The sequence below is a fragment of the Dasypus novemcinctus genome, chromosome 7 (genome assembly GCF_030445035.2).
Source record: "Dasypus novemcinctus isolate mDasNov1 chromosome 7, mDasNov1.1.hap2, whole genome shotgun sequence".
In the NCBI taxonomy this organism is placed as follows: domain Eukaryota; kingdom Metazoa; phylum Chordata; class Mammalia; order Cingulata; family Dasypodidae; genus Dasypus; species Dasypus novemcinctus.
In genome coordinates this window covers 31,268,567-31,556,924 of record NC_080679.1, presented here as the reverse complement: position 1 = coordinate 31,556,924, position 288,358 = coordinate 31,268,567, and the positions used below count along the sequence as shown (strand labels likewise).

The following is a 288,358-nucleotide window of genomic DNA, read 5'->3' as shown; positions in this document are numbered from 1 at the left end:
CATGCTGCTGCACAGCAGAAAGAATGCAGAGAATAAGCCTAACAGAAAACACGTACTAACTACACAGGCCAGAATTACAGTCAGTCTCTGGGACTTTCCACACATGCAGGCATCTAGTATTTTCAGCTGATGTTGGTAAGAACTCAAGCCCTTCGCACAGAGCAATTGAGAAAAACTCCACATTTCAAAAAAGTATACTTGGGGGAGTGGGTGCTGCTCAGTGGTTGAGCACCTGCTTCCCATGTACCAGATCCCCAGATCAATCCCCAGTACCACCTAAAAAGAAAAAAGTATACTTGGGGTATAATCAACTTCCTATGTATAATGTATAATCACCTTCCTATGGTTTTCACTAAAGCCCCTGACACAAGATGCCGGCTCCCAGCACAACCAGGATGGGACACAGAGAAAAGGGTTCCCAGAATCTTGAAGAAAAAGAATCTAGGCCAAACTAAGGCAGAGATTATGTTGTTGGTGTCATATCTTACGCTATTACCTTTTGGTTTGCTGTAGAGTAAGACGTATATAGTTCTCTGTTCTGCATTATACATATAAATTTCATATATGAGTGTGTGTGTATATATATATATGAAGATATATATCCCTGTGTTATATTTATGAATCTGCTAAGTCATTATATTTATAGATACTTAAAGTAGTGGTGTGCCGGAGCCGACTATGCACATTTCTTCCCAGCCTTGCCATTAGGGATTTCTGAATGGTAGCATGATATCAGCTTTGGTGGGGGTACTTTCTAACACCATGGAAATCACTACAAATCAGGATGTGTCTTCTCCTGCAAAACCATTTGTTAAAAATTTACTAGCATATCATGGTGTCCAGGCCCAAATGGACAAAAATATCAGATGTCACCCCTTCCTTAATGAAACTAATTTCTGACTATGCTACACACTTTTCACACACATAAGCACAATTTATATACTTATAGCTAAATCTCCCTTTCATATATATTTATCCAAAACTACTTTAGATTTGTTTTCAAAGCTTATGACGAAGAAACATTAGTATTAAAATTTGTTGGTGCTATCGCCTAGGTTATTTTATCCAAATGTGGTGTTAAAAACGAATGCTGATTGCCCAGAAAGGTAATACAAAATTTGTTCTGTGTTTAGGTAAGATGGGGGAAAAAAAATGTACCCTGCACCTGGTCAGAAAGTACTACTTAGCATTTGAGAATAATTGTGAACTGGCACAAAGGCCTTCTCAAGTTGATGGTTTACTCTGGGGTTTGTTTTCTGAAACTGCCTCGAGCACCAAATCCAAAAAAAAAACAGGTGTGTGTTCATTTCCTATGGGAATCTGTCATCCCTTTGGTTTCCCTCTCCTGTAAGAAATAGAAAATTCAAATTTCTCCTTCAGGTCGTGCTTCAGCACGCCAACGGCAGGCGCCGCACACCTGCTCCACCTTCTCGGCACGTCACTCAGCGTGGGGGCTGGGGGAAGGCATTGAGAGGGCAGCTGAGGATGTTCATTAGCCCCGGAAGGCCTGGGCATGGCCTCAGCTGGTTTAGATGTCCGAAGGCATAAAGGTACAAAATTTGGAAAGGTCAGAACTGCAGGGCAAACTAGCTCTATTACTCCTTTACCAGGAACAAGGACAGAAAACCGTGTTGGCTTTCAGCACAGTTTGTTGACTACTAAAGGCACGTGCCATTACTCCAGCCTTGCTCTGATTTATTTGTAGCACCTGTGGAGAAAAACCAAGGACTAGAAAGAAATTGCTTTGAAAACTTCTTTTGCCCGAAGAGTTGCAGTATTTTCTTAACGTTCTGGTCTATACTTGCTCTCAAAATGAATCTGTGGAGTTGCACAGGACAGTTTCTTACTTGAATTTACTTTAACAGCTCTGACCTGGCTGGAGTGTGTCTACTCCAAGTAAATATTTTATTCTTAATCAAAATTTAAAGAATAAGTGTCCTATTTAGAATAAGTATGATACCGATCGATACCGTGATAGGCTTAATAATAGCCCCCCAAAGATAGCCAAATCCTAATCCCCAGAACCTCTGAATATGTTACCTAATTTAGTGTATTCTTATCCTAGGGCAGCTAGGAAACAGACTTGGTGTTTTAAAACAACAGGCATTTGTTTTCTCACAGTTTTGGAGGCTAGAGGTCTGAAATCCAGGTACCACAAGGCCACGTGCCCTCTGCAGGCTCTAGGGCAGAAGCCTTCCTTGCCTCCTGCTGCTTCCTAACAGTCCCCGGTGTTCATGGCTTGCAATGGCAGCACTTTAATCTTTGCCTCTGTCCTCATGTGGCCTTCTTCCCTGGGTCTGTGTTCTCTTCTCATAAGGACAGCAGTCATTGGATTTAAGGTCCATCTGACATCCAGTATGATTTCATCTCAAGTTCTCATTTTCAAAGAAGGTCACATTCATGTATCAGGGGTTAGGACTTAAAAACGTTGGAAGGGAGAGGCGTGATTCAACTTAGTATGCATGGGAAAAAGGATCTCAGATGTGACTAAATTAAAGCTCTTGAGATGAGGAGATCATCCTGCATTTTTCTGGTACATTTATAATGACAAGGGTCCTGCTTAAAGGGAGTCAGTTGGGTTAGGGTGAGAGAAGCAGAGGAAGATTTGAAGATACTACGCTGCTGGTTGATGATGGAGAAAGTGGCCTCTAGCCAAGGATTGGCCTCTTAGAAAACGGAAAAGGCAAGGAAATGGATTCTCACCTAGAGCCCCCAGAAGGAATGGAGCCCTGCTGGTACCTTGATTTTAGCACAATGACAGCCATTTCGGACTTCTGGCTTTCAGAACTGTAAGAGCAAATTTGTGTTGTTTTAAGTCACTAAGTTTCTGTTAATTTGTGACAGCAGCAATTGGAAAATAATATATTTACAAAGCAAAATGTAAAAGCCTATTCAAATTTTCTGCGAAAAAAAATTGTATTATATCTGAAATCTACAAAATCAGATACCATATAGATTATATTTCACCCCACACTGTTACTTGTCACAATTACATGCAAACAACTATCCATGATTTTAAACCCAAGGTACTTGTGTCTCAGTAACACTGGTTTTATTGTAATGCTAAAGGATAAATTTTAGTTTTAATGAAATATGCAATACCATTAGTAGATTTATGTAAAACATTAACATGGTTCAGCACTGCTGAAGCAGATAGGTTGTCAGTAAATTAGGATAACTTGACTTTTCAGTGAGTAAAATTCTACCTTCTGTGGAAATGGAGTTTGTGCGTACATGCCATTAACTGGAAGTATGGCAGAAAAGAATAGAACTCATGTTAAAAAATGCTATCTAAAAGTTCACAGGGAATGCTAAGTTTGATTCTCCCCAGTTCTCTCTCTGTCTCTCTCTGTCTGTCTGTCTGTCTCTCTCTCTCTCTCTCACACACACACACACACACACGGCAAGGGCATGTGATGGGTGAGGTGCCGAGATGCACAGGGACAGAGAGGGATAACCCAGCAGTCACCGAATCTCTGTGCTGAAGGAGGCTGAGGAGATACCAGTAAGGCAGTTATTGAAGAGAAATAGTTAAATGAGGCACGGTCCTACAAATGAGCCATAAACTCAAAGACTGCAGGTTTCAGTCAACTTTTTTTTTTGACATAAGAAACCATAAGATACACACAAAAAAGTATGTTCTTTTTTATTTAAATTTTTTATTTTTAATGCTGGTTGTTATTTATTAATGGAAGATTCTGGGTAGACTATGCTAAGGGTAAGGGTGGGGGTAGGACATCACGTTGTAAACGAGTTTGCCTCTTTGCGTTCTGAATCTCAGCTACAGAGACTGAAAGTTATTCTTTGGGCGTTCTCCTTATTCATTTCTCTCTCTCTTTCTGTCACCGTCCCTTTTCCTGGTGCCTCAGCAGGTGCACTCATTCACTTCCTAATGAATATTTATCCGCCTCTGCTCCCGGCGTCCGGCCTCCCTTACCTTTCCGCAGGTAAGATCCTCCCTGCGCCCCACCCCCGGGAGCCCTCCTGGCTGCCCCAGTCATTCACCGGGCGCTGGCGGGCGGCCGGAGGGGGAGGCTCTGGCAGCCGAGGGTGGGAGGGTGGCTCCGCTTGGTGCGGGGCTAGGGCGCGGGGCTCCCACCCCGCACAGCCAAGGACCGCGCTGGCCTGGGCGGCGGGGCCGCGTGTGGGGACTACCCCGGCACCTGTTGAGAATCCATTTGGGGTCGGCCTCCTCCAGAGGAGCTCTGGGCGGGCGTCAAAAAGTAAGTTCTAAGAGGAGGAGGTCTGGTGTGGAAAAATCCTGACCTACCTGAAACAAAGCTTGTTGTTTTCGTATGGGACCTGTAGCTTCCAGTTTGACTGTGGAAGGACTGGCCAATGGTGGCAACCCATTTTGGTTAAGAGCATTCTGATGCTCATTTGCTGAACTTAGCAAAAGTAAGGTAACAGCATTTTAGGTATTAGATTTCCATTTTTGAAGTCTACCACCTTGATGAGATTTTGGGAAACTACTCAGATGTGGGAGCAGGGCAGCAGAAATCCTGACCCCTTGGTTTCTCTTTATTTAGCAAATGGAAGGTTACATCAGGAGCTCTGGATGTGTCAGGGTTGTGCAATGAGCCAAGTGTACTAGCAGATAGGTCCTGAGTCCATATCCACCTGACGTGGAATTGGTGAGACCGGTAGTGAAGCAAGAGTTGCTGTCAGTTTTCCAATGAATATCCAAAGCTAGCAAAGCCTGTCCAGGAGAATAAGGCTAGGGCGTCCTGATTCCCTTGTTTGGAGGGGCTGCATTGTCTCTGTTTCCACACAGTTGCTCCCAATATACTATTATTATCATTGATAACCAGGGTTCTCCCTCTCCTACATCATGTCTACCTAGCTGGCCATGCTTTTAAAAAAAAGTATATGGGAGGAAATGCATCACGATCATCTTCTCTTTTTCCTTCCCCATCCACATTATTAAAGCAGCTCAACTTAGATTCCAAAGCAGTAGTTTGTAAACTGTATTGTTTCACAGACCCTACAAACCGCTTTAAAAAAACAAATAAAAAAGATGGCTCTCTACTCCCTACCCAAATAGGAGAAAGTATGTATGCACATACTTGCACACCAAATGTAACATATATTTGCAGGGGTTTGTGGACCCCCTGAAGTCCATTTATCAAAGCCATATTAAACAGCTCTTTCCTTAAAGGGCGGTTTCACCTTGTCTTGGGGTTGCCAAGAGCTTTAAAGAGAAAGGAAAGAACGGGCATATGATGCATGCGTCTTTTTTTTTAGCTTGGATCTCTCTATGCACTGTTGGAGAGTTGAAAAGCAAATAAACGTCAACAGTTCTGAATCCCAACATTGTTTAATGACAACCTTCCCATATTTGCCAACTCGCTGCTTAACAACAATTCTGTTGACACTCTGTAAAAAGCTTTCCAGGTCCTCCCAGGTAAATAATCCACTCCTACGGATCACCTGGCTGCCCAACTGAACTCTTTGATTCACACAGAATTCATGCAGATGAATCATTCTTTTTGCCAAATGTAACTTGACATATTATAGATTTTACTTCTTCATGCGCTCTTTTCATATACTAATCTCAGCAAAGACAATTAAAAGAGGGCATCAGTTTTAAGTGAAAGTCTATGACTAAAATGAAATAAAACCTTAAAGTTTCCATATTTGTGAAAACAGTAAATGCCTAACTTTTTTGAACCATTCAAGTTTATATTTCTCTACTATGTTCACATGAATTTTTGGATAGGTAAAAAGATGCTTTTCATCTTTTTCTCAAGTTTAATTTCTTTCTCAAGTTTAATCTCACCAAACCATGTGAAATTCAGCAATGTGTTACTGGGAACAAGGAGATAAAGTTATATTGATTATTTGATTTAAAAAGTGTAATAAAATAATTGAAAGAAGAAAAAGTGGCTGAGTCAAATGAAGCAGAACTTTTGATGAAGAAAAAGACATTTGTGGAGTGGAAGCTAGATAAACAGCATTGTACTGTTTGTTGCTGGCTTGGCTGTAAAGGTAATTTAATAGCACTCAGTGCAGTCTGGCAAGAAGTTGGCAGGAGCAGAGAACTAACGATGGAAGCAGGGGGTGGGGAATGGAATTTGTTGAATTGGCTAATTAGGCCCTTCCCTAACAGCCAAGAAGGAAATGGATTACTTGTGGCTGTGACTAAGATACCTATGGCCAACAAGACAAGATGCCTGCATAGAACTCCGCCAAGAAGATAAGAATAGTTGCAGATCTCAGGGTGGTTTTATTCAAGTTTTGAAACAGTGTAAGAATATCTGAAAAAAACCCTGTGACAGTTTTAACTTTGAATGGCAAATGAAGATAATAGAAAAGATTTCCTACAAGTTGGAAGTTGTTAAATTGCTAGAACAAACCTTAAATGCTGAAATTCAGACTGGAGGTAGGCAGAGTGGCTAGAACGGGGTCCTTATAAAAGAGGATGCTAAGTTGGTATTATAAAATGAAATTTTAGGGTATTGAGGCATATAATTTAATACCCAGCCTTTCACATGTAAGGAAGCTCAGGTTCACAGAGCTTCTATGACTTGCCTAAGATTTTATAGCTAGTTGCAAAGCTAATAGACTTCAAAGTCCTTGAGGACTTGTTTAAGGGACCTTGGAAATGCAGAAATGGATACCAGAGGTACTGCAATGGAAGTTGCAATCAGTTTGGTGGCCAAATGGATACGGTGTTTTAATCAAAGGCTAAAAACAAAGAATTGTAGCTTAACGATAATTAAAGAAATTACAAATTAGTGAAAAAAGCACCAAATTATAACTACTTATTAATAAAATCTAGAACTAATTTTAGTGACTTTTCATGGTTCCTTATAGTTTTCTCTTGGGTTAGGATCTATATATATTTTTTTAAAGTACATCTAATCACTCTTTCTGTAAACTCCAATACTGAAAACCCAAACATTAGTTATAGTGAGGGGAGTTTTACTAACACAAATTTCAAGAAAATGACATACTCTATAATTTTCCTCCTATTTAAATAGAAAGTCTCTCTTATTTAAATAGAAAGCTCCCAGAAATGTTATCCAACAATTTGTCCATATCTTGAATGATTTAATATTAAGATTCCTAATTAACTCTTGTCAAAAATTAGAGAACAACATGCACAACTGAGCAGAGTCAGAGAGACAGATAAAGCAGATACAACCCCCAGATATTGGTTCCTTTGAGGGCTAAAGAGACCCATGGGAGTTATGGTCATGGCCGATGGGGTTAACTACCAGGGCAGATGGCCCCTCTTTGGAAATGGTGTTTATGTGTGATGAATCTGGACTCAAATGGGATCTCCCTTCATAAGACTTTCATGCTAATGTGCTGGAGGTGCAGTTAATGTTGGGGTTTAAGATATATTTAGGGGATTTGAATCTCTGGACTGACAATGTGATAGCCAGGTACTGAGCCTCAACAGACTCCAGCACCTACAATCTGATCTATTGGACTTACCACACTCAGCTAAGATGGAGTTGAAGAAGGACAACCACCATACCATGGAGCCTAGAGTGATTACAACTGAAAATGGGAGGATTGCATCCAGCATCCATGTGGAATCTGAGCCTCCTCTTGACATAGAGGTGCAATGGACACAACCAATCCAATGTCCACATAGAAGAGGTGGCATTGGATTGGGAAAAGTGGACATGGTGGACGATGGGTATGGGGAAAGGCAGGAAGAGATGAGAGGTGGAGGCGTCTTTGGGACATGGAGCTGCCCTGGATGGTGCTTCAGAGGTAATCACCGGACATTGTAAATCCTCAGAGGGCCCACTGGATGGAATGGAGGAGAGTATGGGCCATGATGTGAACCATTGTCTATGAGGTGCAGAGGTGCCCAAAGATGTACTTACCAAATCCAATGGATGTGTCATGATGATGGGAACGAGTGTTGCTGGGGTGGGGGGAGAGGTAAGGTGGGGGGGGGTGGGGTTGAATGGGACCTCACATATATATTTTTAATGTAATATTATTACAAAGTCAATAAAAAAAAAAAAGAACCATAAAAAAAAATAAATAAAGCACAGTAATTAAGAAGGTTCAGTACGAATTGCCCATAATATCAGCAAAGCTATTCATTAACTAGAGAAGGTGCTATTGGTTAATAAACTGAACTTACAGAGAAATTTGCCAGGAATAAGCCAAAATTCTACATAATTCTCCTCAAGATGAGGGAGAATTGACTTTATTTTTCAAGTACAGTATCTCTAGATATTACTCATAATTGGACATGTATTAAATATTCTTGGAAATGAGTTGATATTTGTCAAGTAATTGCAACCATTAAATAAATGCTCAATTTCTGGGGAAGTTAAAAAAAAAAATTAGAGAACAAACTTTAAATGAGGCGGGGTTATTAGATTCTAATATCCACACGTGAATTTTATCACAAAGATGATGAAGATCAAAAACCTGCAGTAAAAGAAAGGACACCTGGCTTTATTGTTATCATTATTATTTTGTAAACTCTAAGAATCTTTTCCGGATCTTTTTAATATTATACTACACAAAAGTAGAGAAAAGACTTTAAGGAAGTTTTCTGCTATTTATTAAGGAAGTTTATCTTTTGGATTTTGTCTTTTTATTTTTATTATCAGGAAAAAAATGGACATTTTGGGGTATTTAAAATGTCTCTTTTCCACATATTTTTTAATGCATCATAAATCTTTATCCCAAATGTCTTTTTTTCATGAAATTTGTAATGGTCAAGTCCCTTGACTATATTATTAATTTTGTTTTTCCATAGGCATGGTTACAGAAAGAGTGATTAAGAAGTACTTTTTAAAAATATGGATCCTAACACAAGATAAAGCTAAACAGAATAATGAAAACTTAGTAAAAATAGTTCTAAATCATGCTAATACCTAACTATGATTTGGTACTTTTTCCACCGATTTGTAACATTTTCAACTTTTGTTAAAGGAAAGTTCTAAAATATTTTGAACTCCTCTGAAAAGGAATACGATAAATATTCAATGTTTAACTCATATAATTTCTATTGCTGATAATTGATTTAAAGATTAAATCTTACTAAACACTTTATCAAACACTAACTTCATAAGAGATGGAATGTACAGCAATATCAATGGACTTTTCTTTACCCAAATCTCTAAAGTACAATAGTGTATTTCAGAGGAAAGTACAGCATACTGCATCACTTACATAGGAATATTTTGAATAGAGCATTCTGTAAAGTTTGAAATGTAAAGCAGAGGGGAAGATGAAAGAGTTTTGTGGCGTTAAGGATGATGACAGGCACTATTTAAGGACTAGGCCTTGTTTCCTAGGCATGAAAAGGCAACAGCAAGGACCAAGCAAGTGCTGACTTTATTCTGCCAGGATTTAGAAATAACCTGATGAAGTTCCCAGCAGAGTGACTCTGCATATCACTCCTATCTCCAAGAAACTACCATGGCAAAGATTCTCAGTAATGTTTCCAGCTGAATTATCAGAAAGTAGGCGTTCATCAAAGCACTAGAGAACTTCCATATTACTCATGGTATTTAGACAATTCTAATCCCAAACAAAGCAGAGAAGCTGGGAAAGGATAAGAGTTCATCTTCAGTTTCTGGCACTTGGCACTTAATTGAACCAACCTACAAATGCTATCAACTTTTCTTATTTCTCTTTTTATTTCTTTATAAATTTTATATTAATATGCATTAATCATTTCATCATAAATTTAGTCTTTTTAAAATAAAATAACAAAAATTTTTAGGATTTTTTGTTAATTTGGTTAGTGAAATGATCAATCTTCCAGTCAAAGAATGGGTTTTTTTTTGTATATAGTATAGTGTTTTTCTCTTAAGGGCTTCTTTGAACCTTCCTTTTCATGTGCCCATGCTAGCTGTACCTTCTACACTCCCCAGCTCTTCTGTATCTGTCTGACTTGATGGCAAATGGTCTAATTGCCTGTATTTCCATTGTACCAGTGGAATTAAAGGAAGAGGCAAAGGGACTCAGAGCTGAAAAATATAAACCTTAAGAGAAATCTCATTAATTTCTAGCTATTAATAAACTTTAATTCCTGTAATGCAATAAATATTACCCATTTTAATCCCACTAGTGCTATGTATAGTATCTTTTTTACAAAATCATGCATAACATACAGGTTCCCCATATACCACCTCACCACCAATACCTTGCACTGTTGTAGAACATTTATTACACTTGATAAAAGAACATCCAGATATTACTACTAAATATAGTCTATAGCTTACATTAAACATATTCCCCCCATAAACCACAACTGGTTTGGAGGAATTGAGAGAACCATTTGCTTAGAAACAAGGGGCATGTTTGCTGGCAGATGTGTGCATGTGTCTATCTGTAAGAGAATACTTTTGCTGCCATGACTTTAAAAAAAAGCACTTAAGCAAGAATGGGCAAATATACCATTGTAACTGCCCTACTGCTTTCACACCCTACTCCTGTTTGTCACCACTAGATAAAGACAGCAACTTCTCTAGGGTGGAATGCTCAATTTGGTCAACTCCCAGAGGTATGAGAGATGGAGAAATTTGATTTATGTACAGATTAGCCAAGCAAGAAAAATGTTTCGATTTTCTTAAGTATTTGTATTTGAGCAGATCAACAAAATTCAAAGTGACAAAAGGAGAGTTTTATGGATGTATTCTGCATATGTACAAAGCAATTTCTGACACTAGGAATGATTATTTAAATTTCTATTTAATAATTTAGCAGAGATTTCTTGAACCCCTATTTTATTAGAGTTACCCAAAAGAATGAGATAAAGATCCTGCCCTCAATTAAAAAATAAGTGAAAATGATAACTCTGGTTTCTCATGGCCACCATCATTATGAACATCACTTTGAAGTATTATGTATGATAAGACAACAGAAGGGTTAAAATAAAAAGTTTTATTGGTGCTCATAACTTTTCCTAGAGATGAAAATCATTTATATTAAAGAGAGGCATTGCAGTCAATATAAAGGGAAGTGTGTTAAGAACAATGCTTTCCTGGCAAAATGATACTTAGAGCCTAGTCAACAAAATAAGCCAGCTTGCTGAAAATTAAAATACTGTATTTTATCGATTCTAAGCCATATTTTTTCTTCTTTTTAGATCTCTGAAACTGAAAGCCATCTCACAATTTATAGATGAAATCAGGTAAACAGAATAAAGGAAAACATGCGTTGTTTCATTCCTGGGTTTCTTGCTTTTCTTTAAAAGGAAGATTTGTTTGATTTTGTGTTTTATTTTTAACAACTTGTCTATGAATTTTCCATTTTCTAGTATTAATGATTGTATGAGTCTAGAATTTAAATGGTGCAAAACTTTATTTTTATTCTTTTTCCCAGCCATCACTGGAGAGTACATGGCACTGAAACAGAAACAGGGTCTGAAAGTGGTGACGCATAACCTGAACCTTTGCTGTGAAAGGCTTTGGAACCAGTCTGCCAGTGTTTGAATCTTGCCTCTTCCATGATTCTAGCTGTGTGATCTGGGGCAAACTACTTAAACTCTTCTGTGCCTTAGTTACCTCCTGAGTAAAGTGGTGAATGATAGTATCTACCGCATAGGGTTGCTATGAGGATCGAGAGAGTTTAAGTTAGAATAGCACCTGGCACATAGGCATATATTGAATACTCTCAAATGTTAGCTATTATTATCATGCCTCCCTTCCTTGGTAATCTTTCTAGGCTCATGAGTTTAGACATGTCTCCTCTTTGGGGACAATCACCAATATTCTATCTTCATCCTGGATCTATCCACTAACTCCAGATGTCTATATCCAACTATTGGCTCTACCTGGGTATTTAAAGTCATTTTGAAATTAACAAGGCTATGAAAGAATTCTTGATTTTTTTTACATTCAACAATTTGTTTCTTCTCCAGTTCTCCTGACCACCATCAATGGCCATGAATCACCCTTAAACTACCCTCTTGTTCCATCACACCCCATTTCCAAACCATCAGCAAAGCCTGTCAGCTCTACCTTCAAAATATCCAGGTCTGACCCTTTCTCATGACCCTCACTGAATCTACCCTGATTCAAACCATCACCTCTTTGCTGGACAATTGGAGTACCCTCCAACTGATTTCTCTGCTTCTCCCCTTGCCTCCTGTATCCTATTATCTAGAGTGGTCCCTTTAAATTGTGAATTACTAGCGTGTCAGTCCTTTGCTTAGGACTCTCCAATCATTTTCCACCTTGCTCAGAATTAAAGCCTAAGTCCTGGCATAACCTACCGGATGGTAAGTGGCCTGGCCCCACACTACCCCTTGCTTCTCCTAGTCCCCCTTTCACTCTGCTCAAAGCCACTTTGGTTTCTTTGCTCTTCTTCAAATGGCTCATGAACTATCCTACTTCAAGGCCTTTAGTCTTACTAGTCACTCTTTCTACAAATCTCAGGATGTCTCACCCCTTTATTTCCTTCAGTTCTCTTCTCAAAAAGGCTTTCCTTCCTTCCTTGACTTCCATATTGAAGTAGCATCTTTTTTCCTCCTCACAGAACATTGCATCTTATTTTGCTTTATTGTCTTCCTAGTACTTATCACCACCTGATACATTATCTATTTATTTATCTTTTTCCTTGGGATCAGGGATTTTTTTATTAAGGCTGCATCCCTATGTCCTAGAACAGTATCTGGCACATAATAGGTATTCAGGCAGTATACTGAATTATTTTATTCATGTACTCATAAATACATGAATAAAATAACTGTTAGGTGTCATTTCCTAAGGATGGCTTTGTTGGAATCCTCACTTATTGCCTGGATTTTTCATTGCAAATGGATTTGCATTTATTTTATGGGTACAGGCAAGTTTTTAAGATTTGGTGTAAGAAGGGCTTTATTTATTTATTTTTAGTCAGCAGAATGCATTTTTTTTTCTTTGCTATCATATTTTCTCCTGAGATTTGGATACTATTTCTCTTACTCACTTCTTCAGAGCCAATCAATGTCACCCTTTTGTCTGCCAAAGTGGTTGCTGAGCGATGAGGCATTTCATACCTCTGGGAGCTTGAAGTACCGCCTGCACAGCATGTACAGTTGCTGCTGGCTATGAACGAAAATCTGGGATTGATTAAGCCAGAATCTGCTACGAGGGAGCACAGGCAAGGAGCATGCAGACTCTGGTCAGCTCAGATGGCCTTTCAAGTCTTCCCTTCAATACCGTGCTGATTTTAGGGCTCATAAAAGCAAAACACCCGAGAGAGTTTGCTACAGCCTAATAGACTATAAAGAATCCCACAGAGCTTCAACCACACACTGCAGAGATAGATCTAGGTCTCTCCAGTGATGGAGCCCATCAGATACTTTTATAACTTAATTTATAATAAAAATATTATTTGAACCAAGAGGAAACATCCCTAGTGGGTTTTACTGTTAAAGCTGGAGCAGTAAAGTAGTCAGTTTTTACTCATTAAAGTGACTTTCCTTTGCATGCTCTAGAACTAATATAAAGATTGCCTAGTAATGGTTAAGAGCTTTGAAGTCAGAGTGATCTGGGTTCAAATGTTGGCTGACATAATTATCACTGAGTGAGTTTAGTCAAGTTACTGAACATTTCTAAACCTCAGTGTTTTAAATCTATAAAATGGACAGTAGATTACCTCACTAAATTCCTACTGCTAAAATGCTAAACAAATCACCAAGCACAGAGCAAATGCCTAGTCAATGTTAGCTGCCATTCTTATCTTTTAAAATAACTTTCCTTTATGTAATCCCCACTTATAATAAAAAATGGCATAATTTTATTCCTTATTTTCTGATTTATTATGTATTTTACAAACATAAAAGGGAATTCTGTATTACATTGTGAAAATTCCATTCGCTTTCATATTTATACATAAATGTTGTAACTTATTTTTAAATGATCTAATAAAAAGCAGAAAGTGAGCATATGACAAACACACATTCTATATACTCAGTTCCAGTCATAAAGTAGATGTCTAAGGAATGGTAACTTTCTCTCACCCGTATATCTACATAACCTAAATGTTCTATAGCAGTCTATGACAAAGAGGTTAGCATTTTAATGACTTTGATATTAAAATAGCTTTTAACTTTTTTTTTTAAGGAGGTATCAGGGATTGAACCCAGGACCTCATACATGGGAAGCAGGCGCTCAACCACTGAGCTACATCTGCTTCTCAAGGAGAGTTGGTTTTTTCATTTGTTGTTTTTAGGAGTACTGAGAATCAAACCTGGACCTTGTACATGGAAAGTAGGCACTCAACCACTTGAGCTACAACCGCTCCCCACATTCTTAATATTATCATTTTGTTGATCTGGCTTCTATAATTTCTAGTGTGAGTAATAAAAGCTGTGACTAAAATGACTAAAATGTGCACTGTCTGCCAAGAGTCAGTCATTTATTTAGTAATTTAGCCAATATTTATTAAGTGCCTCTTGTATGTCAGGTACCGCTGGTGGTGGTGGGGATAAAGAGGTGAATAAGTCAGATAAGTCCTTTCCCTCAAGGAGATTAAATTCTAGTGTGGAATGACAAATAATAAACAAGCAAACAAATACATAACCCAATTTCAGATTCTCATGTGTGCTAGAAAAAGGTCATTATAATGAAGACTAGTAAACAGGAGTAGGGTATATTCCTTTAGATCAGGGGTTCTTAACAAGGGGTCTGTGAACTTGAATTGAAATTCAGAGAAACATTATTCTTGTGGGGACATGTTGGTGATATATTTATTAAATAATAGGCAGTACAGTGTGGACTTAGTAAGGGGTCTGTGGTTTTCACCTGACTGGCAAAGGAGTCCATGGAACAAAAATGATTAAGAATCCCTGCTTTCAGATCACTGGTCAGGAGAAACTTCTCAGAGGTGGTGCAATCTGAGCTGAAATCTAAAATTTGAATTGACATAGCAAGCCAGGAAGAGAGCCAGGGAAGAGCAATGCATTTAGAGGAAACAGCAAACACAAGGCTGCTGAGGAGGATGAGAGGTTAGCATGCTCAAAAACAGTGAGTAGACCATAGAGCTGGGAGCATAATCAATGAAACAAGTCTGGAAGGAGATGGAAAAAGAAGTAAGCAGGGACAAGGTATTATAATGCCATGTCATCCAAAGGAGAGTTTTTAGATTTTATTCTAAATTCAATCAGAAGCCAAAGAAGTCTTTTAAGGGGATGTGTGACATAATTTTACTACATATTAAATAATAAATTCAGCAATTATGCATTTAATCAACTAGAAGTTACCAAAAGTGAGTACTAGGATGCCAGAATGGTGGCTTTTTCAGTAATCCAGGCTAGAGATGGTGGTGGCTTATACCAAAGTGGTAGTAGTAGAGATGAAGATAGATTAAATATGAGGGAGGAGACAAAGTGAGAAATCAAAGACTCTTAGATTTTCAGCTTGAGCACATGAGAAAACATGGAGTAGGGCTGAGGAAGAAGCTTAGTATAGATTTTGGCATGACAGTATCATCATAGAGTTGGAAATGTCAAATGTGATGTTGGATTTGGGTCAAGGTGAAAGAGATACATTTAGGCGCTATGGGTATCTAGGTTAAAATTAATTAGTTAATTGGGATAGGAGAAAGTATAGCTAGAGAAATGGGCCCCTGATCAAGCCCTGGAGTGTTTCAACATTTAGAAGTCTCATTTATAAGGAACTAGTAGCAAATTCTTAGATGGTAGGGAGAAAGCCAAAAGAATGTGGCACTCAATCATGATGATGATCATAGCTGGCCATTACTGTGCCAGATACTATTATAATTGCCTTAAACTCATTTAAACCTCACAAATTCAAGAGGTAGTTACCATTATTACCCCTATTTTATAGGCGAAGAAACTGAAGCACAGAATGATTAAGCAATTTGCCCAAGTTCACATACTAGTAGTTGCAGAGCTAGAACTCAAATCAAAGCCATCTGATTCCAGAGGCCATGTCTTAACTAGGACCTGCCTGATATTTCCTCTCTGTTGTGTGAGTGGAAAATATTTTAAGAAAAGGGAGTAAAAAATTATGTCAAATGTCACTAGGAGATCTCAGTAAGATGACAATCTTGTCATCTTTGTATTGGATTTATAACATGGTGGTTAGTAGCTGGGGATTTGACAATAGCTTTCTCAGTGGAGCACTGGCAATAGAAGACAGATAGATGGGGGATAACAAGTGAACAGGAAGTAGGAAATGGAAATGACAAGTTCAGATAGATGTTGTGAGAAGTGTTACTGTAAAGCAGAATAATGAAATGGGGTTCTATCTAGAGAGGGATTTGGAATTTGAGAGAGGTGTGCTGGTTAGGTTTGCTGGAAAGCAGAGCCCAAGATGGAGCTAGAAGTATGAAAGATTTTTTGGGGGTAATGCCTGTGAAAGATAATGGTGTCAGAGAAAACCTTTAGATTATGCCATGGGACTGACACCTGTGAAAGGAGAGCAGGGAAGGAAGGAGGATTGGATAGAAAAAGCATCTGACTGCCATGCAGCTCTGAGAAAGTCTCAGCAGCTCACTAGAGGAACTCTGTCACTAAGACTGCTCACTAGGCAGTAATGGCCAGGAATTAGGACACTTGCTATGCTGTCATTGGCTGGGAGCTATCTGGGAAAGCCTGGCCTTGATTTAAATGCTGTGGTGATACCAAAGTTGCTACAGCTACCTGTACTCCTTGCTGCTGATCAGCAAGTTCTTTCCGAAAGGGAGACCTGAGTGGCACATCTCCATGGCTATCACAGGAGGGTTATATGTTTTTAAATATGAGGGCTCTATAATATGTTTGTATACTATGGACTCAAAGTATAGCAGAGATCCCATGATTATTTAAAATGACAAAAGTTAGCATGGGACTTAAACTTTATCTCATTAATGCTCCTAACCCCAACACTTGTGGCAAAAATAATCTTTTCCCTGTATTCATTTAAATGGCATCAACAGGCAAGCGGATGTGGCTCAAGTGGCTTCTGCCTACCTTGTGGGGGACCCAGGTTTGATCCCTGGGGCCTCTTGGTGAAAGGAAGACGAGAAAGCGTGCCCGCACAGCAAGCCAGTGCCCATGTGGTTAGCCAGTGCCCTTGCAAGTAAGTCATGCAGCAAGATGATGACTCATCAAAAGAGAGACAAGGGGAGAGTCAAGGTGAAGCACAGCAGAAACCAGGAACTGAGGTGGCGCAATTGACAGGGAACCTCTCTCCACATTAGGGGTCTCTAGGATCGAATCCCAGTGAATCCTACAGAAGAGAAAAATGAGAAGAGAAGACAACACAGACAGCAAAAACAGCAGGGCAGAAGGAGGGGAAGAGGGGGAATAAATAAATAAGTAAATCTTTAAAAAAAATAAAGTAAATGGCACCAACAAAAATATTCTGCCCCCCCTTGCAACTTGCTTGCTATCTGCTCTCTGTGTCCATTCACTGTGAATTCTTCTGTGTGTCTGTATTTTTATTTTTATTTATCCCCCCCTTTCCTTTGCAGCTTGCTTGTTGTCTGCTCTCTGTGTCCATTCATTGCACATTCTTCTGTGTTGTTTGTTTGTTTTTAACTTGTCTCCCTTTTTTTGTTGTGGTTGCATCACCTTGCTGAGTTGGCTCTCCGGGGTGCTTGCGGGCTGGGTGGCACTCCGCAGCGCGTGTGGACAAGCCTGCCTTCACAAAGAGGCCCCGGGATGCAAACCCAGGGCCTCCCATATGGTAGACGGGAGCCCAACTGATTGAGCCACAGGTACTTCCCAACAAAAGTATTTTTAAGAATTCAAAAATCATTATCCCAGGAGATATCTCATGAATATAAAATCTGGATGCTCTAGCTTGATCAAAGTAAAGATTCTAAATTAGGATTCCTCAGTTTTGACCCACAGAATTCAAATGGCCAAACACAGGCTATGAAAAGCAAACTTCTGAAATAGAACATGGCCATACTCTTAATTCTATTACATCTCAAAAGTATGGCCAGATCACATTATCAAATACTGGCCTGAAATGCTCCTTTGTGGGTATTTAATTTTATCTAAAGAACTTGAAACACTTGGTAAATAGGCTAATGTCATTAACCTGCCTTTTCATACTCTGTATCCCTGAAATGATACAAATGAAAAAATGATACAAAAGATACAAATGAAAAGGTTGAAAGATAAGACACCAGGCAAATTGTGGAAGGAGAACACAGAGCTAAATGATTATTTTTTTAAAATCTAGAAGCCCTTTTTGGAACTGAAATGGCAATAAAGCAATCAACAAGCATGAGTCAAATAGTTTTGAGAAACTACCTGTGAAACACCAGCAGGCTAGTTGCTTGCTTAACGGGATTCAAGGTCAATTGTATAGGTCACATAAAAGTTAGGAATTACTATTTTGTTTCACTGGGCTCAGAGACTCTAAAAAAATGCCTTAGGTTGACTGATGTTACTACACATTTTGAGTCAATACAGTGCTTATGTACAACACTTTAGTATATTCTTCATCAGAATAATTCCTGAGAATTGCTTGGGGATTCTTTGTGAAAATTACTCTAGTAATCTGAGGCAGCATTAAGGCAATAATATAGCAGGCATACAAAAATATTCACAGCAGCTCTCTGTTCCCTGGGAATTCAGACATGTAATCCCATATGGTTAATAGTACTTGTTATGTATGGTAGAAAATGATTCCAAAACAATAGAAGCCACTGAGGAGTTGGAAATGAAGGGAACCTGACTTTTCTGATAAAAATAAAGCTGCTAGTAATTTTGGCCAGTGGTTGCCAATACTGTGTCCTCTTAGAATCAATGTAGATGCTAATTTTTCTCGAGAGCATGGCTTTGAAGAATTTAGCTTTGCTCAACTACTTGTTTCCTAACAACACAATAATGATCTCAGTGCACACAAATTACTTCTTACCGCTTTTCTCTGTGGTGCTACAGATAGTTCATCTACAAAATATTGTTTGTGCAAGATTTATTAAGGGTGGTTTTTTGATGGGTGAAGAGCAAAGATTAAAAACTCCTGCATGTCATGGTTGCAGGCACAACATTGCTGCCTCCTTGACCCTTAAAGGAAAACAACATTCAACACACCCGGAAGAGCAATATGCTCCTCTTTCTATCTTGTCTCTAAGAAAAAATTCCTACCAGGAAACACAGAGGACTAGGCATTTAGTCAAGTTAAGCAATGCCATGGGTGCTTCATTTTCACAAGGACCCAAGAAATGTGATAAAAATAAGTCTTATAATGAGAAATAATAACTCTCCAGAGAAAAATGTCTATTTTATGCACTCAGGCAATGGGATTAAGCTAATGCCACAAGCTCTTTTTGTGTGTGTGAAAGGTAAATTTCTCCTGGCTGAAGAGAACAGCAATAATTATTCAAAATTCCTGAAGTAGGCCAACCATTTGTCCAGAGGGCAAAGAAATCCTGCTAGACTGGCTTCCACTCGAAACCAGTGTCAAGTTCCTGACCTTATAAACTCCCCAGAACAATATTAGGTGGAAATGGAAGGACTGTTCTCGTCAACTTCTTTTCTATTTAAAAACAAAACAAAACAAAAGAACAGACAATGTGGTTATATTTTATTGGCATCCAGAGATTATCTCTGAGACACAATTGCTAAATTTGCTAATTGACTTCCATCCTTTATAAATTGATAATATTTTTCTTTGTTTCCCTTTCCTAAAAAGATAGTATTCATTTTCTCTAGATGGAGCTGCTAATTTGCAAGCATTAAGGAAAGACTTCTTTTTTGGTAGAAGAGCCACTTATTATTGTACATGGCCCTCCGATAGTTGACTTTTATAAAGACACTATTCTTGACATCTAGTACAGTTTACACATAGATTGTGTCAACTGAAAGATTCAAGATCAAAGATAAAAATACATTTAGCAAACAAGAAAACAGCCCAAATGAAACAGGAGTCAAGATTTCGGAAGTGAAAATTCAACTTAAGTGTTTGTAGTAACTTATTGCCCTTTACCTCTAAGTAAGTGTTTTCTAGGTGGGACTGGAGATGATTGATCCCAGAATTGGAGACAAGTGAGGAAGGAAACTCAACTACCGAAAGCAGTGAATCTTAAAATATGGGATGGCATAAATCTCTTTGAAAAGATGGGAAGGCAAACACTAGAAAGAAAAGAAACAAAACAAAACAAAACTGTTCATATGCACACAACAAAATTTGTACAGAATTTCAGGAATTTCAGAAATCTCTGGACATTCATCAATGGATCCCTAGCCCAAGGTTGATGAATATCAAGTAAAGAAGTCCTGTGTATAAAAGGAGTAGAGGTTTTTTTAGGTCTTATCTACCAAGTTTTGGAAGTCTTTGGATACCCACCCTCCCTCAGCCTACAGCTGAAGTTCTTTTAGGTCCTCCCAGTCAGCTCCATTGCTCTGAGCTCTGCCTTTACCAAAAAATGCACTTGGGTCAGCAGTAGCTCTTCATAAGTACAGGTTACATGAAGCAAATGCTCTGCCTTGTCTTCCTCTCAAGGCTGAGTTCTTAAAACTTCAACCACAGACAATGCATTACAAAACTCACTTGGAGAGCTCAGGAGTTCACTTTTGAGAAGATACACTTGATTTCAAAACTGGCTCTAGCTGGGTGGTTTTGCAGTTGCCTGTATGAAATTATCTGTCAACTTCAGCTTTGCTGTTAGGGAAAACATAACCACATTCTGAAACCTTCGTAATAAGCAACTTGGATAATATTCCTGCTCCCAAATTCAAAGATTAAAAGTACCTGGAGAAAGAACTAACCTCTCTCTTCTTGAGACATCCCCTCCAGGGCAGGCGGGAGGTATAAGCAGGGAGAGAAAGCTTATCATTTTTCTATCCATAGTATCCTGAGTTTAGCTGTCAATTCAGCAGCTTTCACAAGAACTAAACCTACTTTAAAAAAAAAAAAAGTCAAGCTTGAAAGTGTTGTACCATTAGCTATTCTGATTCTAGTCCATGCCAGGAAGCAAAGGTTCTTATTATATCATGTTCTATTTTTGATCTAATCCGTATCAACAGCCTCAAGTCACAGCATGGTAATGCCGGGGAAATTCTTTGATGATAATTGGAAACTGCACTGCCTTTCCCCTTAAGTTATACAATCTGACTGTCACTGGGAGTGTCATTTAGGGTAGAAAGATCCAGGGATAAGAAAAGTGGGCATCTTGAAGTCTAAGTGGAGGGTGTGGTAGCAAGTCAGAGCCTCTTGTGCAAGTTCTCCCATTGGTTAGGCTGGAATACAGAAGGAAGAGGATGTATGCCCAACCCTGATATTTTAGAGCTTCAAGATATTTCAGAGCTCTGGATACCATCTTTCAAATTCCAGGACAGCAATACCTTTACATTTTCTTTGCAGACAACATGATAGGCGAAGAAAGGTCAAACTATTCATCAGTTACTGAAAAAAAGTTAAAAATAACACCAAGCATTAAAAACCTGGTACCTTCTTGTCAGAATAAAGATTGTAACAAGAACAGGAAATGGCACAGCACAAATCCGTTTTCATGATAATGATCTCATGAATGTAAAGAGCATAGGAAATGGAACAAATGTAACCCATTCCATTACCACCTTCAAACGGTAACCTCCTTGTCCTAGTCACATGGCCTACTTATGGTCCTGATTAAAGCACAAAGGAAATCATAAGGCAGGCTCTGACACTGCAGGAGCGAAACAGTCCCTTTTATGTGTGTGCATGTCTTTCCTCCTTTGGACTCTCTTGCACTAGAGAACGACTTATAGCTGATTCCCTAACTTTGGCTTGAATAAATCAGGTCAGACATGGGAGGAAGAAAGTTGAAAACTACAGACTCATCTGGAAAAAAGCATTCTCTTCCTGGTCCTTTATCAGGATGAGGAAACCCTGACCTTCCACTAAATAGAAAAAGTAAACAAAGGAGATAACCCGATGCTTTTCTTCTCTCCAGCTTATTGAGGCAAATGGAGCCTTTGTCTCCTAGTGTGTCTACACTCTCCCCTATCTAAAGAGGTTGCAACTTGATTAGGGCTAATCCAAGAGCAAAAAGGAAGGTTTTAGAAACACAAGGAAGCCAGAAATGGGTGAAGTCAATCATGCTAGGTCATGGTTGGTGCTACCATACTGCATTCCTCTTTGACCTGGGAATATTTTCCAGGATGATCTGATATTCTTAGAAAACTCTTTATGTAATACTATGTGAAATTTATAATAAATCATCAGATATGAGGGGGAGAATTGATCCATAGCTGAATTTGCCAAATAAATACTAGGGAAGACAAAAGCCAGATTGCCTGGACCACTATGCCCATATCCTGCCTCAACCAAATGTCACTCACACTCTCCCTGGCTGGCTAATAACTCCTTACATGGCATACAAGTAGCAGCACTATACATTTTCTTCTAGTAGGGATTTATCCAGGCAAGCAAGCCTGAATACACTTCAGGCATCCTGGATGTCTGTCCCATCCAGATAATATCCCAAATGCTAAATGACCCTGGTTAGTTCATGAAGAATGTAATATTGTTCCTTGCCCTAGTTATAAGTCTCTTGGTAAGTGAAGCCAGGAGATTCCCAGGTGAGTTCACACCTTAAGATTGCAATTGGTGGACTTCTTATCAGATGCCATACAAAATGTTTTCTGTGGGGAGCATCAGTTTCCCAATTATTCTATCTTGATTCCTAAGACAGATTTCATTGGAATTATCTTTTTAAAGAAAGGAAGACCTACATTTGAATGGTCTAAAATTAAAGCAGGTTTTAAGAACTGAAAAATAATAATTTGGGGATGAACCAAATGAAAAAAATAATATGTTGGAAAACTGGCTAAATCAGTTCTAATCGCTAATGACGTCCCAGAAGGTTTTAACTGATTGTGGTGAATCAAAACAATGGGTCTGTTTTACTTATTTAAAATCATTCTATAAAACCCTTTTAAAAACTAGAATCTAGATCAGGTTATTAAACAGATCTACATCCTCCAATCTTTTACTATTTTTATCCTTGTCTTTTTCATTTCCAAATGACCAGCTTATATGTATACTCATCTTTGCTGCACATCATTTCTTTTCATTTTTTTACTTTTCTAGAAGAGATATTGTGGTAGATCAGAAGGAGAGCTAAGCTGAGATCACTGGTTGTGGAGGTAGCTCTCACTAGTTGTGTGGGCTGGGAGTAATACTTTGGCATTTCTGGCCTCCATTTCCTCACTGGTAAAATTGAAGAGGTTGGTATACTTGGTATAGTAGGTCCCTTCCAGTTCTAAGATCTAAGACACATTGGGTTTCTATGAAATCTAAATGCATAATGTAGATGTCACCCATTTTTGTTGTTGTTGATGTTGTTATACTGTCAATTTTTGATGAACATATACTCAATGTCTTTTTTTGAGACATTGCTTCTTTCCATGAATATTAAAACTCTATGTCTTATACTACTTACTTATAGTTCTTTCCAGGTGAATGGTACTTTTTCTTCTTCAGTATTTGCTTAGTGTCTGCTTTTAAGGAATCGAGTCACCAGAACAGGAAAGGAAATTATGGAATAAGTTACCTGGAAAGATTTTAAAGGAACAAATGGATCTATGGTAAAAACAAGGAGGAGGAATGGTATTTCACTTAGGAAACTGTCTGCAAAATATCCAAAGTAAGGGAATTACATTTTTAAGAATGGCAATTGCCTGAATGAGGGAATCAGAAGAATTTGGACACATGAAGTTTTGAACTATATCTGGTGAAAAGGAGACTTTGGACTTCTGCTAAGTCATTGGAGACTAGTTTTCTTTAAACCATTCCCTAGGCATATAACTGGAAACAGAATATTACACCTAATTCTCCAACTGAGAAGCATGAAGCACAACTAACTTTCCTACTTTATATTAAGTCATCTTTATACAGTACTGAAATAGCCTTAAGTAGAGCTACTCAACTGACATGATTGCCACTGTCCTTGGAGATCTCCTGTGTACTGTCTTGGTAACCCAAGTCTGTTTCAAAGGTTTTCACATTATGGTATTGGAGATAAGAAATGTCTTAGGCTAACACAGACAATAGATACTGACCACAGTAAGATGCCATTTCCTACCCCAGAAGTGGTATCAACTGAAAAGGGAACTCTTTGTTTTGATGTTATCCAGGGACTTCATGATATTTTAAATTACTCCATTTCAGCATCCTATTTCCAAATTCTTCAGTCTTCTTGGTTGAATATTTGAACACTTGAAGTCTCCTTACTTGAAGTTCTTGCCCCCAAGAAAAGTTCAATGAATAGAGAGTCAAATACTCATCTTCTGGTGTGCAAAGGATGGAGAAACTGTCTCTTATACAAAGAGAAACTGGTAATAATGATGTCATCCCTTTTAGTAAGCTTGTGACTAGCATGCCTCTCCACGAATTAAGTGATATCTTCTAATAAGACTTCAGGACTTGTGATTTTATCCCAAGTTGGGTTATGGTGCCAAGATGCCTTTGGCTAACCTAATAAACTGATAAAGGAGCAGGTGTGACTTTGTTAGCAAAGATTAGAAAGACCACAGAAAAAGTAAATTGAACAGTACAAGATTTTACATCACCACCTGGTACAAAAATTACAACTGAAAGCATAAAAAAGGGCATATAAAAACTGAGTTTTTCCATAGATTGTATTTTCACTGCCCTTCTTGCCAATGTAAAGCATCATATTCCTACACATCTGGTCATACTTACCAATCCTTTATAAAGACAGAATTAATGTGAGTTATGGTGGTGATCAGAGAGCAGTAGGGGAAGATTTTAGGAAGTTAATGCTTGCCATCTCAACTGTGAATCTATGCACTTGGATTCATTATGATCAGCATATGATTCATGTATGAATCATGTAAACTATGTTTAAGTATACACTGTTCATATCCATGTATTTGAGCTGTGAGAGGAGAGAATCATAAGATATGTGCTATAAGGCAGACTCTATACTTGAGAAATCCAGTGAAACAAAGGCCAAATTAAATACATGTGATCATGTTCACAAACTTGTGTACAACACACCTCTAAAATCATTTTAGGTAAGGAAAAGGGTACATTATTCAAGTTGGAACTAGTGTGCAATATCTGATTATTGCGTAAGGGCACCATTGCCGTTACTAAACCAGAAGGGGTGGATTTTGAGCTAAGTGTTGAAGGAAGTTTAGAAATGACTGTAGGTGGGAGTGAAGTTTAAAGGCTTATAGCCAAGTCATGGAGAAGCAAGTAGGAGAAGCATAGAGAAATAGGGCAATAGCTAGGTAGAACAATGGGAATCTTGATAGATGGCCTCAAAACCCATATGGGAGTTGCTGAAGGCAGGGAGAGGGAAAAAGAGGTGTTATATTGGGGCATTTTCAGGACTTGGAGTTGTCCTCAATGATATTGCAGGGACAGAAGCAGGACATTATATATCCTGCCATAACGCACTGAATGGACTGGGAGAGAGTATAAACTACAACATAAGCTATAATCCATGCTGTGCAGCAATGCTCCAAAATGTATTCATCAAATGCAATGAATGTACCACACTAATGGAAGAAGTTGTCGATGTGGGAGGAGTGTGGGGAGTGGGGTATATGGGAACCTCTTATATTTTTTAATGTAACATTTTGTGTGATCCATGCTATCTTTAAATATATATATATAAGAATTTAAAATTTTAAAAATAAAAAAACCACAAAAAAAACAAAACCAAAAACCCATTTTAGGCACTTAAGGAATTTTCAAAACAGAATACCATGAACTCAGAATTAGAAACAAGTTAATAGCACTTAGATAAACATATCTGTAAAGAAGAAAGTCATGTCTATCCTCAACAATGGAATGTGACCTTATTTGGAAATATGAATGGTGATACAAGAAAAGTAGATAAGACTAAAGGTAGTCAGAATCCAGATTTGGAATGCCACTAAAACAAAATGGAAGATCAAAATATAGTACATGAAGTAAATTCTGGCATTATTAGGGGATGGGATGTGCTGGGGCCAGACTATGCATACTGGGAACAGGAAATATTGCTGCTAGGGAAGTCAAAGTCTGGCTCTGTCTACAGGTGTTCTTTCCTTCTTTCTCCTCCTTTCTCCTGCACTATTGTAAATTTATTTTCTTATGATTTTAAATAAGCAAAATAACACACAATGTTAACTTATATGGTTTATGATGCCATTTTTTTCTGATTCAAAAAGAAATTCAATTTCTTATAGTGCTTTAAGATATTATTACAAATAATAATTCTGACAGGGATGAGTAGGTAGAGTATAGAGGAAAGAGATTTAACAATTACTGGGCATTTTATGTTGGGTACAATGCTAGGGGCTTTATATATGTTATTTTATATATTTAATAATTATTCTCTATTTTTATAGATGTTCCAGTTAATCTCTTTCTGTTTTAAATAACAGACTTTACTGTATATTATATACAATATTATTCATTAGCTTAATGTTTTAAGAAAGGAATGTTGTAGGTCAAATACCAGTGTGGAATGGTAACCACATGGGCATGGAAGTTGTACTGGGTTGAATAGTGCCCTCCCCAAATTTATGTCTATTCTGAACCACAGAATGAGACCTTATTTGGAAACAGGGTTTTTGAGAATATAATTAGTTAAGTCATACTGGATTCGAATGAGCTTTAAATCCAATGAAGGTCATGTGAAGCCAAGAGATATGTACAGAGGAGAACGCCAAAGCAAAGACAGAGTCAAAGATTGGAATGATGTGTCTACAAGTCAAGGAATCCCAAAGGTTACTGGCAATCACCAGAAGCCAGGGGAATGGCATGGAATATACTATACCTTTGAGCCTCTGGAAGGAACTAACTCAGCCAACATTTTAATTTTGTATTTCTAGCCTCCAGAACTGTGAAAGAATACATTTCTGTTGTTTTAAGCCACCAAGTTTGTGGTAATTTGTTACAGCAACCTTACAAAACTAATGTAGGGGTGGTAAAGAATTTAGATTTTTTTTTAAAGGAGATACTGGGGAGTGAAACCTGGACCTCATACATGGGAAGCAGGCATTCAAACCACTGAGCTACACCTGCTCCCCCAAATTTAGATTTTTTTCTGTTGATAAATGTAACTAAGATATCTAGGTAGATTTCTAGATGGAGATTTTATAACAAAAACAAACAAAACAAAAACAAAAAAAAAGCCAGCAAAGGAAGAGCTTCATACTGTTAGGACTGGAAAGTTCCTTAGAGATGTATGGTTAGATTTCAGGAAATATACTAGGATAGAAAAGCTAATATTTCAAATCATTTGCTGCAGTTTTGAGGCATTAATGGAATGACTTTACTCCTGTTTCCATTGGGGTAATGACAAAATTTTGTCGAAGATTAGGAATCTTGAGCAATGTTGGCATAGATGCAAGATAATCTTAGGCAAGTTTCATGTTTCTGTACATGAACACTAAAGCTAGGAATAACCTTTATCTAATCAGATATCCTGATTGGAACATTCACTAGTTATAAGGGGATTTTATTTTGAGTCCACAAATACTTGAGTACTTATGGTGAGTGGGTATGCAAATTCACACAAAAAAACATTGAGTTGAAAACCCTAAAAATACATTTTTTTAAAGATGCTTCAGATTAAATTTGAAAGTGGTTATTTCAGAGGAGAAATGCCAATGTATTAATTACTCTGTGTTTTCTAGCCCTTTCGTGGGGTCTCTCTAATATAGTACATAGTATTACATGGATTAGTTTAAAACAGTAACTCCAAGTCAGGATAAGTGAATGTTTGCTTCTTTCAAATAGAACAGCAGTAATCAAGTACTGTCAGGTATTGCAGCTGCAAAAAATACTGAATATCTCAATTCTTGTCCAATAGTATTCTTTATTCTGTCTTAAGTAACAGGAAAAACTGTATTAGAATTTTTAAAATTGTTAAACACAATTTAAAAAATCTCACCCACTCTAGGTATATGATATTCTGGCATAGCTTTACTATTTGTAGAGCAGGTTTTAATATATTACCCACTTTATATTACAGAATAAATAGTATGGTAACATATGTGTAAGCTGGAAATTCCCCCAAGGGAAGGTTGCAGAGGGATAGGTGTTTACCAAAGTAGTCTACATTGTGTATTAGAATCAATGGAACTAAAATATGAGGAAACTTTGTAGTCATTTCCCCTAATGTCAAATAATATATTGTTTTGGGAGTATCAAGGCATATTTATAATAATCAATATAATTCAGTCAAAAACAAAATCCTAGACTCAGGATACTTTAAAACTACAAATGGCATTCCAAACTGGAGTAACTAAGTAGAAAACTTCTGAAAGTTCTGATCAAATATTATTAATGCTTAGTAGTTGGATGAAAAGTCCTATAAGTTTTCCTTTACTGAAATGCATCCCATTATTTTTTCAATGATATTCCTCTGGTGACCTCACATTTTAAATATATAATATGTGAGCAAATAATTCATGACTTGGAAATGTAAAGAAGCAGAAGTTCACAAATTACGGAGAGAATACAATATAATTTGGCATTTAGACGAATGTTTTCCCTAAGCGTACTTTCAAGTCAACTTTCTTGCTTTATGTTAGCAACATTCCTATGATATGGGTAACTCTGGCCTTTAGAATTATTCATATTTTACTGTAGGAAATGAACTTGCTACCTACTCAAGGAAAGCAGATATGGAATTTGGGTTTAGGCCACCTATCTATCACCTTGACGTTCTTTCCAAGAAAACTTGCCATCTTTCAAAAGAAGAATCAGAATGGATATCAGCAGAAAGTTTAGGAGGTTTGGCAGATAAAGATGATATAACAGATCACTGATAATTTGATAATCCTTTAAATGGTTAAGGTATTATAATCCTTGGAGTTGGTTTGGTCAGCATCAGCAACCTAAACTGCTTTTTCATGCTTTGGAGGAATAACATTTTCTCTTACTGGATTTTTAGTATATATTACTTATTTTTAAATGTATTCTTTACCATGGATCTCAAAGAGAAGCTTAAAAATACATAAATTGCAATGAGTCATAGCACAAAGTCCTCCTGACTCTAACCTTATCCTTTCCCCTCAAATCACAAGGTTTATCACTTTCAACGTGGATGTCCGTGACATTGGACAAATGAAATTACTATGTTTCTAATATCCCATATGTCCTTCTTAGAAATGTTATTCTGTATGTGACATGACTTTTATGTGGCCATTTTGAATTAATTTTTACCATCCTTTCTTAAAAAGTGATGGTCTTTATACCAGTTAAGAAAGATACAAGATAAAATAAAAGTGCTTTCCTAGGAATCTTTGCTGAAGGACATTTTAGTTATTTCACTAAATGAAAATAAATTATCCTCAAATTTTAAAAAGTTTAAATTTTCAAATATTGATGAGGCAATGGTGTGCCTTATCAATTTTTAAGAGAAGTGTAGTATTTTTGATACAGGTATATAAACTCCTCTAGTGAGAGTTACACTAAAATTTCCATTGGCAACACTTGTTATTCTGTTTCCAAAATGTGAGTTAAAAAATATAACTTTCTTCACTGGTTATTGACTTACTAAGTTTCTACCAAATTTTAAAGTAACCCAGGCAAGTTAAAACTAAGCTTGAATTATAGTTCAAAATCTCCTTTCAAAATTGCCTCGCATAGCAAGACTTTAAGTACTTTAAGGCACAGGGGTAAGGATATCTTATATTTGTCACCCCTCTCCAACATTATCTATTACAATAATGTACAAACCATAGTTGCTGTACAAATGTCTGATTGTTTTTAAAATGCTTGTATAATATACCTCTTTCTTTCCTTCTTAATTTCATGATTTTGTTTTTGCCAAAGCACACTGAGGAGAAGTTATCTCAATGTTTTTTAATTTAGACATTTAATAATTAAGTGTTGAGTTTAATCGGGAAGGAGGGTGCTAGAACTGGCCCATAGGAACAAGTGATTAATTCTAAAATAATGAAAGGGTGCAGCAGTAGCAGTAACAGTCAGTTTTAGGCTTGCAAGGAAATGATGAGTGGGGAATTTGTGACACCTGATGTAAGATCAGTGCTCCTGGAAGGTGATATAATAGCTTTAAGCTGGAAAAAAAAAAATAAGTACAGGAGAAATCAAGGCTGACAGAGTGAAACTGCATAGAAAGACAATGACAATGGCAAGCAACTAATGGAGCTAATGAGGCAGAACGTGATGGTACTAAAGATCTCATATCTTCTGAAACAACTGTTAATTTAGCTGACTAAGTTGCTTACCTTTTCTAGGGAATCTCTTAAGGAGACACTAGTGGTCACATTATATATATATATATATTTCTTTTTATTTATTTACTTTTCTTTTTTTCCCCCATTATATTATACTTTAAGTCATTTCTTAGAAAATGATACTTAATATTAAAAGGATACACTCAAAATAGAAGTATTAATAAATGTTTAAAATACATCTTTTAACTTATTTAATATTTGATGATCTTCTAATCCCAAAACAAATATCAAAGATGTTTCTCTGAATGAAAAATATGAAAGAGAAATTAAAGGTGCACCATTAATTTTTTTAAATTAAAATATGTTCTTTGTTAACACAAGCTTAATATTTGTGATCTTATAATACTGCACGTGTATTGTATTTTCTTTATGTTAAATTTTCCCTGCACTCCTATTTTGGTTGTACAGAGACTTATCAATAGCTCCCTTCATATTTTTCTGCCTTAAAAATATCAGGGATGGGTTTAGCAGTGGCTAGAAGGGGACATTAATGAAAGGGCTTCAAAAGACTTGTGGACCAAACCAAACAAACCCCTTAAAGTTGCGGTACATTTGTTGTTTCCAAGGTAGCAGTCAATACCTTTCTCTGAAATCTGATTTAACTTGGGTTGATCATAGCTCTGGTGAGCTAAAGGGTCTCAAACAATATGAGATATCTTTTCTTGACTAAGCTGATAATTTGTCCTACTTAAGCAAGTAAAGCTAATTTCCTTGCAAAGCACTGTGCTCATTAGCTCATAATTAGAGTACTAAATCTGGAATCACCAAACAGATCAGTGAAAACATCATAGTGTTATAAATGTGAGAGTGAGGTTATCCTATCCTGGAGCAACCAGAAGAGAGTTTGCAGAAATTTATTCAAATTCTGAATGTGATTTTCCATGTGGTTATCATAAACTTAACCAACTAAAAAGAGGAGGAAACAAAAGCTGGGGGGCAAAAAGGCAATTTGCTCACAAGTCCACGTGAAAACCAAAACTTTTAAAAGCATCTATTAATGTGAAGAATACTTATAATTCTAAAATAAATTGTTTGTGCGTTATTTTTAAGTGGATCTTTAATGCAAATTTTCATACACAAATGTTACACAGGTAAGCACTAGTGAAAGCGCTGCTGCAGGAGGCTGGTGGCCTAGAGATATTGAGCAATTAGTCAGAATTCATACAGTGAGTCAAAATATCATATCAAGAAAGTCCAGAAGAAGACATTGCAAAGCACACAACTCCTACTTCACTCTTAGTACAGAATTCTAGACTCGAGAAAATTACAAGTTCATAAGAAACCAAACAATTCTGGTTTCTTTTTCTTTCAACAAAAAAATCTTAATTCTTTGTAGTTTACTTACATCACTTAAAATGCACCTCTCATTTTGCTTACAAATTGTTTGCAACAGTTTGCAAATTGTTTATAAATATGCCTCCTCCTCCTCCTCCCTCAAAATTCATATTAACTGATACCAGTCTAAATCATGCCTGTGCACGCTATACATTTTGTCTGTTTATTTCTGAGCTCCAACTAGCTTGTTCATTATTTTTAACATCACTCAAGATTTGGAAAAAGTTGATTTATGTCAGTATGATACCATGTAGTTTGACTAAAACTAACTTCAGGATTAGCGTAGACATGTCCTTTACCTAAGGAGAACCTGGAATTGCTCTTTGACTCCGTATGTTTGCCCTAAATACATACGACACTTAAGTTAACAGTACTGAATCTCTTTGTGGCTTACATTGTTACTGACAATGTGTTTCTTCCTGCTCAAAAAGTGATATATTGAGACTCCAAATCTTTCCCATTTTGCAGAGGAGACAGGACATACTCTGCAGTGGTCTATTTATTGCAATCAAATTGTCACCACTGAGGAGAAAACTCCTTTAATTCTTCATTTGGATCCCTTTTCTAAGATGAAGACTTTAGCAAAGACAAAAATGTGAGAAATTTAAAGGTGTAATTGACCATAGAAATCACTCCACTACCTCATTTTATGGGTAAGAGAAAAAGAGGACTCCAAGAGAAGTTAAATGACGTGCTTAAGATCACAAAACTGGTATGAGACAAAGCCTACAGTCTAGAGGTATTTTCTGTTAATGTGCCATCTTTAAGTCTTCATGCTGCTGGGCCAGTAAGAAACTGGAGAAAAGATATACAGCTGCATCGTCTAAAACCAACATAAAACAAGTCCCTTTTCAATAAAGAAAAGACAACAACAAAAAAGGCAAATCAAGTAAATATGACATCTATCAACCTATATTTTTATCCTTAGAAGGTACATTTCTTGAGTAAAGACCAGAGTGGAATCTTAGTGCATGCTAATAGGTGAACAGGAAGATACTCATATATACAGTTAGCTAAAACACCAAATGTGCATGGTGGTTTTAAATGCATTTTACTTTATAGTTAACTCTTTAAAGTTCTTTGGTAGACAGGCTGCAATTCAAAATAGTTACCACAATAAATGAAGTCATGGGAATTAATGCAATCCAGTGAATATTAGTTAATGAATTGTGTTCGAACTTGCCTTTCTCCCCTAGCTGTTACCTTTAAAAAATCAGTTTAAATACTACATCTTTTGCTCCCTTCCACTTTCTTTAACTTATCGGTGACATACAGAAATGCTATACTATCCATTTCCTATATGGAGCATTTAGCATTACTTTACATTTTACCAGTAAGTTCATACTTTGCTTCTTGATCTTTCGGCTGTCATGAAATCCAATCAAATGTAATAAATAAGTTCATTCATTGCCTAGGAATCTCCCAGACAAGCTCTCTCTATTTAATTTAACAAACATCAGTTTTTCAAACTAGCAGAAGTATCCTGCCTTTTTTTTTTAAAGTAGCTGAAAGTGACATTTCATCTGGCAAACCCATAGGCACCATTAGTGGTAAAACAGCTTAAGTCTAGATTTATATTTAACGAAAATCGAGTGGATGACAAAAATGAAATGGTTTCCAGACTTATATAATGTAAGAAAGAGGAACTACCTTTAAATGCCTTTAAAAATGGAGGCTAAACCATACATATAAGAAAAAACAGAAGTATAATGGTGATAGAAATGGCTTAGAATTTTTAGGGGTTACTAGGGGAAATAAAGGGAAACAGGAAGAAAAAAACACAAAGGGCAAATATAGAAAATATCAAGATATTCTGATGCTTCCAACTTGAGGATTTCATCAACATTCCATTGTACTACATTTCAGGAAAAATAATCCTACCCCTTAGGCCATCCTTTCACATCCCGGTAGCACTTCCATAAACTCCCAGGCCCCCACTCCAACCACACTCCTCTCTCACCCTTATGTATTGTGAGTATTGCTGCTTGGACAAAATGAGGAACTGAGTCCTAAAAATAGACCCCCTCCCATTCCCAAATACAAAATTTCAAGTTTTCTTTCCTATGATTTATTGTATATAATGAAAGGGAAAAGACATTGAGTTTTTATTCTAAAATCAGATGTTTCATATTTATTGTGGGAAATGTGGACAATGAAGTGAAGAATAACCTTTAGGTTTCCTATGGATTCAATTAATGGTTCTTTTGGTTGCTTCCTCATTGTTATTTTATAATAGAAAATACTAATGTACAAAATCTATTTAGTTTAATAAGGAAAAATAATTAAGAACATAAAAATGTATCTTTAGACTCCCAATTTAGTTCTGTGTTCTTTTCCCCTTTAGGGCTCTAACTAGAAAATTCTCTGCCCCCTGCACTCTCATTTTACCCTCTTCTATGAGTGTCCAATCAGTGTGCTACTTTTTTTCAGAGGGATTTGCATGTAAATCCTTGCACCCAATTCTGGAACATAAATTTTTGTCTCTAACATTTCTGTTATGACACTATGTTTACTTTTGAGACAGGTTCTTAAAGAATCTCCTTCATTAAGTTTAAGATGGAGGAAGTAGCAGTGATTTTCCTCTGCATGGAAGAGTGCTAGAGGCTGCCCCAGTGGCAACTAACGATCACCTATTTCTAGGAAGAACAGATTATAATGGACCTTGGAGCTTGTCTGACCTCTACTAGTCATGAGCCTGAGACAGGGAGCTCACCAAGTCTGCTTCTACACTTGGCCTCTTCTCTCCCTGCCGGGTCTCAATTCCTTTAGGCACAGAGGCAGCTAGGGAAGATCTGGAATAGGCATGTGTCCTACAAAGCTAGTGATCCATAAGCTACTGCAAAGGAGAAAAAATTTCTTTCATTTAAATCAATTCAAGAAAAATAAAATTGTTCATAGATGACTTTTTAAAAAATTCAACATGAGAATAGCTTCATTTGGTCTTTTGGGGAGTAGGTATGTTCTTTCAAACTAGATTATGTATTTCGTATTGAGGAAAAAATTGAAAGTGCTTCTTAGTTGCTAGCATGTTAACAAAATTTGTAATAATATAGGGTGATTTTCTAATTGCATCCTGAAATTAGGCCCTCTATCCCATGGAATAGTTGGGAAAAATGCAAATCTGAGATGGGTTGCTCATCATTGACCTTAAATCTTATTCTCTTTAAGTAATTTAAAACACAGAACAATTGCTGTAAGTTTCTATTACAGCATTCCTTTGACAGTGAGGATGCAGAGCTTCAAACTTGAGCCATATACAAAGAATAGGAGTTGAGGATGCGAACCCATCACTTAACGTTTAAAATGAGGGCAAATGTCAAGGTGCGTACATTCAGTAATGAAGAGTATACCATCATAAAATCAGGGGATGTTAGCAGTGGATGGAGACCTTAGTGATTATTTAATTCAACCCCCCAGATTTTACAGACAAGAGATTTCTATCAGTTACATAACTTCTCAAGGCATTTAGTGGCAAAGGCTTGGGAATCTGACTACTGGCTTAGGTTTAATACTGACCCCAGTACTTACCAGCTCAGCTGTGAGGCATTAACTATGCTACTTTAGATCTCTGTGCCACAGTTTTCTCATCTACAAAACTGAATGATAATAGCTACTTCATAAGCTTGTTGTAAGGAAAAAAAGAACCCCCCCACACATATAAGCCACTCAGTTCAGTATGTGGCAACAATATCACTCAATAAATGATTAACTTCTTTTCACAACTCTCCCTCCACTCGAGGCATTATAATTTTTCTCAAGATTTTATAGTATTTTAAAGAATATACAGACATCTTCCCTTTATACAACATTCCTGGGACAGATAGCAATCCTATAAATTTTAGAAGGAAAATGTAAAAAATATATTAGGTTTTAGTTCAACTGAAATTTAAGTGGGCAGGCTTGAAAATATTTAGCGACTCAACATGTTGGACAAGCATTTCAGGTCTAACTGAGTCTTGAGGAATGGAAATAAAGGAAGTGGAATATCCACCCCCTTTCAGAGATAACACCATCCCACCCTCCTCATAACTCTGACAGCTCTGTATATTGAAGGGAAGAGGTGGGGGCATAAAAGGTAAGGATTAAAAAGAAGACTTTCTTGCAGCCCTCTCTTCTTACACCATCTCTTACCATGAATACCTTCTCTTCTCTTTTTGGCCCTCTGCCTATCCATCGAGGCCAAGCTCCTCACGACAATTTCCCAAGGTACACAGCCCACAGCAACCTGCTGGTCCCATAAATTTCTGGCACCTGTTGTCTTTACCATTTATTTGGATATTAATTCCAAGCCACTCTCTGCTAATTCCTTGCTGCTTTAATGTTTTGTTTTCACATTTCCTGCATGTATATTTTGTTTCACACTAGATTATAAATAATTTGAAGTTCCTAGAAGGTATCTTTAAAAAAAAATTGTCCAAAGAAAGGAAAGAAAATGATAATACAGGTAAAGAAAGTAATAACTGTAACTCAGAAGAATTTGCCAGAACAACTCAAATTCCAGCTTTGCTCCACACGCCCCATCCAACAATTAAGCAGGGTTGAAAAGACCAAAAGCAAAGCCATAATAAAGCTCAGTAAATATTTAGCTTGTCTTAGACTATTGCAATAGATTCCTATCTTATTGCTTTGCCTCCAGTCTCTCCGGTCCAATCTGTTCTCCACATACGTGCTCATATAAGCCTTACATATGTTAGGCGCTCAATAATCAGTTATTTAACTGAATTTATTAAGCATGTATTTTGTATAAGGAAAATAGTTACCTAAGTGATTCAAGTAATTGTATCAATGTTATGCCCTGAGTGAAAAGGTGCAGCTCTGGAAATTTAGAGTGAAACTCAAATATAGACAACAAGGTTTTGGTACAATATATGTAAGTTGTTCCTAAATTCATAATAGATGACTGCAAACTGGAGCATGTGCTTTGTTCATTGCTCTATCAGCAATCATGGAAAAATAAAAATTCTATTATTTTCGGTACAATATAAAATTGGATCATTAATTGTATTCCTGGAATAATGCTGACGTTAAAAACTATCAGAAATATTATACAATGCACAGATTAATTCATTCATTCAAACAGCAAGCAGATATTCAGTGCCTACTGAATCCCACACATCAATGCTGATAAAATACAATGCAAGTAAAAAAGAAATACTGGGATGTTACGATAACCTTGCTTTTTTGTTAACCATGACAAAACAAATGCTTGTGGGTAAAATCATACCTTTTGAATCAGTCAGAGTTCTAGCAGGAAACAGTGGCTCATTCAAATTAGGAAATATGGGAAGAATTGAATGGTCCCTTTAAGAGGTGGGTAGAAGGAAACCACAGGGCTAGTGCAGAGACTAGAGTAAGAGTAGAACTCTGTGTCAACCCGTAAGTCTGAAGAAACAATGGGCAAGGGGTGGTTTTGGAACCTGCAGACAGAAAGAGTGCTGTGAGGAGGCCTCCTGACAGAAGCTGAAACATTTGGAAACCCAGATGCAAAGAGGCTGGACAATGCATACACCACCCCTCTCCTCACTTGCCCCTTTGCCTGTCTGGAAGTGAGAGAGGAGGAGATCACTGATGGAGTCCATGCTTCAACTCAGAGCAGAGCAAAGAGTGCAGCAGGATCCAGAAGGGCAAACAGAAATTGTTCAGCCCTTCTTAAAAACTTTATCATAAACATCTTTGCAGTCCACACAAACCTTGGTTAAACAGTACAGACCTATAATGGTTGATTTAGAGTGCATTATGAAAACAGCACAATAATATTCTATTGAAATTCCTAAGACAAGTTGTCAGAGAAGTTGTAAACACTGATGCGGTATATAGATCACGGGAAATTAACAGAGCACGAAGATGATAACTTGATTCAAACTTGGTTTGGCTGTCTAAAACTGCTACTATTTTCAGCTATATACATTAATTGCTTAATATTTATGCCTAATTATCATGTAGCACAATAATATGTATCATTAAACATGCGTCTTTACAATACAGGCTTTGCAATGTTAACTTGATATTAAAACGCAGTTCAAGTTTAGACAGTTTTGTAGGTTTAACTCACGTAGCATGCTATTGCCCTTTTACTACAAAGAAAAATTTGCTTCAATCATATTCTGACCAATCAAATGTTCTCCAGAGACCCAAGAAATGAAAAATAAAAATTGTGGTACTTCAGAGGTAATATATGACTTGATTTAATGGTGCTTAGAGACAAACCAAATGACTGGTTATGGGTTCTCAACCAAGTTCAGCCACGGTATAAAGCAGGGAGAAGTTTGTGCCAGAGCTTTTATAGCTCTTAGGTCACAGGACTCAGTATGTAGTGCCACCGGGAGGATCTGCTGGGTGAGGGGCGTGCTATCTTTAGCAAATGTATCCTGATCACTAAGACTACATTCCATTTTTGCATTTCAACTATTTCTTGATTATAGCACAAAATTGGAGACAAGGTGACCTACCCTTAAATCACCAATGATTAAGGGTATCATGATGTGCTCACACTACATATTTGAATTTCCAGTAATGATTCAAAGATCTTATTCCTGAGTTTATGCACCATTCTGAGAATTTATCATACAATTTTTCTTTTGCCTTGCTAAATGGAGAAAAGGTATAGCCCACGAATTGTAGATCCTTTTAAAGCACCAAGCAGAGAATGCCTAAAGTATACTATCCATTGTTCTGAAAAGGCTCACTTTAATTCTATCAAAAAGCCATAATTCAGCAGTGGGCCTAATACTATAATTAAAGCAGGTTCAAGATACTATGTGGTATGCATTTAAAGGATTAATTTACTTTAAAGAGATATTTCCTTTGATCCCAAAAAATAGTTGAGTTACTGTGTCTCACTTCTAAATAAGAATCTATATCAGAAATTTTAAAACATGAGCATATGCTGGAACATCATGGCACTACTTTGTACAGGTCTTACAAAATATCCAGCACTTCAGGGATTCCATTCCTCCTTGAGGATTCATCTACTAGGACATCCTACCCCTCTCAGTTATGGTCTCCTTATTACAGGCCTTCACTGGTTGTAAGAGGGGACAATAGCTGTAATGTATATATGTACCAGAGAGAAAGAAACATGCTGACTCAGAGATGGGCCAAGTGTTTGTATTTTCACTTCATCCTTGCATGCTGATGTGTTTGTCTGACCTTTAGTCAGTTTGCCACTGTTGTACAGAAAGGGCTGCTACATTAATTGCTTAAATGTCAACAGACATTAATACAACATTCATGGTAAACAAATTATGGAATTAAGCATCTTGTGGGTATTTTTATGGGTTAAGAACATCTACTATATAATATTGGTATAATAATGGTGTAATAATCATAGTTACTCTATTATTTTCCATTATGTATTTAAATCCATGAGGTTATTTAATTCTTTGAGCAATCATGTGAGGTAGACAGTATACCCACTATATAGACAAGGCAATGAGATTAATGGAAACTGAGTAATTCACCCATGATCACAAAGCATATACAGGAGGAGAAGCCAGAATTTAAGACGAAATTTGTCTGATTCTAAAGCTCATATCCTCTCCATTTTTCTTTAAGTGTTAGCAATCCCTTTTGATATTCCAGTTATGCTGTTGTTTTTTCATGGAGATTTACCTCATTGCCTTGCACACATAAACTCACAGTTTATTCCTGACTCTTCTCTTGGCTTCTTTCCCTTCTGAAACACTGACTCACAGTAATCTCCCTAAAGAAGTAGGACACTGAGATTAACAAAGCAGAAGTACTATTATGTCTTGGGGTTTATTATAGGCTGTGGCCAATAGATTATAGCAGAGCAAAGTTACATTTTCAGGGTGAGAGGTGAAGATTAATATAGTATGTCTCCTTTTGTCAGAAAATAAGAAATTATAAAATATCAGAATGTTCAGTTGCCTAGGTTTTCCAAGAAATTTGTTGGAAAAAAAAGAATTACTGTTTTGTTTTATAATCTCAGAATTTAAAATAATTCACTTAGGGGCCCTGTAACCCACCATTTTGGGAGGACTGTCAGGAGTTAACAGTTACTGACTTCCCCTCTCCAAGGCTCACTCTGGCACCTGTGCCTTAGATCCCATCACTTCCAAATTCCTCAAGAATCTTGTTCCCACATGCTTTGCCTTCATCTCTGGAATCTTTCAGTTTTTTCTTCATTCCTTTTTAATATTTTCTGCCTTCAAACTTCACCAAAAACTTTTGTTCACTTCGCTGTCCCCTCTAGCTACTGACTTCGTTCTCTCATTTTCGCTGCCGAGTTTTTTAAACAAGTGGTCTGAACTTGCCGTCATCTTTTGTTTCACACAGCTTCCTTTCAGCCTCTGACAAACTGGCTTCCACTGCATGACCCTTTCACACTGCCCCATGGCTTTCTCTTTGCCAAATACATTGGACTTCTTTTCGTTCTTATTCTTAATACTTTTGTGTCCTGTTATTTTAACTGCTCACTCCTCCTTGAAACATTGGCTTCAGTCTTGATTCCCTTTTGTCTTTTCTTACAACCTACAGTAGCTTCTCTTTCTTTTATTTTCCTTTTCTATTTTTATTTATTTTCAGGGTTTCTATTCAGGGGTTAATTTTATGAAGTTATTAATCTTTTTCAACAGCATTATTGAGGTATAATTGATGTACAATATACCAAAGATATTCAAAGTGTATTTGACGTTTTGATATATTTTTGTACCCATGAACCATCACTGCAATTAGGATAGTGAACATATACATCACCCCCAAAAGTTTCCTCATGACCCTTTGGAATCCCCCTTCCTCATCACTCTTCATCCCTAGGCAACCACTAATCTGCTTTCTGTCACTATGGATTAATTTTTACTTTCTAGAATTTTACATAAATGAAATGGTACAGTACAGGCTCTTTTATGGTCTGGCCTTGTCGTGATTTTGAGATTCACTATGTTATGTAAATCATTCCTTTTTATTGTTGATTGTAATTCATTGTATGAATATACAAGTTGTCTATTCATTCAATTGACATTTAAATTATTTCCGGTTTTTTTGTTATTACAAATAAAGCTTCTATGAACATTTGTGTACAAGTTTTCCTGTGAACATAGGCTTTCATTCCTCTTGGGTAAGTACCGAGGCGTGGAATTCATGGATCATATGGTGAGTGCGTGTTTACCTTTTCAAAAACTGGCAAATTTTTTTCTGAAGTGGTATACATTTTACATTCCCACAAGCAATGTATGGGAGTCCCAGTTCCTCCAAATTCTCATTAACACTCGATATGCTCAGTCTTTTAATTTTAGCCATTCCAATAAAGAGGTAGCAATGTAGCAATATCTGTTTGGTTTTAATTCGCATCTCTCTAGCGACTAATGATGTTTTCGTGTGCTTATCTTACTTGCCATGTGTGTACCTTCTTTAGTGAAATGTCTTTTCAAATCTTTTGCCAGTTTTTTGTTTCTTTGTTTTGTTTTGTTTTTTAAATTGATTTGTCTTTTTATTTATTTATTTTAAAGATTTATTTATTTATTTAATTCCCCCCCTCCCCTGGTTGTCTGTTCTCTGCGTCTATTTGCTGCGTCTTGTTTCTTTGTCCACTTCTGTTGTCGTCAGCAGCACGGGAAGTGTGGGCGGCGCCATTCCTGGGCAGGCTGCACTTTCTTTTCACGCTGGGCGGCTCTCCTCATGGGTGCACTCCTTGCGCGTGGGGCTCCCCTATGTGGGGGACACCCCTGTGTGGCAGGGCACTCCTTGCGCGCATCAGCACTGCACATGGGCCAGCTCCACACGGGGCAAGGAGGCCCGGGGTTTGAACCGCGGGCCTCCCATGTGGTAGACGGACGCCCTAACCACTGGGCCAAGTCCGTTTCCCTGATTTGTCTTTTTATACTGAACTTTGAGAGTATTTACTCTGGACAGACGTCCTTTATCAGATTTAAGATTTTCCAATATTTTTCTCCCAGTCTGTAACTTTATATTTACTTTCAAAAAGTAGTTTTTAGTTTCGTTGAAATACAAATTACCAATTTTTTTCTTTGATGAATCATGCTTTTGGTGCCATATGTAGGGAATCGCTGCCTAAACCAAGGTCACAAAATTTTCTCTGTTGTTACATTTAAGCAATTTCAGTTTTAGATTTTGCATTTAGGTCAACGGTTCATTTTTAGTTAAATTTTTAATATGGTGTGACATATGAATCACAGTTCATTTTCTGGCATATGTTGAAAAGACTATCTTTTTTCTTCATTGAATTGCCCATGCAACTTTGTAAAAAAAAAATCAGTTGCTGATTTTATAAATATATGGCTTTCTTCTATTTTGTTTCATTGATTGTCTTTCATTACACCAATACCATATTGTCTTGATTACTGTAGCTTTATACTAAGTTTTAAAGTCAGGTAGTGTTAATCCTCCAACTTTGTTCTTCTCTTTCCTTTTTAAACCCACAACTAGTAACTATTCTTGTAAATACATTTCTCTCCAAACATGACTAGCCTTAGTGAACTATGAAGAGTTTCTTGCCATTTCCATAAACACTTTTATGCTAAAATGCTCTAAAAATGCAGAACCACTAATCCCAGCTTCTCCCTTAAGTTTCAAGCCTGTAACTCCGGTAATACATATTCAGCTGTACTTGGAAATCTCATTTTTCAAGTTCTGAATTTTTCTGAACTTCTCTTCTGATATTTCCCATCAGCTTTCCCTCCCAACTTCATTATGCCAGCCCCACTTGCCATTCTTCTCTCTGTCGCCCACACTTGAAACATCTTTGATCTAGCTCTGTCCTTCTTCCCCTTATCTAACAGATTATGGTACCCTAACCACTTTTTTTCATTCAAAATGTCTTTCACTTACATTTTTTCTTCTCCATTCTCACTGTTATTAGTTCAGATTCTCATTTCTCATGCCTGAATGGCCTCAAAGTCCACCTGACCATCCCATTTCCAGCCTCTACCTGCCTGAAGCCATTTTCTCAGATTTATCTTCCTAGAGTAAATTTATGCTCAAGTCATGCCCCTGCCCAGAAGTTTTCTTTTCTAGTTTTGCTTTTCCCTTCCTCCCTTCTTGTAAATTGCTCCAGTCTAGCTGGTTTTCACTCTCATTTATGCATGAAACTGTCTAGGTTAGAAAAAGTATTCTCTAAGTAGAAGGGGATTTTAAGTAACATTTATTTAAAGATTTTCTTTAAAAAAATTTTCATTTCTTTCAAATACAGAGACTCAAATATCTAGACAGGCTGTAAAAATGCATGCATTATCATACAATTTTATTACCAATCCTATCACTCCACTTAAATTGTACTTTCAAAGTTGTCAGTGGGCTGAAAAACTCATATTATTTGAAACTGAATATTTTTTTTTCTTTATTAGAGAAATTGTAGGTTTACAGAACAATCATGAATAAAATACAGGATTCCTGATATACTACCCCACAACCAACAGCTTGTATTGGTGTGAAATATCTGTTAAAACTGATGATGGCACATTTTTATAATTGTATTATTAGTTAAAGTCCATGGCTTAATTTGGGGTTGACTGTGCAGTGTAGTTCCATGGAGTTTTATTTTTAAATTATATTCTATTACCTTACATACAATCTAACATTTCCGTTTTTAATCACAAACTGAATTCTTTTATTTAAACTTGTTCTTTTTCCTATGACACTCTTACTTTAGGTTAAAAGCAAAACACACACAAACAAGGTCTCATAAAAATCAATGTTCTCATGTTTCTAAGACAAGAAATAGACCAGTTGGACTAGCATTCTATAGTAAAGAGGACAAATTCCCATGACAGTACGCAACTAAAGAGGAATTTTCAGAAGTGAAAAGTTACGAAAGAATCCCCTTCTTCAGTTAAAAGCAACAATTGGTTTTAAGTCCAAACTGGGTAAATGCCCAATCACCCTTTAGAGTTCCTACTCCTCACCCAAGAGTCACAGGAAAGTAACACATATTGCAATTAAATAACCTATAAGGCGGTTGACTTGGCCCAGTGGTTAGGGCGTCCGTCTACCACATGGGAGGTCCGCGGTTCAAACCCCGGGCCTCCTTGACTTGTGTGGAGCTGGCCCATGTGCAGTGCTGATGCGCGCAAGGAGTGCCCTGCCACGCAGGGGTGTCCCCGCGTAGGGGAGCCTAACGCGCAAGGAGTTTACCCCATAAGGAGAGCCACCCAGCACGAAAGAAAGTGCAACCTGCCCAGGAATGGCACCGCACACATGGAGAGCTGACACAACAAGATGATACAACGAAAAGAAACACAGATTTCTGTGCGACTGACAACAACAGAAGCGGACAAAGAAGACGCAGCAAAGACTCAGAGAGCAGACAACGGGGCGTGGGGGGAAGGGGAGAGGAATAAATAAATCTTTAAAATAAATAAAAAACCTATAAGTGTTTATTTGCTTAAGATATTTTGTGGAAGATTTAAGAAATAAACCATCATCTTTTCTAATAAATATGAATCTCCTTTAAGGAAAGCAATATATGAATATTAATTATTTTGGGAATAAAATAAACTTTAGACTCTTGTTTATGGAAACAGGGGGACATGAACTAGGACATGTGCCTTCTCCCGGTTTTCTGGAATGTGGCATACCGAACATGCAATCACAACTATTTTGAGAATGCCATACTTAGGGGAAAATATCATCATTTTTCTGGCATAAAATTATTAATTCTTTAAAGGCAGATATTTGCCTTTTTTTTTTTTTTGCCCTTAGCACCTAAGGAAATATATTATATATAGTAAGCAGAAAGTACAAATGTATCAAATTTAATCTAATGATACTATTTGCCCAATATTGATAATATTGACAGAGTTAACTGATTTTACAAGGTCGATTAGATTCCTAACTTTCAGGAAGAATATGAAAACTGAAAAAAAGCAGTATAATTCCAGGATTTAATCATTCTTAAACTAAGAAAACAAAATGGAAGTTGTGAATCAGAGCAGGGCACCTATGAGATAATTTTTTATGCATAATATATACATTTATAAACGTTAAAAGGTAAAAATTAAGAAACAAAAACAGCACCTTGTATTAGTAAAATGATTTTCTTCCAAGGAGCTCAAGTTCTTTGGAAAGCCTCCCATATTTTCAAGGACATGCAAGATCAGGTACATGAGTCTGTGTAGAGTAAAGGTGTCATAAGCCAGAACATGATGTTGTTTACAACACTGGTGCCCTGTGCAATCTCACACAGTTCAATTTAACCATAGTCTCAAACTAGAGAATTGAGTTTCCTAGGATTCTCGTGAAGAGGAAGAGACTAGCTTATTTTTAATTTTCCCACTTAATGTATAAGGAAAGAGGGTCTAAAAGGGTAGCACCAGTTAACACAAAAATGCAACAAGCTGGCCAAGACCTAGTAGTTACATTGCCTCACTGCTCTTACATTAACTTTCACCTGCTCAGGAAAAAGCAGGAAGGAGTATATTGCTTTGTTTGGATGAAAACCCAAGAATTCAAGTGAGCCAAACCAAACAGCTTAGTTGAGAAGATGATTCAGCTTATTAGAACCTGGGCAAGCAAATGAGGAAAAAAAGGAGGGGAGGAAAAAAGATCTACTATTCCTCAGAAATCCCGTCCTCCCTCCCAACAAAACAAAACCAACAGGACAATTTCACTTTTTAAGAAAAGATATATGTGGTAATGTACAGTAAGAAGAGTCAAAACTGGAAGAGAGATTTAGAAATCAATCAGATTACATGTAGGGCATACAAAGTGATTTCTGATCATTTTAGAAAGAGATTCTGACCATGAAGAGGTTTGAACAGACCTTTAAAGGAATAGAGAGGGATGGAGAGTGAATTTCTCCATTTAAGCATGTTTTCACCCCAGTCCTCACTGCTCATCTGAAAACAAGAAGTAGAGCAGGTCAGGAAAGGGGTTATGGTTAACACTGCAAGATGAAAGATAAGCAGTCAGGCAGTTAGAAGCCAAAGCATTTTATCTAAAAGAGCAGGTCTGGCCTTGTTTCCCTCTTGATAAGAATTAGACTGGAGAGCTTGTTTGTCTATAGACTAGGATGGGGTGGAGGGGTAGGGGAGCTAAAGAAAGGGAACAGGGAAGTCAGGGGCTTAGTTATGGAGTGTGGCAAACCACTAATGTAGAGATAAGTCCCCTTTTGTGTTCTATCATCTACCTGAACTTTGAAATTGCTAGTCTTCTCTGTTCAGATAACATGGCTATGTTAATTTCAAATATGGAGACTAAATTTCTAGAAAGTTTAGATCACCTGAACAGGCTACTAATTCCAAACTAAAATTTTAACACAATGGCTAACTGGTTGTGCCATTGACCCAGGACTTGAAAGAAATGACATCTGAATTTACTCTCCTTTTTAAATAGCATGTTTCTATTTATTCTGAAGCATGATATATTCTAAGTTTTTTTTTTTAAGTTCTTATTTCACATCATCTTTCTTTTATAGAATACAATTGCTTTATAAGAGCTTCCATATTCGTATTGCCCAGATTTGATGATGTAACTGATTCAGAAGTGTATTTTTTTTATAATTATTAAAATTGGCAAAGTTTTAAGGTCACCCAGTTTTGTTCTGATAAGAGCCATTGTTGAAAAATTAGCAGGTTTTCCTGGGATTTTATTTGCTTTTACTTTTAGAATTTCAGACTATAATAGAATCAAGAAATCAGAAATTCAAAATGAAACAAGTCTTCTATTTTTTAAAAAATAGGCCTTTAAAATTATTTTGGTAATTGAAATTATTTTAATTGTGTTGTATTTATGCTGCTCATTCCATTAATTGTTCATGTAGAGATTACTGAATACATAAGATGATTAGCATAGGAGGAAACATTATGGGATGGATATTACCCATAACCCTGTTTGGGCTTATAATTTATATTACAGATTTTATGGATTCTGTAGCTAAACCTGAGCATTTTTAACCCACATGGTTAGATATTACAACAAGTTGGCATAAATATCAGGTGGAAAGAGATCATCTTAAAACATTCTTACTTATGTTGGTTAATTCAGAGATTAACCGACAGGCTGAGTCTTATCTGTGGTCCTAGTTCAGTCCCTATAGGTGATTAACTCTAGACACTATCCTGACTACTAGGTGCCATGTTCTCTTCCTAGCCGCACTCCCAGTTTTGTTTTTTCTTCTCTTACCTTTTACCCTTGGCTATGCAGTAGGGTTGTGTTGGGGCTGGAAGTCTACAAGGCCTGAAGAAATTCCAATAACAACCACCACCACCATCCTCATGTATTAGCAGACTCTTAGTGGAGGACTCTGAAAAGCATTTTCCATATGCTGCTTCTCCACAGGATATATTAATGCGCTCTAGCTACTAAGCTCTCTATTCACCTTCCTTTCACAGAGAAATTTTGCCAAAGAATAATTATTACTTGTTATGCTACTTCTTGACCTCCGGGATGTACTTTAAATTTTTCCTTCTAATAAAAATAATGTATTTATTACAGATGATTTAGAAATGAGGAAAATCAAAAAGTAAAAAATTGTTAAGCACATCCAGTATATGCATACATGTTGCTTATTCACAAATAGAATCATTTTATTCATATAACTTTTTTATAATTAATAATAATGCATGAATATATTTACATTTTATTAAATAGTCAACTACACAATTTTTTCATGGTTGCATGGTATCACAAGACATGTTCTTTTAATCAATCCTGCCCTTGAGTATTTTGGTAATTTTTATCTGTATTTATTCAATGAACCTTAAATAGTTCTTACTACATGCTAGGCATTGCTCCAAACACCTTACAGTATTAATATTTACTCATGTAATTCTTTTAAAACCCAATTAGGCTATAACAACCTTAATAATAATAATAATAGTAATCCTTTTACAGATTTTACAGATAAAGAAACTGAGGCACAGAGAAGTAAAGTAACTTGCCCAAGGTCACAGAGCTAATAAGTAGAGGAATAGGGATTCCAACCCGCAGTGTCTGGCTCCTGTTAAGTGTTCTTAACTACTGTGCTATGCTTGCCAGCATAAACAATGCTCCAGTGAATATTTCCTTAGAAACTTATGGTTTCCTTAGAAAAACCCTTAGAATGAAAATGCTCCCCTTTGAAATTTATTGATAATTGCCCTTCCAAAACATTGTATTACTTTTATTTCTTACAAACTATATCTGAGGGTCCACTCCCAGACCTTTGACAATACTGAGTGTTATAATTAAAAAGGAAATATCATGCTGTTTTACCTTGTATTTTTCATTCACTGTTCCCTTAATCTAACGGACTCTTTCATCTTCATTTTATTTGAACACTCCATAGCATTTAATAACACTTCATCTCTCCCTTCTTATGCATCTCTCTCCTGCTTTGGTGTGGTATTACCCTCGCTTGCTACTTGCCTCTAAATTGTATTAACATTCCTTCTCTGTTTCCTACACTGCTACGTCTCTCTGACCTCCTTTATCATTTGGGTTTCTTAGCTCTTTCCTTCATTCTCTACTTCTGTTGCAGTCTCCCTGAGAAATCCCATTCATTCCTGTGACTTTAACAACAATTTGCTAATTATGTCTCAACAAAACGCTAATGCCTCACAAAGTCTTATCTTCCTCACAGATACCTCTACCAAGTTCAAGACTTATGCATGTGACTGCCTATTAGACATCTTCACCAGAGATATTATCAAGGCTTTTAAAACAGAATTGTTTGATATACAACTCACCATTTTTCCTCCAAACCTGCTCTTCCACTTGTATTTGCCACGTGAATTTGGTATTATCATCATACAATCAAACACCTAACAGAGCCTTCCAGATTTGGGATACAGTACAGGGTAATGATTAATAGCACCAATTTTAAATCAGACAAATCTGGGTTCGAAACTCAGCTATGTGATTTAAACTCTGGATGACCTTGGGACAGTTGCTTAAACTTGCTAAACCCCAGTTTTATTATCTGTAAATATTGGGACAAAAATCCCTACTTTGCAACACAGTTGAGAAGATGAACTGGGTTGTTATTTTTGTTCTAAGAGGAAAACATGATATATTAAAAATATTCAGTAAAAAGTATTGCTATTTTGGGGATATCTCCACTCTCATCCCCAGTTTCTAAATCCCATCTGATTCTGTAACTTCTCTCCAACAATCCTTTCTTTCTTTACCATCCCCTCTAATTTTTAGGCATTAATCAGGCCTCTTTGTCAGTGATTACAATCTTCTCTAATGCAATGGTTCCATACCTTCTATCCTGGTTTCAATATGCATGAGAGATGATGGTCCTATGTGCCACAGGTATACTTGAGGTTAAGTACAATACCAGAAGTCGAAGCTGTAACTCCTCCCCCTTTTACTCAGCCCACTAGAAACTACAGGAAGAGAAGTTAAAATGGCATTATTAAAGAGGTTAACTTGAATCTGCACTAGGTTAATTGTTAACTTGTGTAAATTTGGGTACTAGATTTTTTAGTAGCAAACTACTTGCAGCACACGTGTGTGGCACCACAGCAGTCAAGAAGTTTTTGTTAACTAGCTTCCTTCACCAATTCTCTCATTCCATACCATTCCCACCCTTTATGTAATCGTCAAACTGAGCTACTTTCTATTATACAGATTTTACTATGTGCCCTGTGTTTCTTATGGGACAAAATTAAACCTCCTTTAGTTTGACACACAAAGCCTTCCTGGCCTGGTCCTTTTCAGCTTCTTCAGGGTGTTCTCTTTCCAGTCTCCACCTTGCACATGACTGTCCAAAAACAGCAAACTGAGGACATTTTTCATCTCCCTTTTGTCACCTCTCACTCATTGTTCAACTCACTGTTGTCTACCTTAGGCTCCAAAAATTCCCTGAATGAGCCCTGAATCCTGGTCATCTATGACCTACATTGTTAAGTCCCCTGGGCATTTCCCTCTCAATAGCAATGATACTTTGTACATTCTCATTTCTCTTAATTCTTTCGCTACTCCATTATTAGCCACAATTTGTGCTTTTTTTTTTTTTTCCTACTCATACCTTAAAAAATTCTGCCCTTGGAGCTCTTTCTTTTTCTTTTCTTTTTTTATTTATTTCTCTCCCCTTCCCCCAGTTGTCTGCTCTCTGTGTCCATTTGCTGTGTGTTCTTCTGTGCCCACTTGTATTCTTGTCAGCAGAGTCTCTTTTGTTGCGTCATGTTGCTGCATCAGCTCTCCGTATGTGCAGGGCCATTCCTGGGCAGGCTGTGCTTTTTTCACGCTGGGTGGCTCTCCTTATGGGGCGCACTCCTTGTGCGTGGGGCTCCCTTATGTGGGGGACACCCCTGCGTGGCATGGCACTCCTTGCATGCCTCAGCAGTGCATGTGGGCCAGCTTACCACATGGGTCAGGAGGCCCTGGGTTTGAACCTTGGACCTCCCATGTGGTAGGTGGACGCCCTATCCATTGGGCCAAATCCGCTTTCTCGGGGCTCTTTCTTAAGCAGTTTTCTTCTCTACTCTTTCTTTTTTCCTGTTCAATTAACGCTCTTTGAGAGAGCATCTCTACTCTTCATGGTTTCAATTACCATCTATATGCAGGTCCCAAGCATTCCTCTATTTTTATTCTTACTTATTCCTTAAACCCTATATATCCAACTCCTCATAGGACTTCCCCAATTGATGCCCTTGTGACGTAAGGATAATGTGTTTAGAACTGAATTTATCTCCTCCCTATCCCCAGCCAACATCTTTTTCATTACAGCTACACATTTTTATAAATGGCACCACCCATCCAATTTCTCAAGTCAGAAATTTAGATGATATATTTGACCTTTCCCACTTTTTTTGACCCATATATTCGACTGCCATATCATGTTGATTATACCTCACAATATCTACAAATCCATAATCCCTTTCCAGTTCCATTGCTATAACATTAATGCAGGCCACCATCATCTCTTACCTAGGTTAATTTGTCTCCCTGTCCCTAATTTTGCTGCTCACCAATCTCTCCTCCTCCATACTCAGCTAGAGTAAAGCATGATCTGGCCCAACCTACTAGCCCAAATATTTGCTATGTGTTGCCTTATGCTATATGGCCTGCCACATTGAACTTTTTCAGTTTCCCTTGTTTCTCTTTGTTTTGACTTCCTTGAGTGCTCTCCTCTCTTTTTGTCTTCCTGGGGTACTTTCCTTTTCCAATGCCCCTTCCTTTGTCTGGCTAACTTCTACTTTATAATTCTTATTCACTAGAATTGTCTTTCTGCTACAGATTATTAGGGTCCCATTATCTTCCATGTCATAATATACAACATATTTCTTTACGAGAGCCCTTTTATCCCAGCTGATTGCAAATTGTAGTCAGTTAATAATTAAAGTAGATTAAAGTAGGGCAACTGTGGTGATTTGAAATTGTATGTACCCCAGAAAAGCATGTTTTTAAAGTTAATCCTGATTTCCTGGGCTACGATGGGGTTTCTGGACTATGCACCAGGGACGGGAATTTTCGTATCCTTTCCTCTCTTTAATCCCACTGTAATCAATAAAGGCTAGTTTATGCAGGTAAAAATAAATACATAAAATAAATTTTTAAAAATTAAGTTAATCCATTCCTGTGGGTGTAGACCTATTGTAAATAGGATCTTTTGATGAGGCTACTTCAGTTAAGGCATACCCACCTCATTTAAGATAGGTCTTTATCCTTTTACTGGAATCTTTTATAAGAAAATGAAATTCAGACAAAGAGAGAGAAAGCCAGGGAAGTAAGAAGCTGAAAGCAAGGAAACCTGGAAGAGAAGGGAAAGATCAGCAGAGCCATCATGTATCTTGCCATGTGGCAGGGGACCCAAGATTGCTGGCAGCCAGTCTTTGGGAAGAAAGCATTGCTTCGATAATGCCTTGATTTGGACATTTTTCTCAGCCTCAGAACTGTGAGCTGATCAATTACCACTGTTAAAAGCCAACCCATTTTATGGTATCTGCTTTGAGGAAACTAAAACCATAAAATGATGTCTATATAACTTTTACATTCATTTTAAACAAAGGCATCTTAAATGCATAAACCTTCATCAAATTTTTGATGTATGGCTATGAACTTTAATACGGGTATGGCTCCATGTCACCTTCTGTCACCTTTCCTGACCATAGTGCACCATCTGTAATTTCGAGTTTCACTTTCTTTAAAGTAGAATAATTTAAAATGGAGTGAAAATTTAAAAACATTTGCAAATGAATCTCAGTAGAGAATTTTCTGGATTTAGTCTTTTCCAACTGTATATCCTATACTTAATTTGATAAAAGCATTTTTAGTCAATGCACTCTATTGAGTCTTTCCAAACTATTCAACTTAATTTTTGAAGAAACAATTCTCACTTTGCACTCTATTTTAATGAATTATGTAGGCAATGCTTAATTATATTACATGGTTACCATAATAAGTCAATTGACATAAATAGTTTGTGAATAAACAACTAATTTTTGGCAAGCATGCAACTCAACCAAAGAGAGAAGTGTATACGCTTATTGGAGCATAGTCTACTGGCTGTGAGTTTTCACTGAGCCCTGAATATTAGTCAATTTCTTTTCCAAAGAAAATGGATAGTTTTGGTTGATTTGACAAATTGTTTAAGTGGTGGTCTGTTAAGATTGCTTGGGTTCATAGAATTGTATCTCTAACACATTGACTATAGACACTATGAAGACAGGCCAAATAAGCATCTCTTAGAAAGGGACTACATTTATTTTATTTTATTTATTTTATTTTATTCTGTGCCATCATATGCTAGCACAACATTGTGAATGTAATTAACAGCACTGAAATATATATCTGAATATGATTAAAAGGGGAAATGTTAGATTATATATATGGTAACAGAAAAAAATTTTTTTTTTTTAATCCAAAGAATTACACTATACAAACAGTGAACTCTAAGTTAAACCATGGACTATTGTTAATAGTAAAATTATAAAAATGTGCCTTCAACAGTTGTAACAAATATTGCACACCAATGCAAGTTGTTACTAATAGGGTGGAATATGGAAATCCTGTAATTAATGATTGTTCTGTAAATCCATAAACTCTCTATTAAAGAAAAAAGATTTGCTGAAGAAATGAATGAATGAATACATTAACAAATATCTCAAATACCTCCCCATCATATTCTTTATCCTTTCTCCACTATAGCTCAAGTGTCACCTGTTTAATGTAGCTTTCCTGAATGATCTTTGTATCCCCTAGAATAGAATTAATAACGCCCCTTTTTCTGCCTCCACAGTGGCTCTGCACTAACTCCCAATATACCATTTTATAATACTTTTAGTAATATTTGATGTTGTTTCTATTTCCCTTTAATCTATTTACAAATCTCTTGTAGGCAGAGATTGTTTTTTACTTTTTCTCTTTTATTTAAACATATTAAATGACGTATACTATTTGTCCAACAAAAATTCATTAACAAGTGAGTGGAATAATTAGAACAGATCTACAGGAAAGGTAGTCTTGTCCCTACCTTAGATGAGGAAACTGAGGCTTAGAAAGATTAATAAACTTAAGCAATATTACACAGCAAATAAATCTTGGGTCTTGTTAGTCTGTGGACTTTACTCATGCTTGCTTTCAATTCTATTATGTCTCTTTCAATCACTTAGTAAGGTATAACCTCTTCCAGGAATGGAAATAAAGTACTACCTGGCTCTAATCAATTATTTTTACTTGCCAGCTATTTGTGAATAGTAATATTCTCTTTGCTTGATTTCTTAATAGACTGAAAGTGAACAGCAGACAGAAAATGTAGGGGAATAATGCTTAGGGAAAAGGCCACAACCCTGAGAGATAAGGAAGACTGATGCAGACTGAACTAGAGATATGTGGAGGTTGAGGTGGGAAAAATTTGTAAAGTAAAGCAGATCTAAAGATGTAGATTTATCCTATGGAATTACTTAATCAGGGAATGAGAGCATCTGTCTAAATTATCTGTATCATTATTCCCCTCTATGGAGGATACTGTATTCCCTATACATGACTTGGGAAGGCTTCCTGGAGTATACTGAGTCCAAGTGGTATCTTCAATGGTGGGGAAAATATAGCTCAGCGTTTGGAACAGAAGACTTAATTTCTAGGCTGGAGGGCCAGTGAGATTGAAGGAACTGAAACAAAGAAAAAATAGGTAAATCTAGATGATGAAGGACGGAGGGAAGAAAGAGTCATTTTAATGGAATAGTAAGTAATGGAGAATTTCTGAAAGCATCAAAAGCAGAAAGACAAAATATAGTTGATAATTTTTCTGGACCTCCAAATCCATACCACTGATCCTTGCCTTCATCTTTATTTTGTCCAAATCAGACTTGCCTAACATTCATCTTATTTCTTCAGGCATATCATGTGCCAAATTTCTTGGCTCTCAAGTCAATAACTTTACATTTTAGAAAATTCATACCTAAAATAAATTTTCCAATTTTCTAATCCTCTTCTGCCACTGATTTTCTTTCTGGATACCTAATAATGAAGAGATTCAACAATATTTTGTGCTTTACCACAAATTAATTTTCTTCCATATCATCTCATTAAAACAGATCCAGGTTATACTGTCATCCTTCCTACCTCTCTACCCATTATTTGTCTCATTTGGCAAACCCATAAGGCTCTGTAGTCACTTTTTTCAGGATCACCTCTACCATCATCTCTTTTATTTTTCTTATATTTTTACCACTCTCTTTTTATTCTGTAGGAGAGATGATCCAGTAGTCTCTTGCTTCTCTGTTAAGCCACTTCAATCACTTTACCACATAATTTACTTTTACCTACAACCAATTTGACTATCTTCACTGACAAAAAAAAACTATAACAACCAAAGTAAGTTAAAAACACAAAATAATTATACATCTCATTTCAATATTATCTTTATGTTTGAATTCCTGGTCCATCACTTATTAACTCCATAGCTTTAGGCAAGCCATGAAATCTTTTTGAGTCTTTTATCACTCCATCTGAAAAATAGGGTTGATAATGGCATCCTTGTCATAGGATTGTAATGAGAGTGAAACAAGAAAAACATGTATCTCACTTACCGCCATGACTGCAACATAATAAAGACTTAATAAAAAAGGTATCTGTGGCTATTATTTTAACACAAGGGTATTTATGTAACTGAGTTTGATTACTAGGGTAGAACACAGATCTGTTTTTGAGCCCTTGAAATGTGGCTAGTTCAAACTGAGATATAAATGTAAAACACACACTGATTTCAAAGTCCTAATATGAAAAAGAATAATGTCTCATTAATAATTTTTATATACTTATCTGTTGAAATGATAATATTTTATATATATTGTCAGTGATCTATATTACTAAAAAGTAATTTCACCTGCTTTTAATTTTGAATGTGGATACTGGAGAAACTTAAATTTATAAATTGTAGCTTGTATTTGTGGCACACATTATGTTTTTATTGCACAATACTTCTATAGATAACGACAATCACAAACTCCTGAGAGGGCTTAGTTTTGACATAGTAGTCCTGTTATAAATTTTCTTTTAGGTGCGATGTTTGTAACCATGACATTTTATTAATTTTTATAATATGCAGAGATTTAAAGTATTTTGAAATCTTTTATGATTGGAAGACCCTCTCTCTTAAGACTGTAATTATTTAAAGGATCTACAATTATACTATAATTTGATACTGAAAGGTTCTTTTTATATTATATTTTCAAAATGTCCTCCTTATGTATCCTGTGAAAATAATAATAAAGATTAACTTGGGTATCATATATTTATGACATAAATTAATTTTTATAAGTGTTGGTAACTGAAGACCTATATGGTTATAACTGGGAAAACTTAGTTAATTTTTCTATAAGACATGCAGGTTACCAGATAATCAGTAATAGATTGTGCTTTGAAAGTGGTCCCAGAGAAGCCTATGTAAGAGATTGAAAGCTCTGTAAGGTTGCAGGGCTGTTCTAAAACTGTACATCCTGCCTCTCAGTATGACCTTGAGCACTGTCTGACTATGATGAAACCCCAGTCATGCAATCAACTAGTTGGGAAGAAAAAGACTTGTATTAATAAATACAACAAAAGCCTCATGGGGGCCTCAGTTTCCATCTCTAAATTGAGGATATAATCTTCAATAAAATCGCCCTCAAAGGAAGATAATAATACAGAGCACATTCAAATGAGTTAGTGCAAACATATGCCTCCTTTTCTACATTTATAAATGCCAGGTTTACAAAGTGAATAATTAAAAATGAGTCTGTCTTATAATTCACAAACAGATATAAACTACTCACACGCTCATGACGGAAGAGACACATATCACTTGACTCCCCCTAAATTCCCCACCCAAGTTGAGTATATGGAGACTATGGACCAAGCAGTGTGCTTTATTTTTGGTGGTTTGGACCCTCTGGTTCTGCTGTTCTTTACTTTTTTAAAGACATATACATATTCAGAGGAACTAAAAATTGAGATTCATTTCCATTAAAATTCTTCTATAACATGATTTCAACCAACTTTTTAGTCATCTTTCTGAAAACTTCCCCCCAATTTTCAAAATTCTCTTGGATACCACCTTTTCCATGAGGTTATTCCTGTCCCTACAAGCTTCTCCCACTCTGAGCACCCAGGAAATTGTATATCTGTTTTGACCCTTAGCAACTGCTTTTCTTATTTTTATTTATTTATTTATTTATTTATTTATTTATTTATTTATTCTTTTTGGATAATGGATATTTTTTCCCTCTTTTTTTTTAAAAAAACGTTACATTAAAAAAATAGAAGCGGTCCCCATATGCCCCCATCCACCTCACCCCACTTCTCCCACATCAACAACCTCTTTCATCATCATGGCACATTCATCGCATTTGGTGAATACATTTTGGAGCACTGCTGCACCATATGGATAATGGTTTACACTGTAGTTTACACTCTCCTCCAGTCCACCCAGTGGGCCATGTCCAGCATATGACCCTGTAGTACCACCCAGGACAACTCCAAGTCCTGAAAATACCCCCACATCATATCTCTTCTTCCCTCTCCCTACCCTGAGCAGCTACTGTGGCCACTTTCTACACATCAGTGCTACAATTTCTTCTATTACTAATCACAATAGTTCCATATACATGTCGTATTCCTTCTACTGAATTATGAGTTCCTTGATAGAATTCTTATTATTCGTTAAACTCATGAGTTTGATTTTAATCTTTTCTCTCCAACTATAACACTCCCTAAATGATCTCATCAACTCTATGGCTTCAATTGCCACACACACACACACATATACATATATATCAAGCCCAGATCTTTCTGCTGATATTAACCCGATATATTCAATTTCCTATTAGACTTCTTCACTTGGATGTCACACTGCTAGTTCACATTTAACATAGTCAACATATTTGTCATAGTCTTTCCTCCCACCCCCGCCCCCAATTTGTTTCTCTCCATGTTTTTTTTTAATATCAGTAACTGGCACCACCATGCACTCAGTTTTCCAAGTCAGATACTTGGATATCATCTTTAAATAACTCTCTCCCTCACTACCTACAATCACTAATCTAGCACATTCTACCACTCCTATAGTACAAGCCAGTATTCTTTTTTCCATGATTTACTGTAGCAGCTTCTACTTCCATTCTCGTATCACATTAATCTAATCGAACATTGATGCCCATGAAATTTTGCAAATCCAGTCATACACCCCCCCCCCAAAAAAAAACCTTTATTGGTCCTTGTCTCCGTTCGTATATATCTTCAAATTCCTTGATTTAGGAAAGCAAATCCCTAATATCTAACTCAACTTGCTTTCCAGCCTCATCTCTTGTTATATATTTGTTCTTATTCTGCAATTCCTTGAACATAACCATTCCTTTATATTCTCTTTCTGTTTCTGTTGTTGTCTCTCCCTGACTTCACTCCTTCCCCCTTCTTCCTCTCTCTTTCATTCAGGACTTTGGAGATATGCTTGTTTTGCCTAGAATATATTTCCTATCTCTCTCTCTTATCTCCCCCTCTTCACCAAATTTATTTCCATTTATTCTTTAGGACTCAGCTTAACATCACTTCCACCAGGACACATTTCCTCACTCCAAAGCTAAATTAGGTTCCCCTTCCATTTGTTTCTATAGCATTTTACTTTTATCTTTATAGTAATATCTACCATGTTTTCTTATAAATGCTCATTTATGTATTTGCTTACTTATAAGATTACAATTTCCTTGAGTATCAGGACCTAATTATTCAATATTATGACTTAAGACCCTAGTCTGGCACATTGAGAGTGAGCACTGAATAAATGAATGAATTCCCTCTAGTTCTTAGCATGCAGTAAGCACTCTAACCCCTTAAACTTTAGATGAGTTTATAGTGAATACTTAAGAACCAACCAAGAAGAAAGGGAGGGTTAGTATAAAAAGGAGAGAGACAGAGTTTATAATCACCTCCACACTTTCCAAGTGGATTCAGATTTAATGTAGAACTAAATCATTTCCACATTCTATCCTCTTAAAGCAAATTTTTCCAAGGACACATAGTGACCTTGTCATGAATCTCTGAATAAATAATGTTCACTGGGCTAGAATTCTAGAATGAAAATATGAGTATGATGTTCCCTACTTATTTTTTGTTCCTCTAGTACCTTTTAAATTATTATTATTAATATTTTTAGGAGGTACGGGGTATTGAACCCAGTACCTTGTATGTGCTAAGCAGGTGTTCATCACTGAGCTACATCTGCTCCCCCCTCTACTACATTTTACCAAGTAACTTTTTCATGTTTTTTTGGGGGGGGGGAATCCTATGTCATCAAAGGATAACAATTTATTTCCCTCACTTTGACAGAATCAGATTTAAATTTAGGTTTAAAAATGTGTATATTCTTCCATAACTATACCTTCCAAAGACTACATGTTTAATATTGCACAATAAAATGATCAAGGATTTTTTCTCACATTCAGAACAACATACAGGCTTACTTACTTATAATTAAATATAAAAAGGCCTTGCTATGTCATGAATTAGATGTTACTACATATAAATCAGGCCTGCTTTATCACAGTGATAAATGGGGCAGGATAAGTCATTCACTCTTATTGTCATTCAAATGGCCAATGATATAGCTGTACTTGTTTCTCCAAATTAGCTTTATTATAGAATTCTGCCATAATAGTCTAGACAAATGGAATGAATAAAGATCTCATAAACCAGAACAAATTTAGAAGAATGAAACAGGGATTGGATCAATTCTCTCAGATTATTGCATCTGCAATTTACGTGGTGTGGAAATAGTGAAAATAGTTCTTATTCTTACTTAAAAATAAGGAAATTAGAAAAAGGTGTTGCTTCTGAGAAATACAAGGGTTATTTATAACTAAGCCTAGAGAATTAAAGAACAAAGAGCAGATAACTAGAAACCAGAGAGTCTACATATTTAAAATGTAGCCATAAGTGTATAAATTATACTAGCTGTACCCTATCCTGTGCTTGTGTAGTGCAACAGGTGATAATTGCTGTCCAATATCAGGCTGATAGATTGATATTACAGATCTGTAATGCTTGGATGTGCTGAGTTACCATGGAATACTAGCGTCACTCAAAGCTACTTATAGAACTCAATGTGAGGACTACTAAATGAGTTGGGTTATATGCATATTGGAAATGTGGCTGACAAGGCCTATTGATATTAATATGAGAAAGGGGAACATATACTCTTTATTATCTTGGCAGTTTTTTTGGGGGGGGCAGTTCATTGCTTTTTTTATGAATTGAGCTGATGGTGCCATGTTTTCTTTGAGTCAGATATGTAGTATAACATAGACAACCCCAAGAATACAAAGTGACCTAAAATACTTAGGATAAATTACTCATTTTTTAAAAATGAGACCAATTAATTAAGATAATCTACTTTGGAAAGTATGTTAGTGAATTTTATATAGCCCCAAAGTTGCTACATCATATAAAACTCCTTAGTGTTATGTGTCTGTGGATTAGATACTATGAACCATATTCTGAAAAGAGCTCAGAATGTGTTAGAACAATGAGGAATTTTAATAAGACTGCAAGATATCATATTGAATATGGTGGTTGGTCTTTCAAGATAGTAATAATTAAAAAGCCAAAAATACATTTTTATAATTAAATCAGAGAACATTTTTTTTGGCATGCTATAATTTAAATCAAGAAGATCAGTGTGTCACTTTAGAGTTTAAATTAAAAGCAAAAACAAAAAAAAAAACTTTAAGGGATATCATAACTGAGCTCACATTTATTTCAAAAGAATTAGGCAGTGGCCCACTTAATATCTCAAAGATGCAAGAAAGCTACTTGAGTTCTTATTGGTGCTTTATTCATGCCCACAGAAGGGTTTTCTCATGCTCATTAGATGATAAAGTGATCACTTTCTCAGGTATACTCAGACTTGTCAAAACCTTAAAGATGAAAGCAGAAGACTTGGGATTGTACTTGTAGCTTGGAAAACGGTGTAACCAAACTACCATTTGGTAGGATGACTAAAAAGTAATTTGGCTAAGAGTTTGGGAAAACATGAGTCATTTGCTATCCCAGTTTTCTACCCTTGAGTCCTGTCAAATATACATGTAATATATGTAATATAGTAATATATATGCATGTCACAATCTGATGAAAAACAACAACAAAATAGTGAAGAGATATGGGGTGGGGTGGCGAGACAAAGAGTAGACTGTTTGAAGGCCAAAAAACTCAAGTTACTACTTACATGGTAGAAGTAAGACAAGGAGAACATGATGGGAGGTATAATAACAGCAACCATCCCTGAAGACTGGGGAACATGTCAGGTCAAAGCCAATAAATTCCAAATGGTAGTACCAGTCTCATCCCTAAGGGTAGACAATATGAGATTGGATTTTATGGTAAATATATCACTCATGTAACAATGGGTAATGTTGGAGCTGGGGGTGAATCTTGAAAATACTCTTTGCTACAGAATTAACAGTAAAGAGATAAGCTAGCAGATAGGCTTTAGCACCTGAGAAGTATAAGCACAAGGTCCAGGCTGCTCATTGAATTTGGAGGCTGTAATGAAATGACTACCATTTCACTGAAAACACTTGGGTATCATGGTCAGAGGTTCCAGAACTGATAACTTCTTATTATTCATGATGTCAGATCAAGTTTTTAAAAATTGGAATGAAAAAAAAAAAAACCAAACAAACTACAAATACTGGAAATTATATTCAGAAATGAAAGAAGGAAATAAAATGAATATGGAGATATGGATAGGGTGACACAAAGAATTCCATCAACTGTAGAGGAAATTTAGTAAAACAAACAAGAAACATACTTATTTAAAGTAAACATAAAAGGAGTCTTTGGAAGAATAAATTAGGATAATTTAGCCATTTAAAAAATTTCTGCAGCAAAATTTTCACTCCAGATTTTCTCCCTGTTACTTAATACTGTATTTCTTAGTATTAAGAACACTATAGGAAGCAGACTTGGCCCAATGGATAGGGCACCCGCCTACCACATGGGAGGTCTGAGGTTCAAACCCCAGGCATCCTTGACCCATGTGGAGCTGGCCCATGCGCAGCGCTGATGCACACAAGGGGTGTCCTGGGCAAGGGGTGTCCCCTGTGCAAGGGGTATCCCTGAAGCTGGGAAGCCCCATGTGCAAGGAGTGTGCCCTGTAAGGAGAGCCGCCCAGTGTGAAAGAAAGTGCAGCCTGCCCAAGAATGGCGCCACACACATGGTGAGCTGACACAACAAGATGATGCAACAAAAAGAAACATAGACTCCCAGTGCTGCTGATAAGGATAGAAGTGGTCACAGAAGAACACACAGTGAAAGGACACAGAGAGCAGACAACTGGAGGAGGGAGAGGGAGAGAGAAAAAAAAAAATCTTAAAAAAAAAAATCAAACAAACACTATGCCAGGAGTGGATGTAGCTCAAGCAGTTGAGCTCCTGTCTCTCACTTGAGATGTCCTGGGTTTGGTTCCTGGTGCCTCCTGAAAAAAACAAAAACAAAACAACAAGCAAAACAAACAATAAAACCAACTTAGGGAAGCTGATGTGGCTCAGTGATTGAGTTCTGGCTTCCTACATGTGAGGTCCAAGGTTCAATTCCCCTGTATCTCAAAAATAAAAACAAAAACACACAAAAAACAAAAACAAACCACTGTACCAACCAGTTAATTTGGGATCATTCTGCTTAAAAATTAGAGAAAGCAAAACATTACTTATAACTTGTGTGCAGGACAAATTATTTTTTATCTACTGCTTTGTATTAATATTGCCTTTTTACCTTTATTTGTAGACTTTGTCAATCAAATGCTACTCAAACTGTTTTCCAAAAGAAAACAATGGAATAAGTTTGCCAGCAATAGACTTTTTAGATTTTTCACTGATTTGAAGTGTTTCTGAAGAAAGTCACATAAAACAATCTGAACCTGTTTCTTATGAAGTAAAATGAAGATATACCCAATGCTTTCCATGAGAATTTTGAGAGAATTAGATAGTCAGGAACAATTGTGCTAATTATAAAGTACTTTTTAATAAAAGGGTATACACGGTTAAATCTCATATATTTTCAGGTTGCATTAAATCACGCATGTAGATAAGAGTTTGTATTTTTACAGAGTTGGAACAGGGTCAAGGAGAATAGATAGCAAATGATAAAGCAGATAATGCAGAGAGGGAAAAGAGTAAAAAGGCTGTGGAGAAACAAAGATGAGAAGGGAGGAAAGAGAGAAGCTGGAAAGAAATGTGGATGAATTATGTGAGAAAAAGAAAATAGGAAGGGAAAAGAGAAAGGAAAGAAGGCCATCCCCTTTCTGGGCTCAAATATTTGACTTCCAGGGAATGCATCTATTTTTGCTAATATGATAGCCAAATACCCTAGGTTATCCCATCCCCTCCTATGGCTGGGAAATGTTATGCTAGAAACATTAGTTGGAGACTTCTATAATTTTCAAAAGCTTTTTGGCCAGAAATTTTTAAGTTCTAACGTTCACCAAACCAGAGCCAATACTTGGGCCCACATAGATAAAATTTGTACTCTGCTTCCATTCCTTCTTAAATTCTCCTACTTCCTTACCCAGGGATTTGGCTTAGCACTTCTGGTGGATACAGCTGATTCTGACCCCAACTTTCCTCTCTTAAGGGAAAAAGAGCACTGACTGACTCCTCCCTTCTTAGGGCTAAGGCCCAATGGATCCCAACCCAAACATCCTTACCTTATTTCTTTCTTACCTTTGGTTCTTCCTGGAGCATTTAAAAATCTTGTTTCTTCACAGATGTTTCAATTGGTCTGATGGTCAGGTTTGCAGAGCTCTTCCAAGGGTTTCTAGAACAAACAACTCAATACCAATTTGGGCAGTATTTGTTTTTACTGTTTTGAACTGAGAGGAAGCTGATCTGATCATGACACATCCCAGGACTATCAAGTGGCAGAAAGGAGAAGGGAAAGCTGACATATTTACTTTTCTCAGGCTGAGCATATCTTATTTTCCAGGATCTCCCCATCCCCATCTTTGCTTTGTCATATTGGATTAAAGATATCAAATCTGTAGGGATATTAACAAAACATGGAGTTTTGTTGGAGTTTAATGTTTACTTCTAGGACCCCTTAATAGCAAGCAGAGTTGCTAAAATTCTAATTGAACTTCACACCCCAAGGTCAGTTATTTGCTTTAAGTATCTTGACAATCTTACAATCATACTAAGATTTCAATTATTTATTTCTCTGGCCCTACTGCAATGGAAAAATCAAGAGGATATGGCATATTTTTAAAATATTTTCTCATTTGGTTCTTCCCACAAACCAGGAGAATTTGATACATATTTCTTGCTGATTTTGAAGGAATCCTTCATAAGCCTTAATACTAGGGAGTAAGGTGGTATGTTCGGCCTTTTTTTTTTTTTTAACTTTTTGCCTCTTTATTCATCCCATTTGCACTTTTCCCCTAGGTTAGGTTAGGGTTCTGAATTAAGAGATGGTTAAGGAAGTTCACTTAAACTGTAGTATTTTTCATTCTGTGTGACATTTGGAAGCAGTGTTATTGAGGAATGTGATAAACATCCATGAATTTCTATAAATACTTACTCATGAAGAAAACTCTTAATCACTATCTCAAATATGACTGTGGACTCCAAATTGGCATTGGGGATAAGTAACCATATATGTACTCTTAGATTTCTGGTTATAAATATGTTTGTAACAGGACAAACTTGTTCTGGCAGAAGAGATATCACATTTATAAAATCAGGTGTGAGAAGTTTGTGACTCACATAGTGATAGCACAACATGCAGAACAGCCGGTCAGCTTTTTGCCAACATGATTACGCAATCTCTACGACTTTTTACTTATTTAATCTGGTTTCTCATATGGTTATTGAGGATTATTGGACCACTTGTGTAATTCATTGTGTACTTTTGAGTGAGTCGCAACTTCCTTCTCTTAGGCCTCACTTTCTTTTTCTAAAACAAGGGATAGGCTCTGAACTACACAGCTCTTAGATTTTCTTTTAGGGTTAAATTGGATATATATAACATATACATATGAAAACCGTTTGAAGAGCAAAGAGATGTTATCCCATCTTTAACAAATTATGCGATACTTTGTTCTCTGATCAGGCTGGTTATATATATTAATGATGGAGATTGATGAATGATGGAGATGGAGACTTCTGTTCCCACATGAATTCAAATTTCTATGTCAGGAAATGATACATAAACAATGGCAATGTCAACTTAAATAAGCCTGATACTATTCAACCATTTAGTCTTTGGTATTTGGAAGATGTGTTTGTGTGTAGAATTCTCACCAGAAAGTTTTTATAGCAAACTTTTTATGTCAGAAGTTTATTTTTATTGGTAAAATATTAAATAATATACAGAATTAAAAACTGCACTTACACTTCTGAGAAGAAATAAATCTTGGACAAATTATATGCTTGTTCCTGAGATTCCCTAAAATTATTCCAGTAGCTGTGCACTCAGACAGTACAAACCTTTATAATATAATCCTTTTCACAAAGTATTAAAAAGTTTCTGCAGCCTCTTTATTTGTACACACATACTGACACACACTCACACATGCATATACAACACTCATACACATATACACATAACCCACATACATGCACACAACATGTGTGTGCATTAAAAACAGGAAAATACAAGTCCCATATTTTAGTCTGCAGTGATAAAACTGTTTAGCAGAGGTCTCCAAATTGGTATATAGCAGGGTGACTTGTCACACAGCTGTAAAGACCCTTTTAGTATTTCTGTAGTAAACCTCATTTTTTGAGGTATGGTATTTGAGCCTTTAAAAAACTACATTACACTGAGCAAACCTGACATACAAGGTTTGGAATTTTAATTTTACACATATATTTTTATATATATATATATATATATATTTTTTTTTAAACAAGAGTTTTATTTCCCCAAATTATTAGTTGGAAAAAAATGAGGTTTACTGGTTTGACCTATTGTTATTATTATTATTTGCTTCTAAAACTCAAAATATCCTAAAAACTGTCAAGCAATTAGTCTTTAAAATAGTCTAATTACCTTTGGTATTGTTAAAGGAAAAAAAAAAAAATCTAAAATGGCCAAGACGCATAGCTACTGTACAAATACAGTAACTGCTTTTAAAAGAAATGCCAAAGAAATGTTATCTTTTAACAAAACATGTATTTACATTACAGCAGTTTTACTACAGGGACACAGGTATAAAAAAAGAAAACCAGCACAATTACATATAAATAAGTATGATACGAAAAATAGTTCTTACTTAAATTTGTATGAAAACCGGACTAGCTCCAAATATTTTTAAAAATTTTCTCTGATATGTGATATGTGTTTAAAGTTGCGCTAAGTGCTTTGCTTTGATTTTAAAGTTCATTTCCAAAAGGAGAGAAATGAAATAAAATAAAGTTTTTAATTTAGAGCATTGGGCAAGGGATAAAGGAGAGAATTCAGTTGCAAAATTTCAAGTTTAGGACACATTTCTCAGGAAAAGGATTACTAATTTAAATGGAAAATTTAGCTTAAATAAAGACACCAAAAGATTAGATCTGTGGTTTCTATACTCTCTAATCTTTTGATTGTGGAGTGTTTTTCTCTCTGCTTGTTGTATACTTTAAGATGCCATGATTCTTAAGGGTTTCTTTTTGCCATTAACTAAGGAAAGAATAGGTTACAAAGAAAGAAAAAATCACCATAGTTTTTAAGACTTCAAGGGAAGTATTGCACTTGTACAGAAAGAAAATAAAAAAAATATTTTTAAACTAAATAGCAGAAGTAGTCATTATGGATTTGCAAATAACACATGGTCTAAAAGGTCCAATCATCAAGAACACATATAGGATTTGGAAAGCCCCCTCCAAACCTGGAATATAAGTAGAGCAATGTTAAAGCACTTTTCTCCTAATTGAGAAAAAGTTAAGACTTTCTGCTTACATTTTAAACATCTTTCTGAATACTTGCAAAAATCATCTCATTTTCATGATATATATTTTAGAAGGAAAACCAAAGCAAAACAGCAAAATTCAACAAATGGAAGGAAAATATGTTATATTATGATTACATAAACTTTGGGGTCATCTTTTAGGTATTCAATTTTTTGAGAAGCAAAGTAACACAAAGGTTATATACCTTACTACTTTTTATCCAATTATTTTTCTTTTTTCAATAGAAGACTACCCTTGCATATAAAAATATGTCCATGTACCATACAGCTAACAAAACACAAATAAAAAATTAAGACTTAAGAGACTTATAAGTTGGAAGTAAGAGTTGACCTAATCTTCAAACTAGTAGAGGGGGAAAAGAGAGGCAGAAATATCTAGAAACAGTGATGAATGACAGGGAGATGGACAGAGAGGAGGAACAGAAATGGGGGAAGAAATATGGTGAAGGGAAAGTGATTTACTTTCAGAATCTGAGAGTGCTTGACAGTCAAATCTTTTTATCACAGTTTCAGAATTTGAACTACAAAGAAAAATAAAGCAACAATCAAAAACAAAACCCAGAGTCCTTCCCTTGTTTAAATGTATTCATTAAAAAAAAATTCCATTTCCAGTCAATTAAATTAAGTCAAATCTTGTCTTGATAAGTGCATAGTAGGGGATTCAGTGACCTCTACCTGTTTAAGAAGCTTTTCTTACTGTGTGTCACTTGAGGTAATTTGAAGGGCCCGATTCACTGCAAACTATTTTGTACCTATATGAAGGTATATGCTATACTTTATGTTGCTTATCAGAGGGCCTCAAAATTGTATATTTTATTCACAATAAAAATGACATCTTAGAAAACTAGTCATTCATGTACCTCTCTCCATATGGAATAAAAGTTAATTCACAAATTTATACAGAAAATATACAAATGTATTGTTATGGGGGGGAAACCCGATAAACAGAATTATGAACTTATTTTCAAGAGTGCGTGTGAGAAATATCCACAAACTTACAGTACCTCAAGATAGAACTAAAAAGCTAGAAAGTTACATAAAAACTGTATGGAAATTCCAAAATTTTAGGTTTCTGCAATAAATGTAAAAATATTCAAGGTGTCATTATTTGGCCTAGCAATACACTATGATAAAAGGAAACTAGCATATCACAGCTTCTTGGTCATATGATATTTGCTTTGTATAACCAGCAGCTCATTTTTTTTTTTTTAAAAAGCTGTCATATCCTAACACATCCATCGCAAGTAATACACAATTATGGTATGAAACCATTTGAAATTATGCTTTGGAGAATAGCAATGCGATATGACTGTTAAGTTTTGTTTTGTTCAAGGAGATTTAATCACCTGCTTTTAAAAAAATCATTCCATAAAACATTAGCAGGTTAGAAGATAGAAATTCTAAGACTAGAACAACACTAGTCTGTGGATGAAATTGCAAAACAATACTGTAATTTATTGACCTAAAAATTTCCACTAGCAAATTCTTGTATGATATAGAACTTATTCTTCCTTAAAAACAAAACAAAACAAAAACACATACCATAATGCAATTCATAGCTAAAATTTCACTCTGCCTCAAATTTTCACCACATAAGCTTCTAATGGTACTCAGAAATACTATCAGATAAACTAAAAAGTTATTAAAATCTGGTTTTAATTTTCTTTTTACTTTAAACAGCTGAGCTGGAAGTCTCTGTTTTGGAAATTCTTCTAAGAGTTTTGCCCTAAGAACAAAAAGATGAATTAAATAGTACTCAGTTTTAAATGATTTTTAAAGTATATAATAATAGTGTTGTATGGCTAAAATAGCTAACCAACACTCTCTCAATGCATTTCAAAAAGGCACCAATATAAAGAAATTTTAGAAATATTTAATACATTAAATTCAGGATCTTAGGAGCCCAGTTACTGTATATTTTAATTATTTTGCAGAAACTGGAGGATTAAAAACATTTTAAAAGATAATTTTCATATATATAAACTCAATTTCACCCCCCCCCCCCTTTTTCTTTTCTGATTTAGGGAATTTTCTGTTTTAGAATAATCTTCATACATAGTATTTGCTAAATTAATATACAAAATATAACTAAAGATGACCACAAATAGAGCATCCCTTTTTGCAATATGAACAACTTAAAGCTTAAAAATAATTATAGCCAGTACCTCTTAAGTGCTGTCCTGAAACTAAGGGCATGTAGGTTTTTGTTTTGTAATTTTGTAACCTTTTCTGTTCTTTTTCTGCCCTAAGGGATCATTATGGAGATAGAATGAAACAAGACTTGGAAAAGAAGTAAAATATAATTTCCATTTAAATCCCTTTTTGGATGTAAAATTTGTTAAACATTTATAAAATATCACAAACACACCATGGTTCTGTGGGATGTGCAAATGAGAGACAAAAACTATAAATAAAAAAATGCTATCAAGTTCACTTTATATTCTTGTCTTTCTCTATTTGCCAAGTAAATGCTGAGAAATTTTTCCTGTCTCTTATTATTTGTCTTGTTTTGTTCTGAAAGTAGATACAGAACATCTTAGGTTTAGGTTTAATAGTTGCTACCAGTCCTAAGGACATATTAATAACTTCTTTAGCATTTCTTAATACACTCTGGTAAAGTAAAACCACTAAATTACTCAGGTATTCACTATAATTTTAATTCTCTATATGCTCTTGCACATATCTGATCACTCTAATTGCTTCTCTTAGTTTTCTTTAAAAGAATGTGTATATATGTGTGTGTACACACAGACATATGACACACACTGTGACACATGCATGCAATTGCTTGTATGTGTGTAGAAGAAATACTCCCTACTTTGTAGCCAAGTCTAAATACTAGTCTCTCAAGCACCCATTTCATCCCTCCAGAAAATTCTTAATGGAATGCTTCTTTTTAGCAACCTGAAATCTCTTTCAATCTGCCTACTGGAGACTTTTACTGTTTTAAAATGCCCCATCAGAATGGCTTTTTAAAAGTGATTCATCACTTCTAGAGAAATGAAGATAAAATTCTGGGCAAAATTAGGTCAAAGAAATGAGATGCATTTTTGAAATTTGCCAAACGGAGAAAATAGAGGATAACCCATTTTCATGCTGCTTAAATACTTTCTGTAATGTAAAATCTCACCCATATAAACTGGGTTTACAACTGTTATGTAAAAGTTGATTTATTTGGTGTCCAACTCTCATATCTATTTTTAGGTATTACCACCATGACTATTTCCTTTTGTGAAGAAAAGGCATGCAGATATAGCCACCCAGAGTTTCTCAGAAAGCACTATATCCACAAGAATTCTAACCTACAAATCTGAATTCACATTGTCCTCATTTGTCCTTACCACATCCTGAGCCATCTCCACCTTTTTCTGTTCTTTGTAACCTGAAGTTAAGAAAATACAAGTATATACCTATAGTAAATATGCTTCACAAACATTAGCCCTCTTAAACAAAATAGATTTCTCCCCAAAAAGATGAAATCAGAAAAGGAGAGCATATTAGTATTGTTTTCATGGGGGTACTACACAAATTTTTTAGGTGCACCCAAATTCAGTTTCATCCCAGGGTGGGTAGGGATACAACTGTTCATACACTGAAAAAAAATGTAAGGAGGGAGAGTTTAAATTGATGATGCCAGCAGAAATTCACACACAGCCAAAAGTTATAAGCATATTGACTGTAATCTGAATGTTTCCTTAAATTCCAGTAAAATACAAAGTCATTTGACCTTAAAATTATTTACCTTTTCCAACAGGAAAAAAAAAATTCTAATATTATTTTGTAGTGGTGATGGTGGGTAGGGGTGAGGGATTCTCAAAGACATACTTTACCTATGAATAAATTATTTGTTCACAATGTGCCAAAGCATGCAGGAAAAAAAACAATTAACAGTTGACATTCTGTTTAATACCTTTCATATTACTGTTTTGGTGCAGTCTCTTAGATTTAAAGGAATCGTTTGGCCATCTATCCAAAAATATTTATGACAGGGACTAGTAAAAGAGCTGAGCTGTAATCACTTTTGCCTAGTTTCTGCAATATTAGTGCTTAGAAGTTGCTTAAATAAGCAGAAAGCAAACTAGAAAATGAATTAAGAGCAGTGTTAGGGCTAGATTTGCTTATCTGTCCACAGTTCTCTAGTTTTGATAATTCTCAGTTGGTACTGTATTAAGAAACCTAGTTTCAGCATCCTATTTAATAATCTTTTAGAGCAGTTATCAGTTACTGCTTAACAGAATTTCAGTATCAGATAATCCAGTCAGAGACAGGCCTGTTCACACTAAACATTGAGTTTTGCCCTCCAAATGACTTCAATCAGTATCACTCAGTTCCTCCCCTCAAATGCTGTTGGAGTATAAAGAAAAACAGAGTATCCACATAAATGAAATTAAAATCTGCACATGAAATATGGCAACATAGATTATGTATGGATTACAAGGCGGGTAATTCTGTACTAAGGGATTGATAGCACTTCTGAGAAGGATTTATATACAGGTGAATGTGTTTGAACTAGAGAAATGTACAGGACACAGACACTTTTGCTTGGAGGTTCAGTCACATTTTAGACTCCAACAATGGTAAAAGTAAACTTTGTTTTGTTGTTTTATGTTTTCCTTTTTTTAAATTTGTACTCCAATGCACAGTTTACAAAGAAGTTCCATTTTCCTTGCAGCAAGAGTGGTATTATCATTGAAGAAATATTAGAATAAATAGCCCTAGTTCAATAACCTTACAGGGTTCAAGTTAGCACATTCAGGTCAAATGAGCAATTGCTCTGAGGAGATTTTGATAGAAACAGCCTCTAGCAAGATTTTTAAGACTTTCTACTCAAAGAGTAGAAGATGAATGGACTATGGACAGAACACTGGGTAGTCACAGCTTGAAAGAAACAGTGAAAAGAGAAATACCAGAAAAGGGATTACTAAGTGTTTCCCACCCCCTACTGTTAGCCTAATTATATTTTTCTACTGACTGGTTAACACTGATTAACTGCTGATAAGGTGACAATCATAAGCATACTTTTAGAAACAAATGTGTATACTATATGCTGCCATCACATTACAGCTTTTTTAAAAAAAATAAAACTTCCCAAACAAATATATGAAAAGTAGAAGTCTTTCCTGAAAACTACTGACCATGTTTCTTAGCCACTCTTAGACCATATGTTATTCTGAAAAGTAGATAAAAATACTATTCATTAAAGGTGTTAAAAGTAAGGCTGCCAGGGTGTCTATAAAATGCCAGTCATCAAAACTATGGAAAAACAGTTCTTTTTAAGTTTAGAAAAATAAGATCACAGGACCTCAGATGTATTGTAGGTGGCCCTTAACTACCTGCAGTTTAAAAGTTTTGCTTTAAGGTGTATAACATATTGTATTATAAATTCCATAGGGGAAGTAAACATAGAACCCACAACAACAACTCATCCTAGGAGTTATCACTGAAAATAAGTGTGGTTGATTTATGTTCCATGAGCTCTAGAGAACAAACAAATAAAAAACGGTTTACATTTTGAAACAAATTCTTCTTTGAAAAGTAAAATTAACTGTATCATTTAAAAATGCATAAGTCCTACCCAGAAAACCCTAAACTTTCCTGTCTTTGATCATCATCCTGAATATCAGTGGCAAATTAGAATCTCTTCAGTGAATCTATATGAATCAAGTGATTTTTCAAAGCATGATATGCCTTATATCTATGCATGGCAGCAATGAACTGCTCTTAAATTTCCACAAAATAAACAGCCAAGTTATCAAGAAACAATATCCCTTGTCCCTTCTCTCTTCTGTTTCTTCCTTATTGTAATTAGGCAGAGCAAATGACACTGTGTCCACAAAATAAGAATTTTTGACAATAATAATATTAAAAAAAATAAAAGGTATGTCAACATCTGAGGGAAGATGGGATTGTAAGTGCAGTATTTCTTCATGTGCAGTTCCTTACTTCATAAGGGTCCCCTTTGGAATGAAAAGGCCTAGTGGAATGTGTGCTCCCCTCGAACAATGTGTGATGAAAACTCATAACGGTCCTGGCTTCTATAGCCACAGATGTTGCATTCCAGTGGGTCCCGGTAGCCATGGCAACCCATGTGAATGGTGTACATGACATGGTCTAGGAAAAGGACTCGGCAGTGCTCACACTTGAAGGCCCTAATCTGTTCTCCTTCTCCATTGAAGACCTTGTAGATGTCCTTCAGAGAGCCCTTAGGAGCCTTGGTGGTATCCAAAGCTTTGAGATCCTCCTTCATGTAAGCTGGGCTTTGTTTCCTCTTGGGATTTAAGGCAGGATTTCCTTGGTAGGACTGGCGGTCATCATGGCTGCTTTCTGAGTCAGTAGAATCCAAGCAGCTATTGCTGGGAGAAGCCTCTCTTTCCTGGGGTCGACTCTTTGGTCTGATGAGAGAGATAGGGCCATCCATGTTGTTTTCATGACTATCAGAGGTTTCCCTGCTAATGGGCCTTTCTATCCTATTTGGATGATAGACCTGAGAATAAGCTGAGCTTATAACTGGGGCCACCTCAGCGATTGTGCTTGGTGGGTGCTGCATCAGAGGGTGGAGGGCCTCAGCTCCAAGGTAGGTGATTGCATTGTTGATGGCTTGGTCCATCATATGAGACTGCATCAGCTCAGCCTCCTTCTCATATGTTAAGTTCATATCAAAATGAATATCTGGGTAGCTGAATCGCATGAGCTTTTCCCCTGAAAGGGAGAGGTGAGAAAAAAAGAAAAGAAAAAGGAATACAACAAAATTAATGACTGGATTAAAATATTAGAAGGTGCAAATTAATGGCCTCCATTTTCCATAATATGGGATCAAGTATTGGGGCACTTTAATTCTGCTGAAAAATACAAATACCCATAATATGCAAAGAAGATTAGTGACAAAAATTTCACAAGACATTTGTACTTTTCCTAATGCCATCGTGAGACTGTATCTAGCCTCAAAGGTATGGTTTGAATGGGTTATCATCTTCTTTCTATTTTCAATTAAAATTCCTACTTGTCTAGGACTCAGGGACTATAGATAAAAGAGAAGAACTGCCAGGGAAAAATAAGTCATGGACTGCACTTGTTTTTGCATATTTTAAAAATCAGTGACCAAACTATAAAGAGCATAAAAGTGTGAGTGATTTGGTTATACTATCCATCACCTCGCTGTTTTAGGGTTTAATTTGGTTGATTCAGCTATTATATAAGAAAAAAAAAATTATAGTCAATATATGTCATTCTGGAAAATTTAGAAAGTGTCATTATTAAGATATATTAAAAAATTTTATCACTTGGAAATTGAATGACATTTAGGGCTATTAAAATGAAATTAGGAATTATTTCTAAAAGTGCTTGCTTGTCATCCCTTTCTTATTTAGCCACATGTGTAATGGTGCTTGTATGTGCATCCATTTTAGCTGGCCATTTTTTTCCTTGATTGAAGGGTATTTGTAGTGCCCCCTTAATATTTACCTGAAATTTAATCTTACCTGAAATTTAATCTTAATATTTACCTGAAATTTAATCTTACTTCTAGGCCCTGGGGATGCTCAGCAAGCAGGATCCATCCCAAGAACATGAGCAGAGCCCCTTACCCCTGGGACACTGGGATGCCAAGCAATTTTCTTTCAGTCATATAGTGGTTTGACATTTATGAATTCCAAAAAGAAATACAGATCATGTTGTAAACTGGTCTGTTCCTCTGGGCATAGTAACCCTTTGATTGTATTAGATTCAGCTGAGATGTCTGATTAAATTATGTTAAGATTAGGGCTTTGATTCAACCATATCATTAGAGTGCAAATCAGCGTTGAGTGCCCATCCCCTTGGTGGGCTGATAAAAAAGACTCTCACATGGAAGTAGACCTACAGAGAAGATACACAGAGGATCCTGCAGCCCCAGGAAGAGAGATGAGCCTGATAGTCTATGCTGACCTTGTGAAGAAAACTGAGCAACTAAGCCCGCAAAGAAACGAGCTCTAGGGAGAGAGATGAGCCCTATGCCAGCCTACAGCTTAGGTTGGAAGAAACTGGGACCAAGAAGCTTTAAGAGGAAGGAGGAAGGCTGAACCCTTGCAGACTTCGCCTGCCATCTTGTGTCGACATGTGGCAACAGACTTTGGGTGAGAAAGTACCTCTTATAGTACCTTGAGATGGACTCTTCAGGGCCTGATAGCTGTAAGCTTCTACCCCAAATAAATACCCTTTATAAAGGCTAAGAGTTCTGGTATTTTACACCAGCACCTGTTTTGGCTGACTAATGCAGTAGGTAAGAATGAAATCTGGGTTTCTGGACTTGGAAACTAAATGGATAGCAATAAGAAAGAAAGGATGGTGAAAACAATTTGGGGAAGACTGAGTAATAATCATATCCTATAAGTACTTAGACACAGCCTCAAACTCAGGAGAGAAATCTGGGCACAATACATAAATATGAGAGCCATCAGTTGATGAAAAGTAACTTCTGAGGCCATGGAATATATGAAATCACTGAGACATAGAAAGAAGTGTGAAGAAAAGAAAGTAAAAAATTGAACCTGACAGAAAACCTATAAAACATGGCAAGAGGCCTATGTTTAGAGAGCACTGGACCTTGCTTCCCATGGAATGAGGAGTCTGTGGGGCCAATGACTGTGCTGGTGTGGAGCTCACATCGCAGACCACACACTGGATACCCAGAATTCTAGAATTTCTTGCCCAAATGACTCTGAGCCTACTTCCAGAGCTTGTACAGACCTCTTTATAGGACCCATCCTCCCGAGTAGCAACTGTGCTGCTGGTCTGTGCATGCCTTTATTCGAGGAGTGGCCAAGGCACAGCTGTCGATGTGTTGTGTAGGGGTACAGTGTGAAAAGAACTTGGATGTGCAAGCTGTGGTGTCTACACATGTGTACATGAAGTTTGCATATCTGTTAGAGGAAGTCCATAAAGAAAACTGAGATGGAAGAGGTAGAGAAACTACAGGAAATGCAAGAGATCAATGTCATAGAAACCAAGGAATGAGAATGTTTCAAAAGGAAAGGACTCCTTGATAGTGGCAAATGATGACTTTATAAGATACAGCCTACAAAATGTCCACAGGATTTGGCAATGTGGAAGCCAGCAGTGACCTCAATGAGAATAATTTCAGGGGAGCATGGGAAATAAGTAGAAAGAAAGAAATTGTGGAAAGCAAGCACAGAGAAGTCTTTCAACAACTCAGTCTTTGAAAAGAAGGATAAAGTAGGTGGTAGCTAGAAGGAGACTTGGGCTTAAGGGAGGAATTTTTTTTAATGATGAGAGTTCATCACATTAAATATTGATAGAAAATGCCAATAGAGGGGAGAGGATGGAAGAATAAGTGAGAAAGAGAAAAATAATAATAGATATCTGAAGGTCAAAAGAGGATAAATCTAGAGCACAAGAAGAGGAATTAACCTTAATCAGAATGATACTTTTTTCAATGAAACAAAGAGAAAAGAGAATTTATGCAAGTGCACGTAATCCTATAGATTGGTGATAGTACATGAAATCATTTTCAACTGGTCTTTATTTCTATGAATCTAGATGGCATATCATTATGGAACTAGAGACCATGTTTGCAGACAGAACAGAAAGTTTGAAATGGCCACAGAGGAGAGAAGAATGTGCTGCTATATTGCATGGATGGGCCAATCGATATTTGAAACCATTTATTCACTTATTTATAGTGTGCTATCATTTGGTAAGGCTGTGGGATTTTCTCCAAAAGTACTCAGCAGCTAAGATGCAGATATAGATAAGATGTTCAGTGTAATTCATTAGAGAATGGGGTTTCTCCAAGAGAAAGTGAGAGAAGACAACAAGGCAAGAGAGTTGAGCATATTGGCAAGTGAGTGGTAAAAGTGATGAACCATAGAATCTAAGTTGGATAGGGAAAAAAGGAGAAGATAAATAAAAAATTATAGAACGTTCAGAGATCAGTGGCCTGGAGAAATTGATGAGGAAAAGAACAGTATTTAACTGAGGGATGTGATAAAAAAGAAATTTATGATAAGTGTGGAATGATGAAATTTTTTATTTCAAAAGCCATCACAGAAGGAGTTCCTGTAGCTCTTATTTGTTATACATTATTCTTAGGGCAGATTCCAAATAAAGGAAAAATATTCTCAAGTTCTTATGAAACTCTCATGTCATTATTTTCAAATCATATGGTAATTTTTAACAATCTGTCACTCTTTTCTAAGGCATGTAATCAAATCAAACTGAAATTGCCATCTCTATGTCAGAGGAAACATGACAAAAATGCTACAAAGAGCAACTATATAAATTTAGAAGACAGAAAGAACAATGGTAATAAAGTATTTTCCAAATACTCTATTGTCTAGTTGAGATAGGCATTTAATGGATATCAATTAAATTAATCAGTTTTAAAAATAAATAAACTGGCTTTTTAAAATGAGTTACCTGTAAAAGAAAGGAAGGAAGAAAAATTACTGGGGTCCAAGGCAGGCCTTTGATTACAATCTCAGTGGTCTTACAAACTGACCTAACCTAACATAAATCAGACCCTTAGAGTCACCCTTTCAATGATCTGTGTCAGTAAATACCTCTAGCTAGCCTTAAAATGATATTTTGGTGATTTGTTAGTTCTTTACTCTTAGATTGAAGGGAAAACGTCTCTAGGTGTTAATTGGGCTGAGAGAATTTTATTAGCCTTTTCTTTCTGAAATAACCAAAGAAAAGATTTTCTCCCAGTCACTACCCAATGATAGCAGATGTGTTGCAATATTCGTTTGAATATTTTTATTTCTTCTTAATTTTATACTATATACAGTCTAGTCTAAAAGAACAGATATTCACATACTTAATGAACAATAATTCTTTATCTTGTCTCTGTGAATTCATATATTCTTTTAAAAATTAGATGGTTTTTGGAACCTCCAAGATACTTCATGACTTACAGCATGGACTCAGAGTGATTCCAAGTCTGATTTAATCAAAGGATAGCTATGTTTCTTTATTTAAGGGCTTGGAAATGAAAAAGGGAGGTCTAAATATATAATTTTTAATATTTTCAGTTCAAAATCATAGGCTGGATAAAAACAAAGTAGAACCAATAGAACCAAATATAAAACATCTTGAATAGGGATTATTGTATTATATTCCTAATGCAGAGTACTGAAAAAAAAGGATTATTTTTACTCTAGATCAAATACCAAAAACATTAAGATCATGTAAAGACAACAGTTACAAATCTGATGCTAATGCAATGTAAAAACAGATTGAAAAACTTGCCAAGAGGTTATAACATTTCCTTAAGTATTCTTATTTTTTATAAACTAACATTTTATTTTTACATGCTATTTCATTTACTTATCAGCTCATTTTGAGCAGCAACTTACTATTTTCAGTCTTTACTTTAATTCTCTTTCTTATGCCCATGTTCCCATACCCCTAAGTGTATGCATGTGTTTAAAAGTGGCGCGCATGGAATGGAAAAGTATAATGGAGAGGGAGATGGGTACCTATCTAATCAACTGAAATATACCCTACATTTTTCTAACGCATGGGAACATGCCTTTGCTCATTAAAATCACCTTTTAAAGAAATAAAAGCATTTATAATGCTTACCCACAAACTTTTGTGGAGTGGAGCTTTTACGTTTTCCCATATTCCCTGTGAGCTTCTCTATGACAGCAGGTCTCTCAAAAGGCACCAGAGAAATATTGTTGTCCATAATAGGCTCTTGTTCCTTACAATCTTCCATAGGAGGTACTATATAAAACCATACAAAAAATGCAATCTGATAATTTCTTCCACAATTTGAAAGACACAAAGCTGAATTTGTCATCTCATTATGTTTTATACAAATGCAAGTTAGTATTCTTGAATAAAAGCAGGTAGAAATAATAACCTCTAGTGTGAAAGAATATTCCTTAATTTTATTCATACAAACACACATACACACACATAAAGGATTTGTTTTTATCCAAGTTTCTTTCAGATCAATGACACAAATTGTTGCTTTTATTGGCTGCACACATTTTCATCTAGTTTCTCATCTTATTCCCCCTGAAAGTGTTTTTAACATTGATTAGAATCAATACTACTTTAAGACTGCACTATTCTCAAGGCTTTTGGAACTTATTCTTAAAAAACAATTTAAGTAAGTCATCTTGTTTTGTTGGAAAGCTTAAACAGACACATAGAATAACAGTACAATATTTAATCAGATTTTTCACCCAGATATTTTCCTGCAGCAGATTTTCTATTTGATGATCTGAGTGAGCCGTTAGCCCAATTGCTACTACTAACTGCTACCTGCACAAAGCAGGCTTCGTGAAGGGGATCCAATTCTGAGAATGTCTATGCACAGTAAACTGTGGCAGCTTTATGATTGTAATTTATTTTAAAAAGAGCTCTTTAGCAGGGTAAAATAATCCATTTCCAAATTGGCACATTGACTCACTAAACTCCTGCTCTTATTCTTTGACATAAACTCTACAGTGTTGTTCCCTTTTCATCCCATTTGTCTTAAGTTGCTATGGGCTAATATATTAGCCCAGAGATATTAACCTTCATAGCATTGAAAAAGAACTTAGAAAAAGTTGTTTTTGAATGGAAATACTGTCAAAGGATGCTTAACAAAGGAGAGAGTGACATCTGAGACAGATAAGAGCAAATCAGTTGATTAAAATGAGAGTCACAGGAAAGACCATAATATAATTACTTCTTGATTATGTTTGCTTTCTTCAACTGTACCTGTGGCAGTACTGTTTAGAAACCTAAGGGTTTCATATCTTAAAATGACTTACACTGCTCCTTTTATTTGTACAGGATAGCCCCACTGTGTAAAGCAAATGGATTTTCAATTATAAGGGGATCCTAAAAGTAAATATTTAACATTGGTTGATACTAAAATAAAGTGAGAAAGCAAGAGACCAAAGTTAAGAAAATCCAGGGCACAACTCAAGTGATCTCTTTACTAACCAATATAGGTTGCTGATTTTGAAGAAATGAAAAGTGGCATTGGAAAAATTTTTCTTAATTTGGACATGGACTCTGATGGATAGGATGAAAAATTTTACTGTTATTTTACATTTTATAAGAGTTCCTCTGGCTATGAGTGATACAGGATCTGCAATTACTGAATGTTAATTTGGAAATAAATATTGTAAGATGAGATTCAAAAACAAGGAAACACTTAGGTCATTTTGTACATTGATATAATTAATGGTTTTATTAAGTGGCAAAAGTAAGTCCTGAGACATTACATAAGACATTATACTTCTCTTTTAGCAACAGTTAAAATAAGAAAATATATAATTAAAAATAGAGTACAGTTAAATTATATATATTAAAATAAAAGCAAAGAAAGGATGACCAGAGATTTCAGATAAGGAGGCTAGGAGGATGGAATAGTGATGGTGTGATGGTGGGGAACCATGTGATTAGATAGAGATTGTTGTCAAAATCTTTTGTTTGGGCGGTAGATTCATAGACATGTACTACATTATTAAAAACAATTATATCATTCAATAAAAAGCAGTCCATTATGGGCCAAAGATGAAAATATGACATGCACCAAGTATCCAAAATGAAAGAAGGAAAGAAAAAAAGTTTCTTGGTGTAAATTTTGCTAAAAACCAGAAAAACTGGCTACTAGGGTTTGCCCCCAAATTGAATATACTAATTAGTTTTGAAATGAGTAATGTAACACTTGGCAGTTTTGCTCTAAGTCTCACCCTCAATTTTCATATTTGCACACATTTAACACTCAAAGTGAAACCTGGGTGTGGGAACTGCCCCATACCACATCCACTCACTTTAGATTTGGCCCAAGTTCAATGAAGCTCATATGAACTAAAAACATTGACTTCTGCAGAGCTTTGGTTTAACTTGTACTAACAGTACATTAGACATAAAAAATTGATCCTGTTTCTACCACATTAGCAATCACCATTATCATCATCATCATTTGACATTGACATTTACTATGTGCTATACATACAATATGCTTAAATACTATTTAAGACTTTGTGATTAATAATTTATTTAATCCATTCAACAGGAACTATCATCAACTCCATTTTACAAATGAGGAAACCAAGATTCAAACACTTTAGTGATTTCCTCAGGATTTCCACCCAGTTAGAGGTCAGGCTATAGAGACTGGGCTTTAAACCACTATGCTATACTGTTCTTTGTATAGATGTAATTCGAGAATTGACTTTTTATGAACTAGCTTACATCTTTGTAAAGTTTACCATTGAGGAAAGACCTGATACATAGTCTCAAGTACATAACGACTCAGAATTTTTGCTTTCATGTATCTGGGCACAACCCATCAAAAATACTTCTGGGTAGATATTGCTTGAAATAAAAACAAGTTCTCTAGTTAACTCAATAATGCATTAATCACACAGTGAGGCATTTCTCTAGGCTAAAAATATAGCAGTATGCATCTTCACTTGTTTGTGCAAACTTTATAAACAAATATCTTCTCTGACCTTATTTTTAAAGTTATAACACGTATACGAATATATTAACTTTAATTATATCATTACCTCTTCACTTTTATAAACCATGTAAACAGTACCGCAAGAGTGTTCCAAAGAAAGCTATTTTGCCCCATCAATCTATGCAAAATACAAATTCTAAGAAGAAACAGTTTGACAACTTAGATTGGGTCACACATCTAACCCCTGGCCAGGAGAGGGCAGGGTATTTGGACTGACAGTTCCATTATGACTGCATACAATGGAGAAAGACAATTTCTAAAGGAAAATGGAAGTCTCATTACCAAGAGAAGGGAAAAAGGATATCAGGCAGGCAAAAACAATGGATGTTTTATATATTGTCATAAATGTTCTCCATGTTGCTAAATCTAAAGAAATCTTTTCAGTTAGCTTCGCTATTTTCTTGATAGCTTTTGACAGCGTTGATACTTGCTTTTGTTCTGTGAAATAGTTTCTATTTTCCCACACTGCCCTTACTTATCTTCATGGCTCTTTTCTAGCCATCTAGATGTCTCACTCTGTACTCACCCATATAACCCTATTAAAGAGTATTATTCCAGGCTACTACCTATACAATGAAGGCCCCCATATCTATTTTCTACCTAGACTTCTCTCAAGACCTCAAGATCTACATACTCAACTTCCTCCAAGACAGTTACACTTGGCTATATCACAGGGAGAATGAAACATAATGTACTCAAAAGCTAAACTATTTTCTCCCCAAACTTTCTCCTGTTTCCTAATTCCCATCACAGTGAATGGCACTACTATCTACCCAGTCACTTAAATTAGATACCTGCGGCAAATCTTATATTTGTTCTTTTACTCAGTCTCCTGGCCCCCCTCTTCCTTACCACTTCTCCCTACATAGTCACATAAAGTTACCAAGGGTTTTTAATATTCTGTACCTGCAGTTACTCTCAATTTCACAAATCATATGCATATTCCAGCTTATTAGGCCCACCTCAATTGTAACAATCCTTCCTCCCCTTAGTACTGCAGATAAAGCAGCTGCAGCAGCAGTGGACCCCAATGCAGCCTGGGCTGCCTACTACTGCACAACTCCCAGCAGCCCTTAGGCACCCTGCCGGGCCCTGCGCCCAACCACAGCTCCACCTGCTCAGGGCAAGCTCCTTCAGCCCCCACCTACCGGACAGTCGGACTATACCAAGGCCTGGGGAGATTATTACAAAAAGATTGTTGAGTGTGGTATGGTACAGGGGGAGGGGGCATTGAGCCCTATCAGAAGGGGGTGGGGCTGAACATTTCTACCAATACATGGTAAATGCAAACATGTTTTTCTTGATAAAGTGAAAAAATTATTTGCTTGGCACAACAGGCCCTTCATACTCTGTTCATGGACCATTTCTCTAACCTTATCACCTTCCAATTTCTCATACCCTCACAAACTGGGCTCTACCTACATAAAGTTTGTGGTCCTCAACCCACCATGCTCTTTTACATTTCTAATTTTTCACATGTACTGTTCTCTCTGTGTGAAGCAACCTTCTCCACTTAGTTATTCTTTCCCTGGAAATTCCTCTTGGACATCCAGTCTGATTCAGGAGTCTTCCGCCTATGTTCTTATAATTCTTAACAAATGGTCTCTAATTGTTGATTTCCTCTTCTTTTCTTCCAATAGTTGGTGTAATCTTAGGACAGGAACTGCATTTTATTTAACTTTGGGTCTAGTACCCTTTATCATTTTGTTTACTAGTACCATTTTGTTTACTGAATTATTTAATACTGGAAATGATATCACCCTATGGAAATAAGTAAAAGAAGCTAAAGAGGAAGTTGCAGGTTCCCAAATATGCCTTCATACTTAGGATAAAGGACTTCTCTTTCAAAAAATAATCCCAAGCATAAGCCTAAGAAGATATATTCTTGCTTTAAAGTTGACTACCTTTCTGGTTTATGCTTTCATTTTATCTTTGGGCAAGGAGGAAACAGGTAATTATGTATTTTGATCTTTAAAGCTTTTTCTTCAAGCTGAACAAACTTGAAATATCAGCACAGTGATAACTTTCAAATAATATAAATAATCTGCTATATAACCCAATTCATTATTATTTTATTTCTAAAATTATGAGTCATGAAATTCCTGCTCTTCCCTCAAAACACACATTGACATTATCTAAGAACTTTTTACTCTACCTCCTAAATATCACTTCAGTGTTTAATTCTGTTCTATTGTTCTGCAACTCTTTTTTCATCTTTTCTTAGAATTCTTATTTCCAGTCTTTCCTCATACCCCACCTCCTGCCCCAAGAAGGCATCTATCCTATATTCAACATTGGTGGCAGTTTTCTTTAGAAGACATAAATTTACTTGCCCCCATGGCTTTTTGTTAGTTACACTAAGAAATTTAAATACTGGATTGACATAAATTTTACATCACAACCTACTACTACAGTCTTATTTCCTACTACTCCCTTAACTCTAACTATGCTTAAAGTCCAGGAACCTGTGAAAGCTCTTTTATACCTCTAAGCCTTTGCCTATGACAACCTCTCTCCTGAAAGGCACATTTCTCTGTATCCTCTTCCCATCTATGTGATCTTTACTCATCCTTAATGCTCATTTCAAACACTACTCATACTTTATGGTCATTCAAAAGTTAGAAGTTTTACTTGATTTCTCCAGACAGGGGTAGTCACTTCTACATCTGTGCTCCTGGAGAACTGTATACTAGAATTTATTAGAGCATTTGCTTAAGTTTACCTATTTTTAAAACATAAGTATATGTTTCCTAACATTATAATTTATCTTTATATCCCCTGAACATACCATAGAACTTGGCACATATGAAACTCTTAATAAATGTTCCTTGAATGAAGTGAAAGAATGACTCTCTTACTATGGACATTTCCTCACTAGAAGAGTCACCAGGAAGAAGAACATGTTTTGGGAAAGATAGCCTAACTATGCTAGGTGTGAAAATATATATAGTAACTAGGCTCAAGAAGCTAATGGCAATCACAGTGATGGTAACCCTCAAACCTACTGCTCAAATAAAATAATTAGACAAGATGTAGCAGGATAGAAAAAGAGGAAAGGAAGGGAAAAGCTGAATTTCATTGTGACTGTTTAGAAGACACATGCTGAGCTATGTATTATGAAGGTTAATGATGAACCTCAGTAGCATTTAACCAAAACATTTCTTTCTATAGCAGTTGTCAATTCCTACTTCATAGAGTCAATTCCCATTAAGCATACTAACAAATGAAAAAAGTGATTAAGGATAATCTCAAAATGTTATTATGACACACCTAGAAAATATACAGTGAAATGGCATTAATATAAATTTATGTGGTTAAAACTGTATCCAATATTTAAGAACTAATTTTGATATCAAAATTATCAAAACCTTCCTTCAACCTCACTCCTCCTTGATTTTGTCCTCTGCTCTATCCAGTGCCCCAGTCTCTTTTCACACTTTCCCCCACTCTATTCCAGCATCAGGGCCACCTGTAAAGGGCCTATGCTTTGTCAAGGGCTAAGGAATCAGGGAAATGGGATTCATTTTGAGGTCCCAATGGTTTAGAAGATTTGTTACCCCTCCAACCCTCCAAATACAGAACTGTTTTAATTTTTCATCAGCATTTCTTTAACTGATTAATCTGCCATCAGAAAATTAAATGTTGATTATAATTATTTATATATACCTTACCTCCCCTATAAACAATATAGGTTCTTTTAGGAGGGACTATTTCTTATGCATGCATGTATGCACCACAGAGTTCCATAAATAACAGTGAATGCAAAATGAATTAATCAATAAATTCGCACACACATAATCCAATCAAATGCCAGAACTGCAATGGTAGAACAGTACATGGAAAAACTAACAGCATTGCCGTAAGCTATCTTTGGGAAGGTCTGGCATGCCCCAAAACCTCCATTAGCTCCCTGCCTCAAGCCACCTCTAAAATTAATAATTTAAACAAAAACAGTGTGTTTTGTAGGCAGAAGAAACCTCACCATAGTTTCATTAGATTTTCTACAGAAACACAGAAAGGTTGGACTGATTTTTGACAAAAATATTTAGTTTTAAAGTATTATTTCATCAATTTTATGTTTAGTGAATTTCTAATTCTCCCATGTTAAAAGAATTTTTAAAGGTGTCTTCTGTAAACTTTTGAAAATCTTCACTGAAGATGTCTAGCATTTCAAAGGTATCTAAGTATAAGAGAAATAAAGGAAGCCAAATAATTTGCAGGACCAGAATTTCTCTAATGCCTAAGTTAATTCTGATAAGTAACATAACTTTACAGTTTTAACCTCTATGCTCTAACCCTCATAAGCCCAGGCAATGGATGCTTTCAATAAGTAATTTACTAAGTCTTGAAACACAGACAGGTTTTCAAAAATGTTATCTAATAAGGATAACAATACAAAAATAAACGGACTCAATTATGGTAAATGGAATTCAATTTGTTTCCTTAGATTATATAAACTATCATCAATATAACGGAAAGCTTCAATTATTCAGGATAGTGGTCAATTAAAAAAAAATCCAGTTTAACAACAAATAATCTCCAGATGCCCAATAAACAGTTCTACAGTATGTACAATACAAAAAAAAAACCATGAAAAAAAATCCTTGAACTTTAAGTAACTAAATGAATCTGTATACTTTAAAAGTGCCCACCGTGATCCCCAAACACACCATTTAATATCAGTCAAACCTTTACTGTCCTGAATGAAAAAATATTGCAAAGTACCAATAGGTTAAGATTTTTGCATGTATTTGTATGAATAATATCAATCAGTATAAAAATATAATTAGTAGGACAACAAGACACTCTCCAAATCTAAAGAACTGAAATGCATTATTTTAAGGCTGATTTACTAACATCAGTTTTTCTGGAATAGAGATTATCAGTCAATAAACCTTAGTGGCTACCTTCCTGCCTGTCACTGTGTATTGTAAAGATTAAGATACTATGCTTGGGTTTTGATTTTTGTGGAGGGAGATAGTATTGATACTTAATTTTGGTTAAATTGTTTCCACACATGTAGAAAGCAATATATGTAATTTCACAGATAAATTACAAAACAGATTGGAGAAATTTTAACTTGTATCTCCAAGCACTTACCTAAGTGCTTGGTGCAAAGACGCAAAAGTATGCAAATAACCAATTCATTCTTTCTCGAAACCTTTAGATTTACATGCAACCGTCTCTAACAGTTGGTGTAGCCAAACATAATTATAAAAGCCTACTACTTACTAACACTGTGATGATACCGAAAAGAAGAAAATAAATAGTACCACCTTCCTTTGGTATATTAAAGGTCAACTGCCATTACTTATGTTAATTTCAAACACATGTTATCAGAAATAATTTGAGAGTATTATAAAAACAACATAGCTTGTTTGCAAAGTATCCTAAAATTCAACTCATTTCAAGTCCAGAAGATAATCCCATAGAAAGTTAATGTTATCTAAAACTGTTTTAAATAGAATATGATTTTATCTTCAGGGAATCATTATCCATTAAAAAAAAAATAGTATACGGTGAATGAAAATTGCGAATGCCATTTCTACCCACCGTGGTGACTCATGACCTGCCCAGCAGCCTCCATGCTGACATTCTGGAGATAGTTGTGGCAGCGTTCCTTGTGCTCCTCCAGTGAACTGCGCTGCTTGTAGCTTCGTCCACAGTAGTTGCACTTGTGAGGTTTACCTACTGTGAAGAGAAGTCAGGGTTAGTGTGCTGTCAGTCTCAGCCTAAGCAAAATTAACAGCTTATTTTCAGAGTCTGGAGGAAGCATTCCTATGCTTTTCAGACTTAATCTCTTCCTTCTCCAAACCTCAATTTAGGTAAGAAAAGAATAAATTTCTACCAAATCTAAAATACAGCCAGAAGACAGGCAGAGCATACCTCTGTCAATAGAGAAAATACTGAATGAAATTCATGCTCTGACTATATCCCAAACTATGAGGGACTGATGATTGATCTTCAAATTATATGACTTCTAACACATTTACTTTATCTCACAGCTTTGACTCATTGAAGAGACAAATCAGGAGTGTCCTAGATACATAATAAGAATGCTTTTTTTTTTTTTTTGATAAGGGCAGGGAATTTTACTGAAGAAAACTAAAATGTACCAACTCAAAATGTCATTGTTTAATATAAAGAAATCATCCATGGGTACCAAGAAATTTAAAAAGCATTCAACTGATGAGACAAAGTACAGAAAAAGTAAAGTGTTTCTCTTTTCTTTCCATCTTGGTAATAACACACATGCAAAAGTTTTGAGGAAACTCTAAAGTAGATTCTCCCTCATCAGCACTGCTCTTCTAATACCAAGAATTAACCTACTAGGTGTTTTGACTCAGGATTTTTAACACTAACTACAGAAGCCTTAAATATTTAGTTTTACAATAATGGTGATATTTTCCGACATATCTCGTATTCAGAAAATGAATTATTCTCTAATAGCCTGGAAGCCAATATCTCAGTATCCCTGGTAAATACTATTATGCCCATACATACCCTTAAAAATTTTGATTTAAAAGAAAAAAAGTCACCTGTATGGAAAGAGGCATTAATTTAAAGTATGACTATTATAGGGATATCACAGAGTGCTTTGATTTTAGGTTTTGAATGGGTATAGAACAACATAAAACACAAGGTGGTCTGTGCTAAAGCTCTCAGTAGTAAAGCAAGATGAGAATCAGGCCAATGTTTCTTATTGGGCTCCCAAAGGAATCATTTAGTTTTGCTCAGAGAACAGACAACTCTTTCTTCTGGCATCCCTAGTGTTAGAGATAGCATCCCTCACTCTAGTCACCTTACAAACCCGTGCTATGACACTGCTTACAAGAGGAACAGAAACACCGTAACAGGGCAAGGTATTCATGGCTAACTAAAAGTTTCACTTCACTAATCAAACAATTTTTTTTAGATTGTATTTGGGTTTTACATAAACTAAAATCAATTAATTAATTTGGAAATTTAATTAATAAATTTAATTAATAAATTTAATTAAGATAATTTGGAAAATATCTTAAAAAACAAAAGCTCTTTAGGGCATGATTACTCATTTACGAAAATACTAGGCAAAATTATTTCTCTGGTTTTCAGAACAAAGAAATGCTGGGAAGTAGTTACTTCTGGGAAGTAGCTGTGTATATTGTGTATATTGTATAGAGTTTAAATCACTATGTGAGAGCATAGAAAAGTATAAGAAAATATTGTCAGCCAAAAACATTTAGTAGAAATAATTGCAATCCAAGATATGTATTACAATAAACCCTTGTTATTAGGCTATTGTCACTACTGAATTTTGGGTTGATTGTGCTGTTTCTATAGGAAACAGTGATGAATTTTCACTGAACAATTCAATTAACTAATTAATATGTATTATAGTTACTAGCCCATTGTAAAATTGACACAGTCACCTTCCGTCTTCCCCTGGATTAGTTTTTGCACTGTGATCTATACCTTTGTTTTACTGTGAACATATCCTCCTATACTTCCTTCTACTTGTTTCTATAAGCAATCTTTATATCTTCTCAGTTTAACTGAAACATGGTTTCCTTAGAACCCCGATAGCTCACAATCCTCTATAAACTCCCAACTCATCTGATAAAAAGAAAAAGACAGTATATATTTTTTCTGCTTTCAACTCAGTATTTTACAGCCCTCATTTTGATGTCTATTCTATATGTTTTATGTCAGCTCCTCCCATTTTGTCATTTATTTTGAAATATCAGTCATTCTTCTTCATCCCATACTTTTTGGTGAGTTCAATAGGGATTTCAATAATTGTTCTAAAAGTATAACCTCAAAGCTTCCAAATTTTCATCTCCATAATCCACATATTTAGTAACACGTTGGATTTTGACAGCTCTTATAACTTCTTTCTCTAAGAAATTTTCTCTAGGAATGCCCTACCTTATCCTTCTACCTTTCTTATTTGCTCAATACATATTTATAAAAGCCTACTATGTGCTAACACTGTGCTGAGACAGGAATGTAAAGTGGAAAACAAATTCTCATGGCTCCTGTACTCATGCAATTGACAATTTGGTGAGGAAGATAGACATTTAACTAATATACAAGCAATACGTTACAAATTGTGTTAAGTTCTACAAAGCAAAATAATGGTATGCTAATATAACATGGAGGCCATAATTTAGTTTGCCAAAGTTAAACTGGAAGGTTTGTCTGAGGTAGGAACATTTAGGCTGATAACTAAAAAAGAAATAGAAGTTAGCCAGAAAAGGGGGGGAGGGGAGGCGGGGGAGAGAGAGAGAGAGAGAGAATGTGTGTGTGTTATTTAAGGACTCCTAGGAACTACCGCCATCTCTTTTTATTTGCTCTCACATAGATTAGCTCCTTGAAAGTATGCCTTACTACTCTTTCAGATATTATTTTCAAAGATCACCAACAATGTCTGCCAATCGTAATGGTTCTGCTATACCCACAAGAATGCTTCCTACCAAATCTTTTGTATTATTTCTTAAAAATCAAGTTCATAAAAATATTATCTATATTTACTGCCTATACATGATGAATTGATCATATTTTATATATACATTATATATATATATATATAATTTAGGAGCGAATATACAAAACATATTCATAGAAAAGGACCTAAGTTTATTTTGCTACTTTTATTTTCATAGTCATCATTATTTTCATTATTATTGTACAATCTCACCATCTGATATACCCTTTACTATAAAATTATTGAAACTTTTTTTGTGTGCAAATTATTTATACTCTCAGAATCACTAAATCAAGTGGACTTTTCTCAATTCTATTTCTTCCTAATTTCTTGGTCACTACAAAATCTTCTGTTTTTTTTAATCTCCTCTTTTAGCTTCTAGGTTGCCAGATTCTGTTTCCAACCTTCACTGATTTCTCAACCTCTTCCTACTTGTAAACATATGCATTCCACCAGATTCTCTTACAACACTATTCCCCCTCATTTTTCTCTATTTTAAGATCTCATGTCTATGAAACATCCACATAATGCCACAATCCTGTGCTTGTAAGGTCCTACTCATCATTTTAACCTTTTAAAAATGATCATGGTAAAGCCTTTCCACATAGGGGAGACAAAGAGGATAGGGATGCAACCTCCTCCTTTGGGCTCTGATGGCATGGCATTCTGTTCATTCCCTGTTGATATATTACTTATGATAATTCCAATGAAATTACTTGAAATTTATTTCCCAACTCCAGACAAAGCTGCACAGGCCAAAGATCATGTTTTACTCACTTTTAAACTAATAATGCTTTTGGTAGATAGGAGACAATACTTATTTGCTGAATGAATGAATGGACTTCAACCCATACTTCTGAGTGCCCACTGAGTACTGCCTTCCTGCTTTAAATCTTTTGTTTTATCCCTACCCTCTACTTTGCCTTGAATCTCTAAATCAGAACCTTTCCAATTCAATTTCTCCAAGGAATATGTGTTTTATTCCTGTAAGGTGGGGAAGGACTCGTTGGTTGCCCATAAAGGGTGGGAGAGTGGCTCTGTACGTCTTTTTTTTTTTTTTTAAGATTTATTTCTCTCCCCACCTTCCCCCTCCTCGTTATCTGCTCTCTTGTAGCCATTCACTGTGTGTTCTTCTGTGTCCACTCGCATTCTCAGCAGAACCAGGAATCTGTGTCTCTTTTCTGTTGCATCATCTTGCTGCGCCAGCTCTCTTGTGTGTGCAGTGCCACTCCTGGGTGTGCGGGCTAGTGATTTTTTGCATGGGGCGGCTTCCTTGCGGGGCGCACTCCTTGCACGTGGGGCTCCCCTACACAGGTAACACCCCTGCATGGCATAGCACTCCTTGGGCGCAGCAGAACTGCATGTGGGCCAGCTCACCACATGGGCTAGGAGGCCCTGGGTTCGAACCCTGGATCTCCTATACGGTAGGCGGATGCTCTATAAGTTGAGCCACGTCTGCTTCCCTGTATGTCTATTTTGCATAGTTTTTTTTTTTTTTTTAACCAATTCCTTTATTTAGTTCAGAATTTCAACCTTGCCTTCAATAGTCCTGTTTACTCCCAAGTCCAGAGACTTTTCAGGATTCTGTGGTAGAAATTAGCTTGCCACTCGTCCTTTATTCTCTTCTTTGGTTTCAAAAATCTCCAGATTCTTCTGTTTTATTGAGTCTATTACCACATTATCTGCTTTCCATTTTACTCTTGGATGCTAGTCTTTTCTATTCTCTTTGATCTTACAGGTTTACACTTGTGTAGACACAGGGGCATGTAGAGAAAAAGAAAGCCTAGCTACCAGAAAAAAAAAAAAAAAAAGAAAGAAATTAAGTATTTTTAAGCCAATGGATGGAATTTGTAGAAATGTAAAATTACTCATCCCTTTTCTATTCTATTATTTATTTATTTAATTGGTTATGGTAATACAAAATTCCCTACCTATAGTTACCAAATATATTTTAGCATAACTTTTTGAAATGTTTCTAAAAATGTTGACTGCAAACTACCCACATTAGAATTCCCTGGAGCATTTGTTAAAATGCAGTTTCCCAGGAACCATGCTGTACCTATAATTTCTGGAAGTGGTACCCTGAAGTCTTTACATTTAGTAACTTCTCAGGGGACTTGGCTCTACAGAAAATCATAAATTACTATGATCTCTAAGTCTAGAATCAAGTTAAAATTTCTTTTTAAGATGAATATTTGTCACCTAACACTACTATAATGATCTTAGTTTTAATAGCAAAGAAGTTTAACTTTTGGGATTAAAATCTGAAAAGTACTATTGGGAATAATTCAAAAAAGTAATATTTATTTTGGTATGCAAGTTTATTATTGTAATGATGATTATTTATTTTGAGGAGCAATCCAATTTCTATTAAACCTTGTATCAATTCTACTTCAAACTGACCTGTGTATCTAAATTCTGAAATTCAAGTCAAAAAAGTTACATTGACCAATTTCTCTTAGATTGCAAGTTGTTTGCTGCTGGTTTTTTTTTTTTTTTTTTTTTTTTGAGAGAGAGCTATCTTGTTATTTCATATTAGAAATAACAGCCTGGGAACTAATCATCTCCACTAGTAAAAGATAAACGTTTTGCCAGGGTGTTCACTGTGGGAGTTTGACTCTGTTTCCCACTTCCTACACCATGTTAAATGCCAATTGGATATGTTGTCAGAAGACAGCTAAATCCATTGATTCATCTTTTTTCACCATATCTGAGAACTTGGAAAAATGACAGAGAAAGGTTGGAAAGGGAAAACATTTGCTTTAGAGTTGTCACTTTCCTGACTCATTAAGATTCAAATACGGCTCAATCAATGTTTTACACTGGCACTTCCAACCAACCATCTTCCTTATAAATATTCTCTGTCCCTGAATGCTTTAAAGTTATAATACATGTAGATTTTTATTTTTCATAAAGCTTTAATTGGAAAATAAAATAGTTTTACTCAAACAGCGTTACTGAGATAAAATTTCCAGAAAATGAAATTCATCCATTTTAAGTGTACAATTTTAAAAGTTTGAAAGTGTATACAGTTGTATAACTATCGCCACAATTAAGAGAAAGAACATTTCTATCACTCCAAAAAGTTTCTTTAGGACCCTTTTCAGTCAGTTCCCTTCCTCTACACCTGTCCATCTCAACCACTGATCTGCTTTCTATCACTACAGTTTTGGCTTTTTTAGAACTTCATATAAATTGAATTATACAGTATATAGTCTTCTGTATATGGCTTCTTTCATGCAGTGTCATTTTGAATATCTTGTTGCATGTATTGGTAGTTTGTGTGGACATATGTTTTCATTTTTCTTGGATAAATACCTAGAAATACAGTTTTACTTCTTTTCCACACTGTACATCTTTCATTTCTTTCTTTTGCTTTATTCCATTGCTGAAACCCTCTAGCACCATGCTGAATAGAAGTGTTAAGAGCAGACATGCTTGCCTTGTTCCTGATCTTAAGGGGAAACTTTCATTCTTTTCCATTAATACATTATCTGAAGGTTTTTCATAGATGGCCTTTATCATGGTAAATAAATTCCTTTCTATTCTAGGTCATTGAGAATTTTTATTATGACTGAATGCTGAATTTTGTTCAAAATTTTTTTCATCTACAGAGATGATGACGAGTTTTACTTTTTCAGTTTGTAATATTGAGAATTACATTGATTACTTTTTCAGTTGTTAAACTTTGCATTGCTAGGATGAACCCCACTTGGTCATGATATATTATCTTTTCTATGTATGTCTGGATTCAATTAACTAAAATTTTGTTAAGAATTATTGTATCTATGTTCATGAGGGATATTGCTACAGTTCCTTTTTTTTTTTGGGTAGTTATCTTTAGTTTTGCTATCACGGTAATGCTGGACACATAGAATTCATATGAAAGTATTCTTCCCCCTCTAATCTCTGGAAGAATTTGTATTATTTCTTCCTTAAATGTCTGACAGAGTTCACCAGTGAAGCTGTCTTGAGTTTTCTATGCGGGAAGATTTTAACTACAACTTACATTCCTGGAATAAATAGAGGGTTCTTCTGAGTATTTTTTTCTTGGTGAGTTTTGATAATTTCTATTTTTCACGGAATTTGTCCATGTCATCTAAGTTGTTGAATTTACTCTTCATCATATTGCTGTACTATGATTTCAATGACTATATCTACATGATTTTTAGTGATTGTCCATTTTCATTCATGGTATTGGTACAATGTATGTTCTTTTTATATTGATCAGTCTGGCTAGAGGTTTATCTGTTTCATTGATATTTTCACAGAATTAGCTTTTTTTTTTCCTTAAAGATTTATTTATTTAATCCCCCCCCTCCCCTTCCCCGGTTGTCTGTTCTCTGTGTCTATTTGCTGCGTCTTGTTTCTTTGTCCGCTTCTGTTGTCAGGGGCACGGGAAGTGTGGGCGGCGCCATTCCTGGGCAGGCTGCACTTTCTTTCACACTGGGCGGCTCTCCTTACGGGGTGCACTCCTTGCGCGCGAGGCTCCCCTACGCGGGGGACACCCCTGCATGGGGCGGCACTCCTTGCGCGCATCAGCACTGCGCATGGGCCAGCTCCACACGGGGCAAGGAGGCCCGGGGTTGAACCACGGACCTCCCATGTGGTAGACGGACGCCCTAACCACTGGGCCAAGTCTGTTTCCCCAGAATTAGCTTTTGATTTCATTCATTATTCTCTATTATTTTCTGTTGTCTCTTTCATTGGGCTCTAATTTTTGTTATTATTTTCTTCCTTTTGCCTGTGTCAGATTTAATTTGCCCTACTTTTCTAATTTCTTAAAAAAGAAGCTTAAATCATTAGTTTGAGATGTTTTTTTCTTAACTAATATAAGCATTTAATGCTACAAAATTTCCTCTAGGCACCCATTCTATTCTCATCATGTTCAAGTTTTCCTCTATATTCTATAACATATGAAGCATATCTTCATTCTCTATGAATTCCATCATTTAATCACTTCTGGATATGTTTCTATTGATTGATTTTTCTCCTGATTATGGGTAATACTTTATTTCTTCTTTGCATAACTGTTATTTTTTTAAATGGGTTGCTGAATATTATGAATTTTGCATTAGTGCATTCTAGGTTTTGCTGTTTTTCTTAAACTATGGTAGACATTGTTCTGGTATGCAGTTATATCACTTAAGATCAGTCTGATCCTTTTGAAGTTTGTTTTATCTGTTGTCATGGGAGGCCCAGAGTATGCTTTCTTCTAGGGCTAATTTAGGCAATATCCTTCTTGGAGTTTACTAAATGCCCAAAACACTACAAGATCTTTCTACGTTGGCTGGTAAAAACGAACTATTCTCAGCCCTGTTTGAGCTCCAGGAGCTTGGTCCACTGCTTTCTGGTGTTTTCTTTCCTGGCTTAAGGTGGTTTTATCTCAAATATAAGTAGAAAAATATTAGGAGTTTAGTAAATGCCCTGAACACTACAAGGTCTTTCTACTTTGGCTGGTAAATATGAATTATTCTCAGCCCAATTTTAGCTCCAGGAGTTGTTTGGTCCTCTGCTTTCTGCTGTTTTCTTTCCTGGTTTAAGGTAGTTTCCTCTCAAATATAAGCAGATAAGTATTTAGACAAAGAGTAAAGGGGACCCTCTGTAAATCTCCAGAGCTTTTCTATGTATCTCCCATCGCTCTGAAACTCTGTCCTGCAAATCTAACCACTTTGTTCTTTCTGGACTGTGAGCTCTAACTCCTTAATTCAGCAAGATTGCCCAGCTCTGTTTGGGCTTGCTGTCCCTGAGGTATGTCCTGGAAATTGACTCCAGGAAATAAACTGGGTCAATCATAGGACTTGGCACTTTTGTTTTCCTTGTCTCAGGGATGATAATCCTGTGCTGTCTAAATCATTTAATATATTTTGTCTGGTCTTCTCATTGTTTAAAGCAGGAGAGTAAATCTCGTCCCTGATACTTCATCATGGTTGGAAGCAAAAGTTCACATATATCTTTTAAAGAATTTGAATTAATATTAACTTCATACGTTTTATTAACAACACAATTCAAGTAATAGAAACAAAGTTCCTTATAAATATGATTCTTAGAAGATGAGCTAAAATATGAAGGATTCTGAGACACAGAGGATAGCAGGGTAAGAATAACCAACTATTTAAAATTTAACATAGAGTCATTTCTTTGACATGTTGTCCTTTACAAAGATCCTTCACTAACAAGAAAGAAAAAATTATGGCTATAATCTATCAAAGATGAAGATATACATTACTGACCTGAGAAAGAATTACAAATTGAAGATCCAGGAAAGAAAAGTTGACAGTCCTGCCAACTGATCCATTAGAAAAAATCTTGTTGGCATTTCCTGGTATTTTTCTTATCTATATTTAAGAATTAGAAATAAACACCCATATATGTGTACCCAAAAGGAAGAACAAATAGAAGAGCTATAAAGAATTTTGAAATTGGAAAGATTACCATAATGCAGAGGGCGTTATGAAGGTATATAGCACAACCAAGTCTTGGTCACTTATATTTTCTTGAAATATGTCACTTCAAGAGTTTTCCTAATGAAACCTATAAAACAAATTACAATAGCACTAATACATAGGGCAAATGTATTATCCTTTATATAGATGCGTGTATGCTTACACATACAGAAACATACAATGACACACATATCTATATAGAGAAAATATATTTCCCATTTGTCATAACATATATAAAATCAGCAATAGAATATTATGCTTATACCATATAATTTTCCTCTCATAAAATCAAATGAACCTACTTTTACTATAAATATTTATAGGGCAAAAAATGGAGTCTGATATCTGATTTTACTGGCAATTGCTTATACAATTTTAAATTAATCTGAAGATAAGCACTGACATACAGTGCAATGGACACATTTTTTTCAATTAGTGTCCATAAAGTATACTTTGTCTGAATTAGCGGTTTTTTATTGTATGAATTCAGAATGAACTATTTTAAGCTTCTCAATCCTTATTGCTATACTGATGCCTCCCCAAAAAAATATTTTTGCTAATTTATAATCTTACAGGTAGTGCATGAGAGAGCTATCTCACCATATTCTCATCAACAATGTGTAGTCTCATTAAAATAAAATTTTATGCTAATGTGATAGGCCTGTGGTCCTCAAACTGCACCTAGAAACACTAGGGCAATGAAACAAACTCTGAGGGACACCAGAGGGTATTTAAAAGTTTTGAGTGAAACAATGATATTTGACTCTTATCAGAAAACCATGCAAAGTACTTGCTCACAGTTTCAAAATTAGATCATACCACATTGCTTTCAATGACATAACTTTGTGAAGCTGGGTTATAGCAGTTGCTGTGTGATACAGAGTGAGTACTTGTGAAAATTAATATCGAGCAGTAAATGAAAGTTGTGGTATTTAATCTGATTCCAACATTTGAATGTTGTGCAGTGCCCAACAAGTGTAGAATCCCATTAATAAATAATTGTGGCTATTTAAGAATGAAATAAAACCATTATTGTCCTTTCAATTTGTGAGTAACTTTTTAAATATCTACTAAATCATTAAGACAGAAACACTTATTAAGTTGGTTGGGCCCAACTATTTAATAAACAAAACCATTAGATATTTGCTTTTGGACAAAAGGCACTATGAAAAATTACTGGGACACCAAGAGTACTGTGGAACAAACTTCAGAGTTAGGCAATATAATATAATTTGTACTTATTTTAAATTTGCATTAGTGAAACATCACTAAACAACAACAACAAAAATTAGTCATTTGAATGCCATCCTTTAAAATTATTTTATTCAATACCTTTGCCTATTTATCAATTATGATCTTATTGCTGCTTTCTCAGTTTCTATAATCTCTGCATATATTAATGCTAATAATCCTTTGTCTTACTCATTTCATGTACATATTAAATTTATTATGCTTTCTTGATGATGTTTGGAGACTTAAAATATTCAAATGGTCAAAAGTATTGATGTTGTTTCCCTTTGTGATTTATTTTACTGTTCTAATTTCAAAAATTCTGCCTGATAAGGATATTTTTGAGAAATAGTCACACCTATTTTCTTCAAAATCTTTATGGAGAGATTCTTAAAAACTCTAGAATTTTTCTGATAAAATATTTAAGTGAGAAGAGAACATTTTAGAAAAGAAACAGATCCCTACCTGCAAAGTGAGCTATTTTTCAAAGAATCTCTATTATACTCAGTTCAGTATCATTAGGTGTCTATCAAAATTCTTATGGCAAAATAACTTTTATCTCACTAAACAGAGTTTACCAACAGCAGTGGGGGTGAGGCTGAGGACAAATATTAAGTGTTCTAATAATTTTGCAAAACAGTATACTTAAGGTGGATTTCTTAGAGATTCACAATGTACATTAGCATATCAAAGGTTCTTTTTGGTCTTTAGAGTAATAAATTAAACAAGCAAACCTGTTTAACCAAAGGTTTTCCCATATTCAATATAGAACTAATTTTTCATGTTAATAAATATTAATTTCCCAAGTAATTATTTTTTCTGTGAACACATTGCACTATTAAAAAAATAGGCCCATACAGCCAGCATTAGGGCACTGTCTTGTTCTTTTATAGGATTTGCCATGTGTTGAGCAAGGACATAAAATGCCCTTAACATTCATTTAACAAACATTTATTGAACACCTGCATTATTCTAATTACTAGGTTCTAGGTGCTATGGATGTAGCAGTGAATAAGACAGCCATTACACTTGCATTCAGAGAGCTTACATTACTTAAACATTAAATCATTTCCATGTGTTTTATGACATAAAAACATGAATTTTTAAGTTAAAAAAATTTTATAAATAGGATAGACCTTTAAATAAAAAAAAAATCAAAGGCATTTGAAAACAAAATAATATACTTTCTATTTCAGTTCACTGTGAAAAAATAGGCACAATTTAAGAAAGAAAAGTTTCACACAAGATTATTTTCATGAGAGGAAACTGTTAGCATCTACTTTTCTATCCCATGTATAAGTAACAGGTTTTTGCCAGATTTCTTGACCTGAAAATGTGAAATAAGGAAGCCAAAATAAAAATGGAATTAAACAAAATACATATTTTATAAGATTTTGATAGCATAATAGTTAAGCTTTCCAAGTCCTTTATCACATAAAATTCCATAATTAGTAGCTATTTTTACATTTGCTTATAAAATAACTTCTTCTACAATGCCTAAATTCCACAGAATTTTCTCAATTGTGTTAAACAGATAAACATGACAATCATTTTTTCATACCACAGTGATTTACTAATTGCTACAATGTAATAGGTATAACCATAATAAACATAATTTTCATAACCTTTCGAACTCACTAGGGATGCCTACTTCTCTCATGACAAATGTAATATTAATTATTTAACTGACTGATTGATAGATAAGTATAAAAAAAGGAGCTGTAGAAGTTAAAAAGATGTAAAAAGTTATAAAGGAACAAAGACCTGGTACAGTAGAAATCTAAGAAGACACAAGACAAAAATATATTTGATACTTTTTCAATATTACCAATGAGCAAAACATTCATCATAGGGAGTAAATAGTAAATAGAAAACAAGAAATAAATTTTAGGCATATAGGATAAATAAATGAAAAATCCATGCCTAAAAAAAACTTTCCCCTTTTGATAGGATTTCTATTCCTTTCTTAAAATATTTTTCTTCATCTAGCTTTCCCAAATGTATAATAACCCAGGCTACAGGTAGGCAAGACATTTGTATAGCCAAGGTGGTCAAAAAATGGACCAGATAACTTGCTCTAATATATGGAGTATTCACATAGAGTAAAGAATATACTCCACATGGATAAGATTTTTCTTCTTAACTGCTCTGTCTCAAATGTCTAGAAAAATGCCTGACACATAGATACTCAAGAAATATTTGCTGAATGAATAAAGGTCATTCATTATGAGCTTTCTCAGATTTCTTTGGACATAGTACTAAGATTTACAACTGAGAGAGGCCATCACTCATGTCTGCTATGTCTATTGTCCAGGAATGAGCAAAAAGAGCAATCTTGAGCTACATCTAATTTTGTAAGAAAAAATACCTAAATGTATATTTGTTTCTGTGATTCATAAACTTAAAAAATAAAGAATAGGTCAGTTTTTTTCCTTTCCTTTGCTGTGCATTTCAGAAGAAACACATTGAACCTCAAGGCCTCTCCATTTGATTATTCAATAAATAGTGTTTGATTATCTATTATGTTCCAGAAACTGTTCCAGGAGCAGCTGGGGACATGTTAATAAATGAGATAGAGAAGGCCTTACATTTGAGATAACCACAGATTCTGATTCAAGCTTTACAAAACATTAAGGTAAAGACAGCAATATATAGAGTAACCAAGAGGACGTTTTAACTAGGGTGCTTGTAGATGGCTAAGTCTAAGGAGATGGCATTTAATATAATATCTGAAAAAAAATGAGGCAGCTATGTCAAGAATTGGGGAAAAGTCTTACCAGAGCAAAAGCCCAGGGGGTAGGAAAGGTCAAAGGAACCTAAGGGTAGCAAAGAAGACAGAGAATGAGGGGTAGAGTGGTGTAAGATAAGCAGGAGAGGTGGGGAAGAAATAATCATGAAGTACTTACATAGGCCATGGTAAGTACTTGATTTTATTATGAGTAATGTAAAATCATTAAATTTTAGGCAGCGAGTGATATAATTTAAATTGGGTTTCTTTTGTTGTTCTTTGTTTTTAAAATAACACTGACTATAACATGGAAAATGGACTGGAAAGCAAGAGGTTAGGGATTGAGAGCATGGGCTTTGGAGCCAAGCAGACCTAAGCTTATACCCCAGCTTTTCCTCAGTATATTAGAAGTTATATAAAAAGTGCATATATGGATAAAATGGTAAGATTTTACTATATCTGGAGATAATTTTTAAAAAGTACTATCAAAAAACAATTTATAGTATTAGCATTCTGGGACACCATTTTTTTTTTAATAGAGCAGGGTACAATTCTGTAATTTTATTATGCCAAGCACCTTTCTGTGTGTATAGTTAATCCAAAATATACAAAATAGGAAAAAAATATAAAGCTTAAAGCTTTACCTAAAGGTTATGAAAAACTACATATTCTCAAGTCAGATGGATTGGGTTCAAAACCTAGGTTTACTCTATGCTGGGGTATGGGATGTTAGATAACATCAATTTCTGTAAACTTGACTTTCCTTATCTGTAAAACAAGGTCCTTTAAAATAGTGCTTGGCACAAAATAAGATCCCATTATATATTAGCCATTATTTTAATTTTTAAGATGAAATGATACTTATCTACTAGGACACATAACTGCACTGGTCTCCATTAATCTTAAAAAACTTTCTGGTTAATGTAAGACTTTTCACCTAAAACATCTATTATTTTATTCATTCAATATAGTAGTAAGGGAAAGAGATGCAAAATAGAATATATGAGATGTTGAATTTAATATCTTTCACTCATCTCTATTAGCTTATTATCACTATATTTCTATACAACTTAAAAGAATACCATCCTTTTAGATGACTTACGATACTTTAAATAAAAATTTAATTACATTCTAAATATATTTGACATGGGAAAGGTAGGGCGAAGAGATTCCAGCAGTAAACTGATCTAATATCTGTTCTTTCTTCAAAGTGAAAAGAGCTACATCAAGTAACTTCGAGGTACAGAAGAAAGGCTTCTCTTTAATAACTCCTTTTAGAAGTAAGTATCTAAAGTTTAAAGAAGTATGACTATTGCTATTTATAAAAGATGAGATTGTATATGCTATTAGATTTTAAACAATCTTTTATAAGGAGCATACAATAAGATAGAGTAACTATATAATGAGTATTTGCCTGAAAAAAAAGTAGTTTCTACTGGGTAGAAATCTGGTCTCACTGAAAGTGGTTTTTCCCTGCTAGTCAAATTTCGGTGGGCAGGACCTTAAATGTGTGTTTAGGAGTCAGAGGTGAAGATACTAATCCCATCCCTCACTTCAGCGTTTATTGCAAAGAATACAGACGCACCAAGGGCATCAGTATCAGGACTTGATGGGTGAAATCAGCACAGCACAGTTATGCAAAGCATGTGTGCAACTGATACTGCTTGTGAAATTATCAGTGTAATCCACCTCTATCAACCACCCCAGGAAGGAAAGAAGGGGTTGAGGGTGGGGAAAGTTCTCACTTGAGAGATCACACAGAAGTGGGCCAAGTGACAGGACTACAATCAGTTGAAAACAGTTCCTTCTTACGGGAAGCCCCCAGGACAAATTATACTACACTTAATGCACCATTACTATTATGAATGAGCTGCACCAGATTCAACTCCTGAACCAGTATATTTTAATCCAATGGTCTATCATTATATTGGTCCATGGATTAGTATTTTTTTAATTATAAAATTAAAAATTAATTTTAAAAGATTTTTTAATTGATCTTTTTGGCAAATCAGGTAGAAGAGTCGTGGTGATCTGGTTTTAACCTACTGTTATTATGAAAATACTTGATTATAAAAATCATTTGGCCAATTTTCAACTTTTCTTGCTCTTTATGCATTTCACAAAATAATTGGTATTGATATTATCTGAAGGACTACAACCTGCAGCAATCCTATGTTGTATACATTTTTGTATGCTATAGAAAAGAAGGAACTTATTCATGTATTTTTTTATCACTACATACAAAAAAGTGAAAAAAATTGAAGTAAATGATTGAATAATTCAGGAAACAAGGTTAAGAGATGGACAAAGAAGGCAGATAAGAAGGCAAAGCAAGTGAGAGGAAAGGAAGATTGAAAAAAATGATGGCTATTGGGTGTATTGGGAAAGAAAATGATTACAAATGCTACATGCACTAAGAGCACATTTTAATTTATGGAATTTATGATTGGCTAGCAATTCAAAGTAAAGGGGATCTTTACATGACTGTGGTAATTAATTCCTTAGTAACAGAAATAGCAATATGTTTGAGGGTATATTACTCTTATGATAGTCTGTTTCATGTGAGAAAATTTAAAAGTAGGGTATTTGAAATTAAATTATTAATTTCAAAGAGGATCCAAACCAGATATTACTTTTGAACTTTATTTTCAAGAACTATGAAGATGAGGAGAAAGTTATCTCTTCTTACCTATTTTTCTGAGGACATGTAGCTTAAACCTTAAGAATGCCTGTTGGTTGGTTTAACATTCTACTCTAGGTGAATGTCCAAATATATTCACAAGTAGGATGGGTCATAAAATTTTATTTTACACGTATTTTCTCATAATGAATAAAGGTATAATTGAAAAAAAAAAAACAAACAAAAAATGGCAGGGGGAAAAAAAACACCAGAAAACTTTAAAATGAATTATCAGCAGAATACTAATTAACTGTTATACTAGAAACAACATGCAAAACAAAACAAAACAACAACAACAACAAACTATTTTGGGAACTAATGGGAACATTCAAAATTTCTGAGTTCTTCCTGTGTATAAAATATAGTCTTTGGAATTATAAGGATATGAAAAGTACATACATATATATAACATAAAACTGCAAGGAGGAGGAAGGTTGTTTTTGTTTGTGGTGGTGTTGTAACAGATGGACATTTATATAGTACATCTGGTTTAGTTTCTTTTTATAGGACAAAACAGCTTTAATCTGACAATTAGAGATAAAGAACAAACTTCTTAAACTGAAAACTGTCAAACACTGAGTAGGTTACAAATCAATGTTATAAAAATCAGTATTCTTATGGTGTTTGAAAATAAATTAGATACATGTTCAGTATAATGTAGACTTATTGACCCTAAGTCAAAAGAAGAATTTCATGGCATTGGAAGATTCCACAAATTTCTATTATACCAGCATTATGTGATACAGATGTATCATATAAACTCATTTTACAAAGTACTTATTTTTAATTGATGAATACAAAGAATATCATATATTAAATACTGGTCTAATTGAAAACTAAGGCTCTACTTAGAATTTTATAGCATGTTTTATTAAAAAATATAGTAATTTCTGTTTTCTTAAAATGGTGAACAAAAAATCAGAAACAATTCTTAAACTGAACTGCTTTCTCAAGGATATTTTATTATAGTATATCTTTGAAAAATAATTTACTGTTAAAAGTAACATGCATCTTAAAAATATGCAACAGGTAAGGAATATTTAAGTTTTTTTAGAATGCAAAAGACAATGAATAAACTTCCTTGGGGCATTAGGACTTTATTTTCAAATATTTTTAAATGATTCCACTTTTGACAAATGAATAATTTTTCATAAGGATCTGAATCCAGTACAAACCTATGGCCAAAATTTAATTTTCAATATGTCATAAAAATATTCAAGACTATATGAGAGGTATTATTCTTATTTTTAAAGTCTTCAAGTTTAGGAAAATATAACTATAGCACATATATTATGTAGGTTTTACATTTATTAAACATATATTCCATTCTATTCTGTTTTAATCTTTCATCTGGGCACAGCATTAAAGTATTTGAGAAGTATAGCTGAAATGCTAATTAGGAAAAAAATGTGATTATAGTTTCTTCTATATTTTTTAAAAGTACAAATATGCTAAAAATTATTTTGATTAATAGGGTTTCAGGGCTTAATTAAAAATACTATTTCTCCAGAGAATTGGGTATAATAAAGAGAATTAAAAGTAATGAATAACATACAAAACATGTTAATTACATAGGAATAAAAGGAATATAACTACTTGTAAAACTGAAAATCTAAGGGACAAAACTAATAAAGATTGTTTCTGTAGCAGGAGCCCTGAATCAATGATTTACCATTAAAAAGTCACATAAATACTGTGCTATGTTATAAATTAGATGATTTGTGTGGTAAATCTCAAGGCTACCAAACAGGATGAGTTGTATAGACCAGTTACTTTTATTACCTACAACCTTAAATTAATGTATGTCTGGGACATAATTTTAAAGTGTAGTTTATTTTCTTCTTTGTGGGCTAAAACTTGACTGTGGTCTTCAGCTGATCTGTTGTTGATGACACATTCCAATTCTTTATTTTTCTCACTGTCTTTCCCCACCCCCTTAGAATGTCATTTAAATTTCACATGTGAAAAATGATCTGTTTCTTTCGTTTTGTTTAGTCTTGAAAAGAGAAAAAAGTAGAAAAATTGCTCTATATATGTTTAAAATTCAGCCAAGAAAGCATACTTCTATAAAGTGACTCAAATGAAATATCCAGCCTCAAAAGAAATAGACTTGCTCTGTATAACCCATAATAAATGGAAATACTTTTATTAAATAAAAAAATATATATATTGACCACTGTTGTATATCTAAACAAAACTTAGGTATCAATTCCCTTTGAATATTTTTTTCTGAATGAATACTATTTCAGAATTAGTCAACTACTTGGTTTTGCTCATATCTGATAAAATGATTTTAACAGCAGAGCCCACCTTCATCATTGGGTTATGTGAGGATTAAAATAATTCATTGCAAGTGCTTTGTACAGTGCCTAGTGTCTAAAGAGAGTTCAGGAAATACTAAATATTATCTGTAAATTACCTACTATTGGGACTATATAACCAAACAAGACACTATCTGGTTTCTGTTAGAGTATGCATGTAGAGTTTGCAAGTAGAGATCCAAACAGAAAATTATCAGCCTGTAATAAGGACCTTTCAGAAAAAGTAGCTGGCACTTACTGAATGAATACTGTATTACAGACATTTTTTTCCTAAGTGTTTTGCATTCTTAAACTATAAAAAATAAATATATTTATATAAATTTTATATATGATATATATATATCTCCCAGTATTGGTAAGCATTTATGTTTTTTTTGTCTATGGTCAACTCTCCTCTCTGTCACAATATAGTCCAGAGTGACTTTTTCTAGTAACCCACACAACATAAAGTTAGACCATTACCTTGATGACATTATACTGACTTAACCTAGTAAGGAGGAAGTAGTAAATACCTAAGATGCCTCAGTAATATATATGCATGCTAGAGGATGGGAGATAAGCTCCATGAAAGTTCGTGGACTTGAAGCAATGATAAAGTTTGTAGTGGCCCAGTGGTATGGGGTATGTTGAAATACACCCTCCAATAAATAAAAATTGATATACTTTGCACCTTCCACCATGAAGAAGAAGGCACAAAACCTGGCAGTCCTTTGGATTCTGGAGGCAACATACATCACATTTGTGTATGCTACTCTGAGCATATCCTTAATAACCAACAAGTCTACCATGTTCAGAGGAGTGTAGGACAAGAAAAGGTTCTGCAGCATGTCCCTAGTGTGATGAAATGCCTCCCCCTTTATGTTTGACAGTAAGACCCAGCAGATGCAGTGACTTTTGAAAATGTCTATGGCATACAAAGAAGCTGTAAAGCATAGCCATCAAAAGAAGAATCAGAGTATAGATGCCTAAGGGTTTTTGGAGTAAGGGCACACTATTGTCTACTAGTAACTATTCTTCATTTGAAAAGCAGCTGGTTACTTTCTATGGACCCTGGTTATGTCTATGGACCAAGGAATTCCAAAACACTATGTGGTCCAAACTGAGCATCAAACTAGGTGTTACCTGATTCACCCTGTCATAAAATAAGATATGCACAACAGCAATTCATTTCTAAGTTAAACTGGGACCAAGCAAGTTGAGAGGGCAAAAAATACTGTATGAATAAGCAGTTTAGAATTCCTTGATATCTGCTTCTACTGCTACACAATCTTTACTTCAACCCATACCTCTGACCTCATGGGGAGTTCTCAATGACCAGTTAATAGAGGATGAAAACATGCAGACCTAATTTATAGATGAAATTGCTTGATATCTGGTACCAGCTTGACTGCTGTGTCTAGCTTTGTAAGACAAAGGTGAAAGATATCCTTCCCCGCAGCAGATAGAACTTCAGATAATACATTTGATTGTATACTTTGCATGGAAGGAAAGATAGTTGAAGTAATGAAACATGATGTGGCCACATGGTCAGCAACTTTGATTAACAATACTGGAATATTAGTGACAAGAAAGTCTGAGGGAGAAATGTGGATGTATGTCTCAGAATTGGTACTAAGTGTGATAATATGGTATCCTACAAAAACATCTTTTAGAGGGCACCCACTGTGGAAAAGGATCTCAGTAATTCTGCATAAGTTTAGCTACCTTGTGATTGTCAGATTCCTTACCTGGCTGCCTGGTGCTTTCTCAATAGGTCAATGTACAAAGTGACCATGGAAGCAGGGGTGGAAACTGTTTATCAGTTAAATGACACAGTCTTCCCTCTCTCCATGACTGATTTATTCACCACCATTTGATTTTCCCACTTTCCAATGTCAAGACCCTAATATGACACTATTCTCAAGGGGGATCAACCAGCCAATTGATGACAGGAAGGTTACAAAGGACTCCTCTAACATGAAGGAGACAGTAATTTATTCTCCTAACAGTAGATAGATATTCAGCATATGGGTTTGCCTTTTCTTCCTTCAATGTTTTTGTGAGCTCCACCCTGCATGGATTTAGTAGAATGCCTTGCCAATTACTATCGTATTCCATACAATACTGCTTTCAACCAGAGAACTCATTTCATGGCAAAGGAAATACAGCAGCGGGCTCAACCCCATAGAACTCACTAGTTATTACTCATTTCGCATCATGCAGAATCAACTGACTAAATGGAGTAGTGAAATGGGTTTAACAATGGAGTGTTCATGTTTGGTTGCCAGCTGGGAGAAGTGTGGATGAGTCCTAAAGGATATGATAATGTGCCTCTAGCTTTTTCCTCCATAGCCAGAATGCATGAGTCTGAGAACGAAGAGGTAAAGGTAGGAGTAACCCCTCTAACTACTACATCAAATATCCTATTTAAATTATTTTTCTTTCTTGTTTTTGTAACTTTGGAATTGGTGGTTTTAAAGATCTCAGTGCCCAGGGGAAGAATGTTTCTACCACGGATGAGAGTTGTGGTTTTATTGTACTGGAATAGCCTCCTTGTCTATTTTAGGCTCCTCAAACTGATGAACTAACAGGGAGAGAAGTGGGCTACTCAATAGTAAGTGATCCAGATGACCAAATGATTTTGTGTATTATAACTATAATAACGGGAGCAAGGACAATGACGTTTGGATTGGTACACCTCCTGAAACAAATTTATCTACTAATTCTGGTCCATTGAAAAACTGCAGTGACCCAAGAAAGTGAGGACTTCCAAAGACTCAGAACTTGTTGGAATTAAAGCCTGGCCACCCAACAGGTAAAGAAATGTACCTAGCCTGGGTGCTAAAAGACAGTGAGAGTAAGGGGAAGATGGACTCTGTAGTGGAAGAAGGAGAAAGCTATAATGATCATCTTGGGCTTTCTGACCAACTAGAGAAGCACGGACTTTAGCAGTTGTTCTTTGTTTCTTTTTCTCCCCTCTTTTCCCCACTATTTATTATGAAGAGTATTCATGGTGGCTAATATTTTAGATTCCAGTTAAAAATATGACCGAATTGACATCACCCTTAGTGATACAGTGCCTGGATATGATTTCATGTGTCCCCCATGCAGCGGGCACAAATATTTTTCCTGGACAAAGGACAAAAATGGATGCAGCAGGACAAAGGAGTTGACTACGCTGGATATTCTCCCTTTGTCCCTCTAGATCTACTCTCTACCCGTCTTCATTTTTCTCTATGTCCCTAAGAAGCTGTGCTGTCTGGACTGCATAAAAAACTTTTTCTACTGGCTTCTGGTTAGTATCAGCCAATGGGAGGCCCCAGTAGGAGATTGGAGGGTGGAAAGAGATTGAAATCAGGAATTTATTTCTCTAGTTCCTTGCCTGCAAAATCCTAGGTTGACAGTAGTTGCATTTCTCTACTTAAAGACACAGTTCCTATTTGGCAGTCTCTCTCATATGCACAGTTTTCTCTTTCTCTGGGTTCCAGCTACTGTTCTGTACCATTCCTTATCAGGCCAAGGGCAGATGAAGCTCCACAGTATTGCTAGTTATGACACATTTTACCATCCCTTTGGTTTCCTTTAATATTACCCACAATCTTATAGTCACTCAGCTAAACTATTTTTAATTACCAATTTGAGTATGTCATCTGTTTATATATTTGCAAAATTCATGAATATACCAAAGTGCAAAATCAGCATGATAGCAGTTCTAAGGACCATGTATTTATGATCAGAAAAGTAATATAACTATGTCTACTAAACCATATTAAAGGCAATACAGAATGTAAAGAATGAAATAGATTTTATTCCTCAACTTCAGGCAACAGATCTGTTCATGAAAAGCTTTGTGTTATATAATCATTCATCAACTAAATACTATTACAACTACTACTAATAATAAATCAGAGAATATGGCTAGCTAAAGGAAATACTTGTCATGTCTCAAAAATATCTTTTAATGAAAAATACTTTTTATAATTAAACAAATTACATTAATTTGATATAATTTTCCTACTATAATTTTAAAATAAAGCATAAAATGTCACAGTTGGAAGTAGCTGAAATAATTTGAGGCAGTAAGGAAAACAAAAGATATATTTAAAATATTTTAATGTTTGCATTAATTTAATTTTTGTGTAACTGCTTCAAACTTAAGAGTCAATGTTTAAAATAGTTTTACATATTTCACATTTGTGTTAGAAGACTAAGTACAGCCTTGAGAATTAACAGGAAAAAGTAAAGAAAGATAATAGAAGCATTACCTAACAATCTGCAGAACTCTCTAATCCAATTTGTAAATGTAGATGAAAATATCACTTCCATCATATCTTCATATTAAATTTAAATTTTAATATGTCATTATGTACAGAAGGAGCATATAAAAGTGGCTTGAGAATGTTCTGTATTACTTTCCACCTTTAACTTATTGGTTATTGCAATTCATGTTAAAAGTCAAGTAAGATTCATTCAAATTCTAATCTTTCTTTTATGTACCATATTATCTTCACTTTTATTATTTTGTGAATCAAACATAATCTAGATTTTTAAAACGATGATTTAAGAAGCAGAGATGGTTTCAGATAACATTGAATGGCTACAGTTTGAGAGCTAAAGAAACAAGGAGAGTTGAAATGGAATATAAAATACTCTACCACCCAATTTTCTAATGAGCATTATTTTTCAAGTTTATAAATAGCAATATTTGATTTCCCAATAAGGCTGCCAGCCTAGACACTGTATCAATCAAAAAATAGCACAGCTTTCATCTCTTCTATGGTAACTAGAGCATTTAACTGTGATATTTCACTAGATTTAAAAAATTATCCTGCATTAACCATAATTATCACATTAATAATTGTGATAAAATATGTAAAAATGAGAAAATTTATATGGCAGCTGTTTTTCTTATTCAGTGGCTTGAAATAAGAGACCCTTCAGTTGACAGTGCTCCTTTTTGATAAGACTACAAAACTAAAAAAAGGGCCATATACATTTTGCTAGATTTACCAGTTATTAAATATACAAAAATAAAAATATTTAGTTTGTTCCATGCTACATTCCAAAGCTACAAGTTACTTAGTAGTAATCTGTAGCACTGTCCTGTAATCTCATAATTTAACCTTCCTTTCAAAGCATTAGTGACACTTACCAGAGTGGGTCCTGAGGTGTCCTGTGAGGGCGTCCCTTCTTCTACAGGCATAACTGCAAAAAGGACATTTGAACGGCTTCTCTCCAGAGTGTAACTTTATGTGCCGCAGAAGATTGCCCTTCTGAGTAAAAGAAGCTCCACACTGGTTACAATGGAAGGGACGTTCACCTGCAGAAAAGAAAAGATGTGGGAAAATCAAGGAGGTTATGTGCAAGTGACTAATTTGCAACACATTGTTAACTAGAGCCAGTTCTCTGTGGTAGAATACAGATTTTAACTCCCTTGTAAGTCTATAATAACATATATCTTCCTAAAATTTAATTTGCTATTTCCAAATTTTGAAGCTTTAGCTCAGAGTGACCATTCACCATCTTCACATAAATTTGACAGGCTACCTGTCACTGACTCAAAAGAATAACAATAATAGGATTTACCATTAGTTGAAAAACTAGTTGCCATCACTTTACTGACTTTGCTGGTTGTTTTCCATACATTATTTTGAGCCTCACAATAACATTACTAATTAGGTATGATTAACAAATTTGTTATTATTAATAAAGAAATCAAAGTTCAAAAGTATCAATTTACTTGACTATTGTCACAGAGCTATTAATATTAAGTACTAGTACTGAGAATTGAGTCTTGGACAGTTTGACTAAAAATCTTGCTCTCTTTATTTTATATGCCATTTCTTTACAAATCATAAACATTTTGAGTTAAAAGGGACCTTAAAGATTATTTAGTTGTACTCCCTCATTTTGCTGATAAGAAAAGGGGGCCAGAGGACTTTAATGAATGACCAAGTTCACAATGCTTACTATAGTAAGATCTCCAAATACGGACCAGGTTTCTTGATTCTCTTGGTCACTGACAGTGAAACTTTGGGCAAATTTTCCTCATATATCAGGAGAAAGAAAATTATTCACCCAGACATTTCCTATATAGACTTTTTGTTGTGAATAACATTTATTGATGGTATCTTTCTCCTGTTAATTGCATCATTAAAAATTGTTTAAGCCTGGATTATCATTTCAGTCTCTTGCCATCAACTGGCTGTCACCAGTGTCATCAAACATAAAGACATACAAATAATGAAGCAGCAAAACTGGCAAGTACAATCAACCTATTAACATTATCAAACCATGAAACAATACTATGTTTAAGTTTATCTGCCTTTATAGACATGAAATAAATTATGAATTAATTTACGAATAGTATAAATGCATTATAGTAAAGTTCTAAGTTTAGAATAAAAATAAAATTAAAAAACAATTCCAATTTGCTTGAACTGGATCATTTCTGTACGTGAGGTAAGATGATTATAACTAAACTGTTTTTTCAAAAATTTTAATACTCCATTGATTGTACACTTTAGATGAATTGTATGGTTTATGAATGTTTCAATAAAATTGATTAAAATTTTACACTGGATTGTCGTATTTCATATATCTTTAATTGAAACGTTCATAACAGTGAATAATAAAAGCCCAATATATTTTTTTAGCCCATTGCTATAAATGCAAAGCTCAATGTTTCTTTTTGTTAAAGAAAACTAGGAGGCATAAAGAAGATAAACTGCCATCACTTTCCGGCTGTAAACACTGAAATTCTAGCATATAGATTTGTTATGAAACGTAAAGAGATAAAAAATTTGCTATATCAAGTTTATCTAAAATTCCATAATATTTTCTCATTTTTTAACATAATAAGGTACATACCAAAATATGTAATCTGTGTGTGTCTGTGTGTCTGTGTGTGTATGTGTGGTGGGGTTCAGACTTTTAAGTAATCTGGAGATCAAATGAGCTACATCTACAAAAAGTACTATCACTGATGTTTTTGCTTTATAAAAAATGATCCATCATATTAAAGTTACCGTAAATTTAATCTTATTTAATTTGTTGGATTCAATGGTAAAAAGAAAACCCATTTCAGCCCTAAATACAGCTTAAAAGAGAAATACTTTGCCTAAAACTTCTCTTATGAAGTCTTACAGAATCAGTTTGTTAAAAAAAAATCCAATTTAGCAGAGCTTTTTCATTGTACACACACATACATATACAATTGAACTAGATTATTTTTTTAAACCAGAATTTTCTACTCCTCACTTCTGCCATGGAATTAGTAATAAAAGGGAAGAATAGGTCACTTTTTAAATGAACTTGTAAAAAATAGTAGGAAATAGCAAATGTAAAGTATACTTTATCCTCCAAATATCTGATTTTATTTTTGGAATTTATATAGGGTTTCCCAGGCAAGTAACAAACTAGTATGCAATAATTTTAAAAATGAAGTAATTAATTTAGTGAGGTGAATAAAAACATTGAAATCGTGTTTGCCTTTGGAAAATATTCCATTAACATGCTAACTTAATTTTTTAAATCTCCCATAATCTTGAGCTGAAATACTTAGAAACCCCTAAGTTAGAGTAGTTAATTTATATTTATGCTAGTCTAAAAGAGAAAAAAATAATAAGGCTAACCCCTTGTTTTAAAAAAAAGTTTTAAATGTACAAGATGGCCAATTATTTAATTGATTTTTATGAGACTAATGATGGGATACTTTAGTTTTTACCTTTACAAATACTACAGATGTCTTCAAATATTTTTAATAAGAAATTACTTCTAAATTTCTATGATTATCCTCAATGGAAGTAGGTTAAATGAAAAAGGGGTCTAGGTCTATCTGGAAACGATGCTGTTTTCCTGAGTGCTTAAGTCTTTCTGTGAAGCCATTCGTTATGTTCCCATGCCCATGGGAAGAAAGAGGCACGATGAAGGTCAAAAGTCACACTCCCTTTTTTGATAAGAGGAAAAGGGCATGGACATCAGCAATACACTGTGATTTTTATCATGTAAGTCTTTGAAAAGTATTGATTTGTTTTATGAATAAATTTTGATCAATTCTTTTTACTTTTGGAAAATAATTCTATGGCTTTCCTTATTTTGGTTTGAAATTAGCTTAACTACTCTTAATGCCTTAATTATATAAAATGATAATTATCATTCTTACAACCCTCTGTTATTTTTTGTATACCACACTAAATTTAATTGGAATTACAATGAAACCTTCCATAACATTCCTGTTGAAGACAAGTAAAAAATAGGTTAATTTAGGAGATTATATTTTAGTATACATGCTTATATTATAGGAATTAACCTATCCAAATCTTTTTAATAACAAATAAAAAATGTGAATCCACTAAATTTTTGAAAAGGCCATCCTTGTAAAACATCAGAATTCTTTTAACACATGCTGTGGGATACTCCCTGGCCTATGCATTATAAATATATATCTGATAGTTAAGGAAAATATTCAGGTAAGTACCTAATTGTCTATGCAACGTCAAATAACATTTCTCAATTATTTCTTTTTAATAAATTGCTTTTTCTTTCAGCTGAATGTACTGAATCATTTGGTTCTTTTGGAGTCAACTTAGACCTTGTCTGAAAAAAAAACATTATGTTCTTCTTCATATATAAATCAAAGAATATTTCAGGAAAACTCCACAAAATTAATAAATACATTGATATTACAGCATACTCCAATTCAAACAATCAAGTAGGTTATTGTTTCTGTGATAGCTAATCCTTCCATGGGTGGGCACAACTAAAAACTCTGAATCCAGGAAAACAATTAAATGTGGCCACCAGTTATCCTTTATTTCCATCTCAATCTATTTTGTTTTTATTTTTTATGCTAATCTTTCAATCTACTCAATGATCATCTTCTAGTTATTCATGGCATGAGGTAATATATTATTTTTATTATGGAATAAATGTATCTTGATGTTTTAAATATTCAATTGAAATGCAACTATACATGAATTTGCTGTGGTGACTCAAAGACAGAGGGTGTTCCTGTATTGAATGGAAAAATCTACAAATATCTAAAATCCCAAGCACCTGTAGAGAAGGTGTTGGAGCGAGAGAATAGATCCACAAAGCAAGCAGATTACTGTTCAAAATACGGTGGTGAAAACTTAAAGTTACAGAGATGGGAAAACTCTACCCCAAAGACAGGCAAAAATAAGGATATTCTCTAGTCATAATGTTCCCATTACATTTGTGCATGAACTGATTTACTACCCCTACTTATTTTCTTCTTTCTATATTCCCAGTGAAGAGTGCCTGGAGTATCCGATGACAATATTACCTGATTACCTACTAAAGTAGCAATACCAAAGAAACAACACTAAGTCATTAAATAAGACTCTGGAATTGGCACTATAGTAGAATATGAAAGAGAAAGAAGAAGTAACTAGATCTGATACTCCATTGTAATGAATTGTAATTAATTGGGTGGTTGTGTATCATTTTTCACTACTAATTGTATATTAGATATTCTACAAGCTAAAAATACACAAAAATGTTTCCCAAAGGCTTTATAAGATCTTATAAATAATTGGGGGTGGCAATTCTAAAATGAAATGTGTATTTGGTTAATGGACAAATTTTGAACATATTCTTTCAACTTTGTTTAAATTAAAGTAACATAAATAAGCCATTTATTCTCAAATAGTAAAATGGAGTTGAAAATGTTTTGACCCACTCAGAGGTATAAACTGGGCCATCATAAATACTTCTTAATTAGCTATATTAATGTATATCGTTTCCAAAATTTCAAGGTTAACACTATATGGCATGTATTCCAAGCTTTTCTATGAACAACTATTGATTCTAGCAAAAATATCCCAGATATGAGGAAAGTGGAACAACTTTCACAATTTTCCCATAAACATTCATATATCCTGTCCCAAATGCTCATAGTGTTACAAGGTTATTTTAGATGATTGTTTAGTCCATTCTTGTCTTTAGTAAGCTGAGTGAATCCTGCATGCATGGGACTTATGCAAATCTGTATAACTACTTAGAAACATATCCTACGTCAAGATCATTTTCAGAATTAAAATCAATTTGGCCACAGTAGTAAATGTGGCAGAGCAGGTGTTTAATACTATTGTGTTTACAAACCAATAATCCTTAGAAAATCACTGTACATTAACCTAAAGTTTCAAGAGAGTACACTGGCTCTTTGAATTTTCTTAACTAGTACATGAAACGATTATTTTAAATCTTCCAAAAATATTTTAGTATACTTTTTAGCCTTAATATTCTGTATATTAACAATTTTCAACTGAAAAGTCATTAGACTGATTTTGTTTAATTTGTATTTTACTAGATGGGAGAATTTATACACTTGAATGAAAATCTTCCTCAATAACATCGTATTGAGACAATGAATATATTAAAACTTTGTGGAACTCTTATTTTAGAATTGCAATTAGAATTACTTCATGAGCATAGGAGAATAGCAGACTCATTATTTTGTAGTTTTTTCCTTATTTTTCTTATCAAATACCATACTAGAGAGGTTATTTCAACTTTTGCATGAGATATTTTTAAAATTTAAGAAAAGCAATTTTCCCACTAGTAAATATAAATATTTTAAAAACATGATACTGTTTACAAAGGAAACTCAAAACAAAACAATAATATAAGAGACTATATGGTTGGAATAAGTGTATATGCTCTAAAGCTGATGATTTTGATTATAACACTGATTTTAATGTGTAATTTCCCACTATAATTTTTAAAATATCAGCCTTACTTTATAGTCATGTCTCATAATAAATTGTTGATGTACTTAAACAAAGCCAGCCTGGACATCACTAAACCTTGGTTCTAGCTTCAGCAAAGTCCTTAACTACATAAGGGATAATGGACAAATCATGTGACTATTTTAGCCTCCATTTCCTCATGTATAAAATGAGAGGTCTGGACTAAAAAAGACTTCAATGTACTTTTTCTCTCTTAAGTTCTAAGTATGGTGATTATTGAGAAGTAAATCTTATAAAAAACTTTATTGTGATTTATCTTTCTTTCAAAGGATAATCACATTTTAAAACTCTGAGGGTGTTAGTAATATTTTTTTCCATAGTAGTATTTGCATTATAGTTAAATCTATCATTTCCTTTAAGCCAATTTTTGTATGAATTTGAAACATTTTTTCAAGACTCAACAATCCTTCTATCTTACCACAATATCATTTATATTGCTTTAAAAATTTTTTTTAAATAAAGGATTTGAAGAGCCTTAAATAAGGCCTTCCATTCATCTGATTTGCATGAAGGACTTTCTAGAATTCAAAGGTCTAAAAATATCTAATTTTAAAAATCTGAGGGCTTTTTTTCACTCCATTCCATGATTACACATCCCTACCTGCACAACTGCTATCCTATGCCATATTCCACCTTACATATCTCCTAGCAGGAGTTATAATTAAAAAGTACCTGGAAATAGTAAATCCCCAAACAAAGGAAAGTTCCTTCCTACTGCAGAGAGAATGGCAGGCAAAGATTGACTGGAAAGTTTATTCTAAGGAGTTAACTAGATAAAGTGAAAATGACTCACCCCTATATAAATGCATGAGCACCATTTTATAGTATAAACTTTAAGCTAGCAAACTATATTACCTGACCATGGGTATGGTAAAATATGTATAGAAATACAAAAAGATTAAGTTACACAATGAAATTCTCCTATACCTTTTGAACCCTTATCATATTATTGCTATATTAAGAACTGTGGAAACTGAATCCCAAACTTCTTTTCTGATATGCTATTCAGATTTGAAGGCTGGAAGTCAAGACCCAGGCTACTCTCTGCTTTTCAGCAATCCAATACTAGTAGAATTCTGAAAAGGTAGTTTCACCATTGCCACCCCTGAATGAAAAGGAAAGAGAATAGATGTCAGGTAATATCAACATCAGATGTCACAGGCAGTCATCAGGTTATTCTTTCAGCTGCTTACCAGTGTGACTCCTTTTATGTACCATAAGCACATTGGGCCCAATGCAAACCATGCCACAGACGTCACATTTCAGTTTACCATTCGGAAGCCGGATTCCTCCCTCGCCTTGAAGCTCCTGGACTTTCCTGTTGTCAGCCACTTCGCTGCTCTCAATTAGGGGCTCTTCTAGGCTGCTACCCTCATCAAGTCCCCTGATCTCATCTTCACGGCTCAGGGGTTTCCTGTCACATTCTTCATCACTCTGCATTTCTAGCTTTACTGAATTTGCTGTAATTTAAAAAGAAGAAAGTGAGAAATTTTAAATACATGATATGTATTCTCGTCTACATTTGTTTTCCACCTTTTGCTATGCTATTAATATAGGTGGAAATAATATATTAAAATGAATACAGTACATTGCCAAATGTAATATTAAGACATACTTTGCTAGATAACATTTTAGTGAGACTAGCAAGAATGTGAAGCTGTGTCAGAAAAGGTCTAGGTAAAAAGAATGGCCCTTTTTTTCCACACACAGGTATTTCTAAAAATCATTCATTTACTCTTAAAGGAAGTCTTTAAATAATTCTGGTATTGGCTCCTCGGTTTGCCAATGAGGCCACTGAGAATGAGAGAGAGTTATGGAAAAGACAAGATTAGATATTGCTTAACCATGGAACCAAGCCTCCTCTTAATTTAACAATCATATTTACTTCATATTCTTTGTTTCACATCACAGTACTTGTGTAAACCTGCTTCTGAACAGTGTAAGAGAAACAACTCAGGATCTTAATCCTGCAAATATTTTAGATATATGAAGAAACATTGACAAGGCAAATGCATATAATCAGTTTACAGCTGTATAAATGTCAGATAAGGTATATAGACATTGCATGCTCTTAAGTTATTCTCCTTTTTTCTATATGAAAAAAACTACTTTATGGAGCATATTAGTCCACAAATCAAAGTATTCCGTCTCTAATCTATGCACACCAAAAAGCAGTGAATGACAGGAATGGCTTAGCATGCATGCACACACTTGCGACTATTAAGAAATGTAATGCTGCCTGTTTGCTGTTTTTGGATCATCCCTCAGAAAAGTTGGAATTTTGTTAGCACAGCCCTCATTCTGGATTGCTGACAGAGTTTTATCGCAAAGCAGTAGCATGCTATAAATGAATACTGTTTTTTTTTTCTCTTTTTATCCAGTAATCTTGAATATTTCTTAAGAAATCATATCAAAGTTACTGAGCAAAACAAATTATTTGGTACTACTTGAATAGAGGAAATATTTTCACAAAAAGGAAGTTAAGTTCTTTTCACTGCAACTGTTTTCTTAGAGAAACCACACTCTCTGTGATTTGCCATTAGTACTTAACACTGCAAGTAGCACTGTCAAAATGGCCCCTCTCCTGCTCCCCAGATCTCTTCCTTGTTAACTAGAGGCAGTTTTCTACAGTGAGATCAATGGATATTGTAAGGAGACCTTTGCTCCAGGGCTGACTTTGATAGTATAATCTTTAAGATAATTAAAGTTTGAATCTTATGCTTTCATTTACAAATTGAAGATGAATTCAGATTACTGAATAAAGTTTGAGCAGAATAGTTTAGCTATTAAGAGCAGAGATCCTCTCACCAAACTGCTTGGATTTGAATACTAGCTCTGGTATTTATTATAGGCAACATCACCTTCTGAAAGATATTACACTTAAGTTCTCCATGACTTCTATAAAATGGGGATGATATGGTACCTACTTCATAGGGTTGATGTGAGCATTAAATGAACATATGTATTTATATGTATGAAATATGCTTAGAACATTAACTAGAACATAGTAAACTCTCAAAAAGGAACAGCTATTCTTTTTCTGTGAATATATTGTGTTCTATTTATTCCTTAAGATATTTGTGAAGATCAATTAATTTCTAGTATATAAACTCTTCTGAGTTCTATAAAAGAGATTTGTCCTTCTTGGCCCATTGAGTATTCTGTATCTCTAATAGATTATCTACCACATTAAGTTTTACCCTATTTACTAATGAACACTGCCTTACAGGTTTTTGCGAAGAGTAGGGACAATGTTTTGTTCACCTTCGTATCCCTAGCATGTTAAAAAAATGTGTTGTATACAGGTGACCAAGTAGTAAAACATCTGAAATGTTTTACCAAATTAGGAATTTTCATGTTTTTTATGTTAAAAGAATACATGAATATTGTAAAGAAAATAAACAAATGGCATAAAGGACAAAAAATAAAAATTAAGTCCTTTTCCACCCAAGAATGACCATGCCTCAGTCCCCTTCTCAAAAGCAACCAATATTAATCAGTTCAGAAATGTGTGTGTTTATTCTGAATATATATGTATGCATGTGTGTATGTGTGTATATTGGTATATATGCATGTGTGTATATGCATGTGTGTTTGTACAGTCTCTTGTCACACAAATAGGATTGTATAATTCACCTGACTTAAATTTTGCTTTCTTCATTTTAACAAAAGCTGTTTAATATTTCACATGTTAGCATATAAAATGACATCATTCTTTTTAATATCTGCATAAAATTCTATTTTATAGCCGTATTATAATTTATTAATCCAAAATAATGTGGAAAATTTAAGATTTTATGGTCTATTGCAATTATATATATTATTATATAATACAGAGAACTGTTAATCTGATAGGTAAAAATTGGTATTGCGCTATAGTTTTTTATCTGCTCTTTTATTATAAGTGAAGTTAAACATCTTTTTCTATGTTTAAATGGTCTATTTTCTTTTCTGAGAACTGTCTTCAAGAGTCTGTGCCCATTTATCTTCTAGGTCATCAGTATTTTTTTTAAAAACTGATTTTAAGTGTTCTTTATATATTAAGGAAATTAGGCCTTTGTCTATAATGTTTTGCCAATATTTTAGTCTATTTTTTTAGAGTATTTTTTGGCATAAATATTAATTTTATATGTTGAATTTTTTTAAGGTTTTCAATTATGGCTTCTGGGTTCTGTATCTTGCTTCAATGGTTTTTCACATACTTCAAGAAATTCTTCCATGATATTTATTTTGGTATGGAGGATTTTTCTACTCAACACAAAATACTATTGGTTACTCTATGTAGTGTCCTAGTTTGTTCATAATTCTCATTTTAATGAAACATTAAGAAAACAAACAAAAATGTCAGCCTGATTTTATACTAACCTGTGAGCAAATTATCCACTCATTTATTATCAATGATGTCCTAAAGACTAGAAACTTCATAACAATGCCATCATTTATTTTCCTGAACTAGTCAACATTTGATAAGCTACATTTGATGAGCCTAAAGTCTCCCAGAATTCTATTTCAGCAACTGAAGAAATGTATACCTAAAAGAGGAGCTTTTAGTTGAAGGTGAAACTATAAGCCTGTTTAAATTACAAAAGAACATGAGTTGATGCTGATCTTTTCCCTAGTGAGAAAATTAGAATAGGGACATCAAAACATAATATCAAACATGGTAAAAAACTAATTTTAAATATTATTAGGCATTACAAATGCAGTTAGAACTCTCCATCCCAGAAGCAAATACTTGAAATAAATTTTTATAATTGTAAACATTTGACAAAACTGAAATATAGATGAAATGCTAAAGTTGCAGTAATATTTTCTCTAGCAATATTATATGCTAAGGGATTATATGTTTATCATGAATCAATTGCCCAACTACTGTACTGATAGAGTAAATCAATAAAATGCAACACATTTTCATATACACAGATTATAGATTAAAATTTTCATATATATTGTGGCCTATGTCCAAATATAATCCTCTTTTAATTAATTTAAAATTTTAAACCAGTTCACTAAAATTAGGTTGAAATTCTTAGGATTAAAAAGCAATTAATCAAACAAAATAGTCTTTGAATTTTAACTGCTAAATAGAAAACTTTTCCCTACTCAAAGAACATAAAATAAGTTCTCACATGATTTATTTTCATTATTAAAAGTATTTCCAATTAATATAGAACAGCTAATCTTTTAAAACTCATTAATGATTAAATCCAAGTGTTTAGTTAAACAGTGTACTCTAAATTACAATTTTACATATTAATAAGAGTATACTATGATTATTTATACCATTAATAAATAAAACTGTTATACCTATTAATCACTGTGCAATGATATTCATGGTGCTTTAGTTTTCAACTATTTGAAATTTGATTTTTCTCTGCACTGTATGGAATTTATTTCACAATTTGAGAGCAGGAAAACACCCATAACTGGGCTAATTTTTATAAAAATGAGAATTTGTTTGTTTGAATGCAATGGGATCTTACTATTACAGATCTCAACATCACAATTATTTATTAAACTTGTTCCTTTGCTATAAAATGAAGAATGTAAAATTCAGGCAAATCTGTAGGAATTTATATACATAATTATATACAGAAAACAAAAATGGTTTATTGATAACAATATTTTGGAAGAAGAAATTATTAGAAATGAAAAGGAGAGGTTAAATAAGATTTTAATTTATCAATTTGTTCTTTGTTATCCAATACTGCAGGCCCTAATAACTATATTATATAGATATTTGAATATTTTCAATGACCAAAATAAAGATGTTCAGTGTATGTATTTATGCATTAATAAGTTTAATATAATTAATAAGTAATATAATTGTGTTCTTAAATGATTTATATTATAAAACAAAAGAGAAGTCAAGTTTTAAAGCCTTAATGATCAAAAAAGTTATTTTGTACATAGCCAATCAGTAATTGGTGGTAAAGATATTTCTTGTTCTTAAGAAAGTTTGTAATGGCACTTCTATTTAGAACTTATATTTATGATTAATTATTCATGGTTTTTTGGAGGCTCAGCTTTGTGAATGTGTTAAAAAATAGTATTAATAATAGCAGAAAAGATGTTTACCATCAATTTTATATAGAAAAATCTTGGAATATAGCTTAGGAATAAAAGTTCCACATATATTTATATAAAACTTTCTCTTCAAAATGCAAACATGTTTATAAATTCAAGCTTTTCCCCTATTTATTTTTTTAAAATATTGATCATGAATATTAGAAGTTAAGCTTACAGACACTATAAAACCTGTCCTTTAAGCATCTACATTTACAAGTGATCATCATAACAATGCCTTGAGAGTTAAAGAGACCTATCCAGGACTTCTCATTTTAAGTGCTCCCAGGCCAATCCATTTTCAGTTATAAAAGTTTCTTCAGTAACCATCCTGGGCTCTCTATACTTGAAGGCTTTCAAGATTATCACTGTTTCAGGATACATAATAGCAAATGGTTGAAGTTACAATAACCTTGCCTTCAATACTAATATGGCATTAAATAAAGGAATGGTGTCTACACAGGTAAACAGGTATAGAATACTGTAAATAAAATCAAAGAACCTAAAATTGGATGGTGCAAAATTATGGTATTTTATGAAGCTGTTAAATGATTTTAATCCAGTCTATGTCATAACAGAAATTTTCTATGCCCCAGTTCTTATGCTTTCAAATTTATAAAAAAGATAATTTAAAACCCAAATGTATACTCCTTAAAATATAATGGGGGAAACGGACTTGGCCCAGTGGTTAGGGCGTCCGTCTACCACATGGGAGGTCTGCGGTTCAAACCCCGGGCCTCCTTGACCCGTGTGGAGCTGGCCCATGCGCAGCACTGATGCGCAGCAAGGAGTGCCCTGCCACGCAGGGGTGTCCCCCACATAGGGGAGCCCCACGCGCAAGGAGTGCGCCCCGTAAGGAGAGCCGCCCAGCGTGAAAGAAAGTGCAGCCTGCCCAGGAATGGCGCCGCCCGCACTTCCCGTGCCACTGACGACAACAGAAGCAGACAAAGAAACAAGACGCAGCAAATAGACACAGAGAACAGACAACCGGGGGAGGGGGGAATTAAATAAATAAATAAATCTTTAAAAAAAATAAAAAAATAAAATATAATGGAAGATAAAATGCATAATGTTGTTACATACATTCATAGACCTCACACTCATATGTCTCATATACTTCAACCAATACTAACAATGACAAAAATGGAATTCTTTTTTAAAACCACTGAAACAGCTAACATTTATTAAGTACCTGTTCTTTGCCTAACTGCTAAAAATGATTGCAAAGGTTTAACACTAAAAGCTGAAGAACATTATTATTGATTTAAATAAGAAACCCGTATTAGGATAGTATTGTATGCACTAGAAATCAGTTATGAAAGAGTTCACAAGTGTTTGAGTGTCCATGAAATATTTTACTTAAGTATAGATAAAATATAGTGACATATTAAATTTGTTGAATTGAACAATAAATTATGTGGCAAGGGGGAAATTGGTCATTTTAATTTACTATTTTTTTACTCAGTGCAGCAGTTTGATATGGTTATGAATTCTAAAAATAGATATTGGATTATGTTTGTAACCTGGTCTGTACCTGGGCATGATTGAGTTATGATTGGGGTTTTGATTGGGCCACATCATTAGGGCATGGCAAAGGACAGAGTTGAAGGTTTTTGATGTTGGAGTTTGATGCTGAAGCCTTAAGCTGGAGCCCTGGGAAGTAAGCACCCAGAGGAAAGAGAAGTCAGCCTCAGGAAGAGAGGAACCCTGAGCTCAGGAAGAAGCAAACCCTGGGAGGAAAGGAACCTTGAACCCAGAGGGAAGCAAGACTCTAGAAGGGAGGAACTCAGGAAGCCTGAACCCTTGTAGCCGTTGGTAGCCATCTTGCTCCAGCACATGAAAATAGACTTTGGTGAGAGAAGTAACTTATGCTTTATGGCCTGGTATCTGTAAGCTACTACCCCAAATAAATACCATTTATAAAACCAACTGATTTCTGATGTTTTGCATCAGCACCCCTTTGGCTGACTAATACACTCAGTAACTCCACCAAGTCACTCACCTTTTTATAAAAGAAAGTATATGATTTGCAATGTCTGGCAATTTGGTACTTGGAATCATATGAAATTCTCAATATATACTTTTGGGGAAGAAGATTGTTTTATATCTATACTGTGAAACATATTTAGATAATTTTGAAATGTCTAATTAAAGGAATAAATTCTACCACCATTGCTAGATTCACAAATAACCCCTTACTTTTTAAATGCCAAGTTTTGGAAATAATGTAATAAACAGAATTGAAAATGTCATCATTAAAGTATTTTGAACACCTAAATTAAATTTTCTATATCTTAAAACTTTACTATAAGTATGGCCCAACTCTACAAATCCGTGAACTAACTGTGTATTCAAGTTTCCCAGCCAGGAAGATAATGAAGCTTGTGATTTATTTGTGCCATTTCAAATGATACAATATGCATTGATCCTATGGCATATAAGACAGGCTTTCTAGATTAACTACTTTCAAATTAGTACTAATAATTTATTTCTGTTTAATTTCCAAATTATATTTTTTAATTTTTGAAGGAAGTGATTATGATGGGAGTTAAATATTAGTTTCACAATGCTGAATAAATGCTAGCCTAAAATACCATTCTTTACCTACCAAATTGGAAAAAAAAATTTTTTCACATGTGATGAGTAAATGGGCTTTTATATGCTTGGTTTCTGTTGTGAGAATTCAAGAGGACAATTAAGGGTTGTTTTTAACTTACAAGCATCAGTTTCTCCCAGGCTATATCAGATACTTGAAATGGTGTGATACAAACTAATTGAATCAATATGTCTATCTAATAATCTGTTGAAGCAGCTTAACTCTAACTCTCTCACTTAAATGTTGGAAACAGAAACACCAAACATGATTAAATCTGTGTTAACATCCCAGCAGTTGTTTAAATAATGTGTTAGTAAAAACACACTGTCTTCAAAACTGTGATGTTAAACACAGTTACTTACTAAGAACTTACCAACAGTCTAAACAAAGTAAAAATCATTGCAACAAAATTAATTTAATATCTGTGCAATCATTTTTTAAATTTCATCAACAAAATTTCACTTAATATAAAATCTTTGTTCTATTAACTATGGATAAATAAATGGGTAAGTCTTGCAAAACCACTCCCTCACAGCAACCTTAAAGTATTCCATTATAAACAGTAGGACAAGCCCAGACACTGGTGTCACTAAAGTGCAGATGAGCCATTAGTAGGTAGCATTCTAAGTCTGTACATCACATCACCTCATTTTCTTGTGTTTTTTTTACCCATTCTCTCTTTCCTCTCTCCAATACAGCTAGATTGTACATATCTTAAATGCACTGGAATAACTCCAGACCAAGACAACACTGATTTCTGAAATATCACTATTATTCCAAGACTGGTGTAGTAGAAAGACAGGAAACTAGGGATTTTTACCTCCCCCTCTGCCCCTCACCTAGTTGTGGGTCCTTGGGAAATTTGTTTATCCTGACTCAGCAAGGTGCATTATTTGAATTTTAAGGGAAGTACACTTGACGTTCCTGAAGACAGCAGGCTAGATAAAATAATCTCTTAAGGAGTCAAGCATTTCTAAGATTTAGGATCATTTTTACAGAACTTTATAAAATTTTATAAAACTCTCAGATTTCTTTTTTCATTTGAGTCTGAAAACAACTATGACTTGTAGGGAGGGCAGCCACAGATAAAGGAACTGAGACATGTCAATGACTTTCTCAAGGATACAAAGTTAGTAAATGTGAGCCTGATCTCAAGTCAAGATATTCTGCCTATCAGCCCAGTCATTTTATTTATTTTATTTTTCAATGACATGATACCGGCTTTCCAATTAAACAATAGCTGATATTAGTATTATAATTAGGACATAAAACAGTAATGGGCAAATGGATCTTTCATTCAGTTGCTATGAAACTATGTCCAGTTGAAGAGGACACCGGGAATTCAAGTCCAGAAAGGTCAGATAAGATAAACATAACAAGTCTCCATATAGTGAACTTACTGAATTCCTACATCTTTCAAGTCTGAATTGTATATACTCACTCAGAAGAACTACCTCCTAATTTTTAAATTTGCTTTGGTTTTAATGCAAAGGGAGTTCCAAGTAAAACAGTTTCCCAAAGATCTGTGAATATTCAAACCTTTCATTCTTCCCCTTTTCCATTAACTTCATATTCTGTATCACACTATGACTATCAGTAGTAGACAAGCGCAGTAAGTTGAAGAATAAGTCAAAATGAACAACTTTCATCTCTAAACCAGCAGTTTATAGAAAATGGCATTTTAGGACTTCGTTGCTAGTCATGTTTTGACAACATTCTGTCAGTTATTGATAAGAGATAAATCATATCTTTGTAAATGTAAAATAAAAGAGGACAAAACATCTGATTCCCTGAGAGTCTCCTACAGTGCATGAAATCTTATACAGCATGCCCATCATCAAACCATATGCCTTTATTACCCAGCACAGGGTACCACTGTAGGCCAAAGATGAAGCTTCTATTTTGTGGCAGAAAACTAGTTCATAAGAATTGTACAATATAGAGAAAATAAGCCTAGTTTAAGTAGAAATGCCAAAGGCAAAAAAATCTACCCATTTACCCATGTTTTAAATAAAGGATTTCATTTGCCAAGTCCGACAGATTCTAAGACTTCCCTGCCTTGCATATCCAATTCCCTTTTTGTAGCTTTATGCGCAACAGAATTCTTTAAGATCTCCATGGCCTCTCATTAGGAACAATTTTAACAGCTTTCTAACTTGTCTCTTTTCTCCACACACCCCACTTTTCTCCTCCAATTCATCTGATATTCAGTTGTTAGTTTAAGCTCCCTAAACCATAGGTCATATTACTCTTCCAAAATTCTTTATGACTCCCCACTGCCTACAAATTAAATACGAAGGCATCAGTGTGGTATTTAAGGATCTCTGCAGGCCAGTCCCATCATATTCTTTGGCCATTTGCCCTACTATTCCCTTAGTTATTCATTCTCTTCTCACTCTTCTGGAACGCATCCCATACTTCTCTACTTTTTTGTCCTGGCTCCTGTTATGACTTTCTGGAATTCTTACCCTATCTCTATTAAAATTTGCACATCCTTCAAGGTTCAGTTATCTGCTACTTTTTAAAGGACGTGTTCCCTGAGCACATAGTTTTTCCTTCTCCTATGAAACTTACATTACCTTACAACACAGTGATTACATTTGTATATGTGCCTTAATTCTAAACTGCCTATAGTGTAGGATCTTTGAAGAGAAACACTGTTTTTATTCATGGTTGTAAAATATACATCCTATCCTTACATAAAATATTAAAAATATATTTGTTGAACTTTGTTGATACCTATTATATTTTTTCCTTTTAAATTACTCGGACTGTGCACAAATTAACCACAGGTAATAAATAAATATAACTATATATAGTTAGGTTTTAAACACAAAATATCATCATCAACATTAACATAGCATTTAATAAAGGACTACTGTGTGACAGGATGTTAGGTGTATCAATTGATTTACTCATGACAACCAACTTGTGAAGAACGTTTTATAAGCCCCAGTTTACAGAAGAAGAATCTTAAACTTAGAATAGGTGAAGTAACATGTCCAAGCTTACACAGCTATTCAGAGTCAGAGCTGAGTTTTGGACCCCAGAACTAGCTGATTATCAAATTCTGGCAACTCCCATTATGTCACCAAAATCAAAGGAGTTATCAGTAAAGAAAAAAAGGGATGTCAGTATAGTAAAGGATAATAATTTTGAATTAATGTGTACCATCTGACATGTTTTTTTACTGCCTGTATAAATCAGGTGTAGTGGTTTGCCAGTTTTGGGTAAAGAAAATTTGTCTGAGTCAGTTTTGGAGGAAGATCCGCTTTCATTGCCAGATTTTCTGAGCATAGATTTTATTTCCTATAAGAGCAATCTACATTGAACTGGTGTTTGGCAACCATCTGCTTAACATAACTGTGGGAGGAATGTGAAGCAAATTACATTGTAAAATTATCTTTTTAATAAGGGGAGTAGAGAACAACCAACTTCTGTAAGAAATAAAATAATTACTATGTAATATAGCAGAATGACCATGTTCCTGAAGAACCCCTGCTTCCAATCATAGGACTGCCAGATGCCAGAGGTCACTGAGGACACTTAGGTCAGAAGGTAGTGCTGCTGGCATGTTAGAGAAAGAGAGAGAGATAAGGGTTTTTCTTACAGGGGTACCAGCAACAGAGGGAAGGGCCAAAGACATGCAGCTTTACTGAGTCTCTGAAGTACAGTGACAGGAAACAATGCCTTCCCATCTCCTGGATTCAAGCATCCTTGGTTGCTGAAATCTGGGTCATACATCCTGAGATCAAGGTGACAGAAGCTCTTTCCCTGGTGCTCTTCCATAATACTATGCTTTTTGCCTGAGTTAAGTAACTGGAGTCAACATTTGACCCTGAGAGGCAGGGTTGGTCAGTTAGAAAATAACAAAGATGAGAGAACTTGTAGTGGTGGCTATGATCAGTGCCAGATATTTATTTTTCCCAATATAGCAGCAGCAAATATTAATTTTTACAATGTCCATTCCTAGTTTCTTATCCCTAATTAATGGACATTTTAATTAGGCATTAAAATGTCTGCATACATTAAAAGGTAAACAATAATTACCAATCAACTGCATATTAGGGGTTGCTTAGCTATTTAAGAAATGCATACATTAAAAGGTAAACAATAATTACCAATCAACACAGGAGGTATGGGTGAACAATGGAAATACTGGCTTAGTTTATACATGTAAACTTTAAGAAATGACCTAATAGCTTCCTGTTTCTCCTGTGCAAACTGGGCAAAATATCCTCTATATAAAAATAATAGGATTGGGAAAGCCCTGCAGTCATTTACAGCAACCAATACCGCCCGCTGCTTTGCATAAGGTATGGATGGGATCTTGATCCAGTGCTCCAGGGTGTAAGGCCAGGTTCTGTCATTTATCAGTTTCGGAAACCTAAGTCTCAATTTTCTCATATATAAAATCAAAATTATGATAAAAGCTGCCTCATATTAATAGATCTACCATATGAAATCAGTTCATAAAATGTGGAACCAACAAATATAACTGATGGGTAGGTTTACTACAGGTTAGGGAAGATACTGAAGACTTCATGAAGAAAGAGGCATTTAAGATAGTATTTACAAGTTGGATGGGATTGATATAAAGAGAAAAGATTCATGGTACTCAAGATCAGGGACAGGCATAAAGGAAAAGGCATGAAGGCGTGTTGAGCTTGAGTGACACCAAGTACACCATTTTTTCCGAAACACATACTTTCAATGGCTAACATACAAATAGAAAGCATTCTGAAATCAAAGAGAGTTTAAAATAAAATAAGACATAAGGAAATGTAATGCTTGAGTGGCGGTAATATCAAAGGACGAGTGCTGTCAAATTATTAGCTAACGTGTTTCAACAACCACAGTGTAAAGGATGGAACTCCCAAGAATTCATTCATTCATCCCTTCTACAATACGGACTGAGCAACCTGCTTTGTGCCAGGCAATGTAATACAGCAGTGAGCAAGGCAGATATGGTCCCTGCTTTCATGGCACTTGTGATGTAGCAGCACCATAGCAAATACCCCTGTTTAGGCAACTTGATTATGAAAAAAAAATATTATGGTGATAGCTCTTACAATCTTGATAATATACATCTCTTCTAAACTTATTCAGATGAAGCAATTTATGAATGCTTTTTTTGGGAAAATTAATAGCTGACCACAACCCTGTGTTACTATTTAGAAAGAGCCTGCCTTAGAAAGGCAGTGAAGGGTGTACTGACAGACTACTGGAATAGGAATTAGAAGACTAAGATTTGAGTTTGAGTTGTAATATTGTAGGCAAGCAAATTTCTTCATTAATAACTTCAGAAAATAATATCTAACAAAGGATCATGGAGGAGATTTAAATTGAACACTATATAAACTACAATGAACCATAAACTATGAGAAATCAATACTATTTCAAACTCTTAGAAACAAAATAAGCTCTGCCTAATCTTAGGTTTTACATATAGTTGAAAGAATGGAGATTAAGTCAATTTAAAAAGGGAAACCACAGTGAAAAGGTGAAAAGCAATCATTTTATTAATGGCTCAAGTAACTGCCTAATTCAGATCCAAGAATAAAGGCAGAAATTTCTTTTACTAAACAGGTGTCTTCAGCCCTTGGGACAAAGCTTTAAGCAGTAAAATATGTATTTAGAGAAAAAATGATGTGCTTGTCCAAGAAGAAAGGTAAAAAATCAAGCAATTAAGCCAAAGGAGCAAATATATTAGGGGCTGCTTAGCTATTTTATATTTAAAATACAGGTAAAGTATAAATTCATGAGCAAATAGTTAATGGCTGTTTCAGGATCCCTATCATTCCAGAAAATATTAGAAAAAAATTGGATATTGACACTTTACTTAGAGCCTTAAATGAGTCAAGTGGAATTACTAAAACATATATATGCATAGATAGTACATATTAGGAAAATATTTCCAAGTTTTTATTTTTAATTTGTCAAGTTCAAAAGAAAACCAGTAGTTTCACAAGCCATTTAGAAAAGAGATAGTTGAAAGATGGTAAAATGAAGAGCTATTAATTTTCTTTGCTAATTATATATAAATTCATACCAAATAAATGTTTTTATTGGTGATCTTTATACACAATTGTTCATCTCAGAGCAACACGTTGAGGCATAGATCTAAAACTAAAACAATGTATTTGGAAATAAGATAGACACTGAAGCAAAAAAAAAAATTTAATCATTTAAACAAGTAAACAAAATACTCCATCAACAAAAACATATTAACCATACCCAAAAAAAGCTTCTGTAGAAGACCTTATTTTGTACTTATCAATAACTAATAGTTATACTAAAGTGAAATTTATGCATAAAAATTCATATATATATAACTGTTTACTTCATATATAGGCAAATATGGACTATAAACTATTATGAGAAATAAAATGACTCAGAGATGGCCACCCAAAATATGCAAACATTATAAAATTTCAACGCAGCATGTCGAACACAAATAATCAAGAAATGTTTTCCTAAGATCACTATTTCTAAAAGATTACTTCTGATTTGTAAGTAGTTACTTTAAGCACATCATCCATCTATTTGTGAACTGAAGTTTCAATTGTTCAATGAGTTATGTCTTCATTTCCAGATCATTCTTTAGCCAACATGACTAGATTAATGACATGGTCCTATTTATCACAGAAAGCAAATTAAGTAGACATGCTCAATATATTTAAAGGGGATAAAAATGGCTCTTTTTAAAAAAAAACTTTATAAAGTTAAGTAATTACAGTTATCAGAAATGAGAGTTCCTTATCCATTTAACAAATATTTCTTTTGAAATTACTTGACGTTTTCTGGACAGATCATTAAGTGGACTACAGGTTGTAAGAACTGGGTTTTATTTCTTCTATCAATATCTGATTTAGTTTTGAGGATCTCATCTGTGTCTGTTGTAATTGGGCAAATTATCTTCCAAGAGACTTGGTTTCCTTATCTGTGAAATGGAGGTTATGCTACTTATCTGTGTAGAAAAAATAATTAAAATCCTACCTGCCTGAGGTGAAGGCTCCTGAGGTCCCTGTAGTCTGTGGCATCTATGATTCAACGACACAACCAGATTATGCTTGAAATTTTATGTAAATAACACTTTCTGTAATTGGTAATTATTTTTAGCCATTTGGTATCTTGCTATCAATTTCTTCACACTGAATATTTTCTTAGGTTTGGGGTTCAGGTAAAGATCTAACTTTTAGATCATATATTTAAAAACTGGCTTAAAAACGGCTTTCCTAAATCTGTCTTAATGAGTTTCTAAGGTCACAGTTAAGAGCATGTTTGTATGTGAATATACTTTTATACATAAGCATAGTGTGTGTGAAACCTAGGTGGTATATGTGCAAGATTTCTTTATTAAGCAATAAATATTAGCTACTTCAGCAGAAGATAGTGAAATCTGATTAGTGTGCCATCCCCACCATGTGTTTCCTTCGGTTGAATACTGGCTGGTATCCAGGAGGGAAAAAGCCCCAAAACAAATGCAACATATTCAAAACTTTAAAAAGAAAAAGGAAAAAACAGTGCTACAACCTTTAAAAAATCCTAAAGTCCTTGACTCAAATAATCTTAGGCAGGCTCTTTTGAATTTTCCCTTTTTCTCCTTCCTCTCTGTCAGGATGTGAACCCTACCATTATGTATGGCTTGCGGCTGTTTGCAAGTTTCCTCCCCATCTGGGACTAAGAAGCAAATTGCAGGTTTCCAAGGAGGGGAATGCTGTTACAGTTGGGATCACCGCAGCACTTCACATGGATTGTGCCAAGCTCAATAGTAAGAGCTACTATGCACCCAGCCACCAGCTCTTGTATTTTTACTTTCTGAAAATACACAAGGTGTCAGTTTCAGAAGGCTAGACTCTTTGCTTGAAGACCATAAACACACAAACAGCTATTAAACTAAATGTCCTTTTACCTTTTTTCCACCTTCAAAATGAATGAAATTATTTTAGGGGCATAAGAATGCCCAAGTCTGCATTTGTGCCACTCTCATCTTACAAAGCTCACTATCTCGTTCAACCTTCCTACTAGGTTGCCTTTTTTCCAAGGTAGTACCTGTAACTAAAAGTGCCACTCATTCCACGGAAACTGTCAGCAATTACTGCAATGAACTTTAAATCTTTTTCCCCTAACTACCGTAGTCGTCTAGAAATAACGACATAACATCTCACTGCTCTAAAATGTAAAGCTGACCACTCAGGTATTCAAGCTATGTTTCTCCAGGAAAAAACAAATGATAAGACCTTATGACACTTCCATTTCATCTCCTATTCCATTACTACACTGCTTAACATCTTCATAGTCATAGTGCTAACACCTTCTGGGTCAAGCTAAAATGAAAACAAACCACAAAAGCTGCCACCTGAACAAAGTTAACAATATGTGTCAGGCAAGAGTAAGCTATCTTTTTTTTTTACCTCTTTGATCTGACACTATCATTTGAATTAATTTTATTTTCTTCCTTGTAGTGCTATTTCTAAGTAGTTTAAACCGGTCCCATGACTATATTTAACCTAATGGCAAGACAGCTTTCTTTCAACAGCACAATAAAATTTTTAAAATGCATGTCTAGCAACTCTACTATTTTTATGCATTTCAGGATTAAATTTATTTTCAAATGTTTGGTTCAACTTTTATACTCAGAAAAAAATTAATTCTCCAAAATTTGAATTAACTTCCTAAACTTCTGAGGCTTTAAACTTCCACCTGACACTAGAATTATAGATTTACAAGGTTAATGGGAAGAAAATAAAATCCTTATACATGTTTTTAAAATAATATAGAAAGCATCCAACTTAACTATGGAAAGAGAGTTACATTAAGAAAAAGATGTGCAAGATCAAGTACGGTTTAAATGGTATGTCTTTAACCATACGAAGGAAAAACAAATCAAGACCCAGGATCCTGATAAATATGGACAACTTAGTTCCTCTCTTCATATACTAAAACTTTTGATATTACTTATATCTAATATATAGACTGTGCACCTGGGATGAACTTTACTGTCCTGGGAAGATGTTGGGTTGTACTCCAGGATCAGAGCATTTACTAGCTTTCTTGATGCCCATTCACATCATCCCTTTCACATAATCACATAAATGCATTCATTCATTGAAAAATTATTTAGAAAGTACAACCTATTACCCAGTCACTGTGCTAAGTGTTGTTGGCGATAAAGGGGTGAACAAGAAAGGCACACTTACAGTCCAGTTGGGGATGCAGACTATTCCAGCAATGTTGGTAGTTCTGACAGGGACAGTACAGTATGCCAGAGGAATACAGGTCTCAGTGACAAAGTATATAAAGTTTTTAAGAGAGGAAAAAGAAGGTGACAGGAGAGCCAATATTTATAGTTGAAACTGTACATGTCTCAGTTGGCAGTTCTCGCTAATAACGCCGATTGTTTCCACCATAAATATAAACAAAAATGCGAAATTTAGTTTTTTCACCATGAAGGGAGAAAAACAATATGAGCAAAACCTTAAAGTCACAAAATTTAAACAAAAACTTAAAATGAAACCTTTCCAAGCCATGATACTCACCATCACCAGATACAATATCACTATGACAAGTAACAGAACAACTGTTCTACAAGGAACAACTTGGTTAAAATTTCAATGTGCTGATACTAGTCGCAAGCTTTCACTGTAATGTCATTTTATAAGGCTTAATAAAATTTACTTGTCAATTCCATTTTGAAACAGTGAATTCTCACTCACAAAGGGAAGTTTAGGAGTCTTACCTGAATGACAAAGGTAAAATGAAATTCTCTTGTCTTTTCCCAATCAAATCAGCTAACAATGAAAAGTAAGAAAAAAGGAGTAACTCAGAAATTTCTGTCACTAATTGGTCAAGAAAAGATTTGTTTTCAGATTCCTTTCCTTTGCTCTTTTGTTTGCACTAATAATTTCCTCAAATGTTACCAGTTAGTTATCTCTTTTCCTCAACTCTGTCACCAGCAAGTATACACAGTAAAACTACCAGAAAATATGTAGTACTATATAATGGTAAGGAATAACACAGTAGATAATCTACAAATTCTTTGTTCCTCTACTGCAGATTTTATCATTATCATTTACTGGGTATTGAACCCATTCTGTAGGGGAAATTTTCATTGAGCAGCTCATTCTAAAATAGAAAAGATGAAGATATCTGAACATACACCTTGACTTTACTTACGAACTTCTATAAACTTTGGTGAATTTCAATACTCTTGAAAGTAAGCTTGATAAGGGGCCATATTAATATTTTTTATCTCCATTTATAAGTCACCTTTTCAAGTATTAAACTCAAATTATACATGAATATGATAAAGTCCAGGGCACTGAAACCCTGCTTAATTTCATTCTACACACTGAAATGATGTCCAGTCAATGTTTCATTTATTCATTCACTTTAATAATGCAAAAATTCAACAAATACTAAAATAGAAATATATCACTCAATAAAAGTACAGTATTTTCCTGGATGCAAATAAGTAAAGGGCTAAAAGGAAAAGATGTAAATATTTTCCTTAAAAACCTTAAAATCTTCTAAATAATAATAAGCCATAAATTCACACTCTTTGATTTGGGAGAAAGAGGGAAAGGAAAACATTTTTTCCATTCCTTGAAGAACATAATAAATGAAGGTTAATAAAGGAAACTAATATTAATATGGTACTAGGAACTGAGATACAATAAACCTGACCATAGAACTAGATTCTAATGCTGTTTAATGATGGACTTCAGTGAGTAAAAATGGGGTTAAACATTATGTATCTTGGTTTCCCAATGAGTAAATGGAAATTAACTAGCTGCATATTTAACACAGAGGAACTTATAAAAGCTAAACAGAAAACACTTCCAGAGAAGTATTATACAAATGAAGGTTATTCATTATTGGCATTATCCGTTTCCTCATAATCACAATAACATTTTACAGTTATGACAAAAGTATCCAAATCCTATCAATTGATAGTGAGCATATTGCACTCTTGAAGTGTTTACTTTATCTTATACCTTAAGAAAAGCAGCAAAAAAATCAACATTTGCTTTTACGTTTTAAAAATGTAAGCTCATACTAAACATAAGATGCAAATTAGAGAAGCAAAAGTCATGTAAAATTACAAAAAATCACAGGTCTATACAAACTCATAAAAACCTAAATTAAAGAAATCCAGATTGAGGTGAAAACCTGTCTCTAAAACAAAATCCAGAAAGTTGAAAAATATTGAATTTCAATTTCACTGATTATCCCAGGGTTTCAGAACATTACCCATTTGGCCCAGCTTCTACAATCACATTTCTCCAGTTCCTTGGAGGTATTCTACTATCCCCTCAAACTTAAAAAACTAGCAATATTTTTCATTATTTTGTTGCAAACTGCCAATACATTGATCTGAATATCAGACCAATGTGTGGTATAGAAAAATAACAAAAAATAATTTTGAAGATACAGATCCATCTCCAGCTAAAAGCATGAACACCGTAGAAGTACTATTTGTTTGCCATGCTGTCCCTTCACTAGTAACCCAATATAAACCAAGTCAAAGAAAATAATTTATTCTGACATGCTTGTATTCTATTGAAATATTTGTGCCAAAGATAAAAATCCAGACTGAACATTCTCAGAATTTACAAAAGTACAACAAAATTCTTAAAGTGACTTGTTATACTTAAGTTTTTGTAAAAAAGACTGGCATGTTTTACTTACCACCTAGAACCTATGATTTAAATTTTACTTGGAATCTAGATTCTATGCTGTATTTCAACATCTACCAAGTTTTACTAGAGTAATAGTACACAAACTTTCTGGAACTATGCTAATTAGAAAAAAAAAACTTGCCTGTATATATCCTGTAAAAATCTCCTTCATTAAGCTTTTTAGCTAATTAATATGGTGATATAGGAAATGATTACACATTTATTTAAAGGCTCATTAACTGTATGTCTAACCTATGCAAGCCAGAGAAAATAGCATGGATCGTAATCATAAAGGAGGAGTTTGTTTTCTTAAAACTAACTTTTAGTGGTTTCAGATATGACCTATGTGTATCTTATTCTAGGAAACAATTCTAAATTGGCATATAAATCAATTGTTCCTCGGCAAAAATAGGCCCCTATCGATAGCCACTAAACTATACCCTGTTACTAACCTAATTGAGAAAGTCTCACTTAAAGGAAAACGCTGAAGTCTACATTGTCTATTTTCGTTCATTAAAATATTAGGTACTGCTTGCTTAATAAGACATTATCAGAATTTTAACAAATGTCTCATTCCACTCTTTAACATGAAACTTAAAATAGTCAATCTCACTGGAAAAAGTTTTCTAAATGTGATGCCATGCATTAGCAAAACATTCTCTTGGCACATGCTGTGTATGATTATGTCCATTAGCAAAATGTTCACTTAAATACTCAAAATTAGGGATCAGCTGAAAAAAAAAAAAAACAGTCAATAAATAGGTAAAAGTGCCAAGAAATTTTTATTTACACTTAGAAAAAAATACATATACTTCAGGTCATCTGGGAATTCAAAGGTGGATGTTATTGTAATATAATTAGTAGTTTATTTTTTTTAAATGACACATGATTTGTTCCACATACCTTTAAAATATATGTTATCATTGATCCTCTCTCACTCGAGAATTCTAGTATAAATATTTGCTTTTCTGAAGTAGGTGTAAAAGTTTTAAAAAACGAAACTAGTATCCTCAAAAATTTTTTCATTAACTGATACCTACTAGCATAATAACCATTAAGTAATTTATAGTAAGCACTTATCTTCAAAATATTTTAATCATCCTCATTTGGGTGAAAACATTTTCATGTGACCTCTAATTTGATATAATTCAAAGACTGATTTACAGTCTGAAGAATATGAAAAGATTTTTTACTTTTCTTTACCTGGGAAGAAAATTATCAAAGAACTCGTGGACATAAAATGATCACAAACACACACTAAAAATATACCCCACCACCACCACCAAGGCAAGTGGCTTTATCAAATTTTGTTTAATGGCACAAAGCAAAGAACATAGTATATGTGGCTGTTTTAATGATTTCCTAGTGCTTTAATTCTCCATTTTCTAGAATTCTAACACCAAATGCATATCATAATGGAGGACAAATATGTGTACTTATTTATTACTTATTTATATTAGTGGTTCTTAAAAATGTGCTCTTGAAAAGCACAAGTTTTCCATAAGCTAAAGTATTCCATATCTAAAGTAAAATAATACTGACTTTCCAATCACAGAAAATCAGTTTCTAGAATTTCCTAAATTCGAAATTTTTCTAAGAATTTACATTAAACCAATGCCATTGGCTACCTCTTAACCACAGTGAATGCTGGCAAACAACAACATGAACAAAAATAGCAAATGAATATGAATGAAAAAAATGGAAAGTTTATTAGTTTGTTTTTTAATGGCTTCCTGGGCTTCTCAGTTATGATTTATTATATATATTTATAAAATAATCCAGTTTACAGCTAGTATGAATGATGGGAATATAGTGCTTTTAAAAATGTTTAATCTATAACAGAGGGGCTTGGATTAAGAGATTTTATAATCCTTAACAGTTTTAACTCTTTATGATTACATTAGGGATCCCACTAATTAATCTATATATTCTTGTAATCTCAAACTTTCAACTCTAAACAGATTATCTACATGCCCTTAAAAAAAAAAAATTCATGAATAACTGAATGTTTGACTATGCGAATTTTAGAAGAGTAGAAACAATTGGCTGAAATTGTTAAGGAAACTTGAAAATGTGGAAAGCAATAATTTACCTTTTGTTGAAACATTTAATGTTTCTTCAATTATGATATTCTTTTCAGAAGCAAAATTTGTCTCAGAAAGATTATGAGAAACACTCTATTTTGTCTAAGAGTTTTTATTATAATGTAATTCATTCTTAGTTCTCCTTAGTTCACAAAGTATTTTCAAATCTACTACCTCATTAGAACTTTACATTACAATATGAGGTAAGTGGTATTATTATTCCCAATACACATATAAGGAAACCAAATCCCAGAAAACTCAATTGTCTTGAGCAAAATCACATAGATAGTAAATCAAAGAACAAGGGTTTAGATTTTGGTTTCCTTGCTCTAAATACTGTGCTTTTTTTCCTTCCTTTAAAAGAAAAGCTAAAAAAGGAATTTTACATTTTGGTGAAATAAAATGAGCGGTTACCAATTTTTAATCATTCAGTGATCAATTACTGGTCCCAAGAGCATTGGCTAGATGAATGACCTACCACCAGAATGGAACTTTGTTGACATTTCCTGGTACAATAAGGTCTTTTTCTCTTCCAAGTCAACCTAACATCCAAATTGTTCCTCGAAGAGTTTTCTGTTCCCAAATATATAAAGAACAACAGCTACAGGGTGGGCAAAATTTCTGAAAATCAAGATGTGAAAAGAATAGCCCATCTTCATGAGATTATATTTACTGAAGAACTCCAGTTACTGCAAATGCTTTTGTTGCTGTATTTTGTTTTTTGTTTGTTTTATTTAACTTTTGGGGGACTGGGAGTGGGAAATGCAGGGATAAGAGCTGACAAGAGTTTACAACATAAAGCATAATTTCTTGTGTACCACCAAGAGAGGAAGGTCATATTTTCTCACCACAAAAAAAGCAGGTATGTTTGTCAGTCCCAAGGAAAACATGTATAATATATGAATAAAATAGACGACATATGTGTCGCCTGTATTTTCTTTGATTTTTTTGTTTTTGTTTTTACAGTCACATCCATTTTTTTCTCAAATGTTAGCCCTCATAAGGCATCTAATTAATGTCCATTTGGTTTTTCACTCACCACTTTGATGTCAAACTTGTTCATCCCAGGAAATATCCTAAATGAAAATCACTTTTATCATCTTTTCTTAACATCTACCCAATCAAAATTCAACTATCCTTTCTCCTATTCCCCTGAAACCTACCAAAAGCTTTTCAAGAAACCAATTATCTAATTAGATAAACTGATGAGCTATTTCTAGCAAAGAATTTAACACTTAAAACCAAGTGTTCGCCAACTCCATTTACCCTAATTTAGAACTAGAAAATTAAAAGGAACAAAAGGAATTAAAAAATTTTCTAAGCAGGAAAAGAAATAAACAAGTTTAAACTACTATGCACCCTGAATTAGATATTTTTTAAAAATCTGATACAATCTGATGTGGTAATAGGAAATAGACAATCTTTTGCTCAACGAGTAATTTGTAAAAACCCTGAATTAGTTAATTCCAATTAAGTCAAAATAATAATCAAAATAACGCTCCAAAATAATCTTGGAAGGAGAAGGGGACTGTGGGAAGACGGCATAGCAAGAAGCTCTTTGACTTAGTCCTTCAACAAAAACAACTACTGAACAGGCTGGAACTATCTGAATAAAACTATTTTGAAACTTTGGAATCCAGTAGAACAGTGTACAGCATCCAAGAAAGAACAGGAGAAAGAGGCTGACAAATTATGATAAATAACAGTAAATTGCTTATGGTCTGGCTCTGAGGGTGGTCACTGTTCTACCCACCCTGGACAAAAGCGATGGATGTGACTTAAGGATAAAGGAGACTCAGAGCTGCAAAGGGTAGTTGAAGGGCTGCATTTGCTGGGCAGGTCAACCACAGTTTTGGGGAACTGTGGAAGAAGTGCCTTGCCCCTTCCTGGCCCTTTCCTCATCCTCTATTCAGGGCTGTTTTAAGCAAGTCTGCTCTCCCTTTGTGAGTCCCTGGCCTTGATTCAGCAAGGAAACTCCTCTCCAGAATGCACCCCCTCCCAGAATTTTCCCTAAAGGATATCAGGAAAACAATGAGTGAACAATATAAAAATCCCATTAAAGAGAAAGGAAATTTAAAAGGGAACCAAACAGAACTATTTGGGTTGAAGACTACAATAATATCTGAAATGAAAAATTCCCAGGAGAGTTTCAACAGCAGATTCGGGCTGACAGAAGAAAGAATCAGCAAACTAGAAGAAAAGACAATGGAAATGAGTCAGGTTGAGAGGGAGAATAATTATAAAAAGAAAAAAAAAGTCTAAAAGACATCTGGAACACCCTAAGTATATATATCATACCAATATAAACATTATAGGAGGCTCATAAGGTGGAGAAAGGACAGAAGGAACACTCAAAGAAATAATGACAGAGAAACTTCATGAATATGCAATATGCACACCAAAGAAACCAAGAGCCAAACAGGATAAACTTGAAAAAAACAACAATATATAAACACACTCTGCCACATATTGATGGAACTATGGAATGCGAAGGACAAGGAGAGAGTTCTGAAAGCTGCAAGAGAAAAAAGCAATGCTTACTATATAAGGGAGTCCAGTTACAACGAGTGCCAATTTCTCATCAGAATCCATGGAGGCAAGAAAGCAATGGGTTAAAATATTTAAAAGTACTGCCAACCAAGAATTTTATATCTGATGACACTTTATACCAAAAATGAGAAAGCAATTAAGGTATTCCCAGATAAACAAAAGCTGATGGAATTCATCACCATTAGACTTGCCTTACATTCAATGCTAAAGGGAATTTGTAAGTTGAAAGGAAAGGACACTAAACATAAAGAAATAAAGACCTCAGGTAAAGTAAACCAATTGGGTAATTATAAATGCTATTAAAAGTATATTGTATTTTTTGGCATATAATTCTACTTATTACTTCCTATAGCTGCTAAAATGAAAATGTATAAAAAAGGAAAGCTAAATCTATAGTTTTGGACATACAATGGATGAAGACATAATTGGTAACCTTTATGGTGGGGGGAGAGAGGGATATAGGTACAGTGTATGTATATGCCATTGAAATCAAGTTGGTATCAAACTAAATATGATTCTTATATATTTAGGATGTTAAATTTTAATCCCATGGTAATCACAAGGAAAATATATGAAAAATAAATCCGGATAGAAATGAGAAAGCATTCAATATGACTCAAAACAAAAAAATAAAATAAATATAAAAGTAGGCATAAACAGAAGAATTGAGGGACAAAAAAGATATGACTTATAAAGACTGAATAGCAAAATTCAAAAGAAAGTCCCGCATTATCAGTACTGATTTTAAATGTAAACGGACTAAATTCTCCAGTCATAAGGCACACACTAGTAGAAAGGATAAAAAAGCATGACCAAAGTCTATTGTGGCTACAATAGATTCACCTTAAACTCAAAGGTTTAAGTAGGTTAAAATTGAGAGGCGGGAAAAAATAGGTGACGCAAGTAGGAATCAAAAAAGAGCTGTAGTGGCTATACTAATATCAGACAAAATAGATTTTAAGTCAATAACACGTGTGATAAAGACGGTCATTATAAAGATAAAAACCAATTCAACAAGCAGATGTATCAATTATAATTTTTAATGTATCTAACAGCAGAGCTCCAAATTATAGCAAATACTCACATATTTCAAGGGACAAATTAAGGGTTCTATAATAATAGTAGGAGACTTATAATATACCACTTTTAAGAATGGATAGAACCTCTAACACATGATCAATAAGGAAATACAAGACATAATGATATGCTAAATCAGTTAAACTTAACGGATATATAGAACACTTCACACAACAACAAAATACTCATTTTTTTTCAAATGCACATGGATCATTCCCCAGGATAGAACATATCTTAGGTTAAAAAACAAGTCTCAATAAATTAAGAAATATTGATATCATACAATGCATTTTCTCTGACTATGATGGAATGAAACTGGAAATCGATAACACATGAAGAAGTTGAAAATTCACAAATACGTGGAAAATATCATACTCTTAAAAAACCAATAGGTTAAAGAGGAAATCACAAGAGAAATTAGGAAATATCTTGAGGTGAATGAAAATGAGATACAACATACAAAGATTTATGGGATGCGGGAAAGGCAGTGCTGAGAGGGAAATTATAGTTCTAAATGCTTACATTAAAAAAGAAGAAGCATGTCAAATCAGAGACCTAACCTCAAAACTGGAAGAACTAGAAAAAGAAAAGCAAACTAAACCCAAAGCGAGCAGAAGGAAGGAAATAACAAAGATTAGAGCAGAGATAAATGAAATTGAGAATTAAAAAAAAAAAACAGACAAAATCAAAGGATGTTTTTTTTGAAAAGATCTGTAGAATTGACAAAACTTTAGCTAGACTGACAAAGTGAAAAAGAAAAAGCACACAAATGACTAAAGTCAGAAATGAAAAGGGGGATATTACTACCGATCCCACTGAAATAAAGAGGACCATAAAATGACACTATGAAAAACTGTACACCAAGAAATTAGATACCTGAAAGATATGCACAAATTTTTAGAAAAAATTGTCCATACACTGACTCAAGAAATAAGATATCTCAACTAACAAGGAAAGACATCAACTCAGTAATAAAAAACCTTTCAAGAAAGAAAAGCCCAGGACCAGATGGCTTCACTGGTGAATTTTACCAAACATTCCAAGAAGAATTAAAAGAAATCCTGTTCAACTCTTGCAAAAAAATTTAAAAGGAAGGAATACTCCATAATTCATTCTACAGGTATATTAGTCAGCCAAAGGGGATGTTACAAAAGGTATTTATTTGGGGTAGGAGCTTACTGTTACCAGGCCATAGAGCATAAGTTACTTCCCTCACCAAAGTCTATTTCCACATGTTGGAGCAAGATGCCTGCTAACGTCTGTGAGGGTTCAGGCTTTATGGGTTCCTCTGAGCTCAGCTTCTCTGTTTCCTCTGCAAGGTCAGCTGAAGACTATGAGGCCCTCTAGGCTTTGCCTCTCTCCACAAGGTCAGCTGTAGACTATCAAGTGAATGGCTCTGTCTCTTTCCCCGGGGCTCCAGCTTAAGTCTTCAGCATCAAACTCCAACATCAAAACTCCAACATCAGAAACCCTCAACTCTGTTCTTTGCCATGCCTTTTATCTGTGAGTCCCCACCCATCAAGGGGTGGGGACTCAATGCCCTAATGTGGCCCAATTAAAGCCCTAATCATAACTCAATCAGGCCCAGGTACAGATCAGATTACAAGCATAATCCATTATCTATTTTTGAAATTCATAACCATATAAACTGCTACAATAGGCCAATATTATCCTCATACCAAAGTCAGATTATGATACCACAAGAAAAGAAAATTATAGACCAATATATCTTATTAAACATAGATGCAAAAATTCTCAACAAAATACTGGCAAACCAAACCCGCCAGAAGTGAAAAGAATTATTGTAAGTGACCTTTATCCCAGGTATGCAAGGGTAGGTCAAAATTTTAAAAATTAGTTAATGAAATATACCACATTAACAAAACGAAGGGAGAAAACACATGGCCATCTCAATTGATGAGAAAAGGTATTTGACAATATCTACCACCCTTTTTCATAAAAACACTTAGAAAACTAGGAATAGTAGGAAACTTCTTCAACATGATAGTTGGCATATATGAAAAAAGCATAGCTAACATCATACTTAAGGGTGAAAGACCAGAAGTTTTCCCTCTAAGATCAGGAAGAAGACAAGGATGTCCACTGTCACTACTGTTATTCAACACTGTTTTGGAAGGTCTAGCCAGTGCAGTCAGGCAAGAAAAATAAATAGAAGGCATTCAAAGTAAAAAGGAAGAAGTAAAATTTCCCCTATTTGCAGATAGCATGATTCTATATACAGAAAATCCCAAAACATCCACAACAAGGTTCCTGGAGCTAAAAAATAAACTCAGCAAAGTGGTGGAGTATAAGATCAACACCCAGAAATCAACAGTGTCCCTATACAATAGCAATGAACAATCAGAAAGAAGAAATTAAGAAAAAAATTCCATTTACAATAGCAATTAAAAGAATCAAATATCTAGGAATGACCCTAATCAAGAATGTAAAGGACTTACAGGCAGAAAACTATAATGAATTGCTAATAAAAATCAAACAAGATCTAAATAAATGGAAGGACATTCCAAGTACATGGATTGGAAGACTAAATTTAGTCAAGATGTCACCTCTACCAAAAGTAATCCCAAACAAAATTCCAACGGCCTTGTTTGCAAAAACAGAAAAGCCAATCTTAAATTTATGTGGAAAGGTAAAGGGTTCCAAATAGCCAAAGTCACCTTGAAAAAGAAGAACAAGTTGGAGGACTCACACTTCCCAATCTGAAAACTTACTACAAAGCCACATAATCAAAACAGCATGGTACTGGCACAAGGGTAGGCACAGAGATCAATTGAATCAAACTGAGAGCTCAGAAATCAACCCTCACATTTACAGCCAACTGATTTTTGACAACGGGGCAAAGACCACTCAATTGGGAAAGAATAGTCTATTTAACAAATGGTCCTGGGAAAACTGGATCTCTATTTGCAAAACAATGAAAGTGGATCCCTTCCTCACATCATGTAGAAAAATCAACTCAAAATGGATCAAAGACCTAAATATAAGAGAACTATCAAAATCCTAGAAGAAAATACAGGGAAGCATCTTCACGACCTTGTTTTAGGTAATGTTTCTTAGACTTTACAGTCAAAGCACAAGCAACAAAAGAAAAAATAGATTAATATGACCTCACCAAAATAAAAAACTTTTCTACCTCAAAGGACTTTATTATGAAAGTCAAAAGAAAACCTACACAACAGGAAAAAATATTTGGAAACCAAGTACTTGATAAGAGTTTAATATCTAGAATACATAAAGAAATCTTTCAACTCAACAGCAAAAAGATAAATAACCTAATTTTAAAATGGGCAAAAGACTTGAATAGACATTTCCCCAAAGAAGATATTAAAATGGCCAAAAAAACACATGAAAAGGTGTGCAACATCTTTAGCCATTAGAGAAATACAAATCAAAACCAAAATAAGATACCATATCACACCCACTAGAATGGCTCTTATTTAAAAAACATTCAATTACAAGTGCTAGAGAGGGTGTAGAGCAATAGGAATACTCATTCATTGCTGGTAGGAATGTAAAATGTTGCAGCCACTGTGGAAGAGAGTTTGGCAGTTCCTCATAATGTTAAATATCAAATTACCATATTACCTTTGAATACTACCTCTAGGTATATGCCCAAAAGAATTGAAAGCAGAGACTCGAACAGATATTTGCACACCAATGTTCATAGCGGCGTGATTCAAAACCACCAAAAGATAGAAGTTCAACCCAAGTTTCCACCAAGTGATGAATGGATAAACAAAATGTGGTACGAACACACAAAGAAATATTATTCAGACGTAAAAAGGAATGGAGTCCTGATACATGTGACAACATGGAAAAACCTGGAAGTCATCATGCTGAATGAAAAAACCAGACACAAAACAACAAATACTGTATGATCTCCTTCATATGAAATAATTAGAATTAGCAGACTCATAGTCAGAATCTTGAATACAGGTTACCAGGAAATGGGGTAGGGATAGGGAACAGGGAGTTAATGCTTAAACAGTTTCCGTTTGAAAAGATGGAAATGTTTTGGTAGTAGATGGTGGTGACGGTAGTACGACATTGTGATCATAATTATCAGCACTGACATATATATCTGAATGTGGTTAAACAGGGAAATGTTAGGTTGTACATAACGGACCTAGAATAAAGTTGTATTTTTTTTTAATCTGTGGAACTGCACAACACAAACTGTGAACCCTAAGTTAATAAAAATGTGATTTCATCAATTTTAACAAATATACTATCTCAGGGCAAGGTGTTAAAGATAGGGTGGTATATGCAAATTCTGTTGTTTAAACATGCACGATTGTTCTGTAAACCCATAACTTCTCTAATAAAAAATAAAAAATTATATGACTATCTTTTTGGTTTTAAGCCCACTGAAGAGCTTTATGTATTTTGTTAAATTTTTAGAACATGCTGGTTACTTAGTTTATATCAATAAACAGAGTCATAAACCTAGAGGCTAGAAAGATGAGCAAGAGAATCCTCGATGTGGAGACATATGTGGCCTGAAAAGAGCACAAGACGTAGTCCAGGAAGACTCAGTGCATAGAGTTTATCCTAGCAATCAACAGGCTGGAACAGAAAATTACACTGAAATCAGTTATTAGCTAGTTGAGGAAGGAAGGAGGGAGGAAGAAGGAGGGAGGAGGAAGTAAAGAGGAGGGAGGGGGGAGGAAGAGAAAGAAGAAGAAAGAACAGGTATATGACAATGTCATTAGTAGATTCAAGTCCAGCATTCTCAAAGCATAGGCAGGACAGGACTGGCAAGGATCCAAAATGAAGTAGCAAAAGTCATTCATTCTTTTCAATATTTATTGAGTTCCAAACAGCTCAAAGTCTAGCAAAGGCAGAAAGTCAACAAATAATAATGAGAATATAGTACAAATGCACTAATTAATGCACGGACTTAGATACAGGAGCTATAAAGGAGGGGATGACCAAAACAGTTTGGATGGGTTAGGGAAGCCTTCTCCAAGAAGGTGACTAAACTCCATTTTAAAATTTGAGGAGGGAATTGCCAGGCAAACTGGGTTGGAGGATATCCAGGCAGAGGGAATAACATGTACAAATGCAATGAAGTGTCAAACAATGGAGTGCAAACAGTCAGTGGTCAGGAACTAGTCATGGGAAAAATGAGATTTAAGGGCAAGAAACTCAAAACCCTGGAACAAACCACAAATTCAAGACCTGAGGAACTGACGTTCTAAGGTTAGGCCAGGATAAACATCAAATGTAACTACGTAGTAAATAAATGAGCCACCAGATAGTGCCTAATCTCCCTGGTTGGGGTTCAGACTCAGTCCATTAGAGATAGTCAGCTGTTAAGGTCAAAGTCCAGGTTGCAAAACCAGGCAAATCTTAAATATATGTTAATAAAAATTAAATTAGAACTAAACTATAAGAAAGACCAATAAAGAACTAGCGGGAAACTAGTTAACACAGGTTAACACATGGGCAAGTTAAAGGCAAGCACTGTTGACCACAGTTACCCGATAATTATGAGAAATCTAGGATGTTTCGTAACATGTCAAATGGGGTTTGTTTTTCTAGTATTTTCACTACTTAGTATAGTTGAAACAATCTGTCACCAAAACCAGCAGCAATAAATACATACTGAAAGCATGCTATATAAAAATTATTGTGTTAGGTTCTAGGTTTGGGGAATAAAAGAAATGATAAAGAATGATTTTTGCTTTCAAAAAGCTTTAACAGCTAAATTAAGGAAATAAAACAGATACCTAGAAATATAACAAACACAGAGTAAGAAAAGTATCAGGAAAGTGCTTTCTTTTATTTACCAATATACTTTTTCACTGGCTTATCCAGTGATGTTATATTCATGCCAGAAGTGATGAGATTTAAAATAATAAGAACCCTAATAATAAGAAAAGCCCGTTATGGAATCAGTGCTGTGGTGGCCACGAAGCAAATCCTCAGACCGGGTCAATTCTAAAATTCCAAAGGTTTGGATCTTAACATATTCATAGGCAATAACCCATGTCAAAGCCTTCAGAATATCAAATGTGAAGGAATATATAGACCACCTGAATTTACTTATTATGAAGCAAGAGTTAAGTGTTGTGAGTTTGTGAATAAGCAATACCTACTGTCAATTCTACAGATATACCAAAAGAGCCCAGAAAGTTTACTGACAATTGTTCTGAATGAGACTTTGGCTAATTAACTTATTTCACCCATTAAAAATGTGGACGTTTTCACCACCTTGGCAGGTCAAGCTTTACTTTTATCATTCTGAATGTTTCTAAAATACAAATCCAAAGAAAAAGGGTTGCTTTGCTTTGTTTTGTTTTGTGTTGATATTTCTTTTATTGATAGAACATAGTTATTAGAAAAGCATTCATATTTATTTTCCTACATATGCCTGCTTATATGCTAGTAATGTTATAGCCCTGATACAATCCAAAGATTTTCAAATGTCAATTAAAATAAGGCAAATAGTTGGAAAAACTATTAAACCTTCAGCAAAGAAATATTAATAGGGTCAAAAACTATTAAAATTAATTACTAGCTTAAGGAATGAAAATACTCTGGTTTTACATTATTTGAAGTTTAAATGACCTGAATAAGCTCTACTGGAAAGAACACAGATTTTGAAGTACATCAGGCCTTGGTTTAAATCCCCAAATTGACACTTATCACTTACTAATTATTCAAGTACACCTTTCAAAGCTATAGTAAACTGAACATATCTGTGGAATTCAACCACCTTGATTTTGAATTCCAAGACTGTCATTGAGCCACTGTATATCAAAGGGCACGTTAATCAGCCTCTTCTAGACTGCTTCCCTGTTTTTAAAAATTAGCATAATAAAAGCTATTTTCCAAAGATACTTTAAAGATTATATGGCATAGTGTATATGAAATTACCTTACACAGTGTCTAGCACATAGGAAGTGCTCAATAAACGCTAGTTCCATTACTCACTGCTTCTCCAAAGAACCCTCCTAAAGTTAGCTCACAGCAATATGAATTTAGCACTTTGTGTAGTTATCATTTGTATTATAACTTGGGGAAAGGAAATGAACACATATGATGAGATCTGGTGGAAGTAACAAAATCTACACGAAATATTTTTAAAGAATCATAAAATGAAATAAATGAATGAATGAAAAAGTCATCTATATCACTCTAAGATAGGCATATACTTGAGAAGAGAAAACTCACTAATGATGGTGATAGTAGTACTTTCCCCTGATCTTAAGGTACTATCAAGGCTGGAATCATGAGTACTTCTGTCACCTGATGTGTTCCTAACACCAAGCACAATTCTTTGTACATAGAAGGTAAATTAATTTTGTTGTATTCATGAACAAATGAGTGAATGACAGTGCAAATGAAATAATTCATTTTTCTCATTGAAAGGTGCTTCAGTCTTAGGAAATCCTGTCTGTCATTCACTTGAAACCTCCGCAGTTTAAATCTTTTAGAGAGTAACAGGTCTGCTCCTTCTTTCTTCTGTAATATTTTCTGAGTTGCTACACAGTCCCATAATGTTGTACTGGGCGGCAGTGGAATGCTTTTCACACATGAAAAAAATATTATCATGACTTTTCTTCTCTAATCTGAAAAACAGCAATATCATTTACCTTGGTTGAAGTGCACACCGTGCCCTTTGCAGCTTTTCACTGCTTCCCCACCACACAGTATTATAACAATCTCTACTCATGCAGTATCTCTTTCCATTGGAGGTTCTTGTTTGTCCTCATTTTCCAACTCTTAACATTCAAGGTTCAGCCCCAATTTTATTTCCTCAGAGAATATCCCTTTCTGACCAATTCTGGCAAAATCAATGGCTACTATCAGAATATTAAATCTATACTCTAATTGTAAGGGGAATGATGTAATCTTCTCTCTTCTATTAAATGGTGCACTGTGACCTAAAAAAGTCTCATTCATCTCTGCATTCCAGAGACTTAACACAGTTACTGGCACATAGTAATATTCAGAGATCCCAAATCAACAGAATTCTTTCCCATGTTTATCTTTCTTTTTTTTGTTATAAAAATACAGAAACAGGTGCTATTAAATGCAATTTTTATTAACCCTTTTTAAAATAAAAAGGTGAGCGTGATGTTTTAATAAAAGGTACTAGGTAGCTTTTTTTTTTTTTATCAAATAAAAAAGCTTTTGGACACATGCTAGTGTTATCAGCCAGATTTGGCAGTAACTAAAGGAAAGAGTAGGTAAATATGGTAAGACTGATATTTTAGTGTATGAATGGTATATTAACATTAAATACTATTAATAACATAATTAAATGTGATCCCATTTAAACAGGGCTTTGTCAAAAATAATTGCTTTAGGACTTTATTCACCATATTCTTATTCCAAAAACTTTTTAAAAAGCTTTTTTACAAAAGCAGAAAAAACTGGACTTTATTCATCAATTCATGCAAGTCAGCAGGGCTGGTTTCACTGTGGTGTAATAAAAGAATGAGAGAATGGATATCTACTCCACAGAGGTGTTGCAGCATTAATGACAGGGAAACTGACCTGAGAAAAACACCTGAAACCCACAACATAATCTGCAGAATGAGGACAATGACATAATGTTGGGTCAGACTGCTAGCCAATACAATGCACTCTAAGAATGATCTTATCCTGGTGTATAACATCTGTACGTTTTGTTTTGTATACAGAAGAACAGATCTCAGTTCCTGATTATCCTTAAGGAGGTAGCAGTCCTGTTAATGAAAGTGTCAAGATCTCCAAAAGAGATGGACTTTACTTTCTGGAAAATGTTGAGACTTTCCGGGATCACTCTGTCCAACATCTTAAACTTGAGAAGGGGGTGATTAAAAGTTAGCAAGTAGCTCTGTAGTGGTGAGATGTGGGGTAAAGAATAACTGCTAACCCGAGATGCAGGTAACATCACATGCTACCTTCACCAAGTAATAGAACACAAGATCACTTAATTTAGGAATTATCACCCCACTATGAAAAGGAATTACTTGGATTTAGAAAAAAATTTAAATTTTCACCTAAAACTGTACTTGTGCTCCTCAGGATTTAAATATAACTCTGAATGTAAGCAAATAGAATCCAGGAAAAGAATCTCTGGAATGCTGTAGCTGTTTGAATAGTTCCCATCCTGCAAATACCTGCATCCAAAAAAAGAAAAGAAAACAAACAAAAAGAAAGCTGGGGGGAAAAGCTGCAAATGTTGCCTATTTATTAGTAGTAGACCCTGAAAGCATAGTTTTAACAATGCAAAAATAATATAGAACATAAGGTATGATTCAACTCAACTAGCCAAATAAAAAGTCCACTATTTAAAATAGTTATAAAATTTGGGGGACAGAAATGTCACATGGGGCTGATAGGAAGTAGAAGTGATCTTCATGATGTGGTATTAAGTTAGTTCAGGTGAGTGACAGGGGCAGGGTTATTTTTCATACATAAACACTAGGCACAGCAGGGAAGCTTACCTTTCTCCCATATCCCTAAGGATGTCTGGAGACTGCTGGGCTTCCTCAGCAGTAACTACAGTGACTAACAAGGCTTTGAGAACCCCCTCCCTCCCACATATTATACAGTTAGGCACCAGTCCAAGAGCCCCTGGCTGTGCTCAAGTAAAGAATTTTAGGAATGGGGAAAGGAATGGCATATTCCCTAGAAAGGTTAGTGTAGAATGGGGTGGAGTGGGGAGGAAAAGAGGGCACCCTTCATATCCCTGTCCATCAACTATTATTAACTATTATGCTGATGGAATGGAGTCTAACTTTATACTGGCCATATCTGGCTTTCCGTCAGGTTCAACACAATAGCTGAAGAAGAGCTTGTGGTTTTGTTAAGTGATCTAGCCTTCACTTCCTAAAAATTTCTATTAATGCATTAGGGAGAGAATCAACATTTTCTGTTTTGAAAAAGAAAAGCTTCAATAACACCAGCACACTTGAAATATTAATCTTAAGTTTAAAAAAAGGGGGTAGGGGAAGGGAAGTCAAATCATCAGAAAACCTAAGCAAATTAAAGGTCTTGTACCCAATGTATGGTAAGACTCCACTCTAGTAGAGAAAACAATGTGATCCAAGTACTGCCCCGATTCTGCACTTTGACACATTATTTCTGTAGGGATTTTGATTTGCATAAAGGAATAGAGGACCTTATGAGGTAGCAAACTAACTCAAATCACTAATTATATTTACAATCCAGGAAACTTCTCAATATGTGTTTATAAAATTTAAAATATAATTTTAGTACTTTGTCATTCTTTCTATGAGTGCAAAAATGCAATCCATTTAAATAAAAAAAATCGCTTGCCATATTTATCTACCCATTATTATTTATTTATGGCTTAATTCCAAAAAAATTTAAAATCAGCTTTAAAAATAATATAATTTTTTTCAAAAATAATAACAATAACTGAAGATATTCATTAGGTGTTAATTAAATGTCACGCAGTGTTACAAGTTTCACAAATATAACCTACTATAATCCTCAAAGCAACCCAGTGAAATATGTAATATTCCCATTTTAGAGATGAAGATAGAAAGTCTTTAAAAAATGAAGTAACTTGGCCAAATCTTATATTTAGTAAGTTGTAAAAGTTTTGAAGAGTAAAGATTTGGAAAAGGAAAAACATATAAAGAAAAAATATGCTCAAATACACTGAATATGCACAATTTTACAGTTCCCAGGAATGACCCTAATATAACGTGATTTAGTAAATTTAATACTTTATGTAACAGGACATTTTTGGCTGACAGATATGGGGCCCAAAAATTAATCTTCACTCTCTTGCCCCCAATTCTGTTTGTACGAAATCATATGTATGACATCTTTTATTATGGAAATAGAAGAGGGATGAAGTGGAACACAGTAACACATGAGTCAAGAGTCAAAAGTACAGCCTAGCATTGGTTCTCCATTGGACTCCTTGCCTGAAGATAAACAATTATAGTACAGGAACGAGGACCAAAAACTGATGGGACTGTGTTTCATGAGAAATGAAAACCTGGAAACAAGATTATGGCCAGAAACTGATCAAGAGGAACTTCCTGATGTTCTGGGTGCTAGCAGAGCTTAAGCTTTCTAGTGAAGAATAAGCAAATATGGTCTTGTGTGTCACTAACTCTAGGCTCTTTTACTCTGGGCAAACTTTTTTTTAAATATAGATTTTATTTTTTTTTTAAGGATAGTTAAATTACATAAAATGTTACATAAAAAATATATAAGGGATTTCCATATGCTCCACTCTCCACACCTCCCACTTTTCCCCACATTAGCAACTACTTTCATTAGCGTAGTACATTCTTTGCAAATGATGAACACATTTTGGAGCACTGCCACTAAGCATGGATTATAGTTTACATTGTAGTTTACACTCTCACTCAATTCTGTACAGGATATTTAATGGCCTGTATCTGTTGTTGCAATGTCATTTAGGACAACTCCAAGTCCCCAAAATGCCCCCATATTACACCTCTTTTTCCCTCTGCTCTGGCCATACGCAAGCAGCAGAGGATAATACAATGAAATGGTTTTATCTCTTACTTCATTTACCAAGAAATAGGTCAATTTTTAAATAAAAGTTTTAAAATACATATATTCTGTCCCTTTTAATATGTAACATAAAAAAACCTAAGGATTCTAGAAAAATATTTGACACCTACTTTTTTTCTTCACAGAGTATTCTAATGTATCATTGCTCAAATAAAGGCAATTAGGTGATGTCAAATGTAGAAATATCATCAAGAGCCAGTTTCACACAAATAAGGAAACAATTCTAGGATTTCAATATTGACAAGGTGCATACAACAATTGCTGTACACTGAATTTCAAGAAAGTGGCTATGTTCATTTTCATTTTCAATCCAGTCTTCCCATAAAAGGATAATGAATGATGGTTTAAAAGATACTAGATTAAGTTTTTAAAAGCATACAAACACCTTCAACACATGTGCATGCATATAGAGAGAGCCTTGTTTCATAATAATCTCTAGTTTAATCTGGAAATGAAAAGGTGAAATGACCAAATATTCTGTAAAACTTAGGGAGGATATGATATAGGATATGTATATGAAGTCACAGAGCGAGGGGACGGTAAGGAGGGAAGGGGAGGAAAAAAAACAAACAATACTAGAAGAAAAGCCCTCAAAGGTTAGAAAGGGCTAAGGAAGGGATGGAAATGGAGCTCACTTAGTAGTAGGGAAGATCAAACTAAAAACAGCATAGACCCAGACACTAAATATGATCCTGCTCTTGGGATACTTAAAATATAGCTATATGAAACAAGACAATCAGAGAGAGGAAGAGAAAGAGAATGAATAATAAACAAAGCAAGAACTTATGGCTATATTACTATATTACTTTAAGAAGGTATACAAATGTATGGAAATCAACATGAGGTTTTAAGTATCATGAAGATATTATTAATTTTTATAAAAAATAATTAGTCACAAAAAGAATATGAATAATGGATAAAAAGAAGATGGGTAATGATTTCAAGTGTAACTTAAAAAGTGGCCTAACAGTAATAAATAGTGACCAGTGGAGCTTTCAATTGTATGAAAATCTCACTATGTTACAGAGGAATTAAAACAGTTGATTTCCCTTGTTGAGAACTCCTCTACTTAAACATATAAAGTAAGAAAACGGCCAACTTGTTAAGTCATGCTTTCTATCAAAGAAAAATTCTATATTTTATATATAAAATTCTAAAATTTTATATTTTTAACACAAAGTTTGAGAGAAAATGACTAAAACATCTAGGAATTTTTTAGAAATTAAAGAAATTATTTCACATCTTGGTACTTAAAAAACCATTTCAAATTTTATTGAGATAAAAGAAGGCATGATTCAGTAGATAAAGAGTTTAAAAGATGCTAGGACTTAGGTGGGATGAGAAGTTCCACAAGCAAAAATTCTGACTGGACTGATTGAATAACCATAATGTATGAAAAAGAAGAACTATTTCAAGAAATTTATGCTGTTATACTAGTAGCTTAATGACAAGTTCAGATTTAAACATTTCTTGTAAAAAAGATAATAGCAGTGGCTTGTAACTAAAGTTGAATGAAAAAATAATAATAAATGTCAATAGTAATAACATAATGAAGACTAAAGCTAAAAATGACCTGAGTTTGCAAATAATTGGGAGTATTTGATAGGTTTTCTTATTTGTTTTTATGCTAGGCTCAGTAGGGTTATATTAATAAAAGAGAAAAAAGGAGATCTATTGTACTTATCTCCAACTTTGTTTCTATTTTCTCTAATAGCAATCACAGAAGAGTAAACTAAAGAACATCAATATGAAGTATAAAATCAAGTTAGGGAACAAGAAAATAAAAGAGCACCAGGCTATTTAAAAAAATTCAAATATTTAGGTTCAGAAGGGACATATTCCAGAGACCTCAAAGGAAATGCAGAAGTGATCAAGAAACTACTGTAAGAAACTTTTGAAATATCCCAGGAGACAAAAAAGATGTTGGAGGTGGGATAATTTTATAATTTTTGCAGGCAAAGAACGCAAATTCTCTAAGTCTCAGATAAACTCCCTGAAAAATTACTAGGTAAATATTTATGTAACAATTTTTTGAAATGTATGCTCCAATATGGGTTCAATAAGAATAATTCTTTTTAAATTTTTGATGGAATTATTAGACTGATAAGAAAAATGTGGACTTGATGATTCTGAACTTAACTACACATTTGGATAAACCTCATAATATTGAGGTCAAAATGGAGAAATATGCAGTAAATACTGTGAGTTAGATGCAGGTTGAACAACCATAGTCAAAGGGTATTGATTAATGAAAAGACATTAACTTGAAGAGCGGTCTGAAATTGTCATGTCATAAGTAATGCTACTTAAACAACAGATTGGAAAGATATATGCCAGTCATGCTTAAGTTTGTGGATGACACAAAGCTGACAAGGATACTGGTCCTCTGAATAGCTGAGTTTTGCTTCCAGATATCATACTGAGGAATCATTGATGGAATTGGGGCATTTGGGAAAAATAAACAAAAGAAGGTTGATATGAAAGCTCAAGGCTAGATATGTGGAAGATGGAGGGTCAAAGTAGCTCTTGCAGGAAAGATTTGAGCATAATAAAAGCAAAACAATTTCACTTCCCTCTACCACGATCACCCTAGTTCAAATTACCATGGTCCTTACCTGAACTATCCCTGGTCTCCCCATATCTAGTAGTTCTTGATATCCTCTCTTGCATTTTCAAATCCGTTCTTCTAAAAACAGCTTAAGTCATCTTTTATAAACTATAACCATAATGACCTTTATGGTACAGTTATAGTCATATTTACATTCTTACACTTATTCTAACTGGCTTGAGCTCTCAGTTGCCCAGTAGTGCAGTCTAAGTAACATAGTCCAAGGAGGAGTGGTAAGCACTGATTAATCTACTGCTCCCAAGGCTACTGGTTTCTAATCACCTCGAAATGCTGGTCCCCTCTTTGGTGGTAAATTCCAGGCCCCCTGTTTGAACCACAGTAGTCTGATGAAATCGTTTCCCTTGGTGCCCAGCTCAGCCAATGGTGCTTTACACCTTGACTTCCTTTACGGTTTACGCTACCATTATCAGCGGCTCTTCTTCGGGGTATAAACTACTGTGAGGACAGCATTTACATTAACTCCAGCATCAGATCCATGTGTTCAAAAGTGTTGATTCCCAGACTGGGTTCCCCCTTTCTGTTCTCAAATAAATTTTTCCTAAAGGTGTTTTTATCTCAGGAGTCTTACTGTCCTTTACTGAAACTGGGTTTTGGTCAGACCACATAGTTCCATCCCCCCACACACCAGGTGTTCGTTCTTTCTCTCCCAGAACACTAGGCATCTTATGCATATTAAGCTCCTCCTCCCAAAGAACCAGGTTTTCAGAGCAGAACACAACTGTATTTTCAGGGAATGGCAGCCTCTTATTAATGAAGTCAGAAAACTTTGTGCTTGAAGACTAGAGCTGTATGCTTGCTCTACATTTGTTTAACTAAGAAAGTCATTTAAGTAACAAGGAAATCAGCCCTGCACACACACACCCCTCAAAAAAAACCCCACATAAATCAAATTCTGCCAAGTCAGAGGTCAAATATCTTTCAACAGCTGGTCATTGCATTTAGGACAAAAACCCAAACTTCTTCCCCTGGTGTACCAAAAAATGAATATGCTATGGCTCCCTTCTTCTCCAGTCATGTAACGTGCCACCCTTCATGTTGCTCACAAAAGGCTAGGCCTACTTGCTTTCTTTTACTTCTTTAATGAACAAATGAGCAAATAAAAAACAACATTCTCCTACCTTAGGACCTTTGCATGCACACACTGGTTGCCTGGACACCATTGTTCTCTGAGTTGTCCATCCTTACCCACTCTTCAGCTTAAATGTTCCCCTCCTCTAAATATTAAAGTAAGGCCCTGAGGTTCTTTGTTCATTATACACCTGTTCTTTTTCTTCACAGCACTATCATAAATCATTATTACACATTTATGTATGTGCTTACATTTTTTATGTTTTTCCCCACACTAGACTGCAAGGTCTGTAAGTACAAGGCTATGTCTGTATTGTTCATTACTGTATAGCCAGCACAGTGCCTGGAACATAGTAAGCACTCAGGAAATGTTTTATTAAATAAATGCAGAAGTAACTAGAAGTGTGCAACAACAGAATCACCAGCTTTATAGTCTTGCAAAAAAAAAAAAAAATTCATTGCACTTCAGTGGTATGGCGGAAAGGATTCCTGAGTAAGGAAGAAACATCAATTATATGACTTCTAACTTTCTAGTTCTTGAAGCAATGCTTTGAAAGATATGGGCTGCATATACACATGGATTCTAAGAAGAGGTGGTCATTATAATCTGAGAAGTTAGTAGAATTTCAAGGTAGAATTCCATGGCATATAAATGAAATAGAACTTAGAGAAAACCTTTCAGTTGAAATGGCACAAGACAGAATTTCAGAGGCATGAACACGAACTAAGAGAAATATAAAAAGGAATATGAGAACATCTTGTGTGAGGCAATCAACCTGAGTTTATATTAGGGAGACATGGAATAACAGGTTAAGAAGACATACTAAAAAAAAAAAAAAAATACAATGGCATGCCATGCATATGATAGTGAATAATTAAACTGAGCACTCATAGGATTTCTTCCATTTTAAAAAAAAAATTAATATTCCCTAAGAATAGAAACTTCAAGAGTTTGCTGTTCTGAGATTTTTCAAAAGTCCAGATATTAAATAAAATAGTAAGTTAATTAAATATGAAAAAAAAAAAAAGAAGACATGATAAGATCAGGTGATAATAGGTTTGAACTGAGTTCTAATTTCCATCTCTCCGTCAGGGGAGTGATGAAATTCAGCTTTGCTGAATATGTTAGGGGGAAAAGTGCTAGAGGTTAAAAGCCAGTAAGGGGCTTCTAACCTACCATAATAATTACAAAGTTTGAAGTAAAGACAGGCAATATTTTATAAAACAATTATATAAATTGGTAACATTGCAAAGAGGCTGCAGTTCCCACACACAAAAATAGGAGAAAACGTGGCAAGGGGCTGCCATAGCTTCTGGGGCCCAGGTGTATACTCAGCACCTGCTTGAGATGCCAGCACTGTCCCCAGTGGCACCATCCTCTGGGTCCCCACTGGCTTGGGTGAGGAGCTCCATGGGAGACTGGTGTGCAAGAGCTGGGACAGACTGGCTAGCCAGTTGATGAGGTGGTAGGCACCAGGGAAGGGACCTGGGGAAAGAGCCATTTCTCTAATCTGTACGAAAGTATTTTAATATTTTAGCAACCAGTATAATTGCACCTCCGGTAAAGAAAGTCTAGATGAGAGAAGCAGCAATAGGAAGGAAGGGAGAGGAATGGATAAAATAAAGAGAACACTTAAATGCAATACAAGAATGATTTCAAGATTTGAGCCTGACGAATCATATGGAGAAAGGGAGTTATTAATTACAAAGATAAGGCATTTTGGAAAGAGAGTACATATGAGTTATCGTATATGAGAATACTGGAATTTTAATCTGTTGAGTTTAAAATGGTACTTATAGTTATTTCTAGACATCCTAAAGGCAGCTGGAAATACAAATTTTAGGTTCAGATTTGAACTCAAAATTGCAGACTTTGGGAAAAACTAAGGAAAACTGATATAAATGTGATAATTATAAATAAGCTTTTTAAGTAAATATAATAAATGTTGCAAAGAAGATGAAACAATAAGTAGATACTTAGATAGAGATTGACAGATTGATTTTAGGAAAAGTAAAATAAAATTGACCAAAATATGACATTTAATTAAAAATTAGGATATTAAATGATATTGCACCAAACAAAACCACTCTACAAGCCCCAGATTCATTTTATTTAATAAAACGTGATCCCCAATCCTTGGTGCATACTAGAATCATTTGGGAGAATTTTAAATACTATACTGATGCTTGACCAATTAGATGAAAACTGCTGAATTAAAACATATTCTATATTGCACAAAGTACACTAAAACTATATCTACTTTTGTTACCCAACTAATAAAATTTATTTTATCAGAAAAATCTGTGACCTAAGAAAAAGGTATCTGGCTCTTAGAATGCACTCCATAAATATTTGTTGCATGAACAAATGTATGAATGAATAAGAAATGCATGCATGTATGCATGACTAGATAAACTGATCCTGTATGAGAACACATATAAAGTCAAATCTCACAAGTTGAGAAAATGAAAAAACTTGAATAATCTTTAACGAAGGGGTATACAATAATGAAGTTTTAGCAAGACAATGCAAACAATTTAAACATTAAGAGTAAAAAATTTAAATCATGCATATATTACTTATTTTAGTTTATAATGGACTGTTCAGTGGTTTACAATAATCATTTTAAATAATAACTTCTAAAAGTGTTTTTATGGAAATTCATATATTTTTGAGTTTTTTTAATTTAGTTTTGTTGGTCTATTAATGAAAAGTTAAGAAAAATGGACATTTCGGTTTATATTAAAGGATGAATATTCTTTGTTATTTCATTAGATCTACCTAGAAATAAGTTATGTATGTATTTCAGCAGAAAATCTCAAGAAAAATTCCTATTTCTTGCTCATCTAAGTATATGGTTTCCATTTATTAAAGAGAGAATTATAGATATTTGAAATAAAATTAAAATATTAAGAGTTTGAATAAAGACTCCCATTTGGAGTTTAATTATTAGCTAATGATATTCATAAGTAACCCATTTCTGGGTTACAATGACCATTAAGTCCCAAAGTCTGTGAGACTGTAACCTGGAAGATATGCCAAGAAGAGCCTAGGAGAGGTACTAGAGAATAGAGAATAGCTTTAATCTCATAGCTTTAACCTCATACTCTAAACTTGATATGAATTTCACATGATAGAAATTTAATAGCCAAAAGATTGATAGAAAGGATTGGCTTTTAAAATGTCCCTTCCATTCTGGGAAAGCAAGCCTATGCTCCCCTGTCTCCCGACCACCCCCCCCAAAAGTCACTGATAATCATATATAAAGTTTGTTTGATTTTTTTCCTTTTTTCTGATTATCAAAGCAACAATTTCTCATGATATATAAAATCAGAAAATACAGAGATATATAAACCAACACCCTCAAACCTCATCCTACTTTTAACATTTTAGCATGTCATATTCTGGTGTGTATTTTCTTTTCAAGGAAAGTTGAGGCTATATACGTATAAATAAATACATTATAAACTATTGTTTTCAAGCATAGTTGAGACTATATACAATAATAATTATATATACATATATACATGATATATATTATTTATCTTATAACAGTCTAAGCATTTCCCATGGCATTAAGAAATGCCTCATCAACATAATTTTTTAACATTAAAAAACACTGCATCTTATGAAATAACTATAACTCCTTAAGCATTGTTTCTAAAATATAATTTCCAATAATGTTTCAGTGAGCATACTTATGAATAAATCTTGTCTATATTTCTTGATTAAAGTCTTAAAAGAGACATATCAGGTAAAATGTTATGCACATTACAAGGGTCCTGATATACTATAAAGCATTATAAAGATGAGTCTGTTATCATGAGATTTAAAAAAAACTGAAAAATGCCAATTTACAAGTCACTGAAAGACTAAACTATTTTGTCTTTACATTCTAAGACCAAGAGTTAATACACTGAATATGCAGTAAAGTCAAGGCTGATGGTATGCTTTATAATAAGATCCTTTCACATATAATTACATGGAGTATTGTTCTAATTAATACAACTGGGGAATCATTTTAGAGTTTCATGTTAACTATGGTGGTTATAAAAATGATGCAGCAATTGGAAATATTCAAATAATCAGATTTACAATGTAAATTGATACACAATATTTTAAAACATTTTATCAATGAATATTCATTTCCAGAGATTTTAAGTAAAATTCCATCTCAGCTATAATTACCAAATAGATAAAATAAAACCTTGAATAGTTAAATAAATAGTTACACTGTACAATCTGTATAAAATATTACCAAATATATCCCTCTGAACATTTTTCTTTTTACTTTGTGTACTTTGTGCAACAGACAATGTTTTAAATACCAAGGTTCATTCTTGATTTCACATGTTTAAAGTACTCAAAAACCTCAACAATTAATGCAAATTAAATCAGATGACATTTTAACAAACGAATTTTATTGATACATATTAACAAAGTATAAACCCATTCAAAGTGTACAGTCAAAAGAAAAAAGAAAAAAGTGTACAACCAATGGTATTTGGTATAATCACATAGTTGTGCATTTATAACTTCAATCGTTAATAGAGTATGTTGATTATTCCAATAATAATAATAAACAAAACACAAGCAAAAACTTAGCACCTCTTAATCTTTCAATGCTTCCCCTGCCATACACAGCTGCTATTCTCTTCCATTTCTCTAGTTTATTTGTATTTATATTTTGTAAATACAGTCTTATATATGCAAGATTACCCCACACTCATATTTCACATTAAGTTTCACTATGCAATACAATACCAAGTTACATTCTTTAGCTTTCCCTCTAGCAGTACACATGCCTTAGACTTTCCCTTTCAACCACTATCATACCCATATAATATAGCCACTAGGTACAAACACTATGATGTGTTCTCACCATTTCTATTCATTTCCAAAGATTTACAATCAACCTTTTCACAAATTCTGCAGAGATTAAACCTAAGCCTTCCATTCTCTACCCTCATTCTATTTTCTGGTGACCTATACTCTAATTATTAACTCCATGAGTTTACACAATATATTTAGTTCATAGGAGTGCAATCATACAGCATTTGTTCTTTTGTGTCTGGCTTGCTTCACTCAGAATAATGCACTCCAGGTTCATCCATGTTGTCATATGCTTCATGACATCATTTCTTCTTTTAGCTGCATAATATCCATTCTGTGTATACACCACAATTTGTTTATCCACTCTGGTGATGGGCACCTGAGTTGTTTCCATCTTTTGGCAATCGTGAATAATGCCACTATGAACATGGGTGTGCAGGTATCTGTTCGTGTCACTACTCTGAGTTTTTCTGGTATATACCAAGTAATGGTATTGCCAGGCCACATGGCAAGCCTATATTCAACTTCCTTAGAAACTGCCAAACTGTCCTCCAAAATGGCTGTACCATTTTACCTTCCCACCAACAGAGAATAGCATTCCTATCTCTCCACATCCTCTCCAACACTTGTAGTTTTCCGACTTTCTAATAGTGGCCATTCTAATAGGTGTGAAATGATATCTCATTGTAGTTTTGATGTGTATTTCTCTAATTGCTAGTGATGCTGTTTTTACACCATTTGTATTTCTTCTTTTGACAACTGTCTTTTCAAATCTTTTGCCCATTTTCTAATTGGGTAAAAATTTTTCTTTTCTTTTTATTGTTGATTTGTAGTATTTATTTATTTCATGAATATTAAAACCTTATTGGATATGGGATTCCAAAATTATTTCTTCCATTCAATAAGCTGCCTTTTCACCCTTTAGACAAAGTCCTTTGTGGTGCAAAAGTTTTTAATTTTGAAGTCTACAACTATTATATTGTAGAGATGTCTATTTCTCCCTTCAGTTTTGTCAGTGAGTGGCTCATGTATCTTTGAGCACCCAGGTCAAGCACATAAAATTTATTATAATTATTTCTTCTTGGTGAATTGCCCCTTTTATTAATAAATAATGACCTTCTTCATTGCTTATAACAATTTTCCATTTAAAATCTATTTTGTCTGATGTTAGTATTCCTACTCCAGCTCTTTTTTGGTTACTGCTTGCATGGAATATTTTTTACCAACCTTTCACTTTCAACTTGGTTGTGTCTTTATGTCTGAGATGAGTCTCCTGTAGACAGCATATAGATGGCTCATATTTTTTTATCCATTCTATTAGTCTATGTCTTTTGGTTTTGGAGTTCAAACAGTTAACTTTCAAGGTTATTACTATAAAGGTTTTACTTACTTTGTCCATTTTATCCTTTAGCTTTCCATTGTCCTATCTTACTAGTGTCTTTTTACCCTCTAAGCTACCTTTACTAATAATCTTCATTTTCACACTCTTCTCCAAGTATTTCACCCTTGGTTTTTCCTTTCAGGCTGTAGCACTCCCTTTAGTATTTCTTGAAAATCTGATCTTTTGGTAACATACTCTCTCAGTTTTTGTTTCTCTGTGAAAACTTTAAACTCACCCTACTTTTTGAAGGAGAGTTTTGCAGGATACAGAATTGTTGGCTGGCAGTTTTTCTATTTCAGTACCTTAAATACATCATATCAGTTTCTTCTTACTCCATGGTTTCTGATGAGAGCCTGGTACATAATCTTATTGAGGTCCCTTTGTATGTGATGCTTTGCTTTTCTCTTGCTGCTTTCAAAATCTTCTATTTATTTCTGATATTTGTCATTCTAAACAGTATAAGTATTGGAGTAGATATATTCAGATGAATTCTTTTTGGGGCCCAATGTCCTTCTTAGATATTGATATTTATGTCTTTCAGAAGGTTTGGGGAGCTTTTGGTCATTATTTCCTCAAATATTCTTTCTGCCCTTTTTCCATTCTCTTCTCCTTCTAGGACACCAATAATGTGTATGTTGGTGCATTTCATGCTGTTATTCAATTCCATGAATGATAGTACTCATTTTTTTCCATTCATTTCTCTTTCAGTTCTCTTGTCTTTTCCGGTTAGATATTCTGCCCTCAAAATCATTAATCCTGTCTTTGAACAGTTAAAATCTGCTGCTAAGTGTCTTTAATGTATTTTTTAAAGATTTATTTATTTCTCTCCCCTTCTCCCACCCAAGTTATCTGTTCTCTGTGTCCATTTGCTGCGTTCTAATGTATTTTTAATCTCACCTATGTGTCTTTCATTCCCATAAGCTCTATTACTTTTCTTTGCAGACTTTCAAATTATGTGTTATGCTCACCCAGTATCTTCTTAATATCCTTTATATCTTTAATCATATTATCATTCAATTCTTTGAATTGATTTAGGAGATTTGTATGATTATCATTGATGAGTTGTCTTAAATCCTGTATCTCATCAGGATATTTAGTTTGTTCCTTTGGCTGGGCCATCTCTTTTTATTTCCTACTATTACTTGTAGTTTTTTGTAGTTTTTTGCTGATGTCAATACATCTGAGTATGTTGGTGAATTTACTCTGATCGTCAATTTCTTTCTCATGCCTACTGTTTTGTTTTCTTCATAGCTTTTCTTTGATTTTTGGTTCAACTTATTCTGAGTCTTTAACATTTCCCAACTTAAATTATAAATGTTTGAATGTGGGGCACAGATTTTCTCCCAGGAATTGGGGCTAAAGGAGGACCTAAAAGCAGTTTTTCTCTTTGCAATTTCCTGGCTGGCTAGCAAATGGCCCTTGTTTGTGAACCGTCCCAGGGAGGTGTTTCTTTCAACCTCTTCTTTCCCATGTTTCTGGTCTGACCAGAGGCAAGATTCAAAGCAGGCTCTGCTGGCCAAATTCACTGAAGAGAAACCACTCTTTGCCCACTGATGCCCCTACATATTTCTTGTAATAGTTGACAAGGAGGAAGACATCTGTTCCACTCTCAATGGCTGCAATGGTTCAGGGATTTAACCCAGGCTAATATCTTCAGGATGGGGGATGGGATCCTTCCCAGTCACCCCAGGGGTTTAGAAACTCAACGTTTGTTGTTTAGGGTCCTTCGTCTCTCTGTCCTTTGCCCTCCTATGGGTCACACAGCACTTTCCTGGTCTGCTGACCCCCAAAGCAAGTTCCTCAGATAGCTTTTAGCCCTTTCTCCATTGTGCTCCAATGCCATCTTCCACATAAGATGACATTAAAGATCAATCATACCCATGAGATACCATGATTTAGTAAAATTAAATCTAATTAACAAACTACTTAAGCACTAACTTCTTCATCTCTGAGGTGGAATAGAGATACCTAAGGTAGGGGTTACTGAGAGTATTACAGAACCTTGTACATAGCAAACAGGTGTTCAGTAAATACTATTTCTGTTCCCTTCACTACCCTGCCCCGATCCTTCTTATTAGTAGTATATAGTTGTTGACAAATTATTTGTTTGAAACATTTTTGCATTCTATTAATGGTTGAAAGCAATCTGCCAGAGTATAGGATTACATCAAAGGACCCTTACCTTCAATATTCAATATTGAATATTCAATATTGAAAAAAAAATTCAATATTGAAAAATAAAAGACAGTATGAATTACAGAGTACGTTTTGCAAGGGAGATTAAAATAGTCAGTATGTCTTAATTATCCTTAGAAAGTCCTGGAAGTTAGGTCAGCTATATCATTCTGTATCAGTGACTCTAGCCCTTCACACTGCATGAGAATTATCTGGGGAAATTAAAAAATAATTATAGATACCTGAGCCCCACTCCCAAAGATTTTGATTGAAATGGTGTGCATTAAATTGGTCAGTATTTTTAAAACATCCCTAGATGATTCTAATGTACAGCCACAGTTGAGAACCACTGATCTATATATTACTTAAGAAGAAATAAGTTACAGAGGAATAGAGACTTGCAAAAATTTACAAAATAAACCAATGAAGAAGCTGAGACCAGAATCCAAGTCACCTGTTTTAGGATTATAAGAAAATCTCACTCTCAGAGTAAAAAAAAAAAAAAAAAAAAAAAAATTTGAGTGATATTATTTAATCTGAAAATATTTATTATTCAGGAAGGCATTATATTTAATTTGCTAATTTATATTTAGCCTAGCACAAAATGCTAATAGTCAACAAATGGTCACTGCCACAAATGGTTCTTCCATCACACTCCCATGATTGCACAACTAACATTTCCTTTGCTTCTCACCCTAAAGAAAACAAAAAAACCTCAAAGCCTAATAAAAAATATTAGCATTTCCATTTTTGCCATATGAGATTTAAGTCTTCCTAACTAATTTATTCTATAGAAAAACGAACAGACATTATCACCTTAGGTGACAGGCAGTCTCGAAACAAAAGCACTCTCACACTGTCCTGGTTAAAACCAGTTTGTCTGGGGATAGGCTCAGCTGCTCCAGTTCCAGCTTTCCCAGCCTTCCAAAGTGCTGACGTGACCTCAGAGGTATCTTTGCTGGAGCTGGATCCAACTAACAAAATCTAACACACGTAGGCACTTGTTTCTCCATTATCCAGTGCCTTCAAGGTCAACAGAGAATCAGGGAGTCAGTCACCTGTTCCAGTCTCATGCCCTTGATGTTTTTTATCCTCAATCCTTAAGCACTGTCCAAGATTTTCAGGCAGATGTACATCGTTGATCAGCAGACAAATTGACCAAATTAAAATATACAAAATATAAATCCAAATAAACATAAGTTAGTTGAATTACAGAAGTTTAGAGAAAAAAGCTTCTAGTACATCAACAGTGTTTGCTGGTATACTGATGAAGATCAGAAGACTTATTTAGTTGGGGACCTTACATGAGAAAAGCTAGTCTACCTGCCTGCCTGACTTCTTTTCTTCCTTCTTCTTATTTGCAAAGATAAAAAGAAATTAGGTAAGTGAAGAGGTTGGAGAGGGAGAAAAAGGAATATTTTAAGTATTGCTTTATTAGGTACAAATATTTATATAAATGCTTCTTGAATGTCAAGTAACTGATATATCTACTTGGAGAGTAGGGATGCCCATTCAAACATCACATCTCATCTACTCTCTAAGAAAGGGATTCACCTTCTGAGAAGTACCAACTATAACTTGGAAATGTTATCCTTAAAATTTGTCATTTATCAACAATTTATAGTAATAGGCTCTGATACCAAAATCACCATTTGTGATGAAACTGCATCTTATTTTTCCATATCAATTTACCACTGAAGATCTGTAAATATTTGAGCTTTCCTCCTCTGTCTCTAACTGTAATAGTTAATTTTATGTAGCACGATACACATAAAAATATTGAAATCGAGACTAACATATAATAATCTATTTCCTTCTATCACTACAAAAGAAAGTTCTAAGTATCTGGGATATAAATTAGATACTACCATCTCCAATTCTGACATATGATATTTACAACTTTTAATAACTCCCCCATCACCGCTGTTAAACAAACATGCCAGAGTGTACAAAATGTACAATTCTGTACAATGTGTTTTGTACAGTTTACATTTTGATTCCAATAGTTTAGGAGCTAAATAACTGAACTTAAGTGTTTTACTCAAAAACAGGGAGATGATAATGGTAACTACCCTAAAAACTATCATGAGAAAATGCAGAGAAGTTACTGAGAATATGGTGCATACTAAGCACATGGAAGTGGGTATGATTATTATTATATATGCCATTATAGTGATGCTGTAGATCTGTGTTTATTGGAAAACTGTCAATAGGAAACACAAAACATTAAAGTTAGATAATGTTAAATTCTCTTTTGATAAAAATCTAAATATATTTGTTATTAAATCTGGAAAGATATAGTAGGGAATGCTACCTCTGAGGGGTCAGAATATGGATGCTTTTTACTTTCTTTTCTATATCCTCCCTGACTTGACTAATTTTTTGTTTTTAATAGTCAGGAATTTCTTTACAACTAGAAAAAAATATTTTCAAAATAAAAAGGTCTGCAAAAGTCCTTATATTCTATTATAGAAATTTTATCTCCTGAAAAAGTTAAATGATCATTTGGAATATATGATGTGAATTTGTAAAATGCTCACTAGGTCTTGTTACTATGAATTATGTAATCAATTTACAAATTTAACCTACTATTAATTATGCAATACAACCTATGTAAAATAGCTTAAAAATCTTTTACCTAAAATAAATCAACTAAGAATACATAATATCAGAATTTATGTAGGTAATTAAATTATAGGAATAAATTTTAAAGAAAATTTTTTCTTTTAATTAAAATAAGAAAGGTTCTACCTACAAACACACAAAAAAATGTCCTTTCCCAGTACATGTTATCACCTCCTCTTTGGAAAGAAAAGAAAAAAAAAAAAAGTGAAGTACAGGGGGTATAATTATATTATGAAGAATGAAAAGTATATTTTAAATGTCAACTTTGCTACTTAGCTAAGTGATCATCAGCCTGATTTTTAACCTCTTTGACACTTAGTTTCACATCTTTAAAGTGAGGGCAACAGGGAACCAACCTTATTGGGCTTTAATAGGGTCAAGTGAAATAAAGCAACCTGTTGTACCTGGAACATTGTAAACACTTATTAAATGATACTTATTGTTAGGTATATGAGTAAAAGCTCTGCTGCTTTAGATTCAGTAAAGTGTTGGCTTTCATTTTCACTTTTGTTTCCTTTATAAAAATGATATGCTATCTATATAAATAGGTTAGGACCATAACTCATTTTGGATAAGTTTAAATTTTAATATATAGCAGTTAAGATGATTGATACTGAGCATATAGATGACTCTCCCTAAGTTTTCTTAAAGTCATGCTTCTCAAACTATCTGTGGAGAAGGACTGTTTTCTTTTTAGTTTCCAATTTGACAGAGACAAAAATACCTTTGTATTATGCCATAAAAATAAAATTTGAAAACTACAAAATACAAACCTCAAATTTATATCAGCCTAATTTCTATAAAACTTTTAAACATTTACTCACATTCTTTATTTATATAGAGGCAGATTGGTTAACAAACAAATACTCAGAAAATAGAACTACTCTTCTAAAGAATACCTTAATTTAGGAATGATGGATACAGAATGTTTTGTAATAATCAAACTAAAATGAAAAACTAGAAATCTTTTTTCCTATTGATAATGTTTCAACTAAACAGATCTCAATTCAAATTAGAGAGCAATAAAAAATTAGTAAAATAGCCAATACGCCATGTTGGTGCCCTTCATAAAAATCACATATATAGTCTTTAATGAATCAACTTGATTTTAATTTAGTACTAATTTAATATGGAGCAGTATAGAATTACTTCCTTGTCACTAAAAAAACTGAAAAACAATAAGAGTAACCTTCTAGGCCTATATTTAAACTATTAAATTAAATCCTTCCCTCTAATGTAGCTACCGTATATTTTGGCACACTTGGCCACTTTTAAAATGCATGTTGCTTTTAAAAAGCATGTTTTAAAAAAAGTGCTAGGTATTTGTATAGATTTAAAGTGCAATCCAAATGGTTTAAATCCAAGAAAGATAAACCAAATTTCTTATCTATTCATACCAAATAACAATCTTAGCTTAAAATAGCAGAATAATAAAAAAAAATTTAAAATCTCATAAAATGTTTAGTTTTTCTTATAAAATACAAATTATTCATTGTATATGTTTTCTCCTGTTTCATTGTTTCAACACAACCTCTTAATAGTTTTGGTATTAATGCCAACAATATGGACCCTACCTACACAGTTGAACTTTATTAGGGTGGATCATAAACAGTAGAGACACATTCCTTTAAAAACAAAGCAATATCTTCTATATTCCCTATCCCTAAGAAGAGAAAACTAATAAAATGAAACAAAGTGAAATACAGAAAAAACATTCCTGTGTCTATGATAATAAAGTTTGGTTTACCAGTTAGTAAATCATGTCATATCTTTCAAGTATGCATTGAAAAAATCTCTTTCAGAAACCATGAAAATGCTTTCATTGGTTATTTAAAACATTATATAGTTATTGGGGTTAGAGAGGAAGATAAGAGCGGTATTCATTATTTCTCCATTCTGGAAGAATTTTCCTTCTTTCAGTTATCAAACTAAAAATATCTTAAGCTAGTCCAGAAAAGGTACCAGAGTCAAAATGGAATAGACATCTTGACTCCAACCTGATTTAAGAATGCCCTGAAAAAAAGGACTGTACTTTCCATTGAGCTTTTTGTAGCAACTGACACCTACTCTTAAGATGTTTCTGAAATTTTATAAACAAATGAGTTTAAAATTGACGAAATCCTTCCCAGGGCCCAATTAAATTTATACTTTACTTTTTTCCATCTTTGATTTTATTTTAATTAATTTTTTTTTTTTATTTTTAAAGAAGCTTTAGATTACATAAATGTTACATCAAAAATATAGGGACTTCTTAACATATCTCACCTCTCCCCCTTCCACACTTTCCCACATTAATAACATCTTTCATTAGTGTGGCACATTTGTTACAGTTGATGAACACATATTGAAGCACTGCTACTAACCATGCACTATATTTTATAATATTATAGTTTATACTTTGCCCTGCACAATTTTATATGTTGTGACAAAATGTATAATGGCCTATATCTGTAATTGCAATGACTTCATTTACAAAAGCAATGATTAAAAATGTTTAACCTCCACGAAGGAAAATAACTTGAAGATCCCAACTTACAAGGCCATAATAAACTGTCAAAATGAATACTCCAGCTCCCATCAGAATACTTTTAAACAGTCTATGTATTTGATCACACATGGAATATAGTACAGCATGTTCCATGTTTGGTCCAAGATGCTAATGATAGCAGCTGTGGCAATCAAATCAGTAGCTCAAGTGAATGTACATTCACACCTAAAGTGCAAAGGAGCATTCTTTGATATCATTTTATTCTCACTTAAACTCTGTCTAAAAGATCAGAAAAAAAACGTCATTCCTCCCTTCATATATAAACCTGCCATTTCAGATAACTGATCCATGACTATTACTGGTATTCAAAACTGGCACTTAGAACAGTGTCACTATGCAAGCAAACAAGGAGGCGATTTCTAGGCTGCAAACCTGGATCCATTTCATAGACTTTTTTCCTTCAGTTTTTCTTTTATAATATTATAGTTGGAATTTATGATTGGATCTTTCAGATGGGACAGACGTGTAATCCCATCTGACTACTTTCTGTACCCAGGAAAGTCCATGCATGGTACTGTTGGCAGTTGTCAAGGTATCTGATTGTCCAACTTTTATCTAGCTGGAATAAAGGTAATAAGCTCTTCTGAAGCATAAAGAGAAAGTGAAAAAAGACAAAATTTTTAGATTGAATTTTCAATACTAAGTAAAAACGCACAGAACAATATAGTACTTGACCGTTACATGCAATACAAACAAAAATAAACCAAAGGCGTTACCAATTCACCAAGATAAGTTTGGGTGTTGAGTTTCTATCTCTTCTTTGTTTGTTTCCAATATATAAGTACTATTAAATTTAAAAAAAGTGTAAGATAGCAATTTCATAAGATTTCAATAACTCCTCATCAGAAAGCATGCAAAAGAATTCACAGGATACAGCAAAGTGAGTTTTAATAAAACTAAATAAAAGATTTAAAGGACGGGGGTCTTAGTAATATTGATTCTATGGAAAAAATATTCTGTAGATTTAATTAATAATTAAATATTCTAGCCTCTTTTTCTGTCCCATTCCCAACTGCAACAGAGAAAGAAAGAAAGAGAAAAAAAAAGGATTACTTCCTTAGCATTTCCTGCTGAGGTACAACAGGATCCTAAGCAAAAGAACAGCATGCATGAAGGCATCTAGACAGAAGCAGGTGGGATAAATGAGGCAGCTAAGAACGGTTCTTTTTCATTCCAGGATGTTATAGGGTAGGCAGTAATGGAAAAATAAGAGAAATAAGATGACATAGAGCACGGAAACAATTGGAGACTCAAGTCCATATAGTGGTCACGGTAGTAGGAATATAAATAATACCAATAAGTAACTGAGCTCCTATAATATTCCAAATATTTTATATAGGAGCTCAAATATATAACTAATTTCATTCCAACAGTCCTAGAAAATAAAAGTATTATCACATCTTTATATAGGTATGTCAGTTAAGGCTCAGTGATATTAATTTATTCACACCAGGCCATTTAGTAGCTAGGTTTCGTTTGGGTGAATAAAAACAGATTGTAATAAATGATGATAAACAGATAAGACAAACAGACATGTACACAAGCACATCACAGCTAATGCCAAAGCTTGATTTGAACCTAGGGCTGCCTATCTCCAAAGTGTGGACTGGCAGTTTAATTGAGAATAATCATAAAAGGCTCATCCAAAAATAATTTATTAGTGCTTATAAAAGATAATCTTCTGATTTATCAAATCACCATACTGAAAAGGAAAGGCTTAATATAAGTTTAGGGGGTACTTCACGAATGTACCCTGGATGAATGAGTGAAGGAATGAGTACAAGGTGATAAGTTACATATGAATAGGCCTTTTTTTTTTTTAAGGAAAAGAATGGGAAGTCTCTTTAACCTTTTTTATTATCACCATTCCTTAAAAGGAAATATCTTTTCACCATAACACGGCACATTTGATCTTCAATAAATGTTTGTTTTGTAAACTGTGTATAATTAGGGAAAATGAAAATGTAATACAATATTTGAAGTTGTTTAAATGAAGGATGAACTATTTTTAGGATGTATACAGATTTGCTAAGGATATTAATTATTAGAACAATTATAGAACTACACAAAGTTCAAAGATTCTTATTGTGAAGTCTTTTGGTAATCAAAAATATAGCAATCAGATTTTTAAGGAAAATATAAAAAATTATTTTGAATCTGCTAAAAAGAAGAGTATATATCAAAATGTAATGGATAAAAGCAATATTAATTCTGGTATATAAATGGTAAAACCAGAAGACTTTTAGTACTTTAAGATATGTATTTTTCTGGATTAAAATTGTATTTTGTGTCCCTTTTTTTTTTTTTTTAATGTTCACAAACCACAGATTCTGTTCTCTATTCTCTATATAGATAAAGTGGAAAGGGAAAAGTTAACTATTCCATGTCTAGAGGTACCTCAGAAAAATCAGTATTAGTACAGTTAAAGAGAAGCAGTTAACCTGTCTTCTTAGGCTACCCACAAATGTTTTACAAATTTTGTTTTGCTGTGGTTTTGAAGCTTAGTGTAATCTTTCTACCACTGCTGCCAACAGATGAAAAACAAAGAGTTAAAACTGAAATGCAACAGTAACCACAGGGCAGACCCAGGACTCTCAGCCCATTCCTTAACAAACTTGTTGCTAGTCCTGTCTGCACCATCCTAACTCTCCTAGGTTTCCCTGGCCTTTAGCCAAGAGTATCATTTTACTCTGAGTGGAGAAAAAGAGTTTCATTCTTCCAATCTTGTACTACTTTCACCCCAACCTTGTAATCTTGTTTTTCCACATTTTTTGACTATTCAAATAAAATCCTTCCCCCAAAATATTCATAAAGGATAGGGAAAAGAAGGATAGAATGGGAAGGGCAGTTCTCTTTATAGATAGTACACATAGTACTGGGTCACTATTTAAAACACTGATAAGAACATGCTTGGAAGCAGGGACTTTATTTGCACCCAAAGAGTTCAGGTAATGTATCCATTGTTCCACATTGCTAAGGTCTAGTGACAGAAACCCCAACTAGAACAAGCTTGTCCTGCATTTTCCTTTGCATTTAGATGCCAACTTTGATAAGGTCACGCCTTAAAAGAGCCACATAGCACGCAACACACAGATAGCAATAAAGCTGCCAGCCATTCCTATACTCAGATAAGACCGGGAAAAAGAAGAAATCAGAACTACATTCACATATACAAATAGATTTGTTCAGCCAAACTATTTGTAACTACAGCTACCTAGATCATTCCTCACACCAGGGACCTTAGTGGAGCATAGATCCTGTGGATACGTCAGATGTAATTGAGAATTCCCCCGATTCTATCCCAAAGTTTTCTCAAAGTCACCCTCATTGGCCTCCTTTGAAGAGTATCCAAAAGACTTTCCTATTGCTCTAATTACTTTTTTCAATTCCAATGACTCCCTGAAATGTACAATCCTTGACCCTTTATTCCCTTGAACCTCCCAAAGGTTTGACTCCTCTCCTACTGCAAAGCTGCTCCCATGAGCTACCCATAGAAACCAATTCCCCTGACTACCTTCCCTCCCAATCATTACCCAAAGATCCACTCCTCTTCTCCCTCACTGTTTTCCTTTCCAACTGTTCCCAAAAGAACTTGACATCACAGTGAAAATACTCTAGGGGTTTGGGGGGAAAATACCACCAGAGCAAAGGAAAAAAAATGTACCTGTCTATATATATGTGAGAAAAGAAAGGTATTTTCATTCCTGGACTGGTTTTCTCTTACCTAAACATTTTTTTTTATGTACAGTATATCAGGGGTTCTTAATCAGAAGTCCATGGACCCCCAGGGGCTTGTGGAAAGATTTCAGGGAGTCCGTGAGCTTGAATTGAAAATTCAAAAAACAGTATTCTTGTGGGGATGTGTGGGTGTGGGTGTGATATATTTATTAAATAACACATAGTATAGTGTGGACTTAGTATGAGTTTTATTTTGATGTAGTATATTCTGAGTGCAGTGGATAACTGCCTGCAAAAAGGTTGGTAAAGATGGCGGAAATGGTTTTATGATGCTATGGGAAAACTCGAATTTCTAAATGCTTGCTGAAAATGACCTTTTGAACAGATGTTGAACCATGTTAGATTATCGGGTATTGAAATTACGGGAAAGTTGTAAAACATAATTTTGAATAATCCTAAAATTTAATTTTAAAGGCATTCCAATGTTGAATGTCATAAAACTACCTGCTGTTACATTCTGAGAAAGAAGTTTGTGGTTTTTACCTGACTTGCAAAGGGGTCCATGAAACAGAAAAGGTTAAGAATCCTTGCAGTATAGCATATCACCTCTGATACACTCAAATGTTCCCAAATAGCTTGATGAAATGATTTCATCTGCAACATTTAAAGAAGTACAGTATATATATATATATTCCCCCAACACAAATAAGAAAACTTATAAAGACCTTACCAATTTATAAAATTGTGGCAAAATTAAAAGACTGAAATTAAAAGATCCTTTTATTCTTTTAGAATTTTGGTTTAAAAAAAAATCTTTTTCAGCCAAACTATTAATGGGTTGACATCTTGCGCTAACCTCTGTTACAAGAATGCTATGCCCAAAAAACAAAAATACAAAAAAAAAAAAAAAAAAGAGAATGCTATGCTTTAGCTCACTGCTTAACCAAACTCCATTTGGAGAAACTGTTATTTTATTGTAATGTTTGAATTGAGAGTTTTGAAACAATTTTTTTTACCCCTTTTAATTTTTGCCTAATAAAAACATCCTTTGGGTAAAACATAAATGTCCAACCTATTCAAGAACATTTTTTTTCAGACTATATATTTTTATAACCAGAAATATTATAACAATGATTAAATGGTTCTACTTTATGGTTTGAGATATAAATTCCCCCACACAGACTTTATTTAAATTGTTAAACTTCATAATTGGCTACTTCTCTAAAAATAGTTATAATAATAAATGAAAATAATTAGTATTTATATATTTTAAAATTAATTGCATTTTTTATTTCTTTTGTGTTTTTCACAAAAATAAGTTATGAAAAGAGGGGGACCAAACTATTCTCCACTTTAAGAGATTGTTGCTTTTTTTAAATGAGGAGATGATCTAAATTCTTTTAAGAGAAAATACTTGTTTTCAGACAATCTTTCATCTCTGATATCAAATATCAAAAAACTCTTTGCCACTTAAAAAATATAAAATTGAAATATCTTGTCTCATTTTCATATCTTTGTGGTTTCATATACAGTACTATGCTAAACATATTAAATAATACACATATTTAAGGTATGGTTAATATTTAAAACAAGGAAAAGGTATTAAAAAGCGTCTCTCTAATTTTCAAAGGTTAGTGATAGAAGAAACAAAAACAAAAATTTAATATAGTTTTCATTCAAAGGATCAATATCATTTCAGCCATCAAGCAATAAGTGGCAAAGAACAGGCATGCTATGTTGTTGATTAATTATATTGGGGGGAAAATCATGGATTTAGAAATGTGAAGAGAATGTATCCATTTGTCAAAATGTCCACTTGTCTACTATGACTGAATTAGCCACAATTTGAATTCAGAAACACTTAGGGTTCTCTCAGACTAAAAAGTAAAGTCACATATTAAAAAAGCGCCATTGCAAAGCACATAGACTTTTAACAACAGCCAAAATTTTCTAATCCTTTACTCTAGAAAACTTTAAAGCTTAGTGAGGCATAAAAAATGAGAAACAATTTCCTACTAGGGCAAAATTTATTAATTTATTTCAAGGAAGATGACAATAATAATTCATAAGTTCAAGATTGTAATTTTTGAAAGGGGGCATTTTTAAACTCTATTCAATTGTATGCCTAATTTTAAATGTGCATACATACATGCATTTTTCCAGTTTTCATTAGAATTTCAGAATTCTAATTGTCTTATTATAGAAATGTCCCTAAATGTTTTTCTTAGTATAGAAAGGAGCAGATTTGTAGTGAAAACTTGACTGGGACTTAATAGGAAAGGTATATGAATTGTGGTTCACTTCTGTCATTGTTAAGAATGTATTTCTATTTTCATGTGTCCAAGTTTTCAGTGATAATTTAGATCATTTGCCCTGATATATATATCTTTTTCAGGAAAACTTAGGAGAGCAAAATAAAAGGAAAAAGAAAATTACACAAGCTCACATCACACATACATATTTCTAAACTCCTTGGAAAGGTTATCACAAATATCCTAGACATTTTAGAGATTAGTCAGGAATATTGAAACCTGGTAGAGCATATTATATGCTGAATTGGAAATCAAAAGACTTTGTATTTATCCATTTGCTAATAGGCTTGGGCAATTTACTAACTTCCCTGGGTCTCAGTTTTTACGTTTCTAAACTGAAGGATGTTGATATACATCTCAAAAACTATGATTCAAGGAAACATTAAGAATCAGAGGCATGATACTAAATTCAGCAAAAAGTAAAAAACAACAGTGACACCAAACTAAATTGTTAGGAGGAGGTACTGAAAATAATTTGGGGGAAAATAAGCAAAATTACTATATAAAAACCCACAAAGCATTATTCTTTTCAGTATTTAGTGGGATTTCCCCAAAGAATTCAAATGGGTGTTATGCCTGATGTCAACCTGAATGAAACCAACTGCTAAGAAACGAAATAATGAGGAATATATAAGTACAGAATTATTTGATGAAAAGTAAGTGATTTCTTTTAATTGAACAGATTATCCTTTAAATTTCTCCTGGATTTACATAATGCAAAATAACTTTGTTTACATTAGCTTAATGTACTACTTTTGACATCCTCAAAGCCCTGTGATCTATTCATGATCCCGATAAGATAAGCAGATTTATGTGCATCAAAAGACATAGGGATTACATTCTAAAAAATCCTTAGTATGGTCCACAATTTCACAGCTGAACCACTCGCTGAGCTACTGAACTGATGTGACCTGAGATCTGATCCTACTGCAGGAGCCATTGAGCTATAGCGGTAGTGTTACTTTACCAAAATAAACCCCTCCTCAACACAAAACGTGCCAAGAGTGCTCCAGGTGCCAACTTCTACTCTTCTGGAACAAGATTCCACTAACAGTGTTACTATAGCTTTCAGATAGTTTTCTTTAAAAGGAGGTATGTATATTTAGCTTCTACTCATCCTGAAACCCAGTCTCATAAAGAACATTATTTTAAAATGCACTGCTTTTTTCTGATATAAAAGCTATACATATTCATTATAGAAAATGGGGAAAATCTAGAAAGGAATATACGCAAAAAAAAATTAACACAGAATTTGAAGACTTAACAATGACCACTATTAATATTTGGCATATATTTTCCCCAACTTTTCTCTATGAAATATACATATATTTATATTTGATATAGCTTTATTTATAAATCTGAGATCATACTATATAGACTAGGGCAAACTTTAATTTATATATATTGAAAAATTCTTAAGCCATAATTATAGCAAACGGTAATTTTATTCTATCCAGTTGCTATGCAAGTTTTTTAAACAATTCGCTGTTATTTAAAATATTTCAGGCGGCAGACTAGGCCCAGTGGTTAGGGCGTCCGTCTACCACATGGGAGGTCTTTGGTTCAAACCCCAGGCCTCTTTGACCCGTGTGGAGCTGGCCCACTCACAGTGCTGATGCGCGCAAGGAGTGCCCTGCCACACAGGCCCGTAGGGGAGCCCCTCGCACAAGGAGTGCACCCATAAGGAGAGCAGCCCAGCACGAAACAAAGTGCAGCCTGCCCAGGAATGGTGCTGCACACACTGAGAGCTGACACAAGATGACGCAACAAAAAGAAACACAGATTCCTGTGCCATTGACACCAACAGAAGCGGACAAAGAAGATGCAGCAAATAGACACAGAGAACAGACAACTGCGGTGGGGGTGGGGAGGGGGGAAGAAAAATAAATAAATAAATAAATAAATCTTTTTTAAAAAAAACAATAATAAAATAAAATATTTCAAAAAAATCTAATCATTAATTCTACATATCGAATACTCAATTTGGGGTGATTATTTTTAAAGTGATTAACAGTTGATCCTATCAAATACTCAGTAAATGAAAAATGCAAGTAGATACAAACAACAGTAGTGAAAATTTTATAATCATCCCGTTTATTTCATTCAAATAAATCAAATTTTATATATTGACAAATTGTGCATACTGCCTTATAAACCTTCAAAAATGCCTATATTTAGTATCTACTGTGTCCAAAATGCTATGCTAGGTGGCTTACAGATATTCACTCCAATTTTGATTACACATAATCCTATGTGGTAAGTATTAGTATCCTTCCTTTACAGATGAAGAAACCAACTTTCTGAAAGGCTAATAATTCACAGTTAGTAAATGAATCCAATGAATCCTAGCAAAACTTAAGATGTAACTCTTGAAAACTTAAGACATAGCTCTTGAATCTCATATCTGAACACAAATTCAATGTTTTCATTTAAAATCATAACTATGCCTCATTTCATTGAAGATTTTCTATTAATTGTACTTTAAAAATGAAAAAATAAAAATAAAAACTGTACCACCACTATGCCATCATGTTACAGCATGGTAACCCAATGCTATACTGCAAGTAGATAATAATAAGTGGGGTAAAATATACACAAAGATTTTAAATAAGATTATAGCTTTTGGAGTTGCATTTGCTAGAAAATGTCCATTATTTTTAAAAACAAATTTTGGTCCTTTTTTTCCTTACAACTATTTTTTTAAAATTGCCACTTACATTCATTTTGGGATAAGAATTGCTTGATGATTATCCTGATGTTGGATATGAGATATGGATCCATTTTTACCTCTTTTCCTATTTGTGGTTATACCTTTGTGCCCACACCATTTGTGGAAGTACAGTTCTTGACCTCATCTATTTAAGATACCAATTTAATCATATACCATATAAAATTCCCATTTGTATTTGGGTCTATTTTTAGCCTTTCATCTTTCTATTCACCCCCAATGTTACATTTTTTCATTGCTGAAGGCTTAAAATGTAGTTATCATCTGGTACTGCTAATGTCTTCTCATTGCTCTTATTCAGAATTTTTCAAGCTATCCTTATTTATACATTTTTTTCTATATAAACTCTAGAATCAGCCTGTCTAGTTCCAAAAAAAAAAAAAAGCTGGTATTTTTTCTTTGAATTATATATTTATAATTAACAGGAAGAATCGTCATTTACTTATTTGACATTGCATCTACCAATCAAATAACAATAGTATGCCTTTTCATTTTTAAGTATTTTCGCATATTCTTTAATACAAATATTAAATAATTAAAGTTTTTAAGTTAATTTTGAACTTTTTTAGTACTGAATTATTTTATTGTTTGTAGTAATACTTCAACTGAATCTCTGTGGTTCATGGGCATAAAAGTAAATTATTTGCAAAGAATGATTTTTAACCTCTAACTTTTTAATTAATATACCACTATTTTCTTTCTTTTCTCTAAGTGCTTTAGCCTTTTAATCCAGTGCAATATTAAATAACAGTGAAGAGACTGAATACACTTGTCTTCTTGCTGACTTTAGTGAGCATGCCTCAGGTGTTTTCCTATTAACCACAATGGCTTTTACGTTGATATAAACATACTTTATCACAATGAAGAAAGCACCTGTTATGCCTGCTTTATTGAGTGTTTTTGTTGAGAAGAGTTGTATATTTGTATTACATTCTTTCGGGACTTACAGGGACAATACCATGATTTTTCTCCTTAGTTAAATGTGATAAACAAAGCTTTTTAAATTGAATCAGGTGTTATGTCTTCCCTTTCAAGGTTTTGTAGATAACTGATAAATATTTGTTGAATTCAATATATATTACTTTCCCTTTTATGCCCACTTTATTTTTTACTATTTTTTATTTTATTTTTTAATTATCTTTTTTAAAAGTTAATAGATCACACAAAATGTTACATTAAAAAACATGAGGTTCCCATATACCCCACTCCCCACCCCTCACCCCCATCACTTTTTAATTGTATTTTTTTGAAGATACATAGGTCACTAAATATGTTATATTAAAACATATAAGAGGTTCCCATATAACCCCCACCTCCCACCCCACCCCAATCCTCCCACATCAACAACCTCTTTCATCATTGTGGCACATTCATTGTATTTGGTGAATACATTTTATAGTACTGCTACACAACATGGATAATAGTTTACATTGTAGTTTACACTCTCCCCCAGTACATTCAGTGGGGTATGGCAGGATATATAAAGTCCAGCATCTGTCCCTGCACTATCATTTAGGACAACTTCAAGTCCCGAAAATGCCCCCAATTTAAATGGGGGGGGCATATGCCCACTTTATATGCAGACGTATTTAAACATTTTTAAGGCCTTTATAAAACCACTAGCATGCTAAGAAATTATAATTTACCTAGTCCATCCTAAAGAAGTTACCTAGCACATCCTAAAGAAGTTACCATACATTATAACTCTTAATTATATATTTTTTAAGTATTCCACAGTAACACATAAATATCACTGCTACATTTAATCCTATCTTCCAGATTTTCATATCTGTAAATTTAATTAAAAAGCACTTCAATACTAGAGTTCTTGAAGATACTTTATGAAAATCTTTTGGCATATTGCCTATCTTCTACGTACTACTGCTTCTGACTGATCAGAGAAAGAGGTAACAATACCCAGAATATAAGCATAGGTATGTTATAAAGAACCCAGTATCCGAGTTCCTGGAATCCACATGTTCAATGTCCCTTACCCAGAACTTTTATCAGAGAGGTTGGTGCACTAAGAGAGTTAGTTTAAACAAATATCCTCTTAGGGAGCAGAAAAGTTTTCCCTCTCCAAATTTATAAGTTAATTCTTAAGGGATTCTAAATACCATGGAGACAGATATGTAATAGGGCACAAGTATATACAAATGATAGAAAAATGAGTCTGTTTTATCCACCAAGACTAATGCACACTCACACTGGCTGTTGGCATGGTGGTAGGAAGGGACTAGCCAGGAGAGCAATCGTTTCTCTGAAATATTAGCTAGAGAGTACCTTAGTATTTCTGGTGTTTAGGGGTCAAAACACCTTAGGCCAGCCTAGAGGAAAGAGTGCTCTTATTTCCTCATGAATTCCCAGTATTCCAGAGCTTCTCCAAAGTAAACTTTGGAGTCAATGGAGAACAGGTTTTTACTAGACACAATTTCACTGTTCAGTCAACTCACCAGGATTTATACATTATAGATATCAAATGGTATTAATAGTCAGGCTACCTCTGTAAATATTTTAGATTAATTTTAAAAAATCCCCTAACTATGCAAGTATCCATTTCTACAGAAGCCAAAAAGAAAGTGAGAGAGAACCAGGTTTGAAAGTTAAAAAGTTTTTTCACCATTTTCTTTTTTTCTTCAACTCTACCTATTGATATTTGGAGCCTTTTAAAAGAAATTCTAATTGTGGTGGGAGGTGGCGGGGAGGTATTTGTTTTACTTTGTTTTCATAGGTTCCGAAATCTTACTGGAATTATGTTCTTAAAGTTGGCATTGATTTAGCAAGGACAAACAAAAGTATTAATACATAAGTTTACATAAACAAAGGGCAATGGATATTTTTATACTTTTTACAAGAGGGTGAGTGCTGCAGCCTGGCAGACCACCTGTCTCCCACTGCAACTGCAAAGCTGTCCTCTTCCTAATAGACCTATAATAATCAATCTTGCCTAATGTATCTGCTTGAGCCTTGTTCTCTGCCCTTAAACATTTTCCTGAAATCCTTCATCAATATACTTAATTCCGAATTTTATATTTAAATAACTGACTAAAGTTTTCAGATATCTTCAGTGTTATCTGCTAACAGTGATAATAGGGTTTCTTGGAAAAGTGTTATCTTTCTCAAAGGATTCTAAAATTTATTTTTGCTCTAAAAAAAAAAAGGTACAAATGAGTGTATATGAGGGCAACAGGTGTTTTTTACTGTGACAAGTACTCTTATAGTTTACTCCGATAGATCCTAAATAGAAATTATTACATAAAAAAATCTAAAAGGGTATTTTAATTAAATAAAACATAAAGCAAGAAAGACCAGGATTTTTATTTCATGTTTTACTCATTTATTTACTGTTAGATATAGTTGGGAAATGTAATCACTAGTGATCATATTAATTGGCTATGTGATGTACAACAACGTATGAAGTGAATGCATTCCTAAATAAAGTAAATGAGAGGAAATGTGAAACTCAGGGTAAAAGATTCCCCCCAAAAAATCCCTATAAATGTGTGAAGATCTGATCCTCCACAGCAAGTGATTTGAAATGACTTTGATCAAAGCATAAATCTCTTAAGAAACAAAAAATATTAACCTATTCAGTGAAAGTTTTCTAGAATTAAGGCAAACATACACTAACATTTAAAAGTTACAAAAGAGCAGTTTTAAATCTGGCTCTAAGGAGGCAAAAGTCATGATTAAATTAGGTAATACTGGAGAATAGATGTTGTGAAATGCTGAATAATAAATATATACAATCACATAAATTATAACAAAGCACATTGCACATTTCTTTTTTTTTAAGTACTGAGGATTGAACCCAGGACCTCGTACATGGGAAGCAGGAGCTCACCCACTGAGCTCCCTAATAAAAGTTAGTTTTTTGTTTGCTTGTTTGTTTTGTTTTCAGGAGGTATCAGGAATCGAACCCAGGATCTCATACATGGGAAGCAGGTTCTCAACCACTTGAGCTACATCCACTCCCCACAAAGTGTATTTCATGTTGCTAAATAGGTCAATCTAATTTCATTCATTCATTATTTAATAAATGTATTGATCTTTTAGTTTATACAAGACAGTGGTCTAGAAAATAACATACATTTTAATGTCTTTATTGGATAGGAATGGTCCTAATATGAGGTAGAAGAAAGAGAATGACGACTGGAGAAGAAATTCCCCTCCTGATCAGTCCCAGGATAAACATGCTAGACTATTAAGAAGATGAAATTTGATAGTCTTGAAACTATGGAAGACTAAACCGTCACATGAAATTATTTCCTTTTATTTATCTATCACCATAGGAAAATGTCTGTTTTCCTAGTGAGGTCTCTCAAAGTGATAGCAGACTAATCAGTATAAGTTCTTGAGATAATAGAATCTTGGCTGTCTAACCAGGCAGTGTCAGTGTGCCAGTCAACCTCAGATCCACATATCTCCCAAATTATAATGAAAGACTGATGTCACACCCTGAAACCAAGACATCACTCTGATCTCCCGCCTTAAAAATAAGTTAAAGGGACAGGTAAAATATCACATGAGTCGAACTATGTGGATCTCAACAAATATGCCCTTTTTACTATCATGGAATAGTCATAATTGGTATTAGACCATGTTTTCCCCATTAAAACCAAAAGACAACAGAAATACTATATACCAAGTGTCAGCAAACCAAGAAAGTCAAATTATTTATATGGCATAAAAAACACCTAGATCTTATTTTACTTTAAAACATTTTAGCAAAGTAGCTGTCTCATTATCACATTTTATGGAGTATGAAGGAAAAAAATAGCTGATATGAGAATTTTGTAGAGCAGGTACACAAAAACAAAGCACTGTACAAACCTCTTCTAAACATGAAGGAATAACAGATTACACTTCCCTGATTCATGGTTAATAACACCATTTGTGGGAAAAACAAAATTATCATCTTAAGTGCCAAACTCTCTCTTGATTATGAAGTACAAAAAATGATGTACCTATGGGTTCATTACCACAAAATCAAATATTCTGTAACTGTTCAAAATCATAATGTATATAAATACTTAGTGACATGAAATAGTGCTTAGGATGTATACTGTTAAGGAGTAAATAATCACAAACAATTTTTATTACATGATCCTGTGCATTTCTATGTTTATATGGGCATTGAAAATAACCTGGGTAGATACATTCACACTGTTAAATGAACTATATGCAAAGCACTTGGAACAGTGCATGGAAATAGTGATATATAAGAATTTCTGTTATTATTTTTAATGATAATTGACTCTGGTTGTGGGATTATGGACGCTTTACCCCCTCCTCCTTTTTTTTCACTTATGCACATTTTCTTTTTTTCCTTTAATTAACTTGCATTTATTCTATAAAATGATTGTATTAGAATAAATAGCATTAAAATATTTTTATTAAAATATCTTTTTTCACATCCAATAATCACAATCCAAGAATTAACCCATTTATAAATCCTTCAAATAACTACTGTACCTAATAATTTTTACTCATTAATCTCATTTAAGGTAAAATTCAGTAGAAATAACAGCTCAGAACTAAAAGTGTTTGGGAAAAAGAAGAACCAAATATTAAAATTTTAGACATCTGAATTTTCTGTGCTGCACTATGAAATAAGTTAATTTCATGAAAGCTCCTTATTCCAATAAATGAAACAACACATGAATGAACACCTGTCTTTCAACAATGCTTCCTCAACACAGCAAGCCACAGGATCTACTGTCATTCATCCAAGAGTCATTAATATCATTTCACATTAAGTGGAACACTTACTATGTGCCCCATACTCTGCTAATAGCATTAAATGGTTCATTTCATTTAATTCTCCCAACAACTGTATGAGAGAAATGTTCTTCACACTCTTTAGGGCTAAGGGAGGTAAGGCACAGAGAGGTAAAGTAACTTGTCCAAGATCACACAGCTGGTAAAAGAAGCCAGTATTTGAATCTAGGCAGAATCTAGGATATGGCTTCAAGTTATTAATTACTGAGCACTACAAGTGCAAGGTAAAATGCTAGGAGTACTGAGGAGCTGACGATTGACCAAGACCATTTTGTCCTACTAAGACCAGGGTCTCTATTAGTTACTCTCTGTCTATCCTCTATCAACTGATTCACTGGAAGCAGATGTGGCTCAAGCGAACAACTTTTTTTACCTGTAATATTTTCATCTTTAAGGAATTTTAGAATCTGTTTTTGCAGGAACCTTTAAAAAAGAGTTGAAATTCTTTTCCATGGCAGTTTTAACACTGTGGAAATCATCAAATGAACACACCTTTTCATCCCTACACATGACAACACCATTTAACCATGAGAGAAGGTGGGTTGAAGTCTCCAGTCTGAGGTTATTAAATACATATCTATGCATTATTCAAAAAACATTTGCAAATTTATTTTGTATTTATAAAACTATACCTAGAAATTCCTCATATCGAAGCAAAAAAAGTAAAACACATTAAGCTGAACAAACTGAAAAGGGGAGTGTCAAATATTATTAGCTCAGGACTTGTTTGCCTCAAACTCAGATGCCTCAGAGACTTTTTTCCCAAAATTATTTGGCACAGGGTCAAAAAAATGGCCAAGAAGTCACTTCCAGATCCTCTACTCTCTGACACTTTTTCTAACCATAAAGTTGGTCTTCTGTTTTTTTAGTGCTTATATTCTGTGCTCAGGAAAAAAATTAATCTCTGCTCAGGTCTGGTATCACTTTTGGACTCTAAAGACAGTTATTTTAATGTTATTATTTGATATAAAGCAAAAGAATAATACTCACGACTCCAAACTTCTCTTCCAACCCCCTACTAGGTTGTGGTGCCTGAAATTCCATTAGAGATTTACTACTACAACTTAAAGCCTAATTTCTGGAGAATCCTCTATTAAAGAATATATGCTACTATAAGAAAACGGTGCTTTTTAAAACTATGTCAATCTTTAAAACCTCAGCTTGAACTAGCTTACGTGAATTGTTTATGAAAGGGCAATAAGCTGAGTGAAGGGTTCCTAGTGCCCATAGACAAGTTTTGATTTGGATAAGGAAGGATTTTGAAGACATAACAGAATCATGCAACCTTGAAAGGAAGGGCAGGACTGAGTGTGACAGTGAAGCTGCAAGAATGAACCCACAAGGGAAGTGGGTTTTTAAAAGAGGGTGCAAAGAAAGAAGAATAGCAAAAGGGACCCAAAGGCAATTCATATACTTCTCTCAAGTCAGCCCTATCTACATAACCTCTGCTGGGGCACTCATCGTGGCATGCCCCTTCCTGCATTCTAAGTACTGGTCCCACCACAACCTCATTTTTAAAATGAAATAGGTCAGCTTGACAAAGGGCAAATGACTGAGCTGAAACAAATTTCCCTAAGTTTAGCCAAGGGACATTTCATTAGAAGTCTAAAATCATGAGCCAGCACAAACATGATAGATGAAAGTGTGGGAGAGAAGAAATATGAGAAGGACAGAAAAAAGGGTGTGCCACTATTATTATTCTGTTACAGATGACACATATAAGGAAGTCCATAGGAATTTTGCTTATTAATACTCTACATAGCCTACTATGAGGCAGAGCTATAGATATTATAGGAATAAGCACTACCCAAGGTCTGACCTGAGTGCTGTAGACCCTGTACAGGTAAGAGTCCAGGGGTCACCATTCCATACAGGTCCCTACTACAGAACCTAAAGCTTCATCCTGTTCACATAAGGACAGGTGAAATCAGATCAAAATTGGCCTTCACTAGCATTCTGAGAAGAAAAAAAAAATGCATTAATTAGTCAATAAGTACCATGTGCAGTGAGGAAAGTACATGGTGAAGGATCATCTCACTTGTTTGACCTCAATGAGACGGCAGCTATTTGTTTTGAGAAAAAGATTTGCTATCAAAAGTTGACCATATGTTTTATGAGCCTGGGTCTCTCCCTTTATGTCTCTTTTCTCCCCCAGCTGAGGAATCCACCACTGTCTCTTTCATCAAGGGCAGCCCCCACCTTCTCAGCTACTTCTGAAAGCCCTTTCACTCTCTAGACATTTGTTCATAAACACACTATAGAGGGGTATACTTACTCTGTGCCAGGTACAGTGGCAAGAATGCAGATACAAAGTTGAACAAAACACAGCCCCTGCCCTGGAAGATCTTAAGTCTAGGATGAGACGTAAAGACAGAAAACAATAACAGTACAAGGTGGTAAGTAATATAATGGAGATACATACAACACATACTCGGTGCTACAAATACCAGGAGTAACTAAAGCTTCCAAGAAGCAGCAATATTCAGGTTAATCTTGAAGAAGAATTGAGAGTTTGCCTGGTTGAGAAAAGGGGACAGAAATTCATGGAAAAGGGAAGGGTTTATGCAAAAATAAGACAATATGAATGAACATGTTATGTGCAAAGCAGGAAAGTGTCCCTGACTGAAGAACAGAGTATGTGGAAGGGAATTTCAGAAGAAGAAGATAAAAAGATAGATGGCATTGTTTAACCAATGGCAGAGGATAAAATACAAAGAAGCTTATTAGACTTTATTCTGTAGCTAAGGAAAGTAATGAAGGTTTCTAGGAAAGGGAATGACACAGATTTGAATTAAAGAAATAGGTGACAAGATTACAAAAAGAAGAAGAAAAAGATTATCTCCATGACTCTATGAATCTAACTAGAGGAAACTACCTCCCAATCTTCCTAAGCAAACAGTCTATTTTCTGCTTTAATTCTATGGATATAACCATGAAATTTCATTATATTTGCCTGAATGCCTCCAACTCACATCTAAATAGTGTACTGATATATATTTATGCTTTTTCTCTGCTAAATTACATTTAAAGGAGGACTGCATTCTTCTCTGTCCTATACATATTTTTCAAAAAGTAAATATTCAATAAATACTTGTTAATTAAGATACTTAAAATTTATCCTATAGGATCTGTTCTAGAAATCAGTTTTGTGCTTCCTGATTCTATTTCTCTCTATTCTGTTCTACCAATTCTGCTATGTTTGCTGATTCAATTTCTAGTTTATTCCTGCAGAGTATTGGAGAAATATAAGGTCAACCAGGCAAGTGTTTGCACAAGTGCATTTAAAACGTGTATCTCTTCTTTCTATTTGGCTCCAGATCATGGGGATATGGCTTCCTATCTGGGCAAATCAGTACTTGGGTGCCACACTGACACCATTAGCTATATTTCTTATATTCCGTAGTAATTCAATGTGGAAGCTGGAGTCTCTGTGAAACTGTTGAGCAGATCATGTAGGATATTCCTAGAATTCTCCCCATATTCCTTCTAACTTTCATAGAGTCACTATAAACGAAAAGACCCTAATGAAATTTTTATGATTACTTGTAGAATACTACTTTTGGCAGATTGGTCACTAAGTGTTTTGATGGCTTATTTGAGGTAAAGAAAAGCATTAACTACAGCAAAGGCTTTCATAACGACAGCACTGGTTTAAAATGCCTATTGGTTATTACATTTTTATACAGAAAATTAGGTACAATAATCTCTGTTCCCATTCTTGAGATCTCCTTCTCAGTTTTGTTAGAACAGAGCACTAATCAGCTATTGAAATCTAAACTGATTATTTCTGAAGTGTCAACAGATGCACAAGTTCCCTGGCCGAAATAGGAACAAGCATCTATTTTGCATAAACAGCCTGAAGGAATACAACTGAGAAAGAAGTAGTGGGAGAAAACACTCAGCCTCATAAAATGCAGTGTGAAAATATTACACGCATTTTTATGAAGTGTTCCAAACAAAATGACCTTGAAGGTCGAGGAAGAAAATGACCAAAGGCAGGTACCGGAAAAGGAAAAAAGAGTATAAAGGACTTGTATGTATTACAATAAAACTATGGTTTAATTCTTATATAATTGCTCTATTCTTGAAGAGCTAGAACTACTCCCCCCATTAAGCCCTACAGGTATCATTCAGTCATATTCCTCCACTGAAAAGCAGGCAGGGGACAAGTTAGTGTCCGAAGATGGTAACAGGCAGTAGTGCTCAAGCTCCCTAGAGCAATTATTACCTTCTTTCCTAAATGCAGTTCTTCCCCACTCCCTGCACACATATTAGTTAATAGTATTTCCTAAACTTGCCTGGTCATCAGAATCACAGAGTTACAGGCCCCCGTGTTAAAGATTCTGATTCAGGACATCTGAGGAATCTTTATTTTTATAAACTTCCCAAATGATTCTTATGATTAAGCAAGTTTGGGACATGGTGCTACAGGACAACTGTGTTTAAAATAACTTAGTTGCAGGAATTTATTTTTTCCTGAGAATTTTGTAATGTCCCTTGTCATGATGGAAAAACGGTGGGGTTCACAGTAATATAAACTTGCTAATACAGGCTTATCAAATCTGCAGTGATTAACAAAATGCGCTAGCAAATCGCTTAAACGTACATCTAATCATTTCTCAACTAGTGAATTTCCTCATTAGATAATTCTCAAAACTAAAGCAAAGATGCCTGACAAAATCTAGCCAAACTAACCAAAAGAGATTCCCACCCTGCATACATCAAGCTTTTGCCACAAGTGAGCTGGAACACTAGTGTAACTACAGACAGCTCCTCCCCAAATGTTCACACAAAGACGATGCCTGCCAATTTTCCTGTTAAATGTGAGTGAGTCACCATCCTAATGATTCAGATTGCTAAGGTGCGCATATTGAAATATATGCTTCCCGGCAGAATTCCATATCCAATTACAATGGTAAATCCAATAAAAGCACAGTAAAACTGCCACTCAAGCAAAAAAGAAATAAGTTGTACACCAATCCAAATATTGCTAATATTGTCAGAGGGACAAATGTGGATGCCTTGAACCCCTTTGAAGGGACCTCATATTATCTCTTTCACCTAGAAATCATTCACAAGAAATGTCAGCTGAAATTTTTTTTTCACATTCTAAGATAACTGAATCCCTGAAAGATGATCCCTTTTCCTTTGAGTTTTACAATATCTCTTTAATCCCTCTCCACTTTTACTTCCCAAAGTAACCAACTCAAAAGCATCAGGTTTTAGAGTAACATAGTAACTTCCCAAAGTCAAAATTTTGTGTTACATTTGAAATGGGAAGATAGCTAATGAATTTCTATCTTTAAAACACGCAGTTTTCAGACAAAACATCATTTTAGCAATAATTTAATCTGACTTTACAAATTAAAGACTTAAAAGTTATTTAAGAGTGAAATACCTAAAAGTAACTTTAATACGATGTTTTCCATAGAAAAAAAAACAGGATTTAAAAATTTTGTTTTATTCTTAGTTGCTACCTAACCATACTTAAATGGTTTACTTGTAGCTGTTTGCAAAAGATGGAAAGAGACAGGAGAGACAGGCTGAAGCATTATGCCGGTGACATTACTCCCCAGAGGAAATTATGAAAGTCTTTGTAAACAAAAGGGCCAATGCAAAATTATCTAAAAACGCATATCAATACTTAATCCCAAGTACTAATATTTAACAGGGCATCTTAAATGCCTCTGGATATATAGTTTGTGTCTTAGTAAAAGGCAGAGACATTTCAGAGAGGCAGATGAGGGTTCAATAAAAGGAAGAACTTTCTAAGAATTAACGCTGATCAACAATGTAACAGTGAGCTTCCTTCCTCTACCACTGGAAACAGTCAAGCAAAATCCCAGAGACCACCTGTCATGCATGTTGTCAAGGACATTCTTGCTTTCTTTAGGAAGTTGTTCTCAATGACCTCTAGAGTCACTTCCAAGAAGTGTTTGATTCACAGGGGTTATTTTCAGTTTTGAGATGAATGACATGGGTATACTAAAATTTTTTAAAAAGATAACAAAAGAAAAAAATTGTTGATCCAGAAGAGAACTAGAAAGTCTGACATTTTAAAATGTAGTTCCACAGGCAAAACAAAAAAGGAGAGTGTCTCAGCAATGTCCCTAAATCACCATTCTGGAGAAGGAGGAAAGGGATTGAAATACAAGTTTATTCTATCCCAGGATCTTCTTGGGGTCAAAGAACAAGCCCAGGTTCACGGGGAACTCACTAGTCTATACCCTCCAGAATATTCTTTAGCAGTCTAAAACAACCTAGTACTTTGATCAGACTGGGAACTATCATCAGTAAGAGCTGCAACACCATACGAAATAATTGGCTGCACATTTGCTCAGATAAAAGCATCTATGTCACGCAATGAACCTTCTCTACTCTTAAGTATATTCCCATTTCTCACAGGGTGGGATAAACACGGGGTGAGTCCAAACCTGGGAGTTCCCTGGTTTGGACTCAAGCTGTGAGCAGGCTTAGACAATGAGGTTGCACATAATTCAACTTGCTTAACAACGGAGAAGCTCAGAGATATCCATCAGTCTTGAAATAGAAAAGAGGGAGATATCTGGTTCTCGCCTGCCTGCACAGGAGGCTCCCTTATTTCCAAGCCTGACCTAGCAACTTAAATGTCATTCATCAAATAATTTTTAAGTAGAGCTTTATTTTCTTTCTCTTTTATTTGTGTGCTGTTCTACTATTTAGATACTCTTTTCTCCTAAAAGAGCTGCTTTGTGGACAAGCAGGTTTTATAGCATAACAATTAAGATTTCATTAACCTCCAAAGTTTATTGAAATGATATGTTAAATACCTTGAAAGGGTTTCTTATGTGACTTACCAAGATGAACCAGTAAAATAGAAGTGGAGCCAGGAATAAAAGCTAATCTTCTGTTCTAATAAATGTAACATTTGGAAGTTTTTATTTAATATCATACAATCAATATCTTCCCATTATCCTTTAATAAATCTGCCTCAAGACAACGACCCCAAATAATTTTTTTCTCCTAGTTTTTACTAGTTTTTTTTTTTTTTTCTGATTATTATAATTTCTTTTCAACACTGAAATAGACATTTCTTCTGGGGCATAAATTAAAGATTTTCCCACCAACAAACATATGGAAAGATGTCTAAGAACCCATAAGTAAGAAATGCCAACTATACTTGGATACCATTTTCTCCCGATCAGAAACCAAAACTGATAATATGTAGTACCGTCAAGTTGACAAAACAGGGACTCATGCACTACTGTTGTACGCATTTAAATGATCAATGTACATAGACTTGATACAGTGATTCCACAGTTAAGTTATCCTAAAGATATATGCAAAGATAAATGCACAGGCAAGGATGTTCACTATAACACTGTTTATGTAGTAGCAAAAACCTGAAAAAAAACCTCCACTCCATTAATGGACTAGTTAACTAATCCACACAATGAAAGTATATGCAGTCATGAACAAAGAATGAAGTAAACTGTGTTTTAAAAAAAAATCCCTAAATGAAAATCAAGCTAGAAAACAATATGTAGAGTGTAATCCTATTTGTGTTAATAGAAAATGAAAAATAAAAAAAATAAAATAAAATAAACACACAAAGAGAGAGAGAGAGACAAAGAGACAGAGAGAGACAAAGAGACAGAAAGACCTAAACATGTAGTATAATACCAAAAAAATTCTGGAAAGATACTTAAGAAGTTAGTAACACAAGAATCAGGACTAGGGTTACTGGGATTAGCTGGGTAGTAGGGCTTTTACCTTTCATTTTATATCTATCTCCACTGTCTTAATTTTATACTATATTCCTATGGCACTTAACTTAGAATCTCTGTTTAGACTTCTCTTCAGCCTAAGACCACGGGAGAATTTTGTAACACTGGCCACATCCCCTGTGGGATGGAACTCACCACCCACACCCCATGCCCAGCACTATCATGCCATAACACTGATGTTCCAGTTCGGAACTTACGTAATGGATGGTTTCAGAGTCGACATTTCCCCCACCACTTTCCTCCTTTCTTCACATCCTTCTGTTATTTGTGTTGATTTCTACCCCTCTTTCTCTAAAATATAAGTTCTAGTGAGAGCAAGGTCCGTGCGGTATTAGTCTTTGCTTCCCACAATGGCACCTAGCACACTGCTTAACAAGAGCAGCTGATTCGTGTTAGATCTATTTTATAGGAGATGATAATAGCTTCAGGGTTAAAATTTTTTTTAAAAAGGAAGAGTCTACCACTACTTTCCCAGTCATGTTAATTTAGTAATCAATCATCTCCACATTACAGAAAGAAAAACTGAGGTACTTTTAAACTTATACATAATTTGCCAATACCAAACAAGTAAGTAAAAGATAGAGAAAAGGAGGCATGACTACTTCATCTTTGCATCATGGCACTGTCCTTCTCTGATTCTACCGGTTACATTAAAAAGAGGCCTAAAAAAGGCAGGTGGAGTGTTAGTATTTAGCCCTTCAGTAGGTATGTACATGAGGCAAGAGAGCAAAGGCACAGAGAAAGGAGTCTGGCTGAAGGAAAAATATCATCATAATGCTATCCTTTCCAATAGCATCAACTACAATTTTTTTAAAAATGCAATGGTTTCAGCTCTGGGTACACATTTATAACAGTGAATAGGAACTACATATCAGAATGGAGTGATTATTGATTTCTTAATGGATTACTGCTGCACAAATTTACACTCACCAAAAAACCATCAATCTTTGGGTAATAATTATAAACCTATCACAGTACATACAGCATTCTGACTGAATTGAAACTTACTGCTATCTGCCGGGAAATGACCAATTTTCTATTTCTCCGGCTCCAACCACAATAGAGAATGGTGAGCAGCTACTTACATCAAATGCTATTAAAGGACATGGTTTGTAACGTCCACAGCACACACCATCTGTAAATTGCTATTAGAGAGGTAAACAATCAGGTCCAGGTGGATGTTTTCTTATTATTCATTAGCTATGAAAACTGTAAATAAAATGTGTATAAGGCAGTTACTCTTGTCAAAGACATCATTACTGGTAGGTTGTGGGGAAGGGGTCAAGGATAGACAGTACATTAGCTGAAGTCATGCTATTCTAACACTACATCTTATTTTAAAGTCTCTCCCCAATTCTGCATCAGAAGCTCTGAAACCACTAAGCTATAAAGGTTAGGTCTTTTTCTAAATACTAAGTGTGTTCTCAGTGAATTGTGTTTTTAGTATGAATACCAAGAAGAACACCATTACAATTAAGATATTATTTTCCAAAAACAAAAACAATATATCATTTCCACCTAGCAGTCCTTATTGGGCAATGATGTGCTCTAGTATTAATCAATTAAGTTTCTCATTCCCATATTTTCCAGGTGTAGGGTTTAGATAACACTTCTTTCCAGTTACTCAATCCAATTTAGAACATATTATCTGACCCATATTATGCACATATAGTCAGAAGGATGACAGTTAATCTGACCAAATAAATGTAACTTATAAACAAGAGTATACGTGTCTCCATTTTCTCTTTAGGTCAAAATCTATTGCAAAAAAATTTTTATTAAATACATCAATTTTCTTTTGTAAAATTTAAATATGCAATTTTCCTACCTAATTGACTTTATATCTATCTATCTATCTATCTATCTATCTATCTATCTATCTATCTATCTATCTTCTTGATCTCAAACTTTTGTTTGGATTTTCCAGAGCACCACTGGAAAATCACTAAGTAGTTTTTCTTTTACCTTATAAAAAGAGATGTGCTAACACTAGTTAATTTTATATTCAATATATTATCAGTTGCATAGGAAATGTTATCAAATTAAAAAGGATTTTGCAACTTTCTGTTGGTTAAATTTAAAGGATAAAATGTTATTATTATAAACATTTCAGAAATTATATAAAGTTCTTACAGACTTAATAGCCTCACTGTTCATGAGTTGTCCAAATACTATATGGCTGATGTTGGACAATAATATTATTATTGATCATAAGTTCAGTTCTTAAAATAATGTTTCATGAACTTTCATCTGATGGTTCACTTTTGTGAAAGAGCAATAAGTTAATGATGGACATTTTAAGTTCTCTGCCATCTAGAGATAGTTTTTAATCTGATGCTTCCCTGAAAACACTTGTAATCGGCTACAGGCCAGTGTGGTTCATTTTTAACAAAAAGGGCTGTCTCAGAGACCTATGGAAAGTACTATGCCAAGTTTCCTGAGGCACCAGCTTCTAATGACATTCCTTAAATAACTTTAAAAGCATACCACTGTACTGAGGCAAGATCCCCAGAATTCTGGTGAAGAAGCTGATAGGTTCATGAGATTGATAATAAAAGATCTAATGAAACAAGGATTATCTATGGCCAAATAAACTGATAAAGAATGGGAAAAAAAGTATCTATTTTCAAAGCATACTAGGAATTAAAGAAATGTTACTTCCTAAGAAGATTGGATTGTTTTTATACAACATCCCCTTTCCTAAATACTAAGCGACTATAAATCACCAAGATATTTAACCATAATAATTAAAATAATAGTAAGTATGATAAAAAATCAAATAGAAAAGCTAAATGAAGTAGTCATTATAAAATAAAAAAGTTTTGAAACTGAAATGGGAGAATGGCAAGCTTGTTATTTGTTTGTTTAATGGAAAAAGATGTTCTAAAAATGTTGTAATCAGCCAAGTCAGAAAAATAAACATAGTCACTCCTCTGGAAGGCAAGGGGTAACTTTAATCTGAATTTGTGTTACTTAATTTTCAAACATTGGGAACCTTATCTAATAAGTATAAAAAATAAATGAAATGACAGTCTACAAACAATAACAACAAATGGTACTAAACACAATTCTTTCAACTTTATGACAGAGGTATTATTGTACCCATTTTACAACTGAAGGAACCAAATGTAGAAAAGCCAAGAAATTTCCCAGGTCACTCAGCTATTAGGTTAAACAACACCCACATATTAACAATTTCCTGTAGTTTTACTTAAAAGTAAGGAGCTGAAACATGATTTCAACTCAGGTCTATGTAATTTGGAAAGTCAATATTCTTAACTCCTTTGCTTCCACAGGACTTCACCTGAAAACACGAGAACAGTTACATCCCCAGGGGCTGCTATGATCCACAGTGTAAGTATCCAATATTTGTTGTAAATGGAGTAAACATGAATGAAAATGAGGAATGAGCATATCATGTAAAGGAGGGAACACTAGGTCAAGAGCCAGAAGACAAGGTTTTTCAATCATTGGTCTCCCCATGTGACCCTGGGGAGAGACGTACTCATTCCTAAAAATACAAACTTTGAAATGAACATTACATCCTAAAATGCTGTGATTGCTATACAAGCATGCAAGTTCACACAGAATTCCAGTCATGGAATGGAAAAATTGGTCCATGAACCCACATTTATTGTCTACCATGTTCCTTACCCTGTTACAGTGTTGCGACTACATCAGTAAACAAGACAAAGGCCCTTCCTCAAGTGTGTGTGTGTGTGTGTAGAGGGGAGACGAATAAATTAGATAATTATTCAGAAATGAGATGATTTCAGATACTGGGAGTACAGTAATAATAAGGTAATGTCAGAATGCCAGGGGAGAAGCTTATTTACATAGGATACTCAGGAAGGAGGCAACAGTGGAGTTGAGATCAGAAAAGCAGGAGGCTTCCATACAAAGTTATGTTCCTCACAGAAAGACCATCAAGTACAATGGCTCTTGGGAGAATGAACTTGCAGTGTCTAAGGAAAGGAAAGATGAAAAATGTATTGGTATTTAGTGAACAAAGGGAAGAATGGAGGAAGAGGAGGTCAGAGATGGAGGCGGAAGCCCTCCTCTTTAGGATCTTGTAGACTTTGGAAAGGAACTTTAATTTTATTCTAGTTTCAATGGAAAGCTTTTGTGTTTAAAGCAGCAGGCTGCTATACTCTTAGGCTTTAGAGAATCCAGCTCTACCTATTGTGTGGTTTATGGGCCACAGGGGAGGTAAGAAGGATCTGGAAGGCCAGTTATAAACTCTTGTAACATTTTAGGCTAATGGGACTAGGAAATGATTATAGTTCAGACTAAAGTTGCAGCAGTGAATATGGTGAGAATTGCTCAAATTCAGGATGTATTTCATAAGTGGAGCCAATGGTTGCTGATGGACTGGATGTGGAGTTTGAAGAATCAGGAAGACTCAACCTTTTTGAACTGGAGCAACTTGGTAGATGATGGTGCCATTTACTGAGATGAGGAAGGTTTGTAAGGAAACAGGTTAGGGTAGAAATGGGGGGAAATGTGCATTGGGACTAAGCTGGCAGTTAAGTATACCTTAGTCTGAAAGGAGAATATAGTAACAGATATAGATCTGAAAGTCACAAAAACATGGGTGGTATCTAAAGAAATAAACTGAAAAAGAGGAAAACCTGTAGATGGAGACATAAGGGCTACTAATAGATGAAGGTTAGTACCAGATATTTTCTTGTTCACTGAATAATTGGCAGCCATTGATTATGACACTTCTAAAGGGGCTACTCATTCTCTAGGTTTTTCTCTTAGAAAGCACTAGTAAATGTTTCTCAGTTTTCTTAAAAAAAAAAAAGCTTCTGGTTTGATGATGTCAACTAACTGTATCATTTCCTTTTACCTCAATAGTCAGTCATCTAGAAAATCAAAACATTTTTTAAAAGTACCAAACCCAAGTATCTCCCATAGGCAGAAAAGAAGTAAAACTACGAAATCCAAAACATTAGAGCATTTTAAATCAGTAAGATACTGTACAATAAAGTGATAAATACAATTAATAAGCATCAATCGCACAGTTGTGTCCCTCCAGACATATGATCCTGGAAACATATTAGAATCCAAAATATTCATGAACTCCCCATTTGGAAACCAAGCATTTTGCTGCAAGTCAAAGTACCCCATAAAGCCAAAAATCCACCCAATTAGGTAAAAATGTAGTTTAATTATAATTAAAAACAACCCTTCTAGCAGCTAAAAGATTTTATAGCAATTCAACTCCAAACACACACTACAAGAAAAAAAAAATGTCGAACAGAAAATTACAGGATTATTGCCACAAAGGCTCAACATTAATATGTATATGATCCATTCTCATTAAACTGCTACTAGAGATACAGAGATATTAGTACTTTTAGTTCAGTTATGATTAAGTACACTGCCTTCTTAAATGCCACTTAAATAGTATGGGCTTAATCCATAGAGCCTCATACCAAGAAAACAATATTTCATGAGCTTCCAAATAATGTTCAATTTTGGTGTGACTTTAACAGAAAAAAAAAACAGGAAAACCAGGAATAGAGGAGCAATAAAAAGATTTCTTAAGAAATTGATCTTAATGTAAACATTGATGTTAATGTAAACAATAACCATTAAATACCCTGCTTATTTCATATAGCAACAGGAATGATTACAAACAAACATTTGTAAAACTTTGTAACAAATGCTATCTAACAAATTGCTTAAACGCATTTAAGCAATATTTCAAGGAAGGGTTCAGAGGGAAAAAAACACTTTGGTAAAGGTTTTGTATCTGATTTAGGTACTGTTATAATAATTATATCAGGGATGAATGTGATAATGATCACAATTGCTCTAAAAAATTAAGGTCTGGCTTCGCAATATTGCATAAGCAGAACTGTTTGAGTCTCAAGGAAGAATCATTTGATTTACAGCCTTCTAAAGGTTTTGGGGGATTTAGCTACTGGTTAAGAGTTGACTAAAAACAACAGTGGAATTACATCCCATTTTTATTTATGTCTGCTAAATAGCCAGCTTATGATTTAGGAGATCTCAACTCATGGGGATTAGAAATCTTCATTGATCAAAAAAGCAATAGCAATAACAATAATAATAATACAATTTTGAAACTGCAACTTCAAAGTTTCCTGACCATAACTCTTACAAACAAATAACCAAAATATCTGGGTGTTAATTTAATTGGTGTATATATGCCAATATAAATTATAGGTACATTATATCAATATTCTTTAGACTTCTGAAAGTCTTTTGTAAAAATCCATCTCTGTATCTGACACAGGCCTGAAAAGATACGTTTTTTATAAAGCCCTGTGACAGTTCTAAGTTCTAAATACCTGACGTTTTAATCCAATGTAGTATTCTGCTTGATTGAGTACTGAGAAGAGAGTTAAGAAAAGATTCTAAGCTATAGATAACTTTAGAACATTTATTTTAAAACTGCCTTGTCAGTAAAAGGACTAGTTTGGTAATTTGGTCTCTGGCATTCTCAACAAGGATAGCATAATTGAAGTTACCAACCTTCAATTATTACCTGACTAATAGCATCCCAAGATAACGGAGATGTCTCCAATGCATTCAGTCAGATAATCAATAAATTTTAACTCATAATAAAATTAAAATATTAATAGGCAACCTTTATAAATCAAGTGACTAACTAGCTGCTGTGGGAAAGGGAAACCAATGTTTCTCCAATGATTTCTCGAAATGTGTTAGGCACTGTGATAGGTACTTTACTAAAGTTACTATATTAATCCTTATAACAATTTCAAGAGCTAAGCACCAACTTTCTGTATTTTCTGTAAGGAAATTAAGACTAGTGCACAGTACAGTCAAGATTCAGATGCAAGTCTGTTCAGCACTCAAGTTGTGCTCAGTTGGCTACCCGCAGGCTGCAGCGATTACAAAGTCATTTGCCCTAGCCTCAAGGAGTTTCCAGTCAGAACGGGGAAATAAGATGCATCTAAGCAATCAAGTCCTGGTAAAACAAGATAGGAAGTGATAAAGACTTCCAAGTTTTCACAGAAGAAACTACTCCTGTGTGAAATGGATCCATAGGTTTTAGAGGTTGACTGCACTGTGCTATGCTAATACTAATTGTTTACCCCAACCCAAGAAAAGTTAAACCTTAGACATGAAAAGCAAAACGCATATCTTAAAAGATCTCATTGAGATTTACAAAGATTTCTGCACCTTTTAACTAAATGACCTGTGCATAGCATAGTCTGCTTTTCGTAGTCTGCGGAAAAATCTTTTAGAAAGAATATCCAGTTTTCTCTTTGATTGTTCACAGGATAAGACAAAACAGGGACATTGCCTGGATGTGATACATAGCCCAAAGAATTCCAAATATGCAATAGACAGATAAGTTATGAAGCAGGACATAAAGCACCACACGTATGGAAATTCATGAGATTTCAGAACCAACTGGGGAATTCACTCACCAATGCCTCTAGTAAACAAGTTCCTGCTAAAAGATCACTCAAGGCAAGGTCAGGTAGAGAGGCACACCACACAGCCAAGTCCTGCCATAAACAGATCTTCTGAATGGCCATCCTCAAATGAAATGCATTATCACTGCATAATTACCATTTCAATTATACCCCTCACAAACAGAGCAGGTTTATTTGTGATTCACTTTAATTAGGTAATTTTCATTTCATTTCTTTAGTAATTGATTTGAATACAACGGAATTAATAATTGCCTCATATCTGCATACACATTTCTGTTCAAACAAGGACTTTTGCTTTGTCTATCTGATAGGACTCAGATGAAAAATAAAAACATTGAGTCAGTGATCCAGATATCTTGTATTTTATAGGCAATACTTTAGACTACTTTGTTGTCACTGGTGTTGACTAAAAGCAGGCTAAAGGCATGTCCCTCCTAGGAGATATTGGCTATAACATATGACTGTACGATCTGTTTCTAGTTATTTGATCCAATTTTTTCTAATACTTTTTTTTAATTTAACAATAAAATAATAACTACCTTGCTGGTTAACTTACCAAGTGCCAGTCACCACTCTGGATGCTTTATATTTTATTTTCAATGCTCACCACTTCTCTGTCAAGACAGACAGTAACTAACTTCAGGGATCACACATTTGATTCACTTCTTTATACTACAGAATGAGGAAGAGGAAAACTCATTCAAGTCTATAACTAGTATTTTTTATTACATTTATTATTTTTTGGTAACAAAATACTAACAAAATATGCCAGAAAGAGTAGATGGCTCTGAGACTGCTTTCATGAATACTGTGTTCAAGTTTTATTCAGCATGCTATATGTTAGATGTGAAAGTATTCTGAATAGTATAAAGTATCTTACAAATAAAATATGTCATTCTTAAAAGGTTTTAAAAAGCTTGTCTTCTTAAGTAAGTCAAATATATACTTTGATTTTTTTTTTTTTTTTATTATTTATGGGCTAAGCGAAGAATAACACAAATAGTAAACTTCATCTCCTGTCTGGTAAATTTTTACTGCTGTATTATCACAAGGTTAATTTTAGAAGGGTGTTCTGATGGGTAAAAGCCAACCAGGGGATTCTAAATCTCTAATAGTGTATGATCTCAGGAAAGTCTTTTCAAACACTCAGTGCCTTAACACTTCCAGAAGAAAATGGAAAAACAACAGAGCAGAGAACAAAAACTGAATGCAAAACCCTATCTCAATTGCTCAAAGATATCAAATTCCTTAGTCATTGCCACTTCCCAAGAGGAATAAAAGCAGAGAAACTTCTTACTATTTTTGGAAGGACTATGGACTCCTGAACTCCCCAACCCCCTTTCTCACTGAAGTGAAGTAAAAAGGCAGTTGAGGTACAAAACCAAATTTTAGTGCGTAAATGATATTTTAAGAATACAACCAGTTAGGTTATCTCTTACACACAATGTATGTTATTTAGCTACCTTTGCAAAAGATAAAAGCAATAGGTTAGCCCAAGGCAGACATCTTTCACAGCAATGGTTTATAAAGGCAACCAATGGCAGCCTAGGTGTTACTGACTTTATATTGTTTCAATCTGCCAATTTTTAAGGCTCAAAACTTAGGACTCCAGTTCTTCTAACGAGTCTGCCCCTTCTTCCACTTCCTGGCTTTCAGATATCTTAAGAAGTATGCTTCTTCCTATTGAAGCCCAATATTTTTATTCATTTAGCTTCTACCAAAAACCTTTTAATCTAACTGCCACATCCCTCATCATTCAAGCAGTGAGCATCCCTGATTAACATATAAATTCTGATTTCTCCTTATTTATGCTGGAAGGGAGAGAAATGAAGGAGGGAGGGAAAGACAGAGGGAGAGAGAATTTATATTTTTCTTTTTGCCCGATTCCATATCTCCAGTAGATCTACGTAACTTTAGTGGATTTGTGGCTTACCCCTAGTTCTGTATTCACCATTTTATTCTCTCTGTTTCTTCTGGAGCTAGCTCTCTTCTTTGTGCTCTATACGTCACACTTACACTCTTTCATATGCCTCAAGTTATTTTCACAGATCCTATCCCCATTAGCAACATACCGCAGTTGTCTTGCTTTCTTTTTAAAAATTTTAATTTAAAAAATTAGAAATCCTCAGTGGTTTAAAATTGATGAACATGAAAAGAGAATAAAGCTCTTCATGAAAACTAAACTAGATTGTCATATACAAAGTAAAACAGAAAACCTAAATATAAGCTTTAGCTCATTCTACTCACATTTCTTTTGCCATCATATGCTACAATATCTCCTAACAATCACCAGGAGTCTTTTTATGATTTATATGTGATTATTTAATTTATAGCACCTCCTGCTATGAATGAATTTCATTCATAAAGCAATTCAGTGTTTGTAACTTATTTGGAAATCCCATTGAATTATAGCAATTAAGAAAATACCTTATATTCAAACTAAATCTAAAAAAAAAGTATACAATAAGTCTAAAGACAGTGCTTATATATGAAAATATTCCAGACTTCAGTATTTGGTGGTTGCCCATTTTCATGAGTCTATAATATCACTGAAATTTCAAGGTTAAACCTATTAATCACAACTATCATTGATTATCTTGTGGCATAGCTTCATCCTTTTAATTCTTTGAGACCGTGAATTATTGAATTTATTAATTATATAAGTAATATATGAATTCATTCTTTGTAAAAGATCCAAAGAATACAGGATTATTAAGAATAAAACATAAAAGGCTTTATTTACTCTCAAATACCACAAAATAAACTCTATCAATAGTTCGAAATGTCTCCTAGCTCTTAAACTTTGAATTGTCATACACATGCGAGCTTTTAAAAACATAAATGGCATTATCTTGCACATAGAGTTTTATGCAAGCAATTATTTGTTAACTTTAGTTTCTCTGATTCGCTGAAAAAATAATCTCTTTAATTTTCTAACCAGCTATTGTATGCAAACTGTGGCGCAAACTAAAATTACTCAAGTTCATCAAAAGTATTTATGGAAACAGCCCCACAGTGACAACAATTTTTGTAAATACAATTTAATTTTTGTTTTGTTGGAGGGCAGGGGCTACTTCTTCTCTCCTTTTTTTTTTGTTGCCAAAAAAACTGAATCCAAAACTGTTTCACGTTAGGTCATTAATTTGTCTTAGCTCAGACAAATGGCAGAATGTAATTCATACTTTGAAAGTTTATAAACAGTAGGCTCACAATATACCTCGTACTTCTTTTTCTCGTTCCCAGTTATGTCCAAATAAAATCTACTACTGCTCTCAAATATTTTATGAACTTTCAGCAAAGTAATGGATTATATTACATGGCTTCATTTTATAGTTCAAAATACCATATTTAGAATTAGTATTTTTAATGTGTTCTTAATTTTAAAGCAGTATCTAAAAATGATATTTCTTAAACTGCCAAACTCCCAAGCTGTAGGTGATTTAGGGATGACCTAAGCAGTCATTTCTAATAGAAATAAAAGGCCCTTTTACAATCAGGAATGAAACACATATCCTCAGCGCTAAAAGCTATTAGAAATGCTGCTTATCAGCCAAAAAAAAAGCAGCACTTATATTTAAAATAAACGACACCAGAACTATAAAAACATAGTCTGATTAAAAGGCTCAAAAGATGTAAGTCTTGTAAAAGAAATACATTTCCATATGAAAATATTATTTGTTAAAATGTATGTTTTAAACAACAAAAAACCCAAGGATCTTTATGAAAATGACTGTAGCAGAAAAAAATTGTTTATAGTTATAGAAGAAATGATGTCTCTTCATAATTCAACCAGAAATTTTCAATGTTAAACCAACCCCAGAAACAGAGCAATGTAGTACCCCAGCATATTAAAATATGACCAAGCCCCATATACTGAAGTCTTAGCAAGAAGGAGGTAGAGTTGATACAGACAGGTGCAAAGAGAAGTACAGCTTCCATGGTAATAAGAGAGCAATGACAAAAATGTCAAAGGTGTAGACATCCAGAATGTTAATTTACTAGAACGTGACTTTATACTGATTAATTATATGCTCCTCAAAATATCTGGGTGTGTAAGAAAAGTTAATTGAAGCATTCCTTCTTGTACATGGTACTAAAAGCAGTTTTAAATAAGTGATAGAGCACTGGTTTTAAAGTTAAAAGAATGTGGAATTTGCTCTGTAAACTATAACTGTGCCATATAAAATGGTAGTAGTAATGAAGATGATAATGACTATAAAATACTGATGGAAACATTTACATTAATTTGATTCCACTAAACTCATAATTAAATAAAATCAGAAAACTTACAAGCTGTGTAGAACGTTTGAGAATATCTTTTTGGTTCTGATTTGAAGATTACAAAATCCTTTTTAAAGTGAGACATGGTCAAAATAAGTACAGACACAGAGAAAATCACAAGTAACGTATGATTTCAGACTTATTTCAACATCTAAGAAAGCAGTTTTCCATCGTTCCTTAAATAAGTTACAAGCATATTATTTAAATTCTCTAAGCAATATGTGAATCACAAATAATTTTTATTTTTTCAGTGAAGAGAATTCCTTCATTCAACAAATATTAACTGGGTTCCTACAATGCCCCCAGTAAGACAATGTTTCTGGGAATGAAGAGATAAAGAAGGCCATTGTCTTTAAAGATTCACATTGAGAGAATCTTCAGTTAAATTCTTTGTAATCATGGTGTGGCCCCAAAATAAAACTTCATGCTTTTAAAATGCTTTAATTCATATTCAGTAATTAAAATAGGCTTCCTTCTTAACAAATCTGAAACAACTGCAAAATATCATTGTGGTCAAACTATTTTAATGATTTCATGAAATTGGTGTGCAGTTTTTTCCTCCTGACCATAAACTGAAAGCTCCTCTAGATTCCCAGCTAACCTAAGGTGTCTTTCTCAAATGGCAGTTCTATTTTCCACCTTCATGTAAAATGGATATTAAGAACTCTTAAACTGCTGACCACATTACCTGTCAACATTTCTGTGAATTTAAGTTTGACTTGATGGCAATAGATGCTGAGGTATCTTTTATAGGCATTATAAGACTGCTTTCAGAGAGTTAAGCTATAAATCAACATTTAACGTATATCACATTAAAGAAAATGAATGGATCCCAAGCCAGGAAGAATTGGTTGTAATCTCATTATATGTATTAATAGAAGTTAAAGACTGAATCTGGGGGATTTAGCCAAAGAAGAAGAGAAAAAATGAAGCTCAGAGGTATTTTGGATCAACCCTTTTCTTGGGAATCTAAATCCATGCTCATTCAGAGGAAAAGGAATTGGACAAAGGACTTCAACCACAATGATCCAAATGGCAATGCTATCTCTATTGTGATGCTGAATATATTAGGCCCTCTCAGTCTGATGTCATTAAACATTTGAATTGTATAATTAACTCCCTTTGTTCAGATTACCCATATAGGTCAGTTCACAAAACATTTCACAAAATACAGAATGATCTAGTTAAGCTAACTGAAGTGATCCAGATCCTATGTTAGTTGGTTGGATCTTTTGTTGTTAATTTCATTTTTAATCAAGGTAAAGCCATAAATTGGCCCTCTGATTTTAAGTATCAATCTTGTAAACTTTTTAATGTGAGTCAATCCTGAGACAGAGATCACAGTTTGTCACAAGTCAGTTTTCAGAACTTTAAGGCTGAGGGCCAAAATCCACACTATAAAAAATTCCCTGGGGGTAATGTTACCCTGAAAGAACCTATCTTAATAGCTGGTTGCCCTTTCTTCTCTGTTTCACTGTGCATCTTCAAATTTATACATAGTTGAAAAATGTTGAGAGGTATCAGGAGAGGAAACAATTTAATCACCTATAATTTATATAAACATGATAAGTACATCACGCTATCTAAATTCTAATGCAATTTGATTATTACCCATTCAAATAAATTACAAATTTATTTGGAAACTCAAAGATAACATCATTCTCTACAAAATACCAGAACATTTTTTTTGCACCCCCACACTACCAGTTCATCAATGAAGTAAGTGTTTTATAAGTTCTTTCTGGATAAATGATTGAAGGATGAAAAATATTTCTCTAAAGCAGTCAGAATCTCCACATACAGGAAATGTGAGATGAAGTATTTCCATCATTAACATTAATTTGTAATTCCATTATATCTTAGATAATCAGAGGTTACATTTTTAAGATGCAATTCTACTAAGGATATTTTAAGATAATAAGTATGTTAATTAAGATGTTTACTATACTGCACGTCCCCCTTTATATAATTTTACCCCAAGGAATATAGCGTAATAAATTTTTAAAAAATAAGAATGTGCCAAATTATTTTCAAATAATGTATTTTATGTATATATTTATTTATCTTAAAGTTTTCAAAAAGGATCTGAAAAGAGTATTAAATACTTAGATATGAATGTCACAGAACTGACAAGAAAGTATTCAGTTAAACCCTTCCCCATATTTTAAATGGTATATTTATTTATAAAGAAATAGACTACTAAATAAAGACTTAAATCATTACAGTAGAGGCATTGAAGTATATGGCATATAATCTATATACCTGCCTGATTGCTTTTCCCTCCCAAAATCTACGGGATCTTCAAACTGTACCCAGAACTAAACTAAATTAAATCTTTTCTTGAAAATCTGCTCTAGTAGGTCCCATCTCAGCTGACAGAACCTACCACCATCTATCCAGTAACAAAGGAAATGCCATCCTTAACTCTCTCCTCTCCTTAACCCTATTATCCAAGTCCTGTCCATTTTAACCTGTTAAATATTACTTAAATTCTTCTCTCTCTTTTCTTCCCCACTACTTCTAGCTCTCATAACTTCTCACATGTTGAAAATCCCACTGCTTATAGCCTGGTCCCCATCCACAATCTTACCCATATTGCAGTCGGTGTGATCCATGAAAACTAAAATACTGAGGTCACCTGCTTTGTGTAAACCCTTGAAAATGAAATCCAGTTCCCTTTTCATACGAGATCTTCCATCAATTTGCCCTGATTAATGCTACAGAGTCATCTATGCCCTCAAATTCCTAGACTCCAGCTTTGCACTCCAGTAATACCAAACTCCTTGTATTTCCCAAAACAGTTCATATTATTTCTCACTGCTACTCGTGATGCATGAACCTTTTACCGAGAAAGCCTTCCACTTCTCCCCTGAGTCCTATGACATTGCCGTAGGATAATGCCCTGTTTCACTACTAGTCTCTCATATTAGAATGTGAGCTTCTGGAGGGCAAGGGCTATGTTCTGCTCACCTTTGGATTCACCTTACAGTGCCTGGCACATAAAAGGCAGCCAGTAAATATCTGCTGAATTAATCAACTAGAACCATACAGCAAAATGTCAAATGCCCACAAGCAATAATTATATTTTAAGCTTTCTTCAAACTAAAACACTTATACCTCCCAATTACTCCCAAACTACTATCATCAAAATTAGCAAAACTCAGGCCTACAACTTGATTAGGTATTATCAAAGGAGAATTTATGATACTATCAGAAGAGGAGATATTAAATTTTGGATGGGGACTCTCTAAGAAAGAATTGGTCTAGACATAAGACAGGTTACTCTATGAGGAAGACTTTTTTTTCTCTTTTTCCATTCTTAAAGACCAATGTCTTTAAAGCACCAATGTTAAGCAAGTATTTTCTTTACATATAACCAAAAACACAAACCTATACCCAGGAGCATTAAAACCTAATAAAAAGAAGAGGCAAAGAAAAAAATACAGTACTTTTTCTGTCTGTTCTTGCATATACTTACTTCCTTTTCTTTCTTTTTTTCCCCTTTTTGTTTTATTTTGGTACATAGTTATAACACTTACCTCTATAGCTATAAAGAAATCAAATCAAGTATTTTTTATTTTATTTTTCTAATAGGTAAGAACTAAATGTAAAATATGTTGGGTATATACACAAATCTTAGAACTATGATTCAAATCAAGCAAGAATTTACATCAAGCCCATCTGGTGTTACATTAGGGTGTGTCCTATGGAAATCCAACCAAGGGTGACTGCCAAACTAAGCTACAGAAGACAACCCAGAAAGCTGGTAAGTCCCATAACATAAGCCATATTTTAAAAAGTGCATTAGAGCACCTTAACAAGATTATCTGAAATCACTCCACCCTCACAGTAATTCTCCTCTACATCTATAATACTGTTTTTGTCACTAAAACTTGGGTGAGTATTGGGCATGGTGGGTACTCTGAGATAATGGACTCAAGAGAGACTCCAGTTCAGTGATCTAACTAACCCACAAGTTAATATCAGTTTTTATGTCCCAGTCCTCACAATTTCATCCTTGTATTAAGTTACCTAAGAGGTCAACTGATTTCTTCAGGTCTCAATTCCCACATATGAAAAACAGAAATCATAATATACTTCATAAGTTCTAAAAATGGAAACTAGCTAGGAAAAAAATGAATGTGACGCACTCAAAAGAAAAAAGTAGATTCCCTGACCTGATTATTGGTCAGAGCCTTGTAAAACTAGAATTACTACTTCTCCCAATTCCATACATGCCACATGCCCATCAAACTGACTGATAAATAGTATTGACTAAGCAGTTGACCCATGTAAAGGTTTTTCAAGTTAACAGAAACAAATTTTGTGGCACGATGTATTTTCATACCATTTAACTACCTGCAAAAATGTTTACTTATTGTCTGTGTAAAAGTAGAGTATAAGATAAATTAGATTAATTACAATTTTTTTGAACCTGAACATTTTTCACAATACTCACTGGCAGATGTAGAATATTAGTTTGAAATTGATACTGAAACAAGGATGCAAAAATTGGAAAAGAGCTAACCCAGAAACAGAAGGAATCACAATGCAAGTCTCATCTGATGGGCCAAAATACAATATGGATTATTTTTATACTGTTCTGTCTGAGTTGTCTGTCTCAGATTCTAACTTCCAGATTCTATTTTTAAAATCATTTAACATTGTGTATTTCCAGTAGCCATCAAGGCATATACTGTCATCCCTGACACTGAAGATTGTCAGCAGACTCTATATGTACACTAATGATCGCAGGCAACAATGCCCATCCTCTTATCAAAGAGTTCCTTATTCCAGAAGAAAATGTCTGAAGTACTCTAAGAAAATTCATCCTAAAACATAAGTGGTCATTATAAGATGTTAAGACCACTAATACTTCTTACTTCTTTTTAAGATTATCGTACACATGTTGAATTCTAAAACCAAAAAGTGTCATTTTTAGTTCTCTCCCAAGTCATTTGTGCTCTATTCTTGCACTGTCAAATAATGATAGCTGCTGTCATTATTTTTTATATAATGGTTGGCAGCAAGTTGTGCAGATACCCTTCATCTCAGAATAGTCACCAGATAACCTAAACAAATAACTAGGAACTTAGATTGATACTGACCACTTTCCTAAAGTCAAAATAAGTACACTATCACAGCATTTGGCAGTTTACAGCTATAATGTTATTTCATAAAAATCAAAGGTTTTAGTTCTTTTACTTTTTATAAATTGTTTTAAAATAACTTTTCCCTTTTTACACATGTACTTCTGTCCTCTTCTTGCTGCTTCTGGAGACTATCTTATTCTATCAGAAAAGTTTCCACATTTATTTTTGGCTTCAATACTGTCAATCAAATATTTTGGAAGTAATAGCCCTCCAGGAAGGATACTTGAAGATATACAAATGCAGAAAATAAATACGGTTACTTTCATTTAATAAAGTTAACAATGCAAATAAAAGGATTAGGAAAGCCAGTGATCTCAGACACAAGTGATTTTACAGGTCACACACACAAATTATTCCAAGTCTTAGAAAAACACCTGAGTGACCAATTCTAGGTCTCTTGTTCTAATTAATAGACAAGAGCCCTTCTCTGCCACTATTTGCTTTGGCAATCTAAAATGGTGATATTCTCCTAGATCTAACAGAGAGGAAAAATGGGTATCTTTTCCATCTAACACCTAAGTGGGTAACCTAGATACTGTAAATAGAGGCTACATAAAGGATGCAACAGACAGCTCTGAAGTGAGAGCCAAAATATTTAACCTGCAACTCTTCGGAAGAGAACCTGAAAATATATGCCGCTTAGCCAAAAACTACTAACATGGAATTGCCACAGGCTAATAAGTAAAAAACACACAAAAACTCTTTACCAAACACTTAGTTTTACTATTGTTGCGTGAGAAAAGCTAGAATGTCTAAAGCACAGTTCTTAATTTGTTCAAACTGATGATGTCTACCCTCTCATATATTTATTTTTAAAAGATGGGTAAACTGCCTTTCTGAAGCTAGTACATGCAATGCCAAAATCAAAATCACAAAAAAGAAGAAGCCAATTAACCAATTAACATGAATTTTCTGACTGATATTCTGGTGGTGGCTAGGGAAGACTGTCAAAATTCTCCAATCAACAGTTACTATCTGTCCCATATATTCAAAGTTTCTAAAGCCAACAGCTAAATAATTCACCAACAGAAATTGCATTTAAATCTATCTTCACACTTTAGGAAATTATGTGACAGCTATTGGAGAAATAAAATCCTATTCTACCAAAGCCCTAATATTTGTAACTTTTAAAATGTAAAAATTGTACTCCTTACATTTAAGTAATATAACTTTTATCAAATCAATAGCCAACTAGCAAAAAATAAATTAATGCTACAAGATACCTTATAAGAGATTAGCAATGCACTTTCATTTAGCATATAGCCACACATACACCATACAACTAACTTTGGCTGATTTTTCTTTCTATACGATAAAGGAATTTCAACAATTGTTTTGAAAATGAAATTTTCTTAGAAAGAGCTTCTCATTAATAAAAAGAAAATGTTTAAATGTCACATAATTCAATCATAATTTCAAATAAAAAGCTAGAATCACTTTAAATTAATGAATTACAAAATATATTAATCAATAGTATCCTTTACTTACAATTCAGAATTCTTTACTACTTACAAAGCTTGTAGCTTTGTAATAACTTAGTTTTGAGAACTGTAAGAGGAAAGTAGAAAGGAAAAGATATTCTCTCCAGAAAATCAGAATTAACTTAAGAATATGCTCATACTTCAATAGATGATGCAGTTTTCTTTTGCTATTAAACCCTTGTTATAAAAAAGGAAAGTAAAAGAAATAAATGCCTTTCCTTCATAACTCAGAAAACTTTTCAATTACATATACATAAAAATCAGGGTTTCCTTTCTATATAAGAATGTAGAACAGGCCAAAAATACAAGGAAAACACAATTCCAAATTACTTTTGAATACAAGTAACAAAACATTTGTGCTTGATAACTAAACTGATAAAACATAACAATTAAGAAAAAAAACCCATATTCTTAATAAATTAAAGTATTTTGTCTTCTGTCACTGACAGCCTGTAAACTGCTCTTTTCTTACACAGAAGCAATGCTTACTACATCAATGAATGAGCCTTTATTAAAAATAGTAGCCAAAACTGTCTATTCCTACAAGCTCAAAATATCCTTCCAAATTTTCTCAGTTCTTCTCCAGACAACATAACACAAAATGCTTTCACTTTGTTAGAGAAATGGATGTAAATGAGTTTCATAAATTTTTAATTACATTTCATTTCCAATACATTGGAAGAGAAACTTTCACATGTTAAGAAAAAAAATCAGGTAGTGCTGTAAATCCACTACTGCCAGATTAGCTTTATACCAAGGCAATATAAAATTATTTCATTTCTTTTACTGTGAAGAGTCCTTTGGAAATGACCTGTTTCCATATTTTTCATCCAACAACAACAAATACAGTCATATAAACCTGGCAAGTCAAAACAATAACCAGCAAATCCTAACATTTCTTACCTGATACAGGTAAGCACCAGCTCCCAAATGCCACGTTAGGATAGTTCAGACTAGTAAGCAGGCTCATGTTTTACACTTAGAATGAACAGGAATAAATCTGTGTTGTTCTTTCTTTAGCAGAATCTATAGCAGTAGCTATACCACAATGAGAAAAGACCCCACAAACCTAACAAATTCAAGTCTGTCACTAGAGAAATGGAAAAAAATCATAAAATGAAGACTTACTGCTTGTCATGTGACTTGGTGAGGCATGCTGTCCATTGGGTGTGCTTGAGGTGAGGTCAATTGCCATATTGGAGTGCTCTCTTTCAGGTGAAAGCTCATTGTCACCTGCTTTCACAAAATAAAATCTTTTGGTCTCTGTTCATAGTCACATAAAATCTAATTACTAACTTTTCTTCATTTATGCAGTGGCATCCATAGCCCTGAAATTCTAATGTAATACATTTTTCTCGTAAAAGAAGCTATGAAGAATTATCACTTAAAAACAAAATAATGAAAAGCCATAGCCAACTCACAATTTAAAAATAAACAAAATGCATTATTTCAATACTCTTATCTGTAAAATAATGGGAATTAAAGTAGTTTCTAAAGTATCTTTTGTTGGGAATAAAGAAAGTGTTCTTTTAACATCTAATTTGTGTAACTGTTTATAATGAGCTTTTCCCAAAATGCTGATTATCATTGGATATTCAAAACAAACGTTGATTAAGATAATGTCAACTTAAGGAAACGAAATTCTCTTTCACATTATGTGACTGAAAAATTAGGTTACAGAGAGTAAATATTTAGTACATTCCGTTATTAGTAGACATATTTGTAATCTGTCCTATTCTAAACTGACAGTAAAGGAAAGGAAAAAATAAGGAGGAAAATGTTGATCTGCTAAGCTAGTGGTAATTTAAATATTATTATTACAGTAAGTAGTAAGTATATTTCTATAATTTATTTCATTTCTATGCTATTATTTTCTCAAACTCATTTAAAGATGAAATTATGAACAGATAGAAAGTAAGAGTCCAGACTTTTTAAAGTACTAAAATACAAGAATATGAAGGTATTTTATTACCAATAACAAACTAATTAAAATAAATACTTACACGTTATGTAGCCATCAATAGCCTCTGTTTCCATAGTCAAAGTGCAGTGCTGTAAAACAAAAGATTATATCCTTATAACAAAGATTCCTTTCAGTATCTGCCATCAAATGCTTAACTTATTTGAAGCTCCAAGCAGTTAGCCCATGTTGCTGCTGCTGCAACCTGTGCCCAAGAAACATACTACAGTGTACTGTATGTGCTCATTTGCAAGTCACTGAACTCTTTCTGCAAATGATCTGATTCCTGCTGGAGATAGGATAGGAAAGATAAGTGTACTGTGAGATGGGCTGTAGCAAAAAAGGAATGACTCTCTTAATCAGAATTTACTTGGTTTAAAGAAAGAAAGGGGGGGGGGGATGGATAGGGGGTTGGGAAATCACACCTCAAATGTGCCAGTCTTAACTGGGATTTAACTATTTTACCATTCACTAATTTCCACAATCATACTGCAGTTTGAGGACTTCCCCAGTATACAGATAGCTCTATTCACAATTGTTACAAGTTGGTTCATCATGTTCTAAAAGGGAGGGGTGGGGGGATAGCAAACAAACATACAAAAACAAACAAACAAAAAAACTTAGTGACCAAGTGTGTCTGGAAGATTTCTGCAGTAGTTACCCAACTCTCTGACTCCTAAGGACATTTTAGCCTACCCCAAGTTCTGTGGAAGCACCTGTTCAATGTAACCTTAATTTCCTGCCAAATAGTGGATGAATATGAATGCCAAGCCTACTTAATACATTCTAATTTTGAAAATCTCATAAACTTTTGTGCTGTGTAGTAGAGGGACCACTTTCGTAAAATTAAGGGGAATTAATGTTTTAATATACTAATAACACAAAACAAAAACTTAATTCTCAGAAACAAAAGTAAATTGCATGAGATGACACCCCCTAGCTTTGATTTCATATAATGAAAAGATCAATAATCTGACTGAATTCTTTGAAAGAAAAAGTTTAAAGAATTGGACAAGTCCTGAAAAGATTTTTACTTATTTTCCCCCCTTTGGCCCTGGTCCTTTTTGCCTTTAGTTTCAAAACTCTCACTGCACCAGCAGCTAAATTATTCACAATGAGCCATTTCTGTATTGATCGCCAAGTATATTTAGCCCTGGCTCCTGGAATTTCTCCATTACTTACTGGAAAACAGGCAGCTTCACTTCTTGTCTCCAAAACCACTTCCCTTCTCCCTCCCCTCCCCTTCTTTACCACCACCCTCCTGCCTCCCCCCCCCCCCAAAAAAAAACTTTTCTTTCTTTCTTTATGGAATAATCAGATCAAATTCCCAACTCAGTCACTACAGAGCACTTAAATTTCAACCTGCTGTACTGTTATCACATTCTTTCAAATTATGATTACATAAGACTTTAAAGAAAGGGATCTGTAAAGTTTAAAAGGGGAGCAGTTTCTTCGCATATTTTACAAATGAGTTTATCTCTTTAAAAATGTACACATTTAATACATACATATTAAAAAGAAAGAAACGTCAGGGAGAAGCGAAAGAAGTCTGCCCCATCAATGAAATGGTTATTAACCCTCAGAGAAGGAAAGAAAGAAAAAGTAAGGGAGAAAGAGAAACGAAATGTACATACAAAAGAAATTGTCCTTTGATTAAAAAAGATTCATCACCATTTCCAGCTCTGTCGGGAGATCTCAGCTTCTTCTAACCCCTCAAAGAGGAGGTGACAATGTCGGGCTGAAGATAAACGGAGAAAGAAAGAAAGAAGTTTTTTGTGTTTTCCCCTTCTCTCTTTCCCTCCCTTGCCCCCTCCAAGTCAAGCCCCCTGCAGAGTTCAAGGCGAGGAGAAGGAAAAGCACTTTACAGGTGGGTCATTCGGAGCCCAGATCCAGCCAACAGATCCGCTGATAAACAAAACCAAGAAATGAGAGAGAAGGAACACCCCCTCCTCCTCCTCCTTCTCCTCCTCCTCCTCCTCCTTCTCCTCCTACCCCTCCCCCTCGTCCCTTTGGGATGGTCTAGTAGGAAAAGTCACTCAGGAATGGCACCACGTACTTTCAGGAAAGAGGAAAAAAAAGAGAGAGAGAGAGAGGTCAGTCAGTGCTACAGCAATGCGATTAACAAGAAGAGAAAAAACTTGATCCACCGGTTCCTTAAGAATCGACCAAAAGCTAAGACAAGAAAACTGAAAGAAAAGGGGGGAGGGGGGATAAGAGAGGAGGGACAGGCAGGCAGAACTCTGCGAGGAACCTAGGCCAACTTCACAGGACAGTTTTTGGCCCTTGGCAAATAATAATAATAATAATAATAATAATAATAATAATAATAATAATAATACTTCCATCTCTTTCGCCCATACCAGAACCTGTCAAAGTGATTTAACTGCTGCCTTTTTACTTGTCATACCACCTCCTTTTTTTTTATTTTTTAATTTCAAAAGGATCTGGATATTACCTTCTATCTGGGCAACTGCGATTTATTCCAGGCTACCCAATCTTCTTGGAATTCAAGTTAAAACAAAGCAAAACAAGCCCAAATCCATGACAGCCATAGAGATGAGAACTGATTAATCGATTAACATCCCAGAAAGAGATTACAAGAAGAAGAGAAATTAAGGCAGAGGTTATCATCTTCACGGATTCCCTGAGCGCCCTTTACAGAAATCATTACCCTAATCATTAACCACAATTGACCCCTTCCAGAGAAAAATATCTACATTATTATTATTACTACTGGTTAACAGCAACAAGTCATTTGATCACATCACAGCGCAAAACGAGATGCTATATAATTACACTTAACTTTGAATACACTCCCCCCCCCTTTTGCAAATCAGATACACATATTTATATATAATCTATGAATCAGAAGACAAATAAAACAAGAGCTGTTCACGCAAAAGCCAAGCGGAGATTTACCTCAGCAGTGCATGCAGTAAAATAATCCCATCACCCTTTTGTTTGTGTTTACTGTTAGTGTGTCCTCTCCCTTTCTTTCTTTCCTGTGACTAACGTGTGTTTGTGCACTGCAGTTGGTGGTGGAAACTAAGGCAGTGGATCTGTAGCTAAGGGTAATCCTGTTTTTACTTCCTCCATCTTCAGCGAGGAGCAGGGTTAGCCCGGGACAGCTGGTCAAACCCCGAGAAACCGATCCGACGCAGCCCGAGCACATCTCCCCAGCCGGCGGGGCTCGCGCAGACGCCCGCGGGCAGAGGGCAGGCGGACGGCGGCGGGCGCCGGGGCCCGGGGAGCGGGCCTACGTGCGCGCGCGCGCGCGGGCGTGCCTGTGTGCGGGGCCCGGGCCTGTGCGTGAGTGCATATGTGTGCGTGTGCGTGTGTGCGCGCGGGCGGGAGCGCGTGTGCGCGTGTCTGTGCGCTTGGCCGCTCGGCGCGCTCGGCAATCGATTACAGGACAAGTGCTGCCCGGCGGCCCCGCGACGCGCGCACTCCCTCGCGCCCGGCCGCGTCGCCCCCCGCCCGGAGACCCCCAGAACGCGGGCCCCGCCCCCAAAGGGGGACCAGGTAACCGCTAGTGCGAGTGCCGCGGTGATCCCCTCCATCTGCTCCCAAGTCATAATAAATCTCACGTTTGCTGCCAGCCTGGAAGGATTGGAACGGTGAGGGGAGGTGCATTTCGGCCGCGTGAAGTTTTCTTTCCAACTGGGATTTGCGGTGAGGCCGGGCGAAGGGAGCGGGACGGCAATCCAGGCGCTGGCCGCGGAGCTCCGGGATCGGTGTCCTGGCCCCACTTAGGGTGTGCGCGTGGACCCACCCACTGAGGTTTCGCTGTAAACTGTGCGGTCAATTTCTGAAAACTGCATCCGATAGACGAGGACAAGAATCAGGATAGAAAGGCCCTTGGGAATGGACTGAGAAGAAAATTCGGGTCTGAAATGAAGCTCAACTGTGAATTACTATTTTGCAAGTGCTTTTTTTGCACGGCATGTTTAAAATTCGAGTGTTCACTTGCTTTTTCTCCCCCAGCATGTGCCACGAACACCAAAGTCAAAGGAAAGGATTGGTGTCCAAAAAGTTGAGTTATACATACAACTGCTGTCCATCAATATCATCGGTTAGTTATAGAACAGCTTTTTTGTTTGTGGGAGAACTTTGAACCGTTATGAGTAAAACAAATGCATATTCTTTCGACAAATAGTAGCGTTTATTATCTTTCTTGACCACATTTATAAAATGAGGGAATGGAGATTTCTGTAATCAAAGGGAAGAAGAAAATGAAAGGAGCTGAAAATTCTGAGCTATGTAGTCTGGGTGGCTTAAGTTTGAAAACACATGAAAATAAAAGGACTACCAAACAGCATTTCTGAGAAACCATATTACAAATTGTGAAGAAAATCAATGCTGAAAGAGTAGGAACAGGTACCATACTTCTCCTTTCAATAATCCTAGAAATAGTTGCCGAGGTCTTTGGGTTTTAATTTCCTCCTGAGAAAAGAGGAGTATATTGAAAATAAAATCATATTCTATATCTTAGTTGCCGCTCTGTATGTCAGGGAAATTTTCAACTGTCTTTTCTTTAGATTTTAAAGTAGAGGAGGAATTCATTCAAACCTTAAACCTATAGTCATCAAGTAATGGTTACCATATAACTTGTATATATTTAAATTTTATAATTACTTTTTAAAAAGCTTATTCCATATACTGTATTTATTAAACATCAAATTAAGGAAAATGATAGTTGGTACTGTACCACAAAAAGACCAGTTTTCACTGGAAAGCAAATCATTTGGACTCAGACTTCCAACAACTTTATGATAATTTTAAGAAAAATTGTGAGTTATATATAGTAAACCAGTTTTTAAACATAACTGCCAGTTATCTAAATGAAAGTGACTTTCCAAAAATCATCGTTTGCAAAGACTAAACAGAAATCCATATATCATTCTAAATATCCCAATACACAGCAAGGAATTTAATCTTAAATTATCTCAGAAAATCAAAATGGTGCTCCCCTCAATAAACACTCAATACATAGAGGTTAATATGACTTCTCTAAATTGTCATAAATACTTCCTAAAAACTTACTATCTGCAAAGTTGTAGAAGTCCTTAAAAAGATGAATTAAAACATGTTTAAACCTAAGATGAAATATCTGGGTAGTTTAAGCTATTTAATTCTTTAAGCAATTTAATTTACCAGTTGTCAAATTAAGGATTCCTCTTCAGGTTTGCCCCAAGCTACCCCTTTGACTGTCCTTGCTCCTGGCTCATTAGTGCTTAATTTAGCTTCCTTGAAAATGTATCCTTTTCTGGAGTTTCATTGGCTCCTGGTCACCAGAGGTACACTTTCTCCCTCTAGCGGCTAAGCATTCAGACACTTTAGAGTCTGTCTCCCCATGGGGGTGTTGGACAGGGGTAATAGATCCCAGATTTTAGAATGGCAAAGATCTCATGACCACATGTGAGAACTGGACCATCTAGGAAAACTTTTCCCTCTTTGTAACATCCGATGTCCCTTTCTCGCCTACAGATCAAGGTGTTATATCTACCCCATTCCAAGGACATTAAAATTATTTTTATATACTGAGATTGGGGACTGTATTTCATGCCTCTGGGGTGTGATAGTCTTGCTGTGAGACTCACATGAATTCCAAATGAGAAGGAACTCTTGTGTAAACTGTAGTAATTTATCTTGTTCAAAATTTTCTTGACAGTTTTTTGTTAGTGTTTAGAGGACACATTTTATTTCTGACTTTTGCTGTAACTAGAGTATACATGTATTTTCAAAGAACATATATAGAATGTAGGAATATGGCCAGCAGGAAGGTGGAGTACCATACTCTGGTCATTGTATCCAGTTGCATAATTAAATTTTTCCTTTGGGAGGTAGGTGGACAGGTGAAAAGAAAACATGCCCACTCCCACCACTTTTCACATAGCTGGTTGTCATCTCTTCTTTCCCAGCTTCACCATCACCCCTAGAGAGGCTTTCTCTGACCATTCTTCCAAAATTGCTCTCTGTTCCATAAACAAGTTATTTCATGATGATAATATCTCTTAATTCATGAATCAAATTGATGATCAGGGAATGCGACAGGTTTAATTTTACAATCACTAAGAGCAATTAACAAAAGAAAATTTTAAGAGGCATTGTAACTAAAATGTACATTACAGAGTACTGTTTTGGGGTTTATTTTGGATTGTTTGCTTTACCTCTTAAATTTAAAAACCATTAAATACTCTTTAAAAGAATTTGGATAAAAGCTCATTTTTGTTTGTTGAAAGAATTAAAATCCATGTTTTTATGTTTTTGTTTTGTTTTTGGTAGTGAGGGGTGTGTGGAGGGGGCAACTTGGAAAATTGCATTACTTTCTTAATACCAAAGAAGAATTTGGGGGGAAAGTAATTAAATATCAATTTCTCTTATTTAGCTGGCTTTATTGTACCCAATAGAGAACACAATCACCAGAGTCAGTGCCCTAAAATAGTTTGAATCTTGGAAAAGTTAAGATTAACAAGCATACACATGTATACAATGTTTTATAACTGATTACTTCTTTTATTTTTGTCAGGGGTATTCTTGTCTTTGAAGTGGTGTTCTCTTTTTAAGCAGGATATGGAACAATAGGCTCACTTTCTCCTGTCGACCTGGATTGGCACTGTACAGAAAGAAGCAGGGAAGCCAGAAATGGAACAGTGATTTCAAAGAAAATATCAAATCCAGTTCATATGTAAGGCATATTGATACTTTTCAACTTTGCCTCCCTGAGTTCATTGATAGCCTGGGGTCTCTTCATTTGGCATTTAAGTCCCAAATGGTAAGAATCTTCTCATTACATCCTCCTTGTCCAGTGGTTTCTTTTAACAATTTTTAAGAGTGTTGCTTTATAAATTAGAGATAAGGCTCTTGTACAAATGCCCATATCTCTGAAAATGTAACATTGTTACTTAAATTCATGCTTTGATAGAGTAATATCAGATTTCTTCTAGAAAACACTTTTTGATGTAGAGGAGATAAACTATCTCTATCCCAAATGGGAATTATAAATGGTGGGAGTAAAACTTAGACCAAAGATGTGAGGACCAGAGAGATTTCTGAATAAAAATGAAAGCACATTTTTTAAGGTGTCATTAAAACTCATTATAGATGCTATTAAAATGTGTGTTCTGCATTTGAGGAAATGAATTCCATTAATGAAAAATGAACTTTGAGCTGGGTCAAGTGTAGATAGGGGGGCTCAGAAAACAACTCTAAAAGGCTCTGGGAAGGAGGTTCTTCTAAGAAACCCTAAACCTATAGAACACTATGGCACAAAAGAATACAATGAGAGTATTAGAATTCCTAGTAAAGTATTGGTAAAAGAAAAGAAAAAGATATGATCTAATTTTGTGAAAACACAGCCCAGTGATAGGTAGAGAATAACAATAAAAGGAAAAGACATTTCCTAGTGAGCATTGATTCCGATACAGGGGACACTACCCTCTGTAATCCATAATATTTTTCAGCAAGTAAATGCAAGAGATTGCAAAGAGACTTTTTTTTTTTTTTTTTGCTGGGAATACAGAGGAAAACCAAAAACGATCATCTGGCTTGGGATTTGGGAGATAAAAATATTCATAGGACACAGTGGCCTAAAAATCTATACTACCAAAGGCCTAGTTCTTCTAGAGATCAGGGTAAGGACAGGGTACATCTTGAAGGAAACATTTGGTAGTTAAACCATTGCCAATAGCAGTATGAGCCTGTGTTTTTAATCCTGTGAAAAGCTCATGGAATTACATGTCCAGAATTTTGCAACCAAAATTCTTTCATAGTACAGCAAAGTCTAATCATGTTCTTGAATAATCCTATGTATGCTGAGCAAAATAGAGGAACATATTAGCAACAGAGAGTTGCTAATCCAGGAACTCAATTTGCCATCTCTTCATAGATGTGACAATGTAGGAAATTAAAGGCCATACTGGGACAGAACTGAGAAGCCATTTCCTGTTTGATAACCCCAAAAGAGAGTGTTTGATAGGAAAGAGGGAAAAGAATCAAAGAAAGATCATTTATAGGTAGTGAATTAATTCAAATGTCATCTCCCCCAGTTCTCATGACTTGTGGTTTAAAGAAAGGTTAGCTTAATAAGGAGGTTAGGGTGGCATTTGGAACTGTCTCAAGATATGTTATATTAAGGAGCATAGAACCATTAGTATCATCTCCCTGTGAGCAGGTATGTTCATGTTTCAAAAAGGTACTTAAAAATTGACGTTGTGGTGAGCTACTAGACACCTTGGAAAGTCCCACTCAGTAGCCTAAAAGTATCATCAAAAGTCCTATAAACTATCTTCCAGAAACTACTACATCAGAAGACTGTTTTTGAGGTGTACTCTTATGAAGAAATAAATCTACATACAGTATCTATAGCACTTCAGATTGATGACATAACTGATTTCAATAAAGATGGAATGTCACAAAGGCAAGCCTTATATAAAATCAGCATTATAGGCAGTGTTTTGTGCCAGGCAAGAAATAAATCTACATACAGTATCTATAGCACTTCAGATTGATGGCATAACTGATTTCAATAAAGATGGAATGTCACAAAGGCAAGCCTTATATAAAATCAGCATTATAGGCAGTGTTTTGTGCCAGGCAAGAAATAAATCTACATACAGTATCTATAGCACTTCAGATTGATGACATAACTGATTTCAATAAAGATGGAATGTCACAAAGGCAAGCCTTATATAAAATCAGCATTATAGGCAGTGTTTTGTGCCAGGCACCATGGTGAGAAAATCACATGCATTACCTCATTTAACCCCATAGTCAATAACAGAGGTAATATTTTCCTCATTTTTCACATGAAGAATTTGAGGCTTGGAGACATTTATTAATTTGTCTCAGGTTCCATGATGTCAGACCTGGGTCTCAAATGCATGTTTTATCTTCTAAGAAGTCCATGTTCATAGCAACCATTCTAAATTGTCTCCTATGATAGACAAATATCTATCATTCACATAGACCTGTTGCTGTAATTAGATCCAGTCCTTAAGGTAATACACTGTCTAATTGACCACTTGAAAACTAAATATCCAGGATGTTCTTAGAAGATTAATCAAATGTGGTATCAACACAGAATTCTCTACCAAACCCAATGCCTGTCTGTGCATGAAACACGACCTATCTGACATCTAATATTTTAACACCAAATTTTCTTCAATACCTACTTGAACTTTTCTGAACAAGTGAAAGACATGAGAGAATCACTGAGAGTAAATTAAAAGATAATGATCCTATAAAGAAATGAATAACAATAATGACAGATGCAGACAAGAACTTTAAATTTTTGGTCACAAGTACATTTGCATATTTTGTTTCAAAGGGGATGGTTTGTGATTCATTGTTCCCAGAAACATATGCATCATACTCCTTTTGTAGATGTACTTCACCTATATGTGCAAAGAATGAATGAATTAATGTGGTGAAGATTGTGGTTTTAAATGGTTATGGCATTCGTAAATGGCGGCCGGCGGGGAGTCGGGCCCCGGCATGGATGTTGGTTTCACTTTCTCCGCCGCTGCCGCCCGGTAGCTGCTGGAAGCCTTTCTCGCACCGCCTTCGCGAGCAGCGGGCTGTCGACACACCTCACCAGCCAGCCGTGTGCCGGGGACTGCTGGCCGGGGCTGCTAGTCAGTGAAGGGGGACCACACTACCAAGTCACGCAAGCCACTGGCCAGGAGAAGTAGACAGCTTTAATGGCAGAAGCGGGGGAGCCAGGGCGTGCGGGGTTATGCGTGATCTGTGAGCGAGTCTGGGGAGGGGGTAGTGGATGGGAGTTATATAGGGTGAACGCGGAAACATTGTCTGATTGGTTGGGACAGCAATATGTCTATATATGGTAACTATAGATTTACTAGACAAAATGGCAGAAGGAGATGAAATGGCGGCTTGGCGCATGCGCGCTGTCCTCTCCCCGTGACTCAGTGCTTTGAAGACCATCCCTGAGTTTACTCAAGGGCATGTGGGGGCTAGAGTTTGCTCATAGTCCCATGTCTTGTAGTGCAAGTCTCATGGCTTGGACGGCTGCACTGTCAGGCCTTCCCTCAAATGGCATTTTGGATTTTTCAGGAGCCAGATCTTTTCTAGTGGAGAGCAGCTCTCAAATTATGGTAAAATTTGAACATTTCCTTAGTATCCATTAAGATAAGCCTGTGAGAATGGGTTATTTCTATTTCTTTCAATTTTAACTGACAAATACAATAAATACTGGAGTAGAGAAATACAACTATATTATTTGAATTAGGCTTTTCTGGCTCTCATACTAATCCATTCTCCTTAGCTGTGGAAGTTGCGTATTTGCTCTCTCCTCACTGGGTCCCCCCCCCAAAAAAAAACAACAACAAATAATGACTATTTGATAACAAGGGATACTGTCAAGTAAGCTGATTTTCGAGGTCTTTGTGAGAACTTTGCTTTAAGGCATTTTTGAATAACCAGTTCTAATCCAGAAAAGTATCATAAAACATCAAAAAATAGCCAATGAATAAAATGAACCTGGGTCTGGTATGTTCATAATACAATTTATTTTTTTTAGGAGGTACTGGGTATTGAACCCAGGATCTCGTGCATAGAAAGCAGGCACTCAGCCACTGAGCTACATCTGCTTCCCAATGAGAGTTGAGATTTTTGTTGTTTGTTTTGTTTTTAGGAGGTACCAGAGATCAAACCCAGGACCTCTTACATGGGAAGCAGACATTCAACCACTCAAGCTTCATCTGCTCCCATAATATAATTTTGAAAATGTTTTACTATTTCCTAATATTTATGTTAGAGAATGAATGCCTGGCAGAAGACTAGTTCAATATTTAAACAGGAGTCATCTTTCTTCATATTCCTATATGGCTGACAGAGGCATGCCCCGCTTCCCCCATCCCTACCCCAGGTTTGGTAAATACTGTCTTCAGAGGCCATTCCTAATGTGGAAGTGAACCCTGCAGGCATTAGTCATATCTTACACACAGCCCCTTTGATCAGTTCCAAACGCAACATTAGCAACTTTCCGAAATTTTTACCTGTTGTTTTCCTATATGGAGAGAATATATTTAACAATTATGTTTCTCGTTATAAATAAATGACATTTCTGCTATTGTACAGCCACTTTTTATGAATTGGTTATTTTAATTGTCCTTTCTAAAAACAGTAGTCAACTATGAACTTGCGTTTCTGGAGGCCTGTAAGGCTCAAACCCAACCCTGTATCCTGGAGCTCACAAAGGTCATGCCACCCCACAGCATGTCTTATCTGGCCAGACTTCTCCACTGATTCCTTGAGAATATCTTGAACTCATCCCTTTGCTTTCTTAAGAACATTGACATATCTGCCTCAGTCCAGCCAGCCTATTTAAGGAGATTCATGAGGAAAGGAAGCATTTTTGAGACAGGCTGTTAAATGGAGTGATTCAGAGATCTGAGAGGAAAACCAGGTGATCTGAGAAGGAGAAATGAGAGATTAACAGCCTCATATGCTGCCTGGAACATTCTAGTTAAGGTGTAGGTATGAGTCAGTTTGGGTATTAACCCTATTACTGGGGCCTTATAATGTGAAAGCCAAAGAGAGGAGACAGACGCTGGAAGTCAATGGAACCCAGAAGAGAAAAGGACTTCGCTGTATGAGGCGAAAGCCAGTCAGAATACTAAGGACCCTGAGAGTAAGCAGTCCTTCTAACCTATGAAGCCATTAGCCAATAAATTCCTATTGTTAAGCCATCCCCTTTTTGTAGTATTTGCCATAACAGTCAGGGAACTAAGAAAAGGCCTTTATGAAAGTTGACCAGAGTCCAAGTTTTTACAGATCATTGCCATATAGTGTCTCCTAATTGGGATGATAGCCTCCTAACACTTGCTTCCCCTTGCACTTATATTCTGAATTCTTCTGAACCTTGGCAGATTAGGCGTTTTTCCTGCCAACTCAATTCCATTACTTCCTTCAAAATCAGTGAGAAAACAAGGGAGCTCAAAGTCTCTGGATCAAATGAGGACTTTAACTCAGGGGTTCTTAACCTTTTTTGTTTCACAGACCCCTTTGCCAGTCAGGTGAAAACCACAGACAATCTCAGAATGTAGCAGCATATGGTTTTATGACATTCAACTAGAGTCAGGTCTAACAACTACAATAAGTTTGAAATATGGGTGAGCGTAAGCTATTTTTTGAGATATGCAACAACTGTAATGTGATGTGAAATGAATACTGCATTAATTTATTGCATACATTCTAAGTGAAGGAAATGCTATTTTTCAGTTAGAAGTCAGAGAAAATAAAGTTAATAAATCAATCTATTGATTTATTGATAAAAAAATCAATTTATTAACTTTATCCCCTAAAATCTTGGGGGTCCGTGGACCCCTGGTTAAGAATCCCTGCTTTAGTTTTTTCACTGAAGTCACTAGATTTTGCCAAGCATTGTACACTGAGAAATGATGGTGAAAGGATTAGAATTCTTAAGTCAGGTAACAGTGCCAGAAAGTACATAGAAATCACCAACCTTACTCAAACCAAAACATTGTTAGGTCTCTCGTCACAACCATGGGCTAAAATGTACCCTCAAAGATCAATATAACTGTATTGGAATTTAAAAAAAAATACTTAAGTTGTCCCACTTCCACTAAACATAGAAATCCCCAATACATCATCTTCCTAGGAGGCCTTTAAGTCGATGAGGCCATTTGTATGTAAGTCTGCAAACATTATCCTGGAATGCAACTGAGACATAAAGTTCATTGCTATAACTTGACAGAAATACATGTTATTAGTTAAGATGTGCTCAAACTGAATAAGGGGGAGTCCTATTCCAGTATGGCTGAAGTCCTTGTAAGCAAAGGAGATTGGACATGAAAGAAAAAGCCATAGGGAGAATCAAGAAACCTAAAGTCATTGAAATCCAGGAGTGAGAGGAGAGGATATCACATATGATGGAAAAGCCCAGGAACCCTAAGGACCACTGGTAGCCAGCCCCAGAATGACAAGTCTTTGAAGACAAAGCTTTGCCTTTCTGACTCCTGAATTCTGGACTTTCCCTAACACCAAAACCGTGAGCCAATTAATTCCCATTGTTTAAGTCAACCTGGTGAATGGTATTTGTTTTAGCATCTGGGAAACTAAGACATATAGTCAAAGTAGTTTCCCTAAGCTATGTGTGTTCATCAAATTCCATGACAAATAAACATTTTTAAATGGGTGTCCACAGGAATTCTTAAAATAGTATGTTGGCAGCAGCAATTTAAAATATCAATCAGTTTATTTAAAAATCTGTTTATACACAACTTTTCAGAATTACCCTGTATTCAGCATTAGTTAGTTCATAAACTTGTTTGTTACATCTTTCATTGACTGCAAAAATGCTAAGCTGGACTCACCCTCACTCACCCCCAGCCTTCCACCTCATCCTAGAGGAATAAGAGTCTTAGTAGTAGGTAGCAGTTTAAAATGTATCTCCCTGAAGCAGTGTTTTTCAAATGTCCAGTTGTAACCTATTAGTGGGTTATATGTTTAGTTCAGTGAATCAGAACTAGCATTTTAAAATATGAAAGAGTGTATCATGCATAATAAGGCTAAATGAAGAGGTAAAATTTTATCTCAGAGATGCACGTATATATTTACTGGGTTACCATGTAAAATGTATTTTATTTCCTATGGATTGTTTGATCAAAAAAACATTAAAAGTCATTGTTCAAGAGAATGGAAAAATAAATGAGGTGTATATACTACTACATATATTAACATGGTTAAATCTCCAAAATACGTTGGGTGAAACCAGCCATTTCTAAAAGGATTCTTATATTAAATGTTAATGTAATTCTTAAAGACATAGAAAAATATTCTGTCGTTTATTTATATATGTATATATAATATGAGTATAAGATTGAAAAGAAAGACAATTCTTTCAGAACTGCAGTAACTTCAGGGGAGAGATAGGAAGATGGAATGAATTTGGATGCCAAAGAGGCCCAAATGTATTTGCATTGCTTTATTTCTAAAACAATATTCTAGAAGTCAGGAGACTTTCATTCTAATTCTTACTGCCATTAACTGACTGTTTTACTCCTTGGTTCACTTCATGTCTCTGGTCCTAGTTGCTCCATGTGTGAAATGGAGGGATTATACCAGAAAGTGAACGGAAGTGTCAAGCTCAAAGGAGAGGTGGAATGGTATAATGAAATTGCATTTTAATCACATGATATTCAACCGAAAGAATTTAAATGATTCCTCAATATTAACCAGTCAGTTAGTGGCAGAACTCAGGCTAGATAGAGGCAAGTCATCTAGAATTTTAGTCTTTCATTCTCTGTACCATATTTTATCTAGGATGATCAGGTCAAGAGATTGCCATTATTTTCATCTTCACTATATAAAGTGGGCCTCATTGCCAATGGTTCTCCTAATGTTACTGAAGGAAAGAATGAAAATTTTGAAAAGGCCAACTTTAATACAGAGAGAGTGTGCATGTGTTATGAAATATTAAAATAAGTTATGATCACTCTTCTCAAGTGACCTTTTAGTTTAACCAGGACTTCTCTTAAATTCCTAAAAGTAGCCAAGTCTGTGTCCTCTAGTACTCTAATTTAAAAATTGTTAAACAGGAAGAATTCTCTTCAACACTGATCTTAGACTATTGTTTGAAGCTGTTTGATTTATTTATTCCCCAATTCTTCCTAAAAGAATTTGTGTGAACTCATAGTAATACAAAAAGATGAAAAAATATATATTATTATATTATAGGCCTAGGTTCAAATCTCAGCTCTATCACTTACTGTGTTACTTAATAATAGGACACTTTATGTAATATCTCTGTGCCTTAGTTTCCTCATCTGTTAAAAGGGGATGATGATAATAACTGTACTTACTTTATAAGTTTTAATGGTTTTTTAAAAATAAGGATTAAATGAGTTAATAGTTGTAACTGACCAAATCAAGGCTGAAAACAATGCTTGATCCCTCATAAGGGTTATACCATGTTTTTTTAATAAAATAAACAAACAAATATTCTGAATACCAGTTTTCAGATGCTTAAATCAGTATGATTTTGCAGTTAGTAGAGTTAATTGTTGTAGAAACATAAAAGCTAACCATCACTTTGTACTTTATTTTTATACTTATTTCTTTCCCAATATTTTAATTTTTTCCCAAACATCTGGAGTGTCATTTTTTAAAGAAAAATCAGTAAAAAACGTATTTCTGCCATATGAACATACTTTGAGACATGTAATCCTCCTAATAAAATATATTTAAAAAATCAGATTCAAATTTTTCTATTTAGACCTCAGCCAACTGTAAATTAGAGCATCTGTGTCATTTCCTAGAAAACCCTCACATAGCAACAATCAGCTAAACTAACCCCCACTTTTTGTTCAAAGTTTAAGGCAATTTATAAACTAAGTTGCCTCCCCTAAAGACTAAAAACATCTCAGTTTTTGTTTGTTTGCCTTCTTTTGAAGGCTTTCAAAATGAAATTTTGGCTTAAGCATTTTTTAATGAAATCAATTCAAAGTTACAAAAAAAACCCCTAAGCTAGACAGAAAACTGAGTATGAAATATATCTGATATATAAGCAGCCTTTGTTCTGTTGAATTACTCCACACTTCGTATTTCTGCCTCTGAACTATGCTGATGCCATATATTGTAAATGCATGTTTTGTAATTCCGTTCAACTTATTTAGTACCTACTATCTGCATAAATAATGTTACCACCTAACTCACAATAAAATATACATTATATTTTTATCCATGCATATCTCATCTCCCCTACTATAGTAGAACAATTTTAGAGAAAAAAACTGGGGCATTCTCTCTCTATATATATTTTTTGTAATGTTCCTAACTCTTAACACAGTGATTCACACAGACTTGGTACTGTCTTTGTTTATACAAATGGAATCCTTCCTCAACAAAGTATTATGAAATATTCCAATGCTGTCTAGTCATTTTTTCATTAAAAAGAACTTAATGCATTTCCTTTCTCTTTTTCTGTATTCAAATATCTATGCTTTTTTTTTTTCAATTTAGGCTTTTATACTTTGGCTAAATCAATCAAGCTATTATGGCCTTTGCAGTTATTAAACAGACATCTTTTTGGTTTCTTCTAAATCTTTTCGGTATTTATGAAAAAGCATATCTCAAGTGTTTTTAACCCTCTTTTATAGAACTTCTGTGAGTCTTTCAGTTCTTACAGTACGCCTCAAACATTGATGTCCATTTAAAGCCTATTTATATTATGTACTTTAAAAAACAATCTTTATGTCTTAAAATAGTGTATGACTTCGATTTGATCACAGAACTAAAACTAGGATTAAAGTCTAGCTTTCAGAAACACCTGTTCCTTATTCTCAATTTCTCTTAACTCAGGGTAGAGAACATGATGAGCTTTTACTCTTTTTTTTTCTTTGCTTATGTTTCTTTTTCTTTTTATTTATTTCTGGTATTTTTCATTTTTCTTAATGATAAATGAAAAATTAATTTGGACATTAAATTGAAAGTACAATTAGACTTATCACTATCAATAGTAATGCAGAATTTCATCTCAGTGTATCCAGTCTTCATCTTTCATGTTTTCCTATAAAAGATTATTTTCTTTGGTAGATTTCTTTAACAGAAGTATATTTTAAGAACTATCAAAGTTGTCTAATGTATCTCCTTTCCATCAGTTCGTATCTTTCACTTATTATATAAGAACTTTAAAATTTTTATTGGCAAATCCACGTTGCAGGTTGAATTGGGAGGTTTATTTATTGCAGGTAGTGAGAACTTTATTGTAATTAATTCATTTTACTTATTTATATTTTGATTAATTCTAAGAAATATTTGAAGTTACTGTGGGAAATATTTGAGAATCTGAAGAATTAGCTAAAGAGGATATCAATGACCATGAAGGTCTAAGATTAAATTCAAAGTGACGTAATGAAAGCATTGTAATATATTCTGACACAATCCATTCATTTGATATATTGTTTATCATATCTATGTATTTCAGGAGGTCATAGTCATAAACTTTGAATATCCTTTTAAAAAATCCCTAATAATTGAAGTGAAATTAATTGTGAAATGAAATAATAAAATTGCAAAAATTACTGTACCTTGCAGATTATTAATTGTTACTGAGCTTTGATTCTTTACTAAAAGTTGATATGTTACTACCCATCTCCATGGACAGAATAATGAATGTTTTAGAAAAATTATCCAATATGTCTTAGAATAAGAGCCAAAGGATCATTTCAATAGAATTAATACACTATTGTATTAATGTGATTTATTTTTAACAGAGTAATTTTATCAAGACTTATCTAGCTAAGTACAATAACAACAATAGGGAAAAACAGAATTTCTGTCATTACCTGCTTCTATAATTGTGCATGCATAAAGTATCTTCGAAGCCTTTGAAAAGATTGTTCAACCTGAATATTAATTTTGTTAATACTGTAATTTCGTGCCTGCTATCCATGTTCAATCTAGTTGTGCTTTGAGGAGCAGCTGAGGCTTTATGGAAAACTTTATGAAACATTCTGTTTAGAAGCAATTCTTTTCCTTTGCATTATGTACTCTGGTTATTTTTCTTCTTTTGTGTTTTATTTCTAGAACATTTGTATGGAAACAAGAGCCTTGTTTCTTACAAGCACATCTGCTCTTGCTGCTTGTAGATTATAAGCAGTCATCATCCTCTGTGATATCATAATCATTTCCACAGTAACCAGTTTGGCTTACTTTAAAATATATATAATAAAAGTTACATAATGTCATCTGTCACAAAGTGTTTATCTCAAAACAGATACATAATAACTTCCCAGTGTTCTCCACCCAGTGCATGTAGCCCATTCATATCACAGCACCAAAGCTTTATTTAGCCTCTTGCATTTAATTCTCTTAAATCCATGCGACTGTCAATTCACATGGATTTACAGTAAGAATAGAATGCTTGAGGAAACAAATTCTGAAGGACCAACTTTATTGTACCTCAATGCCCTGTCACTTGGCTTATCTGGAGTTACTTAAATGAGGGAGAAAATATATGAGACCTTGGTGTTTTATATTCTACAATAAATAATGATATAGATTTGAATAACAGCTGGAAGGCTTTTGAAGACCTTTACTTAAAATGATTTTATGAATAGCCACTACATTCACTCAGCCACTTCAGTGCTGTCACTACTGTGATGAAATATGGCTATGAGAGGCCTCAGAACATAATCATTTGATGGCAAGTCAAGGCTGCTAAAGAGTTCTGGAATGAGGAACAGACTGTGGCATATTCTACAACATCAATATTTGTCAAAATTATGAACTTTTAGTCACAATAACAAAGCAATCCATGAAGAAATATATATTGAGTACCTAGTATAAGCAAGCACTGTATTTGGAATCATGTGTGATCTAAGAGAGCATAGACACAATCTCTGATCTTTTAAAACTTTTGAGGTTAATGTGTCATTAGTATCACTCATTTCTTCAATAAGCACTACAGAAATACTTTTGAATTAAATATTTCTCTTTAATTCAAACTCTTCCCCTTTTTTAAGTGCATATATCTTTAATGAGCCACAGTAGGTTCAGGAGAATAGGTTAACTGAATCCCAGTAAGCTATTCAAGGTTGAATACTAAGGAAATTTGCATAGAGGGGATTCAGAGGCAGCTACAGAAGACACTTGGGTTCAGAAAGGCAGCAATAGAACATATGGTTCTAAGCGTAGGTATGAGACTAGTGCCATTTATCCTGGTGACAAACACACAGAATTGTGAGTCTGAAGATAGGTCAGGAATTAAAGGATGGGCATGAATAACAAGGACCAAGGGGTCAAGTCAAGGGAAGGAAGTCCAGGGTGGAGCAGACTAGAGGCAAGTGTTAAAATGGCAGTTGAATGATGGAGGTCTAAGTAATGGGGTCAGCCGCTTATAGAGGTCCAGCTGCATGAAAAGGACTCAGTCAAACAAGACTGAATTCGGAATTAGGATATCCATTCACTGTGGTGCCAGGGGACAAGATAGAAAATAATTAAGGAGGAACTTACTGTTTTCTGCCCAATGAGTGACCATAGTTTATGTATATAATCATATTTTTTCATTCATTCACTCAGTGTCAAGCACTCTACTAGACCTAAAAGTTAATAAAACTTGACAGTCAACTTTATAAACACATTATACTGGGTGAAACATAATGACGTAGTGGATTAGCAAATAATTAAAATGTGTCTCATGTATTATGAAGGAAATAAACAAGGTGTCATAATAAGGAATAAAAAAAGAAGCTGGGGAAACGGACTTTGCCTAGTGGTTAGGGCGTCCTTCTACCACATGGGAGGTCCGCGGTTCAAGCCCTGGGCCTCCTTGACCCGTGTGGAGCTGGCCCATGCACAGTGCTGAGGCTCACAAGGAGTGCCCTGCCACACAGGGGTGTCCCCCGCGTAGCCACGAGCAAGGAGTGCGCCCTGTAAGGAGAGCCGCCCAGCCTGAAAGAAAGTGCAGCCTGCCCAGGAATGGCGCCGCCCACACTTCCCGTGCCACTGACGACAACAGAAGCGGACAAAGAAACAAGACGCAGCAAATAGACACAGAGAACAGACAACCGGGGTGGGAGGGCAGAATTAAATAAATAAATAAATCTTTAAAAAAAAAAAAAAGATGCTGAAGATCAAGGGAATCCTGGGATGTAGCCCTTTGAGGTCAGTCTCCCAGGACCAGTGGGTGCTGAAGAAGAGCTGAAAAATGGATCTGGAGGGACCAATGAAATGTATCTGGAACACCCATAAAATCATTTAATCACACATATGTGAATTGTAAGAGACTGAAAGTGAACAAATAAATGAGGGCACCACTGTCAAGTCTTTCAAGTGTGGAATTTCTATACTTGTCTCAGAAAATCTTATTTATCATATGTGATAAAAGGCTATTGGTATCTTCAGTGGGGCCTCTTGTCACTGGGTGCTGGAGAAGTTGACAAAACAAAATGCGGCATAAAGAGGCAAATTATCACTTTTCTTCTAGGTTAGAGAATGTAGCTTATTATGAAAGCCAAATGGGCCTACTAACTCAACCCTAGAATTAGCAGACTTACCTATCCACTTCTAGGACTTTCTTGATTGGAGCAGACCTCCCCACTAAAAATCTGGCGCAGGTGAGACTGACAACATAGGAAGTAGAGGTGGGAAGCAGAGAGAGTCTTGGAGTTTAACTAGAGAAAGTCCCTTCTAATATTAACAAAAGGTGTTTGAAAACAATAGTCCCCTCTGTATTAGCCAGGGTTCTCTAGGGAAACAGAATCAGCAGGAAATATCTGTCAATAGTATGAGATTTTGTAAGAGTCTCTCACATGACTGAGGATGCACAAATCCAGTTTCCACAGGCAGGCTGAAAACCAGGGGCTCCGATGCAAATCTAGTGAAGGTCCTTCTTGAGTTTCTGGGAGATGTTGGCTGTCCAAAGATGAGCTGGGAAATTCTCTCTAAATACTGAAATCACTTCTCCTTTTAAGACATTCACATGATTGGATAAAGTGTCACTCATTGGTGACAGCAATCTCCGATTGATGTAGATGTAATCAGCTAGCTATGAGGTAAACTCACTGATGACTAAAGTCCATAAATGTCCTTGTATTACAATTAGCTCAATGCTTGCTTTACCAAGCAACTGGGCACAATTACCTGGCTGAGGTGACACATTAGCCTAACCATCACAGCCCACCCCTTGTCAACTCGGCAGCCATATTCATTACTTTAAACCATATTTAGTCTCTAAGTAAAAACAATAACAGACATGCATACATATATATTTCCACCTAACAATGTTCAACCTCTTCTGCATACAACCAGCAGTGCATTAATTCCCTACAGAATAGGGTGCAAGTCCTTGGGTAATATTCACTCTTAAGCTTGACATCCTTAAATATTGACATGAAGCTAATACAACTTTCCATGTGATAGGGGAAAAGGTTGGGGAGGAAAACAAATTCGTTTTAAGTACATATACAATCATAACGAAATAAGGAAGAAAGATTCGTGAGTCTTACAGTCCTCATTGCTGTAACTGGTCATGTGATTGAAGTTCATATTTATCACTACCTTCTTTCACTACCAATTCCATGTTCCCATTACCTTCAGCAATCACTTTAGCAGGCCATGGTTCTTTGCCTGGTGGGGTGACCCAAATTTCATTCCTGAAGATTCTGGGTCATTGTTAGTCCTGCTTGGATTGGGTCATTGCAGTTTTCCATTGACTTTAATTATAGGGCTTGGCAGTACTAGGAGTGGCCTAGATGATCTCGTATATTCCAGGCAAACTCTTCTTTACTCCCATTATGTAGATGCAATTCTTTTTCCCCTTGATATTCAGGATCAATTACCCAAGCTAGTATAGTAATTACTTTCTTTGCCTGTTGATTCAGAGGTAAGATGAGTCCAAAGTGTCCAGGTGGTAGTCTTAACTTCCAGTTCAATGGAATCATTGTTGTGTCCATGGGTGGAAGTTTTGGAAGAAGCACTGTACGGAGGAAATGCAAACCTATATTCAGAGTATGTATCTATTCCAGTTAAAACAAATTGCTATTCCAGTTAAAACAAATTGCTGCCCCTTCTGTGGTGGAAGTGGTCCAATGTAATGAACCTGCCACCAAGTTGCAGACTGATCATCTCAAGGAATGGTACCATATCAGGGGCAAAGTGTAAGTCTCTGCTGCTGACAGATCGGGCACTCAGCAGTGGCTGTAGCCAAGTCAGCCTTGGTGAGGGGAAGTCCATGTTGGCGAGCCCATGCATAACCTCCATCCCTACCTCCATGGCCACTTTGTCCATGAGCCCAAGGCATTAGCCACAGAGTGGGTCATCTTATCCACTTGATTATTAAAATCTTCCTCTGCTGAAGTCACCCTCTGGTGAGCATTCAAGTGGGACACAAATATTTTCATGTTCTGTTGCTCTCTCAGAAAGGTCTATCCACATACCTCTTCCCCAGACCTCTTTGTCACCAAGTCTCAAATCATGTTCCTTCCAAGACCATGACCATCCAGCAAACCATTGGCAAAAGCCAATGAATCAGTGTACATGGGCTCACTTCTGGTCATTTCTTTTTTCAAGCAAAATGAACAACCAGGTGTACTACTCAAAGTTCTGCCCACTGGGAAGATTTGCCTTCACCACTATCCTTCAGGGATGTCCCAGAAAAGGAATGTAATGTTGCAGCTATCCACTTTCAGGTGGTAGCTACTTATCGTGCAGAACCATCTATAAACCAGACCCAAGTTTTCTCATCCTCAGCCAATTGATTGTAAGGGACTCCCCAAGAGGCCAAAGCTGTGGGCTGGGAAAGAGAAGGTAACATGTCAGGGGTGGTGACCATGGGCATCTGGGCTACTTTCTCATGTTACTTACTTATGCCTTCAGGACCTCTTGAGTGCTATCTTGTAAATGCCTCTTCCACATTATTATGGAGTGCTGCTGTGCACGCCCAACTTTATGGTTTGGTGGGTTAGACAATACCCAGGTCATGATAGGCAACTCAGGTCTCATGGTAACTTGATGGCTCATGGTTAAGTGTTTCTCTGCTAAGGCCCAGTAGCAGGCCAAAAGGTGTTTCTCAAAAGGAGAATTGTTATCTGCTGAGAATTGTAAGGCTTTCTTCCAAAATCCTAATGGTCTGCTTTGTGAATCTCCTATAGGGGCCTGCCAGAGTCTTAAGACAGCATCTCTATTTGCCACTGAAACTTCCATCACCATTGGATCTGCTGGATCATATGACCCAAGTGGTAGTGGAGCTTGCACAGCAGCCTGGACCTGTCACACGGCCTCCTCTTGTTCCTGTCTTCAATCAAAACTAGCAGTTTTTCTGGTCACCCAGTAAATGGGCTGGAGTAGCACACCCAAATGAGGAATGTGTTGGCTCCAAAATCTGAAGAAACCAACTAAGCATTATGCCTCTTTTTTTTGTCATAGAAGGGGCCAGATGCAATAGCTTATCCTTCACTTTAGAAGGGATATCTTGACATACACCACACCACTGGACACCTAGAAATTTTACTGAGGTGGAAGGACCCTGTATTTTTGTTGGATTTGTCTCCCATTTTCTCTCACACATATGCCTTACTAATAAGTCTAGAGTCTTTGCTACTTCTGGCTCACTGGGTCTAACCAACATAATGTCATCAATATAATGGACTGGTGTGATGTCTTGTGAGAGGGAGAGACTATCAAGTTCCCTACAGACAATTTTATGACATGGAGCTGTGTAGTTGATATACCTCTGAGGCATGACAGTGAAGGTATAGTGCTGGCCTTGCCAGCTGAAAGCAAACTGTTTCTGGTGTTACTAATGACAACTGAGAAAAAAGTGTTTGCCAAATCAACAGCTGCATATCAGGTACCAGGAGATGTGATGATTTGCTCAAGCAATGATACCACATCTAGGACAGCAGCTGCAATTGAAGTCACCACCTGGTTAAGTTTTCGATAATATACTGCCATCCTCCAAGATCTGTCTCTTTTCTGCACTGGCAAAATAGGAGAGTTTAATGGGGATGTGGTGGGAATCACAACCCCTGTATCCTTCAAATCTTTGATAGTGGCACTAATCTCTAAAATCACTCCAGGAATCCAGTATTGCTTTTGATTTACTATTTTGCGAGGTAGGGGTAGTTAAGTGGCTTCCACTTGGCCTTTCCAGTCATAATAGCCCTCACTCCACAACTCAGGGGTCCAGTGTGGGGATTCTGCCAGGTACTGAGTATGTGTATTCCAATTATGCATTCTGCAAATGGGGAAAACCAGAGAAAGGGTCTTGGAACCCAGTGGACCCACTGTGAGACAGACCTGAGCTAGAACTCCATCAATCATCTGACCTCCATAAGCCCCTACTCTGACTGGTGGACCACAGTGATGTTTTGAGTCTCTTGGAATTAATGTCATTCTGAGCCAGTGTCTAATAATCTCCCAAATGTTTGATCATTTCCTTTTCCCCAATGCACAGTTATTCTGTAAAAGGCCATAGGTACCCTTGGGGAAAGGTGGGAGGAAGATTAACAGTCTAACTTTTTGGCAGTTTAATAGGATCCTTCCCCAAGAGGACCTGGCCTTCCCCTCATTCAAGGGGCTCTGGGTCCGTAAACTGTCTTTAAGTCTAGAATGGATTAAGGAGCTGTTATTCTCTGTGTCTGTAATTTGAATTAAGGTTTTGTTCACTCAACCTAGAACTCTTCTGTTTGTACAGATCCAGAAGAAATTTAGTAGACTGCCCATCTATTTTACTTCTAGGTACCCCATGATATATTAGCCAACACTATAACTCTGTGACTCAGATTATTTTGAGTGCTGCTTTGAGTCTGCCTTTCCCTGCGGTAACCACGTCCACCTTGTCTTTGGTGATTAAATGCCGATACTTGACTTTGGGATCAAAATCCCACCATCCCCATAATATTTAAGGATTCTAATTACATCACAGCCCTCCCTACAGTAATATATGGACTACAGAGTAGAGCAACCACAGAACTCTTCAGGGAAGATGGAGTTAGTCTTACAAATTTATTCCTCACAGTCCTGGTTAAAGTTGTGTCTTCTGGACATTCCTGGGGTGGGTGGACAGGTCTCAAATGGTAAATCCTTTCTAACATTCCAATCTCTCTAAGAGAATTCCCTCTTCTACTGTATACCAGAGTAAACCGGGCAGCTCATCCTCAGACATGCTAGACCATCTCTTGGACCATGTTTCAATCATAGTTGACACATAAGCCTAATGATCACACACTCTGTCAAAGATCATTTAAAAAACATCTGTGAGCATTTCAGGGTCAATCTGTATATTACATATTAGTAAAGTTTAATTGATTTTTATGTAAAAATAAATGTGAGTTCTAATATTTTCTTCCCTTAACTCTAAGAGATTATTCTGCAGAATTTATATATGCCACTTTAGAAATCACTAGGGTAAAGAATACACTTTGAACCACATTGGCAAATTCAGTCCTAACTCAGTTCCTGGCAAACATCCTGGCCAAAGTCAGGAAGAAATTTATACCTTGAGCAAAGGCTGTCTAACTCTATTCTAACTCTTCAGGTTACCTAAATCAGGTTTAGCCCCAGTTCCACATTCAGTCAAGCTTCAGGCCCAGCTTTTACTGAACATGTTCTCCTGCTTTTTGTGGATAGCTCAGCACCACCCTGTCTCCAGTGCTCAACTCCAAGATGAGTGCTATTGACAGTATGTCAGTTTTACGATTATATATGAAGGACAACACATTATGGCAATGCTCTTAAGTCTTTTCTCTATCTACTGTGACGGTTAGAGTGACTATTGCTTTTTATCTGACTGACTCTCAGGAAATCAAGCAAGAGTTTTTAAAAAGAAAAAAAAATGAAAATCTTATAATGCAGTTTATAAATGAATAGGATTTTATGTTCCTATATAATGGCTTCATGGTAAAGAGGATCTGAAGCAACCGAAAGACTAAAATGGAAGACAGATAATGTCTATGCTCTATTCTGTTTTTTTTTTTCTTTGCCAAAAACCATTTCCCAAACAACTTTTGATTTTAGAATAGTTTTAGATTTACATAAAGGTCGAAAAGAGCACAAAGAGTGACCCGTATACGTCACACTCATTCAAAAACCATTTTAAAAATTTTTTGTTTGTTTGGCTGAGTGGTTTGCTTTGCTTTTTATTTTTTTGAAATCATGTGCATTTAATGCTATGTCAGCAGATTGGAGCAATAATAGCAAGTTTTCCATGAGGGGAAACCACTGCCATATTCCAGGGTTTTAGGGTAATAAAAATGCCCTTCTTAATTAGAATAAGAATTCAGAGCTATGACCTCTGTCCTCCTTAAATAAATATAAGCAAGTTTAAAATTGCCCCTGTGGGGAAATATTTTAGGGGTTGATAGTCATCCATTCAGCTTCATTTAAGCTACAGCTTGTCATCTATATACCTCAGTGACTGACACTTTCTATTTATTGCTTAATGAGACAATCTGTTGTCTACTAGAGTTTCTATTTAGCCCCAGGACAAGAAGGAAATGCATCTTTCTGAAATGAATTAATTTATTTCTCTTCCCTCCTCACCCCTCCCCCCCATTTTCTGCTCTCTGTGTCCATTCACTGTGTGTTCTTCTGTGACCACCTCTTTTTTTTTTTTAAGATTTATATATTTTTTTATTTCTCTCCCCTCCCCTCCCCCCCACTCCGCAGTTGTCTGCTCTCTGTGTCCATTCACTGTGTATTCTGTGACTGCTTCTATCCTTAGCAGCAGCACCAGGAATCTGTGTTTCTTTTTGTTGCGTCATCTTGTTGTGTCAGCTCTCTGTGTGTGCGGCACCACTCCTGGGCAGGCTGCACTCTCTTGCCATGCTGGGCAGCTCTCCCTATAGAGTGGGAATCTGTGTTTCTTTTTGTTGCATCATCTTCTTGTGTCAGCTCTCTGTGTGTGCAGCGCTGTTCTTGGGCAGGCTGCACTTTCTTTTGCACTGGGTGGCTCTCCTTACAGGACACACTCCTTGTGCCTGGGGTCCCCTACACGGTGGACACCCCTGCGTGGCAGGGCACACCTTGCATGCATTAGCACTGTGCATGGGCCAGCTCCACACAGGTCAAGGAGATCCAGGGTTTGAAATGCAGACCTCCCATGTGGTAGGTGGATGCCCTCATTAAGACCAGTCTTCGAAGGGATAAGAAGATCACCAGACTGGCAAGAGTTTTGCACACTTTAGAAGTTGTCCTATAACCTAAAGAGAAGAATTAACTCAAAATGAGAGTGTGTGATTGTCCCTTTGTCACCTAAACTCTATGCTTTTAGAATGTAGACTCCTTAGGAGCAAAGGCTGTAATTCTCCACATAGAAACTGTGCCTGACTCATAGATGGCATTCAATAAATATTTGTCGACTGACTGACTCTGAAGAAGTTCGGTAATTCCTATTCTATGTAAAAAGCAAGAAGAGGCTGCTGGGCTGCCAATAGAGGAAAGAAGCCTTAGGGGGAGAGTATTTATGGTCTAGCACCCTATTTTTAAACCTCTGGAATCTGCAGAGAAAATACAACCATGGTAAAACAAGTCAACAAAAATCTATCACCCCTGCCTAGAACACAGGGGAAACCATTTCTGATTGAAACCTAGGACATCCAAATGATGAGGTGTTCTGTGTTGTTGAGAATGGCCACAGTCTAAGGAGAGATTCGAGATAGAAAGGCATGTCAGTGAAAGGCAGTGATGCTGATCACCCTTGGAGACAGCAGTTAGCAAACATCTTCACTGAGGATTCACATGACCTAGGAAGGTTTTGCAGCTACTTGTACTAGGAGATGAACCTTGGTATAAAATGATGCTACACATTGGAAATTTTTCGTTGTTAGGTAGCATGGGTCTTTAGGTCTTTATAAGCTATCTTTTGCAAAACAAATCTGTTGATATCTTCTAATCATATTTTGGATGCTTTGGAATCAATCAGTATGCACCTGTGGAGAGTATTTTTCAGTTCCTGCAAAGCCACTTAAGTACACAGTAATCCCTTGAGACAATATGTCCCCTTTATGTCATAGATGTCTGATAATATTTCTTGAGCACTTACAAAGCACTCACCAGAGTGCTAAGTACATTGTTCTAATAATTATAGCAACCCCATATTGTTGCTATTATTGTGATGTCCATGTTAAAGATGAGGAACTTAGTCTTAGATAAAACTGAAGAAACTTGCTAATGGTCAAACATCTAATAAACTTGGGTTCAAACCCAGGTGTTGCTCACTCCAAAGCTTACAAGATTGACCACTCTTTATGTACAAGGCTTAAGAAGATTAACTTGTGTTCTTTCATTTTATATTGCCCTTTTATTCTATCAATAAGCAAAGTAGTGTAAATAAAATACATATGCAAATAAAATACTAACTCATGACAGGAGGCCTGAGTTGGGTGTCTGCAGCTTAGAACCAAGTTTTTCTTCCTTTACTTCATTTAATAGTTCTATACTATGACTTTGCCATGTAGTTAGCACTGTGCAGAGGATACAAAGAAGCATAGGACAGTGACCCTGCCCTCAAGAATCTTACATTCTTGATGAGAACTTATATACACTTATTAAAATTAAGTAATCATAATATCTATATGAAATGTTCCAAGTGAATTGTAGAGACAAGTGCCATGGAAGTTCAGAAGAGAAAGGGATGACTTTGTGTTTGAGTGAACAGGAAACGTCTTATGGAGATGGAAGTTGAATTATTCTTTAGAGAATGACAAGGTTTTGGATAAATATAGGAGGAAGGAAAAAGAATGAACAAAGATTATAAGATGAAAATCACTGGATGTGTCCATGAGCTAGAAATTAAACTAGCTTAAATAAAACCTATATAATTCAATTTGAGAAACAGCAAGAGAGAAAAACAGAAATTAGAAACAGATTAAGGAAAGCCTTAAAGGGCAGTCAAAGGTTGGCCTGTGCAGGATAGTGGAAGGGGCCTGGGACTGACTTCCACTCACCCCTTCACTAGATGTGGAATAGACAAGGCTTAAACCTTTCACTTGGTTTAGTTTTCTATATTTCCGTGGCAGATAATTATCATATATATATATGCATATATATATATATATATAATGCAATCTACTGTGTGATTGCTTAGCTTGTATCATTTTCAGTAATGGAAAATCACTACTTTTGATGAATAAAATATTAAACCAAGTAGTACGCCAATAAAAGACTTTTAGTGGTAGATAGGTTGGAAGTTGAGAAAAATGAAGTGGGAAGAAACTATTTCAAGATAGGAACCGGTATTATGGAAGCCTAGAGTTTTAGAGAATTCAGCATGGAGAAGGAGTGACAGAATCTAGGCTTAGAGAGATGTAGCAGGAAGGGTAAACTGGTAAAGTGGTGGGGGGGTACAAATGGTTGATGCTCTGGGTGGAGAGGAAGAGCAGGTCCAGTGGGAGAGGGTCAAGAGGTAGATAAATTTATGGTTAAAGAGGGAAAGGATCAAGACTGAAGTCTTGGTGAGTCTGGATCCTGTGAGGTGGCTGTCTTCCAAGAGTTGGTCATGTTGGTGGAAAACCAATATGGAGAACACATATAGCTTAGTGGATTTGAAGAGAGAAAAATAGTTCTAAATTCTGACTGTCATGAGAGCATTCGCTGAAGAGCTTAAAACTGTGAAGTAATGTTGTGGGTTGAATTGTAGCCTCCCAAAGAAGATATGTTCAAGTCCTAACCCTCGGTCCCAGGAATGTGACTCTATTTGGGAATTGAATCTTTGAAGATGTTATCAGTTAAGATGAGGCCAACAGGATTAGGGTGGACTCTGAGCCAACAGACTGGTGTCTTTACAAAAAGGAAAGACCTGGACACAGGCAGAGAAAAGACGGCCACGTGATAAGGGCAGAGATTGAGTTAAGTCACAAGTCAAAGAATGCTATGGATTTCTGGCAAGCCACTGCCAGAACCCTACAGACTTCAGAGGAAGCATGGCCCTATTGACACCTTGATTTTGAACTTCTGGAATCCAAAACTGTAAGACAATAAATTTCTGTTGTTTAAAGCCACCCAGTTTGTGGGACTTTGTTACAACAGTACTAAGAAACTAAGACATGCAGATTTTGAAATTCTGACAATAACAAGGAAGAGTCGGTGCATTTTAGGAAAGGGAGGCAAAGGAAAAAGAGAGATGGAAAAAGGTTAAAAAGTAGTATGTCTGAATTTTCTATTCCTCAAAGGAAGAAAAATGGAATAATGATGGTAAGTTAAGGATTTGGAGACCAAAGAATCAATTTCCCTTTCCCCACTGAGTAGGTTTGACAGGGTGAAAATAAAGCGTCGTCAACATGGGAGACCAATTATGTGCTGAAGAAATCTAATCTCGTGTAAAGGGAATACGCAATGACATAAATCAGAAAATGATGACTCCACTCTAACACTTACAATTACAGGTAAGGAACTGTGCAAGGGGAGTTTATATACAGTGAAGGAGTTTTACAAGACAACAGAAAGAACAGATTCACTGCAGAGAAATGGAAACAAAAGAGTAGTATTGAATTTAAGAGGTGGGAAGTAGCAGCTGGGGACATTTTATCTCTTAAATAGCTAGTATGAATAACAGGAATTAGGGGAAGAAGTTGGTTCAGAGGCCTCTAAAGAACATCAAAGACATTTCCAGGTGAGGACGTCCAGAGAGACAAGCCTAACCACACACATTGGCACACCAGGACCAGTTTCAATACCTAGAATAGAATGTCTTGTGAGCATTAACTACCCACTCCCACCTCTGCAATTGATCTGGGTTCTAGTTTTGGAACTCTTACATTTAGAGCTTACTTGTGGGCATTAGGAGGAGAGATCTTTGATAAGGAGTCAAAACAACTCTATCTCTAGGAACAGATTTTGCTCTCTGAAATTGTCCATAAAATACTAAAAGATCTTGAAGTGTCTCCTGAAGTCACCAAGATAAGTATGACTTGTGCATTTATTTCCTGTTTTTCAAAAGCCACATCAAAGCCTGCCTCTTCCAAGAAGGTTTTGGTATGGGAGAGAAGGTGTGTACGAATGCATGGAGTGGACTGGAGTACAAATGATTGGTTGACCACTGGCCACAGGTATTCTTCTAGACACTCTCACAGTATAACAGCCACATATTTTTGTAGAATTAAACCAGTCCAGCTCCTCTAAGATTGATCTCTTATTAGCTGATGCCAATTTCCTTACAGCAGAGACTGGTTCACAGATGGATCATGCAAATCAAGGCCTAAGCCATTTTACTACATGAAATTTCTCTTGTTCAGAGAAATTAGCTGAAGCTCAGCACAGGACTTAAATGGTCCAGTTAGAAAGAAGTCCAGGACTTTATTTGATTCAGGGGTAAAAAATTTAATTAACCAGTTATTCTCACTTTCTCATTTTCTCTCCCTCATCCTCTTGTGGTTATTGATAGTCATTTTGTAACCACAAGGACAGCCAGTCTTCAGATAAATTTGCCACCCTAAAAAGAAAACTGGAGAGAGAGACAAAATTACTCCTTGGTGGATACCAAGCTCTTTAAAAAGTGATCTTTTGGGGTTTGCAAGCCAATAAAATTCCCTTTATCCAATAAAATTCACTTTGTTGTCAAAGCCAGGTAAGTTTCCTGAGATACTTTTCTAATTACATTTCTATTCATCTCCTAAATATATATATTTTTACCATTTGTTTGCATCTCAACACATGCTGCCCTGTACTGAATTTATGTGCCTACATTTCTTATCTTTCCTCACAGATTTTGAGCAACCTGAGGGCAAGGACTGTAATTTACATATTTCCATGTTCTTCTACCTTCCAAAATACTACGTTCTACATAGCAGTGCTTAATAACTATTTGTAGAGTAAATAAATCAAACTTGTGAACTTGTGCTTTTGATCTCATTAGCACCATGCTAAAATTAATGAATATTAATAATAATAAAACTGCTCAAAATGAAAGAATCATTGTTTAATTTTTTGTTTGTTTGTTTGCTTGTTTCTCTTCTTGGCTATAAGAAACCCATAACAGTGATTTTTCTCTTTTGGTTTCTCTCTTATGGACCACAGAAATTCCTATGATGTTCAGGACAGTTCACCAAAAGTTCTGATTAGCAAGAAATAATCAGTTATCAGTTCTGTTGATGTAATTCTAGCCAAAAGCTGAATATCTTGATACTTTAGGTAATGTGGCCTTATCTTGAGTAAAAGGGGGATTTATATTACATTGACGATACTCAAAGGTCAAAAGAAATTTGTCTTGGTTTAATTTGTCATGACATTTACCAGATATTTGACCCTGACAGAATTATTTTATTTCTCTTGGTCCCAGTTTCTCATGTATAAAATGGGGATAATAATAGTAACAAACTTATAAAATTGTTATGAGGATTAAATCAGTTACTAAAAGCAAAGCACTTAGATGAATGTTAGATATAGTAAATATTTAAGTGCTAGCTACTTTTTTTGTTCTTATTATTTTCATCCTACATTTACCACTATTATTATTACAGGCTAAGTTGGAAAACAATTGTAGATTTTTATCCATCTTAGAATTAATTTTTCTAGTTTGAGAAGCAACAAGGCATTGTATTTACTGCTTCAGAAAAAATAATCTTTCCATGTACCTGCTGTAGATCAAATGCCTGGTCTCTTTTTCAGTCACATGCCCATGCAACAAATATGAAAATTAACAAATAAAACCTGACCTAGAAGAAAGTATTTTGGAAAAGTATTAAAAAATTATATTAATAACTGCTTCTTAAAATTAAGTACAAATAGTGATCTTAATGAATTTAATAAATGATTTTTTCATTTGAATAAAGTAGTTTTTAAAAGAATTAATTTCATTTTTTATTTTGTATTACTCTTTAATGAAGTTAATTTAAAGTAATATAATTTTTTATTGAAATTTTTATCGAGATAATTACATATTCACACAAAGTTGTAAGAAATAACAGAGATCCTTTGTACACTTTGCTCAGTTTTCCCCAATGGTAACATTTTGCAAAACTGTAGTGTATCACAAGCAGGACTTTGAGTCAATGCAACCATCTTACTTGGATTTTGATTTCTCCCCTTTTACTTTTACTTGTACTCATTTGTATGTGGTGGTGGTGGTGGTGTGGAGATGTGGGAGTGTAAATTCCTTACAGTTTTATCACCTGTGCTTGTTTGTGTATCTGCCACCGCAGTTAAGATACTAAATTGCTCCAACACCACACCTAGCTCTCTCTCATCCTCCCTGTGCTTAATGTTAAAAGTAAAAATAAGTATAAAACAAAAACAAAACAAAACAAAAAACCTTACGATTCAAGCACCCCTACCATATGTTTGTTCCACTACCAGGTTACAAAGGATTGAGTTTACTTGCAAATGGTCATACATTTAACTCAAAAACTTATGGTAGATTTCCCTGAGCAACACTGATTAACAGACATGTCTGAAAATGTATTTTTATGAATGTACATATATTACTATAATATCATTAAACCCATTTATCTCTGTTAACAAAATTGTGAATACAAGGACTCCTTTACTCCACATTGAATGGTCATTTATTGGAATTATAGGGGGTTCACTCATAATAATATCTGGTAATATTAAAATCAAAGCAGTGATTTTGCTATTTGGTTTAATCTCTGCAAGCGCTAATTTCACTTTTGGTAAACAGCATTTTATCCACACTCAGAAATATAGGGCATTAAAATCTATTTATGGAAAATAGTAAAATATAAATATGCAAATATATTTTATTTTTAAATATAAAGGACATTTTAATGTATTTTAACGTAAACTGCTAAAATAAAACATGCTAAAATAAAAATTTTATCTAGATAATAACTTCTAAAAATAAAAACTAAAGTCAGAAATACCAATTAGCCAGGAAATGCATTAATTAAGGTATGAGAAATGACAAAAAACTTTAAATTTATGGGAACAAAATGGAAACATAGTTAGAATTCAGTCGTGCTTTGCACCCTTTAAATAACTTCAGTGCAAAAAGAATATGCATTTAGAAACTACTTTGGAGAATGGTTGACCTAGCTGTGTTCCCTTCTCAGTCATCAAGTCTGTCAGCTGTGCAGATCTCAGGAGGTTTTCTCACTAGGAAATGGAAATAAGTCCATTATTTGTAAGAGATTAAATATTGATCACAATTTTATATTTATTTCATATTAAAATCTATATGTAAGTGCTTCATTATTGAGTTCAGTTTCTGCATGACTGTTGTGTTCAAAAAGCAACACAGAATTTTCTTCTGTAAACATAAAGTTAATGCTACATCATATAAAATGACAGAGATGACTCTCTGTGCTTTTGTGAGTTATAATTTGTGAGATTTAGCTATAACTGCAAAATAAATGATAATAAGTGAATGGACAGTATAATATTGGAGTTAATATAACTGAAAGAAAAATGACAAAATAATAATGAACAGTGGCATCAGACTTGCATGGGTTCCCCCATTTTGGAACTTAACAAGCAAAATGCTCAAATTCTGTGTGCCTCAGCTTCATTATTTGTAAAATGACAATAATGATAAAATCTACTTTATAGGGCTGTTGTGGGATTAAATTAGTTAATACAGTTATAGCACTTAAAAGATTCCTATACATAATACTTGCTCAATAAATGTGAGCTGTTACTAAAACCAAATTCCCAAAAGCAATTTTATCTTGAGTATTGTAATTATGTAAAATTGTAGTACAAATATTTGGCATTTACAATTGTTAAGAATAATCTGAAGGATCTTGCAATAATACTCTGAAACAATCATTAGAAAATAGCTGATTTTGCCATAGAATTACCACTTCATCCTGTTAACTAGAATTACAATGCATCCCATATCAATTTTGCTAACTAAAATTCTTTTTTACATCTGTTGATAAGGAGCAATCCCCAGAGACTTTTAAGCATAGAGGGAAGTTTAGGGAAGACTATAAGCTGTCAAACTTGGTATGATCTTCCATTTCCTTCTCTTTTATTTCCTCCATCATCATTTCTGTACTTGACATTTCCCAGCACCTCACTATCCATTATTGCTTATTTTTCATATACCATATTTAATATCAAGCATGGCAATGTATTGATCAACCCATTATGTCTTTTCAATGTGTCCATCTAATCTTTTCTGATGGTTTTACACATTAATTCTTTTGAGTGATGTTGTAATTTGATTCAGAGTCTCCTGGTGCATACTGCTTCTGAGGAATGTATTAGGCACTCCAGTGGGCTGCTTTAATTCTTTCTGGGCAAAATAAGTTTTGCTTCCATCCTCTGACTAATCCTTATTCTTCTTGGTGAGTTTTTCTTTTGCTGCTTATGTTGTTATGCTTTATGATTCTGTCCAAGGTTCTCTTCGACTCTCCATCTCCATAGTAGGCTTGGATGATCTCTACTTCAATAGCTCCAATTATCATCTAGATGCTACATAACTCCAAAATTTAAACCCCCAGGCTCGACCTCTTTCATGAGCTTCTACAAGTACATCTAAATGGCCATGGGATAATCCCACATGGATGTTCTACTGATTTCTAAATTCAGCATGTACATGGAACTACGTACCTTCCCACCCCCAAACCTGCTAGAACCTATTGCAGATAGAGGCACCCAGAAACCTGTGAATGGTCCTTTTCATGTAGCTCTTCTTACCTCCCACAGCCAAAATGTGACCAGTTTTGGTTGAATCTATCTTACAAGTAACTTTCTAATTGGTCCTTTTCTCTCCACCTTTATTGCCACAACCCTATTTAAGGCCACCACCCACTCTTAGATTATTGCAAATCTTCCTAAGGCATTTCCCTCCATCCAAAATATTCTCTAAGATGCTGTCAAAAACCATTTAAGTGTGAATTAAATCATTTTACTCTTTCATTAAAAACGCTTACATAATTTCTTTCCCTGAGAATAGAATTGAAAGTCTTTGTTGTGACTTCTAAGGCCAATCATGACCTGGAACTAGGAGCTAGCCAGTTTATTGCTGAAGTGTAAGCTTTGAGGTTTGAGGCCTGGATTTAAATACTAGCTTCTTTTCTTCCTTCCTTTCTTCCTTTCTTCCTCTCTTCCTCCTTTCCTCTCTCTCTCCCCTTCTTTATTTCTTTCCTTCTTCCATCCCTCCCTTCTTCCCTCCCTCTATCTTTCCCTTCCTTCCTCCCTTCCTCCCTCCATTTTTCCCTCCCTCCTTCCCTTCCTGCCTCCTTCCCTCCCTCCTTCCTTTCCTTCTTTTCTTTTTTCAGATTACAAGATCTGGCATAGGTCTTGACTATGTTGACAGAGCAGTGAAAAATATAGACAAAGCCTCCCCTTCTGAAATGTTCATTCTAGAGGAACTAGAGGGACAATTAACAAGAGTAAATATATAGTATGTCAGATGATGATAAAGTACACTAGAGCAGGGGTTGTAATGAGATTGATGTACATATATAGTGGCATTTTGACAGATTGAATCTAGAAGGCAAATCTCCAACATAGAGAAATATTGAATATCTTTTTTTTTTGCCCACTGGGATCATCCTGGGGCTGTTTCATATTTTTAGAAATTTATTTTATTATCTAAAAGAATTTCTATCTCTGTAGCTACTGTGTGAAAAGGGATGATAAGGAAGCAAGAGTTGAAACAAGGAGACGGGGGCTACTGCAGTCATGCTGGGCAGAGAGAAATAGGCTCATACTAGAGTTTTAGTAGTGAATGTAGAGAGCAGTGGTCTGATTCTGAACATATTTAGAAAGTAGAATCACAGAATTTGCTGATGGGTTTGATATGAGACTAGGGAAAAAACAAGAGTCAAAGATAATTAAGGAGTTTTAAGCATTTTTATTCTAGAAACATGAATACAAACTAAAATTTCCCCCTCTAACCACATTCAAGCGCTATTAATTATATTCACAGTGTTGCACAACTATCACCATCATCCATTCTCAAAATTTTCCAGTATCCCAAATAGAAACTCTTCAGAGTTTAAGAATTAACTCCCTATTACCTACCTCCACCCTATCCACTGATATCCTATATTCTAGATTCTTACTATGAGTTTGCTTATTTTAATTATTTCATATCAGTGAGTGTGATGGTTAGGTTCAAGTGTCAACTTGGCCAAATAATGGTACCCAATTGTTTGGTCAAGCAAGCAGTAGTCCAGTTGTTAATGTGAGGACATTTTATGAACTTAAATCATTAAGTTGATTGCATCTATGGCTGATTACATCTACAATCAACCGAGGGGACTGCCTTTAGCAATGAGAGATATCCCATCCAATCAGATGAAGACCTTAAAAAGAGATATGATGATTTCAGCAGTCAGAAGAGAGAATTCCTGTCTCTGCTTCAGTCAGCCAGCTTCTCCTGAGGAATTCATTGAGGACTTTCATTGGAGTTCCTGGCTTGCAGGCTGCTCAATGGAATTTGGATTTGTCCATCCCCACAGCTGTGTGAGACATATTTAAAAATCTCATATTTACAGATATCTTCTATAAGTTCTTTTTTCCATAGAGAACCCTAATACAGATTGATACTGGGAGTAGTTCTTGAAAAACAGAATCTTAAAAATGGAATTTATGAATTGTTTCTGGGGATTTTGCAATTGGCTCTCTATTCTTATTGGATTCAAAGTCACATTAATGACTATATTTTCAATACTAAAGATGCCACTGATAGTCCATGGCATGAATTGGCAATAGAGATATGCAAAATATCACCACTGGATATGACTACTTCCATCTTATAAGAGTTAAGACTCTGGGTCAGAATGTTTTGAACACTTTAACAGAGACTTGTGGAATTAAAAGGTATAATGCTGTTGCTTGGTTTTTCCTAAATCTACTTGATATAGTGATAAAAGAAAGGGATGCGCTGAAGGCTTTAAATTTGCAACTTAAGAACCACATGAAGTATGTGAAAGTTTCTATGTGTGCCCTGAAAGAAAATCTTATTTTGTGTAGCCACAGACTTGAGATCTCTGAAAACCAGAAACAGAATCTCATTGTGTAGTTTCAACAGAGACTAAATTCTCAACCTTGCAGGGTATCTGCTGTTGAAGTGAGGACATTGATTGAAAAGGAATAGGATCCTGAAAATTGGAGTGGGGACATATGGGTTGATGGCATATGTCAGTGGGGACATTGGCGACATTGAAACCCTAAGTTCTGCTGAGTCTTTGCCAGATAAACCTGTAATGGTCTTCCCTGAGGAAAGAACCACCTGACCTCCAGTCTGCCCTGAGGAAACAGGTTCCTGACAGCCAGTCTGCACTGAGGAGTCTGCCATCCAACCTCCAACTAAAGAGAGTAATCCTATTTCACTAGATGAAACTGAAATGGAATGCCCTGAGGATTTAACTGACTTACAAGAAACTTCTAATCCTTATTACCCACCCTCACTTCCCCTCTCTTCTTCCAGATGTATAACTAGACTGAAATCCCAACATGCCCCAAAAGATGAAGTATAAAGTGTGACCCATGAGGAAGCACACTATACTCCAAAAGAACTATATGAGTTTTCCAACTTATATAGACAGAAATCAGGAGAATATGTGTGGGAATGGGTATTAAGTGTGTGGGATAAGAGTGGAAGGAATATAAAGTTGAATCAGGCTGAATTCATTGATATGGGCTCACTAAGCAGAGATTCTGGATTCAGTGTTATAGTTCAAGGGGTTAGAGAGGGCTCTAACAGTTTATTCGGGTGGCTGGCTGAAACATGGATTAAAAGATAGCCCATATTACCTGAGGTTGAAATGCCAGAATTGCTCTGGTATGAAATAGATGAGGGGATCCAAAGGCTTTGAGAAATTGGAATGCTAGAGCGGATCTACCATTTGAGACTTGCCCAGTTACCCCAGGAATGTCCAGAGAACATACATACCTTTTACCAGCACTGTGAGGAATAAATTTGTAAGACTAACTCCATCTTCACTGAAGAGCCCTATTGGTTACTGTCTCTGTATTCACATATTACCATGGGAACTGCTGTCATGGAACTAGAATCCTTAAACACTATGAGGATGAGTGGATTCTAGGCTGTCAGAAGCCAAGTGGCAGCAATTAATTGCTAAAGACAAGGTAGGCCTATCTACCACAATGAAGAGCAGACTCAAAGCAGCAATCAAAATAGTCTTGATTTGCACAGATCTATGACATTGGCTAATTGATCATGGGGTATCTAGCAGTAAAGTAGATAGACAGTCTACTAAATTCCTACATAATCTGTATATGCAGATGAATTCTAGAACTAGAGAGCAAAAGTCTAACTTGAATTACAGAAACAGAAAATCATGATCCCTTAATCAATGCCCAGTCTTGAGACAGTTTACAGATCCAGAGCCCACTGATTGAGGGGAAGCCTGGGTATACTTTTGGAAAGACCCTGTTACACTGCCAACAATTTATACTGTTAATCTTCCTCCCAGCTTTCCTTAAAGAGATCATGACCTTTTACCAGGGTAACTGTGCATTATGGAAAAGGGAATGATCAGACATTTTGGAAACTAATAGACACTCATTCAGAAGTGATGGTAATTCTAGGAGATTCAAAACATCACTGTGGTCCACTAGTCAAAGTAGGTGTTTATGGAGGTCAGGTAATGGGGTTTTAGCACAGGTCCATCTCACAGTGGGTCCTGTGGTTCCCTGGACCCATTCTGTGTTTTTTTCCTCAGTTCAGGAATGCATAATTGGAAGACATAGTCAGTAACTACCAGAATCCCCACAATGGTTCCCTGACTTGTGCAGTGAGGGCTAATATGATAGGAAAGGCCAAGTGGAAGCCATTAGAACTGTCCCTACCTAGCAAAAAAGTAAATCAAAAGAAATATTGGATTTTGGGAGGTATTGAAGAGATCAGTGCTACGATCGAGGACTTGAAAGATGCAGTGGTGGTGATTCCCACCAGACCTCCATTCAGCTCTCCTATTTGGCCTGTGCAGAAAACAGATGGTTCTTGGAGGATGGCAGTGGATTATCAAAAACTTAACCAGGTTGTGACTCCAATTGCAGCTGCTATTCCAGATATGGCATCTTTGCTTGCAATCAACACATCCCCTGGCACCTGGTATGCGTCTATTGCTAGGGCAAATGTTTTTTTCCTCAAATGATATTAATAAAGACCATCAGACACAGTTTGCTTCCAGCTGGCAAGGCCAACAATATCCCTTCATTGATTCTCCAGTCATATGTTACAATCTTGTCTGGAGTGAACTTCATCATCTCTCCCTCCCTCAAAACATCACACTGGTCCATTATATTGATGATATCATGTTGAATGAACCTAGGGATCAAGAAATAGCAATTAATCTAGACTTTTTGGTAAAGCATTTGTGTGTCAGAGAGAAATCCAACAAAAATACAGATGCCTTCTACCTCAGTGAAATTTGTAGGTGTCCAATGGTATGGGCATGTAGAGATAGTCTTTCTAAAGTGAAGGTTAAGCTGTTACATCTGGCTTTCCCTACTACCAAAAAAGAAGCATTACACCTAGTTGACTTCTTTGGATTTTGGAGACAACTTTGTTCATTTGGGTGTGCTACTCCAGCCCATTTACTGAGTGACAAGAAAAACTGCTAGTTTTGAATGGGACCAGAACAAGAGGAGTCTTTGCAAGAGGTCCAGGCTGCTGTACAAGCAGCTTTGCCACTTGGGCCATATGAGTCAGCAGATCTGATTGTGCTGGAAGTGTCAGTGGCAAATAGAGATGCCATCTGTAGACTTTGGCAGGCTCCCACAGGAGAATCACAATGCAGACCCTTAGGATTTTGGAGCAAAACCTTACCATCCTCAGCAGATTCCTCTGCTTCTGAGAAACACCTTTTGGCCTGCTACTGGGCCTTTGTAGAAACGAAATATTTAACCATGAGCCACCAAGTTACCATGAGACCTGAGTTGCCTATCATGAGCTGGTTGTTGTCTGACCCAAAAAACAATGAAGTTGGGCATGCACATTCACACTCCTTCATAAAATGAAAGTAATATATACAAGATAGTGTTTGAGTGGGTCCTGAAGGCACAAGTAAGTTAAATGAGGAAGTGACCCAAATGCATATGGCCAATGGCCACCACTCCTGCCACATTACCTTCTCTTCTCTAGCCCACAACCATAGCCTCTTGGGGAGTTCCTTACAATCAGTTAACTGAGGAAGAGAAAACTTTAGCTTGGTTTATAGATCATTCTGTGCAACGTGAAGTTACCACCTAAAACTGGACAGCTGACACTGCAGCCCTTTTCTGGTATGTCTCTGAAGGACGATGGTAAGGGGAAGTCCTTCTAATGGGCAGAAGTTCAAGCAGTACACCTGACTATTCATTTTGCTTGGAAAGAGAACTTGCCAGATGTGCTTTTGTATACTGATTCATGGGCTGTCACCAATAATTTGACTGGATGGTCAGGTCTTGGAAGGAACATGATTGGAAAATTGGTGACAAAGAGGTCAGGGGAAGAGGCATGTAGATAAACTTTTCTGACTGGGAAAAAAGCATGAAGGTATTTGTGTACCACATGAATGCTCACACGGGAGACTTCAGCAGATGAAAATTTTAATAAAAAAGTAGATTAGATGACCTTTTCTGTGGATAGTACTCAGCCTCTTTCCCTAGCTACTCCTGTCATTGCCCAATGGGCTCATGTACAAAGTGGCCATGGTGGTAAGATTGGAGATTATGCATGGGCTCAGCAACGTGGGCTTCCTCTTACCAAGGCCAACCTTGCTACAGTCACTGCTGAGTGCCTAATATGCCAGCAGCAGAGACCCACATTCAGGCCCTGATATGGCACCAATCTCCAAAGTGATCGGCCTGCTCCCTGGTGGCTGGTTGTTTACACTGGACAACTTTCATCATGGAAGGGGCAATGATTTGTTTTAACTGGAATACACACATATTCTGGATATGGATTTGCCTTCTCTGCATGCAATGCGTCTGCCAAAACTATCACCTATGGACTTAAAGAATGCCTTATTCACTACCATGGTATTCCACACAGCATTGCTTCTGACCAAAGAACCCACTTCACAACAAAAGATGCGCAGGAATGGGCACATGCTCATGGAATCTACTGGTCTAACCATGTCCTCCATCATCCTGAAGCAGCTGGATTGATAGAATTGTGGATGGTCTTTTGAAGCCTGATTAATGTTGCCACCTACATGTCAGTGCCTTGCAGGACTGGGGCAATGTTCTCCAGGAGGCTGTATATGCTCTACATCAGTATTCACTCTACAGTCCTGTTTTCCCTATAGCCATGATTCACAGCTCCAGGAATCAAAGGGTGGAGATAGGCACAACACCACTCACTAATACCCCTAGTGATTCACTCGAAAAATTTTGCTTCCCATCCCTGCAACATTAAACTCTGCTGGTCTACAGGTCTTAGTTCCAAAAGGAGGGCATTTCCACTGGGAGACACAACAATGGTTCCATTGAACTGGAAGTTAAGACTGCCACCTAGCCACTTTGGGTTTCTTATGCATCTGGATCAAGAGCCAAAGAAAGGAATTACTGTACTGGCTGGGTTTATTTAGCCTGACTATCAAGGGGAAATAGGACTGCAATTACACAATAGAGGTAAAGAAGAATTTGCCTGGAATATAGGAGATCCCTTAGGGCACCTGTTAGTACTACCATGCCCTATGGTTAAAGTCAATGGAAAACTGCAACAACCCAATCCCAGCAGGACCACCAATGACCCAGGAACTTCAGGAATGAAAGTTTGAGTCATCCTACCAGACAAAAAAAACCACAGCCAGCTGAGGTGCTTGCTGAGGGTAAAGAGAACATGGACTTGGTAGTAGAAGAAGGTAATGATAAATATGAACTATGACCACATGACCAGTTACAAAATTGAGGACTGTAATGTTTATGAATAGTTCTTCCTTGTTTTATTATGAGTATGTTTGTATATATACATAAAGAAAATATCTTTGTCATCTTTCCTATTTTATCCCCTTATAATATGACATAAGTTATTAGTTTCATGTTGTAACATTTAAGTTATAGGATATCAAGTTTAAGAGTGAACATTACCCAAGGACTTGAACCCTATTCTGGAGAGATTTAGTGCATTTCCTGTTGTATGCAGGGCAGTTGAGTATTGTTTAGGTGAAAAATATGTTTTTTATTGTTTTTATTTAGAGATTAAGTGTGGTTTAAGATGATATGTGTGCCTGCCAAGTTGACAAGGGATGGACTGTAATGGTTAGGCTCATATGTTAACTTGGCCAGGTAATGGTGCCTTGTTGCTTGGTGAAGCAAGCATTGGTCTCATTGTTACTGTGAGGACATTATGTGAACTTAAATCATTAGTAATTTAATTGCTATGTATGGCTGATTACATCCACGATCAATTGTGGAGGCTGAATTCAACAATGAGAGACATCTCATCCAATCAGTTGAAGGCCTGAAAAGGAGATAAGATGATTTCAGCAATCAGAAGAGAGAATTTCCATCTCTACTTCCCTCAGCCAGCGTCTCCTGAGGAATTCATTGGCAATCTTCATTGGAATTCCAGGCTCACAGGCTGTCCTATGAAATTTGGATTTTCCCATCCCCACCGTTGTGTGAGACAATTTTATAAAATCTCATATTCACCAGTATCTCCTATTGGTTCTGTTTCCATAGAGAACCCTGAATAATACAGCTAGATGATTCAATATTTGTCCTTTTATGTCTGACTGATTTCACTCAATGTGATGTCTTCAAGATTCATCCATGTTGCCACATGAATCAGAACTTTATTCCATTTTGTGTATATACCACATTTTATTTATCCATTCATTTGTTGATGGGTACTTGGGTTGCTTCCATCTTTTGGCAATTGTAATTAATGCTGCTATGAACACCAGTGTCCAAATATCTGAGCCCCTGCTTTAAATTCGTTTAGGTATATACCTAGAAGGAGGATTGCTGAGTCATTTGGTAATGTTATAGTTACTTTCTGAGGAACTACCAAACTGGCTTCCCAGTGTGTTACTGCCTCCCTCCACCCCTTCTCCCAGCCGTTGTTATCTTCCCCCTCCAGCCGTTGCGGTCCTTCCCGCCAGTCCCACCCACATTGCTAGCATATAATCTGCCTCCTTCCTTAGACACTGCTTACCTCATAGCCCTCCGCCCATTCCACCTATCCTCTACCACCCTGTAGCTAGCCCACCCTAGCTCCAACCCCTCCCTCCACCCAACCCTATATAACCAAGTGTACTTCCGCAATAAAGCAGACCTGTTCCTGCGCTCAGGCGGTCTCCGTGGTTCCTTTTTAACCGCGTGTCCCTCAAGCCTGGAAGAACTGGTGCTCCTTTCAGGAGTACCTCCCGCCGGTGGTTAGGCAGGAGCGAGCCCCCCCTGACTCTTGGGCATAAGCGAGGCCGAGCCCTCGCTCCAGACAACATTACAACACCAGTGGCTGCACTATTGTACATTGCCACTAGAAATGAATGAGTATTCCTATTTCTCCACATCCTCTCCAAACACTTACGATTTTCAAAAATTTACAGCAGCCATTGTAAAGGGTTTGGAAGGTATCTCATTGTGGTTTGGATTTGCATTTTCCTGATGGCTAATGATGCTGAGCATCTTACATGCTTTCTGGCCATTTGTGTATCTTCTTTGGAAAGATGTCTATTCAAGTCTTTGGCCCATTTTAAAATTGGGTTATCTTTTTTTTGTTGAGTTAAAGATTACTTTGTATATTCTGGATATTAAACCCTTGTCAGGCATGTGGTTTCTAAATATTTTCTCTCATTGCATGCATTGTCATTTTAGTTGCATGATAAAATTCTTTGTTGCACTAAAGTTTGAAATTTTGATGAGGTTCCATCTATCTTTATTTTTTTCTTTTATTGTTTGAGATTTGGGCATGAAGTCTAAAAACCATTGTCTAATGAAAGGCCCTGAAGATGTTTCCCTATGTTTTTTTTTCTAGGAGTTTGATATTTCTAGTTCTTATATTTATTCTTTTGATCCATCTTAAGTTGATGTTTATATTTGGTGTGAGGTAGGTGTCCGCCTTCATTCTGTTGCAAATGGAGATCCAGTTTTACCAACACTATTTACTGAATAGATTATTCTTTCCCTTTTGAGTGGTCTTTGCTCCCTTGTAAAAAATCAGTTGACCATAGTTGTGAGTTTATTTCTGAGATCTCAGTTCTATTCCATTTGTCTATATGTCTGTCTTTGTGCCAGTACCATGGTGCTTTGATTACTGTCAATTTGTAATTTAATTGGAAAGTGTCAGTCCCCCAACTTCATTTCTTCAAGATAGCATTGACTATTTGGGGCCCCTTACCTTCCATATAAATTTGATGATTGGCTATTCCATTTCTGTAAAGAAGACTCTCAAAATTTCAATTAGGATTGTGATAGACTCTATAAATTGCTTTAGTAGAAGAGACATCTTAATAATATTTAATCTTCTAATCCATGAACACGAAATATCCTTCCATTTATTTGGGTCTTTGATTTTTTTAATGCTTTTAAAAAATTTTCCTGTTTTCTGGGTACAAGTCCTGTGCATCCCTGGTTAGATTTTATTCTTAATTATTTGATTGTTTTAAGTGCTATTATAAATAGAATTATTTTCTTGGTTTCTTCTTCTGATTATTCATTGTTAATGTATAGAAACAGTACTGATTTTGGGATGTTGAGCTTGTACACCAATATTTTGCTGAATTCATTCATTAGCTCTAGGAGCTTTGTGAATTTTTTGTAGGACCATGTCAACTGCAAATAGGGAAAGCTTTACTTCTTCCTTTCCAATTTGGAAACCTTTTATTTCTTTTTCATGCCCAATTACTATGGCAAGAACTTGTACAGTGTTGAATAAGAGCAGTGATAATGGGAGTCCTTGTTTCTTCATGATCTTAACTGTGGGAATTTCACATACACCCTTTATTTTGTTGAGAATGCTTCCTTTTATTCCTTATTTTCCAAGTGTTTTTATCCATATGGGGTGCTGGACTTTGTGAAAAGCCTTTTCTGCATTAATTGAAATGATCTTGAGAGATTTTTCCCTTCATTTTGTTAATGTGGTTATTAATTGATTTTCTTATGTCAAACCACCCTTGCATACCTGGGCAAAATCCCACTTGATCATGGTGTATACATTTTTTAACACAAAGGTGGTTCAGTTTCCTTGTATTTTATTGAGGATTTTTGCATCTATGTTAATAAGATATATAGGTTTTTAATTTTCTATTCTTGTGGTATCTTTATCTGGCTTTGTTATAGGGTGGTGTTACCCTCAAAGAATGAATAAGCAGTGGTCCTTTCTCTTCAATTTTTTGGAAAAGAGCTTGAGCAACAATGGTATTAATTATTCTTGGAATGATTGGTAAAAGTCCCTTGTGAAGCCATCTTATTCTTGGCTATTCTTTTCTCTTATTTTCCTTTTTTTAAAGATTTATTATTTATTTTTTTAAATAAATTTTTTTAAAGATTTATTTATTTATTTCTCTCTCCTCCCTTCATTGTCTGCTCCCTGTGTTCATTCACTGTGTATTTTTCTGTGTCTGCTTGTATTCTTATTAGGCAGCACCAGGAACTGATCCTGGGACCTTCCAAAGTAGGAGAGAGGTGATCATTCTCTTGCACTACCTCAGCTTCTTGGTTTTGCTAAGTCTGTTATTGTCTCTCCTCTGTGTTTCTTTTTGTTGAGTCACCTTGCTGCATCAGCTCTCACACTCCTGTGTGTGGGCCAGTTTGCTGTGCAGGCCAGCTTGCCTTCACCAGGAGGCCCTGGGTATCAAACCTTGGACCTCCTATATAGTAGACAGGAGCCCAATTGCTTGAGTCATCCACTTCCCTTATTTTCCTTTTTTATTAGAGAAGTTTTATTAGAGAAATCATGCATAAAATACAGGGTTCCCATATACTATCCTATTATTACACCTCTGGACTTTTTATTGTTATTATATTTTTTATTTATTTTTAAAAGATACTTAGATTACATAAAATGTAACATAAAAAAATAATGGATTCCCATATGGCCCATTCCCCATACCTCCCACTTTTCCTGACATTAACAACTTCTTTCATTAGTGTGGTACATTCATTACAAATGGTGAATGCATTTTGGAGCATTGCTACTAAGCATGAATTATAGTTTACATTGTAGTTTACACTCTCTCCCACTCCATTCTGTAGGTTATGGTGGGATATATAATGGCCTATATCTGTCATTGCAATGTCGTTCAGACAATTCCGAGTCCTGAAAAATGCCCCCATATTATGCCTCTTTTTCCCTCTCCCTGACTTCAGCACCTCCAGTGGCCACTGTCTCCACATCAATGATATAATTTCTTCCATTGCTAGAGTCACAATATAGTAGAATACCAGTAAGTTCATTCTAGTTCATATTTTATTCCTCAGTCCTGAGGATTCTGGGATGGTGATGTCCACTCTACCTGTAATTGAGATGGGGCTTTGATCTCACATGCCTGGTCAATGGGATTCTCTTGCTTGCAGTTGTAGACTCTCTTGGTTCCTTGGTGTGGTGGTTGTCCATCTTCACCTCCTTGTTAGTTTTCCTGGGTGCCTCTGGGCTTTTTTTTGTTGGGAGGTTTTTTATTACATATTCAATCTCTTTCCTAGTTATTGGTTTATTGAAATCTCTATTTCTTCTTGAGTTAGCATAGGTAGTTTGTATATTTCTAGCTATTTGTCCATTTCACTTGGGTTATTTAATTTGTTGGCATACAGTTGTTCATAGTATCCTCTTTTAGTTCTTTTTATTTCAATGGGGTCATTAGCATTGGTCCCCCTCTTTATTTATTTCTAATTTTAATAATTTGTGTCCTCTCTCTCTTTTCCATTAGTCCACCTAAAGATTTGTCAATTTCATTGATCTTTACAGAGAATCAACTTTTGGTTTTGTCCATCCTCTGTATTGTTTTTCAAATTATCTATTTCATTTATCTCCATTCTAATCTTTGTTAATTCCTTTCTTCTGCTTATTTTGGTTTTAGCTTGCTCTCTTTTTTTTCTAGTTCCTGCCGTTTTAATGCTAGGCTTCTGATTAAAAATCTTTCTTCTTCTTTAATGTAAGCCCCTAGAACTCACGTTAGGTTGTAATTTCCCTTGTGATTTCCCTTTCACCCATTGGTTGTTTAAGAGTACATTGTTTAATTTCCATATATTCATGAATTTTCCATTTTTCAATGTGTTTTTAATTTCTAGCTCTGTTCCAATATGGCTGAATTGATTGAGGCTTGTTTTGTGACCTACAATATGAAGTGTTTTGGAGAATGATTCATGTGCACTCAAAAAGAATGTGTATCTATTTTTGTTGGGTTCAAGTGTTCTACAGATGTATGTTGGGTCTAATTGGTTTAAAGAATCATTAAGTCTTGTATTTCCTTATTGATTTTCTGTCTAAATGTTCTATCCAATCTTGAAAGTGGCATTAAAGTCTCCTACTATTAATGTAGAACTGTCTATTTGTCCCTTCAAATCTTTCAGTACAATACAATTCATATATTTTAGGGCTCTGCTATTAATTATATATATATTCATAATTGTTACAACTTATTGATGAATTGACATCTTTATCAGTATATAGTGACTACCTTTATCCATCATAACAGTTTTTCATTTAAAGCCTATTTTATCTGGTACTAATATTTCTACACCAAATCTCTTTTGGTTATTTCTTGCATGGTATATTTTTTCCATCCTTTCACTTTCAACTTACTTATAGCTTTGAATTTAAGATAAGTCTCTTGTAAACAGCACAGAGTTGGGTAATACTTTTTTTAAAATCCATTTTGCCTATCTCTGCCTTTTGACTGGAGATTTTAGTCCATTTACATTTAAAGTCAGTACTGATAATACAGGACTTTCTTCTGCCATTTTTCCATTTAGTCTTTGTAATTAGTATTCTTTTTTTGGTCCCTCAATTCTTCTGTTAATGCCAATTTTCATGTGAGTTTTTGCCTTTTTGTATTATACCATATGAGTCCCTTCTCATATCTATCTTGATATATTTTTTCATATATTTCCCTTGTGGTTACAATGGATTAAAGTTTAACATCTTCAATACATAACAATCAAATTTTATTTGATACCAACTTGATTTCAATAGCATGTGCATACATCATTCCTATACTTTTCTGTTCCTCCACTCTTTTTTGTACTTCTTACCAATTATATCTTTGTATACTGTCTGTCTAAAACCATAGATTTATCATGACTTTTTATGCATTTGCATTTTAGCACCTGTAGGAAGTAAGAAGTGGAGTTACAAACCAGAAAATGCAATACAATAGTATTGATATTTCTTTTTACACAAGTAGTTATCTTTATGAGATGTCTTATTTCTTTATGCCACTTTGAAACACTGTCTACTATCTTTTCCTGTCAGTCTGAAGAACTCCTTTTAACATTGGCAGGTCTAGTGGTGGTGAACTACCTCAGCTTTAGTTTATCTCTTAATCTTGCCCTCATTTTTGAAAAAAAGTCTTGCTGGATAAAAAAAATATCTTGGTTGCCAATTGTTTTTTTCAGCACTTTCATTTCAATCATCTGCCTTTTTGCCTTTTTCCTTTATGGTTTCTGGTGATAAATTGGCACTTTATTGTTATTGGGACTCCCTTGTACATAAGATGTTGCTTTTCTCTTGCAGCTTTCAGAACACTCTCCTTTTCCTTTACATTTAACAGTTTGATCAGTATGTAACAGGTTCATATTTCTTCAACTTTATCCTGTTTGTTGTTCTCTAGGCTTCTCGGATATGCATATACACATTCATCATTATTTCTTTGAATATTGCTTCTTTCCCTTTCTCTCTTTCTTCTCATTGTTTTTGGAACTCCCATAATGTATATGTTGTTATGCTTGATGGTGTCCCACAGGTCTCCTTGGCTGTTTTCACTTTTTATAATTCTTTTTTCTTTCTGCTCCTCCTCTGACTCATTTGAATTGTCTTGTCTTCAAGTTCACTGCTTAATTCTTCTGCCTGCTCCTATCTGCTGTTGAAGTCCTCCTGGAAATTTATCATTTTAGTTATCATAGTCTTCAACTTCACTAGTTCTGTTTGTTTCCTTTTTAATATTTCTATCTCTTTATTGAAATTCTCATATTGTTCACTCCTCATTTTTCTGATATTCTTTAATTCTTTCTCTGTATTTTACTTCATCTCCTTGAATACATTGAAGTTTTTTTTTTAAGTCTTTGTCCAGTATATCCAAAGTATGGGGCTCTTCATTGATGTTTTCTGGATGATTTTCATCCTTTTCCTTTGGATGGGCCATCATTACTTGTTTCTTTTTTTGTCTTGTAATCTTTTGTTGCATACTATATACATTTTAATATTTTAAAATGTTAACTCCAGGATTTATTCCCTGAGTTGTCGTTCTTGAGTTTGTGTCTAGCTAGTGATATGACAGAGGTTTTCTTAAGGTCAGGCACTAACAAAACAAAACAAAACAAAACAAAACAAAACAAAACAAAAAATATCTTTAACAGCCTAATTTAAGCCTAAATTGGATTTTCATTGACTGTTGCTTTCCTTTAGAGTTTACCCTCCTATAAGAATGCCAGCCAAGGTGAATGCAAAGTGCAGGGTCTTTCCTCTTTTCTGGTCCTGTGTTTTGTCCTGGGATTGTACCTGATCATAGCCTTTTACAGGAGCTGAATACACACTGTACTCAGAAAGCAGATCTTCTCCCTGTCCTGGATATTTCACTGCAGGACATAAAGCAGTCAGCATTTGTCCCAGGCCATCTGTCTCAATTGTGTCTTACACTACTTTCATCCTCTCAAGCTGCTTTTGACTGGAGACAATTCTAGGAGGAAAGGCACACCAGAGAGGAGTTTCCCAAATCAGTCTTTTCCAGCCAGAGCAAGGTTAGTGACCTGCAAAGGGAACTCAAGTAGGCCCCATACTGCCCTGGGGAAGAGATGAGGGAGATAAGTAAGAGCACCAGTAGCTCCTTCCTTGGTTCCCCAGTGCCGCACTTTCTTAAGTTAGTTCCTGCCCAGCAAATGTGGCCCTTCAACTGTCCACCTCAGCTCTAAGGAAGTATACCATCTTTAAGTCTTCTCTGTCACCTTTCTCCACCACAGGTTTGAACAATGGCTACCCTCCGGGTGAGGGCGCCATGATCTGAGCAACTAATCAAAAGCAGTGATCACCTCCCACCCCCTCTCCCATCTTGGGTAAGTAGATTTTTATGTCCTTCTCTGGCAATAGCATGCTACACCATTGGCCAGACCCCACTGCTGCCTGTCATAAGAGTGGGACCTGAGCAATGACAACCATCATGCGGAGAGAGCAATTTACTTGTATTTACCATAATTTACCAGCCTTTTTCTCCCACTCTGCTGTTGAATGCTGTACAATGTTCTACCAGACTCTGGAGCTTCAAAATAGTCAATTAAAACACTTCCTGCCTGTTTAATAGTAGTTCTTGTGGAGGAACTGATTCCTGCAGCTTCCTATTCTGCCACTTTCCCACAATTCCATGTAACTTCAAGATTTTGATCTGATTAACAGCATAATTGGCAGAGCCAGTCATTGAGACAGGGAAGAATAAAGGGAAAGAATAAAAAAATCTGTTATGTTTGAGATATCTAGGAATCTGAATAGGATGGTATGGAGTTCAGCTGAGTAGTGTGGACTGGGATATAATATTGGGTGTTATTTGCAAATGATGACGTTAAAGCCATGGGACTGAAGATTTTTGTGAATGAATATACATCAGGAGTGTTCTAGTAAATATTTAATGATCAGCTCTCCATGAAAAAAATGCATATATGTATGCATGTATGTGTGTATGTGTATATACATATCAGTAGATTTGTCTACCTCTTTGGACAAACTTGCGCTCGCTAGTTTGCCACAGCCCCCATTACTTACTCAGCTATGCATATGAACTTCATGAGCCTGATTCACTTGTCTTTATTACCTGCCTGGCTCTGTTGACATCAGAGATTATGAACCAGTAGTAGTCCTTCTTCTGGGTCTTTTCTACTTTTATTTATTCACTCCTTGTTATATTACATGCCATTTGTCTCAAATGTCACAACCTGATGAGAATCATGTGTCATTAGTCCCAGCTTCCTTATTCCAAGTTAGCATCTGTTGTGGCAGCTAAAGGACAAGCTAGAAATATTTTGCTTTTAAATATGTTTCTCAATGCAGGTAAAGATTATTCTTCTTCAGTTTGAAATTCTTTAGTTTCTTCTGTTTAACTATAAAGATGGCATATTACATGTGTGTCTGCTGGGGTGTGGGTTGCTCAATAGTTGGGTTTCAAGGAAAATTACCAGATTGCCTATAGTAATATACATATGGTGGTTATCCTCTCGGAAAGGGCATTGTTGGTATATAAGGACTATCAATATATTAGCTTCGGTCAGTCCCTAAAGTTGAAATATTGAAAGAGATTTTAAAAATCTTTTTCAAAATATGGTAAGAAGACTCATTCTACCTTAATTTTTAAATAAAACAATAATTTCAGATATGATGAAAAGATATACCAAAAATAGCCACAAAAATTTTTTTTATAGAAATGATTCAGTGTAGAAAAAAATTATACACTGAATAGCCATGAATCAAGTTTGTCAGTAGGTAAATGTAAGGATTACAGGGTTACAACTGGATACTGAACACTGTCTGAATTAATTGCCTTCTTACTGGGGGCATAAGGTTAGCTTTCAACCACATGCCATAATTTTATAATTGGTATATTCTACTGTGGAAGATTTATGAAGTATAACTAAAAAGCAATGAAAAATATTTTACATTAAAAGTAGAACCATTACATTATATCCAAGTAGCAGTCATAATTTTGCCTCCTTTTTAATTTCCATTCCTCTCTCTTTATTTTCTTTCCCTGCTCTCCCTCCCTTTTCTTTCATAGGTGTCATGTCTTGTGATATTTTTCTTTTTTTCCTGTAGAGCATATATAAAATTTCCTGTATGGCACTCCATCTCCAAGACCTAAGATGTTCCTTGAGATATATGGTACTATTTCAAGGTAAGTTATAACATAAAACTGCCTTAGTAACCTCATTTGTGAAAATGATACCAAATTCCCAGATATGTGGTAAGAAGTTGCTGGTAAAGATGAAATCCTAATGTTTTTTTATAATTGATGTTTTCAAAACCAGAAATAATTCTGACCATGTTGCGTCTCTCTTATAGAACCTTGGTGGTGAGAAAAGATTTTTATTATTTTATGAGGTTTAGCAAAATCATATTTAGACTTTTTTTTACTGCCATATTTCCATAGCAGAAAGATCTGAGTTTTTCTTATACTAGTTTGTGAAACATTAATTAAATATATGTGTATGTGTGTGTCTTTCTCTTTTTAATAATAGAACTCCAGGTGTGTATTTGTGTGGCAGATGATTCTACCTGGAATATGAGCAGATTTCATCAAGTACTTTATGATACCTTTAAAAAAGGATATCATTGCACCATTCTCTCTGCTTACCTTATTTGATAAAAAGTAAGATTCAATGTTGTATCTCCCATTTAAGTTTAAAATTATTTGTCCTACTTTGGCATAACTTTTGAGATTATACTTTCTGCAATGTTTATTGGACTACACATTAATTATAAACTGCTTGATCTTAATCAATTTCACTTTCTATCTATTAGTCCAAATTTATACTTAGTGTTTAAATAACTTAAGGAACATGATCTGACTCATGCAAGACTTCCATTGACTTTTATTGGAGTCAGTGAAATTTTGTCAGACATCCAGAATCTAATTCATTGCTACATCCCAGAATACAAACTACAAACGAGAAACTGGCAAACTGTGTGCCATATTGCTGGGTAATGTTCTTTTAATGTTTTTCCTGGTCTCAATGGGATATTTTTATAAATATGTAACATTTATAATGACATTTAGATTCCTGGTAGATAGGTATTAATTTATAATATACATACTTAATGATTTTATTGTATAAAATATTAACATTTCCATTTATTTTTATAATTATTGTTATTTTTCTTTAAAGTCACTCTTTAGGACTCTCATTAAATGAAGTCTGTGTACAGAAACAATAAATTCTTGCCAGTTGTTCATTTCTTTAATATTTAGGCATAGTTTTTATGGTGCTTTATTATATAGCTGAAAATTTTTCCTCATGTTTTTGGAAATGAATTAAAGATGAACTAAAATAGGATGAATCAGAAGGAAGTTAATTCCAGAATGATGGCAGCAGAATGGCATATATTTTATCCCCAACCAGAAAAAGTACCTGTTTGATCAAAGAAAAGCAACAATGGGGGTGAGGTGGAGTGGGATGGGGGTGGGAAGTAATGCTAATTGGGAGTGATACCAAACACAGACCACAGATTTCAAAGAATTTTTTTCAAATTACAGTAGAGGTTAGAAGCAAATAAAAGGAAGATGCCTTTTCTTTAGAGAGTAGCACAGTGCTGTAGGAAGTAGAGGAAATTCTGGCAAACTGCTAACATCGGAGGAACAAAGGTTGGAGTTGAAGGCAGGCTCTGACAAATGATAGGGCTTTGAGCCTCTTTCCCACCATAGTTCAACAACATTCCGAGGCTGGGCTGGCATCCCTGGAATGTAAAGTGAGCACCCAGCCCTCCTCACTTAATTTCTCTGATCTGGCTCTTTGATAGTTGTTCATAAGAAGGGATAAAGAAGAGAACTCCCTTAATATAATAGAAGGAAGTCTGAAGTGGAGAGCAAGAAAAATTAGGGAGAAGAGAGAAGATGGAGAAGAAAATATTGAGCCCACAGCAAAAAATTTAAAATAGAGGAAACAGCATAAAACACGGAAAACAAACAAAGATGACCGAAAAAGGCTTGTGTTCTGCAGTCAGCGCAGGTTCACCAATTACTAGCTGTGAGGTACTGAGCAAGTTTCTTAGCCTGTTTGTGCCTAAGTTTCATCTATAAAATGGGAATAATAAACAACCTACATTGTAGAGTTTTGGTGAGTATTAAATGATAATATGCCATTTTTATAAGAGGGGATTATGCCAGCACCTAGCATATATTAAGTGTTCAATAAATGCTAATTGCTTTTATTAAATTAAATAAATTAAATTTAAATTGTTAAATAGTCACCAATATTAAATCTAAAGGTAAATGGGGGTAAACAACCTATTTATTTTTTTAAATGAACTCTCAAAAACAGTCTATATGGTGTGTAAATGAAAGACAACGGAAACAAAGTGACTTAAAATTTTAAAAGTAAAAACACGGTTGACTAGAAACGCTCGTGGCTTTTGCCCAGCCACATTTACCCCTTGCAACGTTAATCCCAATCAGGGGATAAGGCCGTATTTCCTAGCCCCTGACTCTGACCTGCCCCTGGCTACAGCTAACCAGCGATGAACACCTGACCAAGGACAATCACTCCGTGGTCTGGTCAATGGCTTCTGTTAATTTAGTTAAAAAAGGGTTTTGGAAAGGATTAGTTTCATTTTTTTTAGAAAGCTACAGTTGGGGAACTAAGTAAAGGAGCTGAATGAAAGGATGCCGGAATGAATTGGTAACTTTTTGTAGCCTTAAAGCACAGCCTTTATAAAAGGGACACAGGAACTAAGCATCTCCTGGATTGCCAGGTGGGAAACAAGTAAGGAAATGCATCCCTGTACATCCCTGTTTCAGGAAGCGCTTTCTGCCTCTGGTTTCTGCTCTGATACCACAGCAGCAGGGTGTTCTAAGCCATTTTGATAAGGTTAAGGCTGGGACCCTGACAGGCAGTGAGTTTATCCTGTCGGAGAGCAGAACTGGGGATTCCTGAGACCCTGGCCTCCCCGAGGCTCTTTCCGGTGGAAGCCCCCTCCCGCGGTGATGAGACTCCCCTTTATAAATGCATCCTGTGACCAAGGGTCGGAATGTATAATAGCATGGGCTTTTGGAAGTAAGCAAAGGCAGATTAGGGAAGAAAGGCCCTTTGCTGCTGGTTCTAACCGATGTTTCCTTTCAGGGACCTGAGGTTTAAGCCTTTATTTCTGGAAGAATGGGGAGGGGAGGAGCTAGTGCCATTTGTTGCTAGGCGACCTAAGCTTTACAGGCCGCTTTCTCAGGTCACGTTTGCAGCTGTTGAAAAGCAGTGACAAGGTGGATGTAGCGATGTACAGAGAAGATTCTCATTCCAGGACCTGGTTCTGTATTTTAAACGAAGCTGTTCTCAACAACAAAATTGATCGGAAGCCTATCAAACTTCTTGCAGAATGGTATTTTTAAAAATAAACCAGGCCTGAGAAGGAGGAGTGTTTCAGACTCAAACCAACGCCACAGGATATCCTGTGTTGCCCTGCAAAGTCCAGGCCTGAGTACAAAGGATGTTAGGAATAATTTCAAAAATAAATATATTGTTTTGTTTGAGGAAAACAAAGCACAAACCAACAAAATGAAGAACATAATAGAATATCATAATAAACGGAGAAATATTGCGTGCCCTTGGAAGACAGATATTTTAAAGATATGAATTTTCTACAGATTTATTTGGAAATATAACACAGGGACCTCCCCTCCCTTTTTTTACATGATAACATAACCATCATTTATTTGGAAGACTAAAAAGTTTGAGTATTCACAAACATTTTGAGAAAGAAGCATAGAGTAGAAATTACTTATAACATGTTAGGCCATATTGTTCAGGTGTAATAACTGAAACAGTGTGATGCCATGTGGGGTGCGAGCATCAGAATAAACTGGGAGTCCAAAGAGATCAGAGTCCAGAAGCAAACTCTAGTGTAGCTGGGAATTTAGTAACTGCTATAGGTAACATTTCAAATCAATGTATTGAATGGATTTTCCGAACAATGTTTTGGAACAAAAGGCTTAGTGTTTGTAAAAATATGATGTTGTTACTTTACCTTCCACTTACGCATAATGAATCCTCAATTTATTTTAAGATTTAAAACCAAATCTTTCAACTGAAAAATAAGATCATAAAGTACAAGAAGAAAATTTAGATTATAGTGTTATAGTCTTTAGGTGGGGAAGTATTTTCTAAGTACTACCTCAAAGGCAGAAAAAAATCATTAATTTTGCTAGAAAACAAAGGAATTCAAATAAAATAATAAAAATCTTAATTTACATTGATTTTATTTTTTTAAATTAAATATCTGTTAAATCCCAGAATTGGTGAGAGTATGGGGAAAGAAGTACACACACATACACTTACATACACACTTTTGGTAAGAGAGAAAGTTGATAGAAATACTGTACAGAGCAATTTGGCAATTTGTAATATATTAAAATAATGTTTATTGATGCCTCTCTATTTCTTAGACTTTATCCAAGAAAATAGTCCAATAAGTGAGCAAAAAAGGATGTGTAAGAATGTAAGTTGTTGCAGATAATGAAAATAGGGAACATTTAGTAAAAATCAAATTAAGACAAACCAATTAAGATGCCAGCTTTACAATGGAATTCTCTTCAGCAGTTAAGAAATATATTGTAGATCTCCTCTTTAAAAATGCACATAAAATCTCTCACATATAATGTTGTGGTGAGTTTGAAGCTGTATGTACCCCAGAAAAATTGAATCCATTTCTGTGAGTGTAAAACCATTATTGTAAGGAGGAACTTTTGATGAGGTTACTTCAGATAAGGTGTAGCCCACCTCAATCAGGATAGGTCTTAATCCTATTTCTGGAGTTTTTTTATAAGCTGGATGAAATTCAGATGTAGAGACAGAAAGCCACAGAAGCAAGAAACTGAAATTCAACAGAACCTGGAAGAGATGGGAGACACCAGGATACACTCCCATGTCCTTGCCATGTGGCCAAAAGGACCAAGAATCTCCAGCAGCCAGTTCCAGAATGCCACAGTCTTTGGGAAGAAAGCATCATCTTGATAAGACCCTGATTTGGATTTTTACCCAGCATCAAACCATGAGTGAATAAATTCCCATTTTTTAACCCCAACCCAATTCATGGTATCTGCTTGAGCAGCCAAGAAATGAAAAAAAATGTTAAGAGAAAATGTAGGTTATATGATCATATGTATAAATTTCCTGTTTATGCAAAAAAGTATATTTTTTGAAAAGTGCTTATCTGTGGTCTGAATTGTTTACATTGGGCATATAATATTTTGCTAATCAGAAAAGCAAGCTGTTTTCATTTTTAAAAAATCAATCATTTATTCAAATGATAAAAGAATATTCTATATAGAGAAAAACATTTAAAAAAATGACAGAAAATGGAAGTAGATAAAATAGTCTTGTTTTGTGAAGAGACTCAAAGAATAGAGTAAAAAGTCTTATAAGCCTTATGGGTTCAAAAATTTGGGAAACAGGGGTTTAGAGCTTTCCTGCAAACGTTTTACTCTGTCTATAGATGGAATGTGGTAACTGAGATGGACCCCCTGACACTAATGAAAAAGAGTTTAAGAAACTCGGTTGGTTGGTGGGGGGAGGCATTTAGTTACCAACCAAGAGTTTGTCTGCAAAGTCATTTTAAAGTCATTAAGATCATTGAGGAAATTTCTCTCTTCCTTACTACATGAAGTATTGTTTGCTTATTACAGTAAGGAGTGCTCACTAAGCAAGTTTTTTGATTATTCTTTTTTAAATGGACTTAATTCAAATCAAATATGTCCATACTATATACAGTATAGGTAGTTCTTTGTTAAATCTTATTTTATATGATTTTGCCAGTTTTTTTCCTTCTTAACAAGGTAAAAGTAAACTTTAAAGTATGCTAGTTTCACTTGTTATGGACTCAGTATTCAGTCATGTTGATTCCACAACCTACCCAGGATGCCATGATGCTAAAAACTCTATGCTGGCATTTCAAATGGGAGCAAAACAGCATATTGAACTACTTTCAACAAGTTTAGTGCAGAATGAAGAAAAAAATATTTTAATTACTCGTGATGCATCCATGTAAGTACCAACATGTATGACTTTGGCATTTATTATTGAAAAAGAAATCAACAAGAAAGAAATAATGATTAGCTTTGATCACATGCCATACTGTTCCATCTTTTCTTTTGCTTTCCTTTACAAAAAAAGTTATGTATCTGTGCAGACACATTTTCAAGTTTGTTTTCGTATCTGTTGGCTAAAAGAGTTTGGGCAGTAAGGATGCAGGCAGAAAGGGCCAGGAGCTTTGAAATGAGGGAATTAATAAGAAAGAGAATAAAGTGCCCAGAGGTGAGTTGCAAACCTGGGAACCAAAAAGAGAAAACAAACAAACAAGGTTTAAGGATGAGAACTGGTAAGCAATTGAAAGTGAGTATTTGGAAGCTTCTTAAGAACAACCACTGCCTGTCTTTTCTTTTAACACACATCCAACGTATGTGCCTTTATTCTGAAGAATGCGCTATTTCAAAAAAAAAAAATTTTGTTGAGATATATTCACAAACCATACAGTCCATCCAAAGTGTACAATCAGTGTCTTTTAGTGTAGTCACAGAGTTGTGTATTCATTACAAAAATCAATTTTAAAACATTTTTCATTACTCCAAAAAAGAAAATCTCCATATCCCTTAATAGTCACTTATCAATCTCTCTATCCATCCCCAGTTCTACATAAACACTAATATATTTCTGTCTCTAGAGATTTATTTACATTTACATTTTATATAAATGGAATCATAGAATGTATAGTACTTTGTGTCTAGTTTCTATCACTTTGTGTAATGTTTTTAAAATAATTATTATTTTAATTAGAAAGGTTAACATGCATCATGGATAGGACTATCCATGCATCATGAAAAGCTATCATGCATCATGGATAGGACTCCCATACGTCACCCCACCACCAGCACCTTGCATTGTGGTGGAACATTTATTTCACATTATGAAAGAACATCATCAAAATATTACTGCTATCTATAGTCTATAACTTAACATCTTGTGTAATTTTCCCCCATAAACCACCTTATTATTAACACCATATATTAGTACTGTACATTTGGTATATGAGAAATGTTCTCATATTTGTACTGCACTATTTTAATTCATGACATTTTGAGTCAAGCACAGTACTAAAAATTTCCATTATATATATATATATTTCTTTTAAGAAAGATAAAACTGCTGTTTCAAATACATTATATGTAGATCTAAAATTAGCAAATATGTTTAAAAGAAAAATCAAAGTAATGCCACTTCCTTAAGATATTAAGAAATTAAAAAGGAAGCAAAAATATAGGAATGACTTAGGCAATTTTTATTTTTTTAAGAGGTCCCAGGGACTGAATCTAGAACCTTGTACATACAAAACAGGCACTCAACCACTGAGCTACACCCACTTTGCAAAAGAAATATGCCTTTTTAGAACATCATAACTGAAGAAAATCAGAAGTGAGCTCTTGTGAAAAATTTCTGATCATTTTGGATGGATGTTTAATCAATAAATTAAGTGTGTGTTAAACAGGTATAGGATTCAGATCATTTCTCCTGTTTCTTAAACTATATATTTGTGCTAAAGAAATCTTGTCCCCAATAAATTTATCATACTCATGTCACATTAAAATATCTGCTAAGGAATTCTAAAACAAAATTTGTATTAAAACATGCCCATGCAAATACATTATTAAAGAAAAATATTTAAAATCTTTTAGCAAAATGGAATGGCCTCTATAGATTGGTACAGTTCCTAACATAAAAACTTGTCTTTAATTTTTTTAAGTTTTAGGAGATTATAATCTCTTCTGAATCCGTTTATAAATTGCTTTTTAACAGATGGTATTAAAAACTTTCCACTGCACACTCTTTTTTATGTGATAAGAATGTCAGTAACTTTAGACATTTATGATTAGTCTTTCTGACATTTACTAGATTCCTTTAATATACTTAACCTGTTATTTAAAATGCACACTTGCCCTTCAAATAGATTCTCAAATAAATATAGATATCCACGATTTTCAGACTGTAAAATTAAAACTTAAAATCTATGATTTCTTTTTTTTTTTTGAAGTTATTGGTGAAACTGCTTTGTGAAAAAAATTGATAACATTTTAAACAAAGGAAAGTTTGTTTCCTTTGTTTAAACCTGAGAATGTCACAAAATATAAAAGCTAGATGGAAATAACTGTGAATATACATCATAAGAACATGTTTATGTACCAATGAAAAAAATCCCAAATGAAATGTTTAAAAACTCAAAATTATTCTTAAGAATCACTTGGTTTTAAACAAAATTCTATATGAAATCATTACATTTTCTTCTTTAGTCTATGCAATAATATTGCCTTGATTCTAATCATTTGGACTATAACTTTATTTCTTTGGTTCCCAACTTGTGTTTATACACAATTTTATAGTTTTTCAAAACCCTGGCATGTATTTATATAATTTTTACCATTATACAAATTTGTTTAGTTGACATACTATCCTCATTTTTTAGGTAGGGAATTTGAGAGATATTAATTCCACCAACTTCATATTTGAACTGATTTTATTTGCCAGGCACTGTCCTAGATTCTAGGGACACAGAAGTCATCAGGGTATCATATTCAACTCCAATGATTTAGCAACAATGATCATTGAGTGTGAGATTTGTAAAGATAGGAATATGTGTGAAATATCTTGGGGGTACATAGGAAAGAAAACAAATCCACAATTGGGTCAAGAAAGCATCTTGGAGAAGATGAGGGCTGAGCTGAATATCATGAATAGATGTTAGACAGGCAAAGATGAGCAGTGAAAGGATGAGACATTTTATATAGAAAAAGCAGCCTTGGCAGATGCACCAAGGATAGAGTTTATTGCCCATTCTCAGAACAGCTATTGGACCACAGCAGCCCACTTTGGGGGGGGGGGGGGTTAGAAGTGGGGGGAGGAAGTAGTGAATGATGAGATAAGGATGATATCCAAAGGCTGGATGGTAAAGGGTCTTCCTTGAATGTTATGTTAAAGAGAAAGGACTTTATATTGAAGGATAGGGAAAACTCATCAGATTTGATTCTTTGAAGAAAACTCTATTCGAATAGGTTGGGGAGGGGACAAGATTGCAGGTAGCAAATCTTTTGGGAAAACTAATGTAGTAAACCAGATACAAAATGATAAGGGTCCAAACTAAGGTAACAGCAGAGGGAATAAAAAGAAGGAAGCCATGTTGAGCTGACTCAAAAGATTAAACAATGCTATAATTTATAATATAAATAGGTCAAAATGAAAATTACGTGACCACCTAGATCAGATATCCAGGATCATTATCAAAACTTAACATGCCAGTGGGATTTTTTGAAAGAATAAACATATAAGGATAACCAGGAAAATCTGAAGAAAATAATGGAGGCTTGTATTAGATAGATATTAAACAAATAGATACATATTTGAAAAATAGTAAAATATTACAAAACTTTCATAATAAAATAATGTGATTCCAATGCAGAAAAAGCCAGATTAATGGGACAAACCTCCCAAAACAGCAACAGCAGCAATAAAAATTTTTTGTATGTCCAGAGACAGAATATACAAAACGAAAAGTCAAACATCATACCATAAAAGTAAACTGAAGTTATTCATAACTTTAACCCTTTAAGACCTCTTGTAATTACATAAAAATGTATATACTAGGGAAGCAGCTGTGGATCAATCAGTTGGGCTCCTGTCTACCATATGGGAGGCCCTGGGTTCATGTCCCAGGGCCTCCTTGTGAAAGGCAACCTGGTCCATGTGCCACGGAGAGTTGATGGCCTGTGCGCTATGGAGAGCAGACTCAGGAAGATGATGCAACAAGGGGAGACAAGCAGACATAGAAAAACTTGCAGCAATTGGACACAGAGAACAGACAGCAAGACCAGCCACAAGAGGGGAGAAATAAAAATAAATAAATCTTAAAAAAAAAAAAATTCCAGTGACAAAGGATATGAACATCTCCAAACGTATAAAGTACAGGTGGGCAATAAGTGTATGATTATTGAATAAAGTCCAAATCTATTTGTACATAGAATAATAAAAATTGAAACAAAGAGATCACATTTTTCCTTACTGAATTTCAAAATAGTAAAAAACGATAACACTAGTTGTTAAGTATGTGGGGAAATGGGCACTTTCATATATTCCTGGTGATAGTGAATGCTGTGAAATATTTCTAGAGAGCTATTTGGCAATATGCATTGAAGTCTTAAATATGTGTTTTAACTCAGCAATTCTAACTTTAGGAATTTAACTGAAGGAAACATAAATATGTGAAAAAAAATTAGTGTTTTAGATTTTATCACCCCAAAGTAGACCCTGAAACAAAGCCTTATCATCAGTCTTTATTGGAATATGATCTCACAGAGAGAAATAAGACTAGTGAAGCGAAGTAGGGATGGAGGGAGAGCTAGCATAAGGATGCCTTATCAATTTACCCACTGTTAAGAACAAAGGGGTGCTTGATACTGTAGGATCATCTGGGAAGCCATAAGAAATATGTCTTAGGCTTTCCATCTGCAGAGGAAGAGGGACAGCACTTATCTACCAGTTCACAACTCTTATTAAGTTTCACCCTACTGGAATTAACTGTACCACACTTTCAAGTTGTACATGAACTTGCCTGTCCCAGTCTCAGCTTGAGAGTCATCCTGAATGGGTCTGAGGGAAGGTGCTCTCAGGCTGCACTTGTCTGAAGATGATCAAAGCCCCTAGAGTGTCTGAAATATGAGGCTGTGGGGATTTGAAGTGGTGCATGAGAGATATTCAATAAAGTCCGTCCCTTGCTTAGATCTGCTTGTGTCCAATTGTGTACATCTTCCTTACTATATTATGCGACCTCCAGTTTTGTTGTGAGAACAAATTGCCCTTTTCCCATAAGAGAGAAGTTCAAGTCAAATTTGCAAGAGACCCCTTCAAGATGGAGGACAGCGATAGTCTCTGCAAAGACTTAATATAAGATGAGTGAAAACAAACCTACTGCTTCTACTTCCATAGCTGGTCCTGAGATTATAATGGCTAATTATCATTTCCCTCCTTTATCACCTAATCAACATTTCTCTCACCCTTAGCTAGAAGCTTATCAGGGCTGATTGCCTGATACCTAATGTGGACTTTAATTTCATAGTGGTCTCAACCTTGTTTTGGCCTTCTTGGGCCATTTGGTTATACGTTCCCATTCACCATTCATTGGACTTGGAAGGACCAATAGATGATGCCCCAGTTGGATGTCCTGGGTTCCAGAATCATACCTCCCTGTGCCTCATGGTAAGCATAGTTGGTCATCCTCACCACTATAGTAATTTGTATCTTAGCCTGCTACTCTACTGTCATGAATAATCCAAAGGGATAGGTGGTAGTTGTAGCTTCATATTTAGTGGACCCTTACTGATTCCCAGGTAGAGACATTGCTCTCCTTTAAACCAGGACTTTAATCCAGCAAAGACTAAATTTGCAGGGATGAAAAGCGTAAGTTCCACAAGTAGATCACTGAGAATGATGATGAGAAAGACCATTCCTAGCTCTGTTTCTTGGCTCTTGAATCAGTGTATTTTTGCTATGAAGACCAGTACCAATATTAGCCATTAGTCCTATAAACAGATATATTCTAGTGGACAGTGCCTCAACCCCATAAGGTGTTGGCACCAAGTTGGGCCCTAGTGAGTGTTTAAGACCATTTCAAAATTCTGTTAGGCCAAATGCTTCTGAGTGATGGGATACATGGTAAAAACAAATGGAAACTGATCATATGCCCATTTTTGTACTTCCCTTGCTATAAAATGTGTCCTTGACCTGAGACTTTTTGTGTAGGATATTATGCCTATAGATCAGATAATCTGTAAGCGCTTGGATGATGATACTGACAGAGATGCCTAAAGCAGGGAAGGCAAACCCATACATACAGTAGGCATCAATTCTGATAAGGACAGATCATTACCTCCTTCATGATGGAGGGGCTCCAATGTAATCAACCTACTGAAAACCAGCTGGCTTATTTCTTCAAGGAATGGTGCTCTATCACGTGTTGATATCTGCTGCTGGAAGGTTGGTCATTTGGCAGTGGCAGGAGTTAGGTCAGCCTTGACAAGAGGGAAGAGATGCAGTTGGGTCCATGCATAGCCTCCACTCTGGCCACCATGGCCACTGCATACCTAGCATTAATGTGACCAACGAGAGACTCAAGTTGATAGCCACTGGAAGAGTCATCCTTTTCTTTGTGGTGGCATTCTGATGGACAGTGAGCTTAGACAACAATCCTCATTCTTTGTGCCTAGTGTAATAAATCTAATCACATGCTTCTTTAACAGATTTTCTTGGCATCAATTTTTTAACCTTGTTCCTTCCAGGTCCCCAACCAACCAGTGAAACATTTGCCACTGCAATATGAGACTGAAAGAGACATATGTGTATTCTTATCCTAGGCCATGTTTCTTTCCATGTGAAGGGAACAACTATGTGCACTACTCACAGTTCTCCCTATTGGGAGGTTTTCTCTTCACCACTCTAAGTTATTCCTGAGTGATGCTATAATGCAGCACATAGCCATCTTCAGCAAATACCAATTTATTGCACTGACCCATCTGTGAATCATGCCCAGTTTCTTTCCTCCAGTGTCAGTTGGCCAATAGATAAGATTCCCACTTGAAGCCATAGTTTTGAGTTGATTAAGAGTTACTGGTTCACCAGAGTGAGTGACAGGGATTCTGGGCCACAAGTTGATATCTTTACTTTACTTGTAGGAGATCAGGCTGTTTCCTTAAATTTGAATCCTCATTGGTAAATTGTGTTGCTTTTGTCCTGCATACAGCAGAATTGTCCTGTGGCTTAAGGTGAGGTAGTGGATTATATGTAGTTTTTTAAACTATAAAGTATGATATATATGTTTGGGATAACAGTACACAGTTTCCATAGGTCCTGGAGTTCTCCAAGTCATCAGATGAAACAAAAGATGGGACATTTCTGTGAAAAGCGAAAAGCTCTCTGAATCTCGGAGGCAGTAGTGCTATTGCTCAAGTTTTCACAACGTGTCTCCCACAACAGGGAGTTGGCAAAGTGCAGAGGATTTTAATTCCAAGAGAAGTTTCACTTAGAAGAGAAACCACTTAAAATAGAGTCCAAGAGTTTATAGTAAATATTGAAGTAAGGGGGACTGGTTTGATTAGGACTTTATTTTGAGAAACAAAACTAAAAATGTATAACAAATGCATTTTATGTTATAGTTAATGAAACTTAATTTATAGATTGCAACTATGCCCAGATTCGTAGTAAAAATGTTGCTTAACTTTGTGTAATTATTCTGATGCAATTACTGATAGCCATAAAGGACACCTCTCTCTTCTCATTTGACTTCGTAACAGATTCTTAAAGAGGTCAGTTAGGGAGGGCTTTGTCAGTTTTCCCAAGGTCCTTTTTAAATTTCTTTTTTAAAGATTTATTTTTATTTATTTAATTCCCCTCCCCTCCCCCGGTTGTCTGTTTTCTGTGTCTTTTTGCTGCGTCTTGTTTCTTGTTTCTTGTTTCTTTGTCCGCTTCTGTTGTCGTCAGCGGCACGGGAAGTGTGGGCGGCGCCATTCCTGGGCAGGCTGCTCCCTCCTTCGCTGGGCGGCTCTCCTTATGGGCGCACTCCTTGCGCGTGGGGCTCCCCTACGCGGGGGACACCCTGCGTGGCAGGGCACTCCTTGCGCGCATCAGCACTGCGCATGGGCCAGCTCCACACGGGTCAAGGAGGCCTGGGGTTTGAACCGCGGACCTCCCATGTGGTAGACGGACACCCTAAACACTGGGCCAAAGTCCGTTTCCCTAAATTTCTTATTATCATTGCAATCCTCCTTTTACGATGGGCCTGTTGAGCCTTCTTCATTCTGGTCGATATTCTTCTAGTCATTTTCTAACTCTGCCACTCCTTGTGTGTGGTTTGAGTAGCTCTTCAATATCATTTTCACCATCTTCATGAAATCCCACATTTTATAATTTTAACTATTTCTCTTTTCTATTGAAAGGCATTGTACTTGAATTGCTTTGTCAGATGCTAAGATCCAAGCAACTGCACAGCTATTGACTTGAAATGTTGATTTGATGGACTGGACTGAATGTGGATATTAACTGGGGAATGATATTTGAGTAAGCACTGATTTTATAAGTGCCCAGGTCATCAACTAAATTTTCAGATTTTGATGATGCTTGTATCCCTAAGTAATCTAAGTACAAAGATCAAAATAATAATTACCAATTTATTCAGTTTTTCATGATTTATACTGTGGTCTGTGGAGTCAGAATACCCAGGTTTGAATAAAACACACATGAAAAGAATATATGGAAGAGTAGATATTGTTGTATCCATCTTTGGGAAATATAATCTATTACATGCATTTTCTAGACTCACATAATAAATCAATTACTACACTCCAACCTCCATAGATCTTTTGATCCCTTCCTCAATCCAATCCCAAGAAAGTTCTGGCATCTACACTCATCTCATTTGCTACAAGCCAAGTTTCAAAGAGTCATATGAGGAGAGTATTAGGACTAGCTCCAGGTATTCTTGACCCTTGAGTTATTGATAAGTACCCCCATATCAAAAAATTGTTCCCTATCCAGGCTTTTATTCTAGTATCCTCATGTTACATTCCTATGATACACTCCTATGTGCTCTTCCGAATCCTACTAATACATATTAGCCTAGTTCTACAATTCCTTGGTGGTTAAGCTATTTCTCCCAAGAGTCACTCAGATTATACTGATACCTTACTCTAGTTATTGGCTTGGAGGCAATGAGGAGACAAGGACAGGTTTTTCATATTCTTGCAAGGTGCCAGACTCAGGAGAGGTCATTGAAGAATCCCCTTGTAAGGAATAGTTCTTTCTTCTGCCAAGAAACTGCTTCAGCTAAAATGGAAGTTTCAGGAGACTCCGAGGATTCAAGATTCTTAGTCTTGTCCACTCAAATGTCACCGTTTCAGGTCTCAGGTCCAGCCTTTTATTTATATGGACTCTGGTTCCAATATAGAAGATTTGTCCAGACTCTACCTCATTCTCTCATTTAAGCACATCTACTCTGGATCCTGAAGCTGATTTTCAGCCCAGGCTGCCTTTTAACTGGAGTTGATAATGAGAATTTCCTTCAAAGCTGCTATAGATTCTCCCCTGAACTTCAGTTTTCTAGAGTTATAATTTGCTATTCTGAGATTTGGTTTTCTTTATCTTTTTTTTTTTTTTTTGAGACTTCCAGCACAGTTAATAAAGCTAGCCCATTCCACAATTCTTACAATTATAATAACTCTAATAGTAATTGCTTCCATACCATTGTGTCTCACTCTCTACCTCCACCTTATCTCAATCAACCAAAGGGGAGAGCCTTAGTAATTGTGATGTCATTGCTTACCTGAGCATTTCTGTGGGGCTGTTTCTAAGATCATTCCTGGTACCATCTTTTATGATCTGTTTTCCCTAGAAAGCAGAATCCAAAACCAAAATTTATGTGCATATGCCTTATTTGGGGCACAAATAAGAGTGAGGGACAAGGGGAACAAAGCAAGTAAGAAAGATAAACTAAGGGTAACAGGCTGATAAATCATATCATATCATCTGAAATGCATCGTAGGACTGTCCATCCAGGGAGAGAAAAATGGTAAGCATTTATCAATCAATATTCATTCTCTTTGACCATGGGGTGAAGCAAGATGCTGTCTGGTTATATCTGTAGGACTGGTTGCCACAGAAGTGTCTGGAATGAGGAAAGGTAAGGCTGAGAGAATTTGAAGTGGTGCTTAAGAGTTGCCCAATACTTTAGTCATAAGAACTTTCATTAGATCATTAAAAAAGTGAAAGCAACATACATTTATAGCAACTCAAGATCTCTAAAATTGTGGTATATGCATTCTTTGAAATACTGAGCATCCCTAGTAAAAAAAATACTCTACTAGATATGATGATATGAAAGTATTTACAATGCGTTTTAAATTGAAAAAGTCTATTTATGTAGGCAATACCTAATTTTATAAAAACAATTTTTTAAGTCAATAATTTTCTCATTTTTTGGAAGAGTTGAGCTTTTATCACCTCTTTTATCTTTTCTTTTTCCTATGTTTCTGCCTCCTGGGGTGCTACTTAGGATATAGAAAATCTTCTTCCTCACTGGGAATTATTTTTAAATTCTAATAACATACACCCATTTTCATACGGGTCTTTATAAATATTCTTCCTCTTTCCTCCTTCTCCTTCCCCTTTCCTCCTCTTCTTCAAAAATATTGCCTCAGCCGGATATAAGATGATGAATTAATGTTTCCTCTGGACAAAGCCTCCATTTCTGAAACTTATCAACAATCTTAGTTATAACAGATTTATAGTCATAGCTCTTAGTCTACAATGGATTTAGAGGGAATCCAACTTAAATTTTTACTCAAAAGTAGGGATATTACCACACTCTTTCTGAGAAATAATGGTGCTGTTTTATTCTTATTAGTCTTTAGACATAGGAAACTTACTACTGCAGAAACTGCTTTTCAAATGGTTTGTCTCTGAGGTGAGAACAATCCTGAGGGAAAAGTAATTTTAGAATCTTAACAACAAACAACAACAACAATAACAATAGCAAGCCCTTACATTGTTCTTACAATGTGCCAGGTATAGTTTTAAGCACTTTTCAAAATGTTGGTACATTTAATCCTCACTAAAACCCTATAATGTAGGTGCTATTATTATCTTCATTTTACAGACAATGAAACTCTGTAAAGCATAGCGAATTTACGTAAACCACCCAGTGTCACATGGCTAGTAAGTGGCAAAACTGGGGTTTGAAATCTAGTCATCTGACTCCAGAATCTGCGCTCTGAAACATTACAAGAAGAAAATAATTTCCAGAGCTTCGGCTTTGGTTTTCTTCTTTCTCATTTGCCATTGCTTCCTTATTTTTCATAAGGCTTCCATGATCTCTAGCTGAAATGAGATTCCAAAAATAACAATTTTAATTTTCAAATTGAGGGCATGATTTCTAAATGGACCAAGTTATTTTTGTGAACCCTACATAAAATTTAGGAACAGAACTTTGGAAAGGAACTTCCAGATGGCAGTAAATCTTCACAGTTCAGTAATTAAGCCTTTTGAGAATGTTCCTCTGTGATGGAGCCATTGCCTGATTAACTGTACAATATCAATTATATCAAACGGCACTACTTTAATGCTGTCAAAATTTAGAGAAATCTGACATGCTGACACGAGACTCTGTGAAGTGTGATAATGAGCTGCCAAGTGTCATAAAGTGCCACAGGGGGGGAAACACTCTTGCTTTCAGACTAAAGGTGGGCTTTTTTCCCTTTATTCGTGTTAGAGTATGCTTTATTAAACACCATGAACATTCAAACACACTCTTGACCTGTTTAAAATGATTAGCCTAATCTTTTTTACTTTTTAAAAAATCTTACTTTTTTTTTACTTTTTATGAATGAAGTTAACCAAAGTGACAGAAAAAATATAACATTTAAGAAAATATAACCTTTACTTTTGGTTGGGAAAGATTATATGTATAGAAAATTAGGCACTTATAAATGTTGTCCCCTCATTTCTGTGAAGAAGTTTTCAGAATGTTAACTTTAACTTTCAAAAAGTTAAAAGTTTGACTTGCCTAATTTTATAGTGACAGACACTTGTCTGGTCATTAAGGACACATCTAGGCTATTTAAATAGAAAAGCTGGAGTTATTAAGTGACAGAATCTTTCCCAGAAGTTTGGCTTTCTTTAAAAGAAAGGCATGTCTATTTCATAAAAAGTAGAAGAGACTTTATTATAAATACAATTCCAATCCTCAAATGTTAGAGTTTAAATTTTCACCAATGAAGTAATAAGGACAGTTGAAAGAGATAAGCCACTCTTGATTTTTCCATCATCACTTTAGTGCAGCATTTAAATATTTTAATTTTCTCTTTGTATACCAAAAGGAACCCTGTGTTATTACTTACAGATATGAGTCCTTAATGAGCACATTACTATGGATATCCATTCCTGTTCATATATTCAGTGATCATCTCTCTAAACACCTACCATATCTGTACTTCTTGACCTCTTTTTAAAATTTTCCTTCATGTATTTCTGGTTACCTTCTGGATATTTCCATTGGAAATTCCACTGCCTCCACAAACTCAAATGTCTAAAACCCAACCCATTAGTTTTTCCAGCTCCCTCCCAACTGGTCTTTTTCCTCCTTTTCCACTGATGAGGAGAATCATCATTTTCCAGGTTGCTCTTTGTTGAAACTGCAGAGTCTTCTTTATTTCTTCTTTGGTTGACCTACTGCATTAGTCAAGGTTCTTCATGGAACTAGAACCAATAGGTTATATGTGTGTGTTATTTATTATGAGATTTACTACGGGAATTGGCTCATGCAACCATGGGGATTGACAAGTCTGAATTCCATAGGGCGGGCCACAATTTGGGAACTCCAATAAAGTTTGGATGACTTCCCCAGGAGAAGGTGGCTGGCTAAAATAGGGATAGAAATACTTCTTTCTGACTGCTAAAATCATCAGTTCTCTCTTAAAGGCCTTCAATTGATTGAATGAGACTTCTATTATGTTGAAAGAAATCACCTTTGTTGATTGTAGATGTAGTTAACTGACTAATAATTTAAATCCATGAAGTACCCTTGCAATTACAATCCAGCCAGTGCTTGCTTAACTGAACAACTGGACATCATAACTTAGCTAATTTGACAGATGAACTTAGCCATCATACCTCTTTTCAACGTTCTATTGACTCATAATCTATTACTGAAATTTTTGAATTTGGTCGGACACAAACATAAGAAAAAGGTTGTATTTTTCTTGGACCACTGTTTACAACCAATGGTCAAAACTTTGCCATTACTAAATGACATTTGGAGAAAATTCCATTCTTTTATTTATTTATTTATTTTCAAAGATTTTGTTTATTTATTCCCTCCCCCCCTCCTTGTTGTTTGTGCTCACTGTCTGCTCTCTGTGTTCATTCACTGTGTGTTCTCTGCATCTGCTTGTCTTTTCTTCTTGTCTTCTCTTTAGGAAGCACTGGGAACTGATCCTGGGACCGCTGATGTGGCAGAGAGGTACTCAATCACTTGAGCCACCTCAGCTTCTTGGTTTGTTGTGCCTCTCATTGTCTCTCCTCATTGTCTCTTTTGTTGCTCCAGCTTGCCACATAGGCCAGCTCACTTTCACCAGGAGGCCCTGGGAAACAAACCTGGGACCTCCCACATGGTAGGTGGGAGCCCAATTGCTTGAGCAACATCCACTTCCCTGATTCCATTCTTTTAGTTCTTCCTCCTCACAACTCCATGTTGGTCAATTTTTTTTTTTTTTCTTTTCCCTCACCCTTCAGCTCTTGTGGTTATCCCCCATAGCTTTTATTTGCTGACATTCTTTTCACCTGGCAGGCCAGGAAGGTTGTTCACACAGGGTTATACTTCATTGTGTTTCTTGACTTGTAGAAAATCAGGCGTATCAGTCTGCCAAAGGGCTGCTAATGCAAAGTACCAGAAATTTGTTGGCTTCTAAAAAGGGCATTTATTTGGGGTAAAACTTTACATATACAAGGTTGTAAAAAGTCCGACGCAAGGTTGCTTTCTCACCAAAGTCAGTTGCCACATGTTGAAGTAAAATGGTCATGGATCTCTGGCTAGTCTCTGCCTTCCCCTCTGCGATTCCTCTTCCTCTTGAAGCTTCTTGCTTAAGTGAAGTCCTCTCTTTCCTGGCATAGGATTTGTTTCTTTCCAGGTCTCCTATATCGGTCTCGGCTCTCTTCCCAAGGTCACCTATAAGCTATTAGTCAAAATGGTTCATCTCTCCCTGGGCCTTCAGCTGTTTGAGCCTTCTCCTTTTTATCACATGGCAGGATCAAAAAATGACAGAGCTCTCTCTTCTTGTGTCTTCTTGAGTGAGTATTCATTTATATTAGACCCAGCGAGGAGTCAGGGACTCAATCTGAGTCATGCCTTACTGATGTAGTGGAATAAAAAAGCTCTAATTTTAACAATTAATTGAAGCTGAATTTAATTCAATCAAAAGGTATCACACCCATAGGAATAGATTAGTTTATAGGCATAATCTTTCTCTTTTTGGGATTCATAAAATAATCTCAAACTGTCATACTATTATAAATGCTATTTATAATGATATTATAAATGATATTGCTATTATAAATGATAAAAAAACTGGCTGATACACTGCTTCCCTGTCCTGTTATTACTTTTCAATTATACTTTTCTTGGTTCTGCTGGACTCAGAAAAAGGTAACAAATCCACTGGCTAAACTGGATGAGATGTCACTCTCCACTTGTGGCAGGCACTTCCAATTTTTTGTAAGTGATTTTATGGAAGTTCCTCCCTTATTGGTATTTGGGAAGGAAAGCATCCCTTCTATCCCATTGTCTTCTTCCACCTATAGGGGGAAGGTAGATAAAAAACATAGCTCATTGCTCCATCCATTGTATATAGATGGTAAGGTAGGGTGCAGCTGGGATGTTAGTTGGTGGGGCAGGGTGGGGAGTGGAGTGGTAGGATGGGTAGAATTGCAGGTTGAGCTGCCTTATCTCCAAAATGGGTAACTAACCCCTATTATTTTCTCAATTATTTGCTGCTATATTTAGACAGTGGGTTACTTAAGCCTTCTTTGTCCTGAACTTTGAGTCTTACTAGTTCTGAAGCAACAGAGAGGGTCCACTTAATATCCTGTTACAAGTCACCTCATTGTTTTGATATTTCCTTTAAAGTATTTGTCAAATTCATAATAGAGGCAAAAAATTTATGTTAAGAGTTAGCATGAGTTTTGAGAATTTTTGTGTGCACATACATTGTGTATGTGGGTTGTGGTCATGGGGGCACTGTCTTGTTTAAGAAATCCTCAGATGTCTTTGAGTAGAATATAAGATGCTAATGGCTTTGGTACTGGCTAGCCAGTCTATATCTCTGCTGTCTATTAAATAATTGAACTTATGCACTTCAAGATCCCATCATACCCATCGAAATCTAGAAGTGTATTTCAGTGATGGGCATCTCTCTCTATGTTCCCTTACCTATAGAAGATACATTTTTTAACAGATCTAGTCAAGGATGCTAGTGGTCTTCTCTCATGCATTTCTCAATGTTGTAAATGTCTTAAAGAAGGTAGTATACTCTGGGCCTTCCTGTGGGACATGATGGGAAGGGCACATACAGTATGTCAACATTCCTGTCTTCTTAATCATTTAGATTATTTCCTTTGTGTTATGCAAGGGAAGTTCTGGAAGCTCATTCCAATTAATCATAATCCATCACTGAGTCCAGATTTCAGTTAAGCAACTAAACTAACTTTTAGATTCAGCACCTGGAGCTTATATGTTAAGTGCAGAATTTTTGACAAATGTACCGCATTGATACTGTGGCCTGATTCAATGTTATATTTCATCTGAGTTGATGTAAGAAACTTATAATTAATTCCCACACATATTCATCATATTTGTGTCAATATAAACTAGCAAAGTCTCATGGATCATTAGGTGTGACCAAACTTTGTACTTTACCTTGGAAGCATGCTAGAATTTTACTATCTTTATTGGTTTGGAGGAAATGAAAGATTTTGGAGGGTAAGTGTTGAGAAGAATCAGTTTTCCTTTACAGGTTAACTGACAAAAAGAGGTTACGACAGGGCCTTTAAGAATAAAATGGTTGTCTTTGCAGATAAGAGAGGCATGGTTGCTTCTGCTGGGAAAGGGAGTTCAGGAAGATTCAGTAGTTCCAGGTTCCAAATTTGTCTCAGTATACCCAAATGTGCTCATTCCACATTTTAGGATCCATTCATTCCCAAACAAATTGTAACTTTCACATGAAAGACTTAACAGGGCTGTGAATTCAAGTTATGTTTTAATAATGTGAATTTCATAATTATTTTTTTAAGTTCCAGCCATATCTGTGCTAAAGCTACCTAAATTGTCATTCAAGACATATTTCTAGACAAAGACAGTGGGCATTTACTACTGAATGACCCTTTTTTTTTTTTTTTTAAAAGATTTATTTATTTATTTAATTTCCCCCCCTCCCCTGGTTGTCTGTTCTTGGTGTCTATTTGCTGCGTCTTGTTTCTTTGTCCGCTTCTGTTGTCGTCAGCGGCACGGGAAGTGTGGGCGGCGCCATTCCTGGGCAGGCTGCACTTTCTTTTCATGCTGGGCGGCTTTCCTCACGGGCGCACTCCTTGCGCGTGGGGCTCCCCCACGCGGGGGACACCCTTGCGTGGCACGGCACTCCTTGCGCACATCAGCACTGCGCAAGGCCAGCTCCACACGGGTCAAGGAGGCCCAGGGTTTGAACCACGGACCTCCCATATGGTAGACGGACGCCCTAACCACTGGGCCAAAGTCCGTTTCCCAACCCTTGATGAGAGAACTATGTATTAATTTTTTTATTAAGAGGGAAAATTAAATTAGAAAAAAAGAATGGAATGCAAGGAACAATGTTGGGCAAACAAATTGGTAAACATTTAAGCATTTCAAAGCAAACACTGAGTGTTTAAAAGAGACCAACTTGGCAACTTGGGGGACATTTCAAAATAAAGAAGAGCTAAAATATCAGATTGATAGATGTGCTTATTGTTCAATGAATATTCATTCTTTTTCTCTTCCCTCACCTCCACAGGAGGAATAGACTTCTCTACCTCATGGATGATTTGGGCCTTGTAACTTTGGCCAAAAGGATTTTAAAGGAAGTGATAATACAGAAGGTTTGAAATTTACATGCCTGTTGGGGATACTCTTGGTTTCCTGCTCTTTACAATGAGAAGGGTATGCTTTTGGTAGCCAGTGGTCCAAGGATGATGAGAGACACCTGAACCAGATTTGGACCGAATATACAATTTGGACCCAATGTTCAGTTCAGCCAAGTCCAGTCTAATTTAGTCCTATGCAGCTGACCCAAAGACAAATAATTGCTTATTGTCAAATGTCCCCTGGGATTTTGTGATTAGTTAATGTATCTGACTGATATGTTAGATACTAATAAAGATGATAAGAGCAATGAAGATTGGATTCCAAACATTCTAAGTTCCTTGAGTTGTTTGGGAGGAGAAACACTGATTAACACCTTTTCAATATTATGCTTTTTGTGGAAAATGTAAAATTTTATAAAATTCAGAAGATATAAAGGGATTCAGTGAAGTTTCCTTCCCACATTTATTGTACATGACACCAGTTTCATCTCTACAGAGGCAAGCACTGTTACCAGTTTCTTAGTTATAATTCTATTTCATTCATATTTATGCATTTGCTTATATATATCTAGACACACACAAATACTTAAAATATAGTAACATTTTAAACATGCACACACAAATGACCTGTGCATTTTCTTTTTTGTCAATATATTCATTTATTAAATATACATTAATAAAAATTTTTGCAGATTTTCCTGAAATATTTATTATGTAAACATTGTGGCATAAAGACAAAAATCAACAAGTAAACATTCAATAGAATAGATGGTACATATGTGAACACTCAAAAAATGACAGATAAAACTTTTTTTATTATAATCTATTATTTGAAGCAATGTAACTTATTTGTCTCCTTTGTATGATGATTACCTTTAAATTTATCAATCAAGTAAACATGCTACATATTAAGGATAATAATTTAAACAGAGAAAAAGAATATATAAACTTATAAACCTGTAAAGGGAAAAGGAAAAATCATCAGCACATCAGAAGGCAGGAAGGATGGAAAAAACAAGCAGATCAAATGAATAGTAAGTGAAAAGATCGAATAATATGATTAAAACCAATCCTAACATACTGGTTACTATCATAATGTATATGATTAAAACTTGCAAGTTAAGAGCGAGAGTGTCAGACTAGATTTTTTGAA

The 288,358-nt window shown here is 35.2% G+C and overlaps 2 protein-coding genes and 1 long non-coding RNA gene across 10 annotated transcripts; 1 reads left to right on the top strand and 2 right to left on the bottom strand.

Annotated features, from left to right (window-relative positions):
* Window positions 1-64,952: 64,952 nt before the first annotated feature.
* Window positions 64,953-215,983, bottom strand: IKZF2 (IKAROS family zinc finger 2). 8 transcript variants are annotated; one of them, XM_058300179.1, is made up of 9 exons: window positions 215,200-215,480; window positions 213,915-214,018; window positions 212,324-212,372; window positions 211,449-211,553; window positions 116,037-116,303; window positions 109,224-109,391; window positions 85,774-85,911; window positions 77,331-77,474; window positions 64,953-72,449 (listed from the first exon to the last, which is right to left on the bottom strand). In XM_058300179.1, exons 3-9 carry the CDS (start codon window positions 212,355-212,357, stop codon window positions 71,725-71,727), a joined length of 1,581 nt encoding a protein of 526 aa, XP_058156162.1. In that variant the 5' UTR covers window positions 212,358-212,372; window positions 213,915-214,018; window positions 215,200-215,480; the 3' UTR covers window positions 64,953-71,724. The 8 variants fall into 8 exon arrangements, with proteins under 8 accessions (XP_058156162.1, XP_058156165.1, XP_071072241.1 ...); XM_058300182.1 differs by having other exon boundaries at window positions 116,115-116,303; window positions 215,200-215,401; XM_071216140.1 differs by having other exon boundaries at window positions 213,952-214,018; window positions 215,200-215,390.
* Window positions 214,323-237,112, top strand: LOC139439258 (uncharacterized). Its single transcript, XM_071215981.1, has 4 exons — window positions 214,323-214,373; window positions 215,383-215,897; window positions 218,851-219,055; window positions 234,918-237,112. Exons 1-4 carry the CDS (start codon window positions 214,323-214,325, stop codon window positions 235,074-235,076), a joined length of 930 nt encoding a protein of 309 aa, XP_071072082.1. The 3' UTR covers window positions 235,077-237,112.
* A 5,933-nt stretch (window positions 237,113-243,045) lies between these two features.
* On the bottom strand, window positions 243,046-250,644 carry LOC131279140 (uncharacterized). The gene is made up of 4 exons (XR_009186480.1): window positions 250,574-250,644; window positions 245,754-245,817; window positions 244,338-244,418; window positions 243,046-243,208 (listed from the first exon to the last, which is right to left on the bottom strand). It is a non-coding gene; the product is annotated as an uncharacterized lncRNA (long non-coding RNA).
* Between the last annotated feature and the right edge of the window lie 37,714 nt (window positions 250,645-288,358).

Bases quoted from the DNA above. Each gene is read 5' to 3' on its own strand.
- IKZF2 (XM_071216140.1), bottom strand. The intron at 85,912-109,223 runs GTAAGTGTCACT...TTCTCTTCACAG, and splicing joins ACACCTCAGGACCCACTCTG to TAGGTAAACCTCACAAGTGC. The intron at 72,450-77,330 runs GTAAGCATTATA...TCTCCCTTTCAG, and splicing joins CACTCCACAAAAGTTTGTGG to GGGAAAAGCTCATGCGATTC.
- LOC139439258 (XM_071215981.1), top strand. From the start codon at position 214,323: ATGGCACCACGTACTTTCAGGAAAGAGGAAAAAAAAGAGAGAGAGAGA. The intron at 214,374-215,382 runs GTCAGTCAGTGC...CTCCATCTTCAG, and splicing joins AAAAAGAGAGAGAGAGAGAG to CGAGGAGCAGGGTTAGCCCG. The intron at 219,056-234,917 runs GTAAGAATCTTC...AATCTCCTATAG, and splicing joins TGGCATTTAAGTCCCAAATG to GGGCCTGCCAGAGTCTTAAG.